At 51.9% G+C, this 277377-nt stretch overlaps 8 protein-coding genes and 1 long non-coding RNA gene across 73 annotated transcripts; 7 read left to right on the top strand and 2 right to left on the bottom strand.

The window, feature by feature from the left end:
• The first annotated feature begins 2015 nt into the window (after positions 1–2015).
• Men1 (menin 1) lies at positions 2016–8272 on the top strand. Of its 4 annotated transcripts, none has more exons than XM_074048931.1 (11): positions 2016–2133; positions 2501–2618; positions 2805–2961; positions 3882–4090; positions 4252–4380; positions 4676–4716; positions 4799–4886; positions 5451–5587; positions 5974–6109; positions 6525–6689; positions 6879–8272. In XM_074048931.1, exons 1-11 carry the CDS (start codon positions 2018–2020, stop codon positions 7359–7361), a joined length of 1779 nt encoding a protein of 592 aa, XP_073905032.1. In that variant the 5' UTR covers positions 2016–2017; the 3' UTR covers positions 7362–8272. The 4 variants fall into 4 exon arrangements, with proteins under 4 accessions (XP_073905032.1, XP_020020535.2, XP_073905034.1 ...); XM_074048933.1 differs by having other exon boundaries at positions 2028–2145; XM_020164946.2 differs by having other exon boundaries at positions 2501–2961; positions 6879–8266.
• Positions 8273–8476: 204 nt separating this feature from the next.
• Positions 8477–23190, top strand: Map4k2 (mitogen-activated protein kinase kinase kinase kinase 2). The gene is made up of 32 exons (XM_020164949.2): positions 8477–8621; positions 8745–8802; positions 9032–9122; positions 9206–9270; positions 9568–9623; positions 9927–9974; positions 10056–10098; positions 10464–10536; positions 10615–10746; positions 10821–10883; positions 11194–11275; positions 11365–11472; positions 12018–12096; positions 12219–12277; positions 12891–12934; positions 13013–13051; positions 13145–13178; positions 13267–13372; positions 13452–13540; positions 13614–13655; positions 13742–13826; positions 13918–13997; positions 14091–14151; positions 14252–14369; positions 18095–18153; positions 18230–18333; positions 18426–18603; positions 19655–19723; positions 19823–19909; positions 20113–20183; positions 20280–20335; positions 20438–23190. The coding sequence occupies exons 1-32, from the start codon at positions 8526–8528 to the stop codon at positions 20523–20525; spliced, it is 2463 nt and encodes an 820-aa protein (XP_020020538.1). The 5' UTR covers positions 8477–8525; the 3' UTR covers positions 20526–23190.
• A 7711-nt stretch (positions 23191–30901) lies between these two features.
• Positions 30902–44766, top strand: Sf1 (splicing factor 1). Of its 13 annotated transcripts, none has more exons than XM_074048904.1 (14): positions 30904–31321; positions 32873–33001; positions 35658–35733; positions 38753–38905; positions 39127–39216; positions 39550–39733; positions 39828–39943; positions 40055–40162; positions 41062–41242; positions 41504–41777; positions 42128–42187; positions 42286–42465; positions 43203–43407; positions 43837–44766. In XM_074048904.1, exons 1-14 carry the CDS (start codon positions 31291–31293, stop codon positions 43964–43966), a joined length of 1917 nt encoding a protein of 638 aa, XP_073905005.1. In that variant the 5' UTR covers positions 30904–31290; the 3' UTR covers positions 43967–44766. The 13 variants fall into 13 exon arrangements, with proteins under 13 accessions (XP_020020542.1, XP_073905019.1, XP_073905014.1 ...); XM_074048908.1 differs by having other exon boundaries at positions 41504–41781; XM_020164953.2 differs by lacking the exon at positions 43837–44766 and having other exon boundaries at positions 30902–31321; positions 41525–41777; positions 43203–43667.
• Positions 44767–48926: 4160 nt separating this feature from the next.
• Pygm (glycogen phosphorylase, muscle associated) lies at positions 48927–62637 on the top strand. Of its 2 annotated transcripts, none has more exons than XM_020164962.2 (20): positions 48927–49264; positions 50248–50349; positions 50427–50505; positions 50589–50692; positions 51037–51168; positions 52616–52727; positions 52822–52904; positions 53317–53460; positions 53792–53884; positions 54091–54237; positions 54357–54520; positions 54829–54943; positions 55963–56064; positions 56390–56537; positions 56822–56880; positions 56984–57125; positions 57872–58079; positions 61696–61830; positions 62023–62089; positions 62200–62637. In XM_020164962.2, exons 1-20 carry the CDS (start codon positions 49022–49024, stop codon positions 62347–62349), a joined length of 2529 nt encoding a protein of 842 aa, XP_020020551.2. In that variant the 5' UTR covers positions 48927–49021; the 3' UTR covers positions 62350–62637. The 2 variants fall into 2 exon arrangements, with proteins under 2 accessions (XP_020020551.2, XP_020020553.1); XM_020164964.2 differs by lacking the exon at positions 48927–49264 and adding an exon at positions 49755–49978.
• Positions 62638–63675: 1038 nt separating this feature from the next.
• On the top strand, positions 63676–78936 carry Rasgrp2 (RAS guanyl releasing protein 2). Of its 9 annotated transcripts, none has more exons than XM_074048888.1 (17): positions 63676–63785; positions 66118–66260; positions 66908–67010; positions 67465–67527; positions 67952–68083; positions 68846–68996; positions 69172–69345; positions 69491–69607; positions 71426–71707; positions 72482–72559; positions 72761–72883; positions 73219–73334; positions 76715–76856; positions 77107–77143; positions 77337–77513; positions 78496–78560; positions 78728–78936. In XM_074048888.1, the coding sequence occupies exons 2-16, from the start codon at positions 66188–66190 to the stop codon at positions 78552–78554; spliced, it is 1827 nt and encodes a 608-aa protein (XP_073904989.1). In that variant the 5' UTR covers positions 63676–63785; positions 66118–66187; the 3' UTR covers positions 78555–78560; positions 78728–78936. The 9 variants fall into 9 exon arrangements, with proteins under 9 accessions (XP_073904989.1, XP_073904992.1, XP_020020554.1 ...); XM_074048891.1 differs by having other exon boundaries at positions 63683–63763; XM_020164965.2 differs by lacking the exon at positions 63676–63785 and adding an exon at positions 64191–64314.
• Positions 78937–82766: 3830 nt separating this feature from the next.
• Nrxn2 (neurexin 2) lies at positions 82767–188417 on the top strand. 32 transcript variants are annotated; one of them, XM_074048687.1, is made up of 23 exons: positions 82767–82968; positions 91586–92549; positions 103394–103411; positions 108214–108243; positions 110458–110526; positions 114841–115142; positions 124205–124249; positions 131396–131557; positions 132297–132735; positions 137441–137827; positions 138021–138224; positions 143784–143812; positions 145096–145222; positions 145630–146011; positions 146608–146798; positions 148224–148397; positions 148790–148909; positions 161363–161544; positions 165965–166136; positions 169369–169458; positions 172974–173299; positions 175448–175526; positions 186891–188417. In XM_074048687.1, the coding sequence occupies exons 2-23, from the start codon at positions 91826–91828 to the stop codon at positions 187775–187777; spliced, it is 5139 nt and encodes a 1712-aa protein (XP_073904788.1). In that variant the 5' UTR covers positions 82767–82968; positions 91586–91825; the 3' UTR covers positions 187778–188417. The 32 variants fall into 32 exon arrangements, with proteins under 32 accessions (XP_073904788.1, XP_073904796.1, XP_073904890.1 ...); XM_074048695.1 differs by having other exon boundaries at positions 110455–110526; positions 124205–124228; XM_074048789.1 differs by having other exon boundaries at positions 110455–110526; positions 143784–143810; positions 145103–145222; positions 187473–188417.
• Positions 188418–191691: 3274 nt separating this feature from the next.
• Positions 191692–198117, bottom strand: Slc22a12 (solute carrier family 22 member 12). Of its 2 annotated transcripts, XM_074048665.1 has the most exons (10): positions 197408–198116; positions 196561–196664; positions 196048–196202; positions 195802–195970; positions 195376–195499; positions 195094–195209; positions 193890–194104; positions 193413–193521; positions 192971–193174; positions 191692–192451 (listed from the first exon to the last, which is right to left on the bottom strand). In XM_074048665.1, the coding sequence occupies exons 1-10, from the start codon at positions 197807–197809 to the stop codon at positions 192388–192390; spliced, it is 1662 nt and encodes a 553-aa protein (XP_073904766.1). In that variant the 5' UTR covers positions 197810–198116; the 3' UTR covers positions 191692–192387. The 2 variants fall into 2 exon arrangements, with proteins under 2 accessions (XP_073904766.1, XP_073904774.1); XM_074048673.1 differs by lacking the exons at positions 195802–195970; positions 196048–196202 and having other exon boundaries at positions 197408–198117.
• Positions 198118–203997: 5880 nt separating this feature from the next.
• LOC141413975 (uncharacterized) lies at positions 203998–215792 on the top strand. The gene is made up of 2 exons (XR_012439055.1): positions 203998–208545; positions 215759–215792. It is a non-coding gene; the product is annotated as an uncharacterized lncRNA (long non-coding RNA).
• Positions 212468–227333, bottom strand: Slc22a11 (solute carrier family 22 member 11). 9 transcript variants are annotated; one of them, XM_074048636.1, is made up of 10 exons: positions 226609–227332; positions 225424–225548; positions 222074–222228; positions 221818–221986; positions 220138–220261; positions 219027–219137; positions 217700–217914; positions 216049–216157; positions 215002–215208; positions 212468–213751 (listed from the first exon to the last, which is right to left on the bottom strand). In XM_074048636.1, the coding sequence occupies exons 1-9, from the start codon at positions 226999–227001 to the stop codon at positions 215026–215028; spliced, it is 1584 nt and encodes a 527-aa protein (XP_073904737.1). In that variant the 5' UTR covers positions 227002–227332; the 3' UTR covers positions 212468–213751; positions 215002–215025. The 9 variants fall into 9 exon arrangements, with proteins under 9 accessions (XP_073904737.1, XP_073904714.1, XP_073904698.1 ...); XM_074048613.1 differs by having other exon boundaries at positions 215002–215183; XM_074048597.1 differs by having other exon boundaries at positions 219022–219137; positions 226609–227331.
• Positions 227334–277377: the final 50044 nt, after the last annotated feature.

The raw sequence follows: 277377 nt of genomic DNA, 5'->3' as shown, positions 1-277377 counted from the left end.
TACCACTTGAGCCACTCTGCCAGCTCTTTTTTGTGTTGGGTATTTTTAAGATAGGGTCTCAACAACTATTTGCCTGGGGCTGGCTTGGAACCACTATATTCCTGATCTCTGCCTTCTGAGTAGCTAGGATTATAGGCGTATACCACAGGTGCCCACCCATATCTTTTACATTTTTCATACAGCTATTGGAAGTTCTGAAATTCTATAGTGGCTCATACTACATTTCTTTTTTGTTTGTTTGTTTTCTTTTTGTGGTGGGTTTCACACTAGGTTGAGCAGGCTAACCTTCAACTCCTGGACTCAAGTGACCCTCCTGCCCTAGCCTCCTGAGTAGCTGGGACCACAGGTCCACACCACCACACTCAGCTCAGCAAGTATTTGTTGAACACCTACTATGTGTCAAACACATTCTAGGCACAGGATAGACTGGTAAAGGAAACACACATTCCCTGTCCTGCAGAGCTTGTATTTTGATGGTAGGAGACAAATAGTAACAAAGAAATTCTATCTTATGCTAGAATAGTGGTTCTCAGCCAGGGCCTATTTTGCCTTTAGGCAGACATTTGACAAAGTCTGGAGATAGTTGTAATTGTCACGCTAGGGACACCCAGTAGGTAGAGGCCAGAGAAACTGCTAGCCATCCTACAATCACAGGACAGCCCCCAACTACAAAGAGTTACCTGGCCACAAATGTCAGTAGTACCTTGGCTGAGCAATCCTGTTCTTAAAAGTTGTTTTAGGGGAAAAAAAAAAAGTAGAGCAGAGCAGAACAGAAGGAGGGTCTAACGCTTGCTGGGCAGGTGCTCTACCATTTGAGCTACTCCACCAGTCCTTTTTTGTGTTGAGTATTTTCGAGATAGGGTCTCACAAACTATTTTCCTGGGCTGGCTTCAAACCTCAATCCTCCTGATTGCTGCCTCTGAGTAGCTAAGATCACAGGCATGAGCCACTGGTGACTAGCTATTTTTAATTTTTTGATGCCAGTTTTTACAATGTAGCCTAGGCTGGCCTCAAACTCATGACCCTCCCATCTCAGCCTCCTGAGTGCAGGGATCACAGGCATGCACCACCACTCCTGGCTTGGCAGGTGCAAATTTTTTTTTTTTCGGTACTGGGATTTGAACTCAGGACCTCACCCTTGCTAGGCAGACACTGCCACTTGAGCCACACCTGCAGCCCATGTACTTGACTCCTCGCTGGTGTCTCACACCTGTAATTCTAGCTACCAGAGGGACAGATCACAGAGATCATGAGGATGCAGTTCAAAGCCAGCCCGGGGCAAATAGACCCTATCTCAAAAACACCCAACTCAAAAGGGGTGGAAGAGTAGCTTAAATAGTAGTGTGCCTGCCTAGCAAGCTTGAGGCTCTTAGTTCAAACCCCAGTCCCGCCAAAAGAAAAAAAAAAAGCAAAAACAAATTGTAGTGGTTTTTCAAATTCTCTCCTTGCACGTTAAATTTTTTTCTCCTGGGCAGAATGGGGAAGAATTAATTGCCAGACACGGAGTAGGCACGTTTAATGTGAAAGAATATCCAACTACAGCAGGGGTGCAACTATATTTGCATTCCCACAGTTGTTGTTTTTTTAATTTGTTTTTGTTTTGGGGTAGGGGGGTGTTGAGACAGGGGCTGGCAAAGTAACCCAGGCTAACTTCGAACTCGTAATCTTCCTGTTTCAGTCTCGCGAGTACTGGTATTATAGATATGAACCACCACGTTAGGCTCTTCAGTGTTTTAAAGGACCAGTTTTCTTCACACCTTGCTGACCATTGATAAAATACCCTGCTGAAGGGCTGCGACCACCAGAGCACGCCACAACAGTCTCCGGACTACATCTCCCAGAAGGCACCGCGGAGCCACTTCCACTTGGTTGCGTGACAAGGAATGACCAATGAGAACCTCGGAAAAGTGGTACGCCTCCCTTCCTATAGGCCAGAGGTAAGGAGACTACTACTCCCATCGGGCAGCACGTGCTGGCGGGCGCGCCACCATTTCCAGATTCAGCAGGGTGGGGGGAAATGGACCAAGGTTTGCCCCGGACTCCACTTCCCGGCAGGCAGTGCGGCCCGAGGGGCGGGACTCCTACTTCCCAGCAGGCTCCAGGCGGCGGGCGCCGCGGTGCCTTGTGTGGGATGTAAGCGCGGAGGTGGGCGCGGGGGACCGAGGCCAGGACTCTCCTTGGGATTTAGGGGGGCTGGTCTGTGGGCGTCTTCCAGACGGGCTCCAGGGGGCCGAGGGTATAGTCGCAGGAAGGGGGCGGGGCGGCTTTGGGTGGTCCTTGGGGTGCGCACCCCCTCCACCCCCGAGCCGGGGGTCCGGGGCACCAGGAGGCCTTACAGTCTCGGTTGAGGGGTCTCACCGACGAAGGAGGGGCAGCTGGTGGGCGCAGGTGAAAGGGGCGGGGAAGCAGGAGCGTTGTATGTGTGGGGTGGAACCTTAGCCGAGCCTGGGAGGGGGCTCCGCGGCCGAGCCCGACCCTTCCTCGCCTGACTCGCCCGCAGGCCGCCGCCCGCCGCCATGGGGCTGAAGGCCGCCCAGAAGACTCTGTTCCCGCTGCGCTCCATCGACGACGTGGTGCGCCTGTTCGCTGCTGAGCTGGGCCGAGAGGAGCCGGATCTGGTACTCCTCTCCTTGGTACTGGGTTTCGTGGAGCATTTCCTGGCTGTCAACCGTGTCATCCCCACCAATGTGCCCGAGCTCACCTTCCAGCCCAGCCCCGCGCCCGACCCTCCCGGCGGCCTCACCTACTTCCCCGTGGCTGACCTGTCCATCATCGCTGCCCTCTATGCCCGTTTCACCGCTCAGATCCGCGGTGCCGTTGACCTGTCCCTTTACCCGCGAGAGGGGGGCGTCTCCAGCCGCGAGCTGGTGAAGAAGGTCTCTGATGTCATATGGAACAGCCTCAGCCGCTCCTACTTCAAGGACCGGGCCCACATCCAGTCCCTCTTCAGCTTCATCACAGGTTGGAGCCTGACAGGTGGCCAGGAGAGAAAATGAATCCTGGCTGACTTCTTCAACACTGTGGTTTACAGAACCCTTTTGAGACCTGTAAATCTAGTGTGGTAGGACAGGTGTTTTTTCTCCTTTGCAGTTTGGAGAAACTGAAGCCACAGGAGGGGAAGGGATGTACCAGAATCACAGAACGGCAGGGCTGGGACTGGAGCCTGATCACTTGGCTTCAAATCCTTTAACCTGCCCTCTCTCCCCATAGCCCTGCCATTGAGCGGCCAGTGTGAGGCACAGGTGGTAGCAGATTAGGGAGGGAGAACAAAAGGGGATCTGCATTGGAGACAATTAAAATGAAATAATGTCAGTGAAAATGTTTTGTAAGGAAACAGACCATGGACTCAACCTCAAGAAGCTTAAGGCTTGGGGCTTACAAAGTGGGTCCTTGTGCCCAGTCCAGCTGGTGCACCTGTGTCCTGGTGTACTGTATTGAACAAGAATCTAAGGCCACTTCTGAGTTTAGCAGGAAAAAAGTGCAGAGAGAAATTAGGAGTATCTCTTGGTGGGTTTGGAGGGAAAAAAGAGTGTTGGTAGAGTGGCCTATTTTCTCCGTCCCTATTATAAATCTAGTAGGTACAATAAAACAGGGAAGTTAACAGAAGTACATAATGTAGTTGCAGAGACAAGGAAGGGACAGGGACAAAGGTTGGGTAGAGCTATGGTCAATCCACAAAGATCCCTTGCTGGGGTCAGGGTTGTAACGGGAAGAAGGTTGTAAACATGGATGGCAGGTGTAGAAAGGTGATGGGCAGGAGCATCTGAGGCTTGGGCTCAGGCTTTGGGGACTATGGGAGGGGCATGGCCCATCAATATCTGGCTCCCTTCCTCCAGGCCAAAGCTCAGAAGAACCTTTCTCATTACCGTCCCCTTCCACAGGCACTAAACTGGACAGCTCAGGTGTGGCCTTTGCTGTGGTGGGGGCCTGCCAGGCCCTGGGACTCCGGGATGTTCACCTGGCCCTGTCTGAGGATCATGCCTGGGTAGTGTTCGGACCCAATGGGGAGCAGACAGCTGAGGTCACTTGGCATGGCAAAGGCAATGAGGACCGCAGGGGCCAGACAGTCAATGCAGGTGTGGCTGAGCGGGTATGTAACCCCTAACCTCGTCTCCTTTGTACTCTGCTAGCCCAAGCCATTCAAGGGATTCTACTTTGCCTGGGGAAGGTAGATGAGCCCGTTTCCTGTGGTCTTGCCCTGAGTAGGCATAGGGAGATGTCATGAGACATTTGCTTTTGTCCCCTCCCAAGAGCTGGCTATACTTGAAAGGATCATACATGCGCTGTGACCGTAAGATGGAGGTGGCATTCATGGTGTGTGCCATCAACCCTTCCATTGACCTGCACACAGACTCCCTGGAGCTGCTGCAGCTTCAGCAGGTGAGGGGTGTGCCTGTAGGGAGGGTGAGGGCCAGGCCAGGTTGCTGCTACCACCTGCTGTGGGGCCCTGGAAAAGGGCTTTGACTTCCCTTCTGTATAATGGGTAGATATTTCCTAGCCCAGTTTTCCCAGAGCTCTTGGGAGAGAGTGGAACTGAAATCTGAAAGGGTTTTGACCCTATTAAAGGGCTGGTTCCTGAATTCTGGTCAGAGGTCCCTAGTAGTTCTGGACCCCCAACTCTGCTTGATAGGCAGTTTCCCTTCTCCTAGCTCATAACTGTCTTCTTCGACCCTAGAAGCTGCTCTGGCTGCTCTATGACCGGGGACATCTGGAAAGGTCAGTAGGAGGAAGTGGCCAGGCTGGGCCTTGGGGGGGACAGAGGGCTGGGTGGCAGCTTGGATTTATGATCCTCTCCCAGGTACCCCATGGCACTAGGGAACCTGGCAGATCTAGAGGAGCTGGAGCCTACCCCTGGCCGGCCAGACCCACTCACCCTCTACCACAAGGTGAGGGCATCTCAGGAAGTGGCAGTTGTGAGGCCCCAACAATTGCTGGGGTCCTCTTTCTGGGGACACGGAGGGGGCAAGTGAGATGTGAAGAGCTTTGTGCTGCGGGGCCATTACCCACCTAGTCCTCACTTTGTATCAACTGTGTGCATAATCAGTGTAGTCAGGGCTGTCCGCCGAGTGCCCTGGGCTCCCCAGCCTAGGATTGGCAGGGCTTGGATCTGTCCTCCTATCTTAGCATTTTCTGCTGCCCCTCCCTGTCCTTCCTGCCATATAGCAGAGGTCAATGTGGTGGGAGCACTTGAGGGAAGGTTGTTAGCTTGAAGGGGCAAGGGTGGGGCCATTGGGCTTGGTTGTCTTTAGTAGTTTTGTAGAAGAATGTGGAAAGCCTGGAAAAGAAAGCTGCCCTGGACTCGGAGCACCCTGCAGGTCCAGTGGGAGCATGGGTAGATGGGCCAGTAAGGAGAGGAGTTGGGGTTGGAGATGGAGAGGACCCTCTGGGATCTTCATTCATGCCAGTCCAGAGGGGCTGCCTCCCTAAGGTTCCTCTGCCCCATCCCCCAGGGCATTGCCTCAGCCAAGACTTACTACCGCGATGAGCATATCTACCCCTACATGTACCTGGCTGGCTACCACTGCCGTAACCGCAACGTGCGCGAAGCCCTGCAGGCCTGGGCGGACACAGCCACTGTCATCCAGGAGTGAGGATTCCCCCACTTGGGCCTGCAGCCCATTCTTTTCCTCCAACCAGTTTTAAACCATTCTTACCCAGGAGTGAGACCTGTTTCCCAAGCCCTGTCCCCTCTCATCCAGTCCCTAGGCACCCAAGGCCACCACCACCCAGGAAGTAGGGACCTGTGATTAGCGCCTCATGCCTTTCCCTGCTCCCCTTCCTACCCAGTTTTGAATGAAGCCTCCCTCCTTACTCTTGTCCTGGGCTGACACAGACCATCATCTGTGAGTGAGGACCCCAGCTGCTCACCCAGTCCGTGGGATGACTTGGGAAGAGAAACCTGGGCTGCATCCCTCACCAGCTCCCTGGGGGCACCCATCATGTTGAACCCCCACATGCTCCCTGCTCTCACAGCTACAACTACTGCCGGGAAGATGAGGAGATCTACAAGGAATTCTTTGAAGTGGCCAATGACGTCATCCCCAACCTGCTGAAGGAGGCTGCCAGCTTGCTGGAGGCAGGCGAGGAGCGGCCAGGAGAGCAGACCCAGGTGAAGGGCTGGAGCTCCACTTGTGTCTGTCCCCCCACCTGAGCAGGGCCCTAGCCACAAGACATGAGACTGCATGGACAGGACCTGGGGCTGCACGTGGAAGATGGCTCAGGGCTACCTTCTCTTGTAGCTGAGATCCTGGGCCTGGGCTTGAGGGGACCGAAGGTGTTTTAGGGGTCTCTGCCCTGTCCTTTCAGGTAAATGGGGTGGCACCCTTCCTTTTCCATGGTCAGGGTAGGGTAGAGGTGAGGGATGGTCCCATTCCCTCTGTCCTGGCTGAGGACTGACTCTGAAAGGAAGGAAGTTCTGAGAATGTTCCTGATACATCCTCACCTCTGTAGCCAGGGCTCTGCCTCATTGGGGGCCAGGTATGCGCCCTCTGTCTGAACTGTGCCTGCCCTTCCCCCTTGCCTAGGGCACCCAGAGCCAGGGCTCCGCCCTCCAGGACCCGGAGTGCTTCGCCCACTTGCTGCGTTTCTACGATGGCATCTGCAAATGGGAGGAGGGCAGCCCTACTCCAGTGCTGCACGTGGGCTGGGCCACCTTCCTTGTGCAGTCCCTAGGCCGATTCGAGGGACAGGTGAGGGGTAGCTGGCCAGAGGGCTGGGCATTATAGGTGGTGACAGTAGCCACAGGGGAGGCAGATTTTTGCGGCTCAGAGACAGCCTCTGCCCATCCTCGTTGTGTACAGTTGGCTGGAACTGGGCCCTGGAGTTCCCAGCAGTGGCTGGAAACCTTCCCCTCACCCCTTACTCTCGCCCCTGCCCAGGTGCGGCAGAAGGTGCACATAGTGAGCCGGGATGCTGAGGCCACCGAGGCAGAGGAGCCGTGGGGAGAGGAAGCACGGGAAGGCCGGCGGCGGGGTCCGAGGCGGGAGTCTAAGCCAGAGGAGCCGCCGCCTCCCAAGAAGCCCGCGCTGGACAAGGGCCCTGGCTCCGGCCAGGGTGCGGGGTCAGGACCCCCCCGGAAGCCTCCAGGGACGGTCCTGGGCACTGCCCGGGGTCCTGAAGGTGGCAACGCGGCTCAGGCTCCAGCGCCTGCCGCATCGCCACCACCGGAGGGCCCGGTGCTCACTTTCCAGAGTGAGAAGATGAAGGGCATGAAGGAGCTCCTGGTGGCCACCAAGATCAACTCCAGCGCCATCAAGCTGCAGCTCACGGCGCAGTCGCAAGTGCAGATGAAGAAGCAGAAGGTGTCCACGCCCAGCGACTACACGCTGTCTTTCCTCAAGCGGCAGCGCAAGGGGCTCTGAACCGCCAACCGCACAGAGCCCAGCCCCGCCTTCCGTCCGCGGGAGCCCAGGCTCCGCCCACAGCCCCCGGAGGCCTAGGTCCCGCCTCCCGCCGCCCGCCCGCGGCCAGGCCCCACCCCCACCCCCACCCGGAACTTCTCGTCCCGGATTCATGGACTATGTGCCCCGACCCTGAGCCTGCGATTAGCTCCGACTCAGACTCCCGGGCCTTGGCTCGGTCCTCAGAATATACCTCCCATGTCCTCGCACCCCAGCTGGCCGATGAGAACCTCACCGTGGGTCGGGGCACCAATCTTTAAAGGTCCAACCCCTGGACACTCGGAACCAAAGCACCAATCCTAGGCCAGACCTGTGCTTTCTCCCACTTGGGGGCTGAGGTTTCGCTCTAATCCGGGGAGCACAGATCTGACTTCAAGCTTGGGAACCGAGGACCCCACTTGGCTCCTTGGGGCACATTTCCACACTTAAGAATTCCATCCCTTGGGACTCCAAGCTCCCTACCCCTAAAAACTTAAGTCCTTCTGCTGGAATGTGGAAATCCTTTCCCTATCCCAAGAGGGCTCCGTCCCCAGCCTGTGTGAATCCTGAGCCCCGCCCCCTTCCTGACCAAACTGGCCCCAGATCAGAGCTGGACCTCTCCCCCCCGACCCCCCGACCCTCTGGGAACCTCCCCAAAGTCCAGCCTATCTGCAGGGAGGAAATCTGCAGGGGGTTGGGACTGGATGAGGGGGCTGAACTCTTCCTGTTTTGTACATAGATTTATTTTTCAGTTCTAAGGAAGATGAATACATTTTGTTAAAAAAAAAAAAACTAAAGACACATGTCCGTGTTTCATCTGTGAAACTGGGGAGGGGTGGGGCCGGCATGTCCCCTTTCCTCTGCCTTCTGGCTTCGCACTTAGCGCTCCCCACTCGTAAAAGCCCAAGGATCACGCCTGGGAAGGACCTGCTAGCCCGGCCCTCGGGACTTCCCCGCGCAGCCTAGGGCCTGTCCCGCGGGCGCCTCCTCCCGGCCGGGCGGCGGGGCATCCCCGGCCTGGCCCCGCCCCCAGGCCCCGGCCCCACCCCCGCGGCCTCGGCGCCACCGGCGCCCGCCCCGCCCCGCCCCGCGCCGCCCCGCGCCGGCTCCGCTGCTCGCGCCTGCCGGCCCGCCCGGCGCCGGGCCATGGCGTTGCTGCGGGACGTGTCTCTGCAGGATCCGCGGGACCGCTTCGAGCTGCTGCAGCGCGTGGGGGCCGGGACCTATGGCGACGTCTACAAGGTGCGTCGGGCGGCAGGACGGGCGGGAGCGCTGGGAGGAGGGTGCCCGCTCCGCGCCCCGCCGCGGGAGCCAGCCCCCGGCCCCGCCCCCTCCTCATCCCGCTTCACCCCCTGCGTCCCGCAGGCTCGCGACACGGTCACGTCCGAACTAGCCGCCGTGAAGATTGTCAAGCTAGATCCAGGTGAGGGCCCGGGCGGAGCCTCTGCGCCGGAGGGAGGCAGGGCGCGGGCGGGCGCGCTGTCGGGGGCGGAGAGTTGACATTTCCAAGACCCCCTGAGAGGCAGGCCCAGTAGGCACTGTGCCTTGGCACCTGTCTGGCCCGGAGGGAGGTACTCTGCCCATTTTGCAGATGGGGGAACTGAGTCAGGGCAACCGCTGTGTGCGCCCCCATGATGCCTTGTGCTCCCCAGGGGACGACATCAGCTCCCTCCAGCAGGAAATCACCATCCTTCGTGAGTGTCGCCACCCTAATGTGGTGGCCTACATTGGCAGCTACCTCAGGTGAGGTTGCTTTATTCTCTGGCCCCAGGCAGCCCCCATGTGGCCTGCTGTGTGCCCACCCTAAGTCTGTGTCTCCCCCCCAGGAATGACCGCTTGTGGATCTGCATGGAGTTCTGCGGAGGGGGGTCCCTGCAGGAGATTTACCACGGTGAGGGCTGGGCTTTAGGCTCTAGAGGACCACGGCCTTCCCTTCATCCCAACATTGGGGCATTTGGAGAGAGTCCAGGCTGGACTTGAGCTCCTCTCCACACCTGACTGGCTGTGTGACCTTGAGAGAAATGCTGTCCTTCTCTGGGCTCAAAATCCCAGCCTAGGCTGAGAGGGAATGTGGCTAACACCCCTTTCTCTTAGCTGTACCTGCTGCTTCCTCCCACATTCAGGGTGTCTGGGGAGGTCTGGAATATCACCCAGACCCCTGTGCCAGCCCTCACCCTTTCCATTTCAGCCACCGGGCCCCTGGAGGAACGGCAGATTGCCTATGTGTGCCGAGAGGCATTGAAGGTAGCTGGGCATAAAAGGCACTCATGACCAAATCCGCGGGAGCTGTGGTCCCAGAGCCTAGCTGACCAGTGCAGGGAGAAGGGAGTGCCCAAAGCAGGGCTGACCCAGGGGCTGTGGGTCCTGGGGGGGAAGGGGCCCTAGCCCTGTTGCCGGAAGCAGCCCATTTCCCTCTTGGCTCAGTCACTTCCTGTTTGGGGAGAGGGGAGGAGGAAGCGGCTTGGGTGGGGGGCCCTAGTCCTGAGAAGGGGTTCAGGAGGGGATAGTGCCAGGTAGCCACCCTCAGGGACTCCTCTTTGTCCCTAGGGTCTCCACCATCTGCACTCTCAGGGGAAGATTCACAGAGACATCAAGGTAGGGGTCAGCCAACGGCATGGTTGGAGGGAGGAGGAGGCTGTCCGTCACCAGATGGGATTCTTTCTTCCATTCCCACAGGGAGCCAACCTTCTCCTCACTCTCCAGGGCGATGTCAAATTGGGTCAGTACCCGGGGACACCATCAGGGTGAGGGTTCTGAGGGAGTTCTGAAGCTGCAGAGAGAACTTGGCCTCAAGTGCTGGGTGTCCCAGGGCCAGCTGTTTTACCGCTGGAACCTCAGTTTCTCCATTTAGAAAACGCAGCATGTTCCCTTCCTGCTGATAGTTGGCTGAGGAGTCTGGGTGAAGCACTGTCAGGGATAGAGGGTGCTTGGCCCCTCCCAGGAGCGGGACCTGGCCAGGCCTGGGGCCTGTGGTAGCTGTGGCTGGATTGGGTCACCCGCCCATCCGAGCCTTGCCAGGTGCACCCTGGGGGTGGTAGTGAGTGGTGCCATGGAGCTGATGAGAGTCGCTCTTTTTTCCTGCAGCGGACTTCGGAGTGTCTGGTGAGCTGACGGCATCCGTGGCCAAGAGGAGGTCTTTCATTGGGACCCCTTACTGGTGAGGCTATGCCCTGAGCAGAGGTGGCAGGGGCCACAAGTGGGGTGGCTGCCATTCCATCTGTGACTCTGCCTCTAGGATGGCGCCAGAGGTGGCTGCTGTGGAGCGCAAAGGTGGCTACAATGAGCTGTGTGACGTCTGGGCCCTGGGCATCACCGCCATTGAGCTGGGCGAGTTGCAGCCGCCGCTGTTCCACCTGCATCCCATGAGGTCAGCCTCATACATGCCCCTTGGCTGACCTTTGCCCTGCCGACCTTTGACTCCTGACCTCACATCCTCCTCAGGGCTTTAATGCTCATGTCGAAGAGCAGCTTTCAACCACCCAAGCTGAGAGACAAGATGCGCTGGTAAGGGCTCACCCCGTGCCCGGATCCCCGTTTGCCAGCCAGGTCCCCTGGTGGGGGAGGAAGAGCCTTCTGGTTATTCCCAGGATGCAGTGTGGAGAGCCTGAGGGGTGGTGCGTCCTGCCTCCAGGCAAGTAGCTGCTGCAGACAGGAGAGGAGGGCAGATGGCTGGTGATAGAGCCATAACTGTGCTGCCCAGGCTGCTCCTTCCTGGGCAGGCCCAGTAGGGTCCTGGAGCAGTGGCCCCGTGGCCAGCAGGATGCCCTGCGTGGGGCCTAATCTGGGTCTGGGCGGGGGCTCTTGTGCCCATTAGGACCCAGAATTTCCACCACTTCCTCAAGCTGGCCCTGACCAAGAACCCCAAGAAGAGGCCAACAGCTGAAAAGCTTCTGCAGGTGGGAGGCAGGGGACAGGCCTGGGACTTTATGCTCAAAAGCAGGGCCCAGAGGACAGGGACCAACCTGATGTCCCCTCATTCCTCCAGCATCCATTCACAACCCAGCAGCTCCCTCGTGCCCTCCTCACCCAGCTTCTGGACAAGGCCAGTGACCCCCATCTGGGAACCCCCTCTCCTGAAGATTGTGAGCTGGAGGTAAGGAGGGGGCGGGTTACGCTGGGAACCAGGTCTTGGCTTGAAGTAGTTATAGGTCAAGGTCCCTTTAACCTGTGTACTTGCAGCACAGAGAGCTTTCTGCTAGGTTTTTATTTTGTGTGTGTGTGTGTGTGTGGTACTGGAGTCTGAACTCAGGGCGTTCACCTTGAGCCACTCTGCAAGTCCTCTTTTGTGATGGGAGTTTTCGAGATAAGGTCTCTTGAATTATTTGCCTGGGCTGGCTTTGAACCAGGATCCTCCTGATCTCTGCCTCCTGAGTAGCTAGGGTTACAGGTGTGAGCCACAGGCAGCCAGCTCTTCCCCAAGTCTCCTATAACATCACCCTTGGACCCAGGTCAACTGTGACCATGACTAAGCCATCTTCTTGCTTTCTGTGTGACCTTTAACAAGTTACTTGACCTCTCTTATCTCACAGTAACCTCAGAGAGTGTCACGAAAATAGAATACCCCATGTGTGTTAGTTACCTAGAATTCCTGGTGGGGGGTGAGTGCTGGGTGTGAGTCTTATCATTTTTCTTTCTTAGACTTATGACATGTTTCCAGACACCATTCACTCCCGGGGTCAGCATGGCGCAGCTGAAAGGACCCCATCTGAGATCCAGTGTGAGTCTTACGGCTATGTACACGTGGATTGGTGGGGCTGCTGTGCGTGCATGAATTTGGTGTCAGTGTGGGGGTCAGTCCTGAGACTAACCCCCAATCCTGTATGTACTCTGGGACCCTAGTTCACCAGGTGAAATTTGGCGCTCCACGCAGGAAGGAAACCGACCCACTCAATGAGCCGGTGAGGCGAGGGCTGTAGGAGGGTGGGGACATGGGGCTAGGGGCTCCTTCCTGGGCCAGGTTACTTTAAACAGTGGCTGAGAAGCGGAAGGGAAATAATATCTTCCTAAAAAGTGGACCTAGTGCTAGGGGAGTGGGTCAAGTGATAGAGCACTCGCCTACCATGCATGAGGCCATGGGTTCAATCCTCAGTACCATACACACATAAAACCAGCTAGAAAGTAGGCCTGTCGAAGGCCAACCCCCACCTCCCCTAGCCGTGCTTCTCTGCCTGTCACCAATCATGTTACCAGTACACTGTCTGTCTACCTGCCTGTCCTTTCCTGCCATCTTTCCTTGTTTCAGTTTTTGGATTAGGGTCTCACTACGTAGTTCAGGCTGGCCTTCAACTCATGACCTTTTTGCCTCAGCCTCCTGAGTGCTGGGATTATAGGTGTGGCCATGCAGGACTCTCCTGCTGTATTTTGTTGTTGTTGTTCCTACTGGGATTTGATCTCAGGGCCTCACACTTGCTAGGCAGGTGCTCTACCACTTGAGCCATGCCTCTAGCCCTCCTGCCATCTCTTGATTATCCTCTTAATTTTTCTCTCTCTCTCTGCCTTGGTTTCCCCTAGTGGGAGGAAGAGTGGACGCTGCTGGGAAAGGAGGAGCTGAGTGGGTGAGTGAGGAAGGGAGGCTATGGGTGGGTTAGGGGCCACAGAGAGCCTGACCTCTGACCTCTCTTCCTTCTGCCCAGGAGCCTGCTTCAGTCAGTTCAGGAGGCTCTGGAGGAAAGGTGAGTGTGGTGGGTGCCTTGGGTAGGGCAGGGCCACCAGGCCTGGATGCTCTTCGATCTCATGCCCATTGTACTCTGCTGTGTCCTCTGCAGGAGCCTGACCATCCGGACGGCCTCAGACCTCCAGGTGAGAACAGAGGGAGGCTGGAGCTGGGAAGCAGGAGTTTAAACAGAGGTCACAGGGTTACCTGCTAACAGCCTGACCCTCTTGCCAGGATCTGGGCTCCCCAGATGATGCCATGGGAACCATCAAGCGCGCTCCGTTCTTGGGGCCATCCCCTGCTGAGCCAACAACAGAGGACTCTCTCTCCAGCTCCCCAGGTGAGTCCCAGGTTTGGGAGGCCAAGAAGAGCCCAGGGTGGGGGCTTGGGCTAGAAGTCACTAGGTCCTGTGTCTGCAGGAACCCTGCCCCCACCTCCACCAGGCCCTGACTGCCCCCCACTGCTGCCTACTGCCTGGGCTACCATGAAGCAGCGGGAAGATCCTGAGGTGAGGGGGCCACCGAAGGGTGGGCAGTGGGCAGCAGTGTCACCTCGGCCCTGACTCTTTCCCTCCTTCCCAGAGGTCATCCTGCCATGGGCTCCCCCCAACCCCCAAGGTGCATGTAAGTATTTGCCTGTGGCCTTTGGCCTTGCTGTCCTGCTGCCTACTGCTCCAGGCTCCCTTCCCAGACACTTGCCTCCTCCACAGATGGGTGCCTGCTTCTCCAAGGTCTTTAATGGCTGTCCCCTGCGGATCCACGCTGCTGTCACCTGGATTCACCCTGTGACTCGAGGTAGGCCAGGGGCAGTGGAAAAACAAGCCAGGGAATCCTAGGCTGGAGCTGAGAGTACGACTGACCTCTGACCCTGCGCCCATACCTACAGACCAGTTCCTGGTGGTGGGTGCTGAGGAAGGTATCTACACCCTCAACCTGCACGAGCTGCACGAGGACACCTTGGAGAAGGTGAGGCTGCGGGCAGGGGTGAGGTGGGGGTGGGTGATGGAGACCCAGGGGCCTGGTCGCTGACACCTGTTCCTCTGTCTCTGTGGCCTCCAGCTGATTTCGCAGCGCTGCTCTTGGCTCTACTGCGTGAACAACGTGCTGCTATCGCTCTCAGGTAGGAGGTGGGTGGGCAGGGAGCAGCTGCAGCCTCCTCAGAGCTCAGCGCCCTGCCCTGAACTCTCCCTGAGCCGTGTGTGTCTCTCACTCCCTGGCAGGGAAATCCACACACATCTGGGCACATGACCTGCCCGGCCTGTTTGAGCAGCGGAGACTGCAGCACCAGGCGCCCCTTTCCATCCCCACCAACCGCCTCACACAGCGCATCATCCCCAGGTCAGGTCAGGTCAGGGCGCTGGGTGGCAGGGGGAGGCCAAGGCAGAGTTGACTGGATGGGGCCATGCCTGGTCCTAGGACCATTGGGATCTTTGCTGTGTCAGTTGGTCACTTGCCTTCCCTGAGCCCCAGTTTCTTCCTGGTCAATATAGCTGGTGGCCTCCTGTCCCTCCTACCCTGCTTGCTGGGAGGCTGGATGGGAAGGTACTCTGTACCTGTAGGAGCTGTGCCTGTCAGAATGCAGGGCTTTAGCTGACAGCTAAGCAGATGTCTACAGAGCACTTAGCTCTGCTGGGCCCTGTGCTGGGTGTGGCACATCACGAGTCAAGTGAGCCCCTGCCTCCAGGAAACTAGGGAGTTGTGTACCAATAGCAGGAAGTTAGTGCCTGGTGCTGAGGTGGGCCTGGAGGGAGAGCCTGGGGGTGGAGGCTGCAGAGACCCAGACAGCTCAGAGTCTGAGAGTGTGTGATTTCTGAGCCAGGAACAGCATTCAAGGCAGAAGAGCAAAAGCAGGTGGGGTGAAGCAGCCCAAGACCTGGGGAGCTCCACAGTGTTTGGCTGAGGGCTGAGGAAGTTGCACAGGTGGCCGAGCCCTTCCTCTGCTGCCAGACTCAGGACTTGGGTTTTGTCCAGTAGGCAGCAGCACCGTCAGCATTTTAAAAGGATTGTTCTGTGTGCTGGTCAGGATTCTTTCTGCTGTAGGTGATTGAACTCATTGGCATAAGAGCTGGGTGTGGTGTGCATGCCTGAAATCCCAGCACTTGGGAGACTAAGGCATGAGGATCAAGAATTCCAGGCCATCTTGGGCTACATAGTGAGCTCCTGTCTCAAAACAAACAAAGACTCATTGGCTTAAGCACAGAAGGGAGGTTAGCGGGTCCTATGGCTGAAAGTTCAGGAGTAGACTTAGCTTCAGGCTTAACTGGAAACGGACTTTAGTGGCTCCTTCAGGAATTGTTCTGTGTCTCTGGGTCCTATTGTCTCTTGTCTTTGCTGTCACTCAGACTTTCTTGTGAACTGAGGCAGCCTACAGTGGAACTAGAACCTCCATTTCCAAGTCATCCCCACAAAAGTCCCAGGGCTAACTCCCATTGGTCCAGCTGAGGTGCCTTCCCACCCTGGAGTCAGTCACTGGGGCCTGGGGGTGAGGCGCTCTGACATCCAGGCCTGGGTCATATGCTGTCTCCTAGGAGCTGGGGAAGGGAAAGGATGGCTCATGGCCCTGTCCAGAGGGACATCTTGGCCCTCTTATTGAAAAGATGCTGGGGACTGAAGGTGTGGCAAGTGTCAGGTTGTGAGTTCAAACCCCAGTACTGTTTAAAAAAAACAAAGAAAAAGAGAAGCAATACTGGGCATCTGCTGGCCGGCTGTGGTGGACAGTGGGAAGGTGAACTGGAGGAGGGGAGTTGACAAGAGGGTGCCTGGAAGGGAGACCAATACAGTGGCCTAAGGCCATGCATGGGGTTAAGCTGCAGCATGGTGAGAACTTGCCAGCCAGACCAGTACTTCCAAAGTGGAATAACAGGGTCTGGGAATCGGCTGGAGTGAGAGGAGGGCTCAGACTATAGACATGTCCTGTGGTTTGTGAGGTCTGGGCCACATCAGTCGCTCAGTGGGTAACTGTGTGGTACCCCATGTGTGCTGGGCAGTGTTCCATGCACTAAAGGAACCCTGTCCCTTGTCATCATGTCAATTGTTTATGGAAGGAAACAGATAATACTGGACTTGGAATAAGGAAGCTATTCAGTGGTAATGGCTTGAGGTGTCCTCCATGAATGAGAGGAAAAGGAGGAAGGAAAGGAGGACCAGCCACTGGGACACAGACTGTGGCTTTTAACAGGTACTCAGAAACACTTTGCAGAGAAAGTGCTGTTTGAGCAAGGATTAGAGAGGCCTGGGGGTGTAGCTCAGTGATAGAGAGCTTGCCTAGCATGTGTGAGGCCATGGGCTCCATCCCCAGCACTGCAATAATAACAGAAGACTTAAGAAGTGGTGACAGAGTTAGCCAGCCCTGTGGATATTCAGGGAATGCCATCCAAGCAGGAGACATGGCCAGTGCAAAGGCCCTGGGGCAGAAGTGGGCCTGGCCTGCTTAAGAAACAGCAAGAAAGTCAGTGTGGCAGAATCTGATGGAGTGAGGACATGACTGGGGAGTGCCTGTGGCCACAGGGAGGCCTTTGGCTTTGACTCAATGGGGGGAAGCTTGGGAGGGGCAGGGCGGGTCTTGGGCACTGCTGAGGTTAGCTAATAAATGGAGGACAGAGTGACTGGGAAGCTGTCAGAAGGCTGTTGCAGTGGTCAGGTGGGGGGTGATGGGGGGGCAGGGTAGCAGTGGAGACAGTGAAATTGGTCTTGTTCTGGTTCTGTTTTGTTAAGTAGAGCCAACAGGATTTCCTGGTGATAGGTGGTGGGTGGAAGAGAAAGGGGAGTCAAGGTTGACCCCAGGCTTCTGGCCTGGGCTGCGGGAAGGATGGAGCTGTCATCAGCTGGGGGTGGAGTGAGCCTCAAAGGGAGCTGAATTTAATTTTGTTACATTAAGATGCTTTTTCAGTGTGTAAATGCAACCTTCCTCCATCCACAGCTGGAAGGGCTGGAGCTCCTAGGAAAGGGGCTGGGTTGTGGACTCAGGTGTGGTGACCAGGTTGGGGGGAGTGGAAGCCAGGGATGGGCAGGGAGAAGGACAGGCCAGCACTGTACCTGAGCGTGGTCCCCAGGCCAGTCTCTGCTTGGGCCCAGGACCTACAGGAAGCTGGCAACCAAATCCCCAGCAAGTCACGGGGAGCCATGGCCTGTGTCTGAGAAATCAGTTACAGCATCTACTTTGAACCTAAAGTAGTAAACCCCAGAATTATTTGGAAGGAAAACCAAATATAAATGTATATGCCACCGTCCTACCCGAAGGCCAGCTGGGAAGAGAGTGGGAGGATGAAGGAGGGCAGAGGACAGAGAGGGGCAGACGCTGGCTTCCTTCCAGGGCCCTCATCCTGGCAGAAGTACAGACAGGCACTGAGTCACTGGGAAGAGGTGGCGGGGCTGACATACAGCCCTTTTCCCTTAAGGGAGAACCAGGCTCAGAGGGTCCCCTGGAGTGTTAGGGTGCTCCCTGTAACCAGGGCAAGCCACCCACTGGCCCCATAGGGCTGCAGCCCCAGCTAGACCGGGTGGCAGAGGGCAGGTGGTTGCTGTTTGGAGCCTTTCCACTCCCAGGCCTGTTTGTGCATCTGAGATGGACTGAGAGTGCTCTGTGCAGCCTGGTGAGCTGGACTGCCTCAGCTCCTGGCCTGCACTCACTTTCTTCATCTGCCTTTGCCTAGAAGAGTTGCAATGACTTCAGATAGGAGAAAAAGTAATACCAAGTAAAAGTTCTCGTATTAACTCATCTCACTGTCATTGTAACCATGAGGTGGGCACTGCCATTATTCCCATTCTACAGATGAGGAAATTGAGGTACAGAGAGGGGAAGCAACTTGTACAGAGTCATACAGAGCTGGGTGTAATTCTGTGTTCCAAACCTCTGGACCCCACAGAGCTGCTCCAGGCCAGAGAGCCATGAGGCAGCTATAGACCCTTTGCCCCTTGCTGCTGTTATGGGCGAGTTACTTTGCCTGTGTGCCTTGCTCTCTCACCTGTAAAGTGGAAAGGAGATAGTGGTCACCTTACAGGGGTCTGGGGGACCTTGCCCATGGGTGTCTCCCAGGACACATGTCCTCTTGTTATCCCTTCAGGCGCTTTGCCCTGTCCTCCAAGATTCCCGACACTAAAGGCTGCCTGCAGTGTCGCGTGGGTAAGAGCTGGTAGAGCAAGACCTGGTAGGGTGGGATGCAGGCTGAGCCCCTTTTCACTGCCTGCTTCTCCCACAGTGCGGAACCCCTACACAGGTGGCACCTTCCTGCTGGCCGCCCTGCCCACCAGTCTGCTCCTGCTGCAGTGGTACGAGCCACTGCAGAAGTTCCTGCTGCTGAAGGTGAGGGGCGGTGGGGGAGCCTAAGTGGACCTTCAGGAAGGTGGCAGGGGGCCTGAGGCAGAATCAGAGACCAGCATCCCTACTGCCCCCAGAACTTCTCCAGCCCCCTGCCCAGCCCAGCTGGGATGCTAGAGCCATTGGTGCTGGATGGGAAGGAGCTGCCACAAGTGTGTGTGGGCGCTGAGGGACCCGAGGGGCCTGGCTGCCGTGTCCTGTTCCACATCCTTCCCTTGGAGGCTGGTCTGACACCTGACATCCTCATCCCGCCTGGTGAGCAGAAGGGTGGACTGCTGGGAGTGGGCTTGAGAGAGACAGAGAGAGGGAAGGAGGCAGGGGCGAGAGGCTGGGGTCACAAACTATGGCTGCACAGAGACCTTGCGGCCCAAGGGCTGTTGAGGGGGTCTGGAACTCTCAGCCTCTGTTCACTGGGCTTCCATGAAAGAGTTCAAGACCAGGCTGGGCATGGTGGTGTAGACTGGATTCCCAGCCACTGGGAGGCTAAGGCAGAAGGATCATTTGAGCCCAGGAATTGGAGGTCAGCCTGGGCGATGTAGGGAAATGCATTCTAAAAAACAAACAAACAATCAAAGAAAAACAAAGGAAAAAAGTAGACTTAAGTGGGCCAAAGGGTTTGCCAGCCAAAAAAAATCTGGCTGACAGTGCTCAGGCCAGGCAGGGATTGGAGTCCTCCCCTGGAAAAAGGAAGTAGGAGCCGGGCACTGGTGGCTTACACCCATAATCCTAGCTACTCAGGAGGCACAGGCAAATAGTTCAAGAGACTCTATCTTGGAAAAACCCATCACAAAAAAGGGCTGGTGGAGTGGCTCAAGGTACAGGCCCCATTATGGCAAAAAAAAAAAAAAAAACCAAAAAACAGGACGCAGGCTGTGGGGTCAGCTTGGGTAGTGGGTACAGGGGAGAGAAGGTGCGTGTGGATAAGGCCCTCTTGGGCATCAGACCTGGGACCACACCCTGGTCTACAGGAGTGCATTCTCGAGTGTCACAGTAGCCCTGCAAGGTGGGCATTGCCATGTTTCCAGTGAGGAAACTGAGTCTCAGAGAGGTAAAATGATTTGTTCCAGGTCACTTGGGGACTGAGTCAGCAGCTGGGGTTGCCCAGCTCTGGAGCTTTCCCTCTTTCCCTGTTCTCAACAGACCTGAGGCAGGTTCCTTATTCTCTCTGTGACTAAGTGTCCCAACCCCTCAGGGCTGCTGTAAGGCTAAAATGCCCTGGTGGCCAAGGGGCCAAGGACTTGCTGTCACATGGCCCCCATGTACTCTGGGGGCTCAGCTAGGTCCTGTCTCCTTTCTCTGTCCACAGAGGGGATCCCAGGCTCTGCCCAGCAAGTAATCCAGGTGGACAGGGACACAGTCCTGGTCAGCTTTGAACGTGAGTGCCCCTGGAATGGGGGAGCAGGGGAGCCACGTGGGTCTGCCTTCCCAGAAGGGAACCACCCTGTCCCCACCCACCAACCTTCTCCCTGTGCAGGCTGTGTGAGGATCGTCAACCTGCAGGGGGAACCCACAGTCACACTGGCCCCCCAGCTGACCTTTGACTTCCCCATTGAGACTGTGGGTGAGTGAACCAGAGTCGGGGCATGGTCCTGTCCCTAGCCCAGAGTACGCAATGTGGCCCATAGGCCTGAGGTTGGCAGTAGGGGAGCCATCCTGGTCACCCAAGGTCAGTAAGGACCCCTGTGGCCAGACCTGGGGCTGGCTGGGGCTGGCTCCCTAGCTCCTTGGGCAGCTGCCGTGCTGATGGAGCCCCCTCCTCCCCAGTGTGCCTTCAGGATAGTGTGCTGGCCTTCTGGAACCATGGCATGCAAGGCCGCAGCCTGGACACTAACGAGGTGAGTGGGGCTCAGGGACCTGGCCACCCTGCTCCTCTGTCCCTTCCTCTTTGGAGAGGACCTGCTGGAGTGGTCTCAGTGCCCCTGGTCTTCCAGGTGACCCAGGAGATCACAGACGAGACAAGGATCTTTCGAGTGCTGGGCGCCCACAGGTAGGTGGTAGTGCCCCTACCTCCTGCTCAGATGCCTGTGAAACCAGGTCAGGGACACCCTGCTCCTGCTGCCTTGCTCACCTGTGTCTCTCTCCTCACCAGAGACATCATCCTGGAGAGCATTCCCACTGACAACCCTGGGGCGCACAGCAACCTCTACATCCTCACCGGCCATCAGAGCAGCTACTAAGCAGCCCTATCTGCCCCCAGGCCATAGCTGTGGCCCTTCTGGGCAAAGTTCAAAAGAGCCAGGCCCTGCTCTGCTGGGGTTGGAGGGCAGAAATAATCCTGAGAAGTGTTGGGGGCTGGGAAGGGGAGGGAGCCCACCCCCCCTCAGCAATAACTGGACCCGAGAAGCTGCTTCCATCTCCCTTCCCCACAGGCAGCCCCATCCCTAGTGCAGGGTACCCCAGGCAGGAAGGGGGCCACCCCACTGATCCATTCCATTTTGTTCTACCTTTCCACTCTTTCTGCCTGGGGTCTGCCCTGGCTCTGCCCTAAGGAACATGTATTTAAAAGAGAGAACTATATTGTATTAAAGTTGGTTTTATCCTACTGGTCCCTGTGGGGCTAGGGAACAGAGCCCCTGCCTCCTCTCCCTCCTTCCCTCTCTCCTCACCTTTCAGTGTTCTCAGGATAGGTGATGGAGGCTAGGAGCCCCAGCAGCTGACTCAGGGGCCTGTATTTTTCCAGTTCCTCTGCCCAAAGCACCTCTCAGCTTTACAGTTTGAGAGCTTTGTTGTAGTTCAGCACCCCAAAGACCCACGTGGGGGACCATGAACAAAAGGACTCATCCAGGGCAGCCTTGCCCCATAGAGGACCTGGTCTGTGGCCTGTGGGTGGCTCCTCATTCCCAGCCCCAAGGGGGATGCTCCCATGGAACCAGCTCACTCTGACCATGACCAGGGGCTGCTCCCACCAACCACAAACACACTGTCCTGCAGCAGGCCTGGAACAATACAGATGGATGGGCAGGTTCAACTGGAAGGTGGGCTTGGGTGCATATAACAAGAACTTTCAGAGGTACTCCATTTGGTGCCAGGGCCTGGGGTCATGACCAAGGTACAGACCAGCCCCCAGGAAGGGGCTGTTCTTGCAGAAGTCTGCACTTGGGGCACATCTGTCCTCCTGTAGTTCAGCTTCTATTTACCTAGAAGTAAATAGGGGACTCCTTCCCCAGTCCCCCAGCAGAGGGCTCAGAACTCTCAGGCCAGGGATCTCTCTGCAGCCCCAGGTTCTTAATCTGAACCTTTGAACAGGGGAGGCCACAGAGACAGGATGAAGTTTGCCCCAAAGGAGGGTGGGGTGCACAGAGCAGGCTGGGTCTGGGAGGCTGGCATGTCCAGGGAGAGCTACAGCAAAGGCCTAGGACGAGGGCTCCAGTCTGGCCCATCACTATCCTGGACATTCAAAGAAGTGTTGGCGGGCCAGCAGGAAATACTCAAGTGAAGCCATGAGTGGGTCGGGGAAGATGGCGGCTCATGTGAACATACTCCTGGCCCTTGTGGGCGTCATTGTCCTGTTGTCTGCCCTCCTGCAGAGCCCTGACTGCTCTGTTTCCAGTGACCAGAGCCAGACCAGGGAACATATCCTTGTCCCCATTGAGACCCAAGGAGAGTGAGGTACCTTCCAAGCTCTGAAGGCTTATGCCCATCCGGAGGGTACCTGGTGGGCTGAATTGGGCGGTGGGGAGGTGTTAAGGATACAAAGTGAATTCCTAGCTCTCAGCTTCCCAGATTTCTTGGAGGAATGCTGGGTGGAGGCAGGAGTAGGAAGGTGAGTTCCACTAGACAACAGCCCAGGACCCTGGACCCCAGGCGCCCTGGCCAGGGGAAAATTGAGCAGCAGGCAGCAGACAGGGCCACCTTGTGGCAGGTCATCCAGCCCTGAGGTCCCATCTGAAGAAGGGACTTGGAAGTGCAACCCACCAAAGGGGGGAAGGGGAAGAGGGGGAGGACGATGACTGTGAAAAGCTGGGGCTTCCGGTAGTGTTTGCTGCCAGCAAGGGCAGGCCATAAGCCAAAGAAGGGGCACAAAGCCAGGGAATCTATACTGAAAGACTAAAACTAAATTTTATTTATGTATTTGTTTATACATAGCCCTTACTCAAGGTACATACTTTTCATATACAAAAGATATAATGAGCCAGCATTGGTGGAACATGCCTATAATCCCAGCACTCAGGAGGTAGAGGGAGGAGGATCATGAGTTCCAGGCCAGTCTGGGCTGCACAGCAAATTTGAGGCCAGCCTGGACTATATAAGTGAGCTCCTGTCTCAAAAATAATTAAATAAAAATTAAAAAGTCTCCCAGTAATCCTAGCTACTTGAGAGGCTGAGATCAAAAGGACAGCGATTCAAAGCCAGCCCAGTAGTTCAGAAGACACCCTCCCCCGTCTCCAAAATAGCCAGAGCAAAATGAACTGGAGGTGTGGCTCAAACAGTAGAGCACCTGCTTTGGAAGCTCGAGGCTTTGAGTCCAAGCCCCGGTCCCACTAAAAAAACAAAGTCTCTTACGCCTGACTCCAGCCACCCAAGTACTAGTTACTTAAGAATACATCCAGTGGTATTTATGTACATTTAAGCAATTTGCATACTTTATACACGTCATAACAAATTCCACACATTACACTGATCTTGCCTTTTTAAAATATGTCCTGGAGATCTTTATCAGTGTTGCCCTTTGGGTTTCTTTCTTTTTTTTTTTTTTTTTTAAGTGGCTAGTGGTGGTCCAGTTGCATGGAGCTCCTGTTGATGAACTGTAACTACATCCTTATTGATGGGAATTCTTGTTTCTACTACTTCAATATTACCAACGATGCTGCAATAAACATTCTGATGCCATGTCACTCTGCATATTCAAGTGTTTCTGGAGGATAAATTCCCAGAAGTAGCATTGCTGGGTCAGGGGTGGCTGCATTTGCCATGGTGACAAATTGTTCTCCACGGTCAAAACTTGTGGGGTGGGGCAAACTGGCCAATTTAAGTTATTCTTGTGGATAAAGAGAAGGGACCTGGGCATCCCAGATGTCAGGGAAGTGGCCTATACCCAGAGTACACCTGGCAGTGCCAGCTCTGATGATGACTCACATTCTTGTAGGTGGACAGGAGGCCTCTACAGTGGGAAGGAATGAGAGTGGGGTGGGAGCAGCCAAGTTCCCTTAGAGTTTACCATACCCTAAGCCAAAGCAGGGCTGTCCAGAGGACAGGAAGTGCTGTAATGCATTTAATGCAAGAGCACAGATGAATCCACTATTAGGAAACACCTCCCAGCCCGCGATACTTCTGACAAGTTTAAAGGAGGATCTTGGCTGTCTCCTCATTTGCTTCTCTGGAGGACCCAGGAGCCCTCTGGAGGATGGTGGGGAGCTCCTGTGCTGGGGATGGAACCCAGGGCCTCAAACCATGCCCAGCAAGTGCTCTGCCTGAGCTACTCCCCACAGCCCGCTTCTCAAATTTTAATAGACCTAGTTCATTACACTGTATGAAAACTTGTCACCTAGAAAGCATCAGTTTTATTGCAAAATTTTACACAGGAACAGCCCAGAACACTGGAAAGAAGTCTAAATCAAAAGCTGAGAGCCCCATGTTCTGCTCTTCTATCAGTAAGCTTTGTGATTTTGGTAAAGTCACTTATTTTTTGGCTCTCCATTTCATAATCACTAAAATTGGAGGGTTAGAATATGTCACTGAGACCTTCCCAGCACCAATGTCATCTATTATGCTTTCCTCCTGAGGGGTCAACTGTGCTGAGAGAATGGAGTTTTGGAACTTTTTTTACTTACTTTTTATTAGCATATATTAATTGTACAAAGTAATGGGTTTCATTGTGACACTCCTACATGACCCTTTCTTATCCCCTCCCCCTTTGCCCTTCCTCATTCCTGATAGCCCCCTTGTACTTTCATGTCCTCTCCTCCAATTCTTGAGAGAAAACAGGAGATGGTCTGAGTCTGACTTATTTCACATAACATGATGTTCTCCAGTTCCATCCGTTTTCAGGCAAACAATATTCTTCTCTATGGCTGAATAAAAGTCCATTGTGTATATATATTTAAAAACAGCTTTATTAAGACATAACTGGCAATACAATAAGCTGCAGATGTTAAACAATGTGCTGTCTGAGCTGAGTTAGGAGTCCTGCACCTGTGATGCCAGCACTTGGACGCTGAGGCAGGAGGATCACTTGAGCTCAGGAGCTAAGAGACCAGCCTGGATAAGAGAGTGAGATTTTGTCCCAAAACAACAAATGCCCTTAATAGGACAATAAACAAACATGGTTTTCAGGAGAAAAAATACTAGGGAAAGTACTTGGTGCATGAAGGGTGCTCATTTCATGACGTATATTATCATTCTTAATTTGGGGATGGAATCATGGAGGGAGTGGCTTTCCAATGGTTGGACACAGAAGAAACAGACCCCCTTCATCCAGCCCTGGCCAGCCAGATGACAGGCCTCCCAATCCTACCCAGGGGCTCAGCTTCTGAACTCTCACGTGTACAGATAAAGACAATGGCAGGGTTTGGCGGGAATGGGCCAGGAACTTCTTGCCCTTTGCATTCTAACAGCAATTATTTGACACCAACTGGGTGTCCAGTCATCGAGTTCATTCAGACAGTAACTGGCTCATCACACTTCAGAATGGCTTGCAAATGTAAACGTGTACTTCTGGAGTTTTCCACTTACTTTATTTCTTAATAAATTTTTATCAGGATATATTCATTAGATGGGGGGGTTCATAGTGACAATTCCAGTTAGACTTATATTGTAATTAGTTACATTGCCCCATTGTCTCCCCCTCAATCCCCTCTTAAAGCAACTGCATATAGGTGTATGAAGTCCATCAACCATATACTCTTGCCTTTATCTCCTTCCTTCTCCCTCCCGTCCCACATGTACCCCCCCACACTGTACCTATTTTACAGTTCTGTTTTTTTATTATTAATATTTAAGTTGATGTTCAAAGGGGTGTCTCAATGTGTGCCCACTGTGGGTGCTCTTTACTTTGGTCCATTCAACCCCTTCCATTACTCTCCCTTACCCCTTTACCTCCCACCCCACTTTTCAACAGCTTTCAATACACATCCTTGTATCTTCTACCTTCACATCTTATGTTTTACGATACGACTGATGTGCTATCATTCTCTCTTCCTTCCCATCTTTCCCTGAGTTCCATACAGTAGTTCTGAACTACCTGGAGTTAACACACACCCAACAGGTTAAGGACTCAGCAGCAAGTCCCTGGTTTCTGGGCTACCTGCACCTCTGTCCAACTTGGCTACAAATTTTGCGCTCCTGTGACTCCCTTCAAGTTCAATAAACACAATGATACCCAGAAGTTAGGAGAGCACCATATTTATGATTATGACTATTATAAAGGATCCCTAGGACAGCAGGAGCCAGAAGGAGCCTAAGCCCAGGGGCTTCTGTTCCTTGCAGTCAGGATGCACCACCCTAGCAGCACATCGGGTTTCCCAACTTGGAACCTCATTAAGGTCTAACTAGCAGTCATGATCGAGTAAATCATGGGTCACGCGACTGAACTTGATCTCCAGCTCCCTCCCTTCCCCAGCTAAAAGATGACTTTTTTTTTTTCTTTTGGTGACGGGTCCCATCCTGAACCTGCCTCAGGACTCTCAAGTGACGCTGGCACTTCATCACTTTTGTCACCTTTGATTTAGGTATGGTCCAAAGAGGCTCACCATGAATAATGAAGTACACACAAATCACTCAGGAAATTTCAAATGTTTGAAGTTCTATGCCAGGAATGGGAGATACAGGCCAGATATGTAACTTTTTCTTCCACCAAACCCTTCTATTAAATCAGATGCAGCCCATGGCTCATGTCTGTAATCCTAGCTACTTAGAAGGCTGAGATCAGGAGGATCACAGTTTGAGGCCAGCAGGGAAAATAGTTCATGAGAAACCCATCTCCAAAGTAAGGAAAGTAAAATGGACTGGAGGTGTGGCTCAAGATGAAGAGCACCAGCTTTGGAAGTGGGAAGCTCTGCAGTCCCACAAAAAATCAGGGGCATCTGTGTCTGAAATCTATGCATAGTTCTGGCCCCAGAGATCTCCTGCTCAGGAGATACCCCACTAAGACCACCGTGCCCTCCATCTCACAGAATCAGCACAGCACAGGCTAGACAATCAGGGTGTATCGGCCAGCCAGCATACGTATTCTACAGAGACCCTAGGAAAGCTTAAATGGCCTCCCTAGTTGCCAGCTGGTGGACAGCAGGAGCTGGCCCAGGTGTGCTCCAACTGGATTCAAGGCACAAGAGTTTGCTTAACAGTCCTCAACCAGGAGCCTTGCAGAGTGGATTCCAATACTGTTCTTCCCAAATAAGGAGCCTTGTATAGGAACAAACTGTGTTACCCTGGGGCGATTATTCAAAATCTCTAGGTTTCAGTTTCGTTTATAAATTAGAAATACAGTAGTCTCCCTTATCCACAGGAACCATGTTCCAAACACCCAGTGAATGCCTGAAGCCACTGATAGTACTGAATCCTACATTTTTTCTCCTATACATGTACATGTATGCTAAAGTTTAATTTATAAATTAGGCTCAGTAAGAGGTTATTAGCAACAAAATAGCGCAATTACAACAACAAACTGTACTGTAATAAAATTGCTAGTACTTGCCCTTTGGGGCCATGATTAATTAAGATAAGGGCTACTTGAATACAAGCACTGCCATACTGCAACCCCAATCTGATCACCAAGGTGATGAACTAACAGGTGGGTAGCATATACAGAATACAGACGCTGGACAAAGGCATGATTCATATCTGGGGCAGCATGGTGGGACATAGTGAGATTTCCCAGCACTACTCAGAATGGAATGCATCTTTAAACTCATAAATTGTTTATTTCCGGAGTTTCCCAGTTCATGTTTTCAGATCACGGGTACTGAAACTGCAGAAAAGCGAAACCTTGGGAAAGGGAGACTGCAGCAACACCTTTTCCCAAAAGCTGTTTGTGAGGATGTAAAGGATCTCAGAACAAAGACTGGAGTAGCCAACATCTACACTCTTAGCCATTAACCTTTTATTGGACATTTACAGATTCTGATTACATACTTGACCACAAAGAAAATAGTACTTTAAGAAATTTTATTATTTTTTATTTATTTTGGCTGGGGTTTGAACTCAGGGCTTCATGCCTGCTAGGCAAGTGCTCTACCACTTGAGCCACTCCACCAGCCTTTTTTTGGGTTGGATATTGCAAACTATTTGCCTGGGCTGGCCTTGACCTGAGATCCTCCTGATCTCAGCCTCCCAGGTAGCTAGAATTACAAGATACTTGTAATTCTTAAGTATGGTTACCATACTTTTTTAAAGTACAGAGTTCAAGGCCATATTCTTCAAAATATAAGCAGAAATAATAAGAAAAGCTAGACATGTGGTGCATGCCTGTAACCCCACCACTAGCACTTCCAGGGGGAGTCAGGGATATAGAATGAAACCCTGTCTCCAAAAGTAGATGATCAAAATACCTTAATTTGATAATTAAAAATGTATTCTCATAAAAATCCTGATTCAAAAAGGCAAACCGCAATGCCTAGAAGTGGTGAAATGTCCCATGGGACATCACAGCTGTGGCCTTGCACGCTATTAGGCTGGTTATTTGTGCACTGATCTTAGGCGATGATTTTCCGGAAGGCAGGAACTGCCTTCCATGTACTGTGGCACATACCAAGACGTTTTGCGTTCAGTAGTTATTCAACCTTTGGCTCTTTACCTCTATAGGACTTATATTTTTCTGTTTTTCAAAGTAGACGATTTAAATCTCTTATGTTTCTCCTTTCTTGTCCACATTAGCTTTCTGTTTGGTTTTGTTTTTGCAGCATGGGAGATAGAAGCCAGAACCTCAGGCACACTAGGCACGTGCTCTACCACTGAACTACACTACACTCGGAGCTTCATTTTTGATTAAATACTTGCTCACTATAAAAAAAATAGGGCTGGGGGCACGGCTCAAGAAGCACTTACCTTGCAAGAACAAAGCCCTGAGTTCAAACCCCAGTACCACCAAAATAAGAAATAAACTAACAGAAACAGGAGGAAAGAAAAATGATTACCTGAGGTTCGTCTTCCTGTCAGTGCATTTATGACTATGCTGCTATAGTGTGTGTAAATGTGGTCTTGTCATGTTTTTTTTAAAAGAATAAGCATATTTTCAATATGTTGGAGACTTAGCATGGTGGCTCATACCTGTTAATCTTAGCTACGCAGGTGTAGGTAGAAAGATCATAGTCTGAGACTGATCCTAGGCAAAAATGTGAAACCCTATCCAAAAACTAACTAAAGCAAAAAAGGGCTGGGGACATCGCTCAAGTGGTAGAGTGCCCAAGGCTGAATCAAACCTAGCGCAGGAGAGAAAAATATATGTTGGAGCCCAGTGTGATAGTATACACCTGTAATCCCAGCACTTAGGAGGAGGAAGTGGCAGGAAGATCCAGAATTCCAGGCTAGCCTGGACTACATGGAAAGACCCTGTCTCAAAGCCCACCAAAGACAAGATCCTGTGAGTCCTACTTCTCTTGCTGGGTGAATAACCATGTAACACAGAGCCCTCTAGGTCAGTATGGATCAACAGTTTTTGAAGGACTCCCAACTTCTTCAACTGCTCATATATTGATGGAAATTGTTGCAAGTCTTGGCCACTACAAACAATACCTCAGCCAAAGTTCAAAGACTTACTTGTCTTGCTTCCAAAAGATTCCCAGGAGCGTGATATGAAAGGTTTTTTGGGTTTTTTTTTCTGGTACTGGGTTTGAACTCAGGGCCTCACACTTGCTACCACTCAAGCCACTCCTCTAGGTTCTCAAGAACTCCCCCCGACAACACCCTCAGCCCTGAGGTACAATTTTAATAAACAGAATGCTTTCCAAAAAATAAATCCACAGTAGCAGGTGTTACATTTATTTACTTATTGCTATTTTGATAAAAAGACTCCTTTTCAACCTAAGTGCCTTAAAAAAAAAAAAAAGATTCCTCACTACCTTAATTTTCATTTCCTTGCTATTCGTATTTTTCCCTGCCCATTTCTATTCTTTGCTCATTTTCTAATTAGTTTTAAAGACTTTATACATGCTACACTATACACACACACACACACACACACATATATATATATATACATATGCCCCCACACACAATTTTTTTTGCGTGCGTGGTGCTGGTGCTGCACGTCAGGTAAGCACTCTGGCTTGGAGCTACATAGCAGGACCAACGATGTTAGTTTTTTTTTATCTGCCATGTGTGGCAATACCTTTTCCTAAATCTGGTACTGTCTGTGGACTTTTATCATAGAACTTAATTTTTTGGGGGTATCAAGTATATCTTTTTTGAGTTCAGTCTTCATAGTCTATCAATCCCTAGGTTACTCTAATTTTCTGAATTGTACGTATTTTTAGATTTTACACTGGACATCATTAACTTACTGAATTTAAATAGTCAGGGGCTGGAGCCATGGCTCAAGTGCTACAACGCCTCCCCAGCAACCGTGAGGCCGAGTTCAAGCCCCAGTACCAACAAAAACAACCCAGCTAAGCAGTTTTGTGATAACTCTGTCTAGAAGAATCATTTCCAACCCTATTGTTGCACTAACCTGTCTTTTTCAACAGCAAAAGACTGTACACTATTCTTACATGCTATTTTCCGGAAAGGCATGTTCCTCTTCAGGGTAGTTTGCAAGTTTTTCCACCATTTGCATAGTTACATGATTTTAAGGTCATTTAATCAAATCCCTCCAATCCAGTTTATTTATAAACCAATTTTAGAATTATGTTGACTTCCCTGTAAGTTGCATTGGCTCAGATATTGTTTTTTTTTTTTTTGTGGTACTGGGGTTTGAACTCAGGGTCTACACTCTGAGCCACCCCACCAAGCCCTTTCTGTGAAAGTTTTTTTCCGACATGGGGTCTCGAGGAACTATTTGCCCAGGCTGGCTTCGAACCGCAATCCTCCTGATTTATGCCTCCTGAATAGCTAGGATTGCAGGAGTGAGCCACCAGTGCCTGCCCTCAGATACTGTTTTAAATGCTTCAGTAAGATTATTTTTTAACTCATTTGAGTCATTTTAGTTTTTTTTTTTGGAAGAAAACAGGAAGTTTCTTGCTACCTGCGGCGTCAACGCAGCCGGTTTGCTGCGCGAGCCCACCACTTCCCTGCTTCAGCCGCACGGTTCCTGGTTACCATGGAAACAGTGATTTACGTCACTTAGGGCTTCCGTTCCGGACACCAGGGTCGCCAGTGGAGGTAGGGGCGGAAGGCCACTTTATCCCACGTACGCATGCGCGTCCCCGCTTTCTGCCTTCCCGAACACAAATCTCGCTCGGGCCGGACTATTTCGCCCCTATTTCTTGCTTAATCCGGCGCAACTGGTCCCCGGGGGAGGGGAGTACAGAAAGTCTCGACGTACCGTCAGCCAATCCCATGACACTACGACGCAAACGAGATTGACTCCATTAACTTCAGCCAATGAGAGAGCTGTTTACGCCTACGTCATAGAGTTTGGCCCACCCTATCCCCTCCTCTCTGGCCTCTGCGCTCACTCGGCGCAGTAACAAACGAAGTGCGCGCTGCGACACCTCCCAGGCCATCGGACTCGGCCGCCATTTCCTCGCCCGGCCTAACGGTTTGGCCAATCCCAGCGCGCTGCGAGAAGGACTAGCGCTCCGCCAATCGCAGGCCAGCGGCTACGACCCTTCGCCTCGGCCCGGACCAATCCAGGCCGCGGCCCCGCCGTCCCTCGCCCGCCCCCGCGGCGCCCTCTCTCCTCCCTCTTTGTGCGTCTCGCGCCGTCGCCGCCCGCCGCGTGAGAGGACGGGCTCCCCGCGCTCCTCGGCGGCGTAGTCGGATCCCCTCCCCCCCCCCGCCCCGGAAGGTTCGCGAAGGAGAAGCCGCCGCCGCGGAAGAGGAGCTGCTGGTGCCGTTCCCCGGGGCGCCATGGCGACCGGAGCGAACGCCACGCCGCTGGGTAAGCTGGGCCCCCCCCCCGGCCTCCCCCCGCTTCCCGGGCCCAGAGGGGGCTTCGAGCTGGGGTCTGCGCCTGGGGCGGGGCTGCTGACGCCCGGGCCGCCGCCCCCGCCCGTGGGCTCCATGAGGGCCCTGACCGCGGCCTTCCCCTTCGCGGCGCTGCCGCCGCCGCCGTCCCCGGGCACTTCGTACCCGCCACCGCAGCCGCCCCCCGCGCCGCCGCTTTACCAGCGCGTGTCGCCGCCGCAGCCGCCACCCCAGCCGCCGCGTCAGGACCAGCAGCCGGGCCCGGCCGGCGGCGGAGGAGGTGAATCGGGCCGAGAGAGCGCGAGAGGCGTCGCGCGGACGGGCCCGGCCGGCAGAGGGGCGCGCGGCGGCGGCGGCGGGGGCGGCGGCGGCGGCGGCTGCACGCGGCAGGGACGCGCGCGCACGGGAGGCCCGGGCGGAGGCGCCCCAGGGCGCGCGCGGCCTGGTTGACAAGGCCTCGCATGCGCATGCGCGCTGGGGGAGGGCGAAGAGCGGCTGGAGAGAGGCTCTGCGCCGGCGCAGTGTGGTGTCCAGGCTTGGCGGCGCAAGTTGGAGACCTCGGGGGCCCGCTGATGTAGGGGTGTCAGGTGGCGGACTGGGTGCAGGGCGTGGACACCAAGAGGGCGTGAAAAGTTCCGCAGGCAACGTGGAGTGCTTCCCTTCTGGGTTTAGGGGAAGTTGAAAGGAAGACAAAATCTCTGCACTACAAGGCAGGGTTTTCACTAGAGAGAACTGGAGAGGTTGGAAAGCTTCAGATGATGGCTGGATCCGATCTTTTTTGACTCTTAATCTCTTCTCGTTCACCTTTGAGAGTTCTCAGTCTGACCAGCTTCCTCCTCACTGTTTTAAATTTTTTTTTTTTACTCTGGGAGTAGAGAAAATAGAGAAACTTGGGTGTCAGGAAAGAATTTGATGATTATCCTTGCAGGTCGTGCTTTGAAGTTTTGGGTGCTGATATTAGCAACACTTGTTCAGAAAAGGCAATCTTGTGGGAGAATCGGGGTTTCTCATTTAGTATAGTGTGTAACTATAGATTTGAGGGGATGGAGGCCGGAGAAGCCATCAGTCACCCATTACTGCTTGTGGGTGGGTGTGTCTTGCAAATTTTCTTGTGTCCACCAGCCCATTTGAGGGTATTGATAAGTGACAACAGTATATATCTTCAGCACTTTTAATTCTCTGAAGTCTTAATGCATTCAGATTTGTTACCCTGGTGGACTGGTGGTGTGGCTCAGTGGTAGAGAGTTTACCTAGCATGTGCAAGGCTCTGAGTTGATTTCTATAACTGAAGGGAAAAAAAAAATACCTGAAATGTTACTTTCCTGGTGCAGGTACCCCCATAGTGACAGTCTGTTTTCATGTCTGACCTCAGATTTGTTTTCCATTCTTCACCATTTAAATTTTAGGTCAAGTTTTCATAGTCTGCTGAGGTTCTGTGTAATTTCTTAAAGATGATGACCTGCCTGTTGGTAGTCAATCTCTGCTGTTTTATTTTTGCACCTGATGGGACTTTGTCTGTCCTTAGACTTCCCAAGTAAGAAGCGGAAGAGGAGCCGCTGGAATCAAGATACAATGGAACAGAAGACAGTGATTCCAGGAATGCCTACAGTTATCCCCCCTGGACTTACTCGGGAACAAGAAAGAGCTTATATAGGTAAATACATGTTCTGTATCCAAGTACATTTTCAGGTTGTTGCTACTTACTTTGATCTGTTGAAAGCTTGAGATTTTAGTTTTCTTTATTGAGAACTTATGGTCAGGTGTACTTTCATGACTTTGGCATGTAATCCATCAGGTTTTGCTCAGCAAGTCTTGCATTTGCAGTTCCTTGGTTTGGTCTGTTCATAACAGCAGTGTTCTTCACAAGTGCCAGGAAGGTAGTGGGGCCCACTTACGAGTTAATAGTCCCTAGTCCAGCAACCACCCTTTTCAGCTGCTGTTCATTGCCAGTTGATGAGGTAAAGGTGAGTGTTGATTGCAGGTACCTTTTTCACAGCATGGCCTTTTCACCATAATTTCATATTCCTCCCTTCTCCTAAAATGTTTTACTTTTTATAGGTACAAAACAGTTTGAACAATAAGTGGTTCTGAGAGTGCACTTACAGTTAACAGTTCAACCCTTTTCATCATTTTGTTTAACCTTCAGCATCTTTTCTGGTTTGGTCTTTGGAGAGCTGTCTTAAGATGAAGGCTCTTATATTTACTACTAAAGGACTGTTCAAAAGGGTGTACTGCTATGTGAAATGATGTGCTGGTAGGGTAAAAGATCTCTGCTGGGAGATTTCAAGAATTAAAACTGACTATCCATAGTGGAATTAAAATTAACCTCAAAATTAATTTAAAAAATCCTTAATGTGAGTTTTATATTTATATATCTGTGTAGTTGTCTTTAAAAAAAAGTGCACTTGAGCTGGGTGCTGGTGGCTCACACCCATAATCCTAGGTACTTGGGAGGGTTGAGACCAGCCCAGGCAAACAAAAAAAAAAAGAGGAGACCTTATCTCAAAAATACCCAACACAAGGCCTATAGCGGAATGGCTCTAGAGGTAGCGCGCCTGCCTAGCAGGTGTAAGGCTGTGAGTTCAACTCCCTAACCCCCACAAAATAAAACCAGTGGACTTGATAAAGCATTTACTACTAACCAAATAAACACTCCCTTTGGAAGATATTAGGGCAAAGACCTCACGAGGCTATGAGACCTTCACAAAACAAGCTTCAAGGCCAGCATAGTCTAATGCTGGCGGATCTTAATTTTCTGGTTTTTAGATTGCTGAGAATTGAAGCATTGGAATTGTCTATTTTTCACAGTACTACTAATACCGCTTCCCCACTGTTTCTGTTTATTTTCACCAACTCCCTCACTTCTCATCAGACCAGTTTTCAACTTTACGACTTTGTGAAATGCCCCTAGTGGAGTCATATCTCAAGAACACAGACTTAGAAAATGGGGAAAACAAACTGCACAACTCCATTTCTCTTTCTGTGGAGGCCTAGTTTCAATGTACTGATCCCTAAGGGCTACTTATAGCTATCAGAATAGTCAGTCAAAGCAGAGGCTGATACAGGTCTCTGCCCTGTGGAAAATAGCAACCCTTTTTGCTTTAATCTTTGGTACCAGCTGTTTATTTAGGTTAGATCCCACAATCCAGTTAAGAGGACTGCACTACAAAGGTGAATCTTCTGTCTCTTACAGTACACACTGCCTTGTCTGGAATACCCCTAATGTCCTTGTTAACGGGTTTTCATTTCTTCAGGGTTTCAGTGTGGGGGTGTGGTGTAGCCCTGTGGGGCATACTTACAATTAGAAGGGTGTCTGGGGTTAGGTATGCATTAATCCTGTCTTGGAAGCAGCTCAATTTTAACCCAACCCAATAAGACTTGTCCTTTTTAGAGATGCTTATTCAGAATTCTGGGAGATTAGCAAGGTGTGGAACAGGTGGTTACTCAGCACGTTGAAGAGAGTCACTCTGGCTCTGCAGTTCCCATTATCTTGGTAAAGCAGCTGTGTCACATTTCCCTGGAATTACAGGCAACTTTTGTGCAGCCTCAGGTCAAGGCCTGGGGACCACATACATTCTTTATTCTTTTTTATCCACACTTTCTATCTTTTGCACATTCCGCATATGAATAACAGGTCTGAAAATAAACTAGCACCTTATGTCTACTGGTTTATGAAGGTACATGGTTTGTCATTTACTATTTGAATAAAAGCTCCAGCTGTTGGTGGGAGACCCCTTTAGTTACAGGTGTGGTTGAACAGAAAGTATATGCACAGATTTCTATCAGGTATTGAGTTGGTTATTAAATGTCTTGTTTAAGGAGTTTTAACCTGATCTTAACATAAGTGATTTTTGCTCAGCTGCTATTTTTCCTTGTCCCATGTTAATTGAGTCTCATTTTGGGCTGTGTTTAATATTTAATGAAGAAAAACAAACTCAAGTCTTGCCCTCAATTTGGTTGGAACCAGGTACCGGTGATACACATGGTGTTGGTGGGGAGGGAGAGATGAATACCTCCTAATAATTGCTTTGATGTTAGCCTTTAGTGAACAGTCTTTACTGCTAACCCCTCTTCCAACAAACTGTTTGCTTCCTTAAGTGATAACCATTTTGAAGTGAAAAATACCTATAGATGTAGATGGACTCCTGCCAATAGGTGGTTGGGGGTTTTTGCCTCAATGTGTTCACTGATCAGTCATCCCTTTCAAAGTCTCCGAGTTCTTCATGCTTATTGTTGAGATTTGAGATGTTTTTTGGTAACATTGTCTTTTTTCCATCCTTTTTTTTCTTTCCTAACCTGGTTTCTTCCAGTGCAACTGCAGATAGAAGACCTGACTCGTAAACTGCGCACAGGAGACCTGGGCATCCCCCCTAACCCTGAGGACAGGTTGGGAAACAGTTTTAACCAGCTGACAGTAACGCTTTTACCTTTTTCTCAATACGTTTTACTGGTGGCAACATATGTATCAGTTCAATAAAATTCTAGTTGAGAAGACTGGTGCTCTCTGACCATTCTGGGGAGTGAGGTTTATTAGCTATGTGTGCATATATATATATGGTCAGTCAACAGTTAGAATATTAAAATGGAAATTATTGGGAGAATAAAAAGTTACAGGAAAATGGACAACTGGTTTCCAATTGGTAAGCATGCAAATTTTAACCTGATTTACCCACCCTTAGGGACAGTGAGAGGTGACTGTTAACCTCCCTTTTCAGTGCCTGCTTTGGCTGAAAGCCCAGGGGTAGTTTTTCTCACAGGTACTTGATGCAGGGATTAAGAGTATTTTTGAGCATCACTGAATTTGAGCAGGCCAGAAAGTCTGGCCAGCTTATTGCTGCAGTCTTTCTGCTCGTGGGTTTGAGATGGTATTAAAATCAGATGAGATTTCTAACCAACTTCTTCACTACCAATTTTCAGCCTTGGCCATTGCCTGGGGGTTTTGGGAGGGGCCAGAATATTTTCACCTGTTTTGGGAAGGCCAGCAACCAACCCTAAATTACTTAAAAAAGACAAAAAGGGAATGTGGTGGGCCTCAAACAGATGTGGTCATTTGAGTTTATAGTTTCTTTTGCCTGTGGAAAGTAAAAAGTTGATGTGAGGGAGATGAACTTTTTAAACTGGAATTTTATTGGCTGATCTTTGAACAGCTAAAATCTGGTCATTTCATAGAAGCACAATAAGCTGCTTCCTCTTACTGATAAATCAGTGCATGCAGCAAAGTAGTGTTTTTGGCTTTTCTTACCTAGTTAATGGCTCAGTCAGGAAGATGATGTAATGGCTTTAGAAGTCACTCCACATTTGCATCTTTCTGCTGCCATTCACCAGGAAACAGATTAACTTCATTATTTCTCCATATTGACTCTAATTTTACTTACTAAATTTGTTACATTTTGGTTGGAAAGTTGTTTATATTTCTTTTTTATTTGAAGATATTTTTTCTTTTTTTCTTTTTCTTTTTTTTTTTGTAAGATTTATGTTGTAGGTTATGGACCACAACTGTTTAGTAGTGCCATTTTGGCCTTTCTCCCTTTAATAATATGTCTACAGGTCACCAGGCAATTCATCCAAAGGTTGAGTTTTTAACATACCTTCTTTGCTTCCTGGAGAAACTGGGATTAGAGTTTAGTTGATCTATTTGATGCCTATTCTAGGTGAAGAAGTCCGGCCAGTCTAACCTCTAGATTGTTAGCTTTTGCCTTTCACTTCCACAATTTGGGAAGAGGTTAAACTGTTGTGAGGTCTTTAAAAGGCCATTTTGGTACTGGTACAACTTTTGTTTTGGTGATTAGCCAGAAATGCTCAATTCTAGAGAGTTACGGGGTGGACATTAGAAATGTCAAGTATACTAGAAATAAAACCAAAGCAGATTTTCCTCCCTTGTGTTCACTTTTGAAAGGCCCTAATGGCTGATTGGTTTTGCTTTTGAGCCCAGGTTGGAGGGAAATGCAAGAGTTTCCTACCTTAATAAGATGATTTCCTAAGAAGGTGTATTTCAAAATTAAGCCACTTTATATGCTATTTTTGATATTGCTTAACTTACACAGTTAAAAATGCTTTACAGTCTGTTGTAGATTTAAGTGTATTAAGATGATAGTCTAATGAGCTGGGAAACATTTGGTTGTGTTCACTATCACTGGATTGTACTAACAGTTTATACAAATGCTAGAAACGGAGGTGTCATTTAGTCGTCATTAGTCATGAACAAACCTGACCTTCTATTCCATCGTGTGTGTAACGTGGTATGACATGGTTCCCTTTAGGCTGAAGACAGTGGGAGCAGCCGAGTTCAGTCCTTGCTCTCCAACTAGGCAAAGTTCTCTCAACTAAACCAAGGGTGTAGGAGTCTGAACTACTTTGAGGATGTTTTTTTGTTTTTTGTTTTTTTTTGTGTTTTTTTTTTTTTTTTTTTTTTAAATAACCTGATCCACATGGTCTCTTCCCTTCTTGCAGCTGCTACTAAATTTCCATACAGAATATCAAGCTGTGGTCCTTTTTGTAATCTTAACTCAGAATTCTAGGAGTGTAACTTCTCTTTTTTTTTAATACCGCAAAATCTAGCTGTGGTAAACTGACCAATTTATCATTATTTATTTTTGCTTATAGCATCAGCATTTTATTCCTTAAAAAATGAGAGAGAAAAATCTGCTTTCTGGACTTAGAAACTCTGGCCTCGCAGAATCTTAGGTTTCCCCCTTGCTGTTGGCAGGTTCAGACCCTAGACAAGTATTTGACCAAATCTGCATTTGCAGCATCTTAGCAGAAGCTGCTTTAGCACTTTTAACGGTTTTCTCTACCCAGACTCCCCACCTCGGACAGCCAGAAGCAGGTTGTCTCCTGGGCCTTGGACACAGCCAGCCAGGCCATTGAAGGAAAAGCAGAGACGAAGCCTTGCACCATCTCTCTCCATTGTGGGGGGCCAAGTAGCTGCAGTATCTTGAGTCCCAGCTGCTTTGGGTGAAAGAGCTCCTGCTCACTATGTGTCAAGGGTACAGACACTCTTCCTGATAGGCATGAGCTCTCCAAGAGTTAACAGTTCACCTAAACTTGGGGTTTCTGTTCAAGATGGGATGTCATTTTTTTCAAACAAAAACTTCATATTTGGCAAGAAGACTACAGCTAATGATAACTGTCCTTGCCACTTAAAGAGTCCAAAGATTTCCTCCTCCCCATCACTTTTAAAAGCAAAAAAGTATTTTTTTTTCTTTCTTACGTGCCCTAGTGTCCCCTAATGCTAAATCAACTTCCATCTTCTCATTCCACGCGATCTTGAATAGCACACGTTATGGTCGGTTCCTCCGAAGAGTGTTAGGGTCTGAGAGGCAGAGGGGCTGGGAAGACTTGTTGTAGTCCTTGTGGGAATGAAGGAAGTGGGAACTGAGCAGTAACAGGGGTCTGTTTCCCACAGGTCCCCTTCCCCTGAACCCATCTACAACAGTGAGGGGAAGAGGCTTAACACCCGAGAGTTCCGTACCCGCAAAAAGCTTGAAGAGGAGCGGCACAACCTCATCACAGAGATGGTTGCCCTCAACCCTGATTTTAAGCCACCTGCAGATTACAAGTAAGCGGGGGTGGGGTGTGGGGGGTGCTAGGTAGTCTGGGACAAGGATACATGTAGATCATGTGTGACCTTCTGGGTGTGGTTTCACTTTTTGGCCCAAATTATCCATAATTAGCATATGGTATTAGTGATTAGTTGGAGAGAATTGTGGGTTATATATGTCATCTTTCAGAAATGCGTAGTCATGAAATGTGCAGTCAAGACAGTCTTTTCCTCCATAGGCCTCCAGCAACTCGTGTGAGTGATAAAGTAATGATCCCTCAAGATGAGTATCCAGAAATCAACTTTGTGGGGCTGCTCATTGGGCCCAGGTGAGTGATTACTAGCCCACACAGTAGAGCATTCCTTAGAACCTCTGACAGCGCCTGATTGCCAGTGGTTTACCCTTTTTTGGTAGACAATCACTGGCTGAATTATGTCTTTCTGTAAGAAACTCTTACTGATATTCCCCCTTTCACTGCAGAGAAGTGAAATCCTCAAGATTTGCTGTGACTGACCTTAAACCTAAAAGTCAAAGCTCTTGGTAGAACATCTAATGCTCTGCACTTGCAATTTCTCACCATTGCCTACCCAGCCTAGCATATGTTCCCTCTGAAGTATGAACTTTGTAAGTATAAACTCAAAATCTTTTCTGCTTCTGATAGAGGGAACACCTTGAAGAACATTGAGAAGGAGTGCAATGCCAAGATCATGATCCGAGGGAAGGGGTCTGTGAAAGAAGGGAAGGTTGGGCGCAAAGATGGCCAGATGTTGCCAGGGGAAGATGAGCCCCTTCATGCCCTAGTCACCGCCAACACAATGGAGAATGTCAAAAAGGCAGTGGAACAGGTGAGTGGTAAGCCCAGGAAGAAAGCCTCTTGCTAGAAATCTAGGTGGCAGTCCAAGCTCTGTCACAACTGACTGCCCATTGTGTCTTCACTAGATCAGAAACATCCTGAAGCAGGGTATTGAGACCCCAGAGGACCAGAATGACTTACGAAAGATGCAGCTTCGAGAGTTGGCTCGCTTGAACGGCACTCTTCGGGAAGATGATAACAGGTAGTGACTGGTTTAGAGGAGACTCTGTAGAGACTTGAAGAGCCTGTTCAAATGGGGTGGTTGTCCACAGGCCCACGAGTTGACTTTTTTGTTTTTGTCTTTCCTGAACAGGATTTTAAGACCCTGGCAGAGCTCAGAGACTCGCAGCATCACTAATACTACAGTGTGTACAAAGTGTGGAGGGGCCGGCCATATTGCCTCCGATTGCAAGTTCCAGAGGTGAGGGGCAGCAGTTTTGATGGCTTCCTGGCTACCTGTGGTGTACAGGACAGCTCTTTTTACCACATTAACTTGTGGTTGTTGGTCTCATGCACCCAAGAGAAGCATCCTTTCTGTAGATGTACCTATGGTGATGTGAGTCAGAGCTCAGGGGGATTAGAAACAACCTGTACAGAAACATACTCCTATTTTATTGTCTTGACTAGAAGCTTCCATGTGGTTATAAATATTTTCATTGGGGTTCACATTTACTACCTTTGCTGCTTAAGATTTGTTCAGGAACACACTAAACAGTAAACAGAATTTGACCAATTACAAATCTGTAAGGCTTTGTTAAGGAGGCTCTTTGGCAGTTGGTCCAGTGTTGCATAGCTTTTCTTCTGACTGGGAAGGTAGGATTTAATGAAACTGGAGCTCCTTAGCCCAGTGCCCTCTGCTGGGGCAGGCACTAGTGATCCTCTTAGACCTAGAACTGGACACTGAACTGAAGATTTGGTAGGAAGATTGAAACCATGCATGGTAAGGGGGGTGGAAAGAAATGTGTGACCCAGTAACTTAAGTTATAATTTAACTTTTTTTTTTGGCCATGCTGGGGTTTGAACTTGGGGCTTCACACTTGGTTAAACAGGTGTTCTACCACTTCAGCCACTCTGCCAGACTTTTTTTGTGTTGGGTATTTTCGAAACGGTCTCCCAGCTTATTTGCCCAGGCTGGCTTTAAACTGTGGTCCTCCAGATCTCTGCCTCCCAAGTAGCAAGGGTTATGAGGATGACTTACCAATGCCCAACATGACTTAACTCTTAAGACTCTGTCAATTCCTTAGGGTCAAAGCTTCCTTCCTTCCTTCAGTTTTTCCTTTTCTCTTTTTGTGTCCCCCACCATCATCACCACCATTTTAGGCCTGGTGACCCCCAGTCTGCTCAGGATAAAGCAAGGATGGATAAAGAATACTTGTCCCTCATGGCTGAACTAGGGGAAGCACCTGTTCCTGCATCAGTGGGCTCTACCTCTGGGCCTGCTACCACGCCCTTGGCCAGCGCACCTCGGCCTGCTGCTCCTGCCAACAATCCACCTCCTCCGGTGAGCCTTGGGGCTGGTTCGCTTGGTCTAGCTCCCTCATACTTTACCACAGATCCTGGGAGCTATGGCCAAGGGCTTCAAATAGAGCAGATGATGGACATGGCTGGCAACATTGTTCTTCTGGAATGTCTGGCCAATGGGGACCTCTCACTTCGGGAGAGACCTCTATCCTTGTGTTGTGGTCCTGTGGCATAGCCAGAAGAACAGTGTTGCCACCAGGGGGAGCAGGCAGGGACATTGGTGGGAAATGCTCTCACGTAGTCTCTCATGTCCACCACCCAGAGCCGCCCACCCTGGATGAATTCTGGCCCTTCAGAAAGTCGGCCTTACCATGGCATGCACGGAGGTGGTCCTGGAGGGCCTGGAGGTGGCCCCCACAGCTTTCCACACCCATTACCCAGCCTGACAGGTGGGCATGGTGGACATCCCATGCAGCACAACCCAAATGGACCCCCACCCCCTTGGATGCAGCCACCACCACCACCGATGAATCAGGGCCCCCACCCACCTGGGCATCATGGCCCTCCTCCAATGGGTAAGTAAGTGTCAGACCAGAAACCTTGGGGCTTTGGGACAAACTAGGGCTCATACCAGGTGACTGCAAGCTGGAAGCAGTGTTGACAGTGGCTAGGTAGTGCACTAGGCCTGCCAGCTTTGCTAAGACTCAAGCTCCAGAGGGAGCAAGACTCCCTCCCATTTGGCTTGGGTGGGGTGGGGTGGCTTTTGTGTGGGTAGGCCTAGCCCAGCCTCTAGGGCTCTCCCCATTAGGGCAGGGCTCTCTGGAGGGGAGTGACTCCAGCTACATTACTGAGGAAGCTGTTGGGGGATATCTTCCCTGGCCTGTTCAAATGTCCTGCTAAGTCCCTGCTCTTTCCTTCCATCAAGATCAGTACCTGGGAAGTACGCCTGTGGGCTCTGGGGTCTATCGCCTGCATCAAGGAAAAGGTAACTGTCTTGCTTCATTGAGGCCTGGGGGTGAGTGGCAGACTCTAGCTAAGGTCCCCTCTTTCTCCAAGGCCTCACCTTTCTCCACCCACCTGCAGGTATGATGCCCCCGCCGCCTATGGGCATGATGCCGCCGCCGCCTCCGCCTCCCAGTGGGCAGCCCCCGCCCCCTCCCTCTGGTCCTCTTCCCCCATGGCAGCAACAGCAGCAGCAGCCTCCGCCACCCCCTCCGCCCAGCAGCAGTATGGCTTCCAGTACCCCCTTGCCATGGCAGCAAAGTGAGTAGAATATTTTGGGCTTGTGGGGGTGGGTGGGATGGGGGGATTAGGGCTGAGAGGAACAAGAAAACCTCACAGCTCAGGGACAGGAGACACCTTGGGTGTGACTGGTCTTTGTGGAGGGTGGAAATGGGACTGCCTGGCCTAACGAGGGCGTCTTGGGGAGGAGAGCTGATGTTTGGTGTGGTTGTGTCTGGGGGAGGTTTGTGGGGCCTAAAGGGGAGCCTGCTACTGTAGGTAGGGCGCCAGAAGTCCAGGCGCTGGTGCTGTGAGTGAGCTGCTGGCTGGCTAGGCATAGTACACAGGGCCAGAGTGGGATGGTGCATGCTTGCTCTGGGAGGGACTGTGATTGGGCCTGAGAGACTGCAGAGATGGGGGGCATGGGGCTGAGAGCAGCTGTGGCCTTGAGGTTGAATGTGCCGTTCGGTGGTGGCGGCGGCTGGGCGGAGGGATGTTAGAGCCGGTTCTTGTGTCTGGTACTCTTCCCCTCAGCTCCTCCAGGGGCATTGGTGACAAAGGGCTTATTTTAAGCCCAGAGACCTTGAGGCTGACCCCAGGGTAGTCCTGCCCACCCCTCCATTCCCCATCACCAGGACAGCCCCGCCCGCCCGCCCCCCACCACCGTACCGCATGCCAAGCAAGGAGCAGGCGCCCTCTTCCCCAGTCCCAAGGCAGCAGCCGCAGAGAGCCGCGGTGTGCCCCCGCGCGTGTGACGTTGGGCTTCTTTACCACCCCAGATACGACGACTACCACCACGAGCGCTGGCACAGGGTCCATCCCGCCATGGCAACAGCAGCAGGCGGCTGCCGCAGCTTCTCCAGGAGCCCCTCAGATGCAAGGCAACCCCACTATGGTGCCCCTGCCCCCCGGGGTCCAGCCGCCTCTGCCGCCCGGGGCCCCTCCCCCTCCGCCGCCTCCGCCACCTGGTTCCGCCGGCATGATGTATGCCCCGCCCCCTCCTCCTCCGCCTCCCATGGACCCTTCTAACTTTGTCACCATGATGGGCATGGGGGTGGCGGGCATGCCGCCCTTCGGGATGCCTCCAGCTCCCCCACCGCCTCCACCACAGAACTAGACTCGTTTTTTAAGAAAATATATATTATATAGAGAGAATTGGTCTCGTTTAAACACACGCCGAACCTCACCATATGGAGCCAGACATTGGGACGCACGCATGTGATTGTGTGTGCACGCATGTGTGTGTGTGCACGCACTGGGCTGGGCCAAGCGATTAAGGACTCGCTTGAGAACAGGCAGGCGGTAGTAGGGGCGCCAGCTTGGGCTCTCCTGGCGCCCCGTAGCATCGAGTGTCTTCTTTGTCTTTCTCTCCTCACCCAACTCCCTTTGCCTCTCCCCAAACCGGGCCACCAGGATCCCTCCCCGCGGCAGCGATGGCCCGAGCCATGAGAGTGAGGACTTTCCGCGCCCATTGGTGACCCTTCCAGGCAGACAGCCTCAGCAGCGCCCCTGGTGGACAGGATGGTTCGGCAAAGCAGCCTGAGTTATTTTTGTGGACGGAATCGGAACACGCTGGCTCCATATCGTGAAATTTTTATTAATTTTTTTCTTTTTCCTTTGTTACTTCCTTATCTTTTCCTTTCTTCAGACTCCGTCCAAGGAGACGCTCTCCCCGGTCTTCTGCTGCAATTACAATCCTTTCCCTTGTCTCCATTTCTCCATCCCTTCCAAAGAGAGGGGAGCAAATGGTTTTAGGCACACACTTTGGCCGTTAACGTCCAGCTAGTGGGGAGGTATTCTTTGGTTCTAAGTTTTTCAAGGGGCCATGGTTGCCCCCAAAGATGTTTATCTTTTTTAAAGTGTGTGGTTTTTCGCTGCCATACTTGTCAAGGGTCTTGTGAAATGTGAAGTTGCTGGGGATGGATTAATCTCCAGGCCCAGGAGTTACATCTATTCTGTACTTCTGCCAACAGTAGGTGGCAGCCAGAGCCACTGGCCTGCCTGCCAGTCCAGAGTCCTTTCCATACTTTGACCACCTAAGCTGCCTTGGAGGCCATTTGTTCCTCTCCTTCGTGGAAAGCTTCCCTTTCTGTTTCATTTTAATCCTCAGTGTCTGAATGTTTTGCAGTGTCCAGGGGTTCAAGCCCCTTGTTCTTTGTTCTGCTTCTTTCATCCCCCTCCCGCCCCTCCTTCTTCATGGAGTGATTATGTTGACAATGTGTAACGCACGTTCTCTTCACTGGTTTATCTACAGAAATTTCTCTGGGCTTTTTTTCGGTGTTTGATTCAACACTGCACTAAAGGGGGGGATGTTCCATTGAATAAAAGAGCAGTGTGGGTTTCTGGGTCTGTTTCTTTATTTTCACTGTGCACCACCTGCAACAGCAGCAAAAGTTGCCTTACCTTGGCGTTAAGCACCTGGCTCCAGTTCTCCTCTCCTCCCTGGAGTGAACCTGTGGGGGTATTTATTGAGACCTTCCACCTGCCTCCCTGCAAGTTGCTAGGCTTTGGAAACCAAGTGTATACCTACCAAGTGACTCCACCCCTCACCTTTCTTTTTCATTCACAAACAGAGAACCAGGTTCATGCAATCCTCTCGGTCACCCTTATCTCCCTGCCTTTTTGAAGGCCTTTTCTTATGGCTGGGACCTTCACATTAGATGAGCTCCAGTTGTGATTTGTGCCTGCAAGCTGCCACCTGACTAAGGCCCTGGGCCTGGGGAGACATCAACACTAAAGGTCAAGCCAACTAATCCTGCCTATCAGGCACAGAGCAGCTAAAATTAAAACCGCCAAGTGGCTTTTTTCTTTCTCTGCTGGTGGCTTGCAGCCTGCCAGCATTGCAAGCTTGGACCCGGGTGGGGCGGGGGGGATGATACAAGATAAGGTGCCCCTCCTTGTGCTTTGTAAGCACGTCTTTATAAAGGGTCTTAGGCTGTCTAGGCAGTGGATAATACCCATGTGATGCCAGAAAAACCCATGGTAGTCTGCGTGAGGGTGAGGGCCTTCAGTGCTGTTGCTGGGCAGTTTGCCCTTGGGAAGAGCCGCCTTAAAGCTGTCCTGCTTACCAAGAGTAGGACCCTGGCCTGGGGGGGGGGCCTGCTAGCACTTAGCTATGGGGCTCCAGGGCTTGAGGAACCCTCAGCAGTAGGCAAGTTCTTCCCTAACTAGGCACTAAACAGGTGTCTAGCTGACAGCTTGGGGGCAGGGCCTGGCTGCCCTCTCTGACCTTGGCTTCACCTCATCGCTTCCCCCACAAGCTTGGTTTCCCTGGTGGGCTCATTGGGCGGTTAATTAGCTCTTTGAAGCTCTGGAAGCAGCAAAGTGGCGCTATGTGGGTTTTAGAAATAAAATCAATAAATGACTTAACCACAGCCCAACTCTTCCTTCTCTCCCCTGGGGCCAGCTTGCTCGGTGTTCCCAGCTGACAGCTTTTTAAGTTTTTGGAGAGTAACGAAGTGGCTAAGAAAGTAATGGTGGAGGCCCTGAAATGGCAGTCACAGGCCTCAGGGCTGCAGCAGGCACCTGCCATGGGGGCAGTTTGGGGGTGGTCAAGCCCTTGGTCCTATTGTGACTGTCTGCCCTGGTGGTTTCTGCTGCTGCAGTGGTGTCCCACCCTCTTAAAGCTTGGTGAGGGGCATGTCAGGTGGGAAAGGTCAGTGTGAGGGCTGTTTACCAAGACCCAGCCAAGTATTCTGCAGAAACCCAAGGTTGGTCTAGTCAGGGAGGCTGGGTTTCTGGCTAGATGCAAATAAGGCTGGAAAGTATGCTTTCAGGAGTTGGATGTAAACACTGAGATGGGTATGGCAGGTGAGGAGGCCAAACACCCACACACAAATTTTAAAAGGCATGTATATTGCCCATATAATAGGTCCTGGACAGCTCAGCTAGGACCTGGCAGGAGGGTCAGCACTGAGCTGATGGGAGGGACCTTTTGGCCTATGCTGGAGGACAATACAGGGAGAGGCTCTGGGTCAGGTCAGTGGTGTAGGTAGTATAGAGCAATGCAAGGATTTGTGTGGCCAGGCATGCTCCATGATTTGTGTAAGGTTGATAGCATGGATATTGGGCAAAGGCTTGTCGAGGGGTGACTGCCAAGAAATCCAAGCTCTGCCCACAGCAACTCACCAAGGGACAATGCAGGCTGGGGATCCTTTGGATGAAGTTAGGTGCTTGGAGAGAGGGGTACACCAGAGATTGCTATTGTACCTTTTGAAGTTATGTAAAAACTAAAAATGGGAAGTGGGGCAGGAGGTGGTGAGTCTTATAGAGGGCTTCCCCCAACTTCCATCTCCAGCACTTAAAAATATGCAGGAGAGCAGAAAATGTTGCTCATATTATACCTGCTATGTCTGTAGGTGCCTTTCAGGGCTTTCTTCCTGACCTCTCAGAAGCCTGGCCCCATGGAGCAGGAGCTGGGCTTGCGGAGTGGTCCACACATGGAATTGGGCATTTGGTTGCTGGGCCTGCTGCAGCTCAAAAGGCTCTCAGAAACAGTTTGACCCTCCCAGAACCAGGCTATCCAGGCTGACCCCCTTCCTTGGAACAGAACAGCCAGTTCTTCCCTCAATGGATCTGCTACTCTGGAGTTCCAGCCAGTCTTTGAAATAGCCCAGAGTCCTGGGTTCTGTTTGCTCAAAGAACAACGCAGGAGCCAAAGTCTGTCCCCATAAGATCGGGAGACAGCAACTGAATGAGGCAGGGCTTATGTTCTCATTCAAGAGTATACATTTGGTGAAGTTGAGTCCCAAGACTCAGGAAGGAAGGGTAACAGCCTAAGACCACACGGCAAGTTGGTGCTTGGGGCCAGGACATGAGCAGTGAATGGGGAGCAGGCCAAAGCCTTAGAAGGAATGGGCTAAAGCAGCCAGGCCACACATGGTGGATTGGAGCGTGCAGAATAGGCTTGTTTTTAAAGGAAGGTCACAACTTCCAGCCCTGGCCCACTAAATCCCTGCCCTGGGTGTGGCCCAGGTGGGAGGAGGGGGTGAGAAGGCCAAGCAGGTGAGTCATAGGGAGATCACAATGCAATTGACCAGTTTTTTTTTCTTTTCACATTTTTATTAGCAAATAGCAGTTGTACAGTGTAGGAGGGGTTCATTTGACAATTTCACACACATGATATACTTTGATCACATTCACCCCCTTTTTTTTTTTTTTGCTGTAGTGAGATTTGAACTCAGGGCCTCACACTTGCTAGGCAGGTGCTCTATCACTGGAGCCACTCCACTAGCCCTAGATTTGTGTGTGTGTGCGCGTGTGTGTGTTGTACTTTAAAAGCACTTTTTTTTAAACATGGAAATTTATTTTTTTTATTTTAACATTTTTACATTTACTTACATGTGTACACATTATTTGGGCCACTTCCCCCCTCCCCCCAGCCCTGTTTTGTGATGGGTTTTTTTTTTTTTTAAACAAGGTCTCTATTTGCCAGGCTGGCTTCAAACTGCAATCCTGCCACCAGAGTCTAGCTCCCTCAATTACTCTTATCCCCCTCTCTCATCTCCCTTTACCCGGTATTATGAGTGGGTGGGAAATGCTTCAACTTCTCCCACCCTTGGGACTCAAAAGACTACCGTTCCCAGGGACCCCTGCACTGGAGCCATAGCCAAAGCAGGCCTGTAATTTGACTATCCCTCTGGAAAAGGTCACTTCAGAGCTCCTTGAGGGACAGCAACAGGGGGAGCTCAGAGCCACTTAGTTTGGGTGGGGGTGGGGTGAGGGCAGTGGCCCTGCCTCAGGCGACCTCCTTCAAACCACCTCCTGAGACCCTAGGGTCCTGGTCCCCCTTCTCACAGCTGCAGTGTTCTCGGCTAGCTGTAGCTCTTTTATTCAGGGCACGCTGGCCCTCAGCTCCCAGGCCCTCTGGCCACTTACACAGCCTCCCTGAATGCGGCTACTACTGACAGTGCCTCTTCCAGTGAGGGCTGCCGTCCATGATGAACTTGACTGGTATTCATCCGTTCCGTGGTTTGCACACTCCCGGTCAAGGTCAAAAGCAAGCCCCACTGCTCTGAGGAAGGAGGGCATGTCCACAACCCAAGTACCAGACTTCTCTCCTGAAACCTGCTCCTTGCTCCATGACAGCCCCTGAGCCTCTTCCAAGAGGCCTGCTGGAAGGTTCACCATTCAGTCCCAACCCTCACCCACACACCAGGGAAAGGACTCGGACAGTGGAACACCCTAGCCAAAGTCACAGCCAGCAGGCTCTAATCAAGCCCCAGGCCTCCCAGTCCAATGTACTGCTTGCAGTACCTTCTCCAACCCTGTAAAAGGCAGGGACAGGGGACAGAAGACATAGTGTTGAAGCCTGGAAGAAGTGGGTCAGCACAGACTGTGAACCGGCCAGGCTGAACTTGGCCCAGCTTGTGTGGAGCTCACCCCTCCTTCTCCTCCTCTCTTGCCCCCAAAATAGCTCCCTGAGCTGCCTGGCCAAGACCCTCCCATGATGGTGTGGGGCAAAGGGGCGGGACATGCTGCCCAGAACCAGGCTTTAAATTCTATCGCAGCTGGGGAGCTCCACTCCCTGACTGGAGGCACCAAGGCCCTCAGTCCATCTGTCCACACATCCATCAGTCCGGCCCGCCCTCCTGCAGCTATGTCCCGGCCCCTGTCAGACCAGGATAGGAGAAAGCAAATCAGTGTGCGTGGCCTGGCTGGCGTGGAGAACGTGACTGAGCTGAAAAAGAACTTCAACCGGCACCTGCACTTCACGCTGGTCAAGGACCGAAATGTCGCCACCCCTCGAGACTACTACTTTGCGCTGGCCCACACCGTGCGCGACCACCTTGTGGGGCGCTGGATCCGCACGCAGCAGCACTACTATGAGAAGGACCCCAAGGTGCTCTGGGGGCTCCCTGGGTGGGGAATGGACTGGGGTCCTGCCAGGGAGCTGGGTGATCTCCACCAAGTGGCTGCCTCTCCCCCAAGTTTCTGCAGCAAAACATGGCCTGAGGTTGGAGGATCCAGGGGTGCTAGGAGGAATGGGTGCTGGGGAACCAAGGCAGAGAGATGACAGCTTGGAGCAGGTGGGCAGCTTGTGAAAGCCAGCCCCCACCAGAAGGTCGGAGGACCTGATGGTGGGCAGGAAAACATCTTTCTGTGGCCTGGTTTGGACTGGGGTGGAAGGACATGCCATCAGATGTGAGCATGGCACGGTGTGCCTGTACCACAGGCTGGGCAAGGCTGGAGCAGCTGGGTGCAGCAGGGATCAAGTGTCTGGAGGGGGTCACTGGTAAATGTCAGTAACATAATATCCCACACCATGGGTGGGGGAGGGGCAGGGAGGGCCCAGGAAGTGGGGGGACCAGGCACTCAGCATCTCCAAGCCTGTGGTCTATCCCCTTCTTGGGACTGAAGCTTGAGGGTGAAGGGAAACTGGGCACTGCACAGACAGGAGGTGGCATTTCCTGGCCCTGAGTCACGGTGTGACCTTGAGCAAAGGACTTTTTTCTGTGGGTCTTGGACTTGCCCTCTTGGGAACATGGAGGTGTTTCTCTGTGTCCTGACTGATGAACTACTGGGGGCATGTATCCCAAGCACTTCAATCCCTAAGGTAGGTCTGGCCAGCCCCACTCTCAAGATGAGCAAACTGAAGCCAGAGATTTGTCCAAAGTTGGAGGAATGGTGGAGCCAGGACCTTACCTATTGGACCCCAAAGTCTGATGGTTCCTTTGAGTGGGGAGAAAAAACTTGGGGACAGAGATAGGACATGATGGGACCTGGGGACAGGGCATGATGGTGAGAAGTCCAGGCCCCATTGGGCTTGGCTGAATTTCAGTGGTGGCCCTGACCCCTCCTCCTTGTCCGCGTGTCTCTGGGCAGAGGATCTACTACCTGTCTTTGGAGTTCTACATGGGACGGACACTACAGAACACCATGGTGAACCTGGCCCTGGAGAATGCCTGTGACGAGGCCACTTACCAGGTGTGGGGGAGCAATAAGGGCTGGGGGGGGTCTCCCTGTTGGCACTTGGTCCTGACCACTGACATTCTTCTCCCCAGCTGGGCCTGGACATGGAGGAGCTGGAGGAAATCGAGGAAGACGCAGGGCTGGGCAATGGGGGCCTGGGGCGGCTGGCAGGTAAATAGGCAGCTTGTGGGGGTGGGGTGGCAGAGGGCTCCTTCATATTGGGTGCCTGACACCCACCTCCCTGCATACCCCAGCTTGCTTTCTGGACTCCATGGCAACACTGGGCCTGGCTGCCTATGGCTACGGGATCCGCTATGAGTTTGGGATTTTTAATCAGAAGATTTGTGGAGGCTGGCAGGTAAGCAGTGGGCCCTGACCTTGTGGGGCCTTGGTTACAATAGAGAGGTTCCCCCATTTGGCCATCCATCCCTGGATGGTCCAGAACCTGCTCCAGGCTGCAAGGAAAGCACCCTTGCCTCTCTCTACTGTCCCCAAAGCCAGCTGGTAACCTCCTGAACAGGTAGTTCACACCTGTGACTCTTTGCGACACACCAGGTCCCACTGGATAACCCACCAGACCAGGGCCCACTGTCTATGGCATACCTTGCCACTGCTACTGTCCTGCCCTGCCCCATAATCCACCATGGTATGAGAACCTGGGTCTCATGCCACCTACCTGTCCCCACCCTGCCTTCTTCTCAGATGGAAGAGGCTGATGACTGGCTTCGCTACGGCAATGCCTGGGAGAAGGCTCGACCTGAGTTCACACTACCTGTGAACTTCTATGGCCGAGTGGAGCACACCAGCCAGGGGGCCAAGTGGGTGGACACACAGGTGAGGATGAAGGGGTTGTGGGGGGGCATCTTCTAAAGAGGTCAGGGGAGAGGGAGGTGAAAGGGAAGAGGGTGGGGAGGAAGCCCCTAATGGGAAAGAGCCTGGAGGCTATTGGACTCCGTGCCATTGTACAACTAAGAACACTCAGGCTCAGAGAGGTTAAGTGACTTACAGAAGGTCACACAGCCAGAGCCAGGAGAGGCCGGAGTCAGGGCCACTGGGAGGTTCAGGCTGAGTGCAGAGTCTGGAAGGAGGTGAGAGCTGTCCTTGCTCTACCAGCACCCCTTTCCTACCCTGCTCCTTGCCACACCACAAAACTCATCAAAGGACTGTCACAGTGACTTCGTACATTTGAACTGGGGAATCTCACGAAAGCAAAGCAACAGCCTAGAAAGGGTAATGGAAAAAATCAAGGCCTCCAGAGAGGAAAGGATTTGTTCAAGGTCACACAGCAAGTTACAGGGAACCTTAAGTCAATCTAGGGATCTGAATCCTGCAGATTCGACTGCAGGTCATCAGCCCCCAGTGGACTCCATAGAAACCTCTAGACTTTCAGAATTGGGCATTTATTCTGGCAGAGTGGCTCAAGCAGTAAGAGTGCCTGCCAAACAAGCGTGAGGCCCTGAGTTCAAACCCCAGTACTGCCAAAAATAAAAGAAAAAGAAACAGAATTGAGCAGGACCAATTGTCCAGGACCAGGCCCGGTAGGGCTGCTGGCTGTACAGGCTAGGTGCCCATGCAGCCTGGAACATGCAGTTCTGGCTCAAAGGCCAGAGGCCTGGCTTTGCCTGGCTGTGTGCTCTTAGATCAATGTCTTTCATCTCTGAGCTGCAACTTCCACCCTTCTCCAATCAGGGGTTCTTTAGTGTCAGGGAGGTCGATGCCCTTCGTAGGAGGTCCTTTGCAGGAGTGAGGGTGCCCCTGGCACTGCCCCAGGTGGGTCTTAGCAGCAGTTATAGACGATTATGGGATGTGAAGCCAGCATTAGTCACAGCTCATTACCCCTGTGGTCAACCAGACTTAAGAACTATGGATAGACTTGACCTCTGCACAACTTCAACCCAACCCCCAGGCTCCTCCAGCCCTCTCTTGAGTCCAAAGTATCCTCACTTTTGCTCAGGCCAAGATAGTCAGTTCTTGACTTGTCCCTTGGACTCTTCCCATAATCCTCAGGACATTCTGACAAGGCAGGGGGTGGGAGTGTTAGGGACAATATAGGGGGCTGCGGTCTTTTTATGTAAGAGGTCCAGAGAGGTTGTGTGGTTTGCTCCTGGTTACCCAGCTAGTATACACCGGCGATGGGATTAGTACCTAGGCTTGGGAGGTGGTGGCAGGTAGGGACAATGCCTGGACCTCCAGCCCTGCGGGTGAGGGAGGCCTTACAAGTCAGACGCGGGCAGAAGCCCAAGCCTGGTCCTCTGGCTCCTGAGTAGGCTGCCCCCTGCAGGTGGTATTGGCCATGCCGTATGACACACCAGTACCTGGCTACCGCAACAACGTGGTCAACACCATGCGCCTCTGGTCGGCCAAGGCCCCCAATGACTTCAACCTCAAAGACTGTGAGTCTCTCTGCTGGCGGTCAGAAGCTCCGCCTACCCGCTACCTGGCCCCTGCTCAGCCCCAGCCTGACCTTGTCCCCACTTTGTTCCTCAGTCAATGTCGGTGGCTACATCCAGGCTGTATTGGACCGAAATCTGGCTGAGAACATCTCTCGTGTCCTGTACCCCAACGATAATGTGCGTCACCCTCTGGGCTGGAGCCTGAGTTCTTGGGAGAGGGTCAGGAAAGCTGAGGGACACTGGCTACTGCCCTAGTCATGCCCGGGCATAATATTGCTGGTTCCGTGTGCCCTGTTCCTCCACCCCAAGTCTTTTGAGTGGGAGGAGGCCTGAATCCTGAGGGAGGCAGGTTAGGGTGGGATGTTTTGGAGGGGCTGTTCCCTGGGGAACCCTACAATGACCCCATTTCTGACACTGTCCCCCACTGTACTACTTGGTGGAGACAAAGACCCCCTGGGTCCTGGAGGTGGGGGCAGTTTAGGGCTTTGGGTACTAGTGTGGGTGGTCACACCCCCAGCAGCGTTAGGCCACACCCCTGCCACTTCCACTTTGGGACTCCAGACTCCACCTTGCCTTGCATTGTCCCCAGTTCTTTGAGGGGAAGGAGCTGCGGCTGAAGCAGGAGTATTTCGTAGTGGCTGCCACCCTACAGGACATCATCCGGCGGTTCAAGTCCTCCAAGTTCGGCTGCCGTGATCCTGTGCGCACAAATTTTGATGCCTTCCCGGATAAGGTACCTTGTTCATGGCCATAGTGTCTCGTGTCCTGTCACCTCTCTCCTCCAGGCTCACCTGCCCCTCCCCACTTTATAGATGAGGAAGTGGAGGCTGGGAGTGTGTGTGTGTGTGTGTGTGTGTGTGTGACTCAGTATCTTCAATCAACAAGCAGATAACCTGGGTTTCCTTCTCTGTGTGCTACTCTCCAGCTGTTCCCCCATCACTGTGAGCACCCCAGATTAGCCACAGACCACGCCTGGCTCTCTGGAAGGCTCTGAAGGGGAGAAGGACAGTCACCATTGTGCTTGGTTTGGGGTCTAGACTGATTCCCAGTCCCCTTCCCTACAGGTGGCCATCCAGCTCAACGATACCCATCCCTCCTTGGCCATCCCTGAGCTGATGAGGATTCTGGTGGACCTGGAGCATCTGGACTGGGACAAGGTGGGCTTCAGGACCCTTCCACTCCTGTCTGGTCCATTCTGTCTCATGGTCCCCTTTCCAGTGTGAGGGGATGGAAGGATGGAAGGGAGTGAAGCAGTGTGAGGTCAGAGGGCTGGGGTCCTGGAGTCCGGCTCTGCAGTGGCAGGGCCCAGTGTGTGGACAGGCATAGGGCTTAGGCCTCGCGCTGACTCCCCGCCCTGTGGCAGGCCTGGGAAATAACAGTGAAGACCTGTGCCTACACCAACCACACGGTGCTGCCCGAGGCCCTGGAGCGGTGGCCCGTGCACCTCCTGGAGGCGCTGCTACCTCGGCACCTGCAGATCATCTATGAGATCAACCAACGCTTCCTCAACGTGAGTTGGCGAGGCGCGGCAGTGAGGGTCCCGAGCCTTGGGCGAGGGGAGGGCTAGGGTCAGTCTTGGGGACTGGGGTTGCTGGGTCCCGGCCCTAGCTCTGGGCCCTCTCGGCGTAGCGGGTGGCAGCCGCATTCCCGGGGGACGTAGACCGGCTGCGGCGCATGTCACTCGTGGAGGAGGGTGCGGTGAAGCGCATCAACATGGCGCACCTGTGCATCGCCGGCTCGCACGCCGTCAATGGCGTGGCTCGCATCCATTCGGACATCCTCAAGCAGACCATGTGAGCCCGCTTCCCAGGCCCCGCCCCTCTAGGCCCCGCCCCATCCCTGCCACACTTAGGCCCCACCCCTCACTGCCTGGCTCCTACCCTTCATGGTTTTCCCGGGCTGGCCCCTTCTACAGGTGGCATGTTTAGAGCATCATAGCCCCTTGCAGGTCAGTCCTATTCCCAGCTGATCCCTTCTTACACACAGCACCCCCCCAGGTCGGCACCCCTCATTCTAGGTCTCTAGGGAAACTAGAGAAGGGCCCAAGGGAGGAGGGCCTTGCAGGGGTCAGTGGTGACCTTTGCCCAACACCACCCTGCAGCTTCAAGGACTTCTACGAGCTGGAGCCTTATAAATTCCAGAATAAGACCAATGGTATCACCCCGCGGCGCTGGCTGGTTCTTTGTAACCCCGGGCTGGCAGAGGTCATTGCCGAGGTAAGAAGCCACATATCACTAATCAGCTGGGTATCAGTGACAGTTGTATAGGTAGCTCACTGTACAAGGGCCTCCAGCTGAGGGCTGCAGTCCACCTGCACTGTGTTCCACAAGCCTGGCATCCCCATGGAGGAAAAGGCACCAGTTCTTTTTTTTTTTTTTTTTTTTGCAGGGGGAAGGTGGTACTGGGATTTGAACACAGGGCCTCATAATACTAGGCAGATGTTTTACCACTTGAGCCACTCCACCAGACCTGTTTTGTGTTGGGTATTTTTGAGATAGGGTCTCACGAACTAGAACTATTGGCCTGGGCTGGCAGATTCTTGATCCTCCTAATCTCTGTCTCCTGAGTAGCCATGATTACAGGCGTGAGCCACTGATGCCCAGCTGAGGCACCAGTTCTTATCTGTATGAGTGTACCCTATGGGTAATGGAGACAGACCCTGGCTACAGACCTGAAGTTAACACTCTAGTGAAGGGTGTCATCCTGGTCACTTCTTCTTTGGTAGGACTGGAGTTTGAGCTCAGAGTTTCATGCTTGCAAAGCAGGCACTCTAGCACTTGAGCCACACCTCCAGTCCATTTTGCTCTGGTTATTTCTGAGATGGGGTCTGGTCTCATGAACTATTTCCTGGGCTGGCCTCGAGCCACAGTTCTCCAAATATCAAGGATTACAGGCACGAGTCCCCAGTGCCCAACTCTGCAGTCACTTCTGAAGTGAGACTGCACAAGCGTAGATGTCTAGTGGAGAGGCTGGAAGTCCTGCTAGCTTGCGGAAAAGGCAAGAAGCCAGGGATCAGTGGGGTCAGCCATCAGAGATCAGGGTTGGGAAAGGAGGCAGATAGATGGATGGGGATGCATCATGCCCTGGCTGGGAGGCTGCAGGAGGAGGACCTGAGAGCACTCCCAGAGCAGTCCACAAGGTAGAGGGGCCCTGCCAACCTGGAAAGGGACCCCTCTATGTCCAAAGGAGGTAGGGTAGGAGGGAGGGGGCTTGGCTGAGTGCCATCTTCCCACAGCGCATCGGGGAGGAGTACATAGCAGACCTGGACCAGCTGCGCAAACTGCTCTCTTATGTGGACGATGAAGCCTTTATCCGTGATGTGGCCAAAGTGAAGCAGGTGGGGAGGTCTGCAGCCTGGGCTCCATGCCAGGGTTGACGTGTGGAGCGTGAAGGAGGGTGGCCGCTAAAGCCCATCTCTCCCGCAACGTCAGGCCATTGGTGGAGGCTTCGTGGAAGTGGGTGGAGGATGGCGGCATCTGGTCTCACTGGGAGAGTGCTGACATTGATTAGCAATGTCTGTCCTGGTGCAGGGGTGGCGGAAGGCAGCAGGTGAGCCTTCTACCATCTGCCTTCCTGGGCTTGAGTGAAAGGAAGGCAACGAGACTGTAGGACTTCTTGAAGTCAAAGCCTCTTGGTGAGTCCTTTACCTTCCCTGCCTGCAGGAAAACAAGCTGAAGTTCTCTGCATACCTGGAGAGAGAATACAAAGTCCACATCAACCCCAACTCGCTCTTTGACATCCAGGTGAAACGGATCCATGAATATAAGCGTCAGCTCCTCAACTGCCTTCACGTCATCACCCTCTACAACCGTGGGTGGCCAGGACTGCGTCTGTCTCAGTCTTCTCTGTACACCGTGCCCTGCCTGATCAGTGTCTCCTTGGGCCTGCTGACCACTCTTAGAGATGTGGAATTATCCCCGTTTCATAGATGGGCAAACTGAGGCTTAGGGAGGATAGAATGACAGGCCCAGAGCAAGTGACTGTCCAAGCCAGGGCATGTTGTGTCCCAGCTCAAGGTGTGGCTGTCTGGCAGCTGTTGGGAGCCACCACTGAGAGGGGAGATGCTGGTTTCCTGATGCTTCTCTTCCCCACAGGCATCAAGAAGGAGCCCAATAAATTTTTTGTGCCCCGGACTGTGATGATTGGAGGCAAGGTGACTGGGCTTGGGGTCTTGGACACCCGCGTGGACACCTGGCTGGATGGTAGAATAAGGGAAGGGATAGGGCTGTAGTGCTGACCCAGACTGTGCCCCACAGGCAGCACCTGGGTACCACATGGCTAAGATGATCATCAAACTCATCACTGCCATTGGGGATGTGGTGAACCATGACCCGGTGGTGGGAGACCGCCTCCGCGTGATCTTCCTGGAGAACTACCGTGTCTCGCTGGCCGAGAAAGGTCTGTCCCAGGGGAGGTACCAGATTCTTCTCTCTCTCTCTCTCTCTCTCTCTCTCTCTTTCTCTCTCTTTCTCTCTCTTTCTCTCTCTCTCTCTCTCTCTCTCTCTCCCCCCCCTCTCTTTCTTTGGGTGGGACTGGGATTTGAACTCAAGACTTTGCACTTGTAAAGGCAGGTGCTTTATGCCTGAGTCACATCTCTGGTCTGTTTTGCTCTGGTTATTTTGGAGATGGAGTCTTGCAAAGTGTTTGTCTGGGCTGGCCTTAAACCCCTTCTGATCTCAGTCTCCCAAGTAGCTAGGATCACAGACATAAGCCATCAGTACCCAGCTTGCCCTCTGGATTCTAAAAGAAGAATCTAGAGAGGGCCAGGCACCAACCACCAGGTGTCCCTCTAATGGAATTGAGAGGGCGACATTATGGCGGAGCTGTGCCCTGTCAATGCCAGGCCCTGCCCTGTAGGTGCCTTTCGATTACATAATCAAAGTGCACTATCCAAGGAGGATCCTGGATGTTCAAGGATCAACAAGAGGCAGAGGGTCGGCTGGAGGAGGGGCTCAAGTGGTAGAATATTTGCCTAGCAAGTGTGAGGTCCTGAGTTCAAATCCCAGTACCCCAGGAAAAAAAAGTGGAGGGCAGAGGGTGGGGGAGTAAGAGGAGACTTGGCTGGTGATCTGTCTATACCCAGAGCCAGGAGGATGGCGTCCCCTCTGTGAGTTGACCTCACCCCCTGCTGCTGTGTCCTCCAGTGATCCCGGCCGCTGACCTCTCCGAGCAGATCTCTACTGCGGGCACCGAGGCCTCGGGCACTGGCAACATGAAATTCATGCTCAATGGGGCGCTGACCATTGGCACGATGGACGGGGCCAATGTGGAGATGGCAGAAGAGGCGGGGGAGGATAACTTCTTCATCTTCGGCATGCGGGTGGAAGACGTGGAAAGGCTTGACCAGAAAGGGTATGGCGGTCAAGGGCTCCAGTGTTCAGGGTTCATGGGTTGGAGGCACCAAAGTGTGGCTGCTGGAGGGCAGGCCGGGGGTGGGGGAGCTGCCTGGGAAGGCTTGCTCAGTCTGCAAGATCTGAGCTATGGCCATCGGGATTTTGGAAGACTTTGGAGGGAGCTTAAAGCAAGTAAGGTTAATGAAATGGGAAAACAAAGAAGTAACAACCGGGCACCAGTGGCCCACGCCTGTAATCCTAGCTACTCAGGAGGTAGAGATCAGGAGGATGGTGATTTGAAGCCAGCCCTGGGCAAATAGTTCCCAAGATCCTATCTTGAAAAAACTCTTCACCAAAAAGGACTGGTGGAGTGGCTCAAGGTGTAGACCCTGAGTTCAAGCCTCAGTGCTACAAAAACAAAAGAAAGAAAGAAAGAAAGAAAGAAGTAACAGAACTGAAGAGAAAGAAAGGGAAAGTCACACCCACCCTAACATTATGCTGTTCAGAAATTGTAGGTGAAATTTAATCATTAGCTCCCTGGAAGCCAAAGGAAAAAGGGAAAAAGGAGCATAGTAATTAGATCTCTTCTTGTGCTCAGAAACACAGACTCAGAGCTTTGCACTTGCAAAGCAGGCACTCTACCACTTGAGCCACACCTCCAGTCCATTTTGCTCTGCTTATTTTGGAGATGGAGGTCTCATGAACTATTTGCCCAGTGGCAAACTGCAATCCTTCTGATTTCAGCTTCCAAGTAGCAGAAGTTGAAAATACGTATATAGGATTTTGAATACTGATACATTATTTAACATTAGAGAGACATTTCTTTCTTTTTGTGGCAGGACTGAGGTTTGAACTCAGCTCTACTGGTTGAGACATGCCCCCAGGCTTGGAGGGACATTTTTCATTTCACTAGTCTTCAAAAAATATACATACATATTTCTTGGCAGTACTGGGGGTTGAACCCAGGGACTTGTGCTTGCTAGGCAGGTGTTCTACCACTCCTCCAGCACTTTTTCCACCCGTTATTGTCTTTTTTATACTATTATTATTTTTGCAGTAGCAGGGCCAACACCTTGAGCCACTCCACCAGTCCTTTTTTGTGATGGGTTTTTCTAGATAGGGTCTCTCAGACTATTTGCCCAAGCTGGTTTCTAACTGCAATCCTCCTGATCTCTCCTTCCTGAGTGGCTGGGATTATAGGTGTGAGCCTCAGTTGCCCAGCTAGTTATTTATTTTTATTTTTTTTTGTCTCGAGCTACCACTTGAGCCCTCTTTTTATGGTGTTGGGTTTCTTCAAGGTTGGGTCTTGTGAACTATTTGCCTGGGCTGGCCTTGAACTTCGATCCATCTGATCTCTGCCTCCTGAATAGCTAGGATACAGGCATGAGCCACAGCACCTGGCTAGTCTTCAAAAATATTTTAAATGTTTATGTAGCATTCCATCCTATATTTAACCATTTCTGTATGACTGGGTATTAAGGTTAATTTTACCTGCTTATTAGTCAAAATATTATTGTAGTAAGGAACCTTTTACACTTATGTCCACATATCTGATGATTTCCTTAAGAGAATTATTAGGGCTGGACATGTTGTTGAAGTAGTAGAGAGTCTGCCTGGCAAGCATGAGTTCAAACCCCAGTACTACCAAAAATAGAGAGAGAGAGAGAGGGAGAAGAGAAGAGAAGAGGAGAGGAGAGGAGAGGGAGGAGGGAGAGAGGGAATTACTAGGAGGATTTTTTTGGGTCAAAAAGTATGAGTTTGTAGGACTGTGCTATGGGTTGCCAAGTTTATTTCCAGGAGGTCGATACGAAGGACAGAAAGCATGTGTAAGGCCCTGAATTCAAACCCTAGTTCTGCCCCCCAAAATAAAAAAGTTGTTACCAGTTTATACTTCCACCAAGAGCTTCAGTGAACTGGCATTTGTGCTGAAAGGAATTTCTTGTATTAATCAGGAGTGGTGGTACATTCCTATAATCCCAACTACTTGGGAGGCAGAGGCAGAAGGATGGAAATTTCGAGGCCAAGCTTGTACCTTATCTCAGAAACAAAAAACAAACAAAAGGGCTGGGGATATAGCTCAGTGGTAAATTGCTTACCTAGCATGCATGGAGGCCCTGGGTTCAATCCCTAGTGCCACAAAATGAATGAATGAGAAAAGAAAGAATGGTTTTCTCCTGTGAGACTTGACTAGAAAGTTGAGACTTGGAGGGAGCCCTGAGATGGCTTATATGAAGTCCTGCATGTTCAATTCAGCACGATTCTGGCTGCTGGATAGAGACTGGACTGCAGGGGGCAAGTGGGAGACCCGGGTGGGAGGTGACACCATAATGGAGAGTAGCCTGAAGCGAGGCAAAGCAAGGGACTGGGTTCAGAGACAGTGTGATGGAGTCCTTGGTTTCTTATTGGAAAGGGACAGGGAGCAAGGAGAGCAAGGCTGGCCTTAGGGAGTATTTTTTTGAGCGGGGCATACTCAGGTTTGAACTTGGGGCCTGGCGCTTGCTACTGCTTGAGCCACGCCTCCAGGCTGGGGAGGTTTTTTTTGTTTTTTTTTTGGTACTAGGATTTGATGTCAGGGCCTACACCTTCAGCCACTCCACCTGCCTTTTTTTGTGTTGGGTTTTTTTCGAGATAGGGTCTTGGGAATTATTTGCCCAGGGCTGGCTTTGAACTGTAGTCTTCCTGATTTCTGCTTCCTGAGTAGCTAGGATTACAGGCGTGAGCCACTAGTGTCCAGGGGGTTTTTCTTTTTCTTTTTTTTTTCCTTTGGGGGACTGGGGTTTGAACTCAGGACTTTCCTTTTGCAAAGCAGGTGCTTTCAAAGCAAGTGCTCTACCTCTTGAGCCACGCCTCCAGTCTACTTTGCTCTGGTTATTTTGGAAATAGGGTCTGGAATACTATTTATTTGCCCAGGCTGGCCTCAAACCATAGTCCTCCTGATCTCAGCCTCCTGATTAGCTAGGATTACAGGTGTGAGCCACTGGCTTGTTTGTTGGCTTGAAACTGGTTCTTCCTATATAACCCAGATTGGCCTCAAACTTGAAATCCTTCTGCCTCAGCTTCCCAATTGTTCAGTTTATAGACATCCACCACCATGCATAGCCTTTGTGGAGGGTTTTGAATGTGTGGTTTAGAGGGATGATTGTGCTGTCTCAGAAAGTGGAGGAAAGCTGAAGCCAACTGACAGAGTTTAAGGGGACATACCAGAGGATGTACCTGTCAGGGACAGGCTTGGGACAGTGAAGTGCTGGGGATGGAACCCAGAGTTTTGCACATGCTAGGCAAGTGCTCTACCACTGAACCATTGCCCAGCCCAAGAATTCATGGAGGAAACACACTGGTGTTGGGTGGCAGGAAGAGCCTGTGTTTGGTGGATTTGGCTCTAAGACTTACCTTTTTTTTTTTTTTAATTTTTATTTTATTCATATGTGCCTACAATGTTTGGGTCATTTCTCCCTAAGACTTACCTTTCTGTCCCCTCCAGGTCTGGGTTTCCTCATCCACAAAGGGGGTGAAGAAAAGCTAGCAGAGAAGGGAGGGGATTGCCAGGAAAGGACCTGCAGAGGGGGTGTGGCAGCTCTCGGCTGGGCCTGGGACACAGATTTTTCTAGAGAGCTGACCACAGCTCTGTCCGGCAGGTACAGTGCCCAAGAGTACTATGACCGCATCCCTGAGCTTCGGCAGATCATTGAGCAGCTGAGCAGCGGCTTCTTCTCCCCCAAACAGCCTGACTTGTTCAAAGACATTGTCAACATGCTCATGCACCATGACCGGTGAGCTGGCTGGCCAGGTGACCATGAAGGTGGGGCTATAGGGCTGAACAGGGCTCTGGTGGGGGTGGGGAGGCTGGACAGAGGTCCTGGGCAGTTGTAGCATCATTCTCCAGGACCCCAGCTGTTCTTTGGGATGGGAGGGGCCTGGACCTTGACCTCATAGAGCTTCCTGCCTCTCCTTTTCCTCTCCAGGTTTAAGGTCTTTGCAGATTATGAAGACTACATTAAATGCCAGGAGAGAGTCAGTGCCCTGTACAAGGTGAGGAGTCCTGGGCTAGGGGTAGGCAGGGCTTTGGTAGCTCTGGCCGGGATGGGCACAAGGTGGAACCTTGATGGCAGAGTGAACCCAGAGCTCCCTTCAACCTGTAGAACCCAAGAGAATGGACTAGGATGGTGATAAAGAACATAGCCACCTCCGGCAAATTCTCCAGCGACCGCACCATCGCCCAATACGCCAGGGAGATCTGGGGTGTAGAGCCTTCTTACCAGCGCCTGCCAGCCCCGGACGAGAAGATCTGAGCCCTCCGAGGAGACCCCAAACCAGCCCTTGCATCTCTTTGCCATCCTTTGGACCCCCACCCCCAGCCCAATTCTTTGGGCTTCTCATCCATAGGATAGGTGACTGGAGATGGATCTCTAAGCCTCTTTCTGAACCCTCATTTTCCCAGTCTCTAGGTTCCAGTCCAGTGTGAATGAGGACACTACCTTTTGTCTTCTGGCTCCCGGCTCCCTCCCCCCTTATATTTATGGGGTCTGACCAGCTACACCCACTGCCCAATAAATTGATTCTCCTCGGGAGCCTCCTTACTCTTCTCTCTGTTGGAAAATATTTTTAGCGCCTGGCTAGCTCAACAGTTGCTGTGCAATCACCCCCTGCCCTCCCCACCGGGGCAGGCAGGTGCGTCCTCTGTGGGGAAGGGGAGCAGCAGCCCTTGGGGCGGGGCCTGGGACTCAGCCCCTTTTCTGGCGTCACCCTGCACGCCTCTCTTCCCAGTGCCGTGTCCATACTAGGTCAGCGGCCAGCCTGGCTGGCCAGGGGCGGGGCGTCCGCTTGGGTGGGGCCCACCGGGACTGGGAGCCGGGACTTGAGCTAAGGCCTCCGGGACTACCTAGCATACACGCTGTGTGTGTCTGTGGGGGGCGGGGGGGGGGGGGGACGCAGGGGGCGGAGCCTGTGGGTGCTTGGAGCCTTGTTGGCTCCGCCTTTAACCCCGCCCCACTGCGGCGTTTTAGGGTCTCTTAGCAGGTGGCTATGCTCGCTCGATCCGGAGTCAGGAGCGAGCTAGGGTGGAGGGCGTTCACAGGCATTTTAGCCTCAGCCAGTGTCACCCAACCCCTTTACAATAGGGAAACTGAAGCCCAGAAAGGGTCTGTTTCTGAGTCTCCTGTTACCAAGACTGAGGTGCAGGGCATGTCCTGCCTCCTTGGTTGGAGGCAGGGAGGGGTAAACTTCGAAAGGGAGGTTTGGGGCCTCTGGTTTCACAGTGAGTGTGTTTGAACCCAAATGGCCGGAAACTGTTACCGGTCCCCTAGGCTTGTGGGGTCCCCAGCTGCCTGCAGCTGCCCCTCCCGAGTTCCTCCTTGCCAGGGCCCAGGCACCCAGGTCTCCCGTCCCCAAGCTGCGGAGAACCCACTGGCTGTTTGCAGCTGCCCCTTTCCATGTGGCGCTGTGGGGACCCAGTCTCTCTGGTGTGAACTGGGAGTCCCTCGCCCCATCCCCAGACATTGAACTAGATCTCCAAGTAGCGGCGTTTTCATTCCTGGCCCTACTCAGGCTCCTCTCTCACCCCCCCGGCCCCCCGCCCCGCTCCCATCTCGTCCTAGCCCCTCCCCCAGATCCACAAATAAGGACCCACAGGAGCCGCAGCCCCCACGCCCCCGACCTGCACCAGGCTGGTGCCTCCGCCGCCCGCAGGAAGACGCCCGGCCCTAGGTCGGGTTGCCCCGTGGGAACGGTTTGTCTCGAAAACAGGAACCCGGGCCGGGGGGCTGGGCGGGGCGCCCCTTCCCCACCGCAGTCCGCTTCCTGCCCCTCCCGGCTTCCTCCGTCCGACACCCAGGCGGGGCGGAGGGCCCGGGGGCGTCCGGGGTGGGGGAGGGGAGGGGGCTTTTGGATGAGTTCCCCCTCCTCATCCTTCCGCTCGCCCACCCTCGGCTCGCCCGGTGGCGCAGCCCCTCGCCCGCGGTCCTGGCCTCCGGGGCGGCGCGGCAGGGGAGGGGTTAAGCTGCCGCAGGGGCCGCCGCGTGCGGGGCGAGGGGGAGCCCCGCTGGAGGAGGCGCAGCCGGCGGTGCGGAGCCCAGCGCAGGGGCGGGAAGGGCGGGGAGGGGAGGGGGCGGCCGCGGCGCGGGGGGCGGGGCGGTGGGGCGCTGGGCCGCGGCGCGGAGAGCGGGCGGGAGCCGCAGCCGCAGCGAGGCCGGCGGGCGGGAGCGCACGAAGGTGGTGCCGGCTGGGCCGGGTGCGAGCTCCTTGCTGCGGTCCCAAGAGTGAGTGAGTGAGCGCGGGCGGGGCGCCTGGCAGAGGAGGGCGCGGTCTTTAGGGGTCCCCCGGGGCGGCGCAGGCGGGCCGGGGCGGAGGGTGGGTGGGGAGCCTTCGGCCCGGGTCTCTCCGTAGGAGAGAATTGAGGAGAACTGAGGCGCTCAGGGCCACCCACGGCAGGGGGTGCGGGCGGGCATCCGCCGCACACCCGGCTCTTCCCTGCCATGTCTCAACCGGACCCTCTCCTGCAAACCCCCATTTGACAGATGGGAAAATTGAGACTCCGTGAGGCCAAGTGATTCTCAAGGTCACACAGCGAGAAAGCAGCAGAGCTAGGCGGGGACAGCGGTGGGTGGCTTTGAGGAAAAGTCCTCCCGAGAACTCTGTAGAGGAGCTCCTCCACCCCCAGCATGGGGGAGTTTGCGTTGGGGCAGGCTACCTTTCCTTGGGGCAAGGCTCTGCCAGGGTCTGGGAGTGAGGGGAATCAGGACTCTGGGGCTGCGGGCCCTGGAGCGCGGATGAAGGGGGAGGGGCGGCGGAATGGGCGTGTGCGCACCCACGGGGGTGTGTGCATATGTGTGGGAGAGTACATGCGTGGAGATGCACTGATTTGCCTGTGTGCACACGTGTGCGGATGTCAGCGCCACTGTGGCCGCGGGACTAGAAGCTGTCCTGGCTCAAGAGAACAGCAGGTCCGGGAGGCGACGTGGCCCACGGGTTTGCTTTCTGGGGTAGATGAGCTGCGCTGTGTGCCTGAGGGTCCTCAGTGCAGGTGTGCATGGGGCGTGGGTGCCGTTGTGTGTGCGATAGAGGATGGGAGGTGAGTGCCTGTGGCCCAGGTGTGTGTGAGAGGGGGCTTCTTGCACCTAATGTAAGTCCCTGGCCTCCGGGAAATAACTTGGGTATGGAATAGGTGTCTGTCCCTGCATGGGTGCAAATAGCCCCCGCCAGTGACCCATTGGCGGCGGTGTCATGCAATGACCACCCCCTCGGCGCTAGCGCCCCCTTCTGGGTATCCTTGTCTGCGCGCACAGTTGGGCCGTGCAGGGTGGGAGCCGGGGTCCGGAGCCCAGGCTGGGAGGAAGATAGCCCTTGTGGAAGGGCTGAGCTAGAACCCCTGGGACCTTCAGGGAGATGGCTTGGGAGCGCGCGGTTCCCAGGCTTAGGCTTCCCGCTGACGCCTTCGGCCACATCGGGCTACCCCCGCCCCAGGAATGTTCGTCTCCACTCCAGCCCGGCTCCCCAAGGGCAGGCCCCTGGGGGCCGCCACAGCCCCGCCTCCCCCTCGCTGGGCGCCCAGGAGGGGGTGATGCGGGCAGGACGCCTGGGTTCTCTCCTCCCCTCCCCCCGCCCATCCCAGGGAGAAATTCCTCCGAGGTCCCCTCAGGCTTTGGGTTCCCAAAATAACCCTGCGGGGGAAGGGAGGCTGAGCAGGGAGGGGAAGCGGGAGGGGCGCAGAGCCGAGTTGCGGGGTGCTGCAGGTGCCTCTGCGGAGCAGGCGCGAGGAGAGGAGGCCCTTTGGGGATCTGGGGGCACCCACCAACCCCTGGAGTCGCTGTTTGTCCTCATTCTTGTGGAACCCTTCTGCCCTCCCGCGACTCCGAGGGTGGGCCGGAAGCTTTTCTGCGGGTCCATTTCCCAACTAGCGGGTTGCACCATCCCTGGCGGGACCGTTTAACCCCGGGAGTGGCCGCGGCGGACAACTCCGGCCCTGTCCAGCAGGGGGCGTACGGGCCCCGCCCCGTTCCTGCCCGCGGGACCGCTCGCCCGGCCCGCTTCTCCGCAGACTGTTGCTGTGCCTCTCGGGACAGGGATCTGGTCCAAACCGGGTAGGAGACTCCCGGAGCGTAGCTTGGGCCCAGCCCACCGGCGTCGGCGGCCATGGCGGGCACCCTGGACTTGGACAAGGGCTGCACGGTGGAGGAGCTTCTCCGAGGCTGCATCGAAGCCTTTGGTGAGTGGCAGAGGGAGGGCACACCAAGCCTGAGCCCGTCGCGAGACTGGATCCCAAGCTCTGTCTCTCAAGGGTAGACCCCTGGCCAGGACCCACCCAGACTTGTCCCTCTTCCTCACAGGGTAGAGAGATGCTCTGGCTACAGACAGATGACCTGTTTCCCTTGCCAGTCTTACAGAGCCGGTGGGGGAGAGCCAGGTCCCAACTCTTGACACATGAGGGCGTTATCTGTCTCCCTGGGGGATCCGGAGGAACTCACCATCTCTGGCCTGGGAGCTGCTTCCGGCAGATGGGGGGAGGCTTATCTAGGAAGGGGTGCCCCTTCCCCCAGCACTCAGGAAATGACCTCTGGATTCTTGACCCCAGGGAACCCAGGCTCCTTCCGCCCCAGCTGGTTCCCCTCTGGAAGATGGGCCAAGTCTGACCTCTCCTCCTCCAGTTTCTCAGATTCTACCATTCCTGTCTCCCACCCTGCTTTTTCTTTCCCTTTTGCCTCCTGGTTTTGGGGTCCTGGCAAAACAGGAGGTGGGCAGGGTCAGGAGGGCAGCCCTAGGGACCTGACACTCAGTGGACTGTGGGCTAGGGTTTAGGGATGAGAGCTTTGGGACCTTTCTTCAGACCTCTTCTCTTCCATCCTTTGGAGTTAGATGACTCCGGGAAGGTGCGGGACCCACAGCTGGTTCGCATGTTCCTTATGATGCATCCCTGGTATATCCCCTCCTCCGAGCTGGCGGCAAAACTACTCCACATATATCCTGCCCAGGCCTTGTCGGGTGCCTGCCCTTGGAACCCATGACCTGGCCCCACTGCCCAGCCCAGGAGAGGATCAGCTTCCCTCCTAGAATGTAGGCCCCTCCTATATCCCAGAATTCAGGCTTTCCTGGGGTCTCCTCTAGGGCCTATGCTGCACCCCTTTCTTCCCCTGACCACTCAGACTTTCTCTGGGCCTGAGCCTTGTGCTCTCCCTTCCTAGGCTCTTGCTCCTCTCTCTGAACCCAGGCCCTGCTCTCAGGCTCCTGTAGAATCTAGCCCTCCCCTCCTACCCACGCCTCCTCCCAAAGCTCAAACCTCAGCCCCAGCATCCTCCCAGAACCCAGGCCCTGTTCTCAGCTGTTTTCCAGCATTTCACCAGTGCCCAGGCCCTGCCCCCTGCCTCTCCTCCTAGAGTTAGGCTCCATCCTTGTTGTCCTTAACTCTCCTTCACCTACCAACAATCCCGAAAGGACAACTCCAATTCCCTGCAGGTGAAAACGTGCCACCTGGTCAGGTGAGTCTTCCTCTGGGGCCCTAGATCCCTTCTTGCCCTCTTCTCTCAGGCTTTGGAGGGCTGGAGGAGTGACCCTTGGGTCACGTGGGTTTGCATACTGGCACTATCCACACTATCTAGGTGGGCTGTGCTGCACCAGGTTGCCTCATTCGACCGGCCTGCCTTTTTTTGTTTGTTAGTACTGGGGTTTAAACTTGGCCCTTGCTCCACTTGAACTAGGCCCCAGCCCTGGACCTTCCTGTTCTTACCTGCTCAGTGGGGATGGATATCCCAGGGGCCAAAGGAAGAAGCTGGGAGAGGGAAAAATCACACTCTGAGACTCTTTTCTCCCTCTTTGGGGGATTATAGTCTCAACAGTGTCTTGGGCTGCCCCCTTGGGGATGGTAGGGAAGGGCTGCCTTGGGTGACTCTGTCCCTCTGCCAGGTACTGGATCTCAGCATTCCCAGCAGAGTTTGACTTGAATCCCGAGCTGGCTGAGCAGATCAAAGAGCTGAAGGCTCTCCTAGACCAAGAAGGGAACCGACGGCATAGCAGCCTCATCGACATCGACAGTGTGTGCGTGGGGGGAGCTGGGAGCGGGCACTCAGCAGCCCACACCATCTGTGCTTAATAAATGTCTGTTGAATTGAATGAGTGAGGGTCATGTCACTCTTGCTTGAAAACCTTCCGTGGTTCCTTATTGCCTTCAAACTCTTGTCTGGCCCTGAAGGCCCTTTGTGATCTCAGGCTAGCCTGGCGTTCCTGCCTCATTTCCCATGGCCCGCTACCCATCCCAAACTTCATACTGCTGCAGCTGCACAGGTCCACTCACCATTGTCTGAGCCCCGTGTCCTTTCTCACCATGGTGCTCGCTCTTGTCATGCTGTCTTCTCCATGCCACCTAGACTCAGCTGAAGTGTGAAGTTTCCGCAGACTGGGGAGTGGGTGGTGGATTTTTCTGGGCAGCAGTCATTGTTTCCTTCTGTTTTGCCATGGCACACCTCGGATCATGTGTCCTGCTCACTGTTTGGTGACCATGTTTCTGTGTCTGTCTCCCTCAGTAGACTGTGAGCTCCTCGAGGGCAGAAACCGTGTCTTGCTCATTTCTGTACCCAGCGCCTAGCACAGTGCCTGGCACAGAGTACGTTGTCCATAAATATGTGTTGAGTGCATGATGGGGGGACGTGGAGGAGTGGGACGGGGGGATGGGAGTACCTAGGACAGTGGCTCCCATTGTGTAGGTCTCCAGTCTGAGTGGCGTATCTGTGCAAATGCGGGGCCACAGGAGGCAGGGGGCATCCCCAGCACAGGGCTCACTATTCTTGCCACCCCCCCCAGCCCCACCTACAAGTGGAAGCGACAGGTGACCCAGCGGAACCCCGTGGGACAGAAAAAGCGTAAGATGTCCCTGTTGTTTGACCACCTGGAGCCCATGGAGCTGGCAGAGCACCTCACCTATTTGGAATATCGCTCCTTCTGCAAGATCCTGGTGCGATCCGAGGGCTCGTGGTTGGGGTCCAACGTCTGCTGGGAAGGGGAGGGTCTTTGGGGTGGGCTGGATCACAGAGAAGGGTGAGGGTCTCTTAGCAAAAGACAGCTGGAGGGTGAGACAAGACCACTGATGAGAGGCTGGCACAGTGTTCAGGCTGCCCTACCTACCACAGTTCCAGGACTATCACAGTTTCGTGACTCATGGCTGTACGGTGGACAACCCTGTCCTGGAACGATTCATCTCCCTCTTCAACAGCGTCTCCCAGTGGGTGCAGCTCATGATTCTCAGCAAGCCCACAGCCCCGCAGCGGGCACTGGTCATCACACACTTCGTCCATGTGGCAGAGGTGCCTGCTTCTCCCTGCACCCCTCAGCCTCCCCCATGGCCCAGCAGTCCAAGCCCCTCTCTGGTACTTTCCCTCAGCCTCTTCTCCAGCTGCGTGGTCCACTGCCCCACGACTCACTATCTTCCCCTCCCCATTTGCCTCCCAGAAGCTGCTGCAGCTGCAGAACTTCAACACGCTGATGGCGGTGGTCGGAGGCCTGAGCCACAGTTCCATCTCCCGCCTCAAGGAGACTCACAGCCACGTTAGCTCTGAGACCATGAAGGTGCCTGGGACCGGGGAGGGGCCTGTGCTTCCCAGCTGCGTCCTTCTCAGGTGCAGTGCTGGGGGCTGGCACTACTGTCTCCATTTGACAGCTGAGGAAACTGAGGCTCAGAGGGGTTGAGAGCTTTTTCCAGGTTGTACAGTGCAAGGGGCTGCCTGGTCCCAAAGCTTGTGATTTTTTTCTAGTTTTAAGAACCTATTGGGTGCCAGGTGACAGTGGCTCATGCCTGTGGTTCTAGCTATTTGGAAGACTGAGATTAGGAGGATCGCAGTTCAAGGTTAGACTAGGCAAATAGTTTGTGAGACGCCCATCTCCAAAAATAACCAGAGTGAAATAGACTAGAGGTAGGGTTCAAGTGGTAGAGCATGTGCTTTGCAAGTGTGAAGCCCTGAGTTCAAACCCTGGTCCCACTAAATAAGAAAAAAAAGTATATAAAACATTTGAACAACATAGTTGTAAAAATTATAAAGAAAATGACCAGGTAAGCTGGGCCTGGTGGTACACACTTGTAATTCAAGCTAACAGAGAGGCAGAGGTAGCAGGGTCCAGGATGAACTCAAGTTCAAAGCTAGCCTGAGGTACATAGTGAAACCCTGTCTCAAAAACAAAAACAAAATAAAAACCCCAAGAAAAACAGAAAATTTCTGGTTATCCACCCCCAGATCGAGAACTAGAACAATAGACCCATTGGCTGGGGCCTTAGCTCAGAGGCAGAACACTTGCCTGGTATGCAGAAAGGCCCTGGGTTCCACCCCAGCACTGTTTAAAAAAAAAAAAAAAAGACCATTGTCATTGTCACACCCAGCACCTTAGAGGATGCATCTCCCCCACCCCCACCCCGCAGCCAATGTCATGGCTGTTGTGACAGTGACTTTGCTTTCTTCACAGTCTTTGCCTTATGTGTATAGCCCGAGACAATGGTGGGGTTTTTGTTGCCTGTTTTTCGACTTTGATGAGGGAATTGTGTGATGCTGTTTTAGGTCTTGCTCCTTTCATTCCACATGGTTGGAAAGTCTTTTCATTGTGTTATGTGGAACAATTGTTCATTTACTTTCATTTATTTTTTTTTTTTTTTGGTGGTGGTGGAATGGGGTTTTGAACTCAGGGCCTTAAGCTTACTAGATGGGAACTCTACCACTTGAAACATGATCCCAGCTCTTTTTTTCTTCAGTTATTCAGATAGGGTCTTGAGTTTTCCACAGAACTTCATCCTCCTACCTATGTGCCTCCTATGTAGCTGGGATCACAGGCATGTGCCACCATGTTTTTTGATTGTGATGTAGTCTTACTAATTTTTTGCCCAGGCTGGCCTTGAACCATAATCCTCCTGATCTTTGCCTCACTAGTAGCTGGGATTACTGGTGTGAGCTACCACGGCTGAACCTTGTTTATGCATTTTCATTGTGCTATCATATATTATCATAAACCCACCCCAATTTATGCATCTACTTTATTGTTTAACATTTGGAACACTGCATGGTGTTACCAACACCCCAGCTAAGAACATCGTAGGTCATTGGGCTGTGATGCCTCCCCTTGCTGAGCCTCAGTTTCTTCTGTTAAATGTTGATGATAACCTGTGCCCAGACCTGATGTATAGATGTGGTATTTGGTAGTAGGTGTTGCCTTGAACTCATGACCTGTGAACTCTGACTCCTAGAGCTTGAGGGAGGTGATGGTGGGGGACAGTAGGGAGGATTTAACTTTTGGTCTATCCCTGACCTTGACTCCTCATCCTTTTGTGCATTTCCAGGGCTAAGGTGGGTAGGATGGTTGAGTGGGGTATACGTGTGTGATCCTCTACCCTTTGCTCCCCAGCTTTGGGAAGGTCTGACGGAATTAGTGACAGCCACAGGCAACTATAGTAATTACCGGCGCCGGCTGGCAGCCTGTGTGGGCTTCCGCTTCCCCATTCTTGGTGTGCACCTTAAGGACCTGGTGGCCCTGCAGCTGGCGCTGCCTGACTGGCTGGACCCTGCCCGGACCCGGCTCAATGGGGCCAAGATGAAGCAGCTCTTCAGCATCCTGGAGGAGCTGGCCATGGTGACCAGCCTGCGGCCACCTGTGCAAGCCAACCCGGACCTGCTGAGCCTGCTCACGGTGAGCGGCTGGACACCAGCTGTTGATAGCTGTACTTGGTCCTGGCTGTGGGCTTGGCTTGGGGTTCTGGGTTCTGGCCAAGGAACTGAAATCAGCCTGAGCTCTAGAACTTGGAGTGGATTCTGAGGTGGGTTCCAGGTTCAGGACTGGGCAGTGACCTGAAGTCTGATTTACGGCTGCCATGTGAACTGTGGGCTGGGTTTGAGGCTGGGCCTAGGTCCTGGGTCCTAGGTTGAGTTCCTGGCAGTGGATTGTGTTCAGGGTCTGAGGCCAAGGTCCCATTGTGTGGACAAGGTGATTTCTGACATGGTCCTGGGCTCTGAGTGAAGTTCTGACCTTGGCCTTGCATTTGGTCTGGGGTCTAGAGCGGGAGTTGGGCTTTTAGCTAGAGCTTGACAAGGTTCTAAATGTTGTGCTGGGGCTTGGGTTTGAAAGTTTGCAGTGGATTCTTTCTTAACAGTTTCTGGGCTCTGGATGGGATGGGATTGAAGTCTGAGCTGGATTCTGGATGGATTTCAGAGCTCGAGGCTGGGTTCCGCCTTGGCTTCTCGGCTGAGATCTTGGCAGTGTGTTGTGTTGAACGTTTGAGGCCAAGCTGTGGTCTGTGTGTGCTGGCTGGAGCGGGGGTTGCCACGGTGCATTCTAATCTGACTTTGTCCTGAGTTCAGTTTCAGAACTAGGTTCTGGGCTGAGTAATGGCCTTTAGATGGCCCTGGGCTGGGGCTCCTGAGAGTAGCAGGGGCCAGAGGATGTGACCAGACCGGTGTGTCCTAGGTGTCTCTGGATCAGTATCAGACAGAGGATGAGCTATACCAGCTGTCCCTGCAGCGGGAGCCACGCTCCAAGTCTTCGGTGAGAGAGGGGCCCTATTTCCCTACGTAGCACCATCAGTTTGAGAATCCCAGGGTGTGAGGACAGCGGGGAGTCCTGGGGCAGGGGGTGGGGGAGGAGTAGCCTGGGGCAGGCTGGCCTTTCCCTCAGGGGACCCTTTCTCTGTTCCTCTGGGCCCTGTGCTCCCGCCACTTCCTAGCTCAGGCCTGACCATTCCCGCAGCCAACCAGCCCCACCAGCTGCACGCCGCCTCCCCGGCCCCCAGTGCTAGAGGAGTGGACCTCAGCTGCCAAGCCCAAGCTAGATCAGGCACTCGTGGCGGAGCACATAGAGAAGATGGTGGAGGTGAGACTCCTGGGGCCCCAGGCGTGGGGACAGCAGTCCGCTGGTGGGAGTGGTGGTCAGGTCAGTAAAGACCAGTTTTGCCAGAGCCCTGCCGCCCGTGAGCCAACACTAGTGCCAATCCTAGGGCTGGCACACAGTCCCCAGGAGGCACAGGGTGTAGCAAGCTAGCTGAATAGGCTGAGGTGCCAGTTATGGAGTGGGGCTATGGAAAAAGAGGGTCTGGGGTGACATCTCTGAGTCCCTTTATAACAGACAGGGCCTGTGGAAGGGGCAGACTCTGAAACTCCTTTTTCCTTCCCTCTCCCTCCCCTGCTTGTCCCTCTGTGCACCCCCAGTCTGTGTTCCGGAACTTTGACGTCGACGGTGATGGCCACATCTCGCAGGAGGAATTCCAGATCATTCGGGGCAACTTCCCTTATCTCAGCGCCTTTGGGGACCTCGACCAGAACCAGTGAGGAGGGCTGGGGACCGGGGGAGAGGGAAGGCACCCAGTCCACTTCCCCTTGGGCTGCAGTTCTCTTGTGTGCAGGATGAGGCCTTTAAACCAGATGGCCTTGGCCAGCTGGGGAAGCTGCCAGTTTGGGGAGGGGCTGCCAGGTTTGGGAGTGGGAGCAGGCCGTCAGCTGCAGAGGCCGAGTCTTAACTCACTGATTTAGACAGATGGGGGGCTCCGCCTGCATCTTGCAAAGATTGTGGCCTGGGGACCGTTGCTACATGAATGCTGTTTTATTTGTAGAGCTCACAGCTGGCAAAAAGTGTGGGCAAGTTGAGCCTCTGGGTAGCCAGTTTAATGAACAGATAAGAAAGGCATGTAATTAGCAGTGCCCACTTGGTTATTCACAATTCAGATGCTGACAATTCGGAAAAACAGCTGGTTCTCTGAAGTAGGTTAGCCATGGCTCCTGCAACAATGTTTATGTCCCATTTTTGCTGAGCAGACACAATCCCAATCAAAATTAATAGCTCATCTCAGGTTGATTTATTTTTAAATGTGACCTGTATTTCAAAAATCTGGACTTTTTTCCATATTACAAAAAAACTATGGTTAAAACAATATCCAGGTAGTAAAAGAAATTCATAGGGAACAAGGTAGTTAAAGTAAGATGCAAACATTCCTCCCTCCTCTGCACTAGTAGAGGGGACTCATGTCAGTGGTTAGCCGATATGTGTGTCCTTCCGGCTTTTTTCCATGCAGGTGCAAATGGATGCAGATTTTGTCTGGAGTGTGTTTTCTGGACAAACAGGATTATAGCACAAATCCATTTCCATTGGTGGCTTCATTGTAGTTATTGTGTCTTTTCCCAGAATCGAGGCAGAAGCAGTCCAGTTCTGTTATTTCCCTGGGCCCATGGGTGAATTTGTTTTCCCCAAGCTGCCCTGATAGTTAGGGCAGAGCCCTTTAGGACCTTCAAGTCTGCAGCTTCAAGCAGGGCTCAGTCTTACCTTGCTACCTCAGGCATGTTCTAGGCCTGTGCCCAGCCCCTGATTAAGTACCAACCCCCAGTAGCTAGCTCACTGTGGGGAAGACCAAGAAAATAGGTGTGTGTGTGTTGAGGGTGGGTAGGTCAGTGGTAGAGCATGTGCTTAGCATGCACAAGGCCCTAGTTCCATCTCCAGGTCCCTCAAAAAATAGGAAGGGGTTGGATGTGGTGGTGCAGGCCTGTAGTTCCAGCTACTTGGGAGGTTGGAGGTAGGAAGATTGATGATGAAGAACAGCTAGGTAAAAGTGTGAGACCCTATCTGAAAGAAACTAAAAATAAAAGGACTGGGGCGTGGCTCAAATGGTAGAGCACGTAAGGCCTTGAGTTCAATTCCCAATACTACCAAAAACCCCAAAACAAAAACAGCACAAAACACGCCACCCCAAAAAAACAAAACAAAACAAAAGCCAACCAACCAATCAATCAAACAAGACCAACAGAGGAAGATCAGCAACCCCCTCCCACGACCAGCCCCAGCTGACTGCTTCATCCCAAAGCGCTCTCCTTGTTTCTGAACTTGAGTGGTTTCCACGTCTTTCTTGCAAAATCACCTATGCACTTAAAGCAATTTTTGATATATTTTTAACCAGCATCTAGGTATTTGTAGCAATGGAATTTTCTTTCTTTTTTTTTTTTTTAAATCATTGTCTTGACAGAATTGCACACTTTGCTTTTGTTTTTGTTTTCCACTAAATCCTTTATCACCCCCTTTCCATGTGGGTTCATGTAGAACTACCTTATTCTTTAGAACAGCTGCAGAGTACTGCACTGGGGGGGCCGGGCGTCGTTTACCTAACTATCTTCCTGCTGATGGACATGTAGACTGTTCCAGTGTTGTGCTATAATTACACGCCTTGCTGCTGTGAACCTCCTTGTACCCATGCACTCAGGCCAGTATTTCTGCAGGAGAAATTCCTAGAAGTGGGATAATTGCATCAAAAATATGCACATTCTAAATTAGGGGAGAAGCTTCCAAACTGACCTCAGACAAGGTTGTAGGAATTTGCACCCCCCTCAGCAGTGTGCAAATGCCTGTGTCCCAACCTGCTTGCCAAGAGCGAGGCTATAATAAGCTTTACAATTTTGTCAGTCTCATTGGCAGATTATATCTTGGTTAAATTTGTATTTCTTTAATACGAATGGGGGTATCTATTCATATGTTTATTGGCCACTTAGATTTCTTCTGTTAACTGTTCATATTCTTTGTCCATTATCCGGGTTTGTTGGTCTTTTTTTCTCATTGATTTTTTTAGAGTCCATCTTAATGGATATTAATCCTTTGCTACTGAATGTGTTTGCAAATATTTTCTCCCTGTCTGTCATTTATGTTGTCCTTGCATATAAAAATTTTTAAAAGTTTTGTGTGTCCAGTATGTCAGTCTTTTCCTTTATGCCTTCTTGGATTTGTGTTATGCTGTAGAAAGGCCCTCAGCCCTTCAAGATGGTAGAATTATTCTCCTATCTTTTCACATACTTTTTATGTATGATTTTATTTTCTTCATCAGTGTTTCCAATTCAGTGAGAAGCTACTTTTCTCACTTTTACAGTACGAAGGTTGTATATTTTATGTATGTTTCTGAATGGTCAGTTGTCCAACTGTACCATTGATTTGAAACATCACCAAGGTCACATTATAAAACCCCAAACACAGTAGGTGGGAGTCCACCAAAAGGTGGCTGGAGATCCACTGTCCACATTCTCTTATTTAATGCTCACGAGAATATATGAAGTGCAGGAAGCACCCCTATGCCCTTGTGGAGGCAAGGAAACCAAGCAAGAGGGACATTAACTAGCTCCAGGCCACATGGCTGGACTTGAACTGAGGCCGGTGTCCAGAACCCAAGCGCCTGCTTCCCCTAACGCACATGAACAGGTGAACCTGGGGCCCTGCAGGAAGCCCTGGGTTGGAGGGAAACCCGGGATTACAGGTGTGCTTCCGGTGACATTTTGTCAGAGTGGACGGTGCAGCTTCCCACGATCTCACCTGGCCCAGAACTCATCCAAAAGCTCTCAATTTGCAGGGATTCCCGCCGCAGGTTGCGCACAGCACAGCTTGGGAGCCGAGGCTGATGACCCCATGGAAAAGTGCACAGTCATTTAACTGACACATAAACTGTGAAGTGGGCGGGGCAGGGATGGGACCCCCGTTCTGGGGAAAGCGACTTGGCCATGATCACAGGACTAGTTAGTGGCAGCTGTTGTCTGTGTCTGGCTCCTAGTCTAGCGCTCCACCCCCCCTCCCCATCCCCACAGAAGTTAGGTGAGACCCTTTTCCTCGGCAGGGGTTCTCAGGGGGTTGGGTGAGGCCGGGGGTGGGCGGCCCCCGCTAAGGCGTCCCCCGCCCCCCCAGGGATGGCTGCATCAGCCGGGAGGAGATGGTCTCCTACTTCCTGCGCTCCAGCTCCGTGCTGGGCGGCCGCATGGGCTTCGTACACAACTTCCAGGAGAGCAACTCCTTGCGCCCGGTCGCCTGCCGCCACTGCAAAGCCCTGGTGAGACCCCGTCACCTCCCCACTCGCCCCCAGTCCACCCGCTCCGCACACCCCGGGCACCGCCCAGCCTCGCCCCGCCCTTCTGCGGGCCCCGCCCCTCCCGGAGCCTCTGTAATTGCACCTGCCTCTTCTCTCGCTCTTCTGCCCTTGGCCCCCAGCCGGGCTCTAAGACCCTGCCATCGGGAAGGAAGAGATAGATATCACTTCTAAATCCCTACGCCCCCCAGCATGGCCCCCTCCTTTGTTGCAGATCCTGGGTATCTACAAGCAGGGCCTCAAATGCCGAGGTAAGAGGGAATGAATGAATGGCAGGATTCTGGGTTGAGATTTTTGCAGTCACTATTTGGGTAGGGATGTTTATTTTGGTGGGGCGGCTCCTCAGGAGCAAAGGACCCTGAGGAGAAGTGTAGGCCTGTAAGATGGGATGACGGGTTTTGTGACTGATGGTCCTGGGTGGGCTCCTCTCCTTCTGTCCCCCAGCCTGTGGTGTGAACTGCCACAAACAGTGCAAGGACCGCCTGTCAGTGGAGTGCCGCCGCCGGGCCCAGAGTGTGAGCCTGGAGGGCTCTGCACCCTCTCCCTCTCCCACCCACACCCATCATCGCGCCTTCAGCTTCTCTCTGCCCCGCCCGGGCAGGCGTGGGTCCAGGCCCCCAGGTAATGGAGTCTCCAGCTATGCTGGCCTGTAGCAGGCGGAAGGCAGGGCTATTGTGGCAGCCTGTTAACCTGTCCTGGATGGAAGCTGGTCCATCTTACCGTGTATGTGGGACTACAAAACAGTGGGGAGCAGGTGGCTCATGCCTGCAATCCTAGCTCTCAGGAGGCAGAGATCAGGAGGATCCAGGATGGAAGCGCCCAGGCAAATAGGTCTCAAGCCCTATCTTGGAAATACCCACCACAAAAAAGTGACTCAAGTGGTAGAGTGCCTGCCTAGCAAGTAAGGCCCTGAGTTCAAACCCCAGTACGGGCAAAACAAACAAACAAAAACCAGTTGGACAAGCTAGGGTGCCAGAAGCTGGCCAGGGAGCCCTTGACCTTCTGAGGCTAGGAGGAAAGAGACCCTGCATGATACTAGTTACACTCTTATTTTGTTAAGACAAAGGATTGGAGTTATGCAAGCACTTTGCCTGCCTTTTTTTTTTGGCTGTTCTAGTAAAAATCCCTTGGCCCTGATAACCTCCGGGTGGCTGTCTTGGGGTCTCTGAGTTTTAGATCAGTTTGCTGAATGACATTCGTCAAATGATTATTTTGCTGACAACGGTCTGAAATAAGTATGTGAAACTGGGGTCTAAGGCACTTGACCACAACTGTTTGGGTTGGCGTAAGACCACAAAAATAGAAAAGATAAAACCATTTGCATTGAGCCTTCCAGAAGTGCTGGGGTCTAAAATGTGAAATATACACAGAATTGCCATTTAAGCAAACAGCACTGACAAATTGGTGGCTGCAGAAAAAGCTGTGGCAGATAGAAAACTTAGAAAAAGAGCCTCCAAAATGGAGCCGTTTGGTCATTCAGGGAATTGATCGTTGGTAGATGGGTCTGCTTCCGGGATGGGGCGGGAGCCTCCTATGACAGGGGAGGGCTGCTGAGGTTGCAGGGACCCAGGAGTGATTCTGTGACAATCCTCCTTCACTGTAGAGATCCGGGAAGAGGAGGTGCAGGCAGTGGAGGACGGAGTGTTTGACATCCACTTGTAAGAGATGGTGAGTCGTAATGGCTAGCAGGTAGACAGAGCTCCCCATCCAGGGCTCGGGGCAGAGTGGGGTCACTGAGAAATGGGTGCCCATTTAAATGGCCCTAAGCAGGTGGGCTCCTACCTTGTTGAGGGGTTGTCTTCCTCACACCTCTGGTTTTTTTTTTCTCTTCTCAGCTGTCACTAGATCAAGGATTCATTCCTGCCTTGGAGAAACGCCTTGGATCAAAACGGGCAGCCTGGGGTTCCAGGGCAGGAGGCTGGGGCTGGGGTGGGTGTGAGGGTGGCATGCATGAGGGCAGGCCAGGGCTGGTGACCCTAAGGTTGTACAGACTCTTGTGAATATTTGTATTTTCCAGATGGAATAAAGAGGCCCATGTAATTCACCTGGACCATCAGAGCCTAGAATCCTGGCGGAGTGGGGGTTGGGGAGGGCTGTATTTACAGGGATGTTAATCTTAGGATCTAGAAACCTAACCAGAGAAACATGGGAGGTCTGGAATCTCTCATGGGTTTGGAATCTGAGGGGTGGGAAAGGACCTTAGAATCTTCCAAGAGGAGAATCTTGGGGGCGCCGGTGGCTCACGCTTATAATCCTAGTTACTCAGGAGGCAGAGATCAGGAGGATCATGGTTCGAAGCCAGCCCATGCAAATAGTTCATGAAACCCTATCTTGAAAAAACCCCACACAAAAAAGGGCTCAAATGGTTAGAGCACCTGCCTAGCAACAAGCTTGAGGCCCTGAATTCAAACCCTAGTATCACTTCCAAAAAAAAAAAATAAATCTTGGGAAAGGTCTAGAACCTGAGGACACCAGAATCTTGGGGATCCAAGTCGTGAACCAAGTGCATCCTTGCACCCCAGAATTGTTGGGTCCAGTGGTCCCATATAACCAAAAGCTTTAGCCCATAATCCAAATTCCATTGTTTGACAGGTGATCCTTTAGCCCCTGCCTGAACACTTCCAGTGACAGGGTGGTCACTGTAGAGTCAGCCCAGAGCTCTTAACAGTGGGAGCAGGAGGGCTGGGGACAGCCACAGGCCTGGGCCAGGCTGATGTGCCCTGTGGTGGGGGCTGTGCTCCTGGGTCCTGCAGCCTCCAGGCTGGGGCTGGGGCTGCTGCCAGCCGGAAGGACAGTGACTTCCAGAGGAAATGCATATTGATCTTGCACTCAGCCTCCGGAGGCCTCTCCTGACCCAGCTCTGACTTCCCTCCTGAGCTTGCTCCAGGAAGGTTTTGGGGGGCACCACTACCTGAAGAAGGCCAAAGCCACTTCTAAGGCTGGTCTGGCTCAGGAGGGTGACCCGGGAATTTCCTAAAGGTTCTGGAGCCAGGCCAGTCTGTCCCTGGGGTCAGAAGACTCCATGTAGCAGCCCTGGGTATGGGAGCTTCCTCCCTAGCCTGCAAACTGGGGGTGTCTACAGCAGCTGTGGGATTGTTCTGGGGGTAAGATGGGAGCACCCCCCAACTCCTACCTGCACAGCACATCTGTGGACCTGGTGATGAATACACTCCCCCCCACCACAGTTCCCCACTTTGGGTTCATCTGTACCTTTTGTACCCCACATCCCCTAGCCTATTCCTTATTTTGGGTCACCCCCTTCTCCCTCCCTGTCATATTTCAGCTTCAGACCTGTCCCTCATTGGGTCCCCTGCTCTGCCCCTCCTCTGTCCTCAGCCCCCTTCCGCCCTTCCCCCTCTTGAGGCTGTAATATCCGTTTCACGATTTGGGGGCTGAGTTGCTATAACAACAGACGGCGATTGTGTTGTGAAGAGCAGCTAGCTCCTGCGCCTCCTGCCTCTCGCGCTGCCTCCACCCCTGCAGCCTGGTCGGCTCCCCTTCCCACCCCACCCAGCCCCAGCCTGGCCTCTTCCCAGTGTGTGTGTGTGTATGCGTCTGGATACTCAGGTTGGCCCCGCCCGGGATGTGACGTGTGCCTGTCTTTTCATGGTTGCATATGTCAAAATTTGATTTCTGAGCCTCACGGTGTATGTGTGAGCTGTGTTTGCTGCGTTTCCCCTCTCCGGTGTGTCTCCACTGGCCTGTGTGCATGGGAGAAGGGTGTGTGCCCAACACATCCCTGGAGTGCCCTCACTGGTTGGGTGCCTGTGTGTTTGGGGTGTGTGTCTTGAAGTGTGGGTCCCTACCCTTCCAGGGGTCTGAATCTGGGACCTTTCTTCGAGGCATCCTTGTAGGGAGGAGGGGGAGGGAGGTACAGCAGATGCTAGGTGACCTTTCCTGCCCTTGATGGGCAAGCTGAGGGTGGGGACAGGAAACAAATGCTCACCCTCACCTCCTTCCCTACCCAGACTCATAATAGAGTCTAAGAGTTGTCTTTGTGAGTCGCTGCACCTGTCTGTCTGTCTGTCCCTGTAGGTTCTGGTACCTGGGTGAACTTGTACCTGGGTGAACTTGCGTGTGTGTGTGTGTATGTGTGTGTTTGTGTAGGTATGTAGGCTGCAGGAAGAGGAGCAGCGGCGGGGGGAGGGGGAGGTGGGGATAGGTGGGCTATGGGGTCAGAGAGGATATTTTGCATCCACAGGCCCTGACTCAGCAGTTCCCATTCTCTGCCTCCTCCAGTAGCCTTGGTGGGGATGGCCTGAGGGTCTCTCCAAGGTCAGAGTAGGCCCCAAATCTGGGACCTGACTCAGGAATATCCCTTCTCAATTAGGAAACACCCCTGTCCCCTAGGTTGTCTTCTCACCCCCTGATAGGCTGGCAAAGGAGGTCCCCTCTAGGGAGGGTGCCCACTTTCATGCACTCAGTAATTGGCCACTCTCTGCAAAGAGCCTCAGGGGAGCAGGGTGGCCCTGTGAGCAGGTCTCCTGCATAGGCACCTGCCCTTGTGTGTGCAGGTAGCTGTGTGTTCTGGAGCAAGTCTGTGCTTCCTGTGGCGTCTTACCACAGAAGGGAGGGGCGTTTCTGCAGGTGTCCCTTTGTGTCTCTTTGGAATGCCTCTGTACTGGGATAGGTGAACATGGCTGTGTGTCCTCATGTGCATACATTAGTGGTTGAATGTGTGTTCTTTCATATTGCCTCTGGCCAAGGAAATGCCAACTACCACCAGCTGTGCCGATCACAGACCCTGCAACAGAAATCAAGGGTCCTAGAGGGAGCTGGGAAAATGGTCTGGTCAACGCACCCATCCTGGCGGCCTCCCTGCCCCCTCCCCGCTTCAAAAGCCCAGTGTCCAATTTAGGTAGGAGTACATGCACTAGGTGTTAGGTCCACCTTTTCTCTGCTGAGTGAGTGAAGGGGTGTTCTGTCCTCACACTCAGACACGTGGACGAAGATGCAGACACCCTGGGAGGGAAGATCTGAACCCTAGGACCACACTCAAATCATGGCTGGGGATCGCAGAACAGAAAAGGGGTTGCTGCCAGCCTCCCTCTGTAATCAGCACGTGCAACCACAACCCCGCCTCCAAACCTACTCCTACCCCAGCTCAGGCTTCCAGGCAGCAATGGGAGTCTGGCTTCAAACTCTGGGATTCCCATGAGGTTAGGCTGGGAAACCCCAATCCCCTAGGTCTAGCCCGTCTTCATTCCTGCCTTTCCCTCGCCCACAGTCTTCGACCTAATCCCAGCAAAGCCCCTCCCTCCTCAATTCTGGGAACTCCCAATAGGAGGTTCCCCTCCCCCGGAGGAGTAGGGGGGCAGGGCTAGTCTACCTGCAGGAAAAAGCCCCCAGCAGCTGGGGTCCCCTTCTCTAAACTCCCCGCAGCTCGGGCCCGCCCCTGGGCGTAGCCAGCAGAGGGCACTAGAGCCCAGGCCCCGCACGGGTTCTCTTTCCTCGGAGCCCTAAGTCCAGGTTCGAGCCTCTCCTTTGGCATTTCCTAGCCCAAGGCACTACCCCACAGGTCTGCCCACCCGGGAGACGGGTAGGGGCGGGGTGCAGGACCCGACCCACCGGGCGAGGGACTAGGGTTCCTGGGTGTCCGGAAAAGACAGAGGTGGGTTGGAGGTCTGTTTGGCTTCGGGGCCCGGGCGTCTGGGTTAAAGAGCTCGCGAGGTGTGGAAGAGCTCGGATGCCCTGGGTCCAGGACGCCTGGGTCCAGCGGCAGGGAGGAGGTGGGCCTGTGGAGCCGCGGGACTGTCGGCTTCTGCGCCTTCGCATTGGCTACGCCGCTCGTCTGTTAGCGGAGCGTGGTCCAATGCGCGCGCCTGGGGGGCGGGCACTGGTGCTGATGCTGCCGTCAGTCGGTGTTGCAGGGATGCGGCGGCGGGAGCAGCCGCCCTGACTCGCGGAGCATCCTCCTCGGATCGGCACCGCGGCGGGGCGGGCGGGGACGCGTCGGGGAACGAGAAGAAGCGCGAGGCGGCAGATATTGCTGGCCCCGGATCTGTCACTTGCGGGAGACGGGGCAGTCTCGGGGTTCTGGTCCCCATCCTCCAGCTTCTGGCGCCCCCAGAACCAGGTATGGGAGGGGGGGCTGCGGCGGAGACGGGCGGGGGGCTGGAGCCGATCGGGGGAGGGGAGCAGGTCGGAGGGGGCGGGGGAGGCAGGAAGGATGGATTGGGGGGCAGGGGCTCCGAGCTGGAAGGGCTGGCTGGGTGACAGCAAGGAGGCAAAGCCGCTGGGAGGTTCGGGGGGTCGCAAGCTCCCTGTGGAAGGGACATTGGCCCTGAGCTGGGGCGAATGGAGGGGGGTTGGAGGGAGGGTCGTTGGGGGAAGGGATGGGGAGAGAAGGAGGGGCATTCAGAGGGCTGTGAGAGAGGCTCTGAAGGGGGGGGTCCCCAGTCTGTGCTAGCCCCAGGAGCTGGAAGCAGTGCTGGGCCAGAGGGGCTGTGAGCTGTTGTGCTCTGGAGGGTCTGCAGGGGAGAAACCAGCGAGGAACTGGGCTTCGTGGGAGGAGGAGAGGGGGCTGGAGAGAGGAGAGAAGTGGAGAGAGGAAAGGAGCAAGGGCCAGAGGCTTGGTCTGGGGGAACCACTGAGGACTGGGCTTTACTGGGGGGATGGAGCCAAGGAGAGAGGAGGTTATAGGAGGGAGCAGAGGGGAAGGTGCCAAGGTGCTTGAGGCAGAGATGAGACTGTGTTGAGGGAGAGCTGGGCAAGGTGGGGGGCCGGCGGGAGAGGAGCGGAAGCTTGCGGGGGAAGGCTGGGGGTGATGAGAGAGGGAGACTAGGAAACCAGTAGGAGGGGGGCTCTGCTGTGGTGGGAATGCACTGGGGGTGGTGGCAGGGCTCTGGTCAGAGTGCTGCACGGTGAGAGGAAGCTGTGGGGGGCCCTGGGCTGACTCCCCCACCCCTAAAGAAGAGGGACCTTTCTCATGTCCCAGCTTCCTCCCCCATCAGGAGCAGTCTGGCCTGGGCTCTTCAGGCTGGAGTATGAGCCCTGGAACCCTTGATAGGCTCTTGGGGGCAGCATTAGCTTTGGGGGGCTGTTGTCTCCTTTGCTTTCACCCTCTCCTGAGTCCTGGGAGGGCATTTGATGCCTGGGGTGAACCACCAAGTCCTGGGAGGGGCTGTTTCTTGGTGCTTGGAGGTGAAGGGGAGGCTGTCCATAGAGTGATGAAATAAATGTTAGGTGTGGGTCTGCAAGGGTCTCCAGCCCTCTTGACTGCTTTGGGAGCTTCCATACACCCCAGTTTTTGTGTATGTTGGGGGTGGGTGGGGTAGGCGAGGACCTTCCATTCACTCTCTCTTGTCCATCTTCCCAGTGTCTGGGCGTTTCTTCCGGGGAAGGGTGGACTTTAGGGTTTCACATTCTCTGTTTTCTGTCACAGAGAGAAAGGAGGGGAAAGAGAGGGGAGCAGGAAGGAAGGAAGAGAGGACTGGGTAGTCTGTTAACTGTGGGGCCTCAGCCTCTCAGGTCATAACTCCTGCTTCCAGGGATGGCTCAAGGATGCTGGCATCCAGGATTGGGCTGGGGTAGGGGGGAAGGGTCTGGCTGGGAGGGAGGCCCCTCATTTCTGCTCAGACCCATAGGTCCTCAGCTGCCTAGGGGTGGGTGGGACTGACCACAGCGGTGCTGAGGAGTTGCTCCTGAGAGGAGGGTACTGTGTTCTGGAGGAGCTGCTGATGGGGCCTCTTTTTACCCAGGTCCAGCTGCTCCCTCCTTCCAACCCCTACTAGTGACACAGACACTTTGACATGGATCCACACGCTCGGTGGCACCCACCCAGACACACACCTACACAGGCACACACACCTGCATACACAATACACCTCCTGGCAGCACACCGCCCACACTCCCCACCCAGAAAGACTGCCACCTCTCAGCCTGCCTCAGAGACCTCCTCCAGGAGCCCTGCTTTCAGTACACGACACACATATGGCCCCTACATGCCCCCAGATCCCCTGACGCAGCACCGCCAGCTTCACCCTCAGACATGCAGGGCTCCTATCACCACTCACCACTTCAGGCTCACACACTGAGGTGCACCTGCACTGCCTTCATTCTCCAGGACACACCCTCTCCTCCCTGGTACACACGCCCACGTGTGCACACCTGCTCAGACACACCAGCCCTCCCAGGCAGATCCTGTGTACCATGTGCTTGTCTGGGCAGAGACAAATCACTTTGCCCCAGGCCCTGTATGCAACGCCCATGTGTGTGTACACCGGCACACACATGCATGCTAACACATCCCCTTTATGCCTTGGCTCACCCCCTAGGCCTCTCTCCCAAGTTCATTCTCTGTCAGTTTCTCTCTTTGTACCCTCAGGAAGCCCCCAGGCCCTCCTCCCGCTCCTGACCACGACCACAGTTGCTTCCGTCTAGCTCAACACTCAGCCCCACCTGGCCTCCTGCAGAACCCTAATACACCAGCCAGCATTCATCTTCACACACAGGTCCCTCCCCTGGCACTGTAGACAAACTGTCCATTCATTCGCAGCTCCTGCCCAGCCCCTGTAGGGACACCCCATATGTGTCCTCACACATCAGCCACCCTGCAGCTCCATCGGTCGGTCCTGGCCCCTTCCACACTGATAAGCCTGTGGGTTCCTCAAGACTCATTCAGGAGCAGTCCAGTGCATACCCTCTGCACGTGGATGGTGTCTTCCTGTCATTTACAAAACCGTTCTGCTACCACCATCATGTAACGTGGTGGGGGAAGGAGTGAGGAGGATGAGGTTTCATGGACTGTGCTCTACCCCTCAGCAGGCCTCAGTTTCCTCATCTATAAAATGGGCCTTTCTCCTACCTTCTCTTGGGAATGTTATGAAAAGTAGATGAGAGAATTATCATAGCAACAGTAATAGTAGTTGCAGTTGTATTTTATTGTGCACCTACTTTCATGTGATGTATTTGTTGGGCACACAGAAGGCCCCTGGTAGGCAATAGGTATTTTGTCATTATCATAACCTTTCCTACACACACACACACACACACACACACACACACACACACACACACACACACACATCTCTGCCATGGATACCTTTATGAACGTTCCCAGGCACCTCAGGCTTACTCACGAGGCCGCCCCTGGAAACCATCTGTCCCCTCTGCATTGCTGGGGTGCCCCCACCAAGGTGGGCATGCCCCAGCTGTGCATGGACAGCACAGGGACATTTGGTGTGATCATTCCTCACCCTTCCTACTCCCAAGATTCCACCCACCCATGCCCTGGCCCCATGCCTCCAAGTCATCCCATTGCACCTCTGCACCTCTGTCTCCAGCTCACCATCTTCTGAGTCTCATCATGCACTCATGAAGATGCCACCCTTGTCCCAGCCACTTCCTGCTCCTCTCCAGGCACATGGAGAGCTGCTCAGGGGACCCGAAGCACCCCCACCCACTAATGTGTCTTCAGACCTCATCTCGACAAGGTGCCCAGCAGAGTGGCAACTGAGTTCTAACTCTGCCGCTCATGAGCTGTGTGACCTTGTGCCAGTCCCTTCTCCTCTCTAAGCATCAGTTTCCTCTTCTGTGAAAGGGGGTGGTGATCACACCTGCCTTGCTTACTCCCTTCATAAGGCCCTGGTGAGAATCAAAGCACATATAACAGCCAGGTGCTGGTGGCTCACGCCTGTAATCCTAGCTACTTGGGAGGCTGAGGTTAGGAGGATTGAAGTTCAAAGCCAGCCTGAGCAAATAGTTCTTTTTTTTTTTTTTTTTGATCTGAGCAAATAGTTCTTGAGACCCCATCCCCAAAATGACCAGAGCAAAATGGACTGGAGGTGTGGTTCAAGCTGTAGAGAGCCCGCTTTGTAGCCTGAGTTCAAACCCCAGTATTGAAAAAAAAAAAAAAAGTATACCTTGGACGCATAGTTTTGTGAACTGCTAAAGGCTGAATGAGTTTTAGAAGTAATCATTACCACAACACACTCTAGTCTCTGCCATTTTACACACGAGGAGAGTGAAACAGAGAGGTTAAGGAACTTGCCAAAGATCACACAGGTAGACACTGGAAGCCAAGCTCCAGAGCCAGTGCCTCTGACTACTGTACTACCACATTTTGCTTGCTGCTAGGTCATCAGGGAGGAAGGCGAGGTAGGAACTGCTTACAGTCTGCCAGTCATGCTTAGGGCTTTAGGTGGGGAGAGGGTACCCTCCAAAAACCATTCTGAATCTGAGGGGACTTCAGGATCACACAGTCTGGTGTCTCTGTTATGACTCAGGAGTCCCCTGTGGAGCAGAGGGGGAGGAGCTCACCCGCTCCCACCCCCACCCCCTGGGAGGCAGCCTACTCTCCACTGCTGCATGGTTTCTACTGCCAGCAAGTTTCTCTTTAGCTTGAGCCAAAATCTCCCCCTCTATAACATGCACTTCTCCCACCTGTCCACAGGCTGCCTTCTGGGGCCACCAGAATGTGTGTAAACCCAGCTTTTCCTCCCTGGAGCTTGGGGAGGCCCCCGCTGTCTCACTCCCAGCTGGTGTGAGAAGAGGAGAACCAGAGAGAGGCTGGCATTCCCACGCTGGAGGGGTGTGTGTATGTGTGTGTGGTGTGGGCCTGGCCAGAGGGGACTGAAAGGATGCTGGGAGAGGGCCCTTCCCTGGCCAGGGCCTCTGCCAGAGTGGGCCTGGATGATCTCACTCTGGAATTCATATCCATTTTCTCAATTTGCATTGGTGGTGTGGGGCTGAGGCCCTTGGTCAGGCAGGAGGGCCCAGGCCTGGACCAGCAGGTACAGTGGGAGTGTCTAGAATGGAAGGCTAGTGACCTTGGTTCTAGTGTTGGTCCTCTGTGTGAACCCTGGTCAGTCTTTGCTCCTCTAGGACTCTGTTTCCACCTCAGAAAAAAAAGAGAGGAATGAACCCCTGAGGGCCTCTGTCTTTAGTCCTGAGGTGGTCTCAAAACTGAGAGCACTTCCAAGAGCTGTGACTCCAGTGAAGGCCAGACTAGAGGAGGGTGGACTCTGAGCCCCAGATACTGCCCTGAGGCCTATGGGCAGTGCAGAATAGAGAATTCATCCTTCTAAGCTCTGTTGCTTTGTCCATAAGGCTGGGCCACAAGCTGCTGCTTAGAACCAGGAGGATAAATAAGACAATGCCCACGAGGATACAGCCTGGCATCTGATGGGACTGGGGAGCCCCAAAGTTCAGCTGGGGTGCCACAGTGGCCCTAGCCTGGCTGTGGAAAGATGGGGAGGAGCTCTGCGTAGCTCAGGAGGACCTGGGGAGTGAGGGTGAGTACAGAAGCCATCAGGGCAGCCTGGGCACCCTAGACCCTTCCTCCTGTGTGGTACCACTTGTCTGGCGAGGGGCGCTAAGGGTACGGAAACCTGGGATGCCATGGGAGAGGTCAGCTCCCCAGAAGAGCAGTGGCCTGGAGCCAGGAGGGGCTGGCAGTGTGCACCGCTCTGAAGTTTGTGAGCAGGCAGGGTACCCTGGGGGCCAGCCACTCTGGCTAGTGTCCCTGTGTTGGCAGTGAGCATTGGAGAAATATGGATCTTGGAGAACAGTGCCTAACACTGAGTGCAAAGTTAGGGAGAGGGAGGGGCATGGCTCCCACAACTCCCAGGACACCCTTCACTTGCTGTGGTTGTGTGAGGGAGGCAATGGCCCTGGCCCCTGCTGCTGGAGCAGGGTGGGTGGGAGGCTGGGCCAGAAGAAGCCTGCTCCTGGGGCAGGGAGGCTGGGCGGGCAGAATGGCCAAGAGCAGCAGGTGTCCTGAGCACTGCAGGGTGCGGTGGGGTGGAAAGGACCCAGGTGTCCGTTCAGCTCATGGTTCTCTTGGGGCTTTCGCTGCCTCATCCCAAGCCTGAAGCTGCCCCAAGGGTCTCTGGGTCCCTGGAGAGAAGACTCAGGAAAGGCTGGGGCTTCTTCCTGCTTGGCCCTGTAGCCTTGTGTCCCGGCACTGAGCCAGGCAGCGCAGTGTGGGCTGTGGGGAGAATGAGCAATGAGCCTGAGGGGGCCACAGGCCCAGACTCTGCCCTTCCTCCTCCCTGGAGGAACCACATAAGCTCAGCCTCTGCCCCCACAGATGTGCGCCTGCGCACGGCTGTCCCTCACTCTCCCTCCACACCCAGACCAGTGGAGTCACCCCTTCCTGGACTCTCACCCACTTTATACCCCATACCTCAACCAGGTAACCTGCCCTCTGGTTCTCATGGCCCAGGCTTCTGCCTCCCAGCCTCTGGAAGTCTCCCCACCGCCCTCCACTCTGTCTGTCCTCCTCCAGCCTCCTGAGTGAAGGGAGACCTTGCCCTCAGGCTCTCTCGCATGAACTCCTTTGCTATCTCCCTAGAGGGTGGGGTGTGTAAGTATGGTAGGGGACTGGGGTGGGGGGGCAGGGAAAAAGATCCCTTCCCTCCCCCAAGCTGGGGGGTGAGTCAACAGCAGCCCACAATCCTATTCCCTCCACCAGTGGAAATCAATAGCTAATTAATTCCCTCCCCAAAATAGTGTCCGGAGGTGGGAGTGGAGGCTAGGAGAGGGGCAGACAGAGGAGAGGCTAGGCTAGACAGAGACTGAGGCCCCAAAGAGGAGGAGGGAGGGAGGATGGTCACTTTGGTCACCAGGGCTGGGCCTCTGCTGTGGGGTGGGTGCTCTGGCTGCCCCTTCTGGAGAAGAGGGAGCGCTTTGGTGTTTCCCTTCCCCAAGCCACAGGGACCCCTCCCCTTCCCTGGGCTGGGGTGGGGGTGTATACGTGTGGTTTTTTTTTTTGGGGGGGTGAGGGCGTCAATCAGGCTGGGAGCAGGTGCTGCATTTAATTTGATTGGCTAATTAGCCAGTGCATGTTAATTATCTCCATTACCCAATGAGGAGAGGCAGTGGCAAGCTATATATAACCCAACAGTGTTTGTGGGGAAATGGGGCTGCAGGCCTGGATCTCTCCCCCCTCCCCCAAACTGCGAAGGGGCAGCCCTTGTATGTCGGGGCAGGATTCTTGGGTCCCACAGGACAGCCAGTGGGATTGGGAGGCAGGACCTGAGAAGGGGAGGACTGGGCCTTGTGGGTCTCTTGGAGATGTCTCCCCAGATACACTATCTTCTGAGCCTTTGCAGCTTATCTACCTTCTGCACAAGGGTGGATGTTTCTCCATCCACCCTTGCGTTCCCATGCCTCTGCTCATCTCAGTGTTTTTTTAGGGGAGTCTTAGCTTCCTTCCTCTTTTCCTACATCAGCTTCCTCCCACGTAGCTCTTTGGCTCTTCACTCCAACCTGTACCCCTCGTCAAACTAGCCTTCTCTTCTTCTGTTGGTCTCCTCTCTAAGTTACACCTGTGGCTGTTCTGCCCTTTGTCCCCTTCATTGGTTTACCAGGGTTGGACAGACTTGGATTTGAGGCCCTGTTCCCTGCTGCCTGGCTGTGTGACCTTGGGCAAGTTGTTCCTAAACTATTTCTACCTGGGTTTCCCCAAGACTTAATGGAAATAATGGAACTTCTCAGAGTGATTAAGTAAAGTGACATTTGTAAAAATGCCCAGGATCTAGGGCCATGAAAAATGCTGTTTGAATTTGGAATTTAATTTTCTCAATCTTCTGTTCCCTTTCTCCCCATTTGGCCCCCATTCTCCTCCATTACTCCTCCATCTCTGCCACTTTTCATGGGCTCCTGTCCTTCCTTTCTCTGCCCCCCCCAACCTTTCCCCATCTCCTCGTAAACTCAGGCCCCTCCCTGCTTCTCTACCAGGCTTCTCTCCACCTCCTTCCCTCCTCCCTCCCTCCCCAAAATAAAATCAATGCAATATTCAGGAGGGTTGTTGGATATAAATAATTATGACTTGGAGTTTAACGAGATGCAAATTCCCCTCCCCGTCGTGGGGTATAAATTGCTCTCTGACAGCCCGTTACAAGGGTAATCATTTCAGAAAGGCAATTTTATGCAAATAAGCCTGTCTGCCTCCTGGTAGCCCCCAAGCCCTGGATGGGGGCCTGGAGGAACTGAGAGGTGAATCGAACCCAGGTAGTAAGGCGAGTCTGAAGCTGAGGACCGGGAGCTGGAGGTTTAGGGTGATACACTCACTGATGAGCAGTGAGGTTGGGGCCTTAAGAAGGGGTGAGTGTGGCCGGGGGGGGGGATTGAGGCAAGGAATTGGATGTGTGTGTCTTTGCATAGATGGAAAGGGCTTGGAGTGTGAATACCTGGATCCCAACTGGCTTCTTTCCCTTGTCCCCTTCCCAGCCTGGTTACCCTGTGATACCATTGACAAATTGGCATTTAATTAATCCCAATGAATTATTTAGCAACTTCATTATCCAGCATCAAGAGCTGATGAAGACAGAGAGTGATCCGCGCACAGAGGTTGGGAGGCTAAGAGAAGAGGCTGGGGTCACCAGCTGGAGAAGAGTTCTTAGCCCCCCTCCCCCTCAGGAGCTGGCCTTGGTCCTGACGCCAGGGTTAGGATGAGGGCAGCTGGACTGCACTGCTACTGGACTCTTACGGTGTTACTTCCCCACCTGTCCGTATCTCAGGTCAATAATATCCCTAGTGAGTGCCATCTCTCTCCAGGTTAGGCCTGGAACCACCAGCACTTCCGTTCATGATAGTATCTCTTGCTTTGAGAACCTCTGCAGGTCATCAGCTCTCAAGTGCTGAAGGGAAACAGGTGGTCGTTTGCTGGTTTTGAGAAAGAACCAGACCCCAACGTGTCCCCTTCCTCGGATCTCTTCACTAAACCTTTCCTCTCTGTTTCCCCGCAGGCGTCCGGCCCCAGTTTGCTTCCGAGCCCGCCGCGGGGGAGTGGCTCCGCCGCCGCCCCGGGGGAAGTCTGCATCTGGGCCTCTGCGCGCCTCGCCCCGCAGCCGGGCCCATGGCACTGTGAGCCGGCGAGGGAGCCCCGCTCCGCGGGGGGCGCCCGGCCCCCTCCCCGCCCCATGCGCCCGCAGCTCTGAAGCCTGAGCGGGGCCGGGGGGCCGGGCGGCGCCGGGGCCGCCGTAGGCATGGCGCTCGGGAGCCGGTGGCGACCGCCACCCCAGCTGCTGCTGTTGCTGTTGGTGCTGGCGGCGGGTGCGGGCGGCCTGGAGTTCGGCGGCGGCCCCGGGCAGTGGGCTCGCTACGCGCGCTGGGCGGGCGCGGCAAGCAGCGGCGAGCTCAGTTTCAGTCTGCGCACCAACGCCACACGCGCGCTGCTGCTCTACCTGGACGACGGCGGCGACTGCGACTTCCTGGAGCTGCTGCTGGTGGACGGGCGCCTGCGGCTGCGCTTCACGCTTTCGTGCGCTGAGCCGGCCACTCTGCAGCTGGACACGCCGGTGGCCGACGATCGCTGGCACATGGTGTTGCTCACCCGCGACGCCCGACGCACGGCGTTGGCGGTGGACGGCGAGGCCCGCGCGGCGGAGGTGCGCTCCAAGCGGCGCGAGATGCAGGTGGCCAGCGACCTGTTCGTAGGCGGCATCCCGCCCGACGTGCGCCTCTCGGCGCTCACGCTCAGCACAGTCAAGTATGAGCCGCCCTTCCGCGGCCTCCTGGCCAACCTGAAGCTGGGCGAGCGGCCCCCAGCGCTGCTGGGCAGCCAGGGCTTGCGCGGCGCCGCCGCCGATCCTCTGTGCGCGCCCGCGCGCAACCCCTGCGCCAACGGCGGCCTCTGCACGGTGCTGGCTCCCGGCGAGGTGGGCTGCGACTGCAGCCACACGGGCTTCGGTGGCAAGTTCTGCAGTGAAGGTGAGCCACGGGGAGCCGAGGCCCGGCGGCTGGGGGCCCTTGGAGGCGAGTGTCCGGGGATCGGGGCCTGTTGGCTTGGGCTCGGGAGCGTGCCCGCACACGAGGGTTGCGAGGACACGTCCCTTGAGGGGCCTGTGAGCACGCAGGTCTGCCGAAGGGCTTGTGCGGCTAACCACTGGACCAGTAGGAGGGCGAGCCGGTGTGCGGGGCGCTGTGGGGCGTGGCTGCTATGACTTCTGGCGACCTGTAGCTACCCTGAGTGGTTAGGTCCTGAATGGGTAGGGTCTGTGAGAGGCAGTGGGTAGGGCCTTGGTGGAGGGACCGTGGGACTAGGAGAGGGGCCTTACGGGGGCGGGGCTTTGTGTGGGGTCTAGAAGGGTTGTGGGTGGGGCCTGTGTGGAAGGCCTGCGGGAGGCATCGTAGGCGGGGTCAGTGAGAGGCGGTGGGCGGGGCCACGGTGGGCGGGGCCTTCAGGGCTGGGGGAGCGGTGCTGGGGGCACCAGCCCACAGGAATGGAAGGGTTGGTGAAGGGTTGGACTGTGAGGCCTGGTACTATTGGGGACAGGAAGGCAGGAACCCAGTGTTTCTTTTTCATCCGAGCCCGTTCTAGAGCGAAGGAAAATGCGAGAGAGGGTGCTGAGGATCCTGACTAGGAGTTGAGGGTTTTGGTGAGGGGCCAAGGTAGCAGGTGGTCTCTCCCAGGTGAGAGATCTGGACGGGAGGCTCCTACTTCAAGCCCTCAGGAGGGTGGGGTTGGGGTGAACAAGGAATGCTAAGACTCTGGAAGATGGGATTGAATATGGAACAGGGATTTGGAAAAGAGAGACATGGGGGGCTTCCACCAGAACCCCAGTTGTAAGAGGGGAGTGTCTGACAGAGGTCATGAAGTGTGTTGGGTTGAGCTGGGCAAGGCTGTGACTTTATAAGGAATAAGGGAAGGAGGGACTCCAGGAACATCTTTTACTTTGGTCTGTCTGGGCATAGGGGAGAGGTTCTCCCATCAATTAGTGGGTAGCAGCTCTTTTCCTAGCATGCCTGTGCAGACAGGTCAGACTTGCTTTCCTCTCTCCAGTAGCTCTAGCAGGTGTAGCCCAGTCTGTGTGTATGTGTGTGTGTGTGTGAGAGAGAGAGAGAAAGAGAGAGAGAGAGAGAGAGAGAGAACGAGAGAGAGAGCCTGCTCTCCAAAAGGCTGAGTCTTAGGGGAGTGTGTACATATGTGTGCTCTGGGGATGGATTTTTCTGCGACTGTATGCATGTGGACAGTCTTGGGAGGAGCAAGTCTGCAGTCACGGCCTTGGCTCTGGGCATTCTCCTTGTTGGACAGTGTTTTGAGTGCATATGTGTAGCTGTGGTACATGACTACATGAGAGGGTTTTTGGATAGTTTTTGTGGGGTTGTTTGTATGAAGTTGTAGACTACATCTTCCAGAGATGTGTGTATTAAGTTAATCTGACACCTTCTCGCCTTTTCTCCAAGGAGCTCAGGTGCTCCCCAAACTGTGAAATCGTATTTCTTATGTGCAGAGGCCCATGAGTCTGGCAGTGAGTATTTTATGTGTGAATGGGTGTGTTTGAATAGTAGCGCTTATTGATAGGAGTCCAGTGCCTAGTGGAGTGAGTAGTACACAGAGCTAGGTCCCAGTGTGCACGTGTTTAAATGTGAGCCCTCAGTAAGACACTAGAGCCTTAGCTTTATTCTCTAGTTCCTATGACCTCTCCCCACGAAGCCTTCTGAAGAAACTAGATGAACCATCCTTCTAATTTGATGGAAGGGAAATTTGAGCCATGGAGAGGTTATACCACTGGTTAATGGTCTCTGTGGCTGAATTGGGCCCGAGTCTATGAAAATCACCCAGAAACAACTTGGTCAATTCATTCTCTGAAAGCGTTATTGGCCAGAGGTTTTTGGTTGAACCGAATAAGGTGTGTGCTTCCCAATGTGGGTGGTGTGGTTGTGTGTCTTGAGATGTGTTTGAGTAGCTGCGTGTGAGAGGGATGGTTGTATGTATCAGATGAGTGTGCTGGATAAGATTCAGATGAATGTTTGTGTCAGTGTTGTTGCTGAGAGAGATGGCTTGTGTGTTTCTGATCCATTTTGCATGTTTGTGTGCGTGTGTGATTCATGTAAGAAAAAGGAAAAGGAAGCCAGGCACAGTGGCTCATGCCTGTAATCCTAATAGCTAGGAGGTGGAGATCAGGAAGATCAAGGTTTCAGGCCAGCTTGAGCAAAAAGACCCCATCTCAACCAATGGCTGAGCAAGGTGGTTTGCACCTGTCATCCCAGCTGTGTGGGAAGTACAAATAGAAGGATCGTGATCCAGGCTGACCTGGGTATGCAGCGAGATCCTATCTCAAAAATAATAAGCACAGTAAGGACTGGAGGCATGGCTCAGATGGTAGAGCACCTAACAAACCCCAGGCCCTGAGTTCAAACCCCAGTACTGCCAAAAAGAAAAAAAAAGGAAAGGGAGCTATTAGGTGGATGTCAGACAACTGGCAGAAGCTTGTGTGGATATGGTGTGTGCATGTCTCTTGTGTGATCTGTTGAGGGAGTGGGACTTTGTGACAAAAGGGCAAGATGTCTTCCTTCATCTCTGCACCTAATATAGTACCAGGTGCTTCGTGGGTGTTTGATAAAGATTTGTGGAGTGAATGAAGAGATAATAATAAAAATTTGAGAGAAAAAGGCTTGAGGTAAGGCCCTATGTATACATGAATATATGCACGTGTATGTTTTCAGATATATGTTGTGGGTGGCTGGGGGACTGTAGAAGACACTAGTTGCATCAGGAGATGACAGACAAAGCAACAACCCTACTGATTTCCCTCCTTCTTCTCCCCCCTTTAACCACAGTTCTTCTATTTATGTTTGTTCTTTATTTCCTAGTCTGCTTTTGTAATACCCTGTGCTCATTCACTTCTTCTAGTACGTTCTTCTTATTTATTTATTTTTTGCTGTACTGGGATTTGAACTCAAAGCCTCACACTTGCTAGGCAGGTGCTCTAGCACTTGAGCCACACCTCCAGCTCCTTGTAGTAATTCTTATCTAGCCAAGGGGGAAAGGCATGGTCCTACTGTTGGTTATTGGGGTGGAGGCAGGAAGACTTTGAGGGGAGCAGGTCTGATTCCTGATCTCTGAGCAGCTCCTGGGACCAGAGTCCTCAGACTTCTTTGAAAATTATAGTCACCTCACTATAATCTGCTTTGAGTGTTTTCCAACTTTTTCTGAAATTGAGGACATTTTCAAAAGTCAGTAATTCACAGTACCCCTTCCAAATAGTAGCTATTATTTTTATATCTGTTTATTGGGAAAACAAGTGACTGAAAGTGCCCATGAATTCAGAAAAGCTTTTAGATGACTTTGACGTTATATTTGCCACCGTAGTTAATAAAATATACATTAGAAAAATAGTTTTAGCTTTGTATGCAAGATATACCAATATGCTTAGATACTTGGTGTACATAAGGATTTGCGGATCTTTTGGAAACTCCCGTCTTCCCCTAGGTCTGGGCTTATGCATTGACTGAGAACCTCCATGCCAGGAAATCTGCTTGCTTTCTTTTGGGGGGATTTCTGGCCACATGTAAGTATAGACAGAGCTAGGTGTAAGTGGCTAAGAGTGTGTCTGTATAACTGCTGCTGATTGTCTGCCAAACCTGGAATTAGACTGGGATTTTGCGATGACTCGCATGTCTGTGCTTCCTCGTGTCACCTGAGTGTGATGAAGTTATTGAACTGGGGTGTGCAGGTGCGTGTGTGAGAGACCTGGGTGGAGTGAAAGCACAAATACATTTGGCTGATCAGAAGGTGTATACTTGCTTAGGAGGAAATAGGAGACTAGTGGGAATGTGTGTGCTGCAGGTCACGGATCCTATCTTGACAATACCCCACACAGAAAAGAGCTGGTGGAATGGCTCAAGTGGTAGAGCCTCTGCCTAGCAAGTGTGAGGCCATGAGTTCAAACCCCAGTACTGCCAAAGAAATAAAGAGTGAGATTCTATATCCAGACTGCCTGACCAGTGACCACCCACTTATAGAACTGTTATGAGATTTAAGTTATGTCATGTAAACTACGTTAAACTATCCCTGACATGTAGAAAGTGCTCAGTAGATATGGTGAATAATTAATATCAGATTCTGTGTTTAAGACATACATCATGCCTGTAATCCCAGTACTCAGGAGGATCTAGGGTTCGAGGTTAGCTTGGGCTACATAACAAGACCCTTTTTTAAAAAAAACAAAGAGAGAACAAATTAATTTTGTTTAGACTTGGGTCCCATCCCCAAGGTCTCTCTCTCTCTCTGTTAAATATATATCCATATATATTTTTTAAAAATCCTCCCCCAAATCCAAAATATTTCAGATAGTGCCAAGCATTTCAGATAAGGATACCCAACCTGAAATAACAATAAACAAACAAATAAAACTCCCCAAACAACGCAATAGAGTGTGTACATGCCTAGAAGTACAGTAAGAAGTGTAGCTTAGTGATTACACTGCAGCTTATTGTGGCTCAGATCTGGGTTTAAGCCTCTCTTCTCTACTCACTAGTGAGATACCCAGTACCTAACCTTTGGCCTCGCTTTTCTTCATCTCTAAAGTGGGATGAGCTGCTCCTCACACAAGCTTGTGATCTGAGTGTCTGGAACACTCAGTTATTTACTCAGTGGTGAGTAAATAACAGTTCTACACAAAGTACTGTCAGGGTCTCAAGGAAGGGGAGGGCTTACAAGTTGAGGAGATTGGTAAAGGATTTATGAAAGGCATGCTATTTCCTTTAATATTACTTAGCAAGCTTGGCTTTGGGAGGTAAGTCCGGGTAAAGGAACTAGTACAAGCTGGTTGCTACTGGTTCATGCCTATAATCCTAGCTGCTTGGGAGGCTGAGATCGGGAGAAGCTCGGTTTGAGACCAGCTGGGTCAAATAGATCGTGAGACCCCATCTCCAAAATAACCAAGGTGAAATGGACCAGAGGTGTGGCTCAAGTGATAGAGCTCCTGCTTTGCAAGTGCAAAGCCTGGAGTTCAAGTTCAAACTTCAGTCCTACCAAAAAATAACAATAATAATAATTAAAAAAAGGAACTAATACAAACAATGGCAATTGGAGGCAATGCATATCCTCTCTGTAGAAGGACACCAAGGAGTAGAGGGAAAAGAGAATCTGCAGCAGGAGAAGCAGGTTGAGGCCAGGCCTTCAAGATTTGGCTTAAGTCATTCAACTAACACTCAGTGGACGCTGACTGATGAGTGGAGCCATGAAAGAGGTGTATGGTGAAGGCAAGAGCTCTATGTACAAAGTGGAAGTGAAGTGGAGAGGGATTACAGAGGGCAGTTAGATGGTGGGGAAATCACTGGGAGATAGTTTGGGCAAGGGATTTTTGAGGACCTGGACCTTGGTTGTCTTGAAGAGTGACCAAGAAAGGTGGTGGCAGTTGTGGTGGCCATCTTGGCAGCTGCAATGGTAGAGAGTCTTGCTGAGACCAAAGCTGCTGCAAGAGAGACTGCCTTTTGGATGTTGGGAGGCGGGGGAGGAGTCAAAGAATGTGAGGTTTTAGATGGTGGAGGGGTGACAGGGAAGGGGGAATTCAGGAAGGGAACAGGATTGGGACAAGATCATGCATGTGTTGAGTTGCCAGTTGGACAGAGATGTCCAGGTGTTTGGAAACATGAGACCGGGGCTCTGAGTTGAAGGTGGGACTGCAGATGGAGCCCTGGGCTCCACACATGTGGAGAGAGAGTATTTGAGGTCTGGGATCTTACGGAATGGCCACAGAGAAGGTGCGGAGAATTGAGCACAAGACCCCAGAAGAGCATAGGTCTGGGGGAATTGGGAGAGGAACAGCTTCAGAAAGAGCAAAGGAGCTGTTGGAACCCAGAGAACCGGAAAGAGGGTCAAGGGAGGAGAGAGGGGACTTGCAGCCAGTGGGCTTTTGCTGGGTGCCTTGGGTGTCTTATATCATTGAATGCTCCTGATCCCTGCGTGAGGGTGACTGTCAGAGTGAGTCTCAGAGATAGAGGAGCTGGATCTGAGCCTGGAGCTGACCCGAGGGCCTCTTGCTCCTTACCTGTCTTCATGCTGCCTTCAAAGAGAATCATCCTGCCTGTTGATCGTCTGAGTTTGGTTATTGAGGCTACTTAGGGTAAAGATTCATCAGAAACCAGTAACCACCTCAGTCCCCAGGGCCACAGCTTCTCCCCTAAGCCAGGTGTGCTGAGGGTGTTCCCGTGTTTGCAAGTCAGCTGTACCAGCCCAGAGAGGGGCACTGGGGACAGAGTAGGAACATCACAGTCTTCTGAGCCCTGTGGGAGGAACTCACTCAGGAGAGCGGGGGACTTTCCCAGTGAAACACAAAACCCACCAACATAGAGAACATTTCAGTGTGAACCTTAAAAATATGTCACAGCCCTCTCTGCCTCCCTAATCGTAATACCTGGCACGTTATTTGCCTTCTCCCCAGTGACTCGGGAGGTCAGGAGTCCCCTCATGTATTACACCAGACTGACATAGTGGTTCCTTCACTGAGATTTTTCCCTGCTTTGGAATGATGCCTGACTATTGTGCTTTTGAGTTCTTATGTCAGCTGTTTCTCATTTTTCCATCTTTGCCCTGAGGAAGAGTTGTCAGGTAGAAACTGAAACTGTCCTCCTCCCCCCCAATCTCTGTTGGTGCTTGAGAACTTGAAAACCAAGCATTAGAACCAGGTGTCATTAACTGCAAGTGGACTTGATTCTGGCTGCTTAGAACTTTCTCCCCCTTTCATTTTGGTCTTTGTCATTGTCCTTAATAAATGAATTGGTTGGAGTCCTGAGCTTGAGTCAGGCAAGATTTTACCATCTCTGTCCTCTGATGGAGCAATGAGGACCTTGTGTGTGAAGGTTGAGGAAATGAGGTCATGTATGAGGAGTCACCCTGCCAGCCACAACATCCAGTACCTGTGGTTCTAACACTTCCTGTGGGTGGAAGAGGCTTGAGGGATGGGGTGGATTTCTTTAGGGAGCACTGCAGAGATCAGCTTCCAAGGAAACGTGGCAGAATGGACTGCCAGCTCTGAGGCCTGGCTTTGTGACTTGCTAGCTGTGTGAACTTGGAAAATTTACTGACTCATGTTGTTCTTCAGTGTCTCGTTATAAAATGAACCTAATAATGGTGTAAGGACCAAGTGATGGACTATATGGAAATCCTTTACTATGCCACCAGGCACTATTCTAAGTGGTCAATAAATGATATTGTTAACCCCAGTGGTCAGGGGAGGCTTCAGGAGGAGGTGGGGCTTGGCCAGCCTTGAAGGATGACTGAGTGAGAGTTACTGGCTTTCAACCACAAGTATTGGGGTGTGAGTTGAGCCGTGTACAGGGCTTGGTGAGGAGACTAGGCTGTTTGTATTCTGTGGGAGATAAATTAGAACTACAGATTAGAGTTCTAGAATCTTCTAACAGTCTTGACCTTCAGGCCAAGAATGTAACCCACTGGAAGTTTTAAAGCTAGACAGATTTGAGTTCAAATTTGCCCCTTACCAGCAGTGTGACCTTGGACGAGTTACTTCCACTTGGAGGCTTGGTTTCTTCATCTTTAAGAGAGAGTAGTAGTAATTTGCACTTATGTGTTAGTAGTGGTAAGTAGAAGAAACAGTGCACGTCAGAGCCAGGTATACTTAAGTGCTCAGTACATGACAAGAGTTATTTTATTATTCACTCAACAAACACAGGAATGCCTTTTTCTTAGCCAGGAACCGTGCAAGTAGCTGGAGATAGAGATGAATGAGACATTGCTTCACTCTTGGATATTTTTATAGTCTAGTCAGGAAGCAGACATGAAAACACAATTACAATATACCTTCGATTAGTGCAAAAGTAATAGAACGTACATGTCTAGAGTTGGCACAAAAGAGGGTGATTGGCTGCTCTCTTGTCTTTCGAACACATGGAGGTGTATTAACCTGGGTGTTAGAGGAAGCATCAACTTTCCCAGGCAGCCGTGTGTGGCGGGGGAAGAGGGGTCCCAGCTCAGGGAGTAGCATGTGCAGAAGCGTGGCCTTTTAGGGAAACAGGAAGAAGCTGAGTGTGGCTATTGGAGGAAAGGAGACTGGAGGAAGGGACTGTCAGGCTTCAAAGGGGCTTTCCTGACAAGGTTGGATCTTTCTGGGTAAAACCCAGTGAGAACCATGGGACATCTTAGCAGGTGGTGACACGGTTGGACCCCTTTGGTGGGTGTGTGGGGCATGAGCTGCAGGATGAAAAGACTCACTTGGAGGGGCTTCTAAGAGGCTCCCAGGAGAAGAACAGATGAGGGGGCTATGCTAGTGGGGATGGAGGATTTTAGAAGGTAGAACCCATAGGTCTTGGCGATTGGTCTGGAAAAAGAGTGGGGTTGCTTTCTGGGTGCCTACACTGGTCAGAGCACACAGGCAGGAGGAGAGCTTGGTCATGCTGAGGGTGACAAGGCTGAGACACAGGGTGAACACAGGTGGGTACAGGGGCTGAGAGCACAGAGAGAGAGGTTTAAGCAGAGCCACTAAAATGTTCTGAGCCTGTGTGGTGATCACAGCAGAATTTAGTGAGTGTATGAGGTCCTGTGCTGAGAGAGCTGGGTGGAGCTGGGCAGGAGACCGCACAGGAGGGAGATGTTGCAGAAAACCTGGCCTGAGGCTGAGGAGGTAGCCGTGCTGACCCAGGATGGCAGTGGAGAAGGGCAGAGGTGATGGCAGCCGAGAATGACCCCGGGTGGGTCTTGATTCTCCCCTTCTGTACAGAGGATGTAGATCCACACTGCTGAGCTCATTAGAAGTGCAGCGGGGCTGACGTGCAATGTGACATGTGAGGGTCAGTAGGGTGCTTGGCGCGTGCTTAAGGGCATCTCTGGAGCTTGGTAGTGTGGGGCACATAGTGAGAGATCACAAAGTGTTGGCTGGAAGCAGGGCCTTTGCTAAACATAGGAAATAAGTGCTTGTTCCAGGTAAGGGAAATTGCCTCAGTGGTAGACTTCAGATTACAGAGCTGTCCAAGCAATTGTGGAGCGTGGGAATTTTGGACTGTCACTCAGGGAAGAGACCAGGACTGTAAACACAGGTTTGGGAATCCTTATGCCACCAAAGTGAACTATTGCCACGGAGAGCTGGGGGCAGGACACCAAGCCTGGAGGGACTTGGGATGGCAGTTGATGGGCACAGGAGAGCCAGCAGAGAGCAAAGAGCAGCCAGGGAAGAGAGTTACATAGGACTGCAGGTGTCACCTCTCAGAAGTCAAGCACACACCAGGCTTGCTGGCTTCACCTTGCTGAGCACAGCACAACGCACGTTTCTGGCAGGTGGAAATACTTTTTGAAATATCTGCCATGTGGGATAATCTAGAAATCTCTGTGACTCCTTGTTTGCAAGGTGCTGGCGAGTTGATCATGCTGACTAACCAGGGCCTTAGAATGCCAGGACTAAAGAGTCCCCACTGAGCAGTCCTCAAAGGGCCCAGGCGTTTTCCTGAGGGCCCCCTTAACTAGTCAGCAGCCCCCACCCCACAATGTGATGTGATTCAGTATATTTACATGTAGCTTTGGGAGATACAGCCGCCAGGTGAAAGAGAGGGTTCTTGCAGTATAGTTGCCCCCCACCTCACAGCCAACGAGCAAATAACACAAAGTGGGCTTGGCGGTGGGAGGAGACTGCACGTGTGTGAATTTGTGGGTATCTGCGTGTATCCTCAGGCCTGCACACATGTGTGTCTTTCTCCAGGAGCCCCTTGGTCCTCTTAAAAAGCAGGCTAGAGTATAGCCTGCTTGAGGAGTTGTAGCTTAAAGGAACTTTTCCTCTCTCCCTCCCACCTTTTCTCTTTACCCATTTGGGGCAACCCAAGGCCAGGCCCAGGCAAACCCCTGATAGCTGATGCTGATGGCCCATGGGTATGACATGATCTGCGTGTGGGCCCAGGGTGGCCCTCTGAATTTGACCCCCTCCTACTGCTGAAGTGGTTATCCAGCATGGAGGCTCTTTGCTTCACCCAGCTGTTAAGAAGACATTTTTCCTAATCATAGGACCTAAACCCGAAGGAATTTCAGAAACTGTCTAATCCACCCTATCAACTTTGTTGGAGGGGCTCAGAGAGGTTGAGTGACTGGGATGGAAGTCACAGGGCAGTTTGGGGCAGAACTGTGTTTTCTTTTTCTTTCTCTGTCTGTGGTGTTGGGGTGGAACTCAGGGACTCACACATGCTGGAGAGCTGTGTTTTTTGACTTTGCTTGTAGATGCTTTTTCTCCCCTGGGTGGGTAAGGGGCTGTGTATGGGAGGGGGTTGTTGTAAAGAGCAGGTGTGAATTGTGTGAGAGTTGTAAAAGTCACTGGATAGTTCAGTGCCTATGTGTGTCAGTGTGTCACTGAGCGTGAGTGTGTCTCAGGCAAGCCCAGTGAGACAGTTTCTGGTCTGAGCATGTCCCCATCTGTCTCTGAGACACGGTGGAATGCAAAGGAAGAAGGAGCTGCCTTGGGGAGTCTGGAAGCCTGGCTGCTGCTAGTGGCCCTGCCTCCATTCTCTGTGTGACCTTGACTGCCCTGGACCTCAGCTCCTGCAGTGTAACCGGAGAGTTGGGTGTGATGCTTATGGAGGGCTCTTGCAGCCCTCCTGGGCTGGCTGAGGTCCTGATGCAGGAAACAGCATGGCTACTGCCTCATCCACGGCAGAGCTGTTCCCTAAGATTTGGACCTTCCAAGTCTGGTGATTCATGTCAAGACCTGGGTGGGGTGGGGGATCTGGGGCCCCTCAATCCCCTTAGAGCAACTGTCTATGGTACCCTTGCTAACAGCTCTTCTTTCTCTTCTCTCCCTGCTTCCCCCTTCTCTGAACCTTGCTGGCTGTAGAGGAGCACCCCATGGAAGGTGAGTGAAGCCTCTTGGTCACTGGGGTGGTGCATCTGTTGCCATGAGGGTCCCATGTCAGGGGGTGTCCCTCCCTGCTCAAGTTTTGGGCCCTCCCAAGGAAGGATGTCTGGGGTCTTCTCTGCTGCCTCTGGCCCACCTTGTTCCCCACCCCAACTCTTTGTTGATTTGGTGGAGGGAGCTGCCAGTCTACTTCCCCTTGTCCATGTCCCCCACTCTGCCCACTGGCTTTTCTTCTTCCTTACCGGGGAGAGACAGGGAGTGGGGGTGGAGGGATGTAGCTGTCAGCATCGGAAGTGCCCAGAAATGAGTGGGTAGCTGCCGTTTTGCCCAGCCCAGCTTAGGAAGCACTGAAGGACCATGCTGCCGGGGGTGGGGTTGGCAGGGCCAGCTGGTGCCCGGGGAAGCCTGTGCTGGGGAGAATCCACACCTCTGCTGTGGGGCTCAGGCAGGCCTGAGAGTGAGGAGAGGCGGCACAGAGTGTAGGCAAAGTGGGGACCTGTCCCCTGTCCCTGGGCCAAGGCATATGGGCAGGAGTAATTCCTCTGTTCTGCCAAATATTACCCATGGCTGGCCACAGCAGGTGGCCTCTTCCTTCAGCCATTCCCAGGGCAAGTGTGGGAATGTGCCCCTCTCTGGGCCTGTGTCCATTCTGTCCTCACTTTCTGTTCTGGTTGCCCTCTTTCTCTCTCTCTCTCTCTCTGGTTTTTGTCTTTACCTTTCTTTCTCCTGGGCTATGTCCCTGGATCTCTCTCTAGGCCTGTCCTTCCCCAGACTGTCTGGATTTCTGTCATTCTCCGAACCTTTCCCTTTCCCTTTGGTTTTTGCCTCTATTGCTTTCCTTCTCTGGGGTAGACTAAGATCAGGGAGAGGGAAGCCTGTGTTATGTGGTCTACATGTGAAGGCTGAGCTGCAGGTGAGCTCACAGGGCCATCACAGGGACAGCACAAGATGAGCGTGAAGCAAGGCCCCTTCCCAGTCACCACCCTGCTCACAGTCTCCTGGCCTCGGAAGGCAGCAGTAGAGGGAACTCTCTGAGATCCCTGGGCCTGGCTCTGCTGGGAGGGGCAGAGGGAGCACCAAAGCTGTGGGAAAGTCTTCAGAAAGGCAGGCTCACCAGAAGGCTCTTAGCCTGGGTGAGTGGAACCCATTTTTCCTGTGGCATCCATGATTTGGCTTGTCTTTCTCTAAATGTGTCTTCTTCTTGGGGTTCCTTAGATCCCCTGGTCCCAGCAGATATGTGTGTGCATGTGTGTGTGTGTGTGTGTGTGTGTGAGAGAGAGAGAGAGAGAGAGAGAGAGAAGGGGGAGAGAGAGAGAGAGGAGAGAGAGAGAGAGAGAGAGAGAGAGAGAGAGAGAGAGAGAACGCATTCAAACAGCTCTGCTGGGTTGATGCCGATGTGCTTCCGTGTGCCGGTGCACGTCTGTGGATGTATGACTGTGTGTGTGTATGGAGCACGGCTTTGTGACTGTGTGTGGGTGTGCTGCACACCCATACGTTGTGTCTTCTGTGATTTGCCCCCCTTTTTGTGCCTTTGAGGAGTGTCTAAGGTTTTGTGTGCCTACATCTATGTTTGCATCTCTCTGTGTCAGTGTTTACCTCTGTGTGTGTGTGAGAGAGAGGGAGAGAAAGAGTCTGTGTGTCTAGGTGGACGCAGCCTTCTGAGGGCTGGAGATAAGATTTAGTGCTGATGTGACTTTTACTTGCTCTTGATGTCATGTCTTCTTGGAACAAAGGGAGAGATGGAGGGAGGAAGAGAGAGAGAGAGAAGAAAGGGGAAGGAGAGAGGCTTAGGGGGAAGGTAGGAGGGAGCAGAGAAACAGGGAGAGGGGTGAAGGACTCAAGGGAGGAAGGAATAGGGAGGGAAAGGCCAGACCAAGAGAAGAGAAGAAAGGCAGGAGGGCTGCAGAGAAGTGGTCTGGAGGAGGGAGAGGGAAGGAAACAATAGATAGGGACAGGAAAGGAAGTGGGGCTTTAGGGACATCAGGCAAGGGATTTGTGGATGACACCTAGCTATTTCTTTGGGGTGGCCTGATGATCTGCTGCTTAGCTGTGCTACTGCATGTGGCCACATGGCAGTGGTGGTGCAGGCGTATAAGGGAGGCTGTGTGCCTGTGTGCACCCAGGAGTGCCATCCCTCTGTATGTCTCTGTGCCATGTCTGTGTGTCTGTGTGCTTGTCTCTTAATCTTGCCCTGTAGCCATCTTTCTCCTTTCCATGGCTGTTCTCTCTGGGGTTTGGGTAGAAGAATGGGGGTGGGACTGAAAATAGGGAGGTGATTTCAGTGGTGGTTTACCAGGGTACCCTGGGGGATTCCACCCTGGCATTGCAGTCCTCTTTCAGGTCCTCTGTGCCTCCCCTTCTCTTCCATCCCTCCACACTGGGACACTGTGCCTAAGGCCTAGCTCTCTTTAGGACTCCAGGCATCCTGCTCTTCAGCCCCTGCTCTCTGAGTGCCTCCTCTTCCTTCCTAGTCTCTTGTAGCAGGGAGAGAAGACCCAGAAGCAGCCAGATAGAGTGCTCTAGGAAGGACCCTTGGCAGTGCCATCCATCACTGCCAGCCTCTTCAGGGATGGGAGGAGGGGCTGATGCCACAGGTAGATGTGGGCAGAAAGCACCCCAGTGGGGCTGGGGCCAGGAGAAGGCATAGACTGCAGATCAGGATGGGGGAGATAGGCTTTTGGAGGCACTGGCCAGCTGGGGCTGAGCCAGGGGTAAGACAGGAAGGGAACTGGCCTCTCCTCACCAAGATGGCTGGTGCTGTCACGCCTGAGGGAGCTGAGCAGCTGGTTGCCGTGGTGACAGAAGGAGAGTGCGGCATGCTAATGAGGCTGGCGGGGAGCTGGGCAGCGGAAGGGTCTTCCAAGGGAAAGGCCTGTGAGGTGAGGGACAGGGACAGGGTGGAGGATAGATTTATGGGGCCTCTGGCTCCTGAGCTAGGAATGGCAGAGGCCTGGATTTCCAAGAGTGGGCTCCTAGGGTAAGGCTGCTGTTGACAGGAAGAGTGGGAGGAGGATCAGGGCTTCAGCCTGGGTCCTGAGTTTAGGAGGTTTGGAAGGTGTTGGTGGTTCCTGGGGGAAAAGCCAATGGCAGGTTAGAGGGTAATCACAGCAAGGAATAAGAAGACAGTCCAAATGCTGGGGTACCCACCTGTGTTGTGGGTAAAACCTGTGCCCTCCCAGGAGTTCTTCTGCCCCTAGGCAGCCCCCAGCAGCTGTGGGCTCCTCCCTTAGCTGCCTCAGACCTAGAGGTGGGAAAAAACAAATGTCATCCCAGACAGATGGGGAAGAAGAGGTACCCGATAGTGATGATGTGTGTATGTCTGCCCCAGGGTTTAAGCCCCACCTTACCCTTCCCAGCCTTCTTGTTGCCTTTCTTCCTGGGCTCTTGGGATCCTGGGCCTTGCTTTGCCCTAGAGACACGTGTAGCTCTTTAGCCTTGATGCTTCCATCCTGGCCCCAGTTTTCTATCCCCAAGGCCCACGTCACATTGCCACAGCAGTTGGAATGGTTTCCCAGAGCAGCAGTGCACTACATGGCTGTGTGCTCCCTACCCCTTTTGGCCAGATCCCATAGCAGGGAGGCAGGGTTAGGGAGATGAGATTTGGTGGGACTGGCTGGTTATCTCAGGGAACCCTGGAGGCTCAGCACAGCTGCCTGACCTGTGCTGTTAGCCTGTCTGGGGACTGTGCCCTGATCCAATGAGCTGGGTTCTCTTCACTCAGGCTGAGGAGGGGTGCCGGGTTAGGGCTGACAGGGCTTGCCCACGGGGCTGATGTCATCTTGGATGGAAAGCTCAGCTGCTCTTGCTTCCCATCTTGCTTTCCATCTTGCAAATTCAGCTTTCAGATCATTGCAGAGAGGTCCTGGCCAGAGAAAGGGGATCGGCAGTATCATTTAGGAACAGGGTGCTGTGACCTCTCAGGGAGCTGGGCCTCCTGCCCAAGGGTCTTGCTGGCTTCTTTGGACCTTGCTGTCCAAGAGTTCTGCCTGTGGCCTCCCAGACCTCCTTGTGGAAGAATCCGGGTCTCCAGTCTTTGATCCAGGGTTTCCCTAGACTAAATTTCCTCCTACCCACTTCCGCTCTTTAGTGGGAGTTTCCTTTTAGGCTCAGGTTCCTCAAACCCCACCATGACCTTTCCCCCTTCTCTGACAAGGTCATGGGGGTCGTGGGGATGGGTGTGTGTGTGTGAGGGGGGTTGGAGGCCCCCTTGCCCGCTCAATCCCACGCTAACAGGACACTCTCTCTCTCTCCAGGTGGCTTTGATTTTTGTGTCGTGTTTTATTTTCTCCTCCATCTGAATCGTTTTTCTCGTTGACCGTTTTTTTTTCTCTCCGCCTCCCGGAAGAAAAAAAAAAAGAAAAAAAGAAAAAGGAAAAAGCAACCCTCCCAGCCTCATGCTTCTCCTCCTTTTCCTTTTTTTTTCCGGCAAGAAGAAAAAAAAGAAACCAAAATCTCCTCTCCCCCTGCAGCGACCCCCTGCCCCATCCTCCTCTGGTTCCCCTTCACCCCCTCTGATGCCCCCTTATCTCTCTCTCTCTCTCTCTCTCTCTCTCTCTCTTCCCCTTTCCTGCCCTCTACCGTCTGTTTCCGCATCGGGCCCCTTCCCTCAGCTTCTGGGCTGGGGGCTCTCCCCCCGATGTCTGTCACAAGTTAAAAAAGGGTTTTTAAATTGTGGCAGCAAAAGCTTTTTTTCTCCCTTCTCTCTGGCTGATTTTGATGACTCGTGTTTTCTTTCCCCTTTTCTTTCTTTTCTTCTTCTTTTTTTTTCTTTCTTCCTTTCTCTCCTTCCCCTTTCCAAGGTCCGGCTCACCTGACGTTAAACAGCGAAGGTATGGTTTGAAGTTTTGGTTTGGTTTGGATTGGATTGGATTGCCCCAACCTGCGCCTGGATTTCTGTTCTTTTCCCTCTCCCTCCCCTCCTTCCACCTGTTCCTGCCTCCTTCCTTCCTTTCCTACCCTCTTCCTCTGCCATTTCTTTATTTTATCGGTGGGTGCTGGGAGGGGGTGGGGGTTGGTCCTCGTCTGTGTGCTCCCCTCCCCACTGCCCGGATTTGTTCCATCCGCCCTCATTTCACCTTGGTTTCTGACATCAAGAGATGTTTGAACTCCTGCCGCTGTCTCCAGTCACTTTTTTTTTTTTTTTTTGCATTTTCCTGATAGTGTATCTTGCTTGTTTTCTTTCTCATGGTGGTGTTTTATTTCCTTCCACTCATTCTGATCATTCTTTCTTTTCTCTGAACCCAAGTAAAAAGAGAAGGGCCTGGGCTGGAGAAAGGATTTTAGGCAGCTGAATTCCCCTTCCCCTACTGCTGGTGGGAGGAGCCTATCCCCAGTGTAGAGAGGGAAGAAATTGGGGAGTGGAGGTGTAGCATTCCTTTCTTTCCCCACTGTCCCACCATCCACCTTCACCCTGGGTTTTTTTGAATGGCTCTTAACCCTATTTGACAAATGATAATATTGAGGACCAGAGAGATGAAGTGACTTGCCAGTGAGCACACAGTCCTAATAGGTGATATGGCTCCTAGTCATTTAATTTGAGTCTCCCTTTGGCCATGTCCCTGCCACTTTTCAAAGCCCAGTGTTGGGGACAAGGCTGTAGCTCAGTGGTTAAACATTTGCCTACCATGCACGATGCCATGGGCTCAATGCTCAGTACTGAGAGTTAGATGAGGGGCCCTGGTGTTCAACAAACTTGGAGGCAGAACCTGGTTCTGACTGATCTTCTCCAGCTCTGGCCTCCCCATTCTCCCTGCACCCATCTCTATGAGCACAGGGGTGTGACCACACCCTTGGGCACTGGGCATTGCCCATTGTCGCCCTCTGTTAAGGGTCATCCCACACAGGGACGGGGGTTACTTAACTGTGCGTGAGGGACCCATGGAACCAAGGCTGGGCTGCAGAGAGTCTCGTGGAGATCTGAAGTTTGCAGTGGACTTAGGTCTGGGGTGGTAAGGGCCTGGAATTCTGGTGAGAAATGAGCGGAAGGAGCAAGCCCAAGTGGGGAGTCTGGAGGAGATGCCCTAGCTGGTCCCACATGTCCTTCTTGTCTCCCAGTGCTCAGTTCTGCTGGTGCTGGCTGTGGCTCACCTTGGTCATTCATAAAGACCCTGAAGGACCCAGAAATCCTTCCCCTTCTTCAGAAAGTTCCATAGTTCAGATGTTATTCTAGTGCTAGTTCTAGGACTTGGGACTGGAGTCAGAATAAGAGCCCAGATAGGACCACCCCCCCAAATTCTTGAGTTTCCCTCATCCTGAAGCCATCCCATGGATATGCTTGGGAGCTGGGCGCCAAGAACGCACATTCCCTGCCAGGGTAGGTGAGGCTCAAGATGACCTGGACCTGTGGGACTTTGGAGCAGAGGTGTGGGTGGCAAGGAACAGGGTGGTAGGAATAAGAACTACATCCTGAGTGAGACTTCCCGACATTCCTGGTGAGCTGTACTCAGCCAGTACATCCCTTTTTGGGCACAGTCCTTCTGTGGGCCCTGTGGAGGGATGAGGTGCCTGCAGGAATCTGGGAAGTCCCATGGTCTAACGTGATATTCAGAGCACCCACTGTGGGGACTGAAGCAGGTGTACATGGCCAGGGAGAGAACAGGCTCAGAGTAGAAGAAAGGCTCTGCTGTGTGAATTGAGGTGGCTTTTGGAGAAGTGGCGCTTACGTCAGACTTTTAAACACAAACTGATGTGTGTGAACTCTGATCCAGTGGAAGGTGTGTATAGAGGGGGAGGTAGCAGTGGCCAGGAGGGTGAGCAGGAGGAGGTTGGGAGCAGGAGCTCAAGGCCTCCCTGTCCCCAGGGCTAGTCTGTTTGCTTGCTCCTCTGTTCCTCTGCCCTGTCACCCCACCCTGGGCAAAGGGTTTGTCACCTGGCTTCTTTCTGAGAGGTCCTGCAGGCAAGTGGGTTCCAAGAGAAGCCCTCCTCACCAGTGCCTACAAGCAGCACCTTTGTTCTGGAGAGGACCCTCTTATCACCTCAAGACTGGGGCGGGACTGGCTGAGAAGCCCCCTGTGCCTGACTCCCCAATTCTGCTTCTCCAGTAGGGTCCTTACTGTTCTCCGAGGGGGGGGCCGGGAGAGGAGGAGCCGGCGATGTGCACCAGCCAACAAAAGGTCAGTGACCTCATGGTCCCCAGATAGCCCAGCCCTTACCCTGCTGAAGGCTAACTATATTTCCTGGGGGTGGGGGGAAAGCTGAGTAGATATAGTCACCTCACATCCCCACTCCAACCCTGGCCCACAGTGAGCCAGCACTCCAGTGCCACTCCCAAGGCACCACTGGTTGTCCAGGTGTGAAGGGACACAACTTCCATTTCTTTCCTAAAGCCTGGCTGTTCTGATGCCCTCCTTCCAGAACAAAGATGTTTTTCTCCATGGCAGTTGTTAGGTCCCTGACTAGAAAAGTTGCTCTGGTAGAGTGGGTAGCAGGGCAGCCCCCTAGTTAACCATCACATTCTCGATAGATGCCACGCCCAGAGGGATTCTGCTTGGGAGATGTGACATCCATAATCCACATGTATCATACGCATGACTTCCATGAGTCTTCTTGACCCATGGTTGTGAGGATCAATGCTTTCATTTTACAGATGAGGAGACTGACACTGACCACTGTCCCCAAAGCCAGCGCAGGGCGCTTCCTGTGTCTCAGGGTTCTAGGATTTCAGCTCTATTTTGTGCACAGAGGCTGCCTCTTTTTAGGGTAATCTCTTTGCTAAGACATTTACAGACCAGTTTGAGAAACTTAATGGCACTGCAGCGGGGCCAAACCCGGTCCTGTCACATCCCACCTCCATCCTTCAGCTGGTGCTCTTCTGTCTGCCTGGGTTCCCCTGTCCCTCCCCTCCTTCAGCACCTTGCTGTTTCTTTTAGCTGGCTCTTGAAAAAACAGCCAGGTTGTCCACCCTGAGCTCCCCAGGCCGGCCTGGACACTTCCCGGAGTCCCCTTTGTCTACATTTCCATTAGAGTTAGTCACACCACATTCTGTCACTTTACCTGTTTGCCACCCCCGCTGCACTAAACTCCCTGAGGACAGGGATCTGGTATTTTCACTTGTATCTCCTGGTGCTCTGCACAGCTCCTGGCACATACGTGGGTGTGAGCTGAGCACATTTATTTTAAATGAGTGAATGGTCTCTGTTCCCAGGGGGCTCATTGGCGTTCTAACAAATAACTACAATAAAGTGTGTTCCATGCAAAGTATGTGAAAAGTGCAGACTTTGTTCAGAGAAGTTAATTTATTCATTAATAAATTAGAGAGAGAGAGAGAGAGAGAGAGAGAGAGAGAGAGAGAGAGAGAGACCTTCACAGAAGTTATATCCCAATAGAAGAGTCCTTTGTTTGTGGTCTGGTTTACAGTTTTGGAAGCTGCAAGCTGCCCTCTGTCTGCTGTCTTGCTAGATACCCACAGCAACCTGTGAGGTAGGCTGAAAATTAGCCTCTTCTTCCAGAAGAGAAAGCTTGGCTTAGAACTGTTGTACCTTGGCCAAGGTCACAATGCTGGTGGCGGAGCCAGCACTAGTGCCCAGGTCCTCTTCCTCACATCACAGTTTCTCCCCAGGGAGCAGTACAAGATGTTACTAGGCAGTAAGTGCCAAATGAGCAGAACAGACAGCTGTAGTGCTCAAGAGCAGGGAGGGGCCGAGGGGGCTGGAGACCTTCCCAGAGGAGGTCTCTGAGCTGGGCCTGGAAAAGAGGCAGCTGGTGGGTCCCTCCCTTTCACAGCATTCCGAAACCCAGGACCACACTAGCTAGTCTCTGGCCACTTGTGGGGCTACAGGCTCCCTGCCTCAAGGGAGGCAAACAAACAAGTATTAGCTACTACCTGCTTCCTGCACTAGGAGCTGTAATTATTCAGGCATTGCTGGGAGTTGTAGTTCCTGGTTCCAGTGCCCGGGAGACAGGGCAGAGCGCCCCCTGGTGCTTCAGGGTTTGTGCATACCAGATCTGGTTTGTGCTCCATCTGCACTCCACATCTTGACCCCAATAGCGTCCCCCTGACCAGTCCCTTGAGGACCTGCCCCTCCTACTCCGCCTAGGTCTTCTCACCTCTCTCCACCCTCTATTTTCCTTTCTGCAGTGGCTTACCATTTTTTCCTTCTCCTCAAAGCTTTCAGGATCCCTCTGACTGCTCTGTGTCTCTTCCCATCTCTGGGCCTACCTGTTCTATAGTGGCCAAAGGGACTGGAGCCCAGTAGGTGCAGGCTACAGTGTGGCGGGCTTTGCCTCCTCTCCTGGAAGACCTGAGGTCAAACCCAGGAGTCGAGAAATGACCTCATTTCTCCACTTTGTTTTGGCAGGTGCAGTCCTGTCACAGACCTTGGCTCTCTCCTTTTTTTCTGGCTTCTTTTGTTCTGTCCCAATCACTTTTTCACGTGGCTGCCCTATTCTTTCCTTCCCTTCTGTCTGACTTTCTGTAATGATATTTTCTTTGACTGCAGTGGAAATGACAGAGTAGGAGGGGAGGCCTGGCTTCTGGGTGGGACTAACAGTACATGTGGCAAACCCAAGGTCAAACACATTCCCTTTTCTGGTCCTTGAGCCCTTGGCTCTGCCTGTGTCTGAGCAGCAGGCCTGGTTGCTATGGAAACAGTAAGGCCCAGAAAGCCTTGACTTTTGTTCCCTGGAGGTCTCTGTCCCCTTTCCTTGTTGGCTCTCTTCCCATCTCCCTTACCTGTCCCCTCAGGGCTTTCTCCTTTATCCTTATAGCGTCATGTGACCTCTTGCTTCCTCACAGCCCTGAGCTGCCACCATTTCTTCTCTGTCCTTTAGTGGTCTGTCCATCTTTCTTGCCTCCTCCCTCCCTCCACCACCCCCTTCTCCTCCTTCCCTTTCTTGTCTCCTCTGCATCCCTCACCTTTGCTTCTGGTCCCCTAAGTAGGCAGAGGGAGGGATTCACATTGTCCCGATATGGTCTATGTCCTCCCCTCCAGCTCACTGCCCTGTGGCCTCAGGACTCTGGGCCTTGCCAGCTGCAGTGAGGACTGTGCCAGGCGCTGGGGCAGCAGCTGGTGGTTTGGCACCCGGAGGTAGTAAGGGCAGAGACTGTGGGCAGCCTGCCTGGAGGGGGAGAGACAGGCTGTGTGTGCAGGAGAGGGGTTCTGCGGAATCTGTACTCAGAGTACCCCCCCACCCTGCACCCATCCACACATGGCATTGTTGCTGAGCCCTGCTCCCTCCAGGGGAGGGCGGGTGCCTCCTGGTGGCCCTGTGTGCCCGTCTGTGCATAGTGCCTGCTCTTTCCTGGGCCTTGAGAGCATCACCTGAGAACCTCTGCACTTGGATAGCTCAGTCTCTGTATAAGCACCCTTACAGTCCAGTCCTGTTTGTCCCTTGTCCACCCAGGAGGTAGGACCAGCTGTGGTGTCACCGTTTACTGGCCTGCAGATATGAGCCACTGCCTGGGTCCAGGGAATGTGGGCTGTCTTGACTCTGCATCTGGTTCTCTTCCCACTGCTTATGCTCTGGTTCATGAAGTTTAGGCTGGATCCTGACTTCCTGGTACCAGAGTAGCTCTCCCTTGTCACCCACTTGTAGAACACTAGCAGAGTCCCCAAGGCCTTTTCAGCAGTTGTTTCTGGAAGGGATCCTAGGTCTGGTGCTGTTTGCATGCACACACTCAGACACATGTCCACACATGAGAGCCAGGTCCACCCTTGTACTCTCATCCTTGCCACCAGCCTGGCACTCGTAGGTCCACACTTGGTATTGTGGGGCCCTTCAGAGGCTGTCCTTGGGTTGTAGTAGGAAGCCAGCTGGAGGTGCAGATGAGAGCTGGCATGGTCGTCACCCATGTGAACTCTGCACAGTAGCCTGCTGCTACTTGGTTTATACCCCTGCCACCTGCATTGCCTTCCATGTGTCTTATCCCTGCCCTTCCTTACCCTGCTGCTTTTGATCCTTCTCATCTGCTCAGTGCTGCACAACAGATCTACTGGCCCTGTCCCATGCGGTGAGGCCTGAAACTATCCCCAGGCACTGAAAAAGGCCATCACTGAAATAGAGGCAGGAAGGGGAGGTGGGCTGCACTCGGGAGACCCTTGGTGCCTCAGTCCTAGGGAGGAACTCCCAGGGAGAAGTCAGGTAGAGCCACTTGTTTCTCATCCACGTCCCTGTCCCTTTGTCAAGGCGGAGGCCAGTGGGTGGGTCAGTGGGAAGGAGACAGTGAGGTTTGTCCGCTCTGCCTGGCCCTGTGGCAGCTTAATTGTCAGCTGTCAGTGTGGGAGCCACTTAGCAGCCTCTTGCTTTGGAAATGGACCTGGGGAAAGCTGACTCTTGACAGCGAAAACAGCAGGGTCCAGAGAGGAGGCTGGGGCCTCAGAGCTCCTGGTAACCAGGACCAGTGGTTGGGTCGCTGAAGGTGGAGAGGGAGGTGCTGGTGTTCCCTACCCCACTCAGCCTTCTCCATTTTCCCAAACCATGGCGTCCAGGCAAGGAGGAGTTTGTGGCAACCTTCAAAGGCAATGAGTTCTTCTGCTACGACCTGTCACACAATCCCATCCAGAGCAGCACGGATGAGATCACGCTGGCCTTCCGCACCCTGCAGCGCAATGGGCTGATGCTGCACACGGGCAAGTCGGCCGACTATGTCAACCTGTCCCTCAAGTCTGGGGCTGTCTGGCTGGTGATCAACCTAGGCTCGGGTGCCTTCGAGGCCCTCGTGGAACCCGTCAATGGCAAGTTCAACGACAACGCCTGGCACGACGTCCGGGTTACCCGAAACCTGCGCCAGGTAGGGGGAGTAAGAAGGCCAGCTACATCTGGGGCAGAACACAGGTGGAGGAGAGAGGGCTGCTTGGGGTGGGAGTTAGGGGGCTGATGGCTGGGCAGCGAGGTGTGATTCTGGAGAACAATAGGGCTTGGAACTATGGAGTCCCTATGGCATGGCCTCAACCATGGCCAGGCTTCAGAGACCCCAGTGATGAAAGCCGAGATAAAAGGAGACTCCTGAGCTGCCAGTGGGCAGGAGTTTGAGGCTAGGGGAAGGGCTGGGTTCAGATGGGTGGGAGCAGCTGGGGTTTTAAGCACTGGGGTGATGGGAGGAGGGAGCCTGAATGATAAGTCTGGGTACTGTGGGGTGGAGAGTGGTCCTCTGGCCTGGTGAACCAGGGAGAGGTGTTGTGACAGTAGGTACAGGGGAAAGCCTGAGGTATATGTGGGACAGGACACAGTCTGCTGTCAGCTGGAGCTTTTCCAGGGCAGAGGCAGGGATGGAGTGAGGCAGTTGCAGGTAGTAGGTGGGGAGGAAGCCAGGACCAGGGAGCATGCTGGGCCCTGCTTCTCCTCTGGCCAGGACTTGCTCTTCCTTCCCCTTCTGAGGAGTGAGGCTCTCCCAGATGACCCTGCGTGCCTTCTGCCTCTGTCTGGCTCCTAGGCCATCCCATGCAGGTGCTCTGAGGAGACCCTTCTGGGTCAGCCCTGCATACAGAAGGGCGCCCTTCTCCACTGTGTCCTCTCAACTTCTATTCCTGGACTCCCACTGCACAGGCCCTTGTAGGAGTGTCCCTCTTCACTTTGCACACAGCCCCTGTTGGCTATTGCAGGTGAGGCTGTCTCTGGCCAGGCTTTGCTTGACAGGTGCCTCACAGCTAGTTTCCAACCCCTGAGAAGCTCTCACCACCAGCCAGGTCCAAGCTGACCCTTCTTCTCAAACAGGAGAGGCCGCTGCATCCTTGGGGCTCCTGTCTCTACCTCCTGGCTCCTTCTCTTGCTTACTCACTCGCTGGGTCCCGGTTCTCATGTATCCTCTTGGGTCCACAGTCTAGCAGCAGCAAAGCTCTTCCAGTCCCATCTCTGGAGGGCTCAGTGCAACTGGGAAAACCAAACAGGCCTGCCCACGGAGGTTCCTTTTTGCTGCTTTGTGGCATTCTCTTGCTAGTTATCTTCTTTGGACTTCCTACTTGTACTTGGGTGGTGGCTAACCTTTGGTTATCACTCTACTACGTCATCCTTTGTTGTCCTCCTCCTCCTCCTCTCCGTCCTCCTACTGGAAGACTCATCAATGGGGCTCAAGATTCTGGATGACCTCCCACTCCTCTCACCTGCTCTTTATTTCACACTGCTGAGTGATGATCTTATGGGGATTCCTCCTCATTTAATGTCACTGTCCCTTGCTGTGACAATGCCATGACTACTCTTGCTACTCTTTCGAGAGCTGCTGCTACCTGTCGCAGTCCAGCTCCTACTGATGCGCCTATTCTTAGTGCCCCCCACATGCTCAAGACTGACATTCATTCTTGATGCAGTGCTCCTTCATGTCACATCATCTCAGTCCCCAGAGGGGTGTCCCGTGTTTGTCACCCTTGTCTGAGCACACCTGCATGTGCTATGTGCATTTGTAATATTTTCAGTGTCACACACATTCTGTTGGAGAGCAGAGAAGGTGTCATTGGTACTTCCTGTTCATTTGCTTGCTCTTTTAGGATTAGTACTGTCACCTGGTACTGCTCCTAGCAAGACACTGCAAGCCCACAGTCCCTATCCATACATCATTTGGCTGAAAAATTTGGTGCATCATGCTGGGTGCAGAGGGAAAAAGGATATCCCTACCTTCCCAGGGCGTTAGCTTATGAGGAGACAGGATGGGACAGGGTAAGGCCATGCAACTGCCCAGTGGGCAGCAGAAGAAATTCTGGGAACTCCAGTGATACCCAAGAGAAGGGAGAGATCTGTGGCAAGGTGGGAAAGCTACATGGATAGTGTGAGTGACCCATGCTCACCTCTTCCTGGAGTTTGGAGAGTCACGCAAACCCCCACCTCCAATTCGGAGGAGGACAGGTAGGATATGTTGACCCAAAAGCAGGACCTCTGGGCCACAGAGGGTGTCTGCTTATACATACCTTAGTTGAGAACCCTCTTTAAAAAGGGCTTCTGGAGGATTTCTTTTGCTTCTGAATCCAGTGCACACCCATGAGTGTGAAGTACAAGAAGTGGATCTGGGCAGACCTCCTTTGCTTTCCCCCACTGCCATGCTCTGAAGTAGCTGCCCTTGCTCAAGGCCTACACTGTGGCCAGCTGCACCCTTGCCAGGTCCTTCACCTGCCTGCTTTTCAGGACTTTCAGGGTAATTTCTTGGGTCCTGTCTTTACAGCAGTGTCTCTCAATCACTCAATCGCACTGTGTTCCCAGGAGGCATTTGCCAATATCTGGGTTGTCATAACTCAGTGTGCTATTGGCATCTTGTGGATAGGAGCCAGAATTCTGCCATCCATCCACAGGATAGCCCCTACAATAAGGAATCTTTTGACCCTAAATGTTGGTAGTGCTGTAGGGAAAACTCTTGTTCATGTCCAGATGACATCCGGGGATTGGAAAAATCCTTTTGTGATCAGAGGGGTGCTGCGGGGTGGGGTGTTTTGCACGAATGTTCTATCTTCCCAAGGTTTTGTGAGTCAGGAACTAAGATGTGGAGGAAATGTAAGAATGACATCAGAGCTGGGGGTTGTAGCTCAGTGGTCTTGCATGCTTGGGGTCCTGGGTTCCATCTCCAGCACTGAAAAAAAAAAGGAGGAAGGAAAGAAAGGAGGGAAGGAAGGAAGGAAGGAAAGAAAGAAAGAGAAAGAAAGAAGGAGGAAAAGGAAAAGACATCTGCCTCTAGCTTTGCAGGGTAGATGGCCAGAATCTGAGAATACCGTGGCTTCCGTATTATCCCGTAGGGATTACAATAGCTGAGGACTTGTCTGCCTTGGAGGGCCTGCCTCAGATCCAGCACCCAGTTCTCTCCCTCTTTTTGCTTCTGCCACCGTGGAAGTGGGTCAAAGGCCAGTTCCAAAGACTGGAAGGGGATGGAATTTTTCCCTTTGGACCCCAAGATTAGGTTATCATCCCTGGGGTCATCTAAATGTTCTTAGACCACAGTGGACCAGAGGGGCCTGACTGAGACAGCCCACCCCCACCTTTCAAACTCTGCTCTGGAAGCCGCTGTGACAGGCAGTTCTCCTGGGGGATCTTGGCAGAATGATTACCTTTGAGGATTCTCTGAAGTCTGTTTTTAATCCTGGACCCATTCTCCTCTCATACCAGTGTATCTCCTGACTGGTAAGGAGAATGTGCAGACCCATTATATCATTAGCCAGCACCAATCCTTGAAAACAAGCTGGCTACCAAAGCATCACACAGTGCTTCTTCTTGTCCAGTTTAGATGATGCCTGTTCTCAAAACAGATAATATCAGAGGCTCCACCAGGCCTCCAGGATGGAACCCTTCAAGGATGGGATGACCCTAGATAGAGTCCCCAAGGATGGAGTTCCCATTCATGCCATCCCCCAAGGATGGATTTTTCAAAGATAGAATCCCTATAGGATAGAGTCCTCAATTCAAGAGTCCCCAAGGATGGAATCCCCAAAGGTTCCTCCGAGGATGCAGCTCCCCAAGGATGGAGTCCATCGGGCATTAGGTCTCTTTTTCTCTGGCATGGCACTCAACCTATCTACACTGACCTCCTTAGATCTTCCCTTTCTTCCCACACTGTCCTAAAGACACCCACCCATTCACCTTCCTTTGTGCTTGGTGAAATCAGATAGAACTGGGTTTAAACCTCAGCCCTGCCACTGGTTGTTTGAGTGGCTAGACAAGTTACATGACCTCTCTGAGCTTCAGTTCCTCATAGGCAAGGTGGGTGGGAGACTTCTGATGACTAAGTGAGGTAGGGCCTTAGAGCACTCAGCACAGAGCCTGGCATCATGTAGGCCCCAGAGGGCTCACTGCTCACATCATCAGGCCTAGCTTAAATGCCAACTTTTTTTTCGTTACTTAGAGAATACCTAATTAGTTTCTGTAATCAAACTCATGTAGATAAGACCTTACATTTTTAATACAGTGCATTACCCCTGTACAAATGGAAAAAAATAAGGTGAACATTTCTAGACCAATATGGCCACTCATTTCTGTACAGTGCTAACTCAGCACAGTAAACTGGCATCCTTTTTTCCCTAAAGTTGATAGCACAACTGAAGTTCCCCCAAATTCAAGTTCTATGTCTTTATATATATATATACATATATATATATATATATATGTATATATATGTTTATACTTGTATAAAAAGACCAATACTGTCAGTATGTTAGGCACCAACAGCAGCAGCTTTTCCAGGTTTGCAGTCATCTGAACAAATTGTAAAGACATCCAGCACATGCCATTAAAATGAAAGAAAAAATAGAAAACAAGCCCCTAGAAAAGAGCCAAATTCTGTCACTGTTGTCATACCTAGCACCATTTTTTTTTTGTTGTTGTTAGCTTCTCTCATTGTCTGAAAGAAAGCATTCTAGAGTAGCATCATTAAAAACAGCTACTCAGAAGGCAGAGATGAGGAGGACTGCAGTTTGAAGCCAGCCCAGGCAAACAGTTCATGAGACCCTATCTCAAAAAACCCTATCCCAAAAAATTGGGTTGGTGGAGTGACTCAAGGTGAAGGCCCTGAGTTTAAGCCCCAGTACCACAACAAAACAAAACAAAACAAACCAGCTCTGATAAAGCATGGATATGACTATGAATCATTGAGCAGGTGCTGGGGTTCCAACTCAAACTCAGGACCTCCTGCTTGCTAGTCAGGTGTTCTGCCACGTGAGTCACAGCCCCAGCCTAGGTACAAGATATTTTACATTCACAGATGTATGATACAGTACTGTCCTGCATCTATAATACTAGAGGATACAATTGAAAAAGCATTGTTTGAGACTTGATTCTACTTTTTTAGCAGAGGGCCCAAAGGATTGTACGACACAATGCTATAAATACATGTACTTTCTTTTCTTTGGGGGGAGGGTATTGGGGTTTGAACTCAGGGCTTCTTCACACTTGCTAGTCAGGTTCTCTACAATTTGAGCCACATTCCAATCCATTTTGGTCGGTTATTATGGAAATGGGGTGTCTCAAACTATTTAGCTGGGCTGGCTTTGAACCATGATCCTCCCGATCTCAGCTTCCCAAGTAGCTAGGATTACAGGCATGAGCCGCTGGTGCCCAACTCAGAAATGCACTTTCTTAAATAGGATTTCCTTTCATTGCAGCAAATTTTAAGTACTCACTGTCTTCATGAATGACAACTTAAAAAAAAAAAAGCAACCATTGGTGAATGCCAAATTCTTTAAAGCTTTCCTTGACCTGCCACCCCCACCAGGCTTCCTTCTTTGCAGTGTTCTCTGGTCACATTCTGCCTGTGTCAGTATTTGTGTTCCTTCCTTTTCTGTGTTTCTAGGTGGTAAGCAAATTGAGGGCTAATACCAGCAATGGCCGAGTGTGTCCAGTTGTTTCTCTAGTTTTCCTGATTCATCTGATCTCTTTCAAGAAGGTTTTTTTTTTTTTTTTTTTTTTCTTGCAGTGCTGGGGATGGAACTCAGGGCCTTGCACAGGGTAGGCAAATGCTCTACCACTTAAGCCATGTCCCAGACTTGATCTCTTTCTTAATAAAGCTGCTTGGTGACAGTTTTAGACATGGAGGACCCTGTCCAAAATGAACAGATCTGACTACTTCATATGATCATTGATCTGCCCCATGTCCTCCGAGAAGAAACTCTGGCATTTTATAAGACCAGAAGATAGCGTCCTGCTTCCTGACCCGAATTTCCCCAGGACTCCATCCTCTGTCAGAGTGTTTCTCAGATTGCACTGTAACATCTCTCCCCCGTGAGCCCCCCAGTTCAAGGGTTCCTTTTCTCTTTTGTATCTCACCTTGTTTTTTTAACAGCTCTGGCACTGGGAGCTATATGATTCCCGTTATACTGATGCAGACACCGAGACTCAAAAGCCTAAAGAACTTGCTTCAGGCCATGTGGTTAGGAAGTCAGTCTGACTTCCAGGCCCTTCCATTTCTTTGCCTCCCAGGGAGGGCCTGGTTGTTGCCATTGGTGCAAAATGCAAAGGAGGCTATAGTTCCGTCATTCTTGGATGTTTCTAAAAATCAATTCCATTTGAATGTTCTGCTCAAGTCTCTAGAAATGGGTTCCTCTTACCTCTGAGTGCTGTGGGTTTCTCTTCCTTCATCCTGAGCTTCTCTTGTTTATGTTCCACAGATTGTCTTTATCCCAGATTTTTTGTGCTTCCTGCATATAAGTCTCCTCTTGGCTTTCCTTTGGGGGCTGGAGGTGCACTCAGAATTCAAGGTGGAGATGGGGTGTAGATTTGTCCAGAGGCCTTTGGCCATGATGAGTTCATTTAATGTAATGACTGACTTCTCCCCTCTGTGACCACAATGCCCTCCTCACTCATTGCCCTTCTTGTGCTCCTGGGCTCTACGAGTGGATAAGGCCTGCACCGTTCACTTGTTTATTTGCTAGTCTGAAGCCTTAGCTCTTCAGATCCTGTCCTCTGGAAAGGCCTGAGCTGCTATGTCCTCCTTCCCTGTGCTGTGTTACAGGCCACCAGGGGTTCAGTGGAAGCTTTGTTCTAGTATTTGATCACAATTGTGCCTCAAACACGGTCACCATGGACAAGGTACTGAATCCTCTGTACCCTAGTCTAAAAGGGGTCTGTCTCATCCACGCAATCCTGCTGTTTTTCAGGGAAGCTTGGATCTCTTGACAAATTAGTGAAAGGCCCAGGCTTTGAACTCTTTTCCTTCTCAGTCTTGTTTTTAATTTGCTATTCTGATTGTTAATGCTGGAAATTCCTTTGTGAACATTGAAAACTTTTTTCTTACTTTAGTCTCTACAACCAGTTCTTATTAAAAAAAAAAAAGATTCTAACACTCTTTTCTCCCCCTGTCTTGTTCAACTGGTACAGTGATATCAGACAACTCTTCTTTACCTTTTGGGGCACAGTTGGTTAGGCTGCCGTGAAGCTAATTGTTCCTTGTCTGACTAGTTGACCTCTTTACTTTCTGACAATTCTACTAGCTAGCAGTACTAGCCCTCTTATCACTCGTTATCCCCTTGCTCCAATCACTGTACCCACAATTAGACTCTTCTTTTGCTCTGTAAACTTTTCTGCATCACTAATAATTAATATTGGCTATTCAGCACTTCCAGCTGCTAATTATTGAATTCTGTTATTTTTAATTATATGAGGCCCTTATTAATTGTCTAACTGAATTAGTCCTGTGCCCACTGGTTATAATAACTCTTTAACTAATGGATCTGTCCCCAGAATGCCCCTTCTTACAAGTCTCTGGTGTGCAGCTTAGTATTTAATGGATGACAAGCAACACTAACCCTCCATCTCTGATATTCTTCAGTAAAGCTGCCTCAGTCCATCTGACATCTCCTTTCCAAAGACTGGGCAGATGTTACTGCTGTCCTTGCCAGTGGAAGGGAGAATGAACATCAGAGACCAGGGTAGAAGATCTGGCTTATAGTTCAGGGAGGAGTAAGGGATGTCAGAGGTAGGTGTTCTTTTTTGTGAGTGTAGGGAGAATAGATTTCTGATGCTGGCTTTAGGAGGCAGAGCTTCAGGGGTTTGTGGGGTTTCTGGCTGCTGGGATAGCCTTACCAATTCCAGAGACTTACAGGGATGGTGATGGGTACTCAATTCTGGGAAAGAATGGCTGCTCTGAGAATAAAAGAATGGGAGAGGGGCGACTAAAGAACCTGGGGGATATTTTGGGAAGTGTGAACTCTGGAGAAGTCAAGGTGGCCAGGCAGGAAGAGTCAACTATGGGTGGAAGAGGGGAGGAGTGGGAGGAGGACTTGGGGTGACTAGAACCCTCTGCAGCCCATGGAGGGCAAGGTTTCCTTTTCCTGGCTGTGATGGCAGCCTACTCTCTCTTCAGTTCTCAAGGAAGAGAAGCAAGGAAAAGAAACAAAAAGAGAATGAGAGAGAGGAGCCGCCCCTCTTCCCCAGTGACTCCCTGGATCTAGTCACCTGCTCTCCGTTCCCAGGGAAAGCAGATACTCACATCGCCTCCTGTGCTCCTTGGGAACCACTTCCTTTGGCTCCAAATGAAATTGCCTCATTCTCTATAGTCCTGTGATTCTCTAGGGGGCATAGCCCACTCTTGTCCCAGCCTGACAGCCAGCTGGCCTATCACCAACCAGTTAACCCATTAACCCAACATGGCAACCGGTCAGCCAGTTGGCCAGCACCAACTCATTCCTTAGCCAGTTCTCTGGAAAGCCATCTGGTTGACCAGTCAGCCAACAAAGCCATCAGTCCATTCTCAGAGTCAGTGACCCACCCCTTCTCACACCCTCGCTCCCCTCCCTCCCTTCCCCTCAACTTCCTAACATTTCAGCTGATAGGACCTACTAATACCGCGTAACTGGGTCTGCTTCTCAACCCCTGCCTTCCCTCTCTCACCTTCTGTTGGAAAACCCCGTTGCCGACTCTGTGTGTGTTACTAACACGCTTATAACCCAGGGGACCTGGGGATGGGCAGGGACAGATGGGGCAAGGTATGAGTGAAAAACCGAACTAACCTTTCTGTCTCATCTGCGGAATGTCGGCCATCTTTAAGTCTTTGCTTTCTTGGTCTAGTTCTTTTGTTGTTTTCTTCTCTACTAACCAAGGTCTCTAACTGTTCCCCTTCTCTGCAGAACAGGTTCTTCTAGGAGGGGATGGAGGAGGGGGCGAGGAATCCAGAGGAGGGGTGGGGGAGGGGTTGGGAGAAGAAGGAATTTAATTTTTTTTGTGTGTCTTATTTTACCCCTCCCATTATAATTTACTTTTCTGTAAGCTGAATACTTCCACTGAACCTGAGGTGGGAGGGTTTGAACGAACAACCAAATATATATGGATCTATCGTTTTCCTCCTTCCTTGGGTTTCACAGTTGGTCATTTTCTTTTCTTTTCTTTTCGTTCTGTTCTTTTGTTGTTGTCTTTTGGTTTTGTTTTTGACACCCCCCCCCATCTCCGGTGAAGCACGCAGGGATTGGACACGCTATGGTAAACAAACTGCATTATCTGGTAGATATCACTCTAATTGTCTTACCGTTTGGTTTGCCGTGGGTTTTTTTAACTGTTCGATTCTCCCACTTTTGTTTCCTCTCCTCGTTTGGTTTTTGGTTGTTTCGTTCTTCTGATCATTTCTTTTTTTTTTTTTCTTTTTTGCGTCCTGGAAAATCTTTAGATTTTGCTTCTTTCTCTTTTAGTTTCCCTCCTTTTCTTTTCTTTCTTTTTTGGTCCAAACTCAAATCCAAAAGACAAATGGAAATCAAGGAATTTGGCCTGGCCCTGCCCTATGACCCCCGCTTCCCAAATTCAGATTCCTGGCCTGAGAGACCTGGGGAAGGCCCCACGCTCATCTCATTGGCTTTGGTTTGACCAGCCCAAGGCCAAGCAGCTTATTCTTTTGCTTTCTTTTGTTCTTGTTTTCCCCTACCTTTTTTGTTTTTTTCTCTTTGATTTGGTTTCTTTCTTGGTCTCCTGAAAATCCATGGAAAACACCATCCCATGACATGCTACGCTCTGCTCACTGTCAGCTCTGGATGGGGCCCCTCAAGTTGAGGAAGAGGGCTGGGGGTGCAACCTCCAGGAGCAGCCAGCCGGGAAGGTTCTGGGAGGGATGTTTGTGGCCTTGGGAGATGTAGACTTGGCCTGGGACCAGTCCAGACCAGTGTGTGGGCTGCCCCATGCTGGCTGCTAAGGAAAGGTGACACTCCGCCCCCACTTCTCAGCCTTGAGGATTCCTGAGATTCTGTCTCCCTGACATTTTGCATGGCATGAATGGTCTTTTCCCCCCACCAGGGATAGCGTCCAGTTTCCCCCACTGCTCCATTGCTCTGACTAACACTGTGTTTCACACTGTCTTCCTTCCCCTTTGGCCCCTCCCCTCTGTGTCCCCTGCCTCTCCTGCATGGCCTGTGACAGGGCTTGGCTTCCTTCCCTGTTGAGGGCAGTTGAGAGGAGGAGGCCCATCAGGGGTGGAGTGGGGCAGCATTGGTTGTCCTTGTCCTTGCCAAGCTCCTGTGTTCGGTTGGGCTCCGTCCCTGTGAGGCTGGTGTGGGTGTGTGTGTTGGTGTAAAGGCAGCTGGTGTGTGTTGGTGTGTGGGTGTGACTGTGTGTAAATGTTGGTGTGACATTTAGGGGTGTTAGTGGGAAGCCTCGCTGTGTGTTTGGGAGACTGCTGGTGTCTCTGTATGTGTAAATGCTTGTGTCAACTGGGGGCTGTGGGCTTGGATAGGTTTTGGGGCACGGTGAGGATTTTGTATGGAGGTGGACTGTGGGAGCTGGCCCTTCAGTGTAGGTGCCATGATGGGCGGAGAGCAGGAAGGGGCTGGGCTGGCTCTGGCGCTCGTGTCTTGCCTGCCTTGAAGTATGTGCCTGTGCCCGCAGGCCCTGTGGTCGTGATCCCCTGGGATTCCCTTAGTGCCTGCCCAGTTCCGGCTCTGCAGCAGCAGCCGGTTAGTCACCACCTATTAATAATGCAGAGTGATTGAACACTAGGCTGGGGACCTGCAGATGGACTTGTCTGCTCTCCTGGGGCGGGAGCTGCTCAGGACAGCTGCCTGGCCTGCTGAGGCTCCCTGGCCTGCCTGTTTGTCTGTCTGGAGCCAGCTGGGATTCCCAGCCTGGGAGGCCCCCCTACCTCCTAAGAGGCTCTGCCTCTGAGGCCATGTCTGGCCTTTTCTGGTGCTTTTGCAGATGTGTGTCTTCCTGTACCCACACGGACTAGTGCTCAGGGCCAGTACCACTCACTCCTCCCCAACCCAAGACATAGGCTGTGGCTACTGCTAGGCTTCCCAGGGTTCAACTGGAGTTGTGCTGTGGGGCCAACACCAGCCCTCCAGCTGCTGCTTCTAGGAGTTAGCTGCTTCCCGCTGCCATGCTTGGGAACTTTGCTTATCTGTCAGGAGCTGGCCATTTAGGACAGTGTTTACAGAGCTTTACCAGATAGCCACCCCGTGACTTTGAGGACAGAGGGAGGCAAGATCAACCCATGTGGTATTACCCAAGTACCTGGGGCTACCATCCTAGATTAAGTGCCCAGCAAGTCTTCTTTCTATTCTTAATTTGGTGAAAAATTGACCACATGGGCTAAGGGTACAAAAGCTCAGTTTCCTCATCTACCAATAGGCAGATAGTGCACCTGCGTTGCCTGTGTCATGGGTCAGTGTGAAGATGAAGTGGAAGCTTCTGTACTCTGTAAAGGGAATTCTATCTTATGAAGCTTAAGAAAGCACTAGCTGATTATCACAGTGTGTCCAGGGTAGGGATGTTGTGTGAAGAAGCTATCCTCTTTCCATAGCAGACCCTGGGGAATGTTACATCTCTGGCCCCACTAGAAATCCTATTCCCAAAATAACTGCATGAAACCTCAGGATGCTTGAGGAACTGGGGAGGAGGAGAGGAGATGAATGACTTAGTTAAGTTGGTTAAGAAGCCAACAACCTTGACTGGTTTTAGTCCTGGCAAAGAAAGTACCTGCTAAATTCCAAAGTACTGGTGAACAGACCCTGTTGCCTCTTAGTTGCCTGATAAAACCTGCCCCAGGGATCAGCTCTTTCCGGCCAAAACTAGAGTCAGAGAATAGGGCACCTACAGAAGTGGGTTCCAACAGGTTTCGATTCCCAGATGGATTTCAGATCATTTTGTATTTATTTTTACTAACTCATTCATATGAACTCTTGTTATTTGAACAAGTCTCCTTGGGGGAGGATGGATAGACCAAAGAGGCTCACCCAGTTGAGACGTTTGGGTTAAGTGTGGTGAGGCTAATGGGAGTTTGCTGGTAAAGATAAATAACGGTTCTTTGTACATATACTAGGCTGTTTAAATAACGTTCACATTTTGAATGGCATTTGAACTTGACGATACCTGGGTTATAGGCAGGAGGCAGGATTGTTCCCAGTTAGCAGCTGAGAATGCTGGACCCAGAGAAAGCATCTTGGTTCTGTGGAGTTCAACACTTTCACTTCACTCTCATTCAGTGCTCAGAGGAGGCCCTGAAGAAATGGGGGTGACAGAAGTTTTTAACCCCCCCTTTATGGACTACAGTCAGAGAGGTAAAATGAGATTGTTCTGGAAAATGGTAAAGGCTAAACGAGAGCCCAGGATTTCCGACCTGAAGTCAAACCATGAAAGGCAGAGCTCAGGATTCATGGTAGGGCTGTAAGCACTGCTGTTGAAGCTCGTGGTTTGATTTTCCAGCTGTTGCCTGCACAGAACAAGTGACTAAACACTTAGCAGGACTGCCATACCTCACTCAGCGGAAGCTGCTTCCTTCCTCGGTCTCCAGGCCTCCTCCCATCCCGCTCCACTTGAGGAACAGATCTGATGACAGCACTGTTGCAGGAAACAAAATAGCCCTTTGACACAGTTTTGCATACACTGTCAAGGGGTTCAGGGAGTCCATTAAAAACACCTTCCCTCCGTTTTTTCTCCCCAGAGTAGGAAGGGCAGGCAGTGATGCTGTGACCATGGCAGTCAACTGGGAATGGCTTTGGACCATGGCAGAAGGGTGTCTTCTTCCTCAGCCTTTCTTCCTGGGGCACAGTGGGCATGGGGTACTCACCAATGTGGGATATTTGTGGCTAGGAACTGGTTTCTCATCCTGTCCAGCCTGCACAAGTGGGGGTAAGCAGAGCAGAGCTGAAGAGAGGCGGGGCCAGCAGGGAGGGCTGAGCACCCACCCAGGTCACAGGTGGCCCCAGCCAGGATTTCTCTTCCAGACCAGAAGCTCTGCTCATTCTCCTTGGCCTCTTCAGAACCCATTCAACTGGCTTGGCTGTGTTGTGAGTCGGTGTGGGTTCAGTTAGACCACCTGCTGGGCCTTGGGGTCCTATGTGGTCTCAGTGGTGCTGCTTGGAGAGGAGACAGCCAGGCCTCCTCCCCACAGCCTTTGGTAGGATGTGGTGTGTGTGTGTGTGTGTGTGCGTGCGCGAGGTGTCTGGGTTGGTGACTAGTGGCGAGTGGGCAGTGGAATGAGGGGGGGTTGCCCACTGGGGCAGAAGCTCAGGTCTAATGTCCCCTCTCTCTTTCTCAGCCCTTTCTCTGTCCTAGTGGGTACTCCTCTCTCCTCCTCGGTGGAGGGAAGCTTCTCCTTCCGGCACCCCCACAGCTCTTTCGCCTCCATCTCCCCTGCCTTGCATGCCTTCTCACCTCTGGCTGCCTTTCTCTGGCCTGGCCTGCTGGGCCTGGCCCCCACCCTGCTCCTCTAACCTGCATGGGTCCCAGTTGCAGCGGCTGTTCTGTGTCGCATGGCCCCCTTCCTCCCCTCCTCCCCGGCTGGCCCCACCCCTTCCAGAAGCTGCGTGGGGGGGTTGGGGGGCAGGGGCATCAAGAACCCTTGGGGTGGAGGGGGACGGGGAAATTATTTCCCTGTTTCCTGCTTTTACTAACGAACCTGCCATTTTTGTGTCTGGACTTTGATTTGTCTGAGGGAACAGTCGGGTTTTACTAATCTAAGTCATCTTCCTCCCTGCCTTCCCCAGACACCTTCCTCCATTCCCTCCACCCTCCACTTCCTCTCCACCCACTGCTGTCTCTCCCTCTCCCTCTACTCCCCCCCCCAGCTAATCCCCTTCCTTAGTGCACCTCCTTATGTTAACTTATCTCCTGCTACTTTCTCCCCTCACCTCCAGGGCCATAGGAGGGGTGAGTAGGCAGCCCTTTTTCAGTAGTAACTTCCACATCTACGGGAGTAGTTTGTACAAAGCCACTGAGGCAAGGTGAGATTGGCTCCCAGCCTGGAGGTGAATTTTGTGAAAAGATTTTTTTTTTTTTGAACTCGACCACTTGAACCACTCCTCCAGCCCTGGAAGTGAATTTAGAAGAGTGTTTCTGCCCCAAGTCAGGATCTTCTGTTTCAGAGAGGGCCAAGGGAAGGTGACCTTGACCTTGGCAAATGGGAGTAAGATGAGGACAGCCCATAGGGTGATGGAGATGGCCCAAGGGTGGTGCCCTGGCTTCTGAGGCTGGGAGGGAAAACCCAGCTAAGGGGATCTGTAGGATGAAGGCCAGAAGAGGAGACTTCCTGGGGGGTTTGCGTCCAGGAGAGCCCTCCCCCTGCATGCAAGCAGGGCTGCATAGTTGAGCATGCTCTTGGAGGACTGAAGTCCTAGGCCCTGAGGGTTTAGTTTTATAGAGATGCTCTGGGTCACAAAGTGACTTGATGTTGACCATTGCCCATAGGTTGTGTCTCTTGGAGTGTGCTGGTGTTAATGGGGTTACAGCGACATGTCAGGCCAGGTGCCTGCCCTGCAGGAGCCAACAGCCTAGTGGGGGTAAGCCTTAGGCTCAGAAAGTAATTAGCTGCCCAATTCCCAGTCTTTCAGCACAGCATGGGGAGGTGGAAGGTAGAGTGCAGGATGGAGCCCTATTTGTCCTAGAGAGGTCCTTAAACCTGTCATGCCCTCCCTGTCTTCCCATCCCTTCATCCTGGTCCCCTCTTCCCTTTCTCCAGCCCCACTCTAATCTTGTTTGCATGTTTTTGTGACTAATACTTTGACCTTTCCCTTTTCTACCCAGACCCTCCCCACCCCCTACTTCCCAACCTCAAGGCAAGGTGGAGGGAAGAAGAAATAAATAATAATGACCAGCCCTCTCCTCAAAACAAGACTCAAAAGCGTTCAGATTGCCCCCTACCACAAAGACACCTGTTATCTTCTGTCCTTGAACCTAGCTCCCTGCACAAGGTTTGATGGTTCCAGGAGGAGGTCTCTTCAGACCTCACTCTGTTCAGCCCCATGAGGCTCCAGCCATGCAAGAGGGGGCTCCTGGGTTCTGGGAAGGGTGCGACGCTTTCCCTGTGGGATTCTTCCCTGTCCCCTTCCACCGCCCAAAAAAAGAGACAATGGAGCCCTGCAGACCAGGTGCTGGAAGATGGCTGTTGGCATATGAATTGGTGTTGGGGACATCACAAGATGTGACTAGAAGGCCCCATTCTCAGTGCTTTGCCTGTAAAGGGGGTACTGAGCACATTTAGGGAACAGGCAGTGTGGTGAAGTACAGTGTGGGACTAATAGAGAACCAGCTCTCCGGTGGCTCCTGTGGGGGCTGCCTTTGTCCCCATTGTCCCTCCTAAGCCACAACCTTTCCAGGGAGGGTTTCATGGTCCCTTGGATCCTCCCCACAACCTTTCTGGGGTTCTGGAGCCTTGTGTCTCCACATAGCCCGTGGCTAGACTTCTCAGGGATCAGGGAGCATTTGTCTGGGGGTGGGGGCAGTCATAACTTCCTGTACTTGGCCCGTGAGGGTTACTTCTGCCTTCCCCAGGTCAATGCTGAGCACCTCCTTGGAACAGCAGGCACTCCCATCTCTGCCATTCGCTTTCTTGCTCCATTGTCCTCCCAGATTAGCCCTGCCTTACTCTGTTCCCTAAAGGTAGAGCAACAATGGTGCTGTCTGTGGAGAAGACACCAGACATGGAGAAAGCAAGGGTGGGCCGAGGAAAAGGTAAAGAGTTGCCTTCTCCTTTGGAGGAAAGATAGTGACCCAAATAATGGGGTATCTGAGAAGTAAAGAGAGTCTCGAGAAGTAGGAACCCTTAGAACTAGGGTGGCCGAGATCAGAGTCAGACCCACGGAGTGTCATGCAACCCTGGCCCCAAGACTTCTCAGGCAGATCTGAGCCTCCATCCTCCCTGCTGTCTCCATCTCCCTGCTTGGCTGAGACCGCAAGATCCCAGTGATCTGAGGAGGGTGAGTCTAAGCCATCCAGGTCCAGAAAAGGAAACTCTGAAACCCCCTATGTGACCAGAGCACCCTGTCAAGAGAAGAGGGAGGGTGCCATTTGTCTTTTCTGCAGTCTCCATAATGGGAGCCCTGTCCTGGAGTCCCCCGCTTGATCCAGAGCACCTTCTAGGAGCTGTTGCTGATGACATTGTGGTGTGGTGAGCTCTCCACGTTCCCTTCAGGCTCCTGCCTGCCTAGCTGGGGCCACAGGGCATGTAAAGCAGGGCTTAGCTCACCCTGAAACCATCAAATCTTGTGCTGCCTCCTCTTCCTCTTTCCCTCTCTCCCCCCACTGTTCCTCCTCCAAGACAAGCAGACATAAAAATGGGGGATCCCCCTCCCCCGGTGCCCCCTGGCCCCTTCCTTGCCCAGCCCATGGCTCTTCCCAGGGAGTTGATGCCAGTTGTCTCCTGTCTCTCCCCCTCCCTGGGCTGGGCAGGTGACCATCTCGGTGGACGGGATCCTGACCACTACAGGCTACACACAGGAGGATTACACCATGCTGGGCTCTGATGACTTCTTCTACATTGGGGGTAGCCCGAACACAGCTGACCTGCCAGGCTCGCCCGTCAGCAACAACTTCATGGGCTGCCTCAAGGACGTGAGTAGGACTAGGAAGGGTTGGGGTTGGTCCAAGAGCTCTTTGGCCTCTGTCTGCCTTGTGATTTAGTCTGTCCTGATCAAGGCTGGTGTTCTTTCTAAAATGTTGGCACACTTCCTCTCTTCAAAATCTAAGGCCATTGACTTGGTCACGAGGTGTCTCATTTGTCATTTCCTTGGGCCTTGGAAGACAGGCTCAGAGGCAGCTATGGTACAGAGGAAAGACTGTTGGATGTGAAGGCTAAAGACCCATTTTTTTCAGTCTCAAATCTTCCATTCACTAGTTCTATGACCTTGGCCAAGTCACTTGATCTCATCAGTTGCCTTGTGTAGACGAGTGGTTGGTTCCTGCTTCTTAAGGTTGTTGTGAGGGACAGATGAGAGTGTTAGTGAAAAGGCTTTGTCCGTTAGAAAATGGCACCAGACATTACCGATGATTGCCTGCCTTTTCATCAGTATGAAATGTAGTTTGGCAGCACTGGGAGCCCACAGGGTGAGCTGCCTGGTCAGTGCTGGGCCAGAAGACAGAGGAAGTAAACGGGGCAAGGGAGGTACTCGTGCACAGCTGCTGTGTGTGAAGCTCCAGAACAGAGGCCCAAGCCAAGTGGTCTGGTGGCATTGAGCAGGGGCCACCAGGAATGGGTGGAGGGGTGCTGTGGTGGCTGGCTGCTTCTAGACGGGAGTGGCCAGGCCCTCAGCTGCTTTTATTTCTTTATCCCTGACCACTCTTCTCCCTGCAGGTGGTCTATAAGAACAATGACTTCAAGCTGGAGCTATCCCGCCTGGCAAAGGAAGGGGACCCGAAGATGAAGCTGCAGGGGGATTTGTCATTTCGCTGTGAGGATGTAGCTGCCCTGGACCCTGTGACCTTTGAAAGTCCAGAGGCTTTTGTAGCACTGCCCCGCTGGAGCGCCAAGCGCACTGGCTCTATCTCCCTGGACTTCCGCACCACTGAGCCCAATGGGCTGCTGCTTTTCAGCCAGGGCCGCAGGGCTGGGGCTGGGTCAGGCAGCCACAGCTCCACCCAGCGGGCCGACTACTTTGCCATGGAGCTGTTGGACGGCTACCTCTACCTTCTGCTGGACATGGGCTCTGGGGGCATCAAGCTTCGAGCATCCAGCCGCAAGGTCAACGATGGCGAGTGGTGCCACGTGGACTTCCAGAGGGATGGGCGCAAAGGTCAGGAGGCTCTGGGTCCCCTTCTCCCTTTTCTAGCCACTCCTCTCCCCCTGCCCTGACTTCCTCTCCAGCTCTCTTTAGCTGGTCTTCGTTCACATAATTTCCTGCCCTGTTCCCCTGCCACTTCTTCCAGTCTTCTCTAGATCTTTCCATCACAGTGCACTGGCAGAAAGAGCACAGCGTTCAATGCCAGCAAGACCTGAGACTCGGTTTCTTAATCTGTGAAAGGAACAGTTAATTATACAAAAGCGTCAAGAGGAGAAAACGAGAGCAGGTCTGGGACGTCATAGGCCCAACACCTAACAGACAGGCTTCCCAACCATGCGTTCCTTCCATCTAGAGCCATTAAACTTTCTTTCTTTTATTAACTCACCCTGGGGGAGGGGGAGAAAATTGGTTACAGGACCTCCCCACAGATACCCAACCCTATGATGCTCAGGTCCCCTATATAAAATGGGGTAGTGTTTGCACAGGACCTGTGCACATCCTCCTGTATTCCTACATCATCTCTGGATTCCTATATAATAGGAATAATAGTTGCTATGTTGTATTGTTTGGGGAATAATGGCAAAAGTCTGCATGTGTTCAGTACAGATGCAGTCCCCTCCCCCAAATATTCCTATCCATGTTTGGTTGAATTGGATGGGGAACCTGAGGATACAGAGATTGACTGCATTTACTGAGCACTTAACTGTGTGCTGGGTGCTGTCAGGGTGCTGGAGTTAGGGATGGAAGAAAACTAAATAGACTTTCCACTATGTTCTGGCCAGGAGAGACACAGTAAACAGCCTGGGAGAGAGAGCTCTAGAGAGATAAAGCAGCAGGGCAGAGAGCGATCAGACAGGTGCTGGGTTTTTGTTGTTGTTATTGTTTGTTTGTTTTTTTTGCCAGTACTGAGGTTTGAACTCAGGGCCTCACGCTTGCATGGCAGGCACTCTACCACTTAAGCCACTCCACCAGCCCTTTTTTGTGTTAGGTAATTTTGAGATAGGATCTTGTTTTTTTCCGTGGGCTAACCTCAAACCATGATTCCCCTTCTCTCTGCATCTTGAGTAGCTAAGATTACAAGCATGAGCCACCACTGCTAGTGCTTGTTCTTGAAACTTCCATCCTTTCCAGCCATCTTCTCCTCAACCCCTCCATTAGTCTTCCTTCTCTTTCTGTTGTTTTCTGCTTGCTCATTCTCTCCTGTTGGACACAAGAGAATGATCCAAGAAAGAGAACTGATAGAAATGAGACCTGACACATTACCCAATGTAAGTGCTTATCCATGTCAGCTAAGTTTTTGTGCTCCTCCGGCTGTCACCACCCGTCCTGCAAATCTGGGTGGAGTGACCTTTCCTCTAAGCACAGGGAGGAGGAGCTGGAGAGATGTCAGCTTCTTGTAGGCTTGCTGTCCTTCTTCCTTCCTCAGAAGACCTGATGGGAGGTTTCTTCACTAACACTGCCTTCCCCAAGGTGGGAAGGCTGCTCAGGCCTTGCAGAGCCCACCAGACCTCCTGCTCCTCTGCACCTTTGGGAAGTGGGCCTGTTAGCCTCACAGCAACTGACAGAGCCCAGATACCAGGTTTGGCTAGGTCTTTCATGGGTCACTGTCTTGACCCCCTCCACACATTTCTGATGGCCTTGTTCATAGGTTGCACATAAACAACTATTGTAACAAAACTCTCTTAGACCTTTCCTTTTCAAAGTACTTTATTTTTGAAATTGTGGAAAAAAATTATACATAGCATAAAATTTACCATATTCATTTTTGGGTTTTTTTTTTTTTTTGGTGGAACTGGGGTTTGAATTCAGAACTTTATGCTTGCAAAGCTGGTACTCTACTGCCTGAGCCACATCAATAGTCCATTTTGGTCTGGTTATTTTGGAGATGAAGTCTCATGAAGTATTTGCCTGGGCTGGCCTCGAAATGTTATCCTCCCAATCTTAGTCTCCCAAGTAGCTAGGATTGCAGGCATGAGCCACTGTGGCCGGCTTTTTAGTTGTTTTTGATGCACAATTCAGAGCATTAAGTACATTCGTATCGTTGTGCAACCTCACCGTCATCCACCTCTAGGATGTTTTCATCTTCTCAAACTGTACCTCTGCCTCTGTTAAAGACAAAATCTCCCCCATTCTCTCCCCTACCCTGACCACCATCTAACTTTCTGTCTCTGAAATCTGGCTACTCTAGGGACCTCATATAATTGAAATCATACAGAAGCTAGTATTTGTCTTTTTTTTTAAAGACAGAATCTCACTATGTGGTGGTCTGGAACTCAAGATCCTACTGTTTTAGCTCACTGAGTGCTGGAATTACAGGCATGTTCTACCATGCCCGGTTTCTGTTTGTTCTTTTGTGTCTGGCTATTTCACTGAGCACAATGCTTTCAGAGTTCATCATCCTGTAGCGTGAGTTAGAATTTCCTTCCTCTTTAAGGCTGAGTAATATTCCATTATATGTACATGGTGTTTCTGCATTCATCTATCCATGAGGGGAGTCTGGTTCTTTCACATATTTTAGAGTGACTTTGGAGCAGAGGTTTGTACTCACTTCAACATCCTTTTCCTAACTCGTCACCATACACTTTTTTTCCCGCCTCCTTTCCCTCCCTCTTCTTCTCTAAAATTTGGTTAATTTGTTGAGAGTTCAGTTGGGTGGTAGGGACCCCTAGGAAGCCACACAGGGAATGGGCAGAGCAGGTATCAGGGGTCATAAACAGAGGTATAGTTGATCAAGTGTGCCATGTTTGGGGGCATCTCAGGGAAGGGGGCCCCAGCCCTGGGAAATGGGTTTAGCAACAGGACCTTGGGGGCAAGTGACACCTTGTCAGGAGAGTACAGCCTTGGGACCGTGTTATTAAAAAGAGGTCCAAGACAATGGCATCTCTGGGTCAGATGAGGCTTTTTTTTTGTGGTACTGGGTTTGAACTCAGGGCCTTGCACTTGCTAGGTAACTGCTCTACCACTTGAGCCACTCTGCAAGCCCCTTTTGTTTTCCTCATTTTTCAAATAGGGTTTCACTTTTATGTCTGGGCCATCATTGACCGGGAGCCTCTTGTTTTTGCTTCCCATACAGCTGGGATGACCGATGTATGCCGTCATGCCCTGCTTTTTATTGGTTGAGATCAGTCTCTTGAACTTTTTGTCTGGGCTGGCCTTGAACTGAGATTTTCTTGATCTCTGCCTCCTGAGTGGTTAGGATTACAGGTGTGAGCCCTTGAAAAAGGAAGAAAGAAAACATATGGAATAAAAATATAATGAGAATAAAAGTTTTTACTGCATACATTTCTGCAGCTGAAGCTCTCAGTAAAGGAGATCCCACCTGACCCCAAATCTTTTCCTAAGGTGATCATCTGTCTGTTTGCTGTTGCTGTAACAGAATACCCAAGACTAGGCATTTATAAAGGAAAGTTCATTTGTTTCACATTTCTTCAGGCTAAGCCCAAGGGCGTGGCGACATCTTGGTATGGTTTTTTTTTTTTGTTTTTTTTTTTTTTTTGGTGGTGGCACTGGGGCTTGAACTCAGGGCTACACCTTGAGCCACTCCACCAGCCCTTATTTGTGATAGGCTTCTTCAAGATAGGGTCTGGAGAACTATTTTCCTGGAGCTGGCTTTGAACCATGGTCCTCCTGATCTCTGCCTCCTGAGTAGGTAGGTTATAGGTGTGAGCCCTTGGCACCTGGCTGGTGTGGGCTTTGTATTAAACCTGGCAGAAAAACTGAAGGGCAAGTGAGTGTGTGTAGGAAACAGAACGTGAGGGGAGCCTTGTTTTGTAACAACATGCTCTTGAGATGAGCCCACTCCTGAGGAAGAGGCACTCACATTGACCTAATCACCTCTTGCCACAGTGGCAACCAAATCTCAACCTGAGTTTTGGAGGGGACAAACTATATTTAACCCATGCATCTGTCTCCTTCCAAACTCACAAGCTCTTTTAACTCACAAGCCCTGTGTCTGGCCTTGTTTCTCTTTTCCACCAGCCTGACTCATAGGTCCAGGGGCTGGCCTGCCTATCTGTCTTGTCCACTGGCCACAGAGCGGGTTCAGGCCTGGACAGTCAGGCCAAGGGGTGGAGCAGACAGGCTCTGAGGTCTTGCTGCTCAGATAGAACTTATACTGTACTCTTCCCCTTCTGTGGCACTTGGGAAGGTCCCCCAATCTCTTTAAGTGTCATTTGACATTTCAAAATGGGACCAATTCATACAGGACCAATTTCCTGAAGTTATTGTGAGACTTTAGCGATGCATTTAAAGTGACAGGTGCCTGGCATCAAGTCATGGAGCTCAGTGAATGGTAGTAGGAGAAAAAAACCTCTTAGATTCAAATCTTCCAGCTTCTCAGGGACCTCTGTTCTTGTTTCTGGCCTAGGGGCTGCCTGGCAGGAATGGCCCAGTGACTATCTGGGCATGTCCACCTCTTGCACATCCTCTGAGATCTTGCTCAGGTAGCAGGGAGGGGACAGGACAGAGGCCCACAGCAGCTGAGTCACGTGAACTCCTGAACTTGGGTACTTTAGACAGTTCGGGCAGTAAGGCAAGTGAAGCTGGTCCTCTGGACCATGATAGCTGCTCATTCTCCCAAGCCTACTGCCAGGTGCAGGGTGGTGGGGCCCAGCTAGGACTGGGGGCCTCCATGGCAGGGTGGGGACATCTCTTTCTGGCCTGTGACTTTCTCCATCCCGCCTTCCCCTTTTAAGGCCCACTCTCTCTTGGTCCCCAGGCTCCATCTCGGTGAACAGCCGTAGCACACCATTCTTGGCCACTGGGGAGAGTGAGATCCTGGACCTGGAAAGTGAGCTGTACCTGGGCGGCCTCCCTGAGGGGGGCCGGGTGGACCTGCCACTGCCCCCAGAGGTGTGGACAGCAGCGCTTCGAGCTGGCTATGTGGGCTGTGTGCGAGACCTCTTCATAGATGGACGTAGCCGAGACCTTCGGGGCCTGGCTGAGGCACAGGGGGCTGTGGGCGTTGCCCCCTTCTGCTCCCGAGAGACACTGAAGCAGTGTGCGTCCGCCCCCTGTCGCAATGGGGGCATCTGTCGAGAGGGCTGGAACCGCTTTGTCTGTGACTGCATCGGGACCGGCTTTCTGGGACGGGTCTGTGAGAGAGGTGAGACTGGTGTTCGCCTCAGTTGTCCCCACTCCCCATATCTGTGCCCTCCTCAGGGTGACCTCCCTTTCCACCCTTGTGCTCCCTTCCTATTCAGAGTGAGGCTTGTTATCTTGAATGAGTCTCTGTCTTCTCTCTCCCTCCACTGGCCTTTGCCTGTCCTCCTCTCCCTCATCCCTCACTCCTGGGACAGAGGCCACGGTCCTGAGCTACGATGGCTCCATGTACATGAAGATCATGCTGCCTAACGCCATGCACACGGAGGCAGAGGATGTATCCCTACGCTTCATGTCCCAGAGGGCCTATGGACTCATGATGGCCACCACCTCCAGGGAGTCTGCCGACACCCTGCGCCTGGAGCTGGATGGTGGGCAGATGAAGCTCACTGTCAACCTCGGTAACCACTTTGCCCCGTGCCTCCTGGCCCCTCCTGGCCTGCCTCTGACCCATACCCCCCTCTGTCTGGAGAAGCTGGTGGTGGCACCAGCAAGAGATGCAATCTCAGCAGTTTGGAAATGGGAGGTGACAACCTGGGTTTGAGTCCTTAAGAGCATTGTCCCTGGGGAGGATGCACAGCTGAGAGCAGTGTTCCACGTTCCACAACACGGTGGAGTGGAGACCCAGAGTGTAGCCACGCACCTGTCTCCGTGAGTCTGGGGGTGATACCTATCCTCCCATGCCCATGTGGGCTTGGTGTCGTCTGTCCTGCACGCACACAGAGTGACCCAGCTCATTCTTGCTTCTTGCGGTATCTGCTTGCTCATTGTACTCCATGCCTGAGGGGTACAAGCCCAAGCTGAGAGCTGTGGCAGAGTTAGAGGGGATAAACAGCTGGTCCCTGCATGCAGCCACCCTCAGCTTCTCTGCTTAGAGTTGAGTTGTCTCTGTGCCTATGTGTGTAGGTGCCTGGTCTAACACATGTGTTTTCATGGCTCATCCCCATCGCTGACCTGTGAGGACATCAGATCACCAGGCTGGCACTGCTATCCCTATTTCACAATCTGTTCAGCAAACCCAGCGGTAGTGATGGTGCTGAAAGGAGCCTGTCTCAAACCCAGGTCTTCATCTTTAACATGCAGTGCCTGGATGGGGCGTCAGGCTCCTGGCCCTTGCCATTGGATCCTTCACTGTCACAGCCTGTGCCCATGGCTGTGAGAGCAGGCCTTGGCTCCACGTCATCTGTCAGTCCCCAGGTGTCCACATGGGACTGTTAGGCTCTCTTCATGGACTTCAGTTTTTGTAGTCAGGAAAAAAGAGACTAGCAGGTTTACTCTTCAGCAAATGTTTGGGACATCTTACCCATGCCAGCTGTGTTCCAAGTCAGGGGCTACTGAGTGCGTGAACGAGGCTCCCACTGCCATGGAGATTTCAGGGCAGGGCGCTCTGGAAGCAAGGGGCTTAAACTGTTCCAGCTGGGGTCACACCTGTCCATTTGAGACTGGCCTTGTGAAGGATATGAAAGTGCAGCTCCCGAGCACCTTCTGTGCAGAAGCTTGCGGGTACCAGGGTCACCCACACATTCTGGGCCTGGAGGAGAAGGGAGGCTCTCGAGCAGATTTGAATTCTCACCTGGAGAGAATGCAGAGCTTGGAGTTTTTAAGTATTTATCTAGAACCTCACACTCACCTTGATTTCCAGAGCATTTGTGGGACAGGCTGTGGCCTTTTGGCGCCCTTTATCTTGCTGATAGAATTTACTGTGTGCCTTTACTCTTTTTTTCACCTGGCTTTTGTACTCTTAGGTTAAAGACTGGCTGAGAGAGGCTGGGGACAGAGGTGGGAAGCTGTGCAGGGGCCAGGGCCAAGAGTTGACTTGAGAGTTCCCTGCAGGTTTGCTCTGACCACTTTCGCAGCCCATAGAGTGGGTGGCATCTCTACAGAGGAACACAGGCTGTGAACACATCCTTTGTCCAGTGCTCCTCTGGTCTGCACGAGCCCTCCCCTGCCCCCTGCCTCTGACACTATCCCAGGAGAAAGGCAGCAGCCCAGGACCCCCGTGTGGTCCTGTACCTCTCAGACTGCCCAGGACTGGGTACGCAGCACAAGACTCCTTCCTTTTGCTGGCTGTGTGTTTTCCATGTGGCTAAAGCCCTTGACTCCATGCTTGGTGGGACACAGCTGGGAACATCTGTGGTCTTCAGTCTGCAGGAAAGACAGGTGCTTCCTGCTTACTTGGGCTGTCCCAACAGGACTGTCCTGCCTCCCCTGTCTGGCTGTGCTCCTGCCCCCATCCAGAGACATGTGCTTGAGGCACGCCTCTAGCATAGCTCATGACAAAGCTGAGACTAAACACTTAGCATAGACACATCTGTCTGCAGGGGCCACCTGATGTAAGGGCACAGAGGCATACTGTGTAGGAGACACAAATGGTCCCCAACTAGCTGGCCACTCTGGGGCTAGGGTGGGAAGAGTCTGAGCTTGGGGCCAGACCTGGGGTATAGGCCGATGTCTTTCATAACTGGGTAAGTTATTTCCTCTCTCTGAGCCTGCTTTCTTCTCTGTAAAATAGGGATGAGAATCCTCACCCTGCCTGCTTTCTGGGTGGCTTTGAGACTCAGATGGAGTAATGAGAGTGAAAACATTATACAGAAGCAAAACACACAAGTGCGGACCCTCCCAACCTTCTTGAGGGCAAACCACACTGGAATAATGATCCAAGCTTAGAGCCTAGCCTGGGAACCTGCTTCCACATAGCATCACCCGGTCCCACCCTGCCTTTTTCTCTTCTCTGTCTTGTGTACCTTCTAGGGCCTTCGGGGCTTCACAGATTGGCAGCAACACCAAGATCCTGGTCCCGCGCTGGACTCTGCTGGGAGTCCTGAGGGGGTTGGATCTCTGGTTTCATAGTCCTGGCCTACTATGCCGGGCTGGGGGTGGGGGAACAGAGGTTCAGGAGGCAGCCCCACAACTCAGCAGGCACTCCCTAAGGAAAGATTCAGTGCTGGGCCTGAGGAGCAGAGATGCCAGGGACCACCTGGTATGGTGGTGGGAGGAGGCCCTTGGTGCCAGTTTCCAGAGGTGGGAACTTGCTAGACAAGAGAGGACCCCAAAAGCCCTCCTGCTTCCTTCCAGACAGGATCCAGAGGAACTGGATTGTTTTCCCCCACCGCCCCAGCTTTCCAGCCCCTCTGCCGGATGTTCCCCAAGCTATCTGCAGTCCCTAAGCAGGGCAGCTGGTCTCTGTCTCTAGAGGATGATGATGTTCCCTGGATTCTTTGCCCTGTTCCAGTTTGTCCTGGGTCTTTGTTGTCTACCCTGAGTCTAGCATTTTGGGCCAGTGCCAGCCTGGCCTGTCCCTTCCTCCATTTTTCTAGAGTTGTTCTCTACCAGGTGTGCCCATGGCTCCCCCATGAAGGTCATGATCCAAGCTGCAAGGAGTCTGCTCAGCAGTCCTCCCCTCAGTGGGCGTGCCCTGCCCATGGAGGCCTCTACCTCAGTTCAGATGCCTACTGCAGGCAGCTGTCCACCTGAGTCATTGCGTTCTTCCTTAGTGTCCCCCACCCTTCTGAAATTCCCCCTTGCTTCTAAATTCCTACTAGTTCTGCTCTCTTGAGCCAGTAGAGCCTGGCTCAAGTCCAATTCTTGTTCACATTTTTAGTGACACTATATATTATATTCCAAAGCCCTTTACTCCCTGTAGCAATGGGAGGGGCCCTGCCTTCCCATCAGGAGCTGGGCAGTCATTTCTGAGCTCCTTCTGCAGGCCCAGCTGCCTGGAGCCGGCCCTGAATGAGGGCTGCACCAGGCGTGCATGCTGCCGCTCTGGGATGTCTCTTCTGACAGGCGATGCAGCCATGAACTCCTGCAGCTCTGTGCAGAACCGTGGGCCCACTGTCTCTGACCCATAGGCCCAGGTGGGACAGCGTTGTTTTCCTTCCCAGTGTTCCTCTCCATGTGGACTGCTTTCTCCCTCATCCTGTCCCACGTCATACCACCGCCTTGGTCTCTGTCCAGCCAGGGCCTTGATGTATCCTTCCATTTTCCACCCTGAAGGCACAGGCTGCTGGTTAACAAGTTTCTAGTGATCATGCCCTGAATTGTGCTTGGGTGAGTGTGCGTGGAAGGACCCACTCTTTCCAATCAGCTCTCTGTCTGCTTCCTCCTGGAGGGGCATGGCTCCTTTGGGTGCCCATCTTCAAGGTGGGTTCTGGGGGATTCTAAGGCAGGGGGGAGAAAGTCAGTGTGGGGTAGGTTGGAGCTGTTACCTCTTTTCTAGACAGATGGATCCCCTCATTCCTGGTACTCCCATACTGGGGAGAGGAAAGTCGAGCTCCTCTTGGGCCTGTTCCCCAACAGGAGATCTGCCTGTCCTTCCAGCTCCCTTTTTTCTTTTTTTGGACCCTTCATTGGTGAAAACTGCTGGCCCGGAGAGAGCCCTGGGACCTGACTCCAGGGCCTGGCACCCTTTCAGCGTCATCCTGACACTCTGCCCTTCCCCTTCCAGTCTCTCCTTCCCTCTGCTCCTCCGTTCTTCCTCTTTTCTCTCGGCACCTTCTCTGCCTCCTTCCTCTCACTGTGACCTCCCACTTCCTTTGTTTCTGCCCTTTGACCTTCTTCTGCCTCTTCCTTGGTGCCAGGCTGTGGCTCAGGGTCCCAGCTACTCCCCCCACTCTTCTGCTGCGGTTGACAACGCGTGTGGAGCTCAGCTGTACCGCCTGAGGGGTCCATGACCTCCAGAGCCACAGGGGCATCTGTTTACCTCCACTGCAGGAACCTTCAGGGGCCCAAGGGATGCCAGGTGCATCCTGAGCCGTAGGTATGTGGGCAGAGTCTATTTGTGAAGGAGCCACAGGAGGCCAGGTTATTACTGAGGGCTGGCGCCTAGCCTCTTCTGAAAGGCAAGGACCAAACCAGAGTACCCCTGTCACCTGCCTCTGCTCGGAGCCCCCTTGCCTGCCTCTCAGCTCACAGGAAAAGAAGTCAAGTTTCAGCGAGTTGCACAGTGAGTTACTGTAGGACTGAGGAGGCCCCAACTCTCTGCTTCACCGTGTGTGGTTTTCTGCAGGTCCAGGCAGCCTGCTCCCTTGGGCCAAGTCAGGGTTTAGGTCTTGTGAGGCAGACCCAGTATCCTAAGGGCCTAAGACGGGAACTTCATAGGACCTAGGGCTCTGTTCCCTCTGTGAGGGCTGGCTGACTCCCACCCTGTGTCCATCCAGGGAGATAATCCAGAGGCTCTGTGCAGACCTGGGCGTTCTGACCACAAGGGGGCCCCCAAGCCTTGAAGTTGGAGGATAGCAGTGAGACAGGGGCAGGATTTGCTTGTCCCTGACTTACTTTGTGTCAAAGGTCATGTTTTGAGGGCCTGTCAGGTCTTGGCCCTTCCCTAGGAACGCAGATGAAATACTAGTCCTTCACAGTGATCCCTAGTGGCATGTCTGGGATAGGAAGGGGTGGAAGGAAGGTTCCTGTAGGAGTGGTATCAACCCCTGGGGCTTTGGGAAGTAATATGGCCTCAGGAAGGGGGCTCTGGGGCAGACCCCTCCATTGAACTCAGAGCACGAGGAATGACATGTCACGCTTGGGCTCTGAGCAGGGTGTTGTTCCAGAGCAGGGGATGAAGGGACCCTGGCCCTCCCCAGCCATCTCCCTCCCAGGAACTAGGGAGATGTGGGGTTGGTCAAGCCCGCAGCCCCTGGTGATCCCCTGTACGACTGGGATTCCCAAGGTGCCCATCTCCCTCAGATGCAAGAGGACTGGGCCCCTCTAAGAATGGTGATGAGAGCCCTCTTCCATCACCTGACTGTTCTGCCTCTTGACTCTGGGGAGGGGCAGGAGGGACAGTGTCCAACTGAGGAAGGGTAGAGGGCACCTGAGCACGCGTGGTCCCCGGAAAGTGGCCCCTGGGGGGAACCCCGCCTGCAGATACCCCTCCCTGTGAAGGATGTAAAAAAAAAAAAAAAAACTTGTTCTGCCTTTTTGTCTTCCTTCCCCCTCTGCCCGCCCCATGGCCCCCCCAGACTGCCTGCGCGTCGGCTGCGCACCCAGTAAGTGACTTCCCTCTTCTTCTGCAGACCCAAGGGTCTGGGATGCTGGACACTGGGGTGGGGGAAGAAGCCTTTATCACTGGCTGGCAAGGAGGCTGGGAGGGTGGGAAGGGGATCAGGGATGAGGGTTGTGAAGGCAAAATGGATGGAATGAAGCAGAACCAGAGAAAATTGGTGGAGCATTTGGGTCAGGATACTCCCTAGGAATGGAAAGACCAGGACACCTTGTCACCCAAGATAGCAGGAAGGTGGGGAGGAACAGTTCTCGGGAGTATGCCTCTGCATCTCCAGCAGTGGCCACAAGGGGGCAGGCGAGGCACATGGGAAAGGAGAGGGAGGAGTGGGACTGTGCTGAGGACCTGGGCGTTCAGCCCTTCACAGCGACAGTGACTGCTGGGGGTGGGGATGAGTTTTGCCAAATGGGGCTTTTTCTGAAGTGCCAGTGGGGGTTGTCAGCAGAGGTCAGGAGGATAGTCGATGTATATATGTCTGGGCCTAGAGTGCCGGACTGGATGCTATGTCTCAGGTGTTTCTGCAAGGTGTGCCTCGTTGTCAGGTCACCTGAAGGAGTGTGTGGACATGGAAGGCACAGGTAGAGAGACTGTGCTTAGGGCCACCTTCTTTATGGTGTGGGTGCACTGGAAGCCCTTGAATGCCAGCACCCTTGGGAGGAGTGGGCAACTGGGGGCCCAGGGATGTTTGAAGATAGGTATGTTTGCTTTTAGACTCCTGGTGTCACATAAATGGTCATAATTTCTAAGAAAGAGGACATTCTGCTCTGGCCATGCTGGCTCTTCACGTGCTATGGGAGTAGTTGCAGTCACTGTGTAGTTAGCAGGTCACATTGGGTCCCCCTGCTGGGCGTGTGGGAGGGGGATGAGGCTTGGGTGCACCTGTCTCCTGGGGTGTGTGTTTTTGAAAGCATTAGGCGTGGGAATTCAGCTGCTGGCTAACTTGCAAGTCCTTAGGAGACCGGGGAAAGAGTGTGAGTTGGTGTGTATGTGTGCAGGACCTCAGGGCACACACAACTCCAGGGGCACCATTCACTTCCTGTTCCATACGAATGGCACCCTCTGACCTTGCAGAAGCTGACATTACTGAGTCCATCAGGTTTGTGACGGGAGTGTAAAACTCTTTGAGCACAGCCCGAGTGTGAGGTGACACCTTGTGTGCGCAGGTGTGTGGTATGGCTGACTATGTAGCATAGATTGTGTTGTACACGTGTCCGGGGCAGTATGTGGGCCACCTGAGCGTGTGTGGGTACCATGCTCACTCCCCCCTTGGTGCTGCAGGTAAAGGCCCCGAGACACTCTTTGCGGGGCATAAACTCAACGACAACGAGTGGCACACCGTGAGGTTGGTACGGCGCGGCAAGAGCTTGCAGCTGTCTGTGGACAACGTGACTGTAGAGGGTAGGTGGCCTGGGCCCAGAGGTGGTCACATCTCTAGTGCTCTGTGTGTAGTTCTTTTTGGGGCCCACTGCCTGGGCTGCTCTTCCTAGGGTGGCATTTTGGCGACACACCTCTGCTGTTTATCTCTCACTGGTGGTGTATCATGGGGGGGTCTGAACCCCAGGGGCCATGCCAACCTCCCACAGCCAGCATTTCCTTGTCTGCCAGCCCTTTGCTACTGAGTCCACAACTCCTTGTGGAGCTGTGCTGAAGGCTAGTACTGGCCCAGGGTGGCTCTACGAATGTCACTCACGTGTGGCTTCTTATGGAGGGAATGCTCCCAGAAACCTGAGGCCCAGCCCCAGAAATGGTTCTGTGATCTGTGCTCCAAAGCCACCTCCCTCATCTGTGTCTCCTGTCCTGAGCAGGACAGATGGCAGGAGCCCATACACGGCTGGAGTTCCACAACATTGAGACCGGCATCATGACGGAACGGCGATTCATCTCCGTGGTCCCCTCCAACTTCATAGGGCACCTGAGTGGGCTGGTATTCAACGGCCAGCCCTACATGGACCAATGCAAGGATGGCGACATCACCTATTGTGAGCTCAATGCTCGCTTTGGCCTTCGTGCCATCGTAGCCGATCCTGTCACTTTCAAGAGCCGCAGCAGCTACCTGGCACTCGCCACACTCCAAGCCTACGCCTCCATGCACCTCTTCTTCCAGTTCAAGACCACGGCCCCTGATGGGCTTCTCCTGTTCAACTCGGGCAATGGCAATGACTTTATTGTCATCGAGCTGGTCAAGGGGTGAGGGACTGGGCACTGGGGTGCTGTCAAGGAAATGACCCCCTCTCCTTGCTGACCCAGACACAGCTCTCCTGGCCAGTGGGGTGTCATCATCCTCAAACCACAAGTCAAGATTCAGATCCCTAACCACCAGCCAAGAAGCTCCCTCAGCCAAGATGGAGAAGAAGTACCCTCCTTCCAGGCTGCCCACTCCCAGCTGCCTCCTTGCCAGGGGTTCTTAGTAATGCCCCTTCTCTGTTGACTGTGCTCTCGATGGCAGAAGTCAGCCCAACCCTTCTCTTGCCTTAAAAGATCCCACCCTAGAGCCGCCCAGATCCTGTTTCCAAGGGGACCCTGTTGTTCCACCAAACCTCCCCCTTCCCAACTACTGAGCCTGTGTCACATGAGCCAGGTCTTTAGTGGCCTCCCTCCCCTTACCCTCCTTGTGACAGAACTCTACACCCTAACCTTCGTTCTGTTGGCTTGGTTCCCTGCTATGGGCTCTCCATCCCTTCTCCCCAGGCCCCTAGGACTCCCACCAGCCATAGCTCCTCCTCACCCACTCCTTCCCATGTTGCCTCATCTTGACCCAGTGTCTCCTCCCTCCTGTGGGGCAGGTACATCCACTACGTGTTTGACCTGGGGAATGGCCCATCCTTGATGAAGGGGAACTCAGACAAACCGGTCAATGACAACCAGTGGCACAACGTGGTGGTGTCCAGGGACCCAGGCAACGTGCACACACTCAAGATTGACTCCCGAACTGTCACGCAGCACTCCAATGGCGCCCGAAACCTCGATCTCAAAGGTGGGGCTGGGGCCTCTGGAGAAGGCCGGCCCTAGCTCAGTCTCCCCTCACCCCAGCAAAATCGCCCCCTCCTGCGAGGCTGCTTCTCCTTCTTCTTCCCCTGCCTCTCTGTCCCATCCTCCACTATGTCCAGCTGACATTCCCCATCAAAGTCCTGTTCAGTATTCCTGGGAGTCCACTTCTTAACACTGAGCACAAGTGTGTCAGGATGTATCTCAAGTGTTTTTGGTGGCCTGGTTCTACAGCTAGGAGCAGGCAGCCCAGGCATTTGAAGACATTCTTGGACCCCCAAGTTGTGAAGCTTGCCTTGCTGGAGGGCTGGAGAGAGAACAGGAAGCCAGAGTCCTGGGCAGCACTGCTGGCGGGGGGGAGGGGTTACAAAGGATGGGATGAGGGAGCAGTCATACCTGTGATCCCCAAATCCTACATCTTGGGTAGGGGTCGCTTGGGATCCTACCAGGGTCCCGCCTTCCCCAGGGCCTCTGCAGTGGTCGTTAGAGTCATTGCCTGCAGAATGGATGGTTGAGAGCAGGAAGACAATGAGCAAAAAGGCTGGGTATAAACAGGAGAGATGAGGCCTGTGGTCGCTCCAGAGCCTCCTAGGGTCAATGCGAGCTACCTCCTTACTCATGCCATGTCAGCCATCAGCCCATAGGGCCCTCTGGGTGTCCCTGTGACCCAAACTGTCAGAGCTCCATCTCTTTAGAGACCAGAGAACTCCCTCCCCCGTCACCCCGCAGTCAGATCTGAGATCTTCCAGATCTCCTGTCATAGTGATTTCTCCTTGCTCCCAGGAGAGGGCGACATGTCACAGAAAATCTGAAGTGGAAGCAAACCCAGGGGTTACCTTGAATAATCTTGAAATACATTGCTCCTCTGTCCAAGGCTGCAGATTGACCAGTATGTCAGCTGAAGCTCTGCTATATATTGGCCAAGGTTTCCAGAAAGTTCCATGTGGGGGACCAGGGATCCTGGAGCTAGACTTAGAACTTCCTAGGAGAGAACTTGAGTTGGGAGAGGCCTGAAGGAGTACTGGGAAGCTGAGACTTCTTCCTTGGGAAGGCAGGAGCGGGGGTGGAGGGGATGGGGCTGAACATCTATGAAAAGCCCTGATTACAGGCCGGAACTGGACTCAAATGTGTGGGAGAGAGCGCTGAGCAGGTTCCTCCAGCTGTCCCCCCAACCCCCCCTCCCCCAGGCATCTGGACTGCTCTGGGAAGGGGGCAGATAGATGGCAAAGTGAAGGAAAGAGGAAGAGATGGGTGTGTGTGTGTGTGTGTGTGTGTGGATCTGCAGGTCACTGTATCTCTGTTAGGGATACCGTGAGTCCCCTAGAGGACAGGGAGGACCTGAAGGCAGGACGCTGGTGTCCTGGGAAGGGAGCGAGGCCAATACACCAGGGTGCTGACACCTCTCCCTTTGCAGGGGAGTTGTATATCGGAGGCCTGAGCAGGAATATGTTCAGCAACCTGCCCAAACTGGTGGCCTCCCGAGATGGCTTTCAGGGCTGCCTGGCCTCTGTGGACCTCAATGGGCGCCTCCCGGACCTCATCGCTGACGCCCTGCACCGCATCGGGCAGGTGGAGAGGGGCTGTGACGGTAAGTGTAGGGTGGAATGGTTAGGTGTGACCCTGCTGGCTACAGAAGGGCCTGCTGCAGAGGTCAACCAGGGAAGGTACCTTTGGGTGACAAAGGGGCTTCCTCCTTAGGCCTTGCTGGACCTTGCCTCCAGAGTTCAGGATGGGGAGATGTGAAGGGCCACTTGCCTTCTGAGTTGCCTCCCACCCTGGTCCCTGATCACAGCCCAAGGTCAAGCTTAGCAGTTCTTGAGCCTCACATTTCCCCATCCCACCTTCAACATTTGGCTCTTACAACCTGGCAGAGTGGAGAGCAACATCTCTGCCCAGCCTTAAATCTGAATCTTCCATACCCCCTGGGGGAGGAGGGGGCTTGGCTGAGCTGGGGGTGTTCCTTCCTCCTGCCCCTTCTAGGCCCCAGCACCACCTGCACCGAAGAGTCCTGTGCCAACCAGGGCGTCTGCCTACAGCAGTGGGACGGCTTCACCTGTGACTGTACCATGACTTCCTATGGAGGCCCTGTCTGCAATGACCGTGAGTGCCTAGAGGACTGGGGAGGGGGGACCCTTACCCATTCCCAGCCATAGGGATTACCTGAGAGGAAGGAAAGTCTTCCAGAGTCCAGGGTCTGTGCTGCTTCCGCCAAGTCCAAGGAGCTTCTGGCTCCTGTCCCCTCTTAGAGGCTTTCTCTAGAGGCCTTGCAGGATCACTGCTGTCTGAGTCTCTGGGGCCATCTAGTGATACCTGGCCTCTTCTCCTTGTTCTGAGCTGGCAGCAGAGCTGATTTTCCTGGATGTGGGTTCTGCTCTTCCCTCTTTCCCCCAAGAGTCCCAGCTGCAGGTGGTCCACTTGAGCCAGAAGGATGTTCTCTGGTGTCCTAACTTAATTCTTCTCCCTGCCAACTTGCTTGCTTGTGACCCCTCCCCAGAGAGGGCAGCTTCGGCAGCACTTTCTAGTCCCCAGTGGTTGGTGGCCAGCAGCTGGCAGAGGGGGGGCAGCTGGATCAAGTTCACGGGCAGGGGGAGGCAGCTGTCGACTTTTGGAGGAGGATTTGGGGTTTCTGTCTGGTGATGGTGTGTGTGTGTGTGTGTGTGTGAGCAGAATGCAGCCTTCTCAGGCCCCTTTGAGAGACAAGCAGAAGACGCGCGCGCGCACACACACACTTCCACACACACACTCGAGGATGGGCTTCTCTACCTTGTGAACGCAGAAGCATGGGCTGCTGATTTCTGGAGACAGTTAATAGCAGGTCTGGGTAGGAACACGGGTCAGTGCTCAAGCCTCTGCACTACACCTTCAGGCCTTCATCATCTGATGTGAGTCCTGAGTTTCTTAGCAGGGAAACCTACTGGTTTTAGGGGTTGGGACTCCTGGCTGTCTTTTGGTTTTTCCTTCTCTTTTGGAAAAATGTTATTCCTTCTTCCTCTGTGCTTTTCTGGAATTCTCAGGCTTGGCCACCCTTGAGTCTTGCCATATCCCTACTCTTCCCCTCAGGATTGTCCTGTCTCGCCAGACCTCCTAGCCAGCTCAGGGGCACTGAAGCCCTGGCTGCGTGCTGTAGGCCGGGCTGCAGTTAGGCCTTTCCCCCTCCCAGCAGCTCAGCATGGCATAGACCTGGAGGCCATGGTACCCTTGTAGCTTAGTAGTATCATTCTGGCTACTGATAGTCTGGTGTTGCTCACAGGCCCTTTTGGTTTGGTCCTTGAGCAGTCAGTGGGATAAAGACCATCCTTCCCATCTACCTGAGGAGGAACCCAAGCCTCCAGTCGCAGGGGGTCAGAAGTGGGTCTCCACTAGGAACTGGGGGCCCTGACTCTGATTGTGGCTGCTGCTGCTCATTGAGCCCCTGGGATGGGGATGACGCTCATGGTGGGCATTTCTTGCCTAAGGTGGAGAGACTGGGTCAAGAAGCACTGCTGCCTACCTTACTATTTCACTCCCACCCACCGAGTAGAGGCTTCTGGAAAGGGGACAGAGTGATGGATTGGGGGGAGTTGTGCCACTCTTGGCAGGGCAGGGGTGGGGAGATCTCTGGGTTCCAGGCTGGTGGAAGGGAGGGACAGTTGGGGCCGGGCAGCTTTGCCCATCTTGGGAAGTGTCACCATTCGCAAACACTGGTCTGCATGACTGGCTGTACCATCTGAGCAAAGCTGAGGAACTCAACACAAGGTGGGTGCAACCTGGGACCTCTCGTGGAGTTTAGTGCACTGTACTGCTCCTGCCAGGCAGTCCATGCTGGCTCTGGGGTACCTCTGAGATTGCCCCATTTCCAAGGGCAAGGTGAGAATGTGGGGTGGGGGCGGGGTGTCTGCCTGGGCTTTTCAAGTCACTTTTGTCCTTGGGCCACCCCTGTCTGGTGGTTCATGACTTGTCTAAGTCTGGTCTTCTTGGGGCACTGTGTGCTCAAGGTAAAGTAGGAACTCAGTGGAAAGGGGCACTCAGAGAGTGGGAGGGCTCCGGGAAGCCTAAAGAGAGGGAAGGAGGCCAAGGTAGCAGGGCAGAGCCAGTCCTGGGGTGTGTGTGTGTGTGTGTGTGTGTGTGTGTGTGTGTGTGTGTGTGTGTGTGTGTGTGTTTGTGTAAAGCTATTTGGTGGTGGAGGGATGAGGAAGAGGAGAGGCCAGAACTTCAGGACAGGGTTTCCCTGCTGATCAACTCATTTTTCCATCCGTGACATAGGGACTACCCCTTGGGGATGAAGAGAGCTGTGTGTCCCTCTAGGTTCATGAGTCTATTCTGGAAAGAGGAGAGAAAAGATTTTTTTTTTTCAGTGAGCTAGAAGAAAGTGGAGAGAGGGGAAAAGAACGTGAAATGGGGGGAGGGGTACTTCCTCACTCTAAGCCCCTGGGCTCCTGCCTCTCCCAGGCGGCCAGTTTCTCACCATCTTTGCCTTCCTGTCTTTGCTCTCTGCAGTCTCTATTGATCTCTTGCACACCTCTGCCTTTCTTCTTTTTTACCCTTTATGTCTCCCCCCTCCCCAGGATCACCCCCTCCAACTCTCTCCAGTTCCCACTCACTGATATTGATTGGCCTCTAGGCGGTTTCCCTTCCTCTCCTCTAGCCACTGGCTCCTCCCTCCCTCCCTCTGGGGCCATAAATTTTCCGCCTGTTCAGAGCTGTGTCAGTCCATATTCCAGAGCCAGGGCATAAAGAACAGGATAGAGGGCAGGTGGACACAGCCTTCTGGATCCCCAGCCGGTCTCTCTGCCCACACCGAGCTACTCACCACCCTGAAGCCTCCTCTTGGGTGCCTCTGAGGACCCCTTTCTTCACTTTGGAAGGGCTGGGGCCATATTGGGCAGCTAGCAAGGCTGGAGGGCTGGCATCAGCAATGGGGGAGCTGTCTTGGGTCCTGACCCAGGAATTGGGGCAGTGCACAGGACGTACTGTGAGAATGTGGCTCCAAAATGGAATTCAGAATCAATAAGCAGGAGCCAGCTCTCTCCTGTTCCTCTCCCCTCTTCCCCAGTCCTCCCCGTCTCATTTCACCTGCCTCATTTGCCCTTTCTCCTCACCTGTCCTCACTCTATACATCATTTCTTTAGCATCCTCCCATGTCCCCTCTCCACCCTTTTCCCTCTTTTCCTCCTCCCCGCTCTGGCTCTGCCAGCACACTACCTCTCTCCTGTCCCAGTAGGTCGATGTGGGTGTGGCAGGGACATCCAGATAAAGGAAAGGGAGTCTACCTGAGCTAATTTCTGGGGCCATGACAAATGCTTTCCAGAGGCCTCCAAAAGTTTACAGGACAGATCCCAATAAAGGGGAACACCCTGAAGCAGTGGTTTTCTTAGCTGGACATAAATGGCCTGGGAAGATTTTGTCCTAAGTGGTACACTCAGTGGACAGGTGTCCTGGAGAACTCTTGGGGAGGTAAAGTCTGAGGCAGAGGGAGGGGCAGTAGGAGAAGAGAGGCGGAGTCCTGGAGGGCCTTGGACAGCGGTAGGAGAGCATCCTTCCCAGGCAGGTGGGGAGGAGACTGTGTGTGTGGCCATGTCTTCCTTTAGCGTGCCTTTGGGTTCTGGGTACTTGTTCCTACCTGTGTATGTGGCCCTTTTTGGAGGGTGAGCTTCAAGGGGTTGGGTGTATGTGTGTATGTTGACCATTGCAATCATCAAACACGTATGCCTCTGTGAGTATGTGCACAAGGTCGGCTGAGAGTGATGTGGTGTGCCAGTGGCTGAGTGCATGGAGCCGGTACACTGGTGCCTGTATGTATGGGTGGGTGTCTCCATATCCAAGCCAGTTCACAACCCAGCGTGCACGTGTGTTCCAAGGGGTGCGTGAAGAGGTGGCTGTGGTCACATCTCTACGGGTGCTGGTCCAGCCAGCACTATTGGGGCTCGTCCAGGTGGGGAGGAGGGGAGGAGGGGAGGAGGAGGAAGAGAGCGGCCTCTCTTGCTAGCCTCAGTCCTGTTCAATTATTCAGCAGGGCCCCTTCTCCGAGAACGGGGGGGGGGTGGGGGGGTGTGCGGGTGGAAAGCGCGCACCCGGGCGCGGGGGAGGGGCGGGGTGGGGCGCGCGCAGAGGAGAGGCGAGCACGGAGCGGGCTAGCCAGGTGCCACGCAGCGGAGCTGCCCAGCGCCGCCCGCAGATCCGGAGCCGCTCGGGTCCCTTCGCCCTGCCCCCTCCTCCTCTCGCACTCCCCTCCCCTCCCCTCCTTCCCTCCTTCCCTCTCTCCCTCCCTCCCTCTCCTTTCCAGCCCTCTCAGCCTCTGCAGCAACACTCCGCTGCCTCCATCTCTCCACCGGAATCTCGCTGGCTTGCGCCTTCCCTCTGTTCAGTCCCGCTCCCCTTCTCTCCCCTCCTCTCCTCTCCATTTCCCCTCACCCGGATTTGCTTCCCTTCCCCCTTTCTCCCGCTCCCCCCCACCCCCGGCCGCTCCCTCCTTTCCTCGGCCTCCGTCGGGCGGCAGCGGCAGCAGTGGCGCGGCCGGTAGTCTCCGTCGGGCTCACGCGTTCCGGGGAGCGGGGCGTCCGTCCCTCCTCTCTCCTCTAGCCCGCACCCCCCCCCCCCGGCTTGGTTTTTCCGCAGGATTTCCCCGCTCTCCCCCCTCCCCGCTTGGCCCCGCTCTGCCTTCCCTCTCCACCCGGCACCATGCCCCCTCCCCCGGGTTTCTGACGGCCCTCTGCGCCTCTCAGACCCCGCGGGCATGCGGGGAGACCCCTAGCTTCTCGCGATGGACCCAGGCGTCCTGGACCTTGCCATTGCCGCTCCGCGGACCCCGGATTCCCCGGCGGGATCCAGTTGATTTCGTTGGCTCCGGACTGAGGCTTGGGCTCTGGTTTTCCTTCTCTTCACCACTACCCCCCTCCCGGAGCTTGGAGCCGGAGGGGGGCTTCGCGGGGCTGCGCTGCCCCGCGTCCCCGCCCCCGGCCATGGGGCTGTGAGGCGGCCGCCCCCGGGCCGAAATGCCCCCCGGGGGGAGCGGGCAGGGGGGGTGCCCGCGCCGCCCCCCCGCCCTGGCCGGGCCCCTGCCGCCACCGCCGCCGCCACCGCCACCTCTGCTGCCGCTGTTGCTGCTGCTCTTGCTGCTGGGGGCGGCCGAGGGGGCCCGGGTCTCCTCCAGCCTGAGCACCACCCACCACGTCCACCACTTCCACAGCAAGCACGGCACCGTGCCCATCGCCATCAACCGCATGCCCTTCCTCACCCGCGGCGGGCACGGTAAGTGGCGTCGCGAAGCCGGCTGGCTGGCCCCCCGGGCCTCCAGGGTGCACCGCCCAATCCAACCCCCCCCCGCGAGCCGCACCCCAACTGTGCTCCCCGAGCTGGCCCTTTGGCTTTGCGTCTGAGCCCCCTCACCTCCCATCTCTAGCTCCCATCTTGTCAGCCCCACCCTCACCTCCATCTGTACTCCCTCTCCTCATCCTATCCTCTGTCTTGCTTTGCTTCCTTGCTTCTCCTTCACCTCCTTATCCCTGGGTCTGCTTTGTTATCAACGCCTCCCCATCTGTCCTTTCAGCCTTTCTGTGCCCACCCTCCCTTCATTTCTCTTCTTTGTCACCTCCATCTCTGCCCCATCATCTCTCCATCTGTCTTACCTGCACCTCTGCCTCACCCTCACCTGCCCATTACTGGTCTGTCACCTCCGGCCTCCCTCCTACCTCTGTCCCATCTGTCATCTCTAGCTTCACATGTCCCATCTCTTCCTCTTTCATTTCTTCATCTTTGCCCATTTCACCTCTGCCCATCCAGCATACTTCTCTACTCCCATTACTGTCCTTCATCACCTCCCCCAAAGCCACTCAGTCCATGGTCCCATCATTTGCCCATCCACATTCCCCCATGTCTGGGGTGGACTCCCCCTGCCCCTCTTCTCTCCTCTGCTGCCACCCCTGACCCCCAGCATCTCACCTCTCTAGTTCCAGTGCTTCTATGTTCTACCCTGTCACCTCTATGTCAGTCCTCTGTCACTGTCCACTCACTTCCAGTTCTTCATAACCTTCCACCTCCAAGCCCTCCCCTTCCTTCTCAGACAGACCCCATCACTTCTCATCTCCACCCTTCTGCCCTCCATTTCAGCCTCCCTCTCATCACTTCATGTCTGAGACCTCTAGGACTCTTGGTAGGCCATCTCTGTACCTCTCACCTCCCATCTCTATGCTCCATACTCTGGGTGCCCATCACTGTACCCCCGCCACTTTCTCGTTCTGTAGTCCCCATTCATTGCCACACCTGCCCCTCTCACATTGTTTCATTCCATGCCAGCCCCCATCACTTTTCATCTCAGTTTCTCCTTCACATTCCATCTTAGAGCTTCTGTTTCCTCCCATCCCAGAGACCCCATCACCTCCCATTTTAGTTTCCTCATCACTTCCTTCCCTCTTGTCCACCTCACCTCCATCTCTGTCCCCCTCTCACCTCCTATGGTACCATTTGTCTCCTCCATTGCCTCCCATCGCCTTTTGCCTCCTCAGCCCTCCTTCACCTCCCAATTCTGTACCCCCATCCCATCCCATCCCATCCCTGTACTCTCATCACCTCCCATTCGTGGCTTTCCATCTCTTCCGTCTCTGTGCCCTCCAGTCTCACTTTCCACCTCTGTACCCTTGTCACCTCCCGTTTGGACTCTCTGATTCCTCCATGTTCCCACCAACTTTGATCTTGACTTCCATCACCTCTCATCACTGTGCCTTCATCAGTTTTCACTCTGTTCCAGAGTGGCCTAACATTTCTGTCCTTCCCACCCCTGGACCCTCATCGCATCTCATTTTTGTCTGTCCTCTCTTATTTAAAAAAATTTATTTTAATTTTATTTTTTGAATTATCATACATTAGTAATATGAAGGGCTTTTGTGTGATTGTTCCATACGTGCATACAGTGCACTGTGAACAAGTTTACCCCTCCATTATATTTCCATCACCACCCCCCTCCTCCTCCAACCAGTGTTCGGTTGGTTTCATTATGCTGTGTTCTTAGGCACACTTCTCATTTGTGTCCCTCCATCATCTTTGCCTGTACCTTTATCACTTCCCATCCATGCCTCCGGTTTGTGTACTTGTTTCTGCTTTCCTAGTATTTTGCTCTACCTGTACATCCTGGCCTCCTGATCCTTGTGCCCCATACCACCTCCTCCTGTCTTTCTGCTTTTCTGGTTTTCTTCCCTTTTCTCCTGCCTCATCTTCTCTCATTTTTATGCCTTTTTTTTTCATTCAGTTCCCCAGGAGCAGCCCCTTATTCTCTCTTCCACAGCATATTTCCCTCATATAATCTGTTTTAGCTGGGCTCCCCCTTGCCGTGGTCTCCTTAATCTTCTTTGTGATCCCACACCTTGCTTCTGATCTTAACTCCCTCTCCCTGCTAGGATCTCTTTGGCCATATTTACCCCCCAACTCCCTGCTCCCTTCATTTTCAGAAAAGGAAGGCCCATTGTTGCTCCTAAAGGTACCCAGAGAAACCAACAAGGCAAGACATGAAGGAGTGAGACAGGAACAGGGAGCCAGGTACATTGGAGAAGAGTTTGGTGAGGGGAAGAGGAGAAGATGGGAAAGAGGAAGACAGGAGAGTTGGCTGGCCTAGGGATGCCAGACAGACTAGAAGGAGTAGGGCCCAGGAGCTGGACTGCCCATGGTTCAGACAAGAAGCAGGTGCTGGACAGAGGGACCAAAGCTTTCCTGAATTGTGCAGGATCTTCCAGAAGGTTTTTGTCATAGTTTCTGATGCAGCAGGGACAGAGGCAGCCAGAGCTTTGGTGGGGGTGGGGGGGACCTATGGAATGTTGGCATTGGATTGCCTCAGAGATGGCTGCCGTCTTGCTGGGTGGAGGAGAAAGAGGGCCAGCCAGTGACTACTTAGGACCCTGCAGAAGTAGTGGGGGAGCTGGAGGGAGCTGTGGGCCAGTGATGAAAGTGGCTGGAGGTAGGTGGGAGAGTCTGGAAAGGAGAGGAGGTAAGAGGAATGAAGGGCCCAAGGAAAGATAGAAGAGAGGGAGGCCGCCAGGCATGATTGAACCCCACCTGTTCTGCTCACCTTAACCATGGGGGCAGGTGAGAACTGGCCTCTCTCTCTCTCTTTTGGCAGTACTGGGGTTTGAACTCAGGGCTTCATACTTGCTAGGCAGGTACTCTACTACTTGAGTCACTCCACCAGCCCTTTTTTGTGTTGGGTATTTTCGGGAACTGTTTGCCCAGGCTGGCTTCAAACCTGGATCCTCCTGATCTCTGCCTCCCAGGTAGTCAGGATTATAGGCATGCTGGCTTCTCTTGGTACCCCAAATAAGCTGGAGACCAGGGCAGGTTTCTTCTTGCCCCAGAGGTTCTCCCTAGTGTGAGGACACTGTCTTCTTTCTCCACTGGCTTCTCCACTTCCCTTCTTGGAGTCTCCCTGAGTTTTTGCTTGCCTTCCTTCCTTCTCCTCATTGTTTCCCCATTTCCCTCCCATCCCTCTTGTTACATAATGCCCCCACCCACCTTCCAGACACCATTGACACTTCTGCACCTGATGTCACTCTGGGGCATGGCGGGATCAACACACCTGGGTCCTAAAAAATGGACTAAGGAGGTGACACATTCCTGGCCCTTGACCTCTCCCTCACCCCAAGTTCTGAATTCAGAGTTCTTGAGGCACTGTCAGCCCCCAGTCTTCATTTCTGGTCTCCTCAAGAGAGGACTCAATCCCAGCTCAGCTGTGAGCCAGTAGCTTCAGGGCTTCTGGATTCATCACTCCAGTTTATAAAGGAGCCAGCATATATTTTGATCCTGGATGTGGGTGTGTTAACTGGGATTTCAGACAGGATGGTTTATGGCCAAGCATGGGGTTAAGAGTTGAGAGGACATGTTCTGGAATTCTAGATCAAGCACGCCGAGCTCAGGGACCTGGGCCTATGCAGCACTCCCACTCTGGGTTGTGGAGATTGTTACACAGGATCTGCTGTTTGCTAAAACACCTAGGACTGAGGCTTTTCTAGATTGTACAGGAGCTTTATGCTCTCACAATTCTAGATCTCCCAGAGGGCTTTTGTCATGGCTTCTGAGCCTGCAGGGACAGAGGTGGACAGTTCTGCACATGTTTTTGCTTGGGGGCTTCACTGCACTGGTGGTCTTTACATGGAGTCTTCTCCTGAAATGATTATGTTGTGAGTGTGGATTAGCTAACCATTACTAATGGTTGGTTGGGGTTTTTTTTCTAGAGTGCAGGTGTGTGGGGCTGTGGAAGATTCTTGATCTTTCTCAGTGGTTTACCGGATCAGTGAATTTCTGGGTCTCACAGGCATTGAGGAGACTATGTTGGCAGTGGGCAGAAGGTGCAAACCCTGGGCCTCTGGCATCCTGTGTCTGGCCAGAAATTCTCTGGCGTTGGGCCTTCGGGGTGTACTACTCCGGGAAATGTAATGTACTATTCAGCTTGCTAGTGATTTCCTGGGGAGGTCAAGAACATTTGGTCTACACCACCCTTGGGCAACATTTGGGGCCTTGCCTTAGGCCCCTCTTCCTCCAGAGGCCTTTCTGAAGGCTGTCAAAGGTTCTGGACGCGGGGCGGCGTCCTGGACTCCGAGTCTTCTCTGGGGGGGCCTGGGGCAGGGCAGAGGACAGCTCGCTGGGGCGAGTGAGCAGCAGGAGGCGCGGCCGGAGCAGGGGCGGGGCCTGGCGGAGGCTCCGCCTCCTCCCCGCGACCTCCTCCCAAGCCAAGCCCTCTGCGTCCGCCGGCGGGAGCCGAGGAGCCGGGGAGAGAAATGTCTCCCCTGGGTAATTACTGCCGCCCCAGCCCAATAAACCATTCATCCTTCACCTCTTCTGCCCAAGAAGTGTCTCTCCGCCCCGGTCCCCCACAGTGTAATAAACGCCCTTAGGCTTTAACAGGCCCGCCCAGCGTAATAAACTGGCTGCAGTGTGAGAGCAGCTGGGTAATAAATCCCGGGGGAGGCCTGGCCGCCGAGTGGGGGAAGCTGGGGGCGGGGGGCCGTGGGGGCGGGGACGCGTGCGCCCATCCGCACCTTGCGGGCCCCTGCCCTTGGCCGCCCGCGATGGCCTGCCTTTGTGCACTTACCGCCATGTTTCCCCAGTGCTGCGTGTCCTGCCGGGGGTCTGCCTTTCCGCGCCGGGGCTTTGTGTGCAGCTGGGTGCGTCGCCGCCTGTGCGTGGGTGAGGGGTCTAGGTGTGCCTCACTGGGGAGGCCTGGGGCTTGGACGGTGGGCATGCATCTGTCATCCCTCCCGCCCCACTGCCTGATGGCACCAGGCCTGCCTGCTCCTCCCGTGCTCTGGATTCAGGCAGGGCTCTGTCTGTCCATGGTGTTGTGCTGTCTGGGATCTAGTGGGAGAGCGAGAAGGAAAAGCCTCCTTTTCTTTCGACCTGGGAGGTTTGGGGGCAGATGCCAGGTGGATGGGGTTTCTTTCCCTGCTGTGAGGTGACCAAGAAACCTAAAACACTTCTCCCTTGGAGGCCCGGGAACCCAGGGGTGAAGAGGCTGCAGTTTCTGGTGTGTGGGGGGGTGTTTGTGTGTGTGTGTATAGGAAGGTCAGCATCTCAGCTCCCCCTGGCCCTATCCAGCCCCCAAATTGGACATGCAGCTTGTGAACGGAGCGGGGAGGGAGGACCCTGGGTATTACAGTTGCCATGGAAACAGCCGATTTTCCGGAGTGCTGCAGTGTCGGGAGTGGAGAGACTGTACTTGGCTGAGGCCTAGCAGGCTAGGCTCTGGCCTCCAGACCTTGTCCTTTCTAGGCCTGTGACCTGCAGGAGGTGGAGTGGGACTGGCTGTGTACCTGGGCTACAGCCAGCTCTCTATCCTAACCTTGGGGCCCATCCTGAGGGTGAGACCCTCACCACTGTGCCTCCAGGGACATCAGGCAGATAGGATACCAGGGTCTGGAGGGGGCAGAGTTGAGCTCCCTGTGTCTGTTGGGGGTACTTTGATGTCAGTCATTAGCTATCCAGGTGGTTCTTCCCCTCTGCCCTGCCTCTTGGGGTCACTTCTCACTCTGGCCTTGTTTAGGGAGATGGAAGACAATGTGGCAGGTGTCCTGAGGGACAGCGGGAGAATTCATGCTTCCCCAGTGATAACTCCCAGCCCTGCTCACTACCTCTTTGGGGCCCAGGCAGCAGCCTTCCCTTCACCTCAGCACCCCCACACACTGGTGAAGAGTGCCTCCCTCCAAGGCCCTCTCAGGAGTCCCCCTGTCCTCTGGGGTCCTAGGAGCTCCCTGGGACAATTCCTTTCCACCTGATTGCTCAAACTACAAGAGATTCCTGCGTACCTGAGGTGAGAGACCCAGGTTCCTGCTTCCCACCCCCAAGATCATTCTTTTGACCAAGTCTGCTCTAGGCTGTTGCCCTCAGGCCCAATCTAGTTCTCTCTTTTTTTATGGCTAAGACTTCCCTTGAACCCCTCTCCCCCCAAGAAGTACTTTGAGATCAGTCGTTAGTGGCTAATTATTTAATTAAGCTTTTTATGAATCTCATCTGCTCCATTTATGTCCTAAAGAATGCAAGAATGTTCCTTTCCCTTCAGCCCCTAGAGTCTTAGTCCTTCAGGTCTCCCAGACAAGACTCCCTTCCCGGAAACTGGGTGACCAGCTCTCCCCCCAACCCCACCCCCAGGGAGCTCAGTCAGCCGCAGGAGGGAACATGGCAACTAATGGGGTTTATTTTGGGGCTGAGATCGTTAGGGACCTCACACCCGCCCCCAGCAGCCGGATGGCAAGAGGAGAGGGAGAAGGGGAGAGAGGGTGGGGTGGGGGAGGGCTAGGAGAGGGAGCTTGCATGTTGGACACCCACTCTCTTTCTTCCCTCACCTACATCCCTCTCTGCCCTTCTCTGTCCATCTGTCTTTGTGCCTCCTCCCTGCTCTGGCTGTCAAGGTCCACCCCCCCCCATGTCTGTCTCCTCCTTTCTGGGCAGGGCTCCAGACTCCCTGCTTTGGGACCCAGGCACCCCTGCCTGAGGGTAGAAGCAGGGAGTCCTGGATGAACCAGGAGGATTCTCAGGGGGGTGGGAGAGGACTGTGGGGGGCAGACGTTGGCGGTGTGCCCGAGATGGGCCATGAGTCAGAGCTACCCACAGCCCTGCTCATCTTCCCGCCATCGCCTGGGGCTCCTTATTTGCCTTGGTGCTGTTCAGTTCTGGTCCCAAAGAAGCACACGCCTTGAATCTGTCATCTCTGTCAGCCTCAGGAAAAGTTGAGCTAGTCAGAAGCAGGCCTCTAGGTCCTTCCTGCCCAGGGCGCTCTTGTCCTCTGGTCTCCTGGAAGCCTCTTTCTGAGCACGCACTCTCTGTGTCACTCTCTCTGTTACCTCTCTGTTTTGCTGTAATTAAAGCTAGAATTATTGATGAGGTAGCTACATCTGTCTGTGCGTGTGTACAGGCTCTCATCCGGGTACTCGCCTGCTAGCTGTTCCCTAAGGTTGTGGGGCTGGCAGCCACTGTGGGCATCACAGCTGAAACCCCACGCCCTAAACTTGGTGTCCCCATGCTCTGGCCATCAACCCGAGGACACACTGAGCTCACCCTCCTGACGCTATCTCTTCCTTTCTCCTTTCCTTCTCTCTGCAGCTGGGACCACATACATCTTTGGGAAGGGGGGAGCGCTCATCACCTACACATGGCCTCCCAATGACCGGCCCAGCACGAGGATGGACCGACTGGCTGTGGGCTTCAGCACTCACCAGCGGAGTGCTGTGCTGGTGCGGGTGGACAGCGCCTCTGGCCTTGGAGACTACCTGCAGCTGCACATTGTAAGGACCCCAGGCTCAGCCCTCCAACTCCACCTTCCTGCCTGCAAACCTGCTTAGTACTTTATTGTTGTAGGATCAGCACATCACATCTGTCCCTCCTGGGGAGCCCTCAGAGCCTCCTTCCTCATCCTTGGAGCATCCATTAAGAAGTTCTGCTTCTGGGCTGAGCACTGGTGGCTCATGCCTGTCATCCTAGCTACTTGTGAGGCTGAGATCAGGAGGATCGAGGTTCAAGGGCAGCCCTGGCAAATAGTTCCTGAGACCCCCATCTCCAGAATAACCAGAGCAAAATGGATGGGAGGGTGGCTTAAGCCATACAGTACCTGTTTTTCAAGTGTGAAGCTCTGAGTTCAACCCCAGTCACTGCCACTCCACACAAAAGTTCTGCTTCTGAGACTTTGTACCCCTCCCAGTCATTCACTAAGACTAACAGAGCCACCCATCTCTATCTTCCAGCCTTCTTGAACATAGTCAAGGGCCTCCTTGACTATGTGTCCTGCACTTATTCCTGCCCCCTCCTTTAGACCTCTTGGCCCCACAGCAGCCACCCTTGCTTCTCTGCTTTGCCTTCAAATCCTGCCCATGCATCTGTTTTACCTTGACCTCTGTTTCTGTGACCTTTGCCCTCCCAGGAGCCCCTTTAGTAGGCCTCCCCTACAGACTCACTAGCCAAGCTCAAGTCACGACCTCTTGGCTCAGCCTTATACCCCTGCTCTGATTTCTCATCCCACCCAGTTCTGCCTTTCTCTGCCCCCTCCCCTATGGACTGAGCCACTCACAGCCCCTCTGCTTCTTGTCTTCTGTCCCTGGCCAGTGCTTCTTGGGCCTTCCACCAAGCCTCACCTCCTTGCCTTCCATTTTTTTTGTCCTGCCTAACTCAGGAGAGGGTGGCCCCTCTTCCTTCCTGGTCCTTTGCTTTGTCTCTGCCCCACACCCTTACCTGTAATTCTGGCCTTGTCCCATTTCATTTCTGGTCTTATCTTCTTTCCCCATTCCCTCCCCATAGACAAGTCCTGGGCCTCTGACTTCAGTCTCCTTTGCCACCTTGGGACCCCTTTCTGCCTCACTTCCACCTGCATCCCACATGCTTGTCCTGGCCAGGCTTCTGAGCTGTGAGCCTGCCAGGTCTGGGTGGAGAGCCTAGGCTTTGAGGAGGGAGGGGAGAGGAAGTCAGGGGAGAAGGTTGTTTGAGGATGGGGCTTCTTAGTTCCCAGGTCTGCACCCTTCCTTAAACACCAGGATGAGATGGAAGAAGGAAAGGGGAGAGGCCTGTGGGCAGAAGCAGCTGATGGGTGGTATCCAGTAGGTAGGGGACACAGAGGAAAGAAGAGTGAGTGAGACATTGGGTCAGGCCTGGGGAAGAGGCTTGGAAGTTCCAGTCCTATGAGCAGACAGTGTCTCTGACTAAGTGGCAGCTGTGTGAGACACAGTACAACTGTGGATGGCTGTGTGGCTCTGGGTGCATGATGGTTATGTGTAAGGAAAGACAGCTGTAAGTGTGGGTGACCAAGAGAGACACTGGATCTGATGGTCTCTGGTATAGTACATAGCTCTGCGTTTATATTTCCCCAAGAAAGGTATATATGCTGTGGTTTCAGTCACCTGTCTGTGTGGCTGGGTGTGACCATGTTTCCCTGAGTCCTTCTCCATGAGCAAGGGCTGCCATTACTTTTCATTGTCCTGTGAGGCTGAGCATGGCTTTGGAGTGGATGGTCTAGGTTTGAATCTCAACTCTGTTCCTTTCTTGCTATATTTCTGTGCAAGTCACTGCAGCTTTCTGAGCCTCAGTTTCCCTGGATATGGGGACACAGCAACTGGGCAAAGGGATGCCAGGCAGGTGACTTAAATGAGATCATGTGTGTAATGCACTAAGTATACTGCCTGGCCGGTAAGAGCACTCAGGGTCCTGATCAGCCTTGTTTGGCCATCTGTGTGTGTGCGTGTGTGCACGTGTGTGCGTGTGCGTGTGTGTGCGTGCAGTGTGTCTCAGGCCGGCTAGTGCAGGGGACAGTGCTTCTTCCCAGTGCTGAGGAGAAAGGGCTGGGCTTATGGCTGGGAGCAGGGTGTCCTCTCCCCTTCCCTCAGTCCTCCGCTGGTGCAGGGCTGGAAGGAGCAGGGACGAGGGGAGGCCTGATGTGAGGGTGGGGAGCCTGGCAAGGGCAGGGGCCACCAGACAGGCCAGCTCTGAGGGGACAGTTGGGCATCAGACAGGCTAAAGCCCCTTGAGGGCAGCCCCCAACCCTACCCCCCCCCGCCGGTGACACATCAGCTCTCACCACAGCGTCATTAGCAGCTCTCAGAGAGTGGGGAGGCGGCAGCAAAATAAGAGAAAAGCAATTTGACGTTTCTAATAAAGCATCGCTCCACTTTGCCAAATTAATTTTGACTCCCATAATTATTTGCTGTAGGAGCGGCCGCGTTCTCCCCACCGCCGCCTAATGAGGTAATTGGGGAATTAGGAATTAATGACTTTAACAGAAGTGACAACTGACTTCACGTTGGGAGCGGCTCTGGAGAGCTGCCTCTCCCCCGGAGCGCACAGCTCCAGGCTTGGCTGCTTCCTTGGAAACCCAGGTGTCCTGCCTTCCAGCTCCCAGACCGCACGCACCCTCGCATACTCACGGCCCGGGCAGAGCCTCGTGGGGAGAAAGGCATCCAAGGGGCTGTCACTATTCTGGGCGACATTATTACTAACAATAGTAACAAGGAGGCTCGACTGTTCCCTTGTCAGGGTGGAGAGCAGACGATGATGAGCCCGTCTTCCTGGGGATGTTGTCAGTCTGTGGGTGGCGCATGGGTGGGGCTTGCTAATACTCTTTGTTAGGCAAGGCTGGCCTCAGTTTCCTTGCTTTACTGCATCTGGGGGTGTATGACTGTGTGTGTGTGTGTGCACATGAGCATACAGGTGTGTGTGGCTTGTCTGTGTTCTAGGAGGGGGAGATCTGGACCCCACAATTGGAGAAGGGATAGGGAATGGGTCTCCAAGGGAACCACAGCTGCACACCCTGCTTCTCACCTCTCTCTGAAACACCCCAGCTCCTGTCACTGGGTCCTGACCTTTCAGCTCTGCTAGACGTGGGAGGTGACGACCAAATGGTTCCTCTTGCCCAGGCTGGACTGGGAGTCTTTGGGAAAGACTCTGGGAATAAAGTGTGCTTCTGTGCTAAGCTGGTCCCTGTGAGTAATCTAGGGACCTGAGGGGTCCTCAGGCCTGTCTTGTGTGGGAGAAGGGCTGACTAGCTCAGTGGCTGTGTTCACAATGGTGACTGGGAGGGTCAGGAGAATGGAATAGGGGCTTAGGATTAGGACTCAGTGGGTCTTTCACTGGCTTTGTGAGATGACTTTGGACTTGAAGGTAGGATGGCTTCTACCTTCTCAGGACACCCTTGCCCCCAGCTTTTTAAGTGGTGGGCAAGGGGGCAAGAGAACTGTCTTGGAGTCAGGCCAGCTGGGGTTCAAACCCTCTTGTGAACTGTGAGGTTTTCAGATGTTACTTAACCTCCCTGGCCACCAGTTTCCTCCTGGATGAAGCAGGGTGCTTTGAGCCTCCTCAGGGTTACTGTGGGGATGACTAGAAAAGGTGCATGCTGCGTCCACAGGGCCTGGGACTTCTTGGGTCTTAGTAAAGCTCTTCCTCTCACTCTAGCACCACTGGTAGATCTCCTTCTGGCTTCGATAGCAGGTGGCCTCTGCAGGGTCCCTGATGGGCCTTGGGTCCCAAAGTTGCTGAGGCTCTTTGCTCCCCTTCTGCAAACTTCAGTCCTTACCTATTTTCTGCCTGTCCTTCCCCAGCCCCCATCCCATCCCATTCCCAACATCCGCATTCTCCCCGTTTCTGAGTAAAGCTGGCATAGTCCCACCCCCATCTCATGACTGTGGAGAGGCTGACCTCAGATCAGGCCTGGGAGGCCTTGGGAGAGGCCTAACATAGGGCAGTGGAGGGAGGTTGGAAGCTGGAGGCTGGGATGGGGGATCAGGCTGTCCTGAGGCTTCTGTGGACTTCTCTGTTGGTCACACTTTAGGTGGGCCTCTACATCACGAGACTCAGACTGGGTACCCAGTGTCCCCTTCTGGGCTCAGTTGACCCTTACGCAGTGTAGGTGCTCAGCAAAATATTCATGAATGTTTTGGATGATCCCAAAGGTCATCCCAGGGGTGATTAGCAGAAGAGGCTCTGGGTCCTGGCTGTGCACTTCACAGTGGCTGCCGTGCACCTCCGAGCCTTGCTTTATTCTCATGCCTGTACATGGGGGCTGGGGGACAGTCCTGCCTACCTCCTTGGGTGGTTGAGAGCTGTAAAGTAACGTTATAAAACTAAAATGCTGCGGAGTCAGGCCGATGGTGGCTACAGGTGGAAGTTCTACAAGGGGTGAGCAATTGGCTCCCTCCCTGTCGCTGACCTCTACCTCCCTGTCCCCAGGACCAGGGCACTGTGGGGGTGATTTTTAACGTGGGCACGGATGACATTACCATCGATGAGCCCAATGCCATCGTCAGTGACGGCAAATACCACGTGGTGCGCTTCACTCGAAGTGGCGGCAACGCCACCCTGCAGGTGGACAGCTGGCCGGTCAACGAGCGGTACCCAGCAGGTAGGCGGAGCACAGACCCGCAGAGCAGGCCGGGTTGTGGCGCTGGGCGAGGTGGGGCGGAGCGGGACGGGGCGGGACAGGAGGCTGGCGGCCTCTGATAGGAGCGCTGCGTGCTCTGGGGCGTGGCTAAGTGAAAGCCTCTGACGGTAGGAGGAGCGTGGCTACAGAAAAGGCCAGGCTTGCAGAAGCGGCACCAGGGTGGGGCGTGGCTAAAAGTCCAGATGGGTGAGGTCATGGTGGTGGGAGTATGTCATCTGGTGGAGGAGGGTGCAGGGCCAGGATCCAATTTGAGGATGGGGGAGAAGAGGGGGGAGGGTAGAAGTAGGGAGAGGATAGGATGAGTTCAGAATGGAGGGACAGGACAGAGGCAGATGCAGAAACCCAGGGGAGAGCTGTTCCTCAAAACAGAACCAGGGAAAGAACCAAGGTCTTTCAGAAGAGCAAGTCAAGGAACAATGGTATGAGCTGTAGAAAAATGAAGAGAAGTAGCCATGGAGCCCCAGAGAAAAGGGACCACAATATCTCAGGGAGTAAGGGACATGGTGAGAGGGAGAGATGAATGACAAGAAGAATGAAAAGGAAAGTCAAGTGCATTCCACAACCTTCATGGACAACCCAGTAGGTAGTAGGGCCTTTGCTTGGCCCTGGGGACACAGAGGTGCATAGGACATAGGCTGCCTGAGGAATGCAAGCAGATCTAGCCTGACAGGGTGACAGCTCTGGTGGTCAAGGACAAACCAAGGTCTGAGGAGCACAGAGGAGGAATGGGGATGAGGACATGAAAGAAGGAGGAGTCAGAGACCCTGTAAGATAGCAAGAGAACCTCAGGGTGAGAGAGAACCAGAGGAGGAGTGGTGCAGAGATTCTGGAAATAGTCAGACATATGCAAAGACGGGGGCTACGGAGATGCTGACACACAGACTTAGCCAGGGAGAGAAGAGGTGGACAGAGCTGAGCAAGTGAGCAAGTGAGTGAGCGGAGGAGAGCCTGGCCAGGCTCGGGGGACTGAGGGAGGGAGGTAGAAGCACTGCGGGAGAACTGCAGGGACGCAGAGATGCTGAGATACCAGCTGGGCAGCCCTGCAGTCACTCACAGGACCTAACTGAGGAGCAGAGTGAGCATCTGTGACCTCATTGCTCCCAGCCAGAGTGATCGCTGGGTGCCAGCAGAGGCTGGCTCATGCTGATGGAAAGGGGTATGGGCAGGATAGTGCGCAAACCCCCAGAGCTTGTCCATACTGGAACAAAGAAGTCAGTCCAGGCCTCTGACTCCTGGTCATGCAGGCTTGCACCCAGACATTTTGGGGCATCAGTCCTCACAGCCCCCTACTAAATACAAGGCTGAGTCCGAGCTGACATGCAGATGACTGCAAAAATTCATAAGGACAGGCAGACACTTGAGAAAACAGCTCTACAGAGCAATGCTAGTCTATACCAATGTCCTGGGCATGTACAGTCACTTGGACATGCCAGCCCTCCTACATGGAGTCTCCCCCCGCCCCTCAACAGACTTTGACAGTCAGGGCTTTGTGGTCACGACTGTACTGGGGCACAGGACGCTGTGATAACAGTGGCCTGTGTTGGACAGGCCTGGACTTGGGGACATGAAGGCATCAAGTGTCAAGCCAAGACTTATGTCCAGAGCTTCACCCTTTGGAGTCCAGTGGGCCAGAGGCCTGGTTGGAAGGGGTTCTGCTGCCTTAGCTTTTCCAGGGACCCAGGGGGAGGGCTGCCTGGTATGCCTTACTTGCATACCTGGGTAACCTCAGGGCCTGGTTGCTGCAGGTATGCACTGCCAGGGTAGATTCTGAGTGACCCCAGCAGGCCAGGGCAGCAGTGGCTGCCAGCAGGCTCAGAGAGTGGACCCTCATCCTGTCTTATGGAGAGCACGAAGACACACCATGGGTTCCCAGTCAGCACCTGGGCCAGCACCCAGTCAGCACCTGGCCTTTAATCCTGGATCTCTGACTGACAAGCAGGGTCAAATCATTAGCCTCTCTGCAGCTCAGATCCCATCTCTGAACTGTGAAGATTGTACCTGAGTCCTAGCCATGCTGTGAGACTCCCATGTAAACATCTGAGGAAAGTGCTAGAATGGCATGGCATGGAAATGCTCCATAAGCAGGTCTTGGTTAGAATTTTGATATGTTTGGCCTCCCTCCAATGGGGCAGATGTACATTCTCCCTGTCAGGGCAAGCAAGCACGCACACACACACACACACACACACACACACGATGAATGATATGTCTACAACTTAAATATGAGTGTCCTAAGGGCTGGAAGGTGTAGAACCCGGCTCTGAACAGAGAATGGTGGATGTCTTGAAATGGGGAAGAACTAGGTGAAGGCCAGGACAGAGTAGGCAGCCAGGGAGGGCTGGAGATGCTTGCAGGGGAGGAGGGGGACAGCTATGGATAGAAAGGGGGCTGGGGGAGGCTCCAGCTCCCATACACAGCAGGCACCAGCCATGAGGTCACCTGCAGTGGCTGCCAGGTACAGAGAGAGTAAGGGCCAGGGTGAGGGGGCAGAAGCATGTTATAGGGAGAGCAGCAATGGGGTCAAGCCGAGGGAGCAGGAATTCAGGTAGAAGGTGGCTGTGAGGCTGGAGGTGTAGAGGGAAGTGGGAAATGAGGGGTGCGTGAGAGCTGATCACAGAAGGTAAAGGGAGATCGATGGCTTCGATGAGTGGTTTAAATCTCACTGTCAAATGCTTGTGCTGGGTGACCCCCTTAAATGCCGCATAAACCTCGCTTAACCCATCCCTTCCACTTCTAAACCACCCTCTAAACACAGTAACCAGCTGGGCCCATGCCTCCAGTCCCCCCAACTTAAACCTGCTAAATGCCCCGCCCCTGCCCCACCACCCCATTTTGGGATGGTGAAGGAAGCGGGCCTCAACCTCAATAGCTTGACCAGATAAATCCGTCTAACTTCTGATCTTTGACCTTCCGGCTGCCTTTTTCTTTACACGTCCCTTTCTTTTTCTTCTTTTCCCTTCTTCTCTGGGTTGCTCCTGCCTCCAAGGGTGGGGCTGGCTCTGGATGGGAGCCTAGGGAGGGACCCCCCCCCCCCGGGAGAAGAGGGACCCAGCATTTCTCTTCCTGCCTCCCTTCCTCTTTCTGTTGGATGTTGCTGCTTACTCTGGGTCTCCTGAGAAATGCATAACTACTTTTCTAACTCCTTTGGACTTCGCTGCCTGAGAAACCTACTGTCTTTCTAAACTTTTCCAAGGAAACTTTGATAACGAGCGCCTGGCGATTGCTAGACAGAGAATCCCCTACCGGCTTGGTCGAGTAGTAGATGAGTGGCTGCTCGACAAAGGTAATTAACCAGAATTAATTAATTAATTAATTAACTAACTTTAAAAACACTATCTTAAAGGTGCAGAGCTCTCTCTTCCCCCCTCCGCGCCTTCGCCGTGCCCAGCCCCAAGTGAAGGGACAATTGTCCAGCCAGGATGCTCCCTTCCCCTTCACAGACAGCATCTGTGTAGTCAGGGCCATGGTTTGGGGGCAGGGATGGGGTTTTCTAGAAGAGAAAAGCTTGGATCTGCCTAGGGTAATCCCTGAGATCCTGAGGATGAAAGCTGTCCTATTCAGTTGAACAGGGAGACCGAGGCAGGCAGGGAATGAGGTTGGTAGGTCAGGTCCCTCTACCTGAGTCCATCTCAGGTTTTGTCAAGGGGGACTTGGAGGAGGGAAGGCTTTTGGGAAGGCTGATCCAAGGACCCAAAGAAGGGTCAGGAAGACTTTATCAGAGTCATCTGAAGAGAAAGGGAAGAGTGGGGACTTCAGATCCTACTGGAAAGACCCCCAAAGAGAGCCCCTGTGGAATGAGCTCTTAGGAATGTGCCTCCTTGTTCAGAGGCCTCTGAGAAGTAGTGGAGACTAAGGGGGTTGTAAAGGAGATAGGGAAGGTAGTAGTCCTGTAGGAGTCCCTAAGAGGCCCCACTGTGGCAGGTGAGGTGCTGCTGGGGGAGAGGAAGAAGGTATCTTGTTACCAGAGGAAGTTGGGGGCCAAGGGCAAAGCCATCTCATTCCCGTTGGAGGAGGGGCGAGCTCTGTACCTCTAAGGCTAAACTCTAGGGGGGAGCAGAACTGTTAAACCCCCACTTAACCAGCTGATAACTGTGATTTAAATGTCCACTGGGGCCTTCCCCAATAAACCCCTAAATGTAACTGCCAGCCCCTGCAGTGGGCCTAAACATGCCGATAACCAGATGTGATAAATCCTTAACAGGACAAAAAGTTAAAGGGACTGTAACAGACATGCTAAGCCTCCAGCCCCCAGCCACACTGGGCTGCTGTCTCCAGCGGGGCGAACTTTAACCCTTTGAGGCGTTCATGGCAGGTGGGGGCAGGAGCAGAGGCCACAGGGACCAAGTTGGCTAACTTACGTGGCTCCCTGTCCATAACCTCCCTCTCCCAGAATCAGAGAGGCCAAGGGAGCAGCCTGGGCTGAGGCTGGGACAACTTGTGACTCCAAGGGTAGGGAGAGCAGGACAGGTCCTATTAGGAGGAGGCAGTAGGACTTTGGGGTTGGATGAGAGAAGAGCTCCATTTGTCTTCCACAAGTGGCGTGTCCACACCTTTAGGCCTGTATTTACTCTTCTAGGAAAGGACAAGTTGAGGGGCCAGGCATAGTGGCTCATGCCTGTAATCTCAGTTACTGAGGTGGAAATAGGGGATCATAGTTTGAGGCTAGCCCTGGCAAAAATTTAGTGAGACTAAGTCTCAACCAACAAGCCAGTTGTGGTGGCAACATTTCTGTCATCCCAGCTATGTGGGAGGCATAGGTAGGAGATGATTGTGTTCTAAGGTCAGCCCTAAGCAAAAATGCAAGACCTTACCTGAAAAATAGCTAAAGAAAAAAGGGCTGGGGGTGACTCAAGTGGTAGAGCAGTTCAAACCCAGTGGGGGGCAGTTGGGGGGTGGAGATAGGTTGGACTTTCCAAAGAATAGAAGCAGGATCTCCTTGGCCTTGGCCTGGTACTTCTCCTGCATGAGCCTAGTTCCCTCCTCAGCTAGACAGGGACAGCAATCTTTGCTCAACCCAACTCGGTAAATGAGCAGTAAATGAGCAGAAATGTAGAGAAAGCAGGCTGGGCATTCTGGGAGGGAATATTCTGTGGTCAGTGCCTGGCTTATGGTAGATGCTCAATAAATATTTATGGAATGAATCCATCTTCCAATTCCAAACATATCCTGTGAAGCAGGATGCTTTCCAGTAAAGAGACTGGTGGTAAAATGAGTCTGGGGAAAGCTGAGTCTCGTTTCTTCCTTTGGAAGACACAGTGGTATATTAGTCTCGCAAAGGCTCAGAGAAATCCTTTGAGAAAATAACCTGTTTAATTGTGACCTGTTTGCTTCCCAAACTCATTTGACTATTGGGACCCTTCTCTCTTGTTTTTCTTAAATTCTTATGCCTGGGACTCAGATTGGACACAGTGGTTTTCAGGGACCTAGCCCAGAGATATCACTACCAGTTCTCTGCCTCTGTGGATGGCGGCTCCCCAATTTGTAAGGGAGCATGACTGCTCCAGGGGCTGTCCTGGCCTAAGCAGGCCGTGGGAGGGTGCTGAGGGAGGAGGTGAGGCTGAGCAGGGGAAGACACATGAATGACCCATTAACTGATCAGAGACCAGGCAGATGGTTTGGGGGTTCCAGAGGCCTGGGTTTCCAAAGGGCTTTGGGTCTCACAAGTTGAACTGTCCTCAGCCCAGGTTCAGGGGCAGGGCTCATAGACACCTAACTCTAAACTAGATCTTTAACGAGGCACTAACCAGAGGCTAACCAGAGGCTAAGCCAGGTCTTAAACCCCCCCAGCACCAGCAGCTGAAAGTCCGGGGGAGACAATGGGGGCAAATACTAGTCCATGTGCCCCATCCCGCCCCCCCAAAATAAGCAACACCAAAACCAAAGTTAAATCTAAACTTAAACATAATAAACGTCTTTTCTAAAAACCAAACCAAAACAACAAACTCAGAGGGTTAAACCGACCCCCAGATCTACTAAAACTAAAGTGAACAGCCAGACCCCACACAGGGGAATTCTGAGGTATAACTGCCAAGTGCGGAACGAGATTGGAGCTGGAGCAGTTATTTTGGCTGTCAGCAAGCGAAGCAAGGTCCCTTTAACGTTTTCTATCTCTGTGCTTGCACGTCCAGGCTGGGAGGAAGGGCTGTGCTCACCAGGGTCTGGTCCCTGGCCAGAGGCTGGGCCTTGGTTGGGAGGAAGAGCAAGGGGAGCCTGGCTTGCAGTCAGAGGGCTGCTTGTGGGTGGGGACCAGCCGGTAGTAGGCCAGGCAGGAGCCATACTTTGTGGCCCTCTTCTATCTCCACTGTGCTCACAGGCACTGACTCCACCGCAGCCTGGCAGTGCCCCTCTGTCTCTGCCTCTTTGTCTCCACTGTCTGCCGCTTCTGTGGGCTCCATGGCTCAGGGCTGGACACTGGGGAGGGATGTTTGGGAAAGCAGAGAGAGAAGGTGGGGATTGAATTGAAGGAAGAAGAGGGGTGATGGCCCAGGAGCAGGAGCGGACAGGTGGAGAGGCATGTGCATGGTGGGGAGAAGGGGTGACGGGGCTCCCTTTCCCAGCCCATGTGTTCTGGGGACTCTCCCCTGCTGGGGTCCCACCTGGCAGGGCTAAAGGCTCTCTGGCTGATGAGGACTTTCCCTTTGGTTGTCTGTCCTTCTCATTTCTCCCCCACCCACTTGCTGGTCTCCTCCTGGATTCCTCTCCTCCCCTCCCCATGGTCCCCTCCATTCTCCCCATCCCTTCCTGGTCTCCCCTGCCCACTGCTTGCTTCTCCTCTATCCCCTCCTCCCATTCCACCAGGACGCCAGCTGACCATCTTCAACAGCCAGGCTGCCATCAAGATTGGGGGCCGGGATCAGGGCCGCCCCTTCCAGGGCCAGGTGTCTGGCCTCTACTACAATGGGCTCAAGGTGCTGGCGCTGGCCGCCGAGAGCGACCCCAACGTGCGGACCGAGGGCCACCTGCGCCTGGTGGGGGAGGGGCCGTCCGTGCTGCTCAGTGCAGAAACCACGGCCACCACCCTGCTGGCCGACATGGCCACCACCATCATGGAAACCACTACCACCATGGCCACCACCACCACGCGCCGGGGCCGCTCCCCCACGCTGAGGGACAGCACCACCCAGGTGAGGCACCCTCTGGCTTTGGGTGATGGTCCTGGGGGATCCTGGATGCTGCTGTCCATGATCTTGTTGTCACAGTGATGGCTTAGGTGAAGGAGGCAAGGTGACCTTTCAGGAAGCGGCCTTCCTGTGGCGATCAGGGGTATCATAGATTCGTGTGAGGGGTGGCCACTATTTCCCTGGAGTCCATTCTTAGAGTGAGGGAAGCTGAAAGGCAAACACATCCACTCCACAGAGAGGAAATCTGACTGGTATCGAGCGTGGCATGACTCCTTCTGCCCCATGGCCTTGGGGCCATGGCCAGTGCTTATGTGGGCAGTGAGTGGGAAGAAACAGGTACCTGGATGGCAGCACTTTGGGCAGAGGTGACATACTGGAGGGGCTAGATGTTGTCACCAGTGGTGGGTGGCCTCTCTCCAGAGGCTGGATCAGGCTCTGGCTGCAGAGCCCTTGCCTTCACATGTCCTCTCCATGTGACCTTGAGCAAGCACCACTGCTTAGCAGGCCTCTCTGTCCTCTATGTCTGTGGTCTGAGTGATATAGAGGTGCAATCTCTCTGGTGCTTTACCACCCTCCTCCCCCCATCATGCTCACCCAGGTACTCCCTGGGCCAGGTCCAGCCCAAGTGACAGTGGAGGAGCAGAGAGGGCTGCATCTGGGGAATGAGGCTCAGCTCTGATGGGTGGGGGGACCTGGCTTTCTTGTGGCCACAGTCAGCTGAGCATGTGGAACTACTGAGGCAGCCTTGGGACCTGGGTGAGATTCCTAGGTATTGTCACCAATGCTTGTGCTGATTGCCAGCCATGGAGGGTTATGAAGGGCTTGAACCTGGCACATTGACCTTGCTTAGTCACCGCTCCCCAACAATGCTGCTATCTCCCATCCCTATCTCACTGTTGGACTTGGGGCCTGGAGGGGTAGCCATGAGGCCATGTGCCTCCATCCAACACCAGTCTATCTTCAGCATCTCTCTGAGGGGTGGGCTCCCTGGTCTCCAGGCCACCTTCCCTGCCAGTCTGTGCTGCAAGAAGCCTGGGACTGGACTAGCTGGGGTTAATCAGGTGGGGAGAAAAACCTCACCGTTCCCTCTCTGCCTTCACTGCCTGGAGGTCGGAGGGGATCCAGATGCCAGGGGTCTTTCCTGTAGGGATGGGGAGCCCTGGGAGAAAGGCTTGGGCTCTCCCAGGGCTGGGCACCAGCCCACCAATGTCCTCCCCCAAGTCGTAGAAGAAGCCTTCAGTCTCAGTGGGAGGAAGTGGACTGACCAGCTAGGTGGAAAAGACAGAGGGGGGAGGTGGGGAGCCCCAGGGGTGATGCTGTAGTACAGAAGCAAGATGCAGAAGAAAAGAGGAAAAGGGGAGTCTGAGACCTTGCCCTTGGATGAAGCTGTAGTGTCTGAAGATAGGGTCTGAGGAGAGGCAGCGTACGACCCTCTCACTTCTGTCATTGGCCACAGGTGTGGCCCTATCGCCTGCCCCACAGTCTCTCTGGCTCCCTTTCTGCCTGGACTTTGGGTTTCTTCCTTGGGTCTCTTTTCAAACACCCTCTAAGTGCCTAAGCGCCCCCCGCCCCCTCATGCTCACTCATCTCAGGGATTCTCTTTCTTTGCAATCAGGAGGAGAGAAAATGCTGACAAAGTCGACTCTCATTGTCATGGCAACCACAGCCCTAATTACTGTGTGCAGCCCAGTTCTCTCCCTGAAGGGGGTTGGGAGAGAATTGAGGGGTGATGGGGTGGTGAAGCTGGAGCTGGGAAACCCCTCCATGTCTTGTCCCCTCTGCCTGCGCAGCCTCCAGAGGCCCCATCTGTGCTTTGCCTCCCTTACATACCTGACTCTGCCCCCTAGGCATCCTGGGCCCCTGTGCTCCAGCCCAGGTCTGGCATCTCATCTCTCACATCCTAGAAGTAAAAGGTACATCACATACTGTCAGATCCTTGGGAGTCACAGGGACCTGCACAGCTGGTACCTTTTAATGTCTCTTTGCATGGGGAAATGGAGGCCCAAGGTCATCCAGCAAGTGATGAGAGGCTTGGGACTTAAAGGGCCTATCCCCTGTGCTGTCCCTCACCTCAAGATGTGGCTGTGAGGTCTATTCACCCACCTGGAACCCTCTCTTTCCCCGCCCCTCCTCTCATCCCTCTACCCCCAGAACACAGATGACCTCCTGGTGGCCTCGGCCGAGTGTCCAAGCGATGATGAGGACCTAGAGGAGTGTGAGCCCAGTACTGGTGAGTGCCTTTCCCCCCTCCCCTGCCCCGGGCCCCTGTTACGACGCTGCTGGGAGGGGGGCGACTATCCCTGCCACCTGGTCCCGGCCCAGAGCCTGCTTCAGGCCTTAGCTCTCACTGATAGTCCCTTCCCTCCTAATGCCCCCAGGTCCATCAAATGCCTCTGGCAAGGTGCCTTTTGGTGCCCAGTCCCTTGGAGGTAGTGAGGTCCTTAGCGCAGGGTTCTGGGAGGAGAGCCAAAAGGAACTGGGAGGAAAGGGGATGATGTGTCTTTAGTAAGATGGGTAACTGCAGCTCCCATGAGTCCTAGGTGGGAGGTGGGGAACTACAACTCCCACCAACTCTCAGGTCCAGAACTGCAACTCCCATCAGCCCAGGGGCCTGGTGCTCTCTTGGTCACTCATAGAGGGTCTCTGCTGGATCCTGAACCCTCCTCATGCCCAGTCTTAGGGACATATCTGGCATTCTTCACTGAAAGGTCCCCAGAGTGGAGAGTCTGCCAGGATACGCAGTTGCTGCATGGTAGCTTTGTGCCTGGCAGTGTGGTAGGTGGAATATGGGGTCCTCTGGGAGATCCCTGCTGTAGGAGAGCAGGGCTGGGAAGGGAGGGGTCCCCGGGAGTCAGGGGAATGGGGGGCTCTGCTTGATGCTGCTAGCTGGCGCCATGGGTCCAGATGCAGAGAAAGCAGCCTGGCAAGTCAGGGGTGGGCCTGTGTGCTGGCTGATGGTAGGAGTGGGGTGACTTGGTGGGTACTGGGCTGCTCACCTGGACAGGTTGGCAGTGCTGAGAGGAGAGGAGTTGTGGGAGGCAGGCACTCAAGGCTGATGGCGGGAATGGAAAAAGGCCTAGGTATGCCAAGATTTCCCAGTGGGGGAGCATGGGCCTTGTTGGCAGCCCGCATGAGCCTGTGGGAGCAGAGGGGCCACCCCATATCTCTCACTTGGCTTCCCAGAGACTTTTCCCCATTATCTTGTCATGGTGGTGCCTGGGCTGTGGATATAGCAGACTGGAGGTTGGGGCAAGTGTGTGCAGGGTCAGGGAAGGGATGTGGTCAGGACGTGGGCAGTGTGCCCTGCTACATTGTGTGAATCTGACCTGGGGTGGGGGGATCTGGGGGGGGTCTACCAGTGTCAGATGAGACATGCAAGCTGAGGGTGGGCCACCAGCCTAGATGGAGTGTGGGTAGAGCAAGAAGGAAACAGAACTGAAGCATGGACTGTGGAGCCTTGGGGGCCAAGGCTCAGGTTCAGAGACCAAGGTTGCAGGCCCCAAGACCTGGTAGAGTCTGAGCCCCCATTGCCCTCTGTGTCTCCCTACTAATCTGGAGCTGAGAAAGGTTATTCCCATGGTTCTGGTGCTTGTGGGAAGCATCAGCTGCTGGGCTGGAGAGGCCTGGCCTCCTAGTGCATGGCCCAGGGCCTGTGCTTCCTGGAACAGACCCCTTCTGCTGGGAGCTGCCCCCACTATCTCACTGGGCCATCTTTGTGCACAGATGCATACTCTGGCCCCTCCATTGCTTTGGGAGACTCTGGGCTGTGGCAGTGTCAGCACATAGCACCCAGCCCTGCCTCTAAGCTTAGGCACTTACTGGGGCTCTTGGAGGCCGACCCAGCACTTCTAGCCCAGGCTTGCCCTAAGTGGCTGTGAGGAATGGCCTGTGAGAGCCCTGGGATGGAGCTCTGGGGACAAGGGACTATGTGAGTGATGAGGAAAGGGTGCTGCTTGATCTCACACTCAGGAACGGCAACTCCTGGTGACCAGGGAAGTCTCTGTTCTCCCTGGACAGTACAGAGGCCATCTGGGGCTAGATGGTCACCACACAGGGACGTGCAGTGCACACTGGGCTGCACCCTGTTGGGCAGAGTTCTAGCCTCGTAGCCCAGTGTCTAACCAGAGTCCTGGGTGTGATCTCCCCGTGTGTACACTTTTTAGGACAGGATGAAGAGGACCTGAAGTAGCTGGGTCAGCTGCTCCCTAGTCATGAATCCTGGAGGTCACTGACCATTATGTCATCCTCCTGGGAAAAGAGCCATGCATGTGAAGCCATGTGAAGCCATGGTGGGGGGTGTGGAGGATTGGAAGCTGGGGATAGGCAGGGGTTGGTGGCCAGCCCATCACTCAGCTTTAAAAATAAGGCTGGGAGGGAGGTAGAACCTGCACTGGAGCCCTCAGAAGAAACTGCCAGAATCCACAGGCTTCCCCACAGACCTGGGTCTGACATGCACTGGTCCACAAACCACTTTGAAATGCTCACAATTGGTCTTCATCCCCATGGGAGGCCTCCCAAGAACCGAGAGGACTTCAGGGTCCCCCAGACTGGTGTAGACCATGTCCCCTCCATCCAAGTCTCTCCAGCCAGAGGCTCTTTGAGACTGTAGGACCAAGAGGTTTTATTGAGCACAGGGTCAGGCCCCTTGGCTCTAGGGTCAGTGTTGGAGATGGAGTGTTGGATGAGAACAACGGCTGCCTGGAATGTGGCCACAGGGTGTTGTCACCTCCTGCCTTCCAGATCCTCATCCCTGGGTTCAGGTGTGGGTCCTGGGTGCACCCCTGCTCAATCTGTTCACCTTTCCATCCTTTCCCCTAGCTTGGGCCCCTCCATAGACCCCAGGCCCTACATCTCCTCCCCTGCTTAGTGAGCCCACTATCTAATAAGTTATTTTACCCAAGATTGGTAGCCCAGTTAAAGAAGGGGATTGTTAAAATCCTTTTGAACAGGAGTGCCATTCGGGGACACCTTACCTCCAATTGGTAATGTGACCCACCATCTGTCCTAACCCATACATGTGCGATTCTGACACATGAGGAAAGTACACACAGGCTCAGACCCACAGGGCACATGTCCATATGCACACAACGTGCTCAGACCAGAGATACGCATGTGCATCCATGAATACGATACAGACTAACAGCAAGCTCACATGTTCCCGCTTCTGGGTACTTAGAAGAGCACCTGTCTTTCTTGCCCAGATCAGTGGAGGCACACATGTGCTTAGACCCATAGCCCTGGAACCTGTGCTTGCTTCTGATGAGGCCCAGAGAAGCACATGCTTGTGCACATGCGCACAGTCTCAGGAAGGCACACAATGCGCTCACACTCACAGCTTAGCCCCCAGAGGTTAGGCATGCGCTCAGCTCCACAAAGGCGCACACACACCGTGTGTCTTAAACCCGCCAAGGACCTTACCCACGCTCAGAGCTGTATACATGCAGCAATTTCCGCACGCTTACACTGCTGAAGTTCATGCTGATTGTTGAGACTCACACACGCACTCAGAACTGTCAGTGCACTCACATACCTCAGACTCTGAGACACACGTGTGTATTGTAGATCTTAGTGTGTGCTTACATGGGCTCAGACCTGTTGAGGTACAGCCCTGTGACATGGGCTTAGACTTACCAAATTATGCATCTGTGTTCAGTTCATAAAGGCACACGTACCTGTGGAAGATCCATCTGAGTAACACACATGTATGTGCAGACCTAGGATCCCACACTTGTAGACATAGATGCTCATATGTTTAAGAATCAGGGATTCTGCATGTAAACAGTGTACTCAGACTTACTGAAGTGTGGATGTATGTGTACTCATAGAAGTACACATCTATTCCTGGCCATGCAGAGGTGCCCACATTCCAGGCCTCCCAAGAGTACTCGCCAAGATGCACACGTGCATCTGCAGAGGGATGTTCTCATGTGCCACCGTGTGTTCATTCCTTCAGTAGGTGCCTATCCGCACCTATGTGCAGAGGTGCACCTAGGGATTAAGACCAAAGGTGCAGGTGTGTTCATTCTTAGAGGGGTGCTGCATGCCCCAGGGGCATGTGTGCATCTGTGCAGCCTCACGGCCTGTGCCCACCCCACACTGCTGTCATGAGATGGGACTCTCAGCGGCCCCGCAGCTCATACCTCCGGAGGCTCATGCTTACGTGCATGGACGCACACCCACATGCAGGCCCGTTGAGACACGCGTACATGTACTCAGTCCCTTGGTGGTATATACATTTATGCACGGTCACCTGCAGAAGCATATGTGTTGGTTTGTACTCATACAAGCATGCACACACATGCTAAGACCCCCATAGGTACGTGGACACACACACATACACACACTCAGTGCTCAGAACCATAGGTGTACCCATGCAGCAGTGTGGTGCACATCATCTTCAGACCTGAGGGCATGAACACATGTACAGAGCCAGTACACTGTAACTCCTTCCTGTGTGCACGCAGGTAGGCACACACCTCTTCAGACCCACAAGAACACACTCCCATGGCTCAGATCCATCAGATTTCATGTACACCCACACGTGTGCTCAGGTGCCTGGGAACACAAACCCTCAGACACATAAGGTCTACACGTGCTCAGACACACGGAAGCAGCCTTACCACCTACCCCATGTGCGTCCCTCCTGAGGCGTCATCGTCACAAACGTACAAAAGAGACCATCAGAGGTCCTTGCAAGGGACATGTACTTATTTGTTTAGACCCGCAGAAGCACAAACGTATTCGGCTTGCCAGAGGCTCTGTAGCAACACTTGTTGCTATAACAGACACCCCCCAACCTCCATGGTTCAACACATACAAATGTGTGTCTCTTTCACGTGAGTTACAAGCAGTGCCTCTGATGGGTGGGCAGCTCTTCTCCAAGTGACTCCTCAGGGCCTGGTCTCCTTCGGTCTTGTGCACCATCTTTGACACCATCTTCCACATGAGCTTGGAGTCAGGTGGGGGAGGCTTGAGAACCCAGGCCCGAGAAGCACACATTGACTCCTGCCTTACTCTACCATCTGGACCTCAGTCTTGGGGCCACAACAGCCTTGCTGTACCCCAGGAGTGTGCACAGACTTGGGGACCAGCTAGTGAATTATTTGTCACAGTCTGGCCTTCACCAACAATCTGTGCCACTCTTCCCCTCCCAGAACACTCCCATCCTTCCTCAAGCAAGACAACCCAAAGTTCCACCCAGGGAGGGCTTCCATCTCAAAGAAAGGATGTCTGGGAGACTGCGGCCCACTCTGTCGGCCCCTCACCCACCTCCTGTGGTGGGAGTATTCATATGTGGTCTGGAAACCTGTGAACTGAAAAGATAACTTAGCTCAGTACCCCCACAGCCCAGGACACCCCTAGAATACAGTGGTGATGCAGATACAGTCTCCACAATAGAACCTCTCATTCAAAAAAAAGGAAGAGGCCACATGTGTTGGTGCATGCCTGTAATCCCAGCACTTGGGAGGCTGAGGCAGGAGGATCGTGAGTTCCAGGCCAGGCTGGGCTATATAGCAATACCCTGTCTCAAAAGAAAAAAAAAAAACAAACAAAAAAACACGACACATAGCAGCTCCTACATCCTGTTGTTGGGGCAAGAATTGGACACATACAGGCTATGTGTGCCTAGACATTGAGGAAGTCCAGCAGGCAGGCAGGCTGTTCCCTGCAGTGTGTTGCAGGGTCTTCCAGCAAACCTGCCTCTCCTCTGGGAGGGCTCCTGTCCTTTGGGCCCCTGTTCTGTCTGTGGGGATAGCTTTCCCGTCTGTATCCTTTGTGGCCTCCTCAGAAGTGGGTGTTGAGGAAAGTCCTCCTTGGTGCATGATGGTGCTGACAGCCACTCTGACTCATGTGTCTTTGGGGTCCCAAAGGTGCCTGCAAAGTCCAGACAGCCATAGCAAGCACACCAGAGCTGTTTCCTAGGCTTCCCTTGTTTCTCTGCCCCAGACTCTTTCTCACCATAGAGCCATGACAGTTCCGGGGGCACTTGAAATGGTAGGGGGAGGCCACAACCTCAGTCTGGCCTGTGAGTCCATCTGAGGACCTCATTTTGATGAGAGGTTTTAGGCTGGCGGAGTGGCTCAAATGGTAGAGCACCTGCCTAGCAAGTGTGAGGCCCTGAGTTTAACACCCCCAAAACCAAACAAACAAAAAGTCAGATGAGAGGTTTTACCAGCCATTGGCTCTCCATCCCTTTCAGTCTTTCCTAGTTGGGCTTTTCTGACTCTTGCAGGACCCACATTTCTGGGCTGTCGCCATCCCTTCACTCCTGCTTGCAAACCAGACAATTCTTGCCTAAAAGCAGAAAGTAAGAATTGACATCATCCCTGGTTCTGTCCAGAACTTACCCTCAGAGCTGCAGCCTCAGCAGGCACCTGGCCTGCCCTCTAGTTGTCACAAGCAAATGGTTTTCCACTGTGTGATGTGGGCCTTCATCTTTCCAGTCTCCCTGTCCCTTTTCTTGGATCACCTGAGTGCCACAGGGTTTTGTATGGTGACACCCATTGCAGGCAACGGAGTCTGTGTTAGTTAAGGTAACGTTTATTTCTGTAACAGATAATCCCAGAATCTCGGTGGTTTTTAAGAAGGGGAAGTTTCTCATCCAAGTGCTCCTACCTGGGCTCTGCCCTAGGGGTGTTTTTAGGAACCCACGTTTCTTCCCGTGACATCTACATGTGTTTTCCAAGGTCACTACAGGAGGAAGCCACCCTGGCCTCTGCCCTTGCCACAGTGGTGTTTCAGGGTGGGGAGGGGCACCATCCTTCAGGCCACCACCCACAGTGGCACGGTTTTCTGCTCCAACAGGTGAGTAGGGGTAAAAAGATAGCCAGTGCTCTGCTCGCCCAGCAGTGTGTCCTGGGCCCTGGAGCAGGTATCCATCACCTGGAGGAGATGTGGCTTGTCAAGTCAGGCACCGCAGGGCTATGTCCGTGTATGGGGATTGCTTTTTTCCTAATCCACGCCAGACGCTCTCCACAGTAGTGAGGGCCTCCTTGTGCCTCACAGCCTGGGTAGGGTTCCCAGCACTGGTGGATGGGGCCTCTGCTAGCAGATGTCATAGTCTGGGACACTCTGAACTTCGGTTCTGGACTCCTGTGGGGCTAGGCAGATCTCAAATGGGTGGATGGGGTTCGTAGATAGATTCTAATCAGGGCCTTCTGTGACCTAAAGATAGAAAGGGCTCAGCTTCCTGGGCAGGCATACCCCAGAGAGAGGAGAGTGAAGGAACAGGCTCTCAAGAATGGCTGGTGGTGTGCTTAGCTAGAATGGAATTCATGCACTGAAATTCCTTTTCTTAGGATGCAGACGAGCATCTGTGGGTGGGTAGCATCTGTGACAAGCATGCACCTGTGAGTATTTTCCAAATGCTGCAGCTGCCTGAAGTGAAGGAGGGGCTGGAGGCTGCCTGGGGTCTTTACCTCACTCTGATGGCTGGAGGGGAGAAGAAGGGGGAATGGGACATGCCTCCCAGTTACTCATGCTTGCAGTAGAGCTGCACTTAGGGCCCCCAGCACCATGAATCATCCTCAGTCTTTACCCCTCCCCCAAAGCCCAGCAGCAGTGGTACATTGCCTGGCAAAGAGACTCTGAGGGGTCTGCCCCTACTTCAGGCCCTGCTGGCTCCTTCCCAGGGCAGGCTATCTTCATCCTTCCTGGACAGTGATGTCCAGGAAGGCCCAGGAGAGCCCAGCACCTTATGCTGCATATGACTTGACTGTCCAGAAGCTAGGCTGGGTTGAGTGAGTGTGGGAAGGGAAAGGCAAGTGGAGTTTTTGGGTTCTCTGTAGCCCATTATCTCTGAGATGGAGTGGCGTGTAGCCCACAGGGAGGAAGTGATGTGGGAGACAGGCTGCCATGCAAAGGGAGACTGAAGGGGAGATGTGGTGGTATGGGGGATCTGGAGTGGGCAGGATACCCCAGGGGTGTGCTGCCAAAGCCTTGGGCAAAGAAGGACCAGGAGAGTCCTAGGGGAGCTGGGACTCCAGGGACAGACTAAGACCCAGGCGTACAGAGCCTGGGAGGGCTCTGGGGCCTTAGGAAGGGAGCTCTTAGAAGCCCGAGTGTCTCAAGGACCAGCAAGTTAGAGCAAATAGTTGTGAGGTGCTCAGGCTGGGTAGGGTTTGTCTGTTGGTGCAAGTCCTGAAGCCCCCATCTGTTAAGGTGGGTGGAGAGCTAAGGTATGGTCCTGAGCACTCTGATCAGCACTTAGGGTAAGACGTATCCTCAGCAAGTCTGATCTTGAGTCATGGGCCTAGCACTTCACTGGGCCCCAGCTGTGGCCAGCTGGTTGAGGGTTTGTAAACCAGCTTAAGGCAAGCCTTGACCCTGGAGTTCCCAGAAGCAACTGGTGGCCCAGTCTAAGAAGGAAAGTGGGGCTGGCAGAGGGTGGGAGCCCGGCCTGGGGAGTGAGGCACCTACCAGGCTGAGCACTCAGCAGTGTCTTCTGTCCAAGATGGCGGAGGGGGAGGCTGTGCAAAACTCAGCTGCTCTGCCTGTGAGAGGGGCTCCCATCTGCATTCTCAGATGCTTGGCCTGGCTCAGAGGAAATGCCCAAGGAATAATCTATCCTTTCCTCCTGGAAAAGCATGATCTCAGCTCTGTGCCAGGCCTGCTGCTGGGTACTAGAGAGAATAACAGATGGAACTCAGGCCTTTGCGCCTTTCCTGGCAGAGTGCAAACCTGGGCCTCCAAGACAGAATAGGACATGGCATCAGAGGCAGGGAGCATCCTCTGGAATCTGCCTGGAGGAGGAGGTGTTGGCTGGACTCTGAGGATGAGTATTGGCAGGGAAAATGTTCTGGGAAGAAAGCAAAGGTCAGGGTGACGGCAGGTGGTATGGGCCAGCAGGGAGAGCCCCAGATGAGCTCAGGGTCTGTGCAGGGAGAGGAACCTGCCATGGTTGGGCCCAGGATTGCCACCACTTGAGGGGCTGCCTGCTCTGTTCTTGTGAGCTGATAGCTGAGTTTTCTCCTTTGTCCAGGGACCAGGGTGCTGGGCTGTTCTTTGGTGGATCTGTGGTTCAGGTGGGATTGGGAGGGCACACTGTGTTCACCCACAGGCTGGAGGGTCCACAGAGCCAGGCCTTTGCCTCACCTTGGGCCTGGAACCCAACAGCTAGTTTTATAGATGAAGAAACTGATGACTAGTGGGTAGAAGAGACTGGAATTCAGTGACAGAATGGGTGTATACCCTCCCAGGGGGCTTCTAAGCCAGAAGACCTGGCAGCCTCCTGGAGGCAGGGAATGATTCCACTTTGCTGGCTCCTTGTGATACCTGGCTCCTTCTCTGGACTTTGGGAACTACAGGAGGGACTGGACAGTACATTCCTTCAGTTCACTCGACACTGGCACCTGGTACCCACCCCAGGCCTCAGCATCTTCATGCCCTTGAAGCTGGAGTTGAGGGCTGGGGATATAGCTCAGTGGTAGAGCGCTTGCCTGGCACTCATGAGGCCCTGGATTCCATCCCCAGCACCACAAACAAAACTCAACTGGAATAGGACAGTTGCACAAAATATTTCTCTGCTCTTGGCTCAGTGTTTCATTGTGGCTGAACCCATGAACCAGGAACCTTGTGGTTTCAAGTTTTGGGGTGCAGAAAGATTGCAGCCTGGTAGGAAAAGCAGTCTGGGCAGCTTGGCAAAGTTTCCATTTCAATGGCAAGGTCTCATCTGTGGCAGGCTGGTGTGGCCAGGGACTCCTCTTTGAGACTGTTGGAGCTGGTGATGGGAAGGGTGAGCAGAGTCGTCGTGGTGGTGGCGGTGGGCGGAAGTAGAAGAGGCACCCAGATGTGGAGTTGCAAAGGAGGCTGGCCAGACTGCAGGGGGCTGCAGTGGGTGGGACCTGGCAGCGAGGCCCTGGGATGCTTACCACAGAGGGTGGGGGGCTGTGGGTGTGGTCTGTGGAGACCTCATCTTGAGGGGCGCTCAGGTGTGGGTGGGGCTTAGGCTGTGCTGGAGAAAGAGCCAGAGAGGAGCCCTCCCAAGACCAGTGAGTGAACTCTTTCCCTACCTAGCGCTCTGTCCATCTTCTATCAGAAGCCAGCGGGTTGCAGAGATTGGTTTGAGGAGGCTGATGGGGTTGTAGTTATCGACCCCGACTTTGATGAGAATTGTAGTCCACACCCCTCCAAGGGCTAATGGGAGTTGTAGTTCTCACCCCTTGGGGACAGATGGGAATTGCAGTTTCTGCCCAGGGGACTCCAGTTATCAGACTTAAAGAGGGAAGACAGCTCCCTACCACAAAGCCCCCTCCCACTAGTTCCCCTGGGCCCTATTTTAGCAGGTGCATCCCTCCCAGATGGCTGTGTATGTATTTTCTTTTCTTTTTTTGCTTTCTTCTTCTTTCCGTTGTTTTATTATTGTTTTAACAATAATAAGAGGGCCAGAGGCAGTCAAGCCCTGGCCAGGTTCTGGCGACCCATGGGGTTCTGGGGAGGGGGAGGGGGGAAGTCAGTGGGGGTCAGAGGTGGAGGGTGAAGAAAGAGAAAGCTGGGGAGTCAGGCCTAGCTCAGGAGACACATGGCCACTTCCCTCACTCACTTCCTACAGCTGCCCACCTCTCCGTGGCTCCCTGCCCTTTACATGGCCACTCATCTCCTCTCCCAGTCCTGAGTCAGGATCCTGTCCCCATGTGCCTGACTCTGCCTTGCACACTCTTCCCTACGGGCCTCCCTCTCCTGCTTCAATATGTCCTCTCCCACCTCCATACCCTTGATGGTGACCTTGGCCCTTCCCCTGGCTAGCCCCTTCCAGGACCTCTCGCCATGTAGTTCCTAGATGATAGTTGCCTGTCCCTGTCCTCCCAAGTCCTTCTTCCATCTGATCCTTCCCTTCCCATACGATGACACTTTTGGTGGTGACAGTTCCTCAGCCCCAGCCTGCACTCTGTAGATTTCAGCATTGAGTTGAGAGGGGGAGAGGGAGGAGAGAGTGTCCCGGAGGAAGCAGGATGCCCAGGGAGAGAAGAGTGAGGGAGGGAGATACCAAACAGATAGACAGAAAACGTTGTGCGGAAAAGTTGTTTTTTCTTATTTTTTTTCCGGGAGAACCCGCTTACACAGCTCTGTTTGTAATTTTTTTCTTCATGCTAAAATCACACGGCCTATTTGTTGATGTAAGTTGCCTGAATTCCGTGGTATGCTATCTTCTTTTTTAAAAACAAAAGCAAAAAAAAAAAAAAACCGAAAAATCTAGAAAAAAAAAAAACCTTAACTAAAAGATATTGTCGTTAGGTTTGTTTAAATACTGCTGTTGTATCTGTTTTTAAAGCCTTAAACCAGTAGACTTTTTTTTTTCCGTTTCTTTTCGATTTCCTTTTCCTTTCTGTTCCTTTTGGTTTCTTAAGACAAAGACAAAAGACCAAAACCCAGAGAGTCACAGAGCCCGCGCGTGGGGTGCCCAGGGCATCCGAGCCGCTGCCCGCTTAAAGCGCAGTGCGCCGGCCGGCTGGCGGGCGGGCCCGGCCCGCTCTAGTCTCCGCCAAAGCCGAATTGAACGATTTGGGTGTGAGGCTGTTGTTCTCTCTCTGTGCCGGCCGCCCGCGCCCCGGCCCCCGCTGACGCCCTCCCTTCTCTCTTCTCTTTCTTCTTCTAGGAGGAGAGTTAATATTACCCATTATCACGGAGGACTCCTTAGACCCCCCTCCCGTGGCCACCCGATCCCCCTTCGTGCCCCCGCCCCCCACCTTCTACCCCTTCCTCACGGGCGTGGGCGCCACCCAAGACACCCTGCCCCCGCCCGCCGCGCGCCGCCCGCCCTCCGGGGGCCCGTGCCAGGCCGAGCGGGACGACAGCGACTGCGAGGAGCCCATCGAGGCCTCGGGCTTCGCCTCCGGGGAGGTCTTTGACTCCAGCCTCCCCCCCACGGACGACGAGGACTTTTACACCACCTTTCCCCTGGTCACGGACCGCACCACCCTCTTGTCACCCCGCAAACCCGCGCCCCGACCCAACCTCAGGACAGATGGGGCCACGGGCGCCCCTGGGGTGCTGCTCACCCCCTCCGCCCCGGCCCCCAACCTGCCAGCGGGCAAAATGAACCACCGAGACCCGCTGCAGCCCTTGCTGGAGAACCCGCCCTTGGGGCCGGGGGTCCCCACGTCCTTCGAGCCGCGGAGGCCCCCTCCCCTGCGCCCCGGCGTGACCTCAGTCCCCGGCTTCCCCCATCTGCCCACAGCCAACCCCACGGGGCCCGGGGAGCGGGGCCCGCCGGGCGCGGTGGAGGTGATCCGGGAGTCCAGCAGCACCACGGGCATGGTGGTGGGCATCGTGGCGGCGGCGGCGCTCTGCATCCTCATCCTGCTCTACGCCATGTACAAGTACCGCAATCGCGACGAGGGCTCCTACCAGGTGGACCAGAGCCGGAACTACATCAGTAACTCGGCCCAGAGCAATGGGGCGGTGGTGAAAGAGAAGGCCCCGGCCGCCCCCAAGACGCCCAGCAAGGCCAAGAAGAACAAGGACAAGGAGTATTACGTGTGAGCCCCGGCGCCCCACTGCCAGCCGTCCCTCCGGGAGGCCCGGACCAGGGTGCGGCCCTGTCCCTGCTGGAGGCCTGGGGACCCTCTCAGGCCGCCTCAGGCTTCTCTCACGAAGAGGAATCGCAAAAAAAAAAAAAAAAAAAAAAGAAAAGAAAAGAAAAAGAAAGAAAAGGAATACCCCGTGCTCGTCCCCTTCCTCCTGCCATCCACGGCGTGCGTGCGTGTGGCACTGGCAGCCCCGGGGCTGCCTGTCCGTCTGTCCGTCCGTCCGTCCGTCCCTCTCGGCTCTGCGCAGCCAGCCAGGGCACGTGCTCACAGCCCTGGGTTGATTTATTTTTTTAAGGGGGGTAGTTTTATTTTGGTGGGGTTGGGCGGGAAGGAAGGCTGCGGGTTTTGTAAAGTGTCCACTACACGTCCTGTTCATTTCCCTCGAATTTTTTCTTCTTCCTCCCTCTGTCCCTTCTGCCTTCCTTCTCTTTCCAAACCTTCCAGTCCCCATCCCAGGCTTGCTGTGTCTGTCCCCACCCTCGTTCCCCACTTTTTTTTTTTTTTTTCATTTTTAAATTTTCTTTGGTGTATCTGGTTTCTCCCTTTCCTCCCTTTGGGTTTCCAGAGTTGGTGGGAGAAGGGTGGGAGGGTGGGCCCCAGGCAGTGGGGGTCTCCCCCAGTGCCTCAACTGCCCTCATCAGGAGAGACGCCTGCCTGGGGCTGCCCAGGGAAGGGGCCTGGGCCGGCTGAAGGCCTGTTGTGTGTGCTGTCAGGCCACGTGCATTGAAGCAAAGCTCCTGGAGGAGCAGGGTGGGGGGCGGGGGGGCAGGGAAAGGCAAATGCAGATATATATTACAGACAAATTTACAGCCACGAAGCAGCCTGTGGCAGCCACTGGGCACGGGGAAGGGAGGGAGCGAGGCAGTGTCTGCGGACTCCTGGGGTCACCTCTTGGCCCATGGACTCCCTGCTCCCCCAGTTTTTTTTTCTCTCTTTGTTAACAAATGTGTCTGAGTCTTGGAAACACCCCAACCCCGGAAATGTGTGGGAAAAAGAAAACAAAACTTTCCAAATTCCACCAGTCCTGTGCAATTTGTTCTGGGCGGATGCTGTTAGGACCCAGGTCCTGGTTTTGGGCTGGGGCCAGGGCCCAAGTGGGGGGCCTACGGAAGCTGGTAAGTCACCCCCAAACTTTTGAGTTGAACACAGCTCAAAAGCTCCTTTGTCCTCTCAAGTCCCTGCTGGGTGGGGATGAGGGTAAGAAATGTTACAGGCTGGCAAGTTGATTGGTCTCTGGCCACTGCTCTGTGACCTGCTTCTTGGCGCATAATCATTGCACGTCTGGTGCTGTGTGTAGGCACTGGTCTGGTGCAGGACATATGCTATCTAACCCTAACCCAGACCTTGCAGCGAGGTGGGTCCAGGATCTCCAGGTGAGTCAGTGACTGAGCCCATGCTGTCTGTAACCCCCTCTTCCTTCCCTCTGCTGAAAGGACCCCAGAAACCTTCCACCCCCAAATCGACTCTGGCTGACTGAAGGGGGAGGCAGAAGCCACCACCTCAGCCATCTGAGGAGTCCACTCCTTCATGGAGGCCCAGCCAGCCTCCCAGCTAAGGGATGGGTCTGTGTTCTTTTCGCTTCTCAGCGGCAAGGAACAGACTCAGGAGCTGTAAATATACGTGAAGATACGCATGGGTGGCATCCTCGGGAAGCGTGGGTCCAGGTCTGGATCCCAGGATAGTGGGGAGGGCAGTCATGCTACTTGACACCCAATAGATGGCCACTCTGTCACAAGGACTCCTCCCTCAATCTGTTTGATTCTGTACTTCCTGGCTCTGCTTCTTGGGCCCTGGGTGCACCATCACCTTCACTGCCTGGCTCTGGGTGTGGATCGCTGGGGACTTGGTCTCTCTATGTCCTTCTGAACCAGTCATCTGGGGATAAGGCTCCAGTACTGCTTGTCAGTCCCCGCCATCCCCTGCCACCCCCTGCCCCCCACTACACTGCTCACAGTCTTGGGGCCAGAACGAGAAAGTCAGCTCTGTGAGAGGTCTGATGTGGGCCAGTCTGCAGAGCATCCCATCCCTGTGCAGCTTGGGGCCCTGCCACCACTCTTTGCCTGGGGCCAAGGCTTATCTCAGGTCCTCCTCCATTGTCACTAGTCAAAAGAAAAAGACAGGCTGGAGTTCCTTGGTGACAAGAAGGAAGGAACATCTTCACTCAGCAATGTTTAGGGTGACCCTGAATGACACAGGGTGCACCCCAGGAGCTGGAAGGATGTCTCTGGTCCTCCTGGGACTCATCTTGTTTTCTCTGCCGAAGGAGGCTGGGGCCCTGTTACTAGAAGGCTTTGCTGCGAGAGGAATGATTTCTAGACTTGTCACTGATTCAGTTTAACTTTTTGGTGTCATTGTCCTGTGCATCCAATGTTGAACACTGCACCTGGACTTGAGTCTGGCTCTGGGGGCCTGGGTCACCTGGAAGTGACTCCAGGAGAGGCCTAAACAGCTTATTGGGATGGCTGAAATTCTCCATGTCTGAGCTCCTTGAAGGGGCATTTCTCAGAGGTGTGTCAGGAGATCCCACCTCAGGGGCACCAAGGGCAGGCTTGGAGAAGAAGTTAACAGTGAAGTTGGGATAATGGCCTTTGACCTTGAAGACCTGCCCACTGCTCCACTAGTGCAGTGGAAAGGCCCCTCCCAAGATGGAGATGGAGCCTGCAGTGCCTGGTGCCTCTCCTCCACATGGGTCCTTCAAGGTGAGCTGCGGCCTGGCTGGGGACAGGACAAAGGTTCCTGAGTCTCTCTGTCCCAGGTCTGAAGGCCTCTGTTGCCATGGAGACTACTGGGTGTTCATGGGCTCCCCTTTCCCATACCTTGTTCCTTTGACCTCTCCATTATGGGTGCTAAGCAGCTTCTGGTGTGAGGAGGCTCAGGGTGGGCATTACAAAGGTGATGTATCCAAGCGGAGGCCTGCTATCCCGGTGGGCCTCCTTTCTTGGCAGGACACCCACTTGGGCAATGTCACTACTCCCCAGAGCCCAGAAACCAGTCCTGTTGAATTGGAAGAGGGGAGGGCAACTCACATTGAGGCAGATGGGCCCTGGGTCCTGGAAGGTCGTGACCACCTGGAGAGGCCAGGAGCAAGGTCATTCTGAATATGGGTGGAGGTAATGCCTTGACTTGCCTGGTGAGCTGGAGGGACACCCTGGGGTTGAGGAGTCGTCTTCCCCTGAGTTCTGCTTTTTGGAAGTTTCTGAACCCTCTGGGGCCCCAAGATTGCTGAGTAAGCCTAACAGGCAGCTGGGCTTCAGCCAGGCAGCTGGTAAAGGAAAGATGGAAGCCACAGCTGGCTGTACATCTCATCCCGGGGAACTGTACAACCGTGATTCTTACCTCTGGCCTTTCGCCCTGGGGGTCTCACTGAGGAATGGCCATAGGCAGATGACCAAAGGACACAGCCCCTCAGAGGCCCAGAAGCCACAGCTGACAGGACCAGTCAGGGGTTGGGGACCTTGTCTCCCAGAACCAGAGGCTGTTTCTGTTTTCCTGCCAACCTTTCTGTGTGTGTGTGTGTGTGTGTGTGTGTGTGTATCCAGACTGGGGTTCTGAAGACCTACAGACTGGGATTTAAATCCCAATTCTGTCTTCTGGGTGGCATGGGCAATCTGTTTCTCTGAGCCTCAGTTGTTCCACCTGTAAAATGGGGCAGCACCTATCTCATAGGGTTCGGGAAAAGATGAAATAAGACAGATGGTGCTCTGAGGAGCCCCGCAAGATGGCTGGTTCATAACAGGTGCTGGAAACAGCAGCTACTTTGGCCAGGCACAAGAGGCAGGAAAACGGTCTAGGAGCCCCCAGTCCTCTCCCCATCCCCTGGGCAGACCCTGGGGCTTCTCCCTGGAGTGCGCAAAGGACTATCACTCATTTGTTTCTTTCTCTGCTCTTTATTGAACCCCTCACATGGATACCTCTGACTGGCTCTGTGCCAGCTGGGACATGGGGCAGTGGCACCACCTTCTGGGAACTCCTCTGCCAGTGGGGTGGAGGAGACAGGTGTGTTGCTATCACCATGAGTCAGTGTCACTAGCATCATGGACTGGCCCTGCACCTGGGAGGGAGGGCCACTGCCCTGGGTCTGGGAGGTCAAGAGGAGGGTCAGGTGGGAAGGGCACTGCAGACAGAGGATGTCGCTGGATGTGTGGCTGGAGTGTGGCAAGGTGTGGGGAGGGGTCAGAGTGGGGCAGCCCAGGGTCTGGGGCAGCTCTGAGCAGCTGAGCTGAGACTCCATTATTTGTGCCCAGTCAGGAGAGATGAGGGTCAATTCTGAAACCTGGGCCAGGTGGACGGGTGGGGTGGCAAGCAATAAGGGGGCCCTTCCCCTCTCCTCTGTGCAGCCACATGGAGGAGTCAGGGTAACAATGGCTCATGCAGCCTCTTGTCAATCAAGTCGTCCTTTGTCCCTTCCGTGTTAGAGGTAGACAGCTCCGGGAAGTGTGCCCCAGGGCCCCAGAGATGGAGGCCTTTCCTTTCCTCTGCCATCTCCAGGAGAGAAAGAAGCCTCCTCCTCTTGTTTCTTCCTCCTTCTCCTCCTCCTTCTCCAGCTGTTCTTGGGATTCCAGGCTAGAACCCTGTGGACTTCAGCACAGAGTGCCCCAGTGTGCTAGGTGTTGCCTTCTTTACTACCCTGTTCAGGAAAGACACGGAGAAGTATGTCTCAGGGATCTCAGGTGACCCCTGACCCTTGACCTGTGTGCATACTGAGGACTCCAGTGGCTTGAGACTGAGCTCTCTCAGCACATCACAAGGATGGGGTGGGCATCTGAGGGCCTTGGGGATAGAGTCTGGGGTCTGTGAGGTCCCCCAGCAATAGTCGTCACACCGAAGTGAACAGAGGACTAACACTCTCTTCCCTTTGGGCTCTCTCAAGGTGGACCTGTGGGAATCTGGGAATTTGTGCCCCTGCTACACCCCCCGTGGTAAATTTAAAGGCAGAGGGTAAAGCTAGAGTCAACCCTGGGCTTCACTATCCCCATGATGTGCTGTGTGATTCTGGGTCACTCCTGTCCCTTCTTGGCCCTCTACTTCCTCTTCCATTCAGTGAGGGGTTGGGTGCCCAGGCCACCCTGTTCTGGGGTTCTCTGAAGGGAAGATGGAAGGGGGGAGTGAAGGTAGGGAAGGGTGGTCCCGCTACTGGCCCACTTACTGGTCCTGCACATCTTGGATGGTGTCAGGAAGTGGTAGACCTTTGGTCTCAGGCAGTAGCAGTGCAGCCAGGCCACTCAGCACTGGCACTGTCCCATACACCAGCAGGGGCAGCGAGGAGCCATAGATGCCCAGCAGCCGGACCAGAGGCCCCAAGATGGCTCCCCCTCGCATTGCCACCTGGCACAGGCCCACTGCAGTCATCCTGCAGGGGCAGATGTCCTTGTGAGCAGCCACTTTGCCTGCCCACAGCCTTGACCTTCTGCCTTAACACAGCCCCTCTCAATCCAGGGAGGCTAAGAGGGTCAGGCTAGGCTGTGACATAGCTGGGCAGATCACAAGGAAGGGAGGGAGACACAGAACACACATATCCAAGTCTAGGGGAGGCCACCCAACCCCTCCCAGCCTAGGGTGCCCCTTTGTTGGTCCCAAGACAGCCTCACCTGAGCACGGTGGGGAAGAGCTCACCACTGAAGATGCTGGCACAGGTGAAGGCAGCCCCCAGCCCTCCCAGCCCCAGCAGAGACAGGGCCGGACGCAGGGCCCCCATCTCTGCAGATGGAGATGGGATTAGCCAGGGTGGCAGCAGAGGCCTAGGGTCTGAGGGGGTTCCCTTCATCCCAGTGGGTTGTCTCTATACCCCAAGCCAGCCTTTCCAAATGTCTCCCAGACCCCACTCCCAATCTGTTCCCCATCAAGATCCCCAGAGCCAGACTCTGGGAGTCCTTGACCCCTCATTCCCTCTGCTGAAATTCCACCCTGACTCCATCACTGCTCCATCACCCTAGCACAGCCACAGCTGTTGATCCACCCAGACCCCTGCAGTCTCCTTCCTAACTGGCTCCTGCTGTGGTTCCAGAGGGAATCAAAGGTCTCTGGTCTTGGCTTTTGCCTCCCTGCCTTGGGGTGCTTATGCTCACCGTGGGGCACCAACGTGTTGCCCAGGACACAGAGCCCCGCCAGCACCAGCGAGCCAACCTGGAAGGGGCGGCGGCCCAGGCAGCTGAGCAGCAGCAGGGAGCCCATCTTGGCTGGGAGGTCCACCACTGCGATGAGGACCTGGAGCAGGAAGATATTGCTGCCTAGGGCCTGCAGGTCCAGGGCCAGGCCGTAGAAGGTGAAGCCAACAGCAAACCTGGGAGCAGGGGCAGACGAATGTGGTCGGGCCAGGGCTGTTCTTTTGTCTGTCTGTTCTCAGACTGTATTTGCAACATGGCTTCTCATTGGGTTAGGCCCAATGAGAGGCATCGGGAGAGGTGGGGAGGAGCTGAGGGAAGCAGAGGGGAGAAGTGAGGTATTTATCCCTGTGTATTTGGGTGCACACCATGGCTCCACCATGGCTCCAGCATCCACTAAATAGGTCCTCCCTCCATGATCTCCTTAGTTTTTTTTCTGGTTGGGGAGGGGTTGTATTGGGGTTTGAACTCAGGACCTTGTGCTTGCTAGGCAGACACTCTAACACCTGAGCCACACCCCTTTTGCTTTAGTTATTTTTCGAATAGTCTTATATTTTTACCTGGATCAGCTTGGGCTGCAAGTCACATTCATCTTACTGGTTGAGATGGGGATTTCCCTAAATTTTTCCCTGGGCTGCTTCTAACCTTGATCCTCCTGATCTCTGCATTTTGAATAGTTGGGATTACAGGTGTGTGTGCTCACGCCTGGCCCATGGTTCCGGTCTTTGTGAATTGACCTGGGCTCCTGGGCTCTGGCAATAGTCCCCCTCCTCCCGGTGCCTGTCTGCTGCTCTCTGGGTCACCTCTTAATTCTGCCTGGATCTCCAACCCTCATAGTGCCCTTTTCTTCTCTTTTTTTGGTGGTACTGGGGTTTGAACTCAGGGCTTCACATTTGTTAGGAAGATGTTCTACCACTCGAACTACTCCATTAGCTCACAGTGCCTTTGTCGTAACTTGGCCCCTTTACCCCCACCCCACTTTTTCAAGCCCACCTGGCCTGCTGGTCCCTGCTGGAGGCTTCACTGTACACTAGCCTCTGACCAGCGGCCCACAGGAGAACCAGCAGGGTCCCCAGCAGTGTCCACGCTCAGCCCTGACTACAGGTCTTCTGCAGCTGGCAGCCAGAGGCAGAGGTTGCACTGTGGCATGAGGTTGAAGGGCACCTACCAGCACAGCATGCAGACCCAGGTCCTGAGGCACAGCCCAGGCGTGCAGAGCGGGGTGCTTATCCTGGCAGGAGCCTGGGCCCCACTTAGCTCCTCCTGCATGGCTGACAGCAAGGCCTAGGGGTGGGGTGGAGACTGTTGGCACTGGGTACCCACAGGTCATCCTCCCCTAGACCCTTATCCCGAGAGCTGAGACCCTTGGTCAGCCTCTCAGGAGGACTCTGTGCAGAGTCAGGAAGAGGGTCTGAGGGGCAGGCTTCAGGGAGGCCTGGTCCCACCTCACCTCCTTGGTCAGTGTGTCTCTCACTGCCCTCCTCCCGTTGATTGCAGCCACCCTCTGCAGCTCCTGCAGGCCCTGGTCCAGCTTGCCAATGGTGAGGAGCCATCTAGCTGACTCTGGTAGGCACCTGGAGGGGAAGAAACAGGGGAGGAGGTCACTGCCCTCCCAGGGTGTGGCCTGTGCCCGCCATGCACTGCAGGGACCACAGAGAGATGGCACCCGGTCATTGAGAGTGAGTTGAAGGCACAGTCTGTGTCCTGGGTGCCTGAACCAGAATGTGTGAGTGTCGGGCTGCTTGAAGCTGGTTCCTGTGGCTCAACTCCAGCCCACGTGCCTTCTGCACCCCCACCCTCTGTTGCCAGGGAAAGGAGACTCTCCCACTTCGGACCCCCACAAGTGAGTGGGCAGGGAATGGAGCACAGCACCCACCATGAGTATACAAAGCAGAGGAAAAAAGGAGCGGAGACCGCTAGCTGCAGCAGGGGCCAGTTGCGGACACTGTAAGCCATGGCAGCCATCAGAGCCTGGCCAAAAGTGAAACCCAGAGAGTTCAAGGTCACCATCAGGGTGCGGGACTGAGCTGATGTCCACTCTATCACTGCAAGGAGAATGAGTGGTCAGCGCTGGAGCCTGTGCACAGCTTCTCCCACACGGCCCCAGGTCGGGGGAACCTACGGAGACTGTTCGTGTTCATCATGACACCAGCCACAGCAAAGGCCGCCAGGAAACGGAACAGGCAGTACAGGGGGAAGGCGGGGACAAAGGCGGCCACCGTGCCCGACACAGCTGCCTGAAGGTAGCTCCAGGTCAACACCATCCTGCGTCCGAACCTGCAGCATACACGGGAGGGTGACCGGGCAATGGCGTGCCACAGATTTGTGGAAGCGAGTTGAGGAAAGTGCAAAGCCACACGTGGGTGGCTTCATTCTTCACCCATAGAAAGGCTCCTGAGGATGAGTCTTGCAGGTCCCAGCGTAAGGCTGGCTAAGCCGGGAATGTGTTCCCTGTCGCCAGGCACAGTCAGGCAGCAGCTGAAGGTAGGGATGCCGCTGAGCAGGTTTTAGCAGGGAATATTTGATGAGAAACAGGGCCCTCTGCAACCCTGGAGACAGCCGGTGAACCTGTGGCTTGAGAAGGTTGGATAGTGGCCCAGGTGGCCAGGAAGAAGGGGGCTTTTGGGGCACTCACCTGTCCGAAGCGTGGCCACACACTGCAGCTCCCACCAGGATCCCGGCCAGGTAGATGGACTGGGCCATGGCCTTCAGGGCCTGAGAGTCACACACCAGGTCCCACTGGAGGGAAGGAGGCGAGCGTAGGAGGCTGGTGAGCCCAGGAGGGAGAGACTGAGGGGATAGACTCTGGGAGCTGGGGTGGGTGGCTAGCCAGCACGGCTCTGTGGGACAGCAAGGGCATCCACAAGTGTTGCTTGGTCTCTTTCGTATTCTGTCACCACTCATCTCAGCACCTCCATGGCTCCCGACTGCCCAGTAGATTGTTAGATCAAGCCCACTGTAGCTTCATCTGCCCTTCCCCCACCTTGCCCACTCTGCAGTGGTCATCTGAGATGCCACCTTCTCTAATCCCCATTCTTTAGCAAAGCCCATTCCTGCCTGTGGAGCAGCTGCCCTTCCCCTCACTGCCCAGATCTGCCTGACACCGCTTCTGAGAGGCCAAGGGGCTTGTCCTGGGCCCTTTGTATTTAGCCTCAGGAAATCCAGTGGATGGTCACCATGTCCCCCCATGACTGAGTTGCCTGGAGTCATTGCCAAGTGTCAGTTAGCAGGTAGTGGATGAGGCCGGTGAGGTGTGCAGACGCAAACGCCCAGAGGTGACTGCACTCAGGCCAGTCTTTGTAAACTGATTCCTGCCACTCTGTCCCCTGTAGGACCCCATGGTGGATGAGGGGCTGAGAGCCAGGGAGAGCGAGCCATCTCTCTCTCTGGGGAGATGCTCTTTCCCAGGATTAGACTATTTTGAGTTCAGTCAACTTTGACTTGCCAGTTGCCAGGATGTGGAGTGGACATGGGACCCTTACCGTGGTCACAATGGTAGAGGTGAATGTGCTGCGGTCATAGACCCAGCCATCCACGCACGGCTCCATGGCAGCCTCGCTCCAGTTGGCAGCTGTGACGTTGGGGTCCAGAAGCTGCCACTGTGGTTCCCGGAAGCGGAGGCAGTGGTGAGGCTGCTGGTCGGGGCCCAGTGGGATGGACACGGCCAGGAGCGCCTCAGAACTCAGGGCCCCGGGGATGCTGGCGTGGGCTGTGCTGTTGTCCAGAAGGGGTGTCCAGCAGCGGTGGCTGGGCACAGCAGCCGAGAAGTTCTCCAGCATGTTCTGAGTGGTAAGCCACATGACCGGGACCACCAGGGCCACTGTCTGGAGTACCTGGAACCTGCCCAGGTCCCCCACTTGCTCCAGGAGGTCAGGAAATGCCATGGAGCCCACCTAGGGGCCCAGAGGAGGCCCAATTCACAGAGGCCAGCCCAAGGCCACAGGGTCAAGGACACCGGCCTGTTTCTCTCATGGTGGTAGACACAGTGGCTTCCCCAGAAGCATGTCAGGGGCTAGCTTGATGGAGCTGGTGCCAGGGCTCTCTGGCATCCACCCAGTAACTGTCCCGAGGGGTGGCTCTACCTGAGACCTGGAGCCCTGTGCTGTGATCAAAGGCCACCAACCTTTCCCAGAGATGCAGCTGCTCTGGGATTCTAGGAAGAGCCAAATTTGGGAAGGGAGGAGTATACAGACTTAAGTTACCCAGGCTAGAATTAAAGTGTGACTAGGGCCATTTAATAAAAGAGGTTTAGTAATCATTTTCTCAGACAAAGTTTAACCCAGCACTAAGGAAAGGAGGTGAAGATGTAAAAACCCAGTTTTTCCCACCCACTGTGGCCTGGCCTGTCACAGGTCTCCAGGAGACCTGGGCTCTGCTCCTGGCACTAGGGGTGCTGTGCCCCTGCCTGCCTCCCGGGGTGATCACAACCGTGTCACGGGTTGACCCAGGAGAAGGTGGGCCAGGTGGGGTCCATCCTAGTCTCGGGGCTGGTATGAGCCTCAGGTGGCATGTTGTACTTGAGGATATGTGTGTCCCCATGCCTTCCAGCCCACAGACCTCACTTCAGTCACCTACTGCCATTGACTCCGGCCCCCATTTGCTGCGACCCTGCCCTGAGCCTCGGCTGGGCTCTCTGACCTCACCAGATGCCCACAGACTCCTGAGGCTGTGCCCAAAGCCACCCTGACATTTTTGCCCCTCCCCAATGCTACTCCTTCCAGGAGCCGTGTGCAGGCCATGACCTCCCACTGACGGTCCCCCAACCTGGAACCCAGTGTCATTGTTCTCATCTCCCAGTCCCATCAGTGGCCAAGCCCAGTGAATTCTTCCTGAGTCCTAAGGTCTCTCCCTCCCTGCCTGTCCCTCTCCTGACCTGCCTGCCTCTGGCGCTGCCCCTTTGACCTGTCCCCACACTGAAAACTCTTGTGTGGAGTTCTGCTTAAAATCCAGAGGGCTCCTGATCATCAACAGCTGGCGACACATCACTGGGGAGGGGGTGTAAAGCAGCGTATTCTGGGGACAGTGGTAGTGAGGGCAGAGTCAGGAGACCTCCCTTGGTTGTGGTGAGTTCTCCAGGCTAGAGCACCAAGAACACAAAGCAGCAGACATGCGCATGCATACACATGGCATACCCAAGTACACACGCTCACACATGTGCATGTGCGTCTGTGAGTGCATCCATGCGTGTGCCTCTGCATAGCCTCTTCACCTCCCTGGACTGTTGCTGTGTCATCCACTGCTTCTGTGCACTCCACACTGGCTGGCTGTGTCCCTCCATTTCTCTAGTTGTACCCTGGCCTGTAATGTCCTGTCCACACTCACCCGGGATCCATATCCTGCCTGTGTCACAGGTGCTCCTCCAGGGGGTTCTCCTTGCTTATGCCTATTGCACTGGGACTTGGAGTTGTCACTGGAACCCCATCTTTACACTGCCCTGTTCTCTCCTGTTATGGTCCAGCTGGCCTTGTTTTCAGCCAGTTCCTGGAGGGTGGGGACCCTTCTTGGATCCCAGCATTGATTTGAATGACAAATGAAGACTCCAGAAAGACTTACTGAAGTGCAGGGTTAGTTTTATAACAACTTCCATTATTTTCTGATTAAAATGAATTTACATAGCTCCCAAGAAATTCAGAACACATTGAAAGGTTTAACAAAAATAAAGCTCCCTCTTAAACTCACAAACCATTGATCACCACTGCCTGTTTTGGTGTAATTGTGTCCAGGTGTGGTAGTCCAGCTTTGTTACCCTGGGGTGACAAACAAGTTTAACAACTCCTGTGATAAAATCCAAAAGAAAAGCCCCTGACTTTTAATTAGTGTTTTTTAACCTGTTTGTATTTATTGTAATTGCTGACATATTAGATTTATGGTATTTCTTCTTTACCATATTTTCCCTTTGAATGTTTTCCCCCTTAATTCCTATTTTCTACTGACTCTGTTGAGTTTTCTTGTTTTATTTTTCTTGTTTTGATAAGGCAATTGTGCATTTTATTACTGTTATCCTTACATTTGAACATAAGTGAGGAGCTATTTTATACCATCTCTTCTCTTTGAACCTCTCTCCTGGGGTCACTACAATGGCCTCTGCCTCCATCTTTGAACCTTTAGAGCTTATTCTCCACACACAGGTAAAGGGATTCTGTTTTGCTTCAGTTAGACCACATGTTTATGCTCAGACCTGGCACAAGTTCTTCTCACTCAAAGCAAAAGCCACAGTCCTCACAACGAGTATGGAGGCTTCCACTACCCCTTTAAGCTTGTCTCCTCTTTTGCTTGCTCTCCCCACTCTAGCCTCATTGGCCTTCTTGTTGTCCCTTGAATGTACCAGCTGTGTCTCTGCCTCAGGGCCTTTGCCCTTGCTGCTCTTCCTACCGGGACCCTCTTCTCCCAGAGATCCCATGGTCCAATGCCTTCAAGCCCTTAGCTAGGAAGTCTTGTTCTCAGCAAGGATTTACCTGACCACTCTACCTAAATTTTCACTACCCCCACCCTTGGCACCTCCTTGGTCCATTTCTTGCTTCTCTGTTCTCCATTGCAGTTCATATTTTACTCATTTGGTTTTTTTTTTGTCTAGCTTCTCATCACTAGAATGTGAGCAACTTGAAGGTGGTGGGGACATTGGCTATTGTTCACTGCTTACACCCATGACTTGGAGCAATGCTAGTCCACAGGAAACATTCAATAGGTACAGATCAAATGAATGAATGAATTGGTTAATTAATGGGTGGATTCTTAAGTTAAATAATGCCAGCACCCTCCAGAATCCATCAGAAACAACATTCCCCAGGGGGTGGTATTCGGGTCCAGGGTGCATCATGCCTATTTGCTCTTTAGTTGAATTCCTTCTGCTCTTTTGGTCCTTCTGATAAGACGTCTTATTTCCTAAATTGTGGGTATTTTCATTTCAGAGTTTATATTTTCATTTTAAAATCACTGTTGTTTCTTCCTATTCTAGTTCTGCCTGTTTTTGTTTCCTAACTTCCGCTTCTTGTTTCATTGGTGCACTCATTTTCTATATCTCTTAGAGAGTACTAAATGTGCTCTTCCTCCCTTCCTCTCCCCCTCCCTCCCTTTCTTCTCTCTCTCTTTCTTTTTTGAGACAGTCTCACTATACAGTCCATACTGGCCTTGAATCTGTGAGTCTCCTCCCTCTGCTCTGGAGTCACGGGTATTTGCCACCTATGTCACCTGTGTGCCACTTGGTGAAAAAAGCAATCTTGGTGGCTTTCCTTGTGCATATAGACACCCTTACTGGGCAGTTTTCTCGTGTGTTGGTGATTCACCAGCTGCTGCGTGAGGCCCTTGGGATGCAGAAGGAGCACATGAGACCGTTCCCTGCCCTTATCCCAGGCTCCCTGGAAAGGCAAGTCATGATCATGCCTTGGAGAACAAGACGGAGTGAGGGGTGGAGCACGAAGGGGGCTACTTTAGGCAAGGGAGTTAGAGAAGATCTTTCTTTGGAGGTGACCTTGGAAGAGACCCAAATATAGGTGATGGGACAAGGCATTCACTGCCTGGGAAGAGGACATTTCAGGCAGAGGGTAGAGCCTGTGCAAGGTCCCTGGAGTAGGCATGTGCTGGTTTGCTGAAGGAACCAGCGTGCTGGGGTGGGGCAGATGAGAGGGTGGAAGGAGGTGGGGCAGAGCAGTTTTGGGACCAGAACCTCCTTGTCCCTTTAGGGTTTGGACAAGGGTGACAGCATCTGGCTTACATTTATGAAAGTCCCCTGGCTGCTGTGAGCATGGCCTGAGGGTCCCCAGGAGGCTGCGGGGTCATCCATTGGAGCAGTGGTGAGGGTGGTCAGATCTGGCACAGCAGGTTGGGGAGAGAAGCCCTTGGATTTGGGATGCATTGGCTGACAGTGCTGAGAGCAGAGGGAAAGAGTAAGCTGTGCTGATAAGGGTGGTCATGGGGCCAGCCATGGAGATCCATCTCTGTGGTGGAATCTTGGGGGAGAACAAGTCTGAGGGGGAGAGAAGTCATGCTGGCTCTGACAAGCTCAGCGTGTTCCTGATCCATCCATCTGATGGCTTTATGGAACACCAGGGTGTAAAATGCACATTAAGTCACAGAATGGCTGAGCTCACCGAGAAGTGACCTTTCATAGCAAGGAGCTAAGGACGGAGGCTGAGCCCTTGGCCTCTGGTTTCCTGAGGTCAGGAAGGAGGGGAAAACCAGCGTGGGATGAGATGAGATCAGGGACAGCTGGCTGTCCAGAAGCTCCAGTTCCCAAGTAGAAAGTCCCAAGCAGGGTCCTTACCACCACCAAGTGCTTCGGAAATATGGGGAGGTGGGGACTGGGCCTAGATGCTGGACTCCCTGGCCTGGACTTCCCTGATAGTCACGGCCTGAGGGTCAGCTGTGGAATGGGGTGGAGGAAGGTTACCCACAGCGCTGGAAGAAAGCAGGGGGATCCGTGAAGACAGGCAGCTGCTGGAAAGGGTTTCACTGCAAGGCGAGGCTGGACGGGGGGAGGTAGGTTGAAGTAGAGTCAAGCTAGCTGCTGTAACAAGTAGACCCTGAAATGTATCATGGTGCAAACACCATAGAACTATTTCTTTTCTTTTTTACTGGGATTTGAACTCAGGGCTTCATGCTTGCTAGGCAGGTGCTCTACCACTTGAGCCACTCTGCCAACCCTTTTTTTGTGTTGGGTATTTTTGAGGTAGGGTCTCGCTTTTTGCCCATACTGGTCTTAAATCTTGCTCCTCCTGATTTCTGCCTCTTGAGTATTTGGGATTACAGGCGTGAGCCACCAGCACCTGGGCTCTTCTTATTTCCTGGCTCTCACTGGGCAGGGCAGAGGAGGGAGCCAGGTTTCAGAGCAGACTCGCTATAGTCGAAGTCTAGAGGGGGAGGTAGGGAATCTGGGGTGGTAGTTATAAATCTAGTTTTGACTGTGGGGGGTGAACATGGGTAAGGCAAGATTTTCGTGGGAAGGAACATCAAGAGACTGAGATGAAGAGACGGGTGAAAGACGTGGAGGGAGGCTGGATTTTTTGAAAGACTCAGTGTGACCCTGCCAGAGCTGGCCTTGGGGAATGTCGGGCTCTCTTACATTTTCTGAAACTGGGCGTGGGCAACTCTTTGTCACCATTTTTGGTCTTGGTCCTGGGGGTGCACAGTGGAGATCTTCCCGGAGGGTTTGTGCAGCAGAGTTTTTGTGAATTCTCCTGGTCCCTAATGTCCTGTGGTGACAGCAGCTGCCTCTGGTCCCAAGCCAGGCAGGAGAAAGGACAGGCCAGGTAGCTAACTGTGGGTGACTCAGCAAAGGCCTGGGGCCAGCAGGGCAGCCGAATCCTGGTTGGTAGGGGCTGGGGGGCTCTCAGGAGCCTTCTTTTCTTCTGTTTGCTGCCTGGTTCCACCCTACAAGGCATGGACTCTGGGTCTGCTGGTGGCCCCTCCCCCCCTCCCCTGCTGTTCCTCCTATCTGAATGCCCTGCCCCACCTCCATCCCCCCCAAATCCAATCCAGGTTCACCTCCCCTGCTACCTGGCAACGCCTCCAGATCATCCCCATCCAGGCAGTGTCCTCAGTCAGGTCACAGGCTACAGGTCTCCTGAGGGCCAGGGCCAGGGGCAGGGTGCGAGAGGCATGGTGGCCCTCAGAGTCTCCCTTTGAGCTCAGCTTCCTGGGTCTCATCTGTGAAGAAAGCATCGTACTCACCACTTTGTGAGGTTGTCGCTACGATTTAGAGTTATGGTGTCAAGGGATCCTCCCCCTCAACAGCCACCTGGATGTCCAGATGAGGAGAAATAGAGACCCCAGCCCACGGGATGCCCAGAGTTCCAACTGCTGGGGTGTCACTGTTCCAAACTGCTGTCTGGTGATTTCCAAGTCTGGCCATCTACTTTCCACCAGTCTGCACTGACTCCATCCTGATCACTACTGAATGTGCCCCAAATGTGGCCTCAGGCTCAGCTCAGAATTCCCCATAGAGCAACTGGGAGATGCGTTTGTGTTAATGATGGTGACAGTTGTAATGGGGTTGATGACAGTGATGATGGTGTTGATGGTAATGGTGATGATGGTGACTGTGGTGGTGATGATGGTGGTGGTGGTGGTGGTGGTGGTGATGGTGATGGTAACCACTGGCTATTGAGTCTTTGCTATGTCCTGGTCACTATTCCAAGTCTTTTCTTGTTGACTCATTTAATCTTTCCAACAATGTTCCTAGCTAACTAGACCATTCTTGCACCCATTTTTATAGAGGTGGAACCCAAGGTGCAGAGTAGTGAAGACAAGTCACCCAGCTGCCTGTGGCAGGCAGGCCTCCAGCCTAGGTCTGTCCGGCCCTTGTGTCTGAACTCTCCCAACACCCTTGGTTAACAAAGACTTGGGGGAACCAAGGGGATCGGGAAGCCACTGAGCTCTATGTAGGAGCCCCTGCCTCAGCACCTGCTCCCTTCTCCTTAGCAGGTCCCTCCTATCTCCAGTCCCCAAATCCCAGCTCCTGCACCTCCTCCTCAGCACCCGGTCAGTCACTGTCAGCATCCTCTGGTGCCCGGGAAGAAATGCCTTTGTTTCCCCACCCCATTGCTTGGCCTGTTCTCCTTCGGGACCAGGTTCCAGCTTTGCACTGGTGTAGTCCAAAGGCCCAGTAACAGGCTTTCCCAGATAGAAAACAGCCTCCCAGGCTGACTTCTGGAGGTGCCCCCAGAGCAGCTGTCTCACTCCAGGGGACACGTGGTCTCCAGGCCCCCTTTCCCCATCCCAGTAGCGTTCTGGAGCATCCATGGACATTTCCTCTGCTGGCCCCTGGGAGGGGGAGATGGCCAGTGAGTGCATGTGTGTCCCGCCAGTCATCCAGAGGCTACATGGTGGGAAGGGAGGCATGGGGCAGGGGTGGACTGCTGGCTCAGCACCAGCTGGATGGGTGAGGTGGCTCGAGGATGAAGGTATGCATGGCTTTAATTGGCCCCTCGTGCAAGCTGCCCCAACCATGCAGACCCTTCTGCCTGGCTTCCCAGGGGCGGGCTGGCCCTCCTCTGGCCCACTGAGCAAATCTGCTCTAAATAGGTCAAGGAGAGCGTGGAGCCCTGGCTCTGTTCCCTTCCTTTTCATGTGCCCAGCGGCTCCTGCAAGTCTGGCCTTCTTGTTCCAAAGGGACTTCGCTCTCCTTGCTGTGTCAAAAAGATATTTCATGTTAAAATTCAACACAGAGATGTTAACCAGCCATTGGAACCAGGCTGTCAAGGTGAGAGTGGCTTGAACAGGTTGAACTTCGCACCATCTTGTCCGGTGTCCTGCCCGCAGCCTGGTGTGACCAGCTGGCACATTTGAACAAGGCAGGGCAAATACTGCTTCCATCCCTGTGCTATTTTCCTGGAGCAGCCTTTCCTGTGGGACCCCGGTGTCTTCACTGGCCTAGTGGATGCGCACAGCTGGCTTAGTGCATGCTTGGGGACTGCCTGTTCTTTTGCAGAGAACCAGTTGTCTTTTCTGACTATGTGCGTTGCTGCCTGTTGTGCAGAAGAGCAATTTTAAGGGATTGTGAGGACAAGGCTGGTGGGGGCAGGGTGGGAAGGCGTGATGTGGATTTTGGCATACTCCGCCTCTCTTCTCACCGGAAAGGAAAACATGGTGGCAGGATTTGGCTGGTAGTGTGCAAACCCAGTGTGCGAGCAGGAGCTTTCTTTCCTGCTTCTGTGGATGAAGAAGCAGCACAGGCGGAAATCAGAGCAGCCAGGGCTGATTTAACACACCCCAGGGATTCTCCCGAACCACAGGCAGTGTGGCTCAATGGTTACTCACACAGACCCTGGGGTCAGGCTACCTGGATTTCAGTGCTGCCTCTGCCTTGGAGAAGTTGCTTAACTTCTCTGTGTCTCAGTTTCCTCCCCTGGGGGTGGATAATGGTTCTGATCTCATAAGGCCCTTGTGAAGACTAAATGAGTTTATGTAAACAACTGAGAAAAGTCCCTGGCACACAGTGACTGCTCTGTACACATCGCTGCTATTATTATCATTAGTTTTAAAGGTTTTGACAAGGAGCCTTGTGGGGAATGCGGGAGAGCCCTGAGGCTAAGCTGGAGGAGGTCTTCGGGGAGCGGAGCAGGGAGATTAAGGGTCAGCTTGGCGTTTGGAAGATGAGGGGACCCACACTGTGCACCGCAGAGTGAGGCAGGTAGAAATCCGGGTTGAAATCTGACTCATCTTTTCACGCAGGTCTAATGCGTACTTAGTGACTTGAACAAAGAGCCCTTATTTTTCTAGCAAGTACACCTGCATGGCAGATGTCGGGAGAACTGAGCCTCTGACAACTAAATAGAGTCAGCTCACTCCCAGACATGCTGTTGGCAGGACTCAGGAGGGCTTGAGGGGATAAGTGAGGCTGTATGTCCCTCGCTGCAGTCAGACTGTGTTCCTGTGACACTTCCTCTGTGTCTATCCTGGATGGATCTGTGTCCTGAAATAGACTTCATCTTCACGGATACACACGCATGGATGCACACACATATGTACATATAGGCACACGAGTACTCAAGCATGCATGCATGCACACTCAGGGTCACACACGCACCCACGCACCATTCACCTATGCCCTCACCTTGTGCAGAGGCTGAGAGGCAGAGCTTTTAGCAGATGGAGTCAAGGGGATGGAGACCAATCGGAATGGCCTCTTCACTCTCTTCTTCATCATCCATCCATCAGTTTCTAAACAGATGCCTTGAGTCAGGCCCTGGAGCACAGCTCTGGGGACAGGGTGGGGGAGGGAGGAAGGGAGAGCAGGAGCATCTGCTGCATAATGGATTGGGGCAGGGTGGAGGGCCTCAAGTGCAAGGCCACCCGCCTGCTCCCTATGAAAAGACGATTGTGTAAGGATGATGAATGCAATGAAGAGCATGTGGAACGGCATGCAGGATGGGAGGCAGGTGAGTGGGGCCTCTCGGAGGGGGACACAGGCCCATGTCCCAGGCTGGGGAGGACCCCGTCTGGGAGGGGGACAGCATGTACAAGGTTGGACCGTTTCATGGCACTGAGAGCAAGGGGTCTCCTAAGGACTTAACCCAAAGTGCAGGAAGTGGGACTTAGCCAAGTAGAACTCAGTGCCCTTCACCCAGAGTTCAGCGTGGCACTGTGGAGGCCAGGATGTCAGGAAGGCAGCCCAGGGGGCTGTGAGGTCACAGGTGTGTGGCTAAGTCCTGCTGTTGTGGAGATGTGCCTGGTCTTGGACCCTGTCTGGAGAGGCCCCAGAAGGAAGTGGCTGAAGCCTGGGTCAACTGCACTGGCCAGAGTGTCCTCACATGGCACCACTGAAAATGGTTGTGACTTGGCTCCTCTGTGTGGTCCAAAGGTAGTGATTTAAACAATCCAGCCAAAGATAAACATTTGGAGATTTCACATAAAAATTGTGTCTCCACTGACTTAAACAATTCCTGGGCTCACCAGCTCCATGGCAACGGCCAGCTGGACCTGAAGGGCTATTGCCCTGAACTCCATGGGCTGGGCCCTGCACTGCCCCCTGCAGGCCGAGTCCGGCACTGCCCTCTCCAGTGAGCGCTACTGTTCTGCAGCAGGCCTTTCAGCCTTATCTGTTTCCCCACTAATCGCTTTTTCCCCTCCCAGCATCCAACTGATGTACTGCTTTGTATTTCTTCACTATACCTCCTTCTCTGGCATGTGGAAGTTTCTCCATCTTTGCTTGTTTATCATGACCTTGACGGTTTTGAGAGCAGTGTTTAGGTATTCTGTAGAAAGTCCCTCAGTTTGGGTTGGTCCTATGTTCTTGTTTTTTTTGTGTGTGTGTGTGGTGCTGGAGTTTGAGCTCAGGGCCTCCACCTTGAGCCACTCCACCAGCCCTATTTTTGTAAAGGGTTTTTTCGAGATAGGATTTCATGAACTATTTGCCCGGCTGGCTTTGAACCTCGATCCTCCTGATCTCTGCCTCCTGAGTAGCCAGGACTACAGGTATGAGCCACCGTGTTCTTGGAATCAGGTTGGAGTTGTGAGCTTTGGGGTGGAGACATGGAGGTGACGGCCCTCCTCATCACATGGTATGTGGGCGTGCGTGGACAGGTGAATTAATAGGTAATAGGTATCAACAGCTATGCTGGGAAACGTGGTGTCAGCCAAATTCCTTGGGGACAGTTACTAAGTCCATTGCTTGGGGTACCTCATTTTCTCGAGCTCATGCCTGTTTCTGAGCTGGAAAAAAATGCATGTGCAGGGGCCAGGGGTGTGGCTCAGTGTGGGGTTTAGCACGTGCGAGGGCCTGGGTTCCATCCCCAGCACCACAAACACACACAAAAAGACCCACATACATATGCCAGGCAGCTGAGAGGGCCCACTGTAAGTTCCTGGCCAGACCCAAGTGGCTCCTCCCCAGGTCCGGCAGCCTGACTCTGTTCCCCAGCTTCCTCCCTCCCCACTCTCTTCTCACCTCAGCCTCTCCCCTCCCGCCTTAGCCCCGCCCCTCTCTCTGAACCCTCTGCAGAGGGTTCACCTCCTCAACCACCTCCAGCCCCAACCCTGGTCCCCCATGTCCCCACCCCACCATATGCAGGTGTGCCCAGCCGAAGATGGAGTTGAAAGAAGTAAATGAAAGGATGCAGAACCCCTCGCTGGCGTTACCAGGCAGCGGGAAGTGGCACGTTTATGAAGAAAACAGAAGCATCAGGTGACAGTCACCTTGGGAGGTGGACTATGACCAGGGAGACCACATGGGGCTGTCAGGTACTGGCAAGGTTCTATTCCTTCAGCTAGGTAGTGGGTACAAGGGAATTTGTCTGAGTATAATTTTGATTTTTTTTGTTTTTTGTGCTACTGGGGATGAACCCAGGCTGTCGTGCCTGCTAGGTGAAGGCTCTACCACTGAGCCACACCCCAGCCCTGTCATTTACAAATCTGACTGCAATTTTTTTTCCTTTTGTGGCAGTACTGGGGTTTGAACTCAGGGCTTAGTGCTTGCTAGGCAGGCGCTCTACCACATGAATCACACCTCCAGCCCCACCTCCCCTTTTTTTGGCTTTTTAAAAATAGCATTGATTGATATTACAAAGAATTTTCTCAGCGATCATGCCAGAGATCTGAACAGGGTGCTTTGAACATGTTCACCCCTCTATTATATTCCTTTAGCCTCCCCTTCCCTCCTCCTCTTTCTCAAACAGTATTTGACTATAATTTTTAATGCATACATTTTCTTGAGTGTGATCGACCACCTATATCAGATGGGTCTCTGACACAGGGCACACCCGTGACACTCTATCCGGTCAAGGTCATGACCCTGAAGCATCCTGCACTTCTTCTCTGCCTCCTTCCATCCCCTCCCCTGGTCTTGGACAAACACTGATCTCTCTGTCACAGCGGGTTAGTTTGTGTGTTCTCGAATTTTATAGACATACATAAATTTAATATAAATAGTATTGGATTGTATAAATCTATCAAATTTTGTTCCTCTGCTCATCTGTTGGTGGATATTTTGGTTGTTTCTGGCTCTCGGTGACTGTGAACAGAGCTGCTACGAGCGGATTGTTGCATGGGCAGGCACTCTGGTTGCTCTTGGTAAATGCTCAGTGTGCAAGGCTGCTTCTATGGGAGGAGATGTGAGGGGCTTTTGGTTTTGTTTTGTTTGTTTTTTGGTGGGACTGGGGTTTGAACTCAGGGCTTTGTGTTTGCACAGCAGGCGTGCTACCGCTTGAGCCACACCTCCAGTCTATTTTGCTCTGGTTATTTTTGAGATGGGGTTTTGAGAACTATTTGCCCAGGCTGGCCTTGAACAGTGATCCTCCCAATCTCAGCCTCCCATGTAGCTAGGATTACAGGTGTGAGGTACCATGCCCAGCTAGCTAGCTTTTTTTTTTTTGACCCCCTAGTGATGAACTCCTGGGCTTCACACATGCTAGGTAGGTGCTCCACCACTGAACCACACCCCAGCCCTGGATGCTAAGCTTTGGAAGAAACTGCCATGCTCTTTTGAGGAGAGGCTGTTCTGTTTCACCCCCGCACAATGGGTCCGAGTTCTCAACGGAACTGAGTGGCTGCTTGGTGTTTCGTTTTAATTTGCATTTTCCCAATGGTGTCCATCATCCTTTATCATTCGAGCTGGCTGAAGCATTTGCCCAAACCCTTTCCCATTTTAAAAATGGCACAGTTTTATTGTCAGGTTGTGAGCATTCTTCCTATTTTCTACACAGACATTTTTCAAATATTTCCCCCAAGCTCATGGCTGGCATTTTTGTTTTTGTAGTAATGTATTTTGGAAAAACAAAAGTTTTTAGGTTTTATGGAGTCCAAAATATCATTTTTTTCTTTTGCAGTTAATATTTTCGTGTGGCATTCAAGAAGTGTTGGCCAAACCCAAGGTTGCTGAGATTTTTTCTAGTTTCTTTCTAAGTTTTTTTTTTTTTTTTTTGTAATTTTACCTCTTGTATTTAGGCCTCTGATATAGATGAAATTAATTTTCAGATATGGTGTGCATTAGATTTGAGTTCTACTTCAAAGTTTCTTAGACCACCACTTGAGGCACGCCCCCAGCCCTTTTGTGCTTTAGTTATTTTTCAGGTAGGGATCTTACATTTTTGCCGTGGACCAGCCTCAGAATGTGATCCTCCTATCTATAGCCTCCCATAGCTGGAATGACAGTCCATGCACCATTCCCAGATTATTGATTGAGGTAAGGTCTCACTGACTTTTGCCTGGGTTGGCCTCAAACCTCAGTCTTCCCAGTGTCTGTCTTCCAAGTAGCTAGGATTACAGGCGGGAGCCACTGGGGCCTGACATTTTCTTGTTCTTTTGAGATAGGGTCTTGCTATGTAAACCAGTGGCCTCAGACTCACCTCCCTCAAACTCCTCTTGCCTTTTGCCTCCCAAGTGCTGAGATTACAGTTGTGTACCATCATATCTGGCTTGCACTCTTTTTTTTTAGTTTGTTAATAATTTAGTTTGTTAACCTTAACTTTCAAATATTAAACCAACTTTGTATTCTTAGAATAAAGTCCACTGAGTCATGTTGCCCTTTTTAGTATGTTATTAAATTCAACTTATATTTGTTAAGAGTTTTTGTGCCTCAGGCTGGGGAACTAGATCAGTAGTAGAATGCTTGCTTAGCATGAGTGAGGCCATGCTAAGTTTTCTTAGAATATTTTTTTCTGGTTTTTGGTATAAGGGAAATGCTGGCCTCATGGAATGAGCTGAGAAGTGTTAACTCTTTTTTAACTTTCTGAAAGAATTTGCACAAAATTGTTATTATTCCTTCCTTCCTCCCTCTTTCCCTCCCTTCCTTCTCCTTCCTTCCTCCCTTCCTCCTTCCTTCCTTCCTTCCTTCCTTCTGAAACAGGGACTCCCTATGTATCCCAGATTGGACTTGAACTCACAATCCTCCTGCCTTAGGCTCCTAAGCATTGGGATCGCAGGTGTGCTTCTCCATTTCTGGCTCAAGAATTACTATTATTTCTTGCTTAAACATTTGGCAGAATTCACCACTGGGCCTGGAATTTTCTCTGTGAGAAGGTTTATTTATTTATTTTTCTTGGTGGAACTGGGAGCTTTGTGCTCACGAAGCAGGAATGCTACCACTTGAGCCTCACCTGCAGTGCATTTTGCTCTGGTTATTTTGGAGATGGGGTCTTGAGAACTATTTGCTCAGGTTAGCCTTGAACTGAAATCCTCCTGATTCTCAGCCTCTCAAGTAGCTAGGATTACAGATGAGCCATGGGATCCTGGCTCGTTACTTTAACAGATTCAGAGTCATAAGGTGATGTATTTCTTTGTGAGTGAGATGATAGTGTATTCTTCAAGAAATTTGTTAGTTTCACTGGAGTCATCAAATTTATTGGTAAAATAGTCCTCAGCATTTTCCCTTACTGCTATTTTAATGTCCGTAGGACTTGCAGTGACATTTCCTTTCTTGTTGCCTATATTGGTAATCTGTGGGTTTTTTTCATAATCTGTGTGGCTCAAGGTTTATAATTTTATTGATCTCAAAGAATCAACTTTAGGTTTCATTTGCTCCCCCCCCATTTCTTTGATTTCTCCTATTCATTATTTCTCTTCTTTTGCTTACTTTAAGTTAAATTAGCTCTTATTTTTCTTTTTCTAATTTCTCAGGATGGAAGCTTGATTTGAGACTTTCTTATTTTCTAACATAGACAATGATATGAATTTCTCTCTAATCCTTCTTAAGTTTCGCCTCTCTTTTTCTCTTTTCTCTCTCTGTCTCTGAGACAGGGTCTCACCATGTAGCCCAGGTTGGCCTCAAACATGCCTCCTGAGTGCTGGGATTACAGGTATATACCACCACTCCTGGCTCATCTCACAAATTTTTACATTTTCACTCAGTTCAAAATATGTTCTAATTTCCCCTTTGACTCATGGGTTATTTAGAAGTGTGTTATAAAGTTTGAAGTTTTCTAAGAATCTTTTTGCTATCAATCTCACCTTAAAATATATTTTTATTACTGCATAGTAAGTTGTACAAAGCAAGGCGCTTCGTTTTGGCACTTCCATGTGTGCACAGAGTCCTCTTTGACCCTTTATTACTCTTTCTCATCCTCTTCCTCCCCTTCTCCCTCCCTAACAGCTCCCCCACAGCATCCACAAAATTTATTACTGATTTTTCATTTAATTCTGTGATGCTCAAAAACACTCCCTTGTGCTGTGAGTCAGTAGAACTTTGCTGTGTGTGAAGCAAGGCTGGGGCCCACAGGGGCTGAGCAGGCCTGGGCCCCATGGGCGGGGATGGCGCGGGGTTTGTCCCTTGTCATGAGTCACTGGAGGGTTTGAAGCAGAGCGAGGATTAGAACTGAATTAGGTCTCCAAACAAGCAAGCGGCTGTTGTGTGGAGGGCAGTGTGACGGCAGGAACCCCTTTGGGTACCAGACATGAGAGTGGAATGACCAAGGGGACACACAGCAAAGGAGAAGTAGATGGATTTGGGAGTCACGAGGTGGGGGAGGAGGATGGGTTGGCCTGGAGTGCATTGCATGAGAGAGAGGCCCCCTCCTACTGATGGGACCAAGCACAGTCCCCTCGTGGGGACTCCCTGATGGGGTTCATTTCCCAGCCCACCTACGGACAAACCTGTCACATCCTCCCTGGGAGCCAGGAGTCACCTTGACACCACAGAGCCTGCACCCCACAGCCCCTGGCTGAACACAGACCTCATGTGGCCCTGTGTGGTGGCAGTGCTGTCCTCCTGGCCTGTGAATGTGACTAATAAACTGTCATCAGACTCATCTGCCCAGCGCTGAGGTCATGTGCCTGGCTGTCCTCAGAACCACAGCAATGGGTAAGCAGCAGACGATTAGAACAGTCCCTTTCTTGGGGTGGATGGCAAGTCACCCAAATGGCAGGTGACAGGGACAAGGCAGCCTGGGCTGGATCGCAGACCCCCTCACTCCTCCTCAGCTGGGTGCTTTGGGCAGGGTTCACGATGCAGCCTGGACCGGCTCCCCACCCAGGAGGTGGGCTCAAGGTCACTCCTGTTTCACAGAGAAGGGCTCTGTGCGTGTCGGGGTGAGATTGGAACCCGGTGTCCGGTTAGGGAGGGAGATGTGAATGCAGCAGGGAAGGGAGGAGACCCATCTTGTGCAGGCGACTGGACTGGGTGTGGCCATCCCTGCAGGGCTGGTGCAGGACAGAAAGCATGACCAGGGAGAGCAGAACAGGGCCAAGTGGCAAGAATGACCTCCGGTCACAATGGATGCCGGGCTATCCATTCGGTGCACTGCCCGGTCTTGCCCACCACCCACTTCTGCTCTCAGATTGAACAGGTGGCTTCTTCTCTGGAGGTCTTTGGCCCAAGGGATCCTGGCAGGCAGAAGTTCTAGAGCCATGTGCTCTCTGTAATGACCGTCTGTCGCTGGTTGTCCCTGTCTGTCGTGGATCTAGAATAATCCAAAGAGATAGCAGTGACACATGGCAAAGTGGCTGGCACTAGGAGCCTGGTCTTGTAGTGTAAGTGCTATGATTTTAGGGTTTTACCCCACCCCATAGTCCCCAAACCTAGGACAGTGTCCGAAACATAGAAGATAAGTGACAAAAGTGAGTGGAATGGCAGAATAAATTAGGTCACAGCTTCCCTGCCTCTCAACGCGGTGTCCTTATGCAAGTTACAAAGCCTTTCAGTATTGCAATTCCCTCGACAGTGAAATTATTCAATAATAGCCCTTTGTGGAGTTATTGTATTGCTCTGATAAGAAGGCATATTAAGCAGTAATGTGATCACTGTACTCTGGTAGGCTAAGGCAGAAGGATCAAAAATTCCATGTCAGCCTGGGCTACATAGCGAGACCCTGTCTCAAAAATTAAAAAAAATTGTATGTATATATTATATATCTATATATTTAATATATATATTAAAACAATGGACTGGCTCAAGCGGTAAGCACTTGTCTAGCAATTGTGGGGCCCTGAGCTCAATACCCAGTTACAGGGGGGTGGGGAGGACTCACTGTATCAACTGTTGTCACTACTGTAATCATGACCTTGGTCCCAAGCCAGAACACACTCACCCAGGATGCATTGTTGTGAGTCAGACATTGGTCCAAGTGCCTTAATATAATTGTTCACTTAAGCCTGAAACCACTCTGTGGGTGAGGCTGGGAGGGTTGTGTTTTAAAATTTTGATGCCCATCTTACAGATGAGGGCATGGAAGCAAGTGGAAGAGATTCTGTCTACACAGTGGAGTTGGGGTTGATTCCCTCCATCCTGTTCTCTCAGGACCTGTCCCCAGAGGCTTTGACAGAACTCACCCTGTCATCCTCCTGGGCTGAGGTTCATGGGAATGCTGAGCTAGGACAGTGGAGACTGTCTATCTCTTCGGGTGTCAGTTTTGGTGAGAGAAGTCATGTAACTTGCCCCAGCAGTGGCCCAGCTTCATTTCCTGCCTAAGGTAAAGGCACCTTCTACCTGGGAGGCCCTGGGGCAGTCACTTCCAGCCTCCATGCCTCAGTTTCCCCCCTGCAGATGGAATGGTAATGGTACCTTCCTGGCAGGGTGGTTGTATAGATAAAGTGGTTTCAGGAACTCCAGCCTTGCTACCTTCTGTGCCTCTGCCCCACTGTACTGGGCCCGGTTCTATCTTGGCCCCAAAGGAAGCCCAATCCCGCCCCAGACTGGCCACGGGTCACTCACTGGTTCTTCAGATCCTGGATAGTGTCAGGCAGTGGAAGTCCCTGAGTTTCTGGGAGGAAGAGCAGGAGAACCAGGCCGGCGGCAATGGGGACAGCACCATAGGAGAGTGGTGGCAGCAGGGGCAGAGACTGCTGGGTAATCCTGAGCAGGGGGCCCACAAGAGCCCCTAGGCGGCCTACCGACTGCAGGAAACCATCTGCTGTCATCCTGTGGTGAGGTATGGAGGCCCAGACCCACATCACAGCTGCCACTGTGGCAGGAGGATGGTTTGGTTGGGCCCAAAGATGGAAGGGAAGGGAAAGCTGAGGCGTTGCCTCCTCTAGGCCTCCAAAACCACCCCCCTCCTCCATGGGGCCCACCTAGATTTTCCCATTGGTTTTCAAGGGAACTCTTAGGGCCTGCCATATTCTCCCTGTCTCTAGCTAACTGGGGGTAGCCTCAGTGCTCCTGGTAGACCACCAGACTTCCAGCTCTGGGTATCTGTATGATAGCAACAAAACAAACAAATGTCTAAAAAATGTGAATGAAAGAATGGAGAAATGAGCAAAAGAGGGAGTATCATAAAGTGGTAGAAAGGCTGGATGAAAGTCTGGAAGCTGGACCCAGTCCCACCCTCTGATGTCAGTCCTTCACCTCAAGCCTCAGTTTACCCAAATGTTAATGGTGGGGTGCTACATGGGTTCTGAGGACGGGACTACTGCTACCAGGGTTGCTCTGGATCTTTATATCATGTTTTTTTTTTTTTTTTTTTTTTAAGATTTCAGCCCAATGAAAAGAACTTCAAAACCAAGTCTGAAAAGCCAAGTGTGGTGGTACATGCCTGTAATCCCAGCACTCAGGAGGCTGAAACAGGAGGATTTTTAGAGTTCAAGGCAACCTAGGCTACATAGCAAAACTGTCTTAAAAAATACACCAAAACAAAACACCCAGTCCTGATGTCTTTGAGGCTTCTGGAGGTCTTGAACAGCCTTGGCCTCAGATCCCTGCACCTGCCCTGTCCACCCTCCTGGTGTGCCCCTGCCTATCTCCCGAGGCTGGCACACCTACCGCAATGGAGTCGGGAAGAGCTCCGCCCTGTACACGGTGAGGCAGGTCAAGCTGACTCCAAAACAGCCTTTCCCCAGCACGGCCAGCGCCACACGCAGGGTCTGCAGATCTGGGCACAGACGGGTGAGAGTGGGGTCTGCCAAGAGGCACCCAGGGGGCAGATGGCCTCTCAAGGGTTGGGGGATACTAGGTTCTCTCACCAGTCCCAGGCAGGGCTGACCCGGTCCCAGGCCAGGAGGGAACATGGTGCAGAGTGAGATGGCCTGGTGTGAGTCTGGGGGCAGCAATTTTGTCCTCAGTTTCTCCTTTGCCATGAAGGGGAGGTCATGACATGCCAGGCCCACAGCAGGGCTGTGGAGTGCCCAGGCGCGGTGACCTTCTCACAGCCCCTTGTCCTGCCTCTGGGGACCATGGGGAGGTGGCAGGAGCCCCGGCAAGGAAGCTGAGCTGGGGTTACTGTCCACCATGAGCCTGGGTCTTGGTTTCCTCTTTCTAAACTGTCATGAAATGTCTGACGGGGTTGGACACATAGACGTGCGTGCGTGCCCGTGCACACACACACGCTCACACGTGGTCATGTGTGTGTCGTGTCACAGTGTCACGGAAAGCCTTTGCCTCTGAGGATGTTCTCACAGTTTGGGCTCCTGCTGTGGCCTGGGGCAGGTGAGGAGCTGCACACCCTCCCCCTGGGGGCATCCTTCTGTCTTTCTCCTGGCTCTGCAGCCACTGCAGGACACATGCTCCCATCAGCCACCCCAGTCTCTGGCTTTGAGTGATGAAGATGTCATTGAGAGGGTTTCAGGGTGCTACTGGCTCATTGAGAGGGGCGGGGGCGGGGGCGGGGGTGGGCGTGTAGGTCAGTGGCAGAGAGCTTGCTCAGCATGAGCAAGGCCCTGGGTCAGAGCCCAGCATGGCAAACAAAAAGAAAGAAGGAAAGAGGGAGGTAGGGAGGGACAGACAAAGAAAGAAAGAGAGAGGAAAAGAAAGGAAGGAAGAAAAGAAAGAAAGAGAAAGAAAGGAAGGAAGGAAATGAAGAAAGAAAGAGAAAAAAAGAAAGAGAAAGAAAAAGAAAGAAAGGAAGGAAGAAAGGAAGGAAGGAGGGAGGGAAGAAAGAAAGAAGAAAGGAAGGAAGGAAGGAAAGGAAGAAAGAAAGAAAGAGAAAAGAAAGAAAGGAAGGAAGGAAGGTAGGAAGGAAGGAAGGAAGAAAGAAAAAGAAATAAAGAAAAGACTGGGCCCTTGGAAACTCCTCAGCTCTTTGCACAGAAATGACTTGCAGTAACACATGTGCACACACTGTCTGCTTGGTGTCCCCTCTGCCTCAGTTTGAACAAGCAGCCTTCCAGGCCCTTTCTGCCCCCTCAGGTCCAAGCCCAGCTCCCACTCACAAGCCCAATGACTTGGGACCTGCTTCACTTCTCTGAACCTCGGTTTTCTCCTGGGAAAAATAGCTGGGGGGTTAGGACGAGGGACTGGTTCCCTGAGCTGAGGCAGCACAGGCTGGGATGGTCACAGACTGGGCAGAGCGCAGGCACAGTGACCACAAAAATCTAGGTTCTGGGGGCCAGGAGAGGGGAAGGAGGCCACATGGACGGTACGGAGTGGCTGGCCATGATGTTGGCCAGGCCTCCCCTGCCCAGGTGCCCTTCCTCACCTTGGGGCACGAGCACGTTGGCCAGGATGCAGAAGCCGGCCAGGGCCTGGAAGCCCGCCAGAGTCAAACGACGTCCCCAGAACCTGAGGAAGACGACGTTGGTGGCCCTGCCCACGAAGTCCACAGCTCCGAAGAGGGCCTGCAGGAGGAAGATGTCCCTGCCCAGACTCTGCAGGTCCAGGACTAGCCCATAGTAGGAGAACATCACGGAGAAGCTGTAGGCAGAGTCAGAGGCTGGGTCCCTGCTGAAGACAAGAGGGACCCCCAGCACCGCAGTGCCACCCCCCACCAAGCTGTCTGGGAGGTCACAGCCACTTTTAAAATCCGTCCCCATCACTACTTAACTGGGCCACTCATCTCAACTTTGTCAGTCAGCTGATGGCTTCACCTAGTAGGCCCCTGGCAGCCCAGGCCAGAGAGGGAACCGCAATGTGCAATGCGGCAGAACCTGCATTGTTTCGTAAACTATGCAAGTGATGCGTGATGCGAGCCTTCCATGCTAACAACTGGGTTAACAGTTGAAAGTCAACAGGACTAGCAGCTTCAAAGCGTCGGATTTGAATAACAAAGGAGGATGGGCAGCCCCAGGGACAGGAAGTCTTGAAGGGCTTTTGGTTTGAGGGTAGGATGTCTGGACGCTGGCCTCCTTCTAATCTATCAGGAAAAAAACACTAAAACTAAAACTAAAAGATCCAAAAAAGTATTTGATCCCATTCTTTTTCTTTTTCAAAGATGTAACAAATAGTTGGTATAATAACCTGTATGAGTTAATCTTTCATTTTATTTTGAGATAAAGTTCCAATCAAACCTGATTCTATTCTTAATATGTTCTCTTGCATGTCACTGCAAATAAATTTGTTTTAAGGGAATTTTGCTGGCTCCCACCATCCTTGGGTGTCAAGGCAGGACCTCCTGGGTATGGGACCTGGCGGGTGACAGCCTTGAGCAAGGATGCTGATCGGCTTGGGTTCAAACACTGGTCCCATCATCCTGGGCTAGTTAATCCTCTGGCCTTCCCATCTGTGGAGTGGAGTCTTGTAAGGGGTAAAGGGATGGCCAGGCTGCGTCACCATCCAGGGGTGCAGCTGACAAGCAGTGGGCCTCTTTAGCTGTGGTTGGTCCCCTGGTTCATCCTGACCCTGGTTTCCTGGGGGGGGAGTCACCAGCCCAGCTGGGCCTCTGCAGCTGATCATCCTCCAGAACCTGCCTGCCAAGACTCTGGCCTCCTGAGCTCCCCTGGAGGCCTGAGGGTCCTGTATTCCTTAAACACCACCCCATGCACCCAGCCCTGTCTCTGGGTGGGGGAATAGATGACTATGTACTTCACCACCAGCATGGCACAAGTCCTGCCACAGAGCTCAGGCACACAGAACAGGTCCTTCACTGAGCCATGGGCCTTTGCAGAGGCCATCTCCTCCTCCATGCTGGCCATCACCACCTACAGGAGGAGGACACAGTGAGTGTTGGGACAATGACACTGCCTTGCCTCCAGGCCAGGGAATGGTGCCCAGAGTGATGGGAAGTCTGACTTTGGCCTCAGGACACTGTGCCCCCTGGGCTGGTGGCAGGGTAGGGCAGCAAAGTTGCTCTCTGGGCCCTGTTTCTTCCATAGGCCTGGCTCATCTGGTCTGAGCAGAGAAGGGGCCTGTGTCCCAGCTCAGAACACTGAGCTGAAGGTTACCCTTGCCAGGCACCACACAGAGCCCCTGCCATTGCTTCCTCGCTCCTCCTGGCTGGCCCGGGGCAATGCTGCTGCAGCCAAAAGCCAGCTCCTCTCCTCCCAGTACGGCCCACCAGCCTACCTGCTCCCCTGCGTCCTCACCTCCCAGTACGGCCCACCAGCCTACCTGCTCCCCTGCGTCCTCACCTCCCAGTACGGCCCACCAGCCTACCTGCTCCCCTGCGTCCTGCCTGCCCTGTGTTCAGCTATCTCTCCAGATCTAGCTTGCCTTCTCCAGGGAGCCTTCCCCAGTCTCCACCCCCAAGAGGCTCTGTGTCCTCTGCTGTCTGGCAGGACATCCTCTACCTGCTTCTTGAAATAGCTACCTTCGAATAAGCACACCCGTTTCCCCAAATACATGAAGCAGTCCCATGAGGTAGATGTGAGATGCGTGAGCGTTGAGGGTGTGGGGAATGGTGATAATTGTGGTATCGTTTTGGTAATGCTGGTGATGACGGTGGTGTGGTGGAGATGGAGATGATGGTGGGGATGGGGATGATGGTGGCGGAGTGGATGGAGGAGATGGAGGGGATGGGAGGGGTTGTTGGTGATGGAGGTGATGGTAAGGATGGTGGAGGTGTGGTTTGTAGCACTGCTGTCAGCAGAGTTGATGGAGGTGGTGGAAGTTGGGGGCGACAATGGTGATAACACAGATAACATATGTGTAGATGTCTTTCCGTGGGTCAAGTCCCACACTTGGCTGTGAACAGAGTCTTACCTCTGTGGTCAGTGTCTTCTTGGCTTCCTTATGGCCATTTATCTTGGCCACCTTTTTGAGTTCCCGAAGTGCTTGGTCCACTTTGCCGGTGATAATCAACCATCGCGCAGACTCTGGCAGCCACCTGATAGAGCAGTGGGGGGTTTGGTTGGGACTGTGCTCTTCTTGTGTGTTCTTGGTGCTCCCTGGGTCAGGTGGGAAGTGGTGGTGGGGAAGGAACCCTCTAGTTTGATGGCAGGTGGTCCTTTTCTATGCTGGAAAGACCCAGCTGTGAGGCTGAGAATACAGCTGGGTCCAAGTGTCTGGCCACCCTGTTCCTCCCCATGTCACCCCCAGCTGGCCTCCCTGGACACCAGGAGCTTACCTGCCAGAGCCATGTGTCCACCCAGTGGACAGGCTGCCTTGGCAGCGGTTGTCCCTAGGGGCGGCCTTCTGTATAGTGATTCTGGGGTCATTTCTGTGATAGAAAGGCTACATTGTGCTGGGTTCTCTCTCTCTCTCTCTCTCTCTCTCTTTCTCTCTCTGTCTCTGTCTCTGTCTCACTCTCTCTCTTTCTTAAGGCACATTTACAACACCCTTAGGCAGAGCTGAGTGTCTGTAAAGCCAGCCTGCTTTGTCCCAACATTAGGGAGAATCAGTTTGCTGGTGAAATGCACAGGGGCTCACCCTGTTTGGGAGCTGAGCATCTCTGGAGGCCTTGGACACAGTGGTTAGAAGTCCTGCCTCTGGCACTCACCAGCTGAGTGACTGTGGGCAAGTGACGTGGGCCTCAGTCCCTTATCTGAAATCAGTGGTATTAGCATATCTTCCTGACCAGAAAATGTGTTGATTTGCCTCTGGTGGACCTGCATGACCAGGGTGGCCTAACACGTGTGAGCCTGTGAGATAGGCTTCCTTCTGGCTTCTTGCTCCTGTTTACGGACATATGTTCCATGCCATGAGTGGCCTTTTGTCTATCTTTGGTTACTGGTGTATCTCCAATGCCATGTCTGGCATGGGGTAAGATCTCAGGAGATATTTGAAATTGAACAAATGAGACCCTGTCATTCTCTATATAGGCTTATCCAGGCCCTGCTCTGCTTGGCTCCAGCTCCCGGGCACAAGAAAACTTAAGGTGACATTAATTTGTATTTCTTTCTCTGTGTCCTTTCCTCCGATCCATGCAGGTACTTCTAGACCTTAGGGACTTTTCGCAGGACCCCAAATCATAGTGACAATGAATATGTTCATATCCAATGTCAGTCCTTACAGACTTGGATGGCAAGTCTGAAGGAGTGAAACTGGTGGGTAGGGACAGTGCCAGTGTGACAGGACAGGGGACAGAGGCTGCTGCTCTGCTGTGGCTGGACCGTAGCTCTGGACCTTTCCATTTTTCAGGAATAGGTAAAAGCATCTTTTGCCTTTAAATATCTCCTGATTTTTAAATGTTGGCGTCTAGTTACTTTTATTTTTACGTCTCTACTTGAGCCGATACCATGTCAGCCAATGGCTACCTATCCAGGCCGGATGGGAGCCCCAGGCCTCTGGCTGAAACACCCATCCGAGAACTCGGAATGATGAATGTCCTTGCCTTCCTGTGGCTTACCACGTGTTGGGACAGTGTATTTGTCGGTCAAGGGGAGGAAGGGACACACCTCCAACCCAGGTCTCCCATGGGAAGAGGTCCCACACCACACTGACCACGATATGAGGGAGATAGCCAGGAGGGGCACAGACACCACCAGCTGGAGGTCTCGCCAGTCCCGCAGGGCGAAGGCCAGGCCGGCCAGGGCCATCTGGCCCGTGCTGTAGGTACAGCCCAGTATTGTTAATGCAACAGCCCTCCTGTGGGTTGTGGTCCACTCGGCCACTGCAAGACGAAGAAGGACACAGAGGTACAGGTGAGGGCCTGGCACCTCCTGCCACCCCAGGGCAGGAGCTGGAACATGGGACTCACTCAGTGTCCCCTGAGTCATGATGATGCCGGCCAGCCCAAACGCACTCAGGAACCGGAGACCACAGTAGATGAGGAAATTCGGGGCAAAGATGGCGCCTGTGCTGGACACAGCCATCTGTAGGCAACACCAGCTCAGCATTGGCTTCCGCCCGATCCTGTGGAGGAGATGAACATAAGGGGTCTGGGGAAGGTCTTAGGGACAAATGTCAGGTGCTTGGAAGGTGCAGAGAGACTCACAGAGGCAGCTTCTCCTTCTTGGAACTTCTAGAAGCTTCTCTGAGGTTCTAGGAGTACACACGGAATGCGTTTGTTATCCAAAGAGTGGTACCTTGTTCTCAGGGTCAGCGCAGCCTTGTAGTCAAGAACTCAGGCTACGGCATCCAGCACTTGGGTTCCAGTCCAGCTCTGCCCCGCCTGAGTAGCCGTGGGCATGTGACACTGTTCATGATGACATGCCTCCTGGGATCTCAGTTTGTGAAAACTAAACTGAGCAAGGTGACAGTGAAGCAAGGAAGCCAAGTATGTGTGACCTTGGGCAAGCTAGCCTCGCGGAGCCCTCAGCTTGACACCTATGCTCACTGTGCCATTCTGGCCCCCTGTCCCCTTAGCCCCAAAGGCTGACTGAATTTAGTGCCACTCAAGTGCATACTGGGCAGAGTGGAGGAGGGACACCACAGGGCCTGGTGTGTCAGCACAACAGCCAGGAGTGAGGGTCCCTGACTCAGGCCTCGGGTGAGTGAGATCCAGAGTCTGATGAGACCCCAGGCTCACCAGGTGACTCCCTGACCAACTGAGATTTGGCGTCTGCATTGACAGCCGCCAGCCTGTACTGGTGTGATCCATACTCAGCAGCTGCTCAGTTCCCTAAAAGTGCAAACTGGACCATGTCCCTGTCGCCCAGGTTCCCTGCCACGCTCAGGAAGACATAATGATGGTAACAGTAACTGTGCCAGGTTCCAGTTCCGAGCTGTATGTGGATTAACTCGCTTCATCCTCTCAATAACTACATGTGAGGTGCTGAATCTCCCTTGACCAGGGAAAACTGAGGCACAGAGAAGTGAAGAAACCCGTCTCCTGGGACCAGGCTGGGCTTTAGACCCAGGTGGTCCGTCCCTGGAGTCTGCATAGCCTATGAATGTTGGGAAGCTGTTCTTGTCTTCATGGAATAATGACCGGGTGTCACCAAGTCCCTGTGTTCTCACAGATATCCAGACAATATTCAAGCAGCAGATGGGCGAGTTGGTACTGTCTGAGCTCAGCACTCTGATGTAGGGAGCAGGCGTGGCCCAGAAGGACCTTCAGACGGGGTGCATCAGGCTGAGGCCTGTGTGCTGGGCATCAGGCAGCCGTGGCAGGACCCCCAGGCAGAGCAGATCACCACAGAGCCCTGAGGCCAGGAGGTCCAAGAGGAGGCTGGTGTGGCTAGAGACAGCAGGCAGGGACTGTCCTCAGTGCCTTGGGGCTCTGGGGTGCTTCAGGTTGGACATAAACCAGACCCACCTCCAAGTTTGGGCAAAGTCCCTCTGAGCACTGCAGCCAGGCTGTCCAGCTGGGAGATGGGGGTTGGGTGAGCAGAGGGGACAGGCAGGTGTGTCTTGGAAGAAAAGCCAAGGGTGAGGGAAGGAGATGAGAGGGTGTCATAGTCAGGGACAGCTTTCTGCTGGACTCTGGCTAGGGTGGGCCATGGCAGGAGTCAGTAGCTCAGCCTAGGCCTCATAGGTGAACTGCTCCTAAACCTCTGGATGGAGATGCCAGCTGGCAGGTGGGTTTGCTGTGTGTGTGTGTGTGTGTGTGTGTGTGTGTGTGTGTGTGTGTGTCTGTGTGTGATAACTTCCAGGTCATCAGCCTGGGCAGTGAAGCCTCACACAGAAAGAGGCAGGAGGAGAATGTGGAAAGTCTGGACTGAGTCCTGGCTCTCCGTCTGGAGTGGAGATGAGGGGATGAGAAACGGAGATGGAGCAGGGAAGGCTGAGCTCCCTGGAAGGTAAAGCAGGAGTGTGAATGTTCTAGAAGCCAAGAGAAGGAAGGATGTCAAAGAGAGCTTTTCCCAGCTGCAGATCTCAGCTGAGTGTAAATATGACCCTGTCAGAGAAGTTTCTAGGGCTGGCCTGCCCTTTCCCTACCCCATCTCCAGCTAGCCCTTCACATGGTCTATGCTCCTTGCAGCCAGCATCACTTTCTGCGGTACCTGTAATACCGATCAGTGTTCTGGGTGACCTGAGTCCCTTTGACTCTAAGCCCTGCCCAGGGCAGCGGGCGCTTCGGCTCCTCTACCACTGCCTCTGCGCACCCATCTCTGGTGGGAACTGGGTGTCTCCTGTCCCTGTGAAGTGCTTTGCTCTCATGAGATGTCTAGGAAAGGTCTTGGGATGGAGGCACAAGAGGGGAAGAAGAGAGGTCGGTGAGGGAGAGAGAGCAGCTATGTGGCAAAGGGGAGGATGAATGGCCACAGGCAGGAGGCCTGTGACCAGCTCACTGGAGTGTGAACTAGGGAACAGGAGGCCATGAGAATTGTCCACAGAGTTGCTGCACTTGGGGGGTAGGGAAGGGCAAATCAAGATCTGTGAGACCTAGAGCAGCCTGTCAGGGCAGAGAGTCCCTACGCAGCTACAGGGGCCAAGACTCACACACAGGGCTGGCCACAGCTCCTCTACCCAGTGGAGCCAGAACACACAGGCTCGTGTGCAGGCCTGGAGATGCCTGAGGGTGGGCAGATGGGAAGACTCCATGTCAGGGCTCTTGAGATAAGGCCTTCAGCTGAGAAAGAGGGACATGGGGCTGGCATCTTTAGAGAGATGAGAACATCTTAACCTAACCTCCAGGCCTGTGTGATACACAGATGTCCTTTGTCCTGACTGCTCATGAACTCAGCCTTGGCCACACCTGATACCCTCTTGGCTTCTCCCCTCTCTTTGCCAAATATATCTCAGCCACCCTTTAGGTCTCTGCTCAGACACAGCCTCCTCCTATTCCCTCCCAGTCCCTAGGGTGGGTCCAGTCGTCCTGTCCTGCAGTTATTTCTGGTTCACAGGACACTGTGTACCTGGAGTTAATGGCAAGAAGGACCCCAAAGCCCGTCGGCTCCCAGAGAGCAGGGTCTGTGCAGTGCCTGGCATACAGGAGGCGCTCAGTAAGGCTTGGTGCAATGACTGAAGCTCCATCTGTCACAGTGCAGGCTGCCTCCACACTGAGGTTCAGACATGAGTGTTGCCTGGGGCTGGGGGACATGCATGGCAGACCTGGGAGGCCACTGTCTTCTGGAACACTGATGCTCAGCAACACCCCTATGCCTTCGGCCCCACAAGCTGCCATTGTGTCTGGAGGCATCTGGGAGGGGAGGAGACACTCACCGGTAGGAGAGGAGGCCCCAGATGAAGGCTCCTGCTAGGATCCCTGCCATGAAGATGGACTGTCCCATGGGCTTCAGTCTCTGGGAGCTGCACACCAGGTCCCACTGGAACAGGAGGCATGACAGCTTGGGAGATGAGTTATGGTAGGGATGGGGTGACCAAGGGAGGACTAGGTTGAGAGCCCAGCCCCTCACCATGGGGTCCTTAGGTTCCCAGTGGCAGCCACAGGGGAAAGGGTCTGCTGTGGTTGAAGCCCAGCACCCAGCAGTTTCTCTCTTTTTTTTCTTTTAAGTAACAATCATAGTAAAGTTTGTTAGGACAGTAAACTTCCTTTTTTTTTGGTGGGACTGGGATTTGAACTCAGGGCTTCATGCTTGCAAAGCAGATGTCACATCTCCAATCCTTGCTCTAGTTATTTTGGAGATGGGGTCTTCTGAACTATTTGCCTCGGCTGACCTCAAACCATCATCTTCCTGATCTCAGCCTCCCAAGTAGCTAGGATTACAGGTGTGAGCCACCGGCACCTGGCTAGGAGTACACTTTGAATAGACTGAAAGCCAGTCATGTCTAGGGCGAGAAAGAGACGACCACCACCTGCACTGATTAAATAAGAGCCACCCAACATGGCCATGTGAGGTGGTGACTAGAGGACAAGAATTTGGGACAGTGCCTGCCACCTAAAAGGTGCTGGGTGAGGACTTGCTGTGCCCACATTACTGCTCTAAAGTGGACACACCCCACGGCCTCCTTGTCCATCCTGTAAACCCAACTTGGGCTACCATAAGCAGCCGGAAATGCACAAGTGATAAAAATTCTTCACTTGGCCAAGTTTCTAGATCCATCTGTGTACTTCCTATGCAATCTAACAAAAACCCTGTATGTCAGTCCATCAAGAACCAGCAAGAACGTCCTACCCTCTAGATCTATGTCTGACCTTCCTGTTGCCAGCCTCCTCTGCTTTGTGGCTACAAATTGCCTATTTACCCTCAAAGCCGAGCCCATTCTCTGCCTCCCACTATAAGGTCCCATTGCAGGGGTCCCTGTACTTCCCACACTACCTCAAGCATCGTTGGATAATTCTTTCTTTAACTCAAGGGAATAGTACGTCATTTGTCAGCGGGTGGGTGGCTGTCATGCAAGGCTGGCCAGGAGGTGAGCTGTGTGGGCCAGCGTGGGGACCCTTACCGTGGTCACAACTGTGGAGGTGAATGTGCTGCGGTCATAGACCCAGCCGTCCATGCACGGCTCCGTGGCAGCCTCGCTCCAGTTGGCGGCTGTGGCGTTGGGGTCCAGGAGCTGCCATTGTGGTTCCTGGAAGCGGAGGCAGTGGTGGGGCTGCTGGTTGGGGCCGGGAGGAATGGACACGGCCAGGAAGGCTTCATGCGTAAGATTTGTGAGGACCTGGGAGCCATTGTCCAATATGTGGACCCAGCAGCGGTGGCCAGGGATAGCGGCTGAGAAGTTCTCCAGAAGCAGGTGACAAGGTGTCAAGACAGCTGGGAGAAGCAGGGTGAAGACCTGCAGGACCTGGAAGCGGCCTACGCCCCCTGCTCGCTCCAAGAGCTCCTCGAACGCCATGGACAGCGCTGGCCCTGGTGGTCAGTAGGCAGGTTAGTGTAAATCTGTTGCTTGGTTCCAATCCCAAGCCACCAAGACCCGTACTGCTCGCCCTGCCAGTGGCAGCTGTCCTGTGAACAGGTGAGTCAGTTCCCAGATGCTCTGGGATGCTATAAGGAAATTTGTCCTTGTCCTGTATCCAGGAGTAACCACTGGGATGTTCCAACACTCTACAGTGGGGACATTAAGGAGAGCACTCACTGTGCCCTAATACTTGGGACATCTGAGCTGCCATCAAGTCATACTGGACAGGGCTAAGCCACCTTCTGGCTTCTCCCGCATTAAAAGGGTAAAGTCGAGCAGATTTAAAAAAAAAAAAAATCAGAAGCAAACCGGTGTTGTTACTGAGTTACATGGTGGAGGAAATAATGCCTGGTTAAAGTTTAACCTCAGTAGATTCCGGGCTAAGCGTGAGGCGCTGGGCACACAGCGCCCACCAGCTGGCCCCTCTCGCTCTTGAGTCTTGACTTTCAAATCTTCTTCATGGGTCCTGTGCAGTCAGGATGCCTATGGCCTAAGCCAAACCCACCATGAAAATCAGTTCAATGGCTGAAGCCTCATGTGGCCTGGGAAGGGCCTTTCTCTATGAGGGCTGACCCAGACCTTGGCGAGTCTTCCTCCATGGGCGCTTCTACCAGGCGGCCTGGGGAGACCAGCTCGCAGACCCGCTATTTCAGGAAGCTTCTGTTCTGAGTTTTCGGATTGCATTCTTAGACTGGAAGCTCCCCCGACCATTTCCTGACATCTCTGGGCTGGAATGGAAGTGCACAAAGTCACACCTCTCTGACCCATCATCCAAGGCCAGCCCAATTTCCATGGTCCTTGAAGAGGGGCAAAGCCAGCCATACCCTTGTGCCTCTTAGTGACAGCTGCTCCTGGCACTAAGGGCTGGTTCTGTGCCTTCATTTGCTCCTCATAGCAGCCTAGAAGAGAAATGATGTTAACTTCCTCAAACAAGGAAACAGGCTCAGAGAGGGCAGGCAACTTGCCCAAGGTCACATAGCAAAGCATAAATTCAAACCAGATACTAAAGTGGAGCTCTCTCCAATGTCCCTGGGCAGCTGCTGAGTGACATCCAGCTTGTCATGGAGCAAATCCCAGTTAAAGCTGGAATATAGGATTTGGGTCAGAATTAGGCCAGCCTCAAGTCACCTCCCAGGGTGTGAAAGGGAAGAAGCTTGAGTCAGTTTGTGGAGAGAAGTCTGAGAAGTGTGGGGAGCATGGGTGAGATGTGGATGGGTATCTGGACACTCAACTTCCCAGAATCTCCCCCAGAGGGCTTGGAGAACTCAGTCAAGATGGCTACTAGCCAGGAAGCCAGGCAGCCAAGATTCTCGGCTGGGTTTCAAAGCCGGGGCTTCTTCCTTACTCTACCTCTCTGAGTAGGAAGTCATTGTGAATTTTCTAGCAGATACAGAGAGATGGGGAGAACCAAGCCAAAGTACAGCACAGGAGGTCACGGTAGAGAGTTGCTAACTGGCACAGCCATGGTATACACAGCCCAAAGGCCGGCAAAGATCTGTGCTTTGCTCCTGTGCTGCCTGGACACAACCTTGCACAGTGGGCCCCTCCCTGGCACCCGATTTCTAGTCCGTAAAATGAAGTGAGCTCTGTTGCTGTTGGTGAAACTTAGTGTGGATCAGAAGTCACAGGCAGTTCTGAAGTGCACAGGGCCAGGCTGCACTGGGCCTAGGGATTCATCTTTAGAATAAGCCCCGGGTGGGGGACAGGCTGTTGCTCTGGTACTTAGGGCCTCACTTTCATAGTCTCTGGGCTCCCAGAGACTGAAATCTGAGGCTATCTGGGGAGGAATTCACTTCTCTTCCTCCGTCCGTCCTTCTTCCATATGCTTTTACAATTTGTTTCTTCTCTGCCCTTTGCCTGTCATGGACACCCCTAGGCTTTGCTTACAGCAGAAGGTCAATCCTCCCGGATTTGCCAGAAGGCTCCCGGAATCTCCAACTGACTTTCTGCTTCCAGGCCAAGGCATTTTTTAATTTGTATTTTCTGTTTTTCTGGGACTGCTGGGGGCTGGGCTCGGTGCGGCTGCTCTGCCACCTGGTGGTCACACCTAGGACAGTAGCACTTTCCAGAACCAGGCTCAGCCTTGCCCAGGTGCCCATCCCCCAAGGACACCTAAGGGAGGAGGGAGAGAAGCTTTGGGGGGAAATGCAGGCCATCTCAGATTATAGTCTGTAAGCCCTCCAGGGTATCTCATTAAATTAATTTGTGCGAGGCCGTCCCCTGCTACTCAGAACCCGAATGGCCATTGGGGTTGACTTTCCCAGTGAAGGTCTCCATGGAGTCAACAAAATCCAGGCTGGCTGCCAAATAACCTTAGGCCGTGCACTTCTCCTCTAAGATTGGGTTTTCCATTTAAATAGTAAAATGAAATGAGACAGTGAGCAAATAGGACTAGCAATAGATATTAGCCACCATCCACCACCCCCACCATCCCCACCACCATCCACCCCACCTCCATCATCCCCACCACCACCATCCCCACCACCATCAACCCCACCCCACCATCCCCACCACCATCCACCCCACCACCATCAACCCCACCTCCATCATCCCCACCACCACCATCCCCACCACCATCAACCCCACCCCACCATCCCCACCACCATCCACCCCACCTCCATCATCCCCACCACCATCCACCCCACCACCATCCACCCCACCTCCATCATCCCCACCACCATCCACCCCACCACCACCATCCCCACCACCATCAACCCCACCCCACCATCCCCACCACCATCCACCCCACCACCATCAACCCCACCACCACCATCCCCACCACCACCATCCCCACCACCATCCACCCCACCTCCACCATCCCCACCTCCATCATCCCCACCACCATTATCCCCACCTCCATCATCCCACCACCATCCACCCCACTTCCATCATCCCCACCACCATCCACCCCACCACCATCCACCCCACCACCACCATCCCCACCACCATCCACCCCACCTCCATCATCCCCACCACCACCATCCCTACCACCATCCACCCCACCTCCATCATCCCCACCACCATCCACCCCACCACCATCCACCCCACCTCCATCATCCCCACCACCATCAATCCCACCACCACCATCCCCACCACCATCAACCCCACCACCATCCCCACCACCATCAACCCCAACGCCATCCACCCCACCATCACCATCCCTCCCACCACCACCATCCCCACCACCATCAACCCCACCACCATCCCCACCATCACCATCCTCATCACCATTCCCAGCATCATCCCACCACCATCATTCCCCACCTTCATCCCACCATCATCTCCATCACCATGACCACCATCATTGTTACTGTGATTAGCATCAGCATCATCGCCACCATCACCATCTTCATCATCACTTTTATAATTTTAATGTGAAATGCTCCCCATGGGCTCAGGTGTTGAGTACCTCAGTTTACCTTCTTCAGCCTGCCTGGACCATTATCACGTAGCCTGTAGGGGTCTAGGTGGGTCGCCTTGGTCTCAAAGGAGGCTGAAGGAGAAGAAGGAGGCTGAGAACTAAGGGTTTGGGAATTTGAGACCCAAAAGTGAGTGGGACAGCAGGAGAGCTTTCAGTGAAGGAGGTCAGATTTTTAACCACGTGACCTTGTACTTGAGCTTCCTTCCCTCACATGGGCACAACCTGTCAAGGGCTCCCATGCTGGATTTGCTCTCATTCTCCAGTGTACCATTGTCAATGTGTGCCCATTGAGCTTTGACCAGATGGAGGAATCACAGTGTCACATGCTGGTGATTGAACTGCAGCTCATGGCAGAATTGGCTGGCCCTGCTTGGAGCAGTGGCCTAAGGCTGGGTTTTCCCCCAGTCTCAGCTACAAAAATTCCTCTGTCGCTTTTCACTTCCGGTCGTTTCCTTGGCTTTAGGGGAGAAGATGGCACAAGCCTCTTCTCTCAGCTCTTGAAGGCCCCTCCTGTAGCACTGGGGATTTTCTCTGCAGCAGCAACTCACAACATCTCCTCAGAGCAAGGCAGAAGTGTTAGGGACTATAGGATCTGCTGGTTCCCAGCTTCCTCTGCTCCAGGCGCTGGATACCAGGCCCTCTGTTGGCTCCCTTCCTTCCCTGAGCCATGTCTTCTACAGTACCTCCTGGGGCTTGGGGGATCTGGTCTGAGGCTTTCTCTCTCTCTCTGTCTCTCTGTCTCTCTGCCAGTACTGGGTTTTGAACTCAGGGCCTTGTGCTTGCTAGACAGGAGCTCTACCACTTGAGCCGTGCCCCAGCCCTTTATCTTCCTTTGTGAGGCATGGCAGTCCCTGCAAAGGTAATGACTGGCGTGGTGACCGGTGTGGTGACCAGCATGGCCAGGTCCTCCTGGGGATAGCTGAAGAGGTTGGTGACAGTGGCTCAATGAGGCTCAGTCAAGCCTGACCCTTGAGGCAAAGGGGAAGTGATCAAACCCTCAGCTGTCTGACTCCTCCAACATGGAACTCCCCCTGGGCATCTTTGCCTATGGCTTCCCTTTGTGTGATCATCGGTGATCTGAAGACACCCCCAGGATGGAGACTCGGAGACAGCAGAGTCCCAAATGTGTCCCTGCCACTCCTCTTGCTGCAGAACAGAAGGGGTTCAGAGATAGAAAGGGCTTGTCCTGAAGATGGGGGTGGGGTGGAACAGGGACTGGATCCTAAGTGTCCCAACTCAGTGTCCCCTCAATGCTGCCTGCAGCCACCAGAGGATGACCCTGTAGTTCAGTGTAGTGGGTCACCCTGGGCCAGCTTCTGCTGGCCTGACCATATCCAGGTGTGGAGTGACTCACCATCTGCGCTTGTTCTAGAAAATGTGGAATCACAGTCTCATCACTTTCTATGATGGATTGAACAGCGCCTCCCCACTTCCAAAATCCATCCACAGCCTAGTCCTGTGAGTGGGACATTATTTGGACAAAGGGTCTTTGCAGGTGGTGTAAAGGATCAAGACAAGGTCATCTTGGATTATCTAATCCAAATCCTAAAACCAATGACAAGTGTCCATGTGAGAGACACAGAGAAGAGGAACAGGGAGGAGTTGGAGGCAGATCTTGGAGTTCTGCAGCCATGAGCCAAGAAAACCTGGAGCCACCACAAGCTGGATGAGGGACAGAGCCCCTCCCTGGAGCCCTGGGAGGCAGCAGGCTCTGCCCACACCTTGAATGCAGACTTCCGGCTCCAGGACCACAAGAGAAGAGACATAGCCACCCAGTTTGTGGTCATTTGTTATCATGACTTTGGGGACATCACCACACACTTGAATTCCACTTTGTTCTTGGGATTGTTTTCTAGCAAATTCCCTCCATTCACCAAGACTCAGATCCTGAAGGCTGTTAAGAAATCCCCCATCCCTTCATCAACACAAACATGTACAAAACACCTACCAGGTGCCAGGCCCCATGGTGGCCCTGGGAGTTATGGGAATAGGACCATCTGATGGGGAGAAGGATGGAAAAAGCTACTACAGAATAGCCTGGTCATGGTGCATCGTGGAACCCAATATACCAAGGGAGACATTACTGTGGGGTGGGCGGTCTCAGGAAAGATTGAGAGGACACAGGTTTGAGAATAAGGGACAAGGGGATGAGGAAGTGTACTCCAGAAGACAAACCACATATGCAAAGGTCCTGAGGCTGGGCCAGGGGAGATGGGAGGAGAGGGTCTAAGCACCAGGGGAACATCTGGGGACGGAGGGTGGTGTAGGGACTGACTCAGATGAGAAAGAGGAAGTCTAGGAAGGGCTTTGTCAGACAGTATGGCTGGTTAGGAGTGTGTGGAGTCATACAACTTGAAGAGGTAATTCAACATGAGCCATCTGTGGAGTGCTGAGAGGCCCTAGAAAATTCTCCAGAGTAGGTTTTATAGTTTACAGCTCCTCGGGGAATCGTGATGACCTGTACAGAGGTTCAGAACTGCTCAGCCTCTCTGCTGTGGGGAACAGTGGCCTGAACTCCAGCCCCCACAGAGCGAGTGTGTCCTGACCACGTGCTGGATTAACCTGTAAACCTGTTTACTACGGGTCAGCACCTCCTCCCACCATGAGTGTATTTCTGGACAGGGCCCTGCCCTTGTGGAAAGAGGCCCGTATCTGCCCTGGCCCCCAGCCAATGTCATGAGCAGCAGAGTGTGACTCTCCTGCTGTCTGGGGAGCCTCTGCCTTGACCCGAGTGACCCTGTGGGAGCCAGTCACGAGGCACTGAACGCTGCTGAGTCATTTGGCCCCAGAGACACCTAAGGGTGCTGGCGCCTGCATGTGGGTAATGGTTTCACTTGGTGCTCACAGGAACCCCACAACAGACCCCCATTTAAGAGGTACATGTGGGTTGACACATGATCTCATTTGGTCCAGGTCCCCAGCTTGGAAGAGAGAAATCCCTGAGATTCTGGAGAGGGGTGTCCTACTCAGGCCCACACGTGGTATCCCGTCCAGGCAAACCCAGCCCAGCCCTTTCCCTCTAGGGTGGCCTGAAGCCCTGGTCATGGGGACATGTGCAGGCCAGGGTGGCCTGCAAACCTACCTGTGGCCCTGAGGTTGGGACAGGGCCTCCCTCAAGAGCTGCAGGGGCAGCTCTGTCCTGGTGGGGCTCCCTCAGTCTCCACAGTGACCATGGCATGGCAGTAGGGGTAAGCAGGAAACCAGGCCTCCCTGGACCCTGGCTACTCAAATGTGGCCCAGGACCAGCCACATTGCATTGCCAGGGAGTTGTTGAAAAGGGAAGGTCTCAGCCCCAGCCCAGACCTGCCAGGATCTCTGAGGAATTTCGGTGCCCACTGACGTTTGAGGCGTCCTGCCCTAGAGTGTTCTCCACAGCTGCAGCTGTTCCGCACCTCTGCCTGCTCCGAGAGGGGCTTTAAACCTCCCATCAAAATGTAAGCTCCTAAAATGGGAAAAATCCTTAAACTCCCCGGCCTGGGCCCCTGCTGCACAGCGAGGTGCCTCTCTGGCGTCTGGTGCATGGAGGGAGGTGGTCAGAACGCATGCGCAGAGTCCGTGGCCACGCGCATCCCCCAGGCGATGGTGCAGGGAGCCGAATGGCACGTGGTGGCAGAGATGCCACCCCTGGAGTGCTGCTCTGGCTGGTTCTTTGCATAGATTGCCAGAGAGGCAGATGCCTAGGGACAGCCTCACCCCTGCCCCTGTCCCTTCTCTGCCATCTGCTATCTCCCCTGCTCTGGGCAGGGTGGATTTCAGCTTCTTCATTGGTCAGACCCCATGACTGAACTCACTCAGCCACTTCTCCACCAACTAAAGATCCTGTCTGTGAGGAACCCAGCAGGTGGCACCTTCCAAGGGACGCAGGAGGCTCTGGTTCTAGATCTCTGGAGGCTATCTACCTGTCTCCCTGGGATGTGGAGGTGAGCTTGGGTTCCAGCATTCATTAACTGCCATACCTCCCTGCCCCCCAATCCAAGTGGACTGAGACAGGAATGAGTTTGGAAACTCCAGTTGAAAGGGTGAACCAGGAAAAGAATGTGTGCAATGAAACACACAGGCTGAGAGGGAAGGAGGGGGCTTTGAAGCTGGGGCCATTCCTAGAAGAAAGCACTCTGCGAGAGGCTGGGGGTGGGGCACAGGCCAAGGGCAGTGGGGTAGCTACTAGAAGGGGCGTCTGCAGCTCTGCTCTGACCCCTCCCACTTAGATCTGAAGTCAGTGTCTCCCAGAGGTGAAGATCCAAGTGCAGCCAAAAGGAGGCTCCCATACTGGGTACTGGGGCCAGAGAAAAAGGGTGGCATCTGCTGCAGTTTGAATGTGTCCTCCAAAGTTCATGTGTTGAAAACGTAATTCCCAGGTTCAGAGAGTGGAGGTGGGGCCTCTGGGAGGTAGTCAGGGTTAGATGAGGTCACAAAAGTGGGGACCCATGATAGGATTAGTGGCTTTATAAGAAGAGGAAGACAGACCCAAGTTGGCACCTTGCTCTGTCTTGTCACATGGGGCCCTCTACCAAGTTATGATGCAGGAAAAAGGCCCTCACCAGATGTCGGCACTTCAATTATGAATTTCTCAGCCTCTAAACTGGGAGAAGTAATTTTCTCTTCTTAAAAATTACCCAGCCTGTGGCATTCTGTTTTAGCAACAGAACAGTACCTCAGGTGTCTTAAGGATTCCAAGGGATGTGGAAGCTCCTTTGCTCAGAAAATCAGATCCACAGAATTTAAAACAAAGGAAAGAAAATCAGATCCACAAACTCCTATCTTGACCCCACCTCACAATAGCCAAGGCTCTCCCAATCAGAGCCATCATTCATGGCTAGCAGGATGGAATTTCCACTTGGCCTGAAGGACAAAACTCAGCTAGAGGAACTTGCTTGGGAGGTAGGTGAAGTAATGCAGTAAACAGAAGAAAAAGATTAAATAGCTGTATGTTTTCAGAGAGATTTGAGAGGGTATATTTTTTTTAAATAACAGACTTCTTTGAAAAGGAAACATTATCAGTTTGGGAAATTGCAAACATGACTAACAAATCCTGAAATTGTCAATTGATGGTTTGAATAATGAGATGGACTCAGTGTCCTATATTGACAGAATATAGGACAAAAGGACCCAGCCATGGAAAACAGAAAGTTAGATCAAAGGTTTGCAGCGCCATAGAAAACATCAGACATGGGGGTTGACATAACAGAAGGCAATAAAATGTTTTTAAGAAGAAGCCTGAAATGTTTAGATTGCACGACCCTAGCAACAGCTGAGAAGTGCTAATCAAAGTCGGTACATACTGGCGAAATACCCAAGCTCCAAGAACAGAGGAGGGTTTGTGTATTGCATTCCCACCATGATTCTTCAATTTATACGTAACTTTGGCCTTCATTCAATCACCCAATCATTATTTTAATCGGCAAACCATTGTTGAGGACCTGGGCACTCTGTCAGTTACTATGTATGGCAACATAAAACAGACATAGACCCTGACTTCACAATACACGTGTGAGGGGAACAGACCAGAAAAGAACAGTCAGCTGTGACACAGGCAGTCCAGCACAGTGGTTCAGATCACAGCTCTGGAGCCTGACTTCCTGGGGTGGAATCCAGTTCTACTCTTACCAGGCAAGTGACTTCACCTTTCTGACTTCTTTTCCTTCCTCGTAAAACATATCAGAGCCATTCCTGTGTCAGAGGTTGTTTTGAAGATGTAAGGAAGGCAGGTAGGACAGTGACAGGTAGATGTGGCACATGCAGGCAGACATCGGAGATATTGGGGTCCCCTCCCAGACCGCTGCAATAAAGGGAGTCACATGAATTTTTTCGTTTCCCAGTGCATATGAAAGTTATGTTTAAGCTGGGGTGGGGGGGGGTGGTGCTGACAGCTCATGCCTGTAATCCTAGCTACTTGGGAGGCTGAGATCAGGAGGATTACAATTTGAAGCCAGTCCCATCTCCAAAATAACCAGAGCAAAAAGGACTGGAGGTGTGGCTCACACAGTAGCGTTCCTGCTTTGCAAGTGTGAAGTCCTGAGTTCAAACCCCAGTCCCACCAAAAAAAAAAAAAAGTTATGTTTGCATGACACTGTAGTCCACTAAGTGTGTGATAGCATTATGTTTAAAATATGTGCATGCCTTAACCAAAACTATGGCTAAAAAATCCCAACGATCACCTGAGCTGTTGGCAAAATGGTGCTCCTGTGCAGGCTTGACATAGGATTACCACAAACCTTCAATTTGTAAAAAACACAATATCCACGGACCACACTAAAACAAGATATGCCTGCATATAAATGATACATTCAGAAAGAGCAATGAATGCTAAAGACTCCAGTTCTGGGAGAAAATGCAAGTCAGACTATCCTTGGGGGGCCTGGGGACCCAAAGGTGGGGAGCACGGCCTTGCAAGCAGAAACCCTCAGACCTGGGCTTGCTTGGGCGAGGACCTCAGCTGTCCACTTGGCTCCTGCCAGGTGCATCAGACTGCTGCCTGGGGCCCTCAGCCTGTCACACATTGTCTGGTGCCACTGACGAGGACTGCGCTGTCACCAGGGCCTGCAGGAAGCTGCCTGACACACTAGATATTTCAATTTTATTAGGTAGTGTTACTCATCCATAACTTGATTTCATTTCAGCACATCGTACTTCCTCAGCCCCCGAGGCCAGGGCCAACCTGTGGGTCAGAGGGCTGGCTGCTGAAGGGAATGGGCTGGGGAGACCACCTTGTCCTTCTGGAAGGGTGGCAGGGGGTGGCCTGTGAGATAGGCTGGAACCAAGAATTTAGGCCTTGCTTCTTCTTCAGGGCTATTCTCAGGGATGTGGGGTGGGAAGGGGAAGGTGGGGAGGTTTGAATATAGGTCTCCATGAAGTCCCCAGGAAGACAGAAATGAGGTTCACTGAGGATTCTCTTTCTCATAAAGGTTCCACTTCCTGCTTCTCTCAGCAACCCAGGCTTTGAGCCTCTGGCCAGCTCATGGACGTGCTGAATCAGAGAGCCAGGTAGAGTAGATCCCATGGTGTAGGAGAGACCTGAGTGGCCAGCCTTCATCCCTCCCCAGCAAGCAACAAATCAGGGCCTAGAGCCAGAGGACAGCTGGGCCCCAGAGCCTCTCAGGAGACCGAGATAAAGGACCCTTCCCTGGATTTTGTCACTAGGATCAACCCTTTCTCCTCCTAGGACTTGAGGTGGTGTGGGTACAGGAAGGCCCTCGAGTCCCAGGAAGAAGGAGAAAAGTCCCCAGGCTGGCCAGGAAGGGAGGGATGGGGTGAGTGGGAGCGAATCTGGGCCAAGCTGGGAGTGTGAATCTGACCACTCCCTGACTCCATCCAGAAGGGGGAGGGAAAATGCTGCAGAGACCCATCTGAGAGGGAGGCTGGCCAGGCCTGCTTCCTGCCTCAGTGACCAGCACTCCCCTAACTCTACCCTAAGAAGACAGTGACAGCTACATTCTGTGCTGCCAGCTTCCCCCAGCCAGGACACCAGCCAAGGAACAGTCCCCAGGCAGCAGGAGCCTGCCTTGATGCTGCAGCCCCCAGCATCCTCTCCGGTACAGTGACGACAATGACAGAGCCCTATGGGGCTCTGAGGCAGCCAGCACCAGGCAGATGAAGGCCTGGCCACAGGCCTGTACTTCTACCCAGAAATACACTCAGAAAATGTTCCATGGGACCTGAATTGCAGCGATTTTGACACAAGCACCAGGGCTGAGAAGCCAGGACCCTAGTGGGAGCTCACAGCCAAACTCAGAACCAGCAAATCAGGGTTCAAACCCCAGCTCTGCCACTTACAGATGAAGTGACCCTGGGGCTATTAGCCAGCCTTACCGTGCCTCAGTGTCCTCATCTGTAAAGTGGGAACATTTGGCTGATCTCACAGCAGGTGGATAAATACAGGCTCATGGTTTTCTAAATCCTTTAGGCCCAGGATCAAAATAATGAGCTCCTGGCCTGGCAGGGAGCCACTATCCTACCCTGCAAACCTGCCTCTCCCTTGCCTTTCTGACTTCCCTCCCACCTTCAGGTCACTGTGCTGTTATCTATTTCACGGGGTTCTTTCAATCAACTGACTTCTTAAGAATGTATCTGCCACAGAATGCTGATACCAACGCCATAACCAAAAACACCCCAAGAGAAAGCCTGTGTCTGCCAAAGGCTCTTAGGAAGGCTGGCGCCTTTCTCTCTCTCTCTCTCTCTCTCTCTCTCTCTTTCTCTCTCTCTCTCTCCCAACTACCCCTGAGCTGTACCCCTTTCTCTTTGTTTTTAAGATTAAGACATCAGCAGACACCCTCCTGTTTGGTGATGGAAAAGGACTGAAAGGGGGATAAACTTCCGCCACCCGAAGGCACATTGAAGGCACATTGAAGGCCCTCTGCTCCCACCCCAGCTGGCTGCAGCCTCATCCTGGCTTGCCAGGGACAGCCAGGGCTTTGACCTCCAGGCAAGGCAAGGAGCCTGGCTGACTCCTCTAACCTGGGGCCTCTGGGGGCCACCTGCTGCCTGTGGGCTCCGTGCCCATGGGGGACCAGGATAGCAGATCTGAGCCTCCCTTCTGGACCCCTGGAAATGCAGTCTCCACGCGGCCATCCAGGTGGTGACTCTGCCTTACTTCTCCTCCTCCTGTGCCTCGCGTCCTCCCTCAGGGTAAGGGGATCTTCGGGCGCCCAGATCCCCCCGCAGTGCCCCCCGCGAAGCCGCGGTGCCCCAGAGGCCGAGCTGAATGGGTCTCAGGAATTTGAGAAAAGCCCCGGGCACAGCTCAGTAGCGCACCCAGCACTGAACCCAAGCGGGACTCCAGGGTCCCACGAAGCGGATCACAGCTCGCAGAGGGCAGAGGGACTGAGCTCGGAGAGCGCCACCCTGCGCAGCTCACCTGGGCGCCAGGTGGGCACCACACGCACGTGGCTCCACCCAGGCGCAGGTGCTGCGCAACGCGACCCACCGAGATTGGGTCCGCAGACAGGTGAGGCTCCGCACAGCCCGGGGCCCTGGACCTGCCTGGGGACACCCTAGCACTGTGCACCCGGCAGAAATGGAGGGGGAGTGCGCCAGGCAAGCCCAGGGCCGAGGTGCCCATGTCAACAGAGGCACCCAGGACAATAGGACCAGGCAACCAAGCCAGCCGGGACTTGATCAATAACTGCCTGGGTTCCCTGAATTTTTGCTCCCAGTTTGGGACCTGCTGGAGAAAGCCAAATCTGTCCCTCTGGCCAATCCCACCCACAGGAGGTCCCCTTCTGCTTGGATGACCCCCAGCTGGGCCAGGCCAATAGCCACTCAGGCTGTACCTGGGCCTTCTATTCCCACTACAGAGTGACGGTGACCTCCTTAGGGCAGGTTTGAAATAAACAGACTTTACTGTGTCTTATTTGGTCACCCTTTGTTTATTTTCACAATAATAAAAAAATAATGGCAAATTCCTGTATGTGGTATGAGCCTTATAAATCAAGCTGACTGATGTTGGGGCCATTGCACAGGTACTTAGTGGCAGTATCAAACTAATTCTCACTTTACACACCAAGGAACTAAGACTCAGATGGAGGAAGGGCTATTCCAAGGTCACCGAATGACGGAAACTTGAACCCAGGGTTCTTGTCTGATGGTTTTTTGTGCAGGCTGTGTCGCTGGCTAGCAGTGGTTCCAAGTTGAGGGAAGTTTTCAGAAAGAATTTGGGGTTTTGAATTAATGTACTCACTCACTATTAGAACACCCCCCATCCCCCGCCAGACACACATGCAAGGAGCACATCCCTCTTTGTTCCAGAGCTTCTGTTCCTTGGCCATCCCGTGGAGCCAGGCCCAGTCACTCCCTCCAAGAAGGTGCTGGGTTGGTTAACATCAAAGAGGACAGGCTAGGGAAACTATTGTCTGCACTAAATCTTTCTTCCATGAAAACAGCATTTCTGTCCATTTATTTTATTTCATCAGCATCTTATGGTTTCAGAATACAGAACCTACGCATATTTTATTAGATTTATACCCAAATATTTGATTTTTGGAAGTTACTGTTACTTAAAAAAAAATGGGGGCCAGGTATGGTAGCACATGCCTGTAATCCTAGCATTAAGGATGCTGAAGCAGGAGGATCTTAAGTTTGACTCCAGCCTAGGTTAGATAGCAAGAGACCCTGTTCAAAAAAAAAAATTGGTTTGTGATCCAGCCCTGGTAGCTTACACCTGTAATCCTAGTTACTCAGTAAGTAGAGATCAGGAGGATTATGGTTTGAGGCCAGCTCAGGCAAGTAGTCCAAGAGACCCCATCTCAAAAATACTCAACACAAAAAAGATCTGCTGGAGTGACTCAAGTGGTAGGGCCAAGTGTGAAGCCCTAAGTTTGAGCCCCAGTGCCACCAAATAATAATAATAATAATTGGTTCTGTTTTTTTTTATTGCTAGTTTAGAAATGTAACTGACTTTTGTATGTTGACCTTATATTTGTGAACTTGCTAAACTTATTTATTAGCTGTAGAAGGATTTGTCCATTTTGTTTTGTTTTGTTTCATTGAGGTTTTGGGGTTGGAACTCAGGGCTTTGTGCTGTTAGGCAGGTGCTCTGTTCCTTCAGCCACACCTCCTGTCCTTTCTGCTCTGGTTATTTTGGAGGTAGGGTCTTATTTTTGTCCAGGGGGTCCTGGACTGTGATCCTCCTAGTTTATGCTTCCTGCTGTCACTGGGATGACAGGCATGTACCACCACACCCAGCTATTGGTTGAGATGGGGTCTCACTAACTTTTTTGCCTGGGCTGGCCTTGAACCATAGCTTCCCAAGTAGCTGGGATTCCAGGCATCAGCTGCTGGCACCAGACATTTTGGGTTGTTTTGTAGATGGATGGGATTTTCTACATAGGCTATCACTTTGGATATAAATAGAGATGGCTTTATTTCTCCCTTCTCAATCTTGGTACCTTTTGTTTCTTTTTCTTGCCGTATTGCTCTGTCAAGTGCCTCTAACCCAAGGCTGAGTAAGATGGCAAGAATGGGGCATCCTTGCATGACTTATGAGCACAGCAGGCAGCCCATTACGGCTCAGTAAGAGAACTGTAGTTGGTTTCTTCCTGCCCCACTTTCCCAGGATGTCCTTTAGCAGGTTCCGGCCAGTCCCGTGTGCTGGGAGTTTGTGTCAGGAGTGAGTGTTGAATTTTGTCCAGTGCTTTTTCTGCATCTAAGGATATGAAGAGTGGCCATCAAAGCCTGGCTGTGATTGCCATGAACCCAGAGGTGGGTGAGGGGTGCGAGGCCCCTCCCTCCTGGAGCAGACCACCTTGAATCCCCATGTGAAGGACAAGCAGCAAGAGAAGCAGTGATGCAGGGGGTTCAGGTCCAGCTGTGGGGCATGTGATACCAGAATGCAGATGGCTTAAGACTTAGGGAGCAGCAAGGGCACCTGGGAGGCCCCCAGACTGGGTCCTGAATGGTGACCCTGGAGTGCAGCACTCATATTGGCCCCTCAGGTTTCCCTACCCAGTCCTCAACTCTGGAATAAGCAGAGTGCTTGGGACTAACTCTTTACCGTTCATTTATTCATTCATTCACCAAATATCTCCTGAGCCCCCATTGTGTGCCAGGCCCTGAGGGTATACCTCATGGAGCCTCTGCTCTAGCAGAGGAGGAGACAGAGCAAATGGTAAATCTCAAATATGGAATCAAGGGCTGGGGAAGACAGGGCAGAGGGGACACAGAGAGTGGAAAGGGAGTTCCTCTAACTCAGGTGGTGAGGAAAGTCTCTGAAGAGGACATCTGAGTCAAGACTACTGTGAAGTAAGCAAAAGAGCCATTTAGATATTGGGGACATTCTCCTTAGGAGGAGGAACAGGTGCAAAGCCCCTGTGGTATGGGAAGGACTGTGGTGGATGCTGTGGGACCCTCTCCACCCAGGGTGCTCATTCCCAACCGCCAGGAATGTTGGTGCAATGTCTCACAGCAAGTCCTGTGCACCCTCCCAAGGGCCACCACAGCTCACAGCTCCTGGGCGGTGCCAGGAGAACTGAGTTATTTCTCACGACTGCACTCAGCTCCCTGCTCCTGCCGAGACTCCCTCGCCTCCATCAGACTCAGTCCCTGGAGCTCTGCCTGTGCACCCACTGATCCCGGCACACAGGCCAGCTCTCCTAAACGCACAGACACTTTGAGCTCTGCAGACTCACTCAGCAGAGAACTCAGAAAAGCTTTTTCTTAAGTTGAAAAAGGCTGACTGTTTGCCTTGAGAGACTGTTGTTTTTGTTCTTTGCATTGTCTTAGTTTTCTTTAGTTTTCTAAGTGTCAAGGTTAAAGATATATTTCTTAGTTTTAGCTAAAATAATTTTATCTGGTCATCTGTGGACCTGTGTGAGGTGTGTGTGAGTGTGTGTGTGTGTGTGTGAGAGAGAGAGAGAGAGAGAGAGAGAGAGAGAGAGAGAGAGAGAGAGAGAGAGATGGGCACTGGCCTTTGAATCAGGGCCGAGCTTTACCAGAACATATCTTTCATACTTAATAAACGTGTCGTTGTTTGTTTTTTTTGTTTTTGGTAGAACTCAGGTTTGAACTCAGGGCTTTGCGTTTACAAAGCAGGCACTCTACCACTTCAGCTACACTTTCTGTCCATTTTGCTCTGGTTATTTTGGAGATGGGGTTCTCACCAACAGTTTGCCAGGGCTGGCCTCAAACCCAGTCCTCCTGATCTCAGTCTCCCAAATAGCTAGGATTACAAGTATGAGCCACCAGCACCCAGTACTCAATAAACACTCATTGAATGATTGATGAATGAATGAGTGACATCGCTGGACAACTGAGTAACAGATACCCCCTGCATGGTAACCCAGAGCCTGGTTCCGTCCCCTCCTGCTCCCCATGGCCAGCTCTGCAGGCTCTCTTCTCTCTTCATTCTGGCCACCTTTCTGAGACCCCACTGCCACCCTTGACCATGCCTGTGACATGCCACCAGAAAGCAAGTGACTAACAGACCTCGCCCCCTCCTCTGTGGTTTCCAGGGGGCCCACCCCGTCCCTGGAGAGATGCTGGGGGTGACACTGCTGGGTTTCACAAGGTGTCCCCCAAGGCAGACAGTGACTCCAGATAGTGGCTGGTGCTCAGTCTGCGTGACTGTTTGGTCCCTTTGTGAATTAGCTCTTGCCTGCAGCCCCCAAAGGGCCATTCAGCACTTCTGCAGCCTCTCTTAGAGGAGAGGCTGGTTCCATCCTCACCACCGGGGGTGAGGGGGGTGGACAGTTCTTTGGAAGTGTACCCTCTTTGTTCACTCCCTGTTGTGGAGTTGGGGCACCAGGCCAAGCAGGAGTGACCTGTGTTTGATCTCGTGATGGCCCCAGGCACAGCTGTGGATTGCTTGCTTTCTCTGTGGACAATTCAGGGGGAGCGAGGGGTTCTTCTCTGAGGCTGCGTCAGCCCTCTGCCTTCCCTCAGTGCCAAGAGCCACCTCCCTGTGGCTGCCCTCCGACACCCCCCTGGGCCATGTACCTTGTACCCAAGGCTCAGGAGGATAGATGAAGGGCAGCCAGCAGGGCCCCAGGGGGACAGAGAAAGCACGTGAGGCAGGAACCGAGTGCTTTGGGGGACCCCCAGGTGGGCTCAGAGCTGGGTAAGCAGGGGCTTTCCGACGTGCAGACCAAGAGCAGCCTGTGCTGTGTTTGCTGTTTTCTGTCCATGTACAGGGAACATGGCTCAGCTGTAGGAGGAGGAAGTTTGAGTGGAATCCTGTTTGTCACCATGTGACATGGGACTTATCTTTTAACTTTTTGTGTGTGTGCATGTGGTGCCGGGGTTTGAACTCAGGCCTTGCTATTGCTAGGCAAGTGTTCTACTACACCCCAGCCCTTTTTGTATTGGTTATTTGTGAGATAGGGTCTCACTTTTATTCTCAGGGAGCCTGGCCCACAATCCTAATTAAGGCTTCCCTAGTAGCTGGGATGACAGGTGCGTGCCAACACGCCTAACTCTCGCTGGTTGAAACGGGGGTCTTGAGAATCATTTGCCCAGGCTGGCCTTCAATCTCAATCTTCCTAGTCTCTGCCTCCTGAATATCTGGGATTACAGATGTGAGCCATCACACTCAGCCAAACTTCTTCAAGCTTCACTTTAAGATGCAAAATGAATGCTTTCACCTGGCTGCTGTGGAGTTTCCTGGGGAGGGTGTAGGTGAGGCCTGGAGCAGAGTCTGGTGCCTGGGAACCCCCAATAAATGACAGCAAGCACTATGGTGTTTATGTCAACCTGACACCCAGCAACCTTGAGGGTTAATGGGGTGGGTGAAATTTGTTCCCAACAAGGAAACTAAGGCTGGAGAACATAATGTGTTTCCTCAGAGAACTGGAGCAGGCTCTCTGTGTCCTGGCCTGGGTCTTTACCAGCTGTCTGCCTGGGGTCTGTCCCCAGAGAAGCCACTGGTCCTGCCTCACCTGCCTGCACTTGCCTTCCAAAGAAAGCTCTGTCCAATGTGTGTACATGTTCCTTTTCCCTCTTCCTTTCTGATCGTAGCCCCTGGCCATTTCCACTCACGGTATTTCCTGGAACTCATTGCGTGCCTGCACGGGTGAGCATCCTGGTGCTCTAAGTCACAAAGTGTGTCACCCTGTGATGTGTGTGATGTCTTCCCACAGGTGGGTAAATTCCCAGAAGCTGAGTGGCCACCCTGAGGGACTGGTATGTGACTCTGATGCCCTGCCCCTTGCCATCACCAACATAGCATACTACGTCAGGAACCCTGCAGGCGAGACCCACCAGCTTAGCGCCATGACCGCAGCTCCCATGACAAGTGGCCGCTTCCCTGTGCTCACCAGCCACTTGCAGCTTCCCTCTGTGGTCTCTTCAGCCTGTTTCCCCCAGTTAGACTCTTGGTTACTTTCTGTTTAATTTGTGCATTGCCCTTTATCTGCCTGTCTGTGACTTGAGTTACAAACATGGTCCCCGCTTGTCATTCAGAGTTGGCATTCTGACCTCTCTGCATTTTCTCTTTTAAAAACTTCCTGAAGTTATCTAGCACTGTTCTTCATACAGCAGGTGATCAATAGATGCTTTTCGAGGGCTGGTGGTGTGGCTCAAGTGGTAGAGTGCTTGCTTTGCTAGCATGAAGTCCTGAGTTCAAACCCCAGTCCCAGTCCCCCAAAAAATTCTGAAAAAAATCACATCTGTACTGAACATAGACTATTTTTTCTTAACAATATAATCTAACAACTTATTTGCATGGTATTACATTGCATTAGGTATTATAAATCATCTAGAGATGATTTTAGGCATATGTGAGGGAAGAACGTAGGTTATGTGCAAATCCTACACCATTTTACATGAGGGCATTCAAGGATTTTGGCATCTGTGGGAGGTCCTGGGAGCAAAAACCCCTTAGACACCAAAGGATGACTGCATAATATAAAAGATGTTGAAGAAATGGAAGTGGAAGTGGAAAAGAGTGAGCTAGAAATAAGAATAAGCGGAAATCCTGAAATCCCCTTCCCTTCCCGATTGTCTTGCTCCACCCCCTTGGAGACCTCTTGGTGGCTATTGTCCTATGGTCATGGCTGGTTGACTATGGACTTCAGTGTAACCGTTTTGTGGATTGGCTTGTCCCTGGGGTTGTGAGATGTTTGGTTGTCACACCAGGTCTTACATCAGGCATTGCTCAGTCACAACTGCCAAGGGTAGAGGCAACGGAGGAAAGGGAGACAGGGAAGGCAGAAGGTGCCAGGTGGAGGTACAATGGCCCAGGACCCTGGGCTGCAGAAGCAGTGGTGTGGAGAGAGGTGAGCAAAGGAAAAGATGGACAGCCCAGTGTCATGTCCCAGGTGTGCTCACCTGCGGCTCACTGAGGCCCACGCTAGCCACAGCCACTGCCACTGCTACCAGGAAGTGCAGCCAACAGTAGCCATGAAATGGTGTTATTGCAACCCTGTGAACAGAGAAGAAAGCCAGTGGCTCAGGTGACACCCACGCATCTGAGACCAAGGGATGCTCACCTCTCAGACATTGGACTGCTGGCAAGTCACCCTATTAGCTGAGAGCAGGGACTGGGGCAGCTCCTTCATGTCCTGGGGATTATGGCAGGCTGGCTGATGGGGCAGGAGAACAGGAGCCTTCTGAGGGAGGAGCAGACATCTCAGTCACAATCCAGCTCCCACCAGTGTGTGTTTAAGGATAGCTTTTAAATCTTTTCAGAAGTAGTTTGGTGGGTTTTGTTTGATTTTTGGTTTTTATTGATGGCACTGGGGATTGAACCCAGGGCTTTGTTCTGCCACTTATGCCATGCCTCAGCTTGTTGCTTTACTTTGTTTTTAAATATGGTCTCAAGCTTTTGCTTAGACTGACCTCCGACTGTGATTCTCCCACCTCTCCCTCCTGAACAGCAGGGATTATAGGCATGGTCCACTATGCCTGGCTAGTTTGGTTTTAGAGACATAGTTCTTCTTGAGTTTTTCTAGCTCCTACTTTTTACTGTGGTAAGAACATAACATGAGGTCAAAAACCACATTTTTTTTTTTTGCAGTGCTGGGGATCAAACCCAGGGCTTCATCCATGCTAGGCAAGCACTCTTCCACTGAGCTCCACCCCGCCCTGTTAACAAAGTTCTAAGTGCAGAATTCTTAACCATGGCCACAGGGTGTGCAGGGATCTCTAGCACTTATTCACTTCGTGTAACTGAAACTTTTCCCCACCAAATGGCACTTCCTCACCCCCTCCCAGTTCTTGAGCTTTCAAACTCAATTTACAAATCTTATCCTATGAATAGATCCAGCAAATTGTAACAATCATGGTTAAGGAGAACTTTGATTAATGTTTGTAGCATTTACCTACTTAGTTAATTAAACTCCTTTAAACATGTTAAGCTGCAATCAAACTTTATTATATTCGGTTTTCCAATTATCTGACTAACAAATCTTCCAAAGCCCTTACCTGATTCTTATAAATCAGATCCATTAAATGTACAATTACGATGATTTTTAAATATTCAAGAACTGTTTACCAACTTAGGAAGATTTCGCCTTCCAATCACAGATTGAAATCAATGACTCAAGGACCCATTTAAAATCAAAATCACAAGGATGTGATGTGAACACTCAGATAAGCCAAATTCTCTCAAACTTTGAAAGTTCTTAATGTGCCCAAGATGTGTGTTTCTGAACTTAGCACACAAATATAAAATGGTATCATTTTGATCTATTTTATCATTGCTGTACTAAATTCTAAATTTCCTTGGGTTGAAAAACTATTTCCCAAGCAGATCTGGGATTTCTTTTGCAAGCATGCCCAGTTGGGTGAGGTTTCTTTACACTCAGGGTCAAGCTGGGTGGTAACTCAGTTCTGACCCGGCCAGCTGGAGTTAGTGTCAGGCTCCACAGGTGTCATGGGTCTTGTGAGATCGTCCCTGCTGCAGGCACTAGCTGCAAAATCAAAGGATCCCCAGCCATCTGTGCTTCTGACTGACTGAGTACAAATTTGGGGGAGTCCTATGACCTCTTCAGTTTTGGTAATTTGCTAGAAAAACCTCAAAGAACTCAGGAAAGCACTGTCAACTTAAATTCATGACATGGAGAGAAGCTCCTCAAAAAGATTTTATTTGGAGTGACAGCTGATTGCAGTTTAGGATATGCACACAACAGTGGACCTCAGACATATCCAGGAACACAAAAGAATGGAGTGATTTTTAAAGGTAAAATGAGGAAGGTTGTGAAAGTTGTTTTAAAGCAATCATCCTTGGCTACAAGGATCAATAATAAGGGTAGAGTTGTTCCAAGGCTGGACCAGCAGGTGCCAGACAGGCATCCTCTTAGAAGTTTATTTGTTTTCTAGGGTGTGTGTGTGTCTCTGGGGATCAAACCCAGGGCTCTGCACTTACTAAAAAGTCCTCCTGCCATTTAAGCTGTAGCCCTAGCCCTAGAAGTACTTTTGTTGTTGTTGTTTTTAGTGAAACATTTTATCATTTACATATAAAATCTCAGTAAGAAACCATGTAAAATGACAGGAATATCTACCTTACATTAAGAGCCAAAAAACCCAAAACAAAACTAAATCAAAAAACACCAAAAAACTAACAACCCCCCTCACAGAATGCTAATTTTAATTATAAAACAAGAACAGTAACACAACATCTAAAAATAATCTCAAGCCAGGCACCAGTGGCACAGGCCTGATATCTTTGCTACTCAGGGAGTACAGATTGGGAGGATCTTGGTTCAAAGCCAGCTGGGGCAAAAAGTTCAAGAGACCCTATCTCAACCAATAAGCTGAGTGTGGTGGCACACATCTATCATCCCAGCTACCACAGGAAGCATTATATAGGAGGATCATGGTCCAGGCATCCCAGGCAAAGAGGGAGACCCTCTCTTGAAAATACTCAACACAAAAAGGACTGGAGGTGTGTCTCAAGTGGTAGAGCACCTGCCTAGCAAGCACAAAGCCCTGAGTTCAAACCCCAGTACTGCCAAAAAAAAAACAAAAAACAAAAAACACTCATTTATTTGGAAACTATTACATCATTGCAAGAGATAAGAAAAGCTTATCTTATGAAGAGCTTAATTTTATGAAAAATTTAGACAGTTTGTTTACATGGGAGTTAAGAAATGTTTAAAAAAGAATCTGGTGATAAAACTAGTTTCTATTCTGAAATAGCTATATAAAATAACAAAATCCTGATGCTGATAGGCGTGACCTCTCTTCAATTCATTTCTCTTTACTGAAGAGGACAATCTTGGCTTAGAAGTACTTTTTTGTGCAAGGTTGCAGTGATCTTCCAGCAAGGTGTGGTTTTGACAGTCTTTTGCGACAGTTCTTGTCATCAGGCAAATATGCTTAAGAACCCCACCCCCAAGACTTTCTGACTGTTTTCTTGGGTTTGACATAAGTGACTCCATTTTGATTCTGACAACTTTCACAGTGCTGTGTTTATGACTGCAGTATTATTATAAAGGACATAGATAAGGAAGAGCCAAATGAAGAGACACATGGGACAAGGTCTGGGAGGGTCCAGAACACAGAGCTCCTGCCTTCCCCATGGAATCAGGCTCCCCACCTTGCTAACTCATCCTTGTGTCCTCCCACCTGGAAGCTCACCATGCCTCAGTGTCCAGCATTCTTACTGGGGTTTCAGGGTTGGTTGAATCATGGGCCCAGTGACTGCACACAACTTCCAGCTCCCTCTATCCCAAGATGTCTCAAAGTTCCAGTCCCAGAGCCCCAGTCTGCCCTCATGTGGTTGTCCTAGAACTTCTGTAGGAGTCCCCCTTGAACCACCTCATCAGCATGAACTCAGTTGTGGTCCCAGGGGCTCAGAACTAACAAAGACTCTCATCACTTGGGAATTCCAAAGTTCTAACTGTAGCTCCCAGGAACTAGGAGCGAAAGCCAGCTAAGTTCTTTACTACACCATGCCCGACAACTGGGTGGATCCTCAGCTGTGAGCACTGGCTTTCCGGTTTCCAGCTTCTGGTTTCCGGTTTCTAGCTTCCGGTTTCCGGTTTCCTCACTCACAAGGCCAGTCCTAGAACCTACATGTCTACTTCACTCACTCCATACCCAGCTGTCTTTAAGGACTGGCTGCCTCACCTCTTCCCCAGCTGGCGCAGATCTTAGGCAGTGAGAGGCTGACCCTTCTTTCAGTTTCCGCCATGCTGTCTCAAGGCTGCGTCTGACCTTGGGGTCAGACGAAGTTGTCCTGCAGTTCCTCCTTTTGGCCTTTCATAAGGTTGTTGCCTCTCCCTAGTTCTCTTCCATCCCCTTCCTTTTGCCCAGCATCTAAAGAGAAGCCCCCCTAAATGGTTACACTGTTAACTGATAAAGCTTTCTTTAGACTTACAGATCCTAGAACAGCCGGTGACCTCTGTGGAGCCAGCTTCACCTTCAGTGCTGTGCACCAACTAACACAAAGCGTGTGAACTGCTGTGTGGTTTAGCTTGCAGAAAGGTGGTACATCTGTCTAAAAAGAACCACAGGAGCTGGTCTCAAGAGGCTGAGGGCCATTGTGATGTTCCATAAAAGAAAAAAGGAGACGTGTGCCCCGAATGATGAAGACCCTGCTCAGCACACAGCCTTCCTGCCCTGGTCCTCTTTTTCCCTCCCTGTAAAAGGCCTTGAGAACCTTCCAAGATGGCCTTTCCTTCTTCAGGGCCAGCCTGTGAATAAACCTGATTCCTCCCCACTGACTCCCTGCTCCTGAGTATTGGCTTTTGAGTGGCAAGCAGTCTGCACTTCCTCCAGTGACAGTGGTTTGAGGTCATGGCAGTGATGCCCCATGGCTCAGGCCTGGGCATATGAGGTAGGACAGCTAGATGTCCCTCTGCTTCCCAGATGTTGAACTGAATGGGGCTCTCTTGGGGGGACCCCAGGGTTCATCTTCTCATCTTTCCTTAAGCCCCAGGCACAGAGTCTACTCAGGAGATGAGGTAGCTTCTTCCTTCCTAGTCATCAGTTTTCTCCCAAGTCCCTCTCTATGCTCGTCATCCTTCCCGAACATCCTATGAACTCTGGAACCCCCTTCCTTCCATCTTTAATTCTATTCATCAACTAAAACAAAGCATGTAAATTGTTATGAGGTTTAACTTGCAAAAATGTAATATGTTTATTCAAAGAACTGCAGGAGCAACCTGCAAGATACCAAGGGCCATTGTGAGGTCCCTGAGAAGAATAAAGGAGGCACTTTCTCTGCATGATGACAGACCCTGCCCTCTCCCCAGCTTCACTGTCTATGACCCACTCCCCCACCCCAATCACAGTAAGGATGCAGTCCCAGCTTCTGCCTGATAGAGGATGGGGTGGGAAGCAGAAGAGTGAGGAAAATTAGCTTAAAATTTGAAAACATTTTCTTGCTGCAAGAGAAGTGTACCGTGTGGGATTCCACTCCCCCACTTCTTCCTTTCTTAATCAGTTGACATGTAACTCACATACAATAAGGTGTTCAAGTTGTAGGTGTTCCGTGCAATGAGGTTTCACATGCCTCTACCTCTATATCAAGACACGGAGCACGTGGGGTACCCTGAGGTCTGGCTTGGGTTCCCTCCTGGTCACGATCCATCTCCCTAGCCTCAGAAACCCGCTCTTCTCACCCAGATCTGGCTTTGTACTTCATATACACAGCATAGGCACCATTATGATTGGGGGTGGCGGTGCTACAAGGACTTTGGCCTCAGTGCTGATTGGATGTGAAGGGAGAGAAGAGGCAGGTGCATCTCTGGCTAGAGCCCTGGACAGATTTGAGACAGGAAGCAGACTGAGGGCCCTCCAGAGCCCAAGTTGCTGTGGACTTTCTGGAAGGTTCCCAGCTCTGTCCTGCCCCCAGATCCCTTCCTCCCCTGCCTGGAGAACCAGCTGCTGCCCTTCACTTGTTCCAAGTCCCCACAACCTGTGCGTGTTCCCTTATGTGTAAAAAGGATTTTGCAGACATGGTCGAATTGAGAGTCTTGAGATGGAGACTGGTCTGGATTGTCTGGGTGGGCCTGATGTCATTGCAGTGTCTTTTTAAAAGAGACATTCTGTGCCGACAGAGACAGAGAGATTATTGGCAGAGGTTGTGAAGCTGGCTTTGGGGTGGAGATGGAGGGGCAGCCTCCTAGCTCCTATAGGCTAGGAGCAGGCTCTCCTGACACCTCCAGGAAGAACCAGCCCACTTCTACCTTGGTTTTAGCCCAGTGAGGCCCATCTCAGTCTGACAAATACTATTGTAAGATCAACTCGCATTATATTTAAGCCACTACAGTAATAGTAATTTGTTATAGCAGATAGGAAATGAATCTGCTGAATCTGATGGCAGAAGCAGCTGGCTGCCAGCAGTTGGTGAGGATTTTCATTCTGTACCCAAGTCCCCCACTCCACCCACCCAGGTGCAGTCCTGCTGGGGAGGCTGGCTGCATCATACCTCCCATAGGTTTGAACACTTGGTCACCTCCAAGAGTTCTAGCTATATCTATTTCTTTTCTCCACTTCTCAATATTTTCAGGGGCCCCAATGTGACAGCAATCAAGCCCGAAGGGACTGGTTGACATTTCCAATGCAGCACTCACTTTACACTTAAAGCTATCAGGATTGTGCCAAGTTGCAGTCCACTTATCCACATTCCCAGCTTCCCCTGCAAGCAGAGGAAGCAGATCATGACTGGAGCTAGCCAATGAGGCAGAAGCCGAAGCCTGCTGGGATTCTGGAAGCTTCGTGCTTCCTGAAGGAGCAGATGCTGCTGGCTTTGCCACCCATCCAGTCTTCCAGTTGTGAGAATGGAGATGCGGCTGGTGTTGCAAAGGCTATCTTGGGTCCAGGAGGTGACTGACACGGTGAAGATAAGGGATGCAGAGACAAGAGTCCAGACCCTGGTGGCATCGTTAGGTAACTGAGTCTATGTTGGAAAAAGTACATTCTGGACTCATGATTACACATGGAAACAAGAAGCCCCCATCTGCCTAAAGCATAGCTCACTGGGTTTTTTTTGTGGTATTTGCAGCCAAACACACTCCTACTGACTCCATTCATAGAGAAACAGCAGGTCAGTTGAATGCAGCCATGTAGCCAGAGCTAAAGTGTGTGTCTTACTCAGTGGGCAAGAGCAGGTGCTTCTTTAAAAACAGGACCAGGACAATTCGCTGGCAATAGGAAGAGGAAATTGAGATCCCTACCTCATACCACACACTAAATAAATTACACATGGCCAACAAGGCAGAAGCAGTATCCTGAAGTTCTAAAGGCTTTACTCAGGGCCTTGAGATTGCTAGGCAGGTGCTCTACGACTTGAGCCACACTGCCAGTAACTTTTTTTTTTTTGTCTAGTTATTTCTCAGTAGGGGCTCACATTTTTGCCAGCCTTGAGCAGAGATCCTCTTGAATTACATGTGCATGCCACCATGTCTGGTTTGTTGATTGCCATGGGGGTCTTGCTAACTTCTTTGCCCTAGCTGACCTGAACTGCCATCCTCCCTATCTGTCTCCTGAGTAGCTGGGATTGCAGGCATGAGTGACTGCACTCAGCTTAAATATTGATAAATGAATCTGTAATGATAAAGCCCAAATATAAAGCAGGCTGTTTGGTGGTTGGCCCAGTAACATGCCCCTCCAGCCACTTCCCTGAATCTCAGTAGGTTTTCATTCTACATGAATACAACCCCACTCCTCCAACATCAAAAAATTAAGCTCCCCTAAAGCTCTGGAGGTGGAGAGAAGGGAGCAGTCACTTAGTTGTTTGAAACATGCCAGAAGGTAAACCACTATTCTATTTGTTCTGCAACAGCAGATTGCTTTGAGGATAGAGACTACAAACAAAGAAAAACCAGGAGGAGTTTCACTTCCTGCAACATCAAGACTGGATTTTCTGAAAATAGAGGCAAGAACAACAAAAGCTTTGAAACACAGAAAATGCTAGACAAAACAAACACCACAGATCCTAATGGGTCTGGGATTTGAACTCAGAGCTTTGCCTTTCAAAGCAGATGCTCTACTGCTAGGCTGGCCTTGAACCATGATCCTCCAGATCTCAGCCTCCCAAGTAAATAGGAGGCTGAGCCACCAGACCCTGGCTTACAGACCTCTTTCTAAATGGATGGCTGGACTCCAAGGAAGTCAAAGAAGTGTCCTGGGGAGCAAAAGGATGAGCAATGATGAGTGAAAGTCATTTGTAGGACTGAATCTGTCACCAGGTCTGGGCCCAGAAACATTTTGGTCTCATTGGGGGAAGAATTCCAGGATGGACACAGAGGAGACTTAAGCAGGAGGAAGCTTATTAATGCAAGGAAAAGCTAAAGTGCCCCCTCCCTCCAGATGGGAGACTGGGCAGGTGTAAGAAGAAGTGTCACTGGAGGCCCCAAGACCTCAAGGTTTTATTGAGTCTGTGGACCCGGGGATAACAGTTCTGGAAAACTGGGGTAATGTGCCGTTAAATTCTGGACTCTGGACTATGTGTCTTTAAGTCCTCCCAGGTAGCGGAGTAGTTGGCCTTGAATGGTCAGATTGGAGCTGTCATTTTTCACGGCATGAGGGGGCTACAGGTCAGCAAGACCCCACTATGTGTGTCCTGGTCATTCTGTTGAAGCCATCAGGTTAGGATGTGATTCCTTATCAATATCCAAGCCATCGTTTTTAGGCATCAGGTATGCTAACTACCTACTTATATTCCTGTATCAAACCTAGGTCCTTAGGTATTAAGAATTATGTTGGTGGGAGGGCACTTGCCTGTAGTCCCAGCTACTCAGGAGGCAGTGGCAGGAGACCCTATCTGAAAAACTGAAAGCAAATGGACAGGGGATGTGGCTTAAGTGGTACAGTGTCCAGGATGTGACATCGTACCCCTGGGGGATGTCAGGCCTTGCCCACTGGACTGCTGAAAGTTATCCATTGGCACAGCCCCAGAGGAAGGCAATTGGGCTGTAGCTGTCAAAATTCAAACACACAGACAATCTACTAATAGTCTTGCTCAGCTGTGACGTGGTGCAAAGTTTTTTTTATTGCAATATTGTTGTAAACGTAAAAACTATAAACGACATAAATATACATCAAAGGGAACTTGTCCACTTGATGGAATACAGTTGTAAGGAGAAATGAGAAGCACCAAGGTGGAAAGATCTTGAAGACTCGTTATCAAGGACAGCTAAAACACATTTCACAACTAAAAGAAGAGGTTTGGTCTAGGAAGGAGGAAAGGAATATTTTCATATTTATACACATGCAATGTTTATATACTTGTATTAGTCAGCTTCCTGTAACTGTAACAAAATACCTGAGATGATCTATTTATAAAGTGGAAAGGTTTATTTTGGCCCACAGCTTTGGAGGTTTCAGTCCATGACTGACTGGTTCCATTGCTTCGGGCCTGTAATGAGCAGGACATCATAGCAGGTAGAGCTTGGCAGAGCAAAGTGTTTACTTTATGGTCAGGAAATGGAAAAGAGTAAGAATGGGAGCTGGTGTCCCATTATCCCCTTCAAGGGCACACCACAGTGACCAGAAGATCTCTCACTTGGCCCATCTGTTAAAGGTCCCACCACCTCCCAATAGCTCCAATATGGGGACTTAGCCTTTTAACACATGGGCTTCGGGGGACATTTAAGATGTCCCCCAAATATTCATATATATGCACTTGGACTTATATACATAAAACCAAAAAAAATGAACTATTAGCCTCTAGATCATGAATCAACTGAAAAACTTAAAAACACATAGAACTGAGAGTGGTGGAAATACTACCTATAGGAGAGGCATGGTTGGTCTCACCTGTAATCCCAGGACTCAGGAGGCAGAAGCAGGAGCATCCCGAGTTCAAGGCCAGCCTGAGCTATACAATGAGACTCTGTCTCAAAACAAAACAAAACAACAACAAACCCAAGGCTGAAGATGTAGCTCAGTGGTAGAGCCTTTGCCCAGTACTGTAAGATTTGATCCTTAGCACCACAAAACAAAACAAAACAAAAATACAGCCTGTTAAAATGTGTGGAGTGCAACTAAAGCAATACTTATAGGAAGACTCATAGCCATAAATGTGTTTTTTAAGCAAAGTAGAAAGGCTGAGAGTGGATAAGCCTTCCAAATGGGTTACTGGAAAAAGAGGGGTGTGTCAGATGTCTCGATTGTCTATTAACCACTGTTCTAAGTACTGATAAGCAAAAAATAAGGTTTAATTCTTTCTTAACAGTTTAAAGAGCTTAACAACCACTCTGGCTACATCACACGTGAGAAGGCAGCTGTGCCTTCCTGGCCGAGAGGTAATCATGCTCAAGTCAGATGGCGAGTTTCTGGTCAACGACAAGGTGGCCCCAGAAGTCTACTCCTGGAGGCCCAGAGGATAGGACTCAATCTCAGATCCTAGCCCAGCCTTGCTGCCAGCTCTGTCCCCTTCCCAGCCTGCATACGTCTGGGTCCTAGAGAGACCCAGGAGGAAAACTGAAGAGAGGTGGCTTTGGAAAGTATTCTGGGCACAGGGGGCTTGATGGCATGGCCTGACCCCATGGAGGCCAGGAGACCATGGAGATGGCTGGAATTCAGAGTCTGGGCCAAGGGAAGGGGAGACCTCGTCCAGCTGAGGCAGGTGCCATTGTGCCAAGCGTCGAGGGTGTGGGTGCCTGGCAGATGCCAGCTCATGGCTCTCTGGGCACACGTGGAAGAGGTGCACCCAGGAATATTTGGGGCATTGAGAGACCTCTGCAGGGACCTAAGAATCTCAGGTATTACTGTGTTATTTATCATTTGTGCCCCAGGCCAGAGAAGAAATGCTAGAAGCTGAGAGAACAGCTCTTGCTCGGTTCACCTCAGCCTCTCACCAGCAGTTCCAGTCTCAGGAAAAATACAGGGCAATTGAGACCTGCTCAAAGAAAAGGGAGAGAGAGAGAGAGAGAGAGAGAGAGAGAGAGAGAGAGACCATTCGATTTACAGGACAGACGGGATCACTCATAAAAGGTTACTTTATTCCTGCATTGAAAATTTATGCTTCTTCTAAAAAGTACACATTTGCAAGTATTTTCACTTAGATTATTACAGAACAATTTCCCAAGGACTTAAAGATTCTGATTTGGAGCTACAGAAGGTAAAGTGAAAGAAGTTGCCATCTGAAAATTGGAAAAGATGTCATCCAAAAGGCACGAACAGCAGAGACATGATTTTATGGGCAAAACAGAATTCTTAAAGCAATAGCAAAAGGCCTGAGTTGAGCAGTTACTTTGAATATCTTAATTTGAAAGAAATTTGCCTCCTCTTACTAAAACACTTTAAATTGTCAGAGCATAAGAGCAAAAACCACTTCACTACAAGCATGTTATTAAGCCAAAAAAAAATTTTTTTTTTTGGTTTGATGCCAAGCTGACTACCAGCAAATTAATGGAGCAACCTTGACTGGAACCAGCAGGAAGCAAAACTCCAGGTTGCAGTGAGAGCCTGACAGCATCTCTGGGGGAGGTCTTACTTCCAGGGGCAGGGAGGCACGTTGGTGCTCACATCCACAGGCAGTGAAGGGGACCCCATGGGACCCTGAGAGCTCTACCAAAAGCAGGAGCCCTTTGATATCAGGGTAGCCCAGTTCCCTCTGCTGCCTGGGATGCATAGTGAGTTCTAGGCCAGCCTGGGCTACACAGCAAGGCTGTCTCAAAACAACAACAACAAAAGCCAGGCGTGGTGGTACATGCCTATAATCCCAGCATGAGGGAGGCTGAGGCAAGAGGAGCTTAAGTTCCAGGCTGGCCTGGGCTCTGTTTCAAAAAAACAACAGCAAAAACAAACAAACAAACAAATAAAAATCAGCACTGAACGGTAAGAGACTGAAACCTAGGTGATTTTTCTGGCTGTTCTCTGACTCTTTTGCAAGTCATTGAGAGACTTGCTGGCATTACTGAACTCTTCTGATTATATTAGATAAAACACTGATTTAAAACAAAATGAAAACACAGTGTTGCCAGAATTATTTCTAAGGTTGAGGTGACCCAACACAGCCAGGCTTAGTTTTTTCCTGACTCTGGGGCCCTGGGACCCAGATGACAAAGTGGCTTCCTTTTCTATTTGTGCTGCACACAAGGCATCGGTCCAGCATGGCTTCCACCACATTGACAGGTACCCGGCAGGGCTGGGCCCAACTCCAGGGAATGGGCCAGTGGCTCAGGCCCTGCTGCTGCTTTCAGGGAACAAGGGGCACAAAGTAGGGGGCCAAGAAGCATCACAAAAGGCAGAATGTGCCAGGGTTGGCAAGGGCTACACAGAGCCCCAAGGGAGTAGGAAGAGTAACCCGGTCCCTCCAGGTGGAGGGCGGGGAGGCCTTAGAGGAGGAGGCACGGTGTACAAGGAATGAGGAGACCGATGCTGGCACCAACCATCAGTGGTGGGGACAGTGGGGCCTTCTAGCTGGGTCCCACGGCATTGGCCCATCACGGGACAGAAACGCACAGAGGGTTCTCAGAAGGGTGAAGGTCGGATCTACTTAGGGCCAGGAATGTCAGAGAGATAAACAACAGCAAGCCAAAGAGCAAGCCCCAAGGCAGGAAGAGCCAGTCAGGCCTGGAAGGAAGGATTGGGGGGCCCATGAAGGATAAAACCACCAAATCACACAAGGAGATGTAAACCAGCCATGTGGCCCTAGCTGCCAAGGAAAGGAACGAGTTCACAGGGAAAAGTGGGCAATGGGCTTTGTTGGTGTGGCTAAAATGGTAGAGCACTTAGCTAGCAAGCATGAGGCCCTGAGTTCAAACCCCAGTGCTACCTCCCTCCCCCAAAAAGCTGGATCCAGAGCACAGGGGCAACAGCAGACTTGTCCAACTACTAGGCCACTTAACATGGATCCCCTGGCCAATGTCTGGTCAAAGAGGAGGGTGATGAGTGAACTTGGGCCTTGAGATGTCCAGAGGGATTGAGGAATAGCTGGCTAAGCTTTGTTTTTGTGTGTCTGAGAAGGTGTCTGCAGAAGAAATTCATTCCTGAGGTGTGTAGTCACTGTCCTATCCACCAGGGACCTGAGAAGGCAAAGGGCAGGGGTGGAGTTCTGTCTGTCTGGCTGCTGCCTGTGCCGGGGCATCGGTCTTTCGTCCTTGATGTTCCTGGAGACCTGAGGGCCTGGAGACATAGACCAGAGTCTATGCCATTAAGTCCTGGGCCTTCCAACTTCTTGGCACACTTCCCTGGTCTCCAGAACATAATTAGACTTTATCAGTGTCTGTAATCACATGGACCAAGACCTTGCAATAAATCTAGGTATAGATGATTATGACTGATAGATAGATAGACAGATAGATGATAGATTGATCATAGATGATAGGCAGAGAGAAGATAAATAGATGATAGATAGATAGATAAATGATTGATAGCTAGATAGATGATAGATAAATGATAGATAGGTGATAGACAGATGATAGATTGATAATAGATAGATGATAGAGAGAAGATAGATGATAGATAGATAAATGATCGATAGATGATTGATAGATAATAGATAGATAAATGATAGATAGATGATAGATAATAGATGATAGATAGATAAATGACAGATAGATAAGTGATAGGTGACAGGCAGATAGATAAATGATAGATGATAGATAGATTAATTGATTGATAGATGAATAGATAGATGGATAGATAGATGATAGACAGCGACAGAGGTGTGAGTTACAGATCATAGATATAGATGTTGTACTATGAATTTCAGGTGTTGGTTTGATAGGTGAAAGGATACCCATGCAGCTGGTGAACTTTGTTTCTGGCTGTGCCTGTAAAGATGTTTCTGGTGAGACTGGCATTTCAGTCCATGCATGGAGAAAGGAAAACTGGCCCTCACCCAGTGCGGTGGCACCATCTAACCAGCTAGGCCAGAACAGAACAAAAAGGCAGAGAAAGTGAATTTGCTCTCTACCCCCTAGAGCTGGGCCACCCTTCTCCTGCCCCTGGACATTGGAACTCCAGGTCCTCTGGACTTGCACCAGTGGTCCCCTGGATTCTCAGGCTTTTGGCTTCAAGCTGAGAATTACCCCATTGGCTTTCCTGGTACTGAAGCCTTTGGACTTGAACTGAGCCAGACTACCATTTCCCCAGGCTCTCAAGCATGCAGGTAGGCTATTGTGGCATTTCCCAACCTCCATAATCAATGAACCAATTCCTCTAATAAACTCTGTCTGTCCATCCATCTATCCATATGCCTATCTATCTATTACCTGTCACCTATCATCTGTCTATCATCTGTATTTATCTATCATCTATTATCTTTCATCAAACATCTGTCTATAACCTACCATCTATCATCTGTCATCTGTCTATAACCTACCATCTGTCTATCATCTGTCATGTGTCTATCATCTGTCATCTATCATCTATCATCTGTCATCTGTCTATCACCTACCATCTGTCTATCACCTATTATCTGTCTATCATCTGTCAGTCATTCAGCTACTATCTATCAATCATTCTATCCTACTCTTTCTGGTTCTCTGGAGTATACTAACTGATGTGGGGGACTGGAACAGGGTAGGGGATGGTGCACGAAGCCCTGAAAGTCAGGCACACTCCATCTGCTCACACTCCTGTGTGTTCTACTGCCCAGTGACCCCCATCAGACCCGAAGGGTCTGCTTCTCCAGCAGATAGAGAAGCAATCTACATAAGAAGAGGGTCAAGAAAAGTGGTCCATGATGTGTTTGCCAAATTAATCTTTCGGAAGAGAAATTGGAATGCTATGTGATGCATTTGTTATTTTAGTTATTGATTTGTGGCAGGAAGGCAGAGAGAGGGAAGAGGGATTGATGAGTGCTACAGTAAAATAAAGGAAAACCCAAGTTGGGAAATGTTACCTGGAGATCAGAGGACGGTCACCTCACCCCAGAGGTTAAAACAGCCAATAAAATGACATGTGATCATGTATGGGACAAGCTGTACCTCCCCCATTTCTGTAACCTGCTCTAACTGGTATGTAAGGAGAGCCCCTTTGTTCTCGGTGCTTAGCCTTTGGACACGAGTCCACTGAGTCTGTGCCAGCTTGCTTAATAAACTTGCTTCCTGAAAGCTTTGGTGTCCTCTCAGTCTCTGTCTGAGTCCTCCTGCAACATTCTAGGGGCCCTACTGGGATTTGGAGGGTGGTGTTTTCACCTTGTTGCCATTTCAACATCCCCAGCCTGCCAAGAGGGCTGCCCCTTCCAGGCACCACTGGATGGTGTTGATCTAAGGGGAGGGAGCCTCTCTCCCAGCAAGCCAAGAGGTGAGTTCCAATTGCACAAAGGAACCTGGAAAGGCTTGGGAACTGACCTGGGAGCCCCACTCATCAGAATGGTAAGAACCCAGGTTCAAACTCAGGCCTTCCTCAGGAGGCAGAAGGGGAGTCTTATCACCTTTCAAAAGGCATCTGAATAATGCCCTTTTTGGGAGTGAAATCCTGTCTTTCAGGTTCAGGGAGCAGGGTGGAAGTACTGTGCTGTGTGAGAGTGTGTGAAAGTGTGAGCCTGAGACGTAGCCTGGTTATGAAGTGAGTGTGGAGTCCTGATCCACGGGTCTGTGGTGAACTCATTTGGTCTAGGCTGAGCCCTAACAGGGACAGACTATGGCCAGAGATACCTAAATCCCATTGAGGGGGGTGACAGGAGATGGACAAAGGGAGTGGTGTTATTGGACCCAATGTAGCTATTTTTCTGGGATTTACTGTGTGTCTAGAATTTGCTTTGAATTCCCTATTCTGGGGCCACAAGCAGCTTTCTGCAAGCTCAAAAGTGTCACAGACCTCCAGTTAGGCTCTGCAAGGTTTCTTGTTACTGTGACCACATTCTGTAAGGGGGTTGGAGGGAAACTCTGTAACCAACTTGTTTCTCTATAACTGACTTGTCTTTCTGACCATCTGTAAACCATATACTGCAAGACCCCCCTGGTTACATAAACCACCTGGGGGGTATATAACACATCTCCTGACACAGATCAGGGCTCAGGGCTTTGAGAATTTATCTCCCCTGAGTCTGTAGCATAATAAAATTCCTGATTCCTGCAAAGTGGTCTCAGTGACTTTGTTTCCCTTGCTGTTTCCCACAACAGTGTTATTTGTTTTCTGCTGTGTGCCAGAAAGGAAGACCCCTTACCTCCTCTCCACAGACTTCATCCCTTCCATCTTTGTCTCTGTCTAGATATCTGACAAACAAGAAGAATGGGAGGAGGTCAGAATAAGAACACCCACCCCTAGAACTTTAAGAGGGGATTTAATGGAGACAATGGGGTCAAACTGACTCCTGACAAGCTTAGGACCTTCTGTGAAATAAACTGGCCTACTTTTGGTGCAGAATGGCCCTTGGAGGGGTCAATAGAGTTTTTAAAGTGGTTGTAGGGGAGCCTGAAACACCCAGATGGTTCTGTTGTGGGAAATTATGAGCTGAGATATGGGACACCGAGGCAGATTAGCAGGAAACATTTTATTGTGCTGGCACAGACCCAGTGGACTCATGTCCAAAGGCTGAGCCCCAAGAACAAAGGGGTCTCACCTTATATACCCTTGCAAGCAGGTTACAGAAGCAAAAAGCATAGCTCAACCCACATATGGCTGCATGTGACTTCATTGGCTATTTCATTTCCCCAGTGCTATGTGACCTTCATATTTCAATTCTTTAAGTTTTATCTCTGCTTTGCCATCCCCTCCCTGTCTCATTGTTAGAACACAGTTTGTTTCTTTTCTGCAACCTCCCCTTTCCTTCTACAGTTCCTTATATTGACTGCTGGCAGGATGCAGTCCTCAGTTGGCCCACGTGGCTAAAGCCCCACCTAGAGAAAGCATGTAAGGTTATGGCAGTCAGGGCAGCAGCAGCTTCCAAGTACAGGAAAAAATATGAAAAGCCAGAGAAACCCATATTAGAAGGGGCCCCCCTTATGTGCCATTGTACAGATTAGAGAATTTCTAGGAGCTGTGGGTTTCTGTCAGATCTGGATCCCCAATTACTCTCTCTTGACAATATCCTTTTATGAAGCCACAAAGTAGGGGAGAGAAAGTATGGAGAGAGAAACAAAAAAAAAAGATCTCTAAAAAAAAATTAAGAGGGCACTCACAAATGCCCATGCTCTGGGCCTGCCAGATATGATAAAGCCCTTCTTCCTACATGTACATGAGAGACTGGGAGCTGTAGGAGTCTTGGCCCAGCTGCTAGGTTCCTGGCACTGCTCGGTGGCCTATTTATGAAAGCAACTTAATGCAGGTTCTCCAGGCTGGCTGCCCTGCCTGTGCACCATGGCAGCTACTGTCATCTTGGTGGCTGAAGCAGACAAACTTACTTTGAGACAAAAACTCACAGTCTGAATTCCCCACTCTGTTTTGATTCTTATGGAATATAAAGAAAATTATTGGTTAACAAACTCCTGAATGGTCAAATAGTAAAGCATGTTATGTAAAAACCCTCATGTCCAGCTAGAGGTTGTTAAGACTCTAAACCCAGCCACCCTCTTACAAGTTGATTCAGGCCCACTGGAGCAAGACTGTTTAGAGATTATGGATGAGGTGTTCTCCAGCAGGCCAGGCTTGACCAACCAGCCCATTAGTCATCTGGATGCTGAATATTTCATGGATGGCAACAGCTTTGTCCAAAAAGACACACATTTTACTGGATATGCAGTAGTGACTCTGGACACTGTTATTAAAAACACAGCCACTGCCAGTCTGGACTTCTAACTCGGGAAAAAAAGTGTTAAACATGGACAAAAAATTCTAAAATTACTAAAAGCTGTATGAGCCCCTAAGCAAGTAGCAGTCATGCACTGCCAAGGGCACCAGAAGGGGAGACAACAGCTGTTCAGGGAAATCAAAAGGCTGATAGGGAAGCCAAGCGAGCAGCCCTCCCAGGAGGACAAACCTCAGCCTCACTGGCAGCTGCCTTGTTCTTGTGTCTCTTATCTGAATGGGATCCATGGTATACTTCACAAGAATGGGCTTAGTTTGATACTGCTGGAGAAAATTTTCTACTGAATGAATGGTGGAAGTTTAGTGATGGTCACATTGCCACACCTGAGTCACTGGCTCCTACATTTGTCAAACAGTTCCATGAGGAACTCACTCAGGACAAATAGCTCTTAGGCCACCTTGGCTCAGCATTTTTATGTCCCCAAGCTCTCCAGCATAAGTAGGACAGTATGTGAAATGTGCAGGCTGTGTGCCAGAAACAATCCCCGATATTTGCTGGTGTTTGTCTACACCTTCTCAGGATGAATAAAAGCCTTCTCCACTTGGACTGAGAAAGCCCATGAAGTGGCCAGGTGCCTGTTAAAGAAAATCATCCCTCAATTCAGAATACCTGTGCCTATTGGGTCAGACAATGGGCTGGCCTTTGTGGCTGTGGTGGTACAGTTAATGGCTAAGAGATTAAAAATAACTATAAAAGCTACAGATGGCCTACTACCCCCAGAATTCAGGAAAAAAAATGTATAAACAGGACTCTAAAATTTACAATTAAAAAAGACTATGCCAGGAGACCCACATACTAAGGGATCAATTACTGCCCATAGCCTTGCTCAAGATTAGGTCAAGCCCCACCAAACAGACGGGTCTCTCCCCTTTTGAAATTCTTTTTTGACATCCACCCCCTTTAATCAAGGGCCTGTGAGGGGACCTTAAGGAAATGGGTGACTTCACCCTGAGACAACAGATACAGGCCCTTGATTTGACTCTCTCAAAAATCAATGACTGGGGAGAAGACTTCCTAGGTGGCTAGAGGGAGGAAGCAGAAAGCATGCTTCCTAAAGTAAAATCTTGGAGAGATGCTGGAGATACACATTACAGGAAAAACCACCAAGAAGAGGCAAAACTTTGACTCCTCCACACCCCCAGCCCACGCATAGCATCTCCACTTCATGTTAAACAGAGAAACCAGAAGGGCTCCTGTGCTGCCACAAGACGCCAGTGCCCAGAAGGCTTGGGAAGACACAGACCACAAGGTGAGCCTTATAAGTGGCATGCAGTTCTCCCACAGAAAACCCTAGGCCAGATCAGCATAGCCCCTTGGACAGACCGACCCCCATCCAGGAAAAAAAGAGAAACTGAATAATAAGCAATAACAAAAAGACACGTAGCAAAGAGGGCGGGGTGCCCTGAGCACCGAAGTGGGGGGAAGGGAAATCCCTCACGGAACTGTAAATAAGCAAGCAGGACCGGAGAAGGCAGGAGCAGGAAACCTTGTAAAAGTGGTGGTTGGGGGAAAACTCCACAGGAGAAGGGGGAAGGCCCACTTCCCACATGAACTGTAGATAAACATGCAGGCCTGAGAAAGCAGGTGCAGTGTCACCTCCCCCAGGGTGTTGGAAAGGGGGAAGCTGTAGCAGTGGTGGTCACGCCCAGGAGAACTCTAAGTAAACAAAAATAAAGCATCCAGCAACAGCACGCTGAAAGCAGCGGGCAGGCAAGCTGCAGCCTCAGATAGCCATTCACAGAACTGTCTCCAGATTCTTTTTTTTTCTTTTTTTGAAGTAGCTTTTTTTTAATTGTTTTATTATTGATATGTGCATACAAGGCTTGGGTCATTTCTCCCCCCTGCCCCCACCCCCTCCCTTACCACCCACTCCACACCTCCTCCCTTACCACCCACTCCACCCCCTCCCTCTCCCCCCCACCCCCTCAATACCCAGCAGAAACTATTTTGCCCTTATCTCTAATTTTGTTGAAGAGAGAGTATAGGCAATAATAGGAAGGAACAAGTGTTCCTGGTTGAGATAAGGATAGCTATACAGGGAGTTGACTCATTGATTTCCTGTGCATGTGTGTTACCTTCTAGGTTAATTCTTTTTGATCTCACCTTTTCTCTAGTTCCTGGTCCCCTTCTCCTATTGGCCTCAGTTGCTTTTAAGGTATCTGCTTTAGTTTCTCTGCGTTGAGGGCAACAAATGCTATCTAGTTTTTTAGGTGTCTTACCTATCCTCACACCTCCCTTGTGTGCTCTCGCTTTTATCAGGTGCTCAAAGTCCAATCCCATTGTTGTGTTTGCCCTTGATCTAATGTCCACATATGAGGGAGAACATACGATTTTTGGTCTTTTGGGCCAGGCTAACCTCACTCAGAATGATGTTCTCCAATTCCATCCATTTACCAGCGAATGATAACATTTCATTCTTCTTCATGTCTACATAAAATTCCATTGTGTATGAATACCACCTTTTCTTAATCCATTCGTCAGTGGTAGGGCATCTTGGCTGTTTCCATAACTTGGCTATTGTGAATAGTGCCGCAATAAACATGGGTGTGCAGGTGCCTCTGGAGTAACCTGTGTCACAGTCTTTTGGGTATATCCCCAAGAGTGGTATTGCTGGATCATATGGTAGATCGATGTCCAGCTTTTTAAGTAGCCTCCAAATTTTTTTCCAGAGTGGTTGTACTAGTCTACATTCCCACCAACAGTGTAAGAGGGTTCCTTTTTCCCCACATCCTCGCCAACACCTGTTGTTGGTGGTGTTGCTGATGATGGCTATTCTAACAGGGGTGAGGTGGAATCTTAGTGTGGTTTTAATTTGCATTTCCTTTATTGCTGGAGGTGGTGAGTATTTTTTCATGTGTTTTTTGGCCATTTGAATTTCTTCTTTTGAGAAAGTTCTGTTTAGTTCATTTGCCCATTTCTTTATTGGTTCATTAGTTTTGAGAGAATTTAGTTTTTTAAGTTCCCTATATATTCTGGTTATCAGTCCTCTGTCTGATGTGTAGCTGACAAATATTTTCTCCCACTCTGTGGGTGTTCTCTTCAGTTTAGAGACCATTTCTTTTGATGAACAGAAGCTTTTTAGTTTTATGAGGTCCCATTTATTATGCTATCTCTTAGTTGCTGTGCTGCTGGGGTTTTGTTGAGAAAGTTCTTGCCTATACCTACTAACTCCAGAGTATTTCCTACTCTTTCCTATATCTACTTTAGAGTTTGTGGACTGATATTAAGATCCTTGATCCATTTTGAGTTATTATTGGTATAGGGTGACATACATGGATCTAGTTTCAGTTTTTTGCAGACTGCTAACCAGTTTTCCCAGTAGTTTTTGTTGAAGAGGCTGCTATTTCTCCATCATATATTTTTAGCTCCTTTGTCAAAGACAAGTTGGTTATAGTTGTGTGGCTTCATATCTGGGTCCTCTATTCCGTTCCACTGGTCTTCATGTCTGTTTTTGTGCCAGTACCATGCTGTTTTTATCATTATTGCTTTGTAATATAGTTTGAATTCAGGTATCGTAATACCTCCAGCATTGTTCTTTTGACTGAGTATTGCCTTGGCTATTCGTGGCCTCTTGTGTTTCCATATAAATTTCACAGTAGGTTTTTCAATCTCTTTAATGAATGTCATTGGAATTTTGATGGGAATTGCATTAAACATGTAGATTACTTTTGGGAGTATCGACATTTTTACTATGTTGATTCTACCAATCCATGAGCATGGGAGATCTCTGCACTTTCTATAGTCTTCCTCAATCTCTTTCTTCAGAAGTTTATAGTTTTCCTTGTAGAGGTCATTCACATCTTTTGTTAGGTTTACACCTAGATATTTGATTTTTTTGATGCTATTGTAAATGGAATTCTTTTCATACATTCTTTTTCAGTTTGCTCATTGTTAGTGTATAGAAATGCTAATGATTTTTCTATGTTGATTTTATATCCTGCTAACTTGCTGTAGCTATTGATGATGTCTAGGAGCTTCTGAGTTGAGTTTTTTGTGTCTTTAAGGTATAGGATCATGTCGTCTGCAAATAGGGATATTTTGACAGTTTCTTTACCTATTTGTATTCCTTTTATTCCTTCTTCTTGCTTAATTGCTCTGGCTAGGAATTCCAGTACTATGTTGAATAGGAGTGGAGATAGTGGGCATCCTTGTCTAGTTCCTGATTTTAGAGGGAATGGATTCAGTTTTCTCCATTAAATATAATGCTGGCTGTAAGTTTTCATACATAGCTTTTATAATGTTGAGGTACTTTCCTTCTATTCCTAGTTTTCTTAGAGCTTTTATCATGAAGTGGTGTTGGATCTTATCAAAGGCTTTTTCTGCATCTGTTGAGATGATCAAGTGGTTTTTGTCTTTGCTTCTGTTAATGTGGTTTATTACATTTATCAATTTTCCTATGTTGAACCACCCCTGCATTCCTGGGATGAAGCCTACTTGGTCATGGTGAATGATTTTTTTGATGTGTTGTTGAATTCGGTTTGCCATTATTTTGTTGAGGATTTTTGCATCAATGTTTATTAAGGAGATTGGCCTATAGTTCTCCTTTTTGGAGGTGTCTTTGCCTGGTTTTGGGATAAGTGTAATACTGGCTTCATAAAATGTGTTAAGCAGTTTTCCTTCCCTTTCTATTTCATGGAACAGTTTAAGGAGGGTTGGTGTCAGTTCTTCTTTAAAGGTCTGATAGAATTCAGCAGAGAATCCATCAGGTCCTGGACTTTTCTTTTTGGGGAGACTCTTGATTGCTGCTTCAATTTCATTTTGTGTTATAGATCTATTCAGGTGATTAATTTCCTCTTGGTTCAGTTTTGGATGATCATATGTATCTAGAAATCTGTCCATTTCTTTAAGATTTTCAAATTTATTTGAATATAGTTTCTTGAAGTAGTCTCTGTTGATTTCCTGGACTTCCATGGTTTTGTTGTTATCTCCCCTTTTCCATTCCTGTGCTACTAATTTGGGTTTTTCTCTCCTCATTTTAGTCAGGTTTGCCAGGGGTCTATTGATCTTGTTTATTTTTTCAAAGAACCAACTTTTTGTTTCATTAATTCTTTGTATGTTTTTTTTGGTTTCTATTTCATTGATTTCAGCTCTTATTTTTATTATTTCTCTCCTTCTATTTGTTTTGGCATTTGCTTGTTCTTGTTTTTCTAAGAGTTTGAGATGTGTCATTAAGTCATTGATTTGGGATCTTTCAGTCTTTTTAATATATGTACTCATGGCTATAAACTTTCTCTTAGGACTGCCTTAGCTGTGTCCCATAGGTTCTGGTAGGTTGTGTTTTCATTTTCATTGACTTCCAGGAGCTTTTTAATTTCCTCTTTTATTTCATCAATGATCCATTGTTCATTAAGTAGTGAGTTATTTGTTTCCAGCTGTTTGCATGTTTTTTGTCTTTACTTTTGTTGAGTTCTACTTTTACTGCATTGTGATCAGATAGTATGCACGGTATAATTTCTATTTTCTTATATTTGCTCAGGCTTGCTTTGTGCCCTAGGATATGATGTATTTTGGAGAAGGTTCCATGGGCTGCTGAGAAGAATGTATATTGTGTAAAAGTTGGATGAAATGTTCTGTAGACATCAAGTAGGTCCATTTGATCTATTTTATATTTTAGATCTAGGATTTCTTTATTGATTTTTTTGTTTGGATGACCTATCTATTGATGATAATGGTGTATTAAAGTCTCCCACAACCACTGTGTTGGAGTTAATATATGCATTTAGGTCCTTCAGGGTATGTTTGATGAAAATGGGTGCATTGACATTGGGTGCATACAGGTTGATGATTATTATTTCCTTTTGGTATATTTCCCCTTTTACTAGTATGGAAAGTTCTTTTTATCTTGTTTGATCAATGTAGGTTTGAAGTCTACTTTGTCAGAGATAAGTATTGCTACTCCTGCCTGTTGTCGGGGGCCATTGGCTTGGTAAATCATCTTCCAGCCTTTCATCCTAAGCCTATGCTTATTTCTGTCGGTGAGATGGGTCTCCTGTAAGCAACAAATTGTTGGATCTTCCTTTTTAATCCATTTCATTAAGCGGTGCCTTTTGATGGGTGAATTAAGTGTTAGTACTGATAGGTATGTGGTGATTCCTGTCATTTAGTTGTGTTAGTTGTTTGAAGGTTTGATTGTGCGTATCTAAGTTGAAGTTAGTCTCTACTGTCTTGCTTTTTCTTTTCCTGCGGTTTGGTGCTGCCTGTCTTTTCATGGTTAAGTTGGTTTTCACTTTCTGTGTGCAGAATCCCTTGAAGAATCTTTTGTAGTAGTGGCTTTGTGGTCACATATTGTTTTAGTTTCTGCTTATCATGGAACACTTTTATTGCTTTATCTATTTTGAGTGATAGTTTTGCTGGGTAGAGTATCCTGGGGTTGAAGTTATTTTCATTCAGTGCCCGGAAGATCTCACCCCACGCTCTTGTTGCTTTAATGTTTCTGTTGAGAAGTCTGCTGTGATTTTGATGGGTTTACCTTTGTATGTTATTTGTTTCTTCTCTCTTACAGCCTTCAATATTCTTTCCCTAGTTTCTGAACTTGTTGTTTTAATGATGATATGTTGTGGGGTAGTTCTATTTTGATCTGGTCAGTTTGGTGTCTTGTAGGCCTCTTGCATCTGTATGGGAATATGATCCTCAAGTTTGGTCTTTTGATGGAGTCAGTGAGTTCTTGCATTTTCTTTTCACAGGTCTTGAGTTGCTTAATTAATAGTTCTTCAGTTTTTCCTTTGATTACCATTTCATCTTTGAGTTCTGAGATTCTGTCTTCTGTTTGTTCTATTCTGCTGGATTGGCCTTCTGTTTTGTTTTGCAGTTCTGTTTCATTCTTTTTTCTGAGGTTTTCCATATCCTGGGTGGTTTCCTCTTTAATGTTGTCTATTTTTGTCTGAGTTCATTTATCTGTTTATTCATCATGTTCTCTGTTTCACTTTTGTGTTTATACTCCGCTTCTATGGTTTCCTTTATTTCTTCTTTTGTTTCTCAAATTCTCTATTTTTGTTGTCCTGTAATTTCTTGAGTGTCTCCTGTACATTTTGGTTGACCCTATCCAGTATCATCTCTATAAAATTCTCATTGAGTACCTGTAGTATGTCTTCTTTTAAATTATTCTTGTGGGCTTCATTGGGTCCTTTGGCATAGTTTATCTCCATTTTGTTGGAGTCTGGATCTGAGTATTTGTTTTCTTCATTCCCCTCTGGTTCCTGTACTAATTTTTTGCTGTGGAGAAACTTGTTTCCCTGTTTTTTCTGTCTTCCCATCATTGTCTTTGGTGTTGTTACTGTCCCTGTACTGTGTGCAATTAAGTATTTTCTAGCTTGTAATAATAACAATGGTGATATTTAGAATGGAAGGGTGAGCAGAGATGGAAAGCAAGAAGTTATTGAAAAGGGAAAAACAAATAAACAGACTAGAAGGAGAAAACAGAACAAGGAATCAGACAAGAAAGTTTCAAAGGTATAAACAGGGAGCATTAGTGTACTAATCGACAGTAAGCTGAACAGGCATTAGAGAGACAGAGAGAGGATTGAAAATAAAAAATAAAAAAAGATAAGAATAAAAGTAAAAAATAAGTAAATGAAAGAAATATATATATAAATAAAATAAAATAAAATGAAAAATAGAAAAATTTAAAAAAAACCAAAAAACCAAAAAACCAAAAAACCTCCAAGTTCAAATGCAATGAAGTTTCAGTCTTAATAATTTTGGTGTCTGTCTCAGTCTCCAATCCTGGAGATGGTGCCTCAGATGTTGTTCTGTAGTTGTCTCATCAAAGGGGACGCATAAAGTAGAACAAAACTACAGACACACACACACAAAAAACCCCACCAAGTGTCCCAAGTTCAAATGCAACACAGTTTTTCAGCATGCAGGAGTAATTTGGTTGTTCTCTCATCAAAGATAGGGAGAAAAAGGGGGAAAAAAAAGAGTCTGGAGACAGTTCTGAGAATGGTATCTGTGGCTGTGGCTTGCCTGCCCACTGCTGTCAGCCTGCTGTTGCTGTGGGCGTTATTTATGCAGATCTCTGGGGTGAGCTTAGCACTCACCTGGCCCTGCAGGCTTTCTTTACTCAGAGTTCTCCTGTGCATGAGCCTCTGCTACAAGCTTTCCCCTTTCCAAGCACACTGGGGAAGGTGACACTGCACCTGCTTTCTCAGGCCTGTGTGTATATTTACAGTTCACGTGGGAAGTGGGTCTTCCCTCCTCTCCTGTGGAGTTTTCCTCCCTCCACCGCTCTCACAAGCTTTCCTGCTCCTGGTTGCTGGGTGCGCGCCCCCGCTCCCACCAGAGCCTCTCCAGCCCGCCCAGCTTGTTTATTTACTGTCCCGGGAAGGATTCCCTTCCCCCAATCTTTGGCGCTCAGTGTGTCCCACCCTCTTTCCTGTGTGTCTTTATTGTTCTTATTGCTTATTAGTCAGTTTCTCTTTTTTTCCCCAGGTGGGGGTCGGTCTGTCCAGCAGGCTATGCTGATCTGGCCCAGGCTTGTCTGTGGGAGTACCATGGTCCCATGAAGCTCACCTTGTCCACGTCTTCCCAAGCCATCTGGGCATGGGCGACTGGCAGCCTGGGGGCCCTCCTTGTTTCTCCATTTAACATGAAGTGGAGATTCTCTGCACTGGCTGGAGGTGTGGAGGGGTCAAAGTTTTGTCTCTTCTCAGTGATTTTGCCTGCAAAGTGTGTCTCCAGTGTCTCTCCAAGATTTCACTATAGGAGGCTCGCTTTCCGCTTCCTCCCTCTAGCCGCAATCTTGGAATCTCATTTCTCCCTTCCTTTGATGAGACAACTGACTACACCTGCATGCTGAAAAACTTACTTAAACTGTATTGCATTTGAACTTGGGACACTTTGTGGGGTTTTTGTTTTGTTTTGTCTTGTTTGGTTTTTTTCCCCTTTGGTGAAACAACAACAAATCTACTTCTGAGATACCATCTCCAGGATTGTAGGCTGAGGGACAAACACCAAAATTATTAAGACTGAAACTTTATTGCATTTGAACTTGGAGATTTTTTTATTTTTAGTTTTAGTTTTTAATTTTTAAATTTTATTTATTTATTTTTCTCAATCCTCTCTCTGTCTCTCTAATGCCTGTTCAGCTTACTGTTGATTAGTACACTATCTCTCCCTGTTTATATCTTTGAAACCTTTTTTGTTTGTTTGTTTTGTTTTGTTTTGCTTGTTTGTTTATTTGTTTTTCCCTCTTTCTTTAACTTCTTTGCTTTCCCTCTCCTCTCACCCTTCCATTCTAAATATCACCATTGTTATTATTACAAGCTAGAAAATACTTAATTGCACACAGTATAGGGACAATAACAACACCAAGAGCAGCCATGGGAAGACAGAAAAACCAGGGAAACCAGTTTCCCCACAGCAAAAAATTAGTACAGGAACCAGAGGGAAATGTAGAAAACAGATACTCAGATCCAGACTCCAACAAAATGAAGATAAACTATGCCAAAGAACCCAATGAGGCCCACAAGAATAATCTAAAGAAGAAATACTACAGGTAATCAATGAGAATTTTATAGAGATGATACTGGATATGGTCAACCAAAATGTACAGGAGACACTCAAGAAATTCCAAGGCCACAAAAATAGAGAATATGAAAAAGCACAAAAAGAAATAAAAGAAACCATAGAACCACTGTTATAAACACCAAAGTGAAACAGAGAACATGATTAATAAAGAGATAAATTAACTTAAGACAAAAATAGACAACATTAAAGAGCAAACAACTCAGGATGTGGAAAACCTCAGAAAAAAGAATGAAACAGATTTGCAAAACAAAATGGAAGGCCAATCCAGCAGAATAGAACAAATAGAAGACAGAATCTCAGAACTCAAAGACGAAATGGTAATTAAAGGAAAAAATTAAGAATTATTAGTTAAACAACTCAAGACCTGTGAAAAGAAAATGCAAGAACTCACCGATTCATCAAAAGACCAAACCTGAGAATCATGGGCATTGAAGAAGGAGAAGAGGTGCAAGCAAAGGGAATGGGTAATATATTTAACAAAATAAAAACAGAAAATTTTCCAAATCTAGAGAAATCTAGTCCCATACAGATGCAAGAGGCCTCCAGAACACCAAACAGACCAGACCAAAATAGACCTACCCCACAGATATTATCATTAAAACAACAAATACAGAGACCCAAGAAAAAATATTGAAGGATGTAAGAGAGAAAAAACAAATAACATACAAAGGTAAACCCATCAAAATCACAGCAGACTTCTCAACAGAAACATTAAAAGCAAGAAGAGCTTGGGGTGAGATCTTCCAGGCACTGAATGAAAATAACTCCAACCCTAGGATACTCTACCCAGCAAAACTATCATGCAAACTAGATGGAGCAGAAACTAAAACAATATGTGACCACAAAGCAACCACTACAAAAGATTCTTCAAGGGATTCTGCACATAGAAAGTGAAACCCAACATAACCATGAAAGGGCAGACAGCACCAAACTACTGGAAAAGAAAAAGCAAGAAAGTAGAGAGTAGCCTCACCCTAGGTACACACAATCAAACCTTCAAACAACTGAGACAACTAAATGACAGGAATCACCACATACCTATCAGTACTAACACTTAATGTTAATGGACTTAATTCACCCATCAAAAGGCACCGCTTGACGAAATGGATTAAAAAGGAAGATCCAACAATCTGTTGCTTACAGGAGACGCATCTCACTGACAGAAATAAGCATAGGCTTAGGATGAAAGGCTGGAAGATGATTTACCAAGCCAATGGCCTCCAACAACAGGCAGGAGTAGCAATACTTATCTCTGACAAAGTAGACTTCAAACCTACATTGATCAAACGAGATAAAGAAGGACATTCCATACTAATAAAAGGGGAAATAGACCAAAAGGAAATAACAATTATCAACCTATATGTACCGAATGTCAATGCACCCAATTTCATCAAACATACCCTGAAGGACCTAAATGCATATATTAACTCCAACACAGTGGTTGTGGGAGACTTTAACACACCATTATCATCAATAGATAGGTCATCCAAACAAAAAATCAATAAAGAAATCCTAGATCTAAAATATAAAATAGATCAAATGGACCTACTTGATGTCTACAGAACATTTCATCCAACTTCTTAACAATATACATTCTTCTCAGCAGCCCATGGAACTTTCTCCAAAATACATCATATCCTAGGGCACAAAGCAAGCCTGAGCAAATATAAGAAAATAGAAATTTTACCATGCATTCTATCTGATCACAATGCAATAAAACTAGAACTCAACAACAAAAGTAAAGACAAAAAACATGCAAACACCTGGAAACTGAATACCTCATTACTTAATGAACAATGGGTCATTGATGAAATAAAAGAGGAAATTAAAAAGTTCCTGGAAGTCAATGAAAATGAAAACACAACCTACCGGAACCTATAGGACACAGCTAAGGCAGTCCTGAGAGGAAAGTTTATAGCCATGAGCACATATATTAAAAAGACTGAAAGATCCCAAATCAATGACCTAATGATACATCTCAAACTCCTAGAAAAATAAGAACAAGCAAATCCCAAAACAAATAGAAGGAGAGAAATAATAAAAATAAGAGCTGAAAACGATGAAATAGAAACCAAAAAAAACATACAAAGAATTAATGAAACAAAAAGTTGGTTCTTTGAAAAAATAAACAAGATCGATAGACCCCCGGCAAACCTGACTAAATGAAGAGAGAAAAAAACCCAAATTAGTAGAATCAGAAATGCAAAAGGGAAATAACAGCAAACACCATGGAAGTCCAAGAAATCATCAGAGACTACTTCGAGAACCTATATTCAAATAAATTTGAAAATCTTAAAGAAATGGACAGATTTCTGGATACACATGATCATCCAAAACTGAACCAAGAGGAAATTAATCACCTGAATAGATCTATAACACAAAATGAAATTGAAGCAGCAATCAAGAGTCTCCCCAAAAAGAAAAGTCCAGGACCTGATGGATTCTCTGCTGAATTCTATCAGACCTTTAAAGAAGAACTGACACCAATCCTCCTTAAACTGTTCCATGAAATAGAAAGGGAAGGAAAACTGCTTAACACATTTTATGAAGCCAGTATTACACTTATCCCAAAACCAGGCAAAGACACCTCCAAAAAGGAGAACTATAGGCCAATCTCCTTAATAAACATTGATGCAAAAATCCTCAATAAATTAATGGCAAACCGAATTCAACAACACATCAAAAAGATCATTCATCATGACCAAGTAGGCTTCATCCCAGGAATGCAGGGGTGGTTCAACATAGGAAAATTGATAAATGTAATAAACCACATTAACAGAAGCAAAGACAAAAACCACTTGATCATCTCAACAGATGCAGAAAAAGCCTTTGATAAGATCCAACACCATTTCATGATAAAAGCTCTAAGAAAACTAGGAATAGAAGGAAAGTTCCTCAACATTATAAAAGCTATGGATGAGAAACCTACAGCCAGCATTATACTTAATGGAGAAAAACTGAAACCATTCCCTCTAAAATCAGGAACTAGACAAGGATGCCCACTATCTCCACTCCTATTCAATATAGTACTGGAATTCCTAGCCAGAGCAATTAGGCAAGAAGAAGGAATAAAAGGAATATAAATAGGTAAAGAAACTATCAAAATATCCCTATTTGCAGATGATATGATCCTATACCTTAAAGACCCAAAAAAACTCTACTCAGAAGCTCCTAGACACCATCAATAGCTATAACAAGGTAGAAGGTTATAAAATCAACATAGAAAAATTATTAGCATTTCTATACACTAATAATGAACAAACTGAGAAAGAATATATGAAAATAATTCCTTTACAATAGCCTCAAAAAAAATCAAATACCTAGGTGTAAACCTAACAAAGTATGTGAACAACCTCTACAAGGAAAACTATAAACTTCTGAAGAAAGAGATTGCGGAAGACTGTAGAAAGTGGAGAGATTTACCATGCTCATGGATTGGTAGAATCAACATAGTAAAAATGTCTATACTCCCAAAAGCAATCTACATGTTTAATGCAATTCCCATCAAAATTCCAATGACATTCATTAAAGAAATTGAAAAACCTACTGTGAAATTTATATGGAAACACAAGAGGCCACGAATAGCCAAGGCAATACTCAGTCAAAAGAACAACGCTGGAGGTATCACAATACCTGACTTCAAACTATATGACAAAGCAATAACAATAAAAACAGCATGGTACTGGCACAAAAACAGACATGAAGCCACATAACTATAACCAACTTGTCTTTGACAAAGGAGCTAAAAATATATGATGGAGAAATAGCAGCCTCTTCAACAAAAACTGCTGGGAAAACTGGTTAGCAGTCTGCAAAAAACTGAAACTAGATCCATGTATATCACCCTATACCAATATTAACTCAAAATGGATCAAGGATCTTAATATCAGACCCCAAACCCTGATGTTGGTACAGGAAAGAGTAGGAAATACTCTGGAATTAATAGGTGTAGACAAGAACTTTCTCAATGGAACCCCAGCAGCAGAGCAACTAAGAGATAACATAGATAAATGGGACTTCATAAAACTAAAAAGCTTCTGTTCAACAAAAGAAATGGTCTCTAAACTGAAGAGAACACCCACAAAGTGGAAGAAAATATTTGCCAGCTACACATCAGACAAAGGACTGATAACCAGAATATATAGGGAACTAAATTCTCCCAAAACTAATGAACCAATAAAGAAATGGGCAAGTGAACTAAACAGAACTTTCTCAAAAGAAGAAATTCAAATGGCAAAAACACATGAAAAAATGCTCACCATCTCTAGTAATAAAGGAAATGCAAATTAAAACCACACTAAGATTCCACCTCACCCGTTAGAATAGCCATCATCAGCAACAC

The sequence above is a fragment of the Castor canadensis genome, chromosome 1, assembly GCF_047511655.1.
Source record: "Castor canadensis chromosome 1, mCasCan1.hap1v2, whole genome shotgun sequence".
Lineage (NCBI taxonomy): Eukaryota > Metazoa > Chordata > Mammalia > Rodentia > Castoridae > Castor > Castor canadensis.
Note: the sequence above shows the minus strand (reverse complement) of the source record. Positions and strands in the feature narration are given on the sequence as shown.

What these genes read in the sequence shown, in the direction of transcription:
- Men1 (XM_020164946.2), top strand. Translation starts at nt 2,018, where the DNA reads ATGGACCAAGGTTTGCCCCGGACTCCACTTCCCGGCAGGCAGTGCGGC. An exon ending in CGCGGTGCCTTGTGTGGGAT is followed by an intron (nt 2,134 to 2,500) that starts GTAAGCGCGGAG and finishes ACTCGCCCGCAG; the next exon opens with GCCGCCGCCCGCCGCCATGG. An exon ending in AGCTGCTGCAGCTTCAGCAG is followed by an intron (nt 4,381 to 4,675) that starts GTGAGGGGTGTG and finishes CTTCGACCCTAG; the next exon opens with AAGCTGCTCTGGCTGCTCTA.
- Map4k2 (XM_020164949.2), top strand. Translation starts at nt 8,526, where the DNA reads ATGGCGTTGCTGCGGGACGTGTCTCTGCAGGATCCGCGGGACCGCTTC. An exon ending in CCTGCAGGAGATTTACCACG is followed by an intron (nt 9,271 to 9,567) that starts GTGAGGGCTGGG and finishes TTTCCATTTCAG; the next exon opens with CCACCGGGCCCCTGGAGGAA. An exon ending in CTGAAGATTGTGAGCTGGAG is followed by an intron (nt 11,473 to 12,017) that starts GTAAGGAGGGGG and finishes TTTCTTTCTTAG; the next exon opens with ACTTATGACATGTTTCCAGA.
- Sf1 (XM_020164952.2), top strand. Translation starts at nt 31,291, where the DNA reads ATGGCGACCGGAGCGAACGCCACGCCGCTGG. An exon ending in CCCCCTAACCCTGAGGACAG is followed by an intron (nt 35,734 to 38,752) that starts GTTGGGAAACAG and finishes TGTTTCCCACAG; the next exon opens with GTCCCCTTCCCCTGAACCCA. An exon ending in GGGCTGCTCATTGGGCCCAG is followed by an intron (nt 39,217 to 39,549) that starts GTGAGTGATTAC and finishes TGCTTCTGATAG; the next exon opens with AGGGAACACCTTGAAGAACA.
- Pygm (XM_020164962.2), top strand. Translation starts at nt 49,022, where the DNA reads ATGTCCCGGCCCCTGTCAGACCAGGATAGGAGAAAGCAAATCAGTGTG. An exon ending in CTGTGATGATTGGAGGCAAG is followed by an intron (nt 56,881 to 56,983) that starts GTGACTGGGCTT and finishes TGTGCCCCACAG; the next exon opens with GCAGCACCTGGGTACCACAT. An exon ending in GAGTCAGTGCCCTGTACAAG is followed by an intron (nt 62,090 to 62,199) that starts GTGAGGAGTCCT and finishes TTCAACCTGTAG; the next exon opens with AACCCAAGAGAATGGACTAG.
- Rasgrp2 (XM_074048888.1), top strand. Translation starts at nt 66,188, where the DNA reads ATGGCGGGCACCCTGGACTTGGACAAGGGCTGCACGGTGGAGGAGCTT. An exon ending in AGGCTGCATCGAAGCCTTTG is followed by an intron (nt 66,261 to 66,907) that starts GTGAGTGGCAGA and finishes CTTTGGAGTTAG; the next exon opens with ATGACTCCGGGAAGGTGCGG. An exon ending in GCCGCCACTGCAAAGCCCTG is followed by an intron (nt 76,857 to 77,106) that starts GTGAGACCCCGT and finishes CCTTTGTTGCAG; the next exon opens with ATCCTGGGTATCTACAAGCA.
- Nrxn2 (XM_074048683.1), top strand. Translation starts at nt 91,826, where the DNA reads ATGGCGCTCGGGAGCCGGTGGCGACCGCCACCCCAGCTGCTGCTGTTG. An exon ending in AGGCCCTGTCTGCAATGACC is followed by an intron (nt 148,910 to 161,362) that starts GTGAGTGCCTAG and finishes TTCTCTCTGCAG; the next exon opens with CTGGGACCACATACATCTTT. An exon ending in CAACGAGCGGTACCCAGCAG is followed by an intron (nt 166,137 to 169,368) that starts GTAGGCGGAGCA and finishes AACTTTTCCAAG; the next exon opens with GAAACTTTGATAACGAGCGC.
- Slc22a12 (XM_074048665.1), bottom strand. Translation starts at nt 197,809, where the DNA reads ATGGCATTTCCTGACCTCCTGGAGCAAGTGGGGGACCTGGGCAGGTTC. An exon ending in GATGAACACGAACAGTCTCC is followed by an intron (nt 195,971 to 196,047) that starts GTAGGTTCCCCC and finishes TTCTCCTTGCAG; the next exon opens with TGATAGAGTGGACATCAGCT. An exon ending in CTCTTCCCCACCGTGCTCAG is followed by an intron (nt 193,175 to 193,412) that starts GTGAGGCTGTCT and finishes CTGCCCCTGCAG; the next exon opens with GATGACTGCAGTGGGCCTGT.
- Slc22a11 (XM_074048597.1), bottom strand. Translation starts at nt 227,001, where the DNA reads ATGGCGTTCGAGGAGCTCTTGGAGCGAGCAGGGGGCGTAGGCCGCTTC. An exon ending in CCTCCACAGTTGTGACCACG is followed by an intron (nt 225,549 to 226,608) that starts GTAAGGGTCCCC and finishes TCATCTCCCAAG; the next exon opens with CTGTCATGCCTCCTGTTCCA. An exon ending in CATGACTCAGGGGACACTGA is followed by an intron (nt 221,987 to 222,073) that starts GTGAGTCCCATG and finishes TTCGTCTTGCAG; the next exon opens with TGGCCGAGTGGACCACAACC.